Source organism: Tachyglossus aculeatus, chromosome 21, assembly GCF_015852505.1.
Source record: "Tachyglossus aculeatus isolate mTacAcu1 chromosome 21, mTacAcu1.pri, whole genome shotgun sequence".
Classification (NCBI taxonomy): Eukaryota; Metazoa; Chordata; class Mammalia; order Monotremata; family Tachyglossidae; genus Tachyglossus; species Tachyglossus aculeatus.
The window spans coordinates 57,283,764-57,572,121 of NC_052086.1; the positions used below are offsets into that span (position 1 = coordinate 57,283,764).

Below are 288,358 nucleotides of genomic sequence, written 5' to 3' on the forward strand. Positions count from 1 at the left end.
TAAGCGCTTGGGAAAGTACAATCTCTAGAAGAGGTAGTCCTCTCTTTTGAGAATTATCATGTCCTCTCTCATCATCATCAATCGTATTTATTGAGCGCTTACTGTGTGCAGAGCACTGTACTAAGCGCTTGGGAAGTACAAATTGGCAACATATAGAGACCACTCTCCTTAGTGCTTGTGGACAGGGACTGTGTCCAACTAAGCGCTTAGTACAGTGCTCTGCACACAGTAAGCACTCAATAAATACGATTGAATGAATGAACTGTTTAACCTGTATTTACCCCAGTGCTTAGAACAGTGCCTGACACACACTTACTATATTTTAAGCACTAAACTAAGCACTGGGGTAAGTAGAGGAGAATCAGCTCGAGCACAGTCCTTGTCCCTCATGGGGCTCGCAGGCTTAGCAGAAGGGAGAATGGGTACCTTGACCCCATCTTATAGATGAGAAGAATAATAATAATGATGGCATTTGTTAAGCGATTACTACTACATTAGACTGTGAGCCCACTGTTGGGTAGGGACTGTCTCTATATGTTGCCAACTTGTACTTCCCAAGCGCTTAGTACAGTGCTCTGCACACAATAAGCGCTCAATAAATATGATTGATGATGATGATGATGATGATGATGATGATGTGCTGAGCACTGTTCTAAGCTCTGGGGGGGATACAAGGTAATCAGGTTGTCCCACATGGGGCTCACAGTCTTCATCCCCATTTTACAGATGAGGGATCTGAGGCCCAGAGAAGTGAAGTGACTTGCCCAAAGTCACACAGTTGATAAGCGGCGGAGCCTGGATTCGAACCCATGACCTCTGACTCCCAAGCCTGGGCTCTTTCCACTGAGCCACACAGCGTAGCCTAATGGATAGGACATGGGCCTGAGAGTCAGAGGACCTGAGTTCCAATTCTGGCTCCGCCACTTGCCTATGGTTGACCCTGGGCAAGTCACTTCTCTGTGCCTCAGTTACCTCATCTGTAAAGTGGGGATTAAGACTGTGAACCCAATGTGGTCCAACCTGATTAGCCTGTATCTGCCCCAGTGCTTAGTACAGTGCCTGCCATGAGCCCACTGTTGGATAGGGACCGTCTCTATGTGTTGCCAACTTGTACTTCCCAAGCGCTTAGTACAGTGCTCTGCACACAGTAAGCGCTCAATAAATACGATTGAATGAAAATGGTGTTTAACAAATACAAGAGCACGGGCTTGGGAGTCAGAGGTCATGGGTTCGAATCCCAGCTCCGCCGCTTATCAACTGTGTGACTTTGGGCAAGTCACTTCACTTCTCTGGGCCTCAGTTACCTCAGCTGTAAAATGAGGATGAAGACTGTGAGCCCCACGTGGGACAACCTGATGACCTTGTATCTACCCCAGCGCTTAGAGCAGTGCTTAGCACATAGTAAGTGCTTAACAAATACCGTTGTTATTATCATTGTTGTTGTTATCGTTATTATTATTATTAAATACCATTTTTTTAAAAAAAGCTAAAGTCCAGAATAGTCCTAGAAGGGGTGGCTTTGGTGAAGGCTCCTCCCACGGCCTACAAGCACGTGGTGAGCACCGACTTCCCAAGCGCTTAGTCCAGTGCTCTGCACCCAGGAAGCGCTCAATAAATCTCTCCACGGCACTTGTATATATATATATTTGTACAGATTTATTACTCTATTTTACTTGTACGTATTTACTATTCTATTTATTTTGTTAATGATGTGCATCTAGCTTTATTTCTGTTTGTTCTGACGACTCTGACACCTGTCTACATGTGTTTGGTTTTGTTGTCTGTCTCCCCCTTCTAGACTGGGAGGCCGTTGTTGGGAAGGGACCGTCTCTAGATGTTGCCAACTTGGACTTCCCAAGTGCTTAGTGCAGTGCACTGCACACGGTAAGCGCTCAATATAATACGATTGAATGAATGAATGAATGAATGAATGAATGAATGAATGAATGAATGGCTCTGCAGCTGTCTCTTAACTTCCCCCGCCACCCCCTGCCCTGTGATTCCCCGGGTTGGGAAAGAAAATTCCTCCTTCCCTGCGTCCTGCTTCCCAAGGCAGTGACTCGTCTCCTCCAGCAGGTGGCAGCATCCAGCCCCCTTCTGCCAGACTGAAACAGACTGGGCCCGGGATCCCATAATAATAATAATAATAATAATAATAATAATAATAATAATATCAATCAATCAATCATATTTATTGAGCGCTTACTGTGTGCAGAGCACTGTACTAAGCGCTTGGGAAGTACAAGCTGGCAACATATAGAAACAGTCCCTACCCAACAGTGGGCTCACAGTCTAGAAGGGGGAGACAGAGAACAAAACCAAACATACTAACAAAATAAAATAAATAGGATAGGTACAAGTAAAATAGAGTAATAAATATGTACAAACATATATACAGGTGCTGTGGGGAAGGGAAGGAGGTAATATGCGGGGGATGGAGAGGGTTACGAGGGGGAGAGGATGCAAGGGGCTCAGTCTGGGAAGGCCTCCTGGAGGAGGTGAGCGCTCAGTAGGGGCTTGAAGGGAGGAAGAAGAGCGAGCTTGGTGGATGGGCAGAGGGAGGGCATTCCGGGCCCGGGGGAGGACGTGGGCCGGGAATCGATGGCAGGACAGGAGGGCTGAGTAGGTGCGAATGAGGTTGTCGTTAATGTAACTTGGTGATAACAAGGGCCTTTTTCCCGGGAGTGGGGGGAGTCAATCAGGACCGGACCGGGAATAATAGCAGTTATTAAGCGCCTACTCTGTGCCAGGCACTGTTCTAAGCGCTGGGGAGGTTACAAGGTGATCAGGTTGTCCCACGGGAGGCTCACAGTCTTCACCCCCATTTTACAGGTGTGGTAACTGGGGCCTAGAGAAGTTAAGTGACTTGCCCAAAGTCACACAGCTGACAATCTGGAGAAACTAGAACCCACCCCTACTCCCACCCCAAAATCGAATTCATCCCTTGTGATACTACTAAACCCCAAAACTAATCGATCAATTAATCAATCAATCAATCAGTCGTATTTATTGAGCGCTTACTGTGTGCCGAGCACTGTACTAAGCATTTGGGAAGTACAAGTTGGCAACATATAGAGACAGTCCCTACCCAACAGTGGGCTCACAGTTTAAAAGACTAATAGAATTTATCGAGGACCTACTGTGTGAAGAGCATGTTACCAAGTGCTTGAGAGACTACAATACAGCATTACAATACAATATACAATATACAGGGGACTGTAATAAACCACATAAATTCTAATAGGAGAAGTATGAGGGTATGTAAGATGTGTGTGTGAATGTGTGTGTGTTTGTGTGTGTGAGAGAGAGAGAGAGAGAGACAGGGAGCTGTGGTAATTTAAGTGCTTAGTTGGGGCAGAAGGGCCAAAGTGGCAGTTGCAGGGTTTGAGGTGGGGAGATATTAGAATTTAATCGGGGATAGCCTCCTGGAAAAGTGGTCTGAGAAGAGCTTTAATAATGGAGAGAACTGTGTCCTGACAGGTATAATAATTGACAATAATAATAACAATAATGGTATTTGTTAAGTGCTTACTATGTGCCAAGCACTGTTCTAAGCGCTGGGGTAGATACAAGGTAAGCAGGTTGTCCTACGTGGGGCTCACAGTCTTAATCCCCATTTTACAGATGAGGTAACTGAGGCACAGAGAAGCTAAGTGACTTAGGTACGGGAAGGGAAGGGAGCTCCAGATGGGAGGCTGGGCGACAGCAAGAGGTCGGGGATGGAAGAAATGAGACCAAGTAGAGTAAGTAATAATAATAATGGTATCTGTTAAGCATTTACTTTGTGCCAGGCACTCTACTAATAGCCGTGTAGATGACCTTGAGAAGAATGAGGGGTGTGAGCTGGGGCAAAGTGAGAGAAGAGAGTAGAAGTGGGGGGAGAGCTGATCGAGTGCTTTAAAACCAATAGTCAGGAATTTCTGCTTGATGCAGAGAGGAACAGGTAACCATTAGAGGTTTATTAGGAGTGGGGAGGCATGTGGGAGTACAGTGTTTTAGAAAAATGATCCAGCAAGCGGAGTGAAGTAAGGATAGGAGAGACTGGAGGCAGGGAGGTCAGTGAAGAGACTGATGCAGTAGTAAAGCTGGGATATGACGACTGCCTAGACCAGCACGGTGGTAGTTTGGATGTGGAAGAAGAACGGGCAGAATCTGGTGACAGACTGAATGTGGGTGTTGAAAGAATCATAGATAATGCCAAGGTTAAAGGCTTGAGAGACAGGGAGGGGGGTGGTGTTGTCAACTGTGATGGAAAAGTTAGGAAAAGAGAATTTGCGGGGGGATAATAATGATGGTATTTGTTAAGCACTTCCTATGTGCCAAGCACTGGGATTGATACTCGATAATCAGGTCGAACACAGTCCCTTCCCACATGGGGCTCACAGTCTAAGTGGGAAGGAGAACAGGATTTGAATCCCTATTCTACACATGAGGAAACAGGCGCAGGGAAATTAAGTGACTTGCCTGAGGTCACACAGCAGGCAGTTGGCGGAGCTGGGACTAGAACCCAGATCTTCTGACTCCCGGGCCCGTCATCTTTCCACTAGGCCAGGTTGTTTCCTCTGGAAGATGAGATGTTCGGGTTTGGACCTGATGTGCTTGAGATGCCAGTGGGACATCCCTGTAGAGATGTCCTGGAGGCAGGAGGTAATCATCAATCGTATTTCATCAATCATATTTATTGAGCGCTTACTGTGTGCAGCGCACTGTACTAAGCGCTTAAATAAGATAAGGTAATATAAGATGGCAGACAAGTAGAGAGGTCAGGGTTAGCATAGAGGAGCCTGGGAGTCCTTTTCCCCCTTTCCTTAAAGGGATGTTGTTCCCAAGGATGCCCTCCTCTTCATAAAACAGCTAGAATTAGTTTGTCCTGTTACCTCATCATTGTTATCATCGTCAGGATTCACTGGGCACCTACTGGGCACAAAAAAACTGTACTAGGTGCCTGAGAACATATGGCAGGAGTAAGACACAGGATCCCTGCCCTCGAGGAGCTTATGATCTAGGATTTTCTTTAGGATTACTGTAGGTGTATGAAATAGAAGGACTACAGGATTCTTTTCTCATGATTTCCATACAATTGGCACGCACCCAATAGGCAGTTTATTCTTTGCTAATTTTTCAAGGAGACATTCATTATTGTTCCTCTAAAATCTGGCATTTACGGATTTTTCTCTTCCATCCCTTCCCACCCACTGCTCTCACTGATCTAGCTCCCCTCCAGCAGAAGCGAACAGCGGGCGGGCACATTTAGAGTTTCCCGAGATCTTAGCCAGGTCGTCAAGGACTCTTGAATCAGAGCTCAGACTGAGTTTGTGGAAAGCGGGAGAGAAAAGTTTCTTAGAACCTATTGGAGAATGTTTATTGGCCCAAAGCAGGTGGGCCAACTTTTCATTCGAGGATAGAGGTGAAATAACTTTTTAAAATTATCATTATTATTACTAGTAGTAGTAGTACTCGTTAAGCACTTCTTGTATGCCAGGCGCTGGGGTAGATACAAGATCATGAGGTGAGACAGACTTCCTGTCCCACATGGGGCTCACGAACTAAGTAGGAGTTGTGAGAAAGGGGGGCAGTGATTTTAGAGTGGGAATCAGGACTGTGAGGGGCCAGACTTCAAAAAGCAAATAGGCATTTTCATTCCTGGTTTGGAAATTCTTAGGTTTTGTCAGAGACCTGGGATGAGCCAGGAAGGGAATCCAGCTCAGAAAACTATGGGGGCAAAATCCCCTCCTTTTGTCCTTGTGGCAGGGACACAGATGGCCCAAAGGGCTCCCAGAAGCTCAATGCGATTCCCGCTGAGCCCATCTGCGCTTTGGAGTCAGAGGTCATGGGTTCAAATCCATGCTCCGCCAATTGTCAGCTGTGTGACTTTGACCAAGTCACTTCACTTCTCTGGGCCTCAGCTCCCTCATCGGTAAAGTGGGTATGAACCCTGTGAGTCCCCTCGTGGGACAACCTGATTACCTTGTACCCCCCCAGTGCTTAGAACAGTGCTTTTCACATAGTAAGCGCTTAATAAATCATCATCAATCGTATTTATTGAGCGCTTACTATGTGCAGAGCACTGTACTAAGCGCTTGGGAAGTACAAATTGGCAACATATAGAGACAGTCCCTACCCAACAGTGGGCTCACAGTCTAAAAGGGGGAGACAGAGAACAAAACCAAACATACTAACAAAATAAAATAAATAGGATAGATATGTACAAGTAAAATAAATAAATAGAGTAATAAATATGTACAAACATATATACATATATACAGGTGCTGTGGGGAAGGGAAGGAGGTAAGATGGGGGATGCAGGGGGGACAAATAAATGCCATTATTAATAAATTAATAAATTAATAAAATAAATAAATTATTAAATTATTAGATTAATTAATTAATTAATTAATGCCATTATTATTGTTATCTGTGTCATCTGCCCAGACCCCCAGAGTGATGCCTGAGGCCTAGAGGGATGATCTTGGCCCTGGACCAGCAGAGCTTAAGGTGTTTTGGGGAGTCTTTTACTTGCTGGTAGGTTTGTCCTGTGCATGGCTTCTTGGGAGCCAGCCAACTATCTAACTATCTCAGACCATCCTGAGTCAGAGACATCAGCTTCTGGGCACTAGATTTCGTTGGAAACTGGAGAGCCTCCAGGATCCTGGCTCTGCCATTTGTCTGCTGTGTGACCTTGGGAAAGTCACTTAACTTCTCTGTGCCTGTTACCTCATCTGTAAAATGGGGATTGAGTTGTACTTCCCAAGCGCTTAGTACAGTGCTCTGCACACAGTAAGCGCTCAATAAATACAATTGATTGATTGATTGATTGACTGATGTGGGACAGGGACAGTGTCCAACCTGACTAATTTGTATAAACCCCAGGACTTAGAATGGTACTTGGCAAGTAGTAAGTGCTTAACGAGTACCATTATTATTATTATTCTAGGGCTGCCAAGTTTGAAGCCTTCTTGGAGCTCTGGTGCAGAGCTGGGCCCCAGGAAGTCCAAACACATCCCTCAAGCCATATGTCAACTCTTCTGCGGGTGACATCATCTTAGAAGAACAGGGTCCCTCTTCTTCCACTTTCCCACTCCCCCTGTTCTCGAGCCATCCAAGAGAAGGGTCCCTCTTTTTCCACTTTCCCACTCCCCCGTTCTCGAGCCATCCAACCAACCCGTCAGCCCTACCGTCGCCAACCCTGCCTACTTCTATCTCGGCTCCTAATCAACTCTTCCTGGAAGAAAATCTCAGCCCAGACACCCCTTCCCCCATCTTTCATTAACAGGGTTTGGGAGAGGATAAATGATGCTGGCAACCAGGCTCTTCCTACATTGCGGCCTCCTCCCACCCCCCACCCCCAAAAGGAACAGGGCGAGGAAGCAGCAGAAAGGAGAATCTGACAGGAAGCAGACAGAGGTCACAGAGGGGCTGGGGAGATTTCGCTCCCCTTCTTCATCCCCTCTCCATGGACCTTCACCAGATCCCTGATCTTACTATCAGTCCAAGTCAAACATTGTGTCCCATGGCTCAGTGGGCCATTTTGGGACCTTCCTCCCCCTCCTACTAATTATACAGCCGAACCTTGACAATCCTAAGGAATGGAAGGTGGGGAGGGAAGGAGGGAGAGGGGCAGCATGGATGGTTGAACTCTGCCAACAATAAACCAGCGGGTTCAACCTCCTCCCCTAGCAAAACAATAGGCAGCTCAGCTTGGCATCGAAAGAGCAAGGGACTGGGAATCAGGACACCTGAGTTCTAATCCCAACTTTGCCATTGCCCTGCTGTGGGACCCTGGGCAAGTCACTCAACCATTCTGTGCCTCAATTTCATCACCTGTAAAATGGAGATAAGCTACCTGCTCTCCTTCCCTGTTAGGCTGTGAATCCTTATTGAGACAGCATCATCTTTGTATTCAACCCATTACTTAGCCTAGTGTTGGGCACGTAGTTACCTCTTCCTAATTACCACCCTAAAACCAAGCTTAGCAGGAGGAACTAACAAGGAATTCAAAGGTCTCATGTGATTTTCTCCTTTTTGACCCTGCCCTTAGCCAACTCCTGGGGGAGATGCCAGGGAGCAGTACAATGACCAATCTTCTGCCTCCTCCCACTGTCTGTCAAAGGCCAAAATAGTCTTTGTTGAAGGGCTGAGACCTACTGGCTCTTTAAGGCAGGTGTATCACCTACCCAAAGGTCCCGAAGCCTGAACCATCAGATAATAATAATGATGTCATTCATTAAGCGCTTACTGTGTGCCAAGCACTGTAACCCACAGTCCAAATGGCCTACTGCTGAGAGAGCCAGTCCTCGCCAGTGATGACAAGGATGATGTTGATGAAAAAGATGGAGGTTGATGATGGAGGTTCCCGTCGAGGTCGAACGGGCGAGACCCATCCGAGTCATGAAGACTTCAGGGCCCAGGACCTGATCAAAGGAGGTGATGCGTGTGCTAGTAGTTCGCTAGATGCCACCCGTGCTCTCTCGTCCCTGCCATCTGTGTTGCCGCTGAGGTAGCGGGAGCCACAGGGAAGTAGGTTGTAGGGGTGCAGCCCATTGCCAAGTGCTTGCAAGAATTTTATGTATATGCCTACTAGACTGTAAGCTTGTCGTGGGCAGGTAAGGTGTGTCTACCAACTCTGTCACATTGTACGCCCCCAAGCACTTGGTACAGTGCTCTGCACACAGTAAGTTGCACCGATTGATGCATAGAACCCATTTGGGGCCAAAGTGGCCCCAGCAGAGTGCCGACACTGGGCTGAAATGCCACGGGCCAACAGGCGGTTGCCAGGGTAGCTGGCTTAGTAGCGGCTGTGGTCTTTCCCGCCCACATTAGCCAGCTATATCCAGGAGGAGAACAGAATGACAGTGGTGCCAGTAATAGAGGAATAAAATGCGTATATGTATGAAGATACGTATGTGGAATAGAGAGCCGTACACTTACGAAGATATGTACGCAGAGCAGCGAGCCTAGGACTACGTGTAGTGGGGTGGGCAGCTTTGCCGAAATGCACAAGAAATTTAGCCCACCCAGGTATCAGACTACCTATTAAACAAAAATGACCCAGTTAACCTCCCCTGGGAGAAAAACAGATAGAGAAAAATCAAGCAAAATTTTACACATTAAGAATCCAAGAGATGGTCCTAAAGCTCATCCCGTCCATCCCCTGCCTCCATGTAGGAGTGTACCCAAAACAGCCTAGTTGGATGATTAACTCTCACCTCAGTTCTCTCAGGCAGAGAGATTCCCCCACCTTCCTTAGTAACCTGCTGCAGTGTTGAATCACTCGTTCTGTCAGGAAGTTCTTCCTTGGGTCTAACCAAACCCTCATGCTGCGATCTGAGTCCCTCTCTCCTGGTTCTGCCCTCTTTAGAGGTGAATAACCTTTCCACCCAGTTAAAAAAAAACACCCTCTCTGTTTCAGTCTAACCTCCAACTTCCTCGGTTACAATCTTTTCTATGGCTTGGTCCAGATGCATTGTGTGTGTGTGCACGTGTAGATATGCCGGTACAGATGTGCACCTATAGCTCTGCCTCCCCTCGCTTCGCTCACCTTTCACAGAGGGCTGGCGCGGGCACCGAGCCCCTCGAGCTGCACAACAGCGACGGTCTCGGTGTAGCCGGGGCTTCCGGACAACACCGACCTCCCGGACGGGACCTTCCGCACCCTCCCCTTGGACGGCTGGGTGTCCCTCCTCTGATGCCGCTGCAGGTACTCCTTGTAGTTCTTGGAGAGCAGGGTGTACAGGAAGGGGTTGATGCAGCTATTGCCGTAGGCCAGGCAGGTGACCAGGAAATTAACGTAGACGACGGTGGTGCTGCTGCTGTTGCCGTTCCCAGGCACTTGATAGTATATACTGAGCAGCTGCCAGAGCCAGAAGGGGAGAAAGCAAGCCCAGTACGTCAGGATGATGGTGAAGATCATGTACAGAACCTTCTGCCGGGGGCACCTCTTGCCCCTCTCGGCCGGGAGGAAGGCGGAGGTCTGGGATCGCCAGTAGGTCCTGGCCAGCCTGATGTACAGGTAGCAGATGACGAGGCCCGGGGCCAGGATGCAGGTGTGGAAGAGGACGGTGAGGTACACCTTGTAGGCTTCCAGCTGCCAGGTGGGGTGGCACATGCGCTTGGTCACCCCGTCTCGGTGGCTCGTGCGGAGGTCGATGAGGACCGCGGTCGGCAGGGCCAGGAGGAGGGACACCAGCCACACGGAGCAGGTGACCACGCGCCGGTAGGTCCCGGACCGGCCGACGCTGTCCAGGGGCTTCGCCACGGCCAGGTACCTCTCGGTGCTCATGGCCGTGAGGATGAAGATACTGGCGTGCATAGTGAGGAGGTCCAGGCTGAAGAGGATGCGGCAGCCCAGGTCCCCGAAATACCAGTCCTTCAGAAAATATGTGGAGACCACGAAGGGGATGGTGGCCAGGTACAGGAGGTCGGCCAGGGCCAGGTTGACGATGTAGATGGACATGGAGCCTGCCAGCTTGAAGGAGGCGTTGGTGACCACCAGCGTGTAGACGTTGCCCGCCGTGCCCACCACGCACATCGCGGCCAGGACGCAGCCCAGGAAGGAGGTGACCAGGATGTCCCCGGACTCGCTCGGGGCGTCCGACGTGAGGTTGGCCTGGGCGGTGGAGTTGGCCGGGGGCCGGGGCAGGGTGGCTCCTCCTGGGGTGGGCTCCATGGTGCGGCCCCGGTGGCCTCCCTCTGGACGCTCCCTGCGGCTCCTCAACGTCCAGCTGCTGTGCCACCCTGGGGGGCACGCTGGGCGATGGGCAAAAGGTCCCTTTCCAATGGCCCTGACACTCCTCCACGGGCCCCTTTGGACTCCCCCTTTCCGAGGGGCACGGCTGGCCTGCTGACGGGCTCTGTGCCCTGTCTCTACCCCGGTGCTCAGTACATTGCTTGGCACAGAGGAAAGCGCTTAAACAGTGCTACCATTAGCTGGGGAGCGGAATGGAGAACGGGGAGGAAAGGACTTGGACTCTCACCTTGGCATCGTGTTGGAAGCCGTCCTGGGACGGGTGTGGGGGGCAGCTCCGAGGCTCTGGGGGGGTCCGCCGGGATCCGGAAGGCTGGAAGAGGGGGTCGTGTCCGGGCTTGCTCCCCCAAAGAGACGGGGTGTTGAGGGGGTTCCGGGGGTCCCCCGTGGCGAAGCCGAGGGGGGTGCAAGCCGGGGGTCCCGTCGCCCGTCCGTGGGGGGAGGAGAGCGCAAGTAGAGGAGTCTCCCCCGTCCCCCTTGGGAAGCCGCTGAGCCCGGGGAGGGGGAGCCTCGGTCCCCGAGGGGAGGGGGCACCCGAAAACGCCCGCAAATGGCTGGAAGATTAAAGCCAGTCCTTTCCCGCTCCCGCCCCCCGCCTCTCCCGGGGAAGCCACGGCGAAGCTCCTCTACTTCCATTCATTCGTTCCGTCATTCATTCAATCGTACTTATTGAGCGCTTACTGTGTGCAGGGCACTATGCTAAGCTCTTGGAAAGTACAATTCAGCAACAGATGGAGATCGTCCCTGCCCGCAACAGGCTCACAGTCTAGAAGGGGGAGACAGACAACAAAACAAAGCAACCGGAGGGAACAGACCCTGAGACCCTGAGAGAGACAGAACGTCAGGCTACATTCTCTCTTTCCACTCATACCTCCTCCCCGCCGCCCCTGATTTAGTAATAATAATAATGGCATTTATTAAGCGCTTACTACCTGCAAAGCACTGTTCTAAGCGCTGGGGAGGTTACAAGGTGATCAGGTTGTCCCACGGGGGGCTCACAGTTTTAATCTCCATTTTCCAGATGAGGGAACTGAGGCCCAGAGAAGTGAAGCGACTTGCCCAAAGCCACACAGCTGACTAGTGGCGGAGCCGGGATTTGAACCCATGACCTCTGACTCCAAAGCCCGGGCTCTTTCCACTGAGCCATGCTGCTTCCCCTGTTTCCCCATGGAAATCAGCCATGCTGATTTCCCCACACTGTCCTCTCCCGGCTCTGCTCTCAACTCCCCCTTGCGCACTTTACAGATGAGGACTGCTGCGTGACCTTGGGCAAGTCACTTCACTTCTCTGTGCCTCAGTCCCCTAATCTTTAAAATGGAGATTAAGACTGTGAGCCCCATTTGAGACAACCTGATTACCTTGTATCTACCCCGGCGCTTAGAACAGTTTTTGGCAGATAGTAATAATCATCAATCGTATTTATTGAGCGCTTACTGTGTGCAGAGCACTGTACTAAGCGCTTGGGAAGTACAAGTTGGTAACATATAGAGACAGTCCCTACCCAGCAGTGGGCTCACAGTCTAAAAGTAATCTCTTAATAAATACTATCATTATTATTATTATTATTATTTTGAGTCACCGGGGCCAGCTTGGCAGACAGGAGCCTCTGCCTGCTTCCTACCCCGGGGCTCAATGGAAAGAGCCCGGGCTTGGAAGTCAGAGGTCATGGGTTCTAATCCCTGCTCCGCCAATTGTCAGCTGTGTAACCTTGGGCAAGTCACTTTCCTTCTCTGTGCCTCAGTTACCTCATCTGTAAAATGGGGATTAAGACTGTGAGCCTCACATGGGACAACCTGATCACCTTGTATCCTCCCCAGCACTTAGAACAGTGCTTTGCACATAGTAAGCGCTTAACAAATGTTATTATTATTATTATTATTATTATTACTCCTCCCGAGGCTGGACAGCCAGGAGTTCAAATGGAAAGAAAATAAAAACGGGCTGGGGGTGCAGGCCAGATGGATCCAGTCCTTGGTCACCTCTGCTTCCCAACCTGGGTTGGTGGGGGCGAGAGGAGCCCTTGGTCATCCTGGTCCTTGTTCTGCCCGACGGGGGTGATTCAGGATGGCCACCGGGCTCACTCGTGGATGGATCCTGAGGTGGGGCCTGGAAGCAGTGGAAGAAGAAGAAAGGGAAAAGGGGTTCCCACTCCTAGAGCCCTGAGAAAGGAGAGGGGGTTGGGAAAAGAAGAAAGGAAGGAGGCTGGCGGGGGGCAATGTTGCCGAGGAGGACTGGGCAGGGGCTCAGCTAGGCCAAGCAGGCCGCCCTGTCCTGTGCTCGTGCCGTGGCTCTGGAGCTCCACGCACCCCTCAGGGTGAGGTACGGAGGGTCCGGGGCACCCTTGTCTTAGCGATCTCAAGGTACTTTGCACCCATTGCCAGCGGCGGAGGTGTAGCCAAGTCTGGCGAAGAGCACCAAGAGGGCTCATGCCCATTCCCATGCCCAAGATTCAGCCCTTGGACCCTGCCTAGGGATGGTCTAATGAACTCTCCCAACCACTTCTATAGTATTCTGCCCAGAGTTGGCACTCCGTACCCATGGTAAGCTCATTGTGGACAGAGAATGTGTCCACCAACTCTTGTTATATTGTATATCATATATATATATATATATATATATACATATATATATGTATATGCTTCTGTATATTCTTTATATTCTATACAGAATATATATTCTATACAGATAGAATATACATATATTCTATATATTCTCTTATATATTCTATAAATATATATAGCATATATATGTGCTATAACAATAGTAATATCATAACGTAGCGCTTACTATGTGCCAAGCACTGTTCAAAGCGCTGGGGGATATACAAGGTAATCAGGTTGCCCCATATGGGGCTCACAGTCTTAATACCCCTTTTACAGATGAGGTAACCGAGGCACAGAGAATTGAAGTGACTTGCCCAAAGTCACACAGTTGACAAGTGGCGAAGCAGGGATTAGAACCCATGACCTCTGACTCCCAAGCCCGGGCTCTTTCCACTGAGCCACGCTGCTTCTCCTGCTTGTAGACAGGAAAACTGAGATCCGGGGAGAATAAAGGATTTTTTGGTCACATTGCCCAGTGAGGCAAGGGCAGAACTGAAGCAAGGACCCAATTTCCATTACATCAATTTCCATCCTGCTTCCTTGCTCTTAGACTCTGATGCTCCTCTCAAATGGGCAGGTCTCTCCAGCACATCGACCAAAGCCCCTTGTGAGGAACGAAGAGAATCCTCAAGTGGTAGCTATTCAAAAGCTCAGCAGAGAACGTCCTCTCAAGGCTGTAACTATGGGGAGGAGGAGTTTTTGATACTCAAGAATTCTCAGCTCCCTCACCTTGCTCTCTGCTCATGACTTTTCTGTAACAATAGTTCTGTGGGTGAACCCGCCTGGAAACATTCAAGGATTTTTTCTTGATTGAAGATGACACATCCGTCCCATGGCATGAACGTCCAACCAGAGCATATAAATTGCTCCTGAAAATGGACCTGGATGCAGCAGACATGGACCAGTCCACTCCCACCTCTCCCTGGCCACGCTCCACCACTCTCCGATAGAGTGAGGGCTTGGAAGTCAGAATAATAATAATAATAATGATAATAATAATAATAATAATAATAATAATGGCATTTATTAAGCGCTTGCTATGTGCAAAGCACTGTTCTAAGCCCTAGTTCTAATCTCAGCCCCACCATTTGTCTGCTGTGTGGCTTTGGGCAGGTCACTTCACTTCTCAGGGCCCTCAGTTCCCTCATCTGGTGGATTGAGACTGTGAGCCCCATGTGGGACAGGGATTGCGTCCAACCCAATTTGCTCATACCCACCCCAGCATTTAGTACAGTGCCTGGCACATATTAAGCACTTAACAAATATCACAATCGTTATTATTATTTAGGCCCTGGCCACGTCCCACTAACTCTCTGGACTCTGGCCACACCCCATCGTTCTCTGGCCCCTGGCCACCACAGAGAGATGTTCTCTCATTCAGTCATTCAATCGTATTTATTGAGCGCTTACTGTGTGCAGAACACTGTACTGAGCGCTTGGGAAATACAAGTTGGCAACATATAGAGATGGTCCCTACCCAACAGCGGGCTCACAGTCTAGAAGGGGGAGACAGACAACAAAACAAAACATATTAACAAAATAAATAGAATAAATATGTACAAATAAGAGTAATAAATACGTACAAACATATATACACATATACAGGTACTAAGTACTCTCCACCCTTCACTGACCAAAGCCAACCTGGGGAGAGTCTCCTACTACAAGAAAACTTCTGGGTTGTGATTCAACTGTTTGATGGTGCTAGAAGGAAGGAAGGTTTTGGAGTTTGAGAATCTCTGATCGCAATTTTTAATCTCTGATTGCAGGCTTCTTGAGGGCAGGGATTGTGTCCCGTGTAACCTTTAAATGTTCCCAAGCACTCTGTCCACAATAGGTGCTCAATAAATGCTGTGAGTATAGGGATGAATCAATCAATCCATCCATCAATCAATCAATCATACCTACCGTAAGCAGAGCAGTGTAGCAAGTACTTGGGAGAGTATAATAGTAGGCGTGATTCCCGTCCTCATGGAGTTTACCATCTAATGGGGGAGACAGACCCTAAATATATGACAGTTGATGATGATGACATGTGACAGGAGTAGGGTCCTCCCACTTCCAGCCCCCAGCCTTAACGAAAGCCCTTGACAATCCCTTTTGAGGCTAGTCACCGTGGCAACCTGGCTGGGTCAAAAAATGTGATTTTATTTGTTTTGCACCAGTGAACCCCCTTGGGGAAGGGCAGGCCGGTAAAACCTCAGTGGGGGTGGATAGACGCTTCTAGCCGATTTTTAGAGAAGCAGCATGGCCTAGGTGATAGAGCACAGGCCTGAGAGTCAGAAGGTCATGGGTTCTAATCCTGGCTCCACCACTTGTCTGTTGTGTGACCTTGGGCAAGTCACTTCACTTCTCTGTGCCTCAGTTCCCTCATCTGTAAAATGGGGATTAAGACTGTGAGCCATATGGGGACAGGGCCTGTGTCTAACCTGATTACCTTGTATCTACCCCAGCGCTTAGAACGGTGCCTGGCACATATTAAGTGCCTAACAAATACCATAATTATAATTATTATTATTTCAGTAACGTTTATTGAGCTCCTACCGTGTGCAGATCACTGTACTAAGTACTTAGGAAAGTACAACAGGGGAACAGAGAGGCCTAGTGGAAAGAGCACAGGCTTGGGAGTAACAGAACCTGGGTTCTAATCCCGGCTCCACCACTTGTCTGCTGTGAGGCCTTGGGCAAAACATTTAACTTCTCTCTGCCTCAGTTTCCTCATCTGTAAAAATGGGTGTTCAATGCCTGTTCTCCTTCCTACTTAGACTGTGAGCTCCATGTGGGACAGGGACTGTTTCCAACCTGATCAACTTGTTATCTAACCCAATGCTTAGAACAGTAGGTGAGACATAGAAGCGTGGACAGGGAACGTGACTACCAACTCTGTTGTATTCATTCTTTCAATCGTATTTATTGAGCGCTCACTGCATGCAAAGCACTGCACTAAGCGCTTGGGAGAGTACAATGTAACAACAAACTGACACATTCCCTGCTCACAACGAGCTCACAGTCTAGAACAGGAAGTGCCCAATAAATACCATTGATTGAATTAACAAATACAATAGTAGTGATAATAATAAGTAAAAGACACACTCCCTCTCCTGAAGAACTTACAGTCTCTGCTCGTTTCCAAAATGGATTTACACCAGGTAGAATATGGAACTCTCCTGGTTCTGGGCTTTACAAGACACAGCTGCCTGTTCACCTGAGAAACAGTCAGAGGCACCTCCTCACCTGACTCGCCTTAACCCAATGTGGCACGGCAACAGCCAAGGTAGCTCCAGCTCTCTAGTCCTAGAGCTCTGCCCTTCACCACCACCACCTCATAACTGCCGCCGTCCAAAGCGAACCATTTGCAGTTTCTGCCCGTCTTCTACTGCGTCCGTCTAGGCCGGAATGGAAGGCTCCGTCACTCTCAGATGCCTGAGCCCTTCAAGATGAGGTAAATCTGCAACTATTACGATCCTTGCCCCTCCGTGGGTACGGAGAGGTGACGTTGCTTTACATCTTTTAACCCAGTTGATCAATCAAAGGTGTTTATTGAGTGCTCACTGTGTGCAGAGCGCTTGGGCGATTACAGGACAAGAGTTGGTAGGTATGTTCCCTGCCCACATCAAGCTTACAGACTAGAGGAGACAACTCCTCGGAGACAATACAGATTTCAGAAGAACAGTACTCTTCCGGTGACGGTGTTTCAGTGAAGGAAAGGGCTGTGGAAGGGAAATAGAGGGAGTGGCCTCTGTAGTGTCCCTGGGGTCCAGAGGGATGAATCAGGTTGGGGAGGCAGATCTTGAGCCCTGGAGGCATCTTGCTAAGACCACGGCTTCTTTGCCCTGTTGTTCCCTCTGAGCCCCAGAAGTTCGTGCAGGAGGGAGTCTCCTGGCAGCTCTTGTTTTGTTTTCTTCAAGCACCTGAGCTTCCCCCCAGTAGCATCCTGAACCAAAATCTTTATTGCCTGAAGTCAGAGACTCCCTGGGGATTAAGCTGACTTTTAGGCAGCAATGGATTAATCCGTGCTGTAGAGTCAATTCTCTGAAAGATTTACCTTTAAGAGCTTGGTTTTTCCAAATGGAAGCAGAGAAGAGATCTTAAGAGGTCATCTGTTCTATCCCCTTGCCTCGGAAAGGTCTTATGAGGTCACCTTTTCCATTCCCCTACATCTGAAAGGAAAGCTGTAGGATCATCTAAGATCAGCTCTTGGAGGGAAACTTGTGAGGTTATCTGACCTATCCTCTGCTTCTGGGTACAACCCTCAACAACCACCTAGATTTCACTGTTTCGTTTTGAAAGATCTCCAGGAAAAGAAATTCCACATCCTCCTCAGTCACCCCTCTTTCAGGCTCTACACCTCTCACTGTGAAATAACCAATGGCCGTCTAGGGAAGGCTGTTGAACAGGGCATAAAGATAAAGACTAGGGAATGGCAGAATATTAATGAGGCTGGGAATAAAAAGAAATCCATGGACCTCTTCCTGCTCTCTATAGCACACTGTGATCTTGCTTTGCTTAAGGTTTATTCTTCCTCCGCTTTGCTGGACCAGGGGACAAATTATGTGTCCACGTAAGGCAGAGACTTCCTGTAATGCTTTGAGTGATTCAGACCGAAGGTAATCTAAGCCAAATCCTAGGAACCAGGACTGCTGGGTCCAAACCCTGCCTCTCCGGGTGACCTTGGAAACATCCCCACCTCTGTGAGCCTCGGCCTCTCTGGCTCTAAAATGGAGAGCCCCTCCCAGGACCTGTTGCTCCCTAGTTCAATCAATCAATCATTTTTATTGAGCAGTTACTATGTGCAGAGCACTGTACTAAGTGCTTGGGAGAGTAATAATAATAATAATGGTACTTGTTCATTCATTCACTCATAATAATAATGGTGGCATTTATTAAGCGCTTACTATGGGCAAAGCACTGTTCTAAGCACTGGGGAGGTTACAAGGTGATCAGGTTGTCCCATGAGGGGCTCACAGTCTTAATCCCCATTTTACAGATGAGGGAACTGAGGCCCAGAGAAGTGAAGTGACTTGCCCAAAGTCACACAGCTGACAATTGGTGGAGCTGGGATTTGAACCCATGACCTCTGACCCCAAAGCCCGGGCTCTTTTCCACTGAGCCACGCTGCTTCTCTAATCATATTTATTGAGCGCTTACTGTGTGCAGAGCAGTATACTAAGTGCAGTATACTACTATACTGACTCCCAAACCCATGCTCTTTCCTCTAAACCATACAACAGAAGGAGCAGACCTGCCCATAAAGAGCTTACAGTCTAGAGGGATTTTAAGTTTGACTCATCAGCTACTGCATGGACCATCTGAGTGGTTCTAATTGGAGACAGGGAAGAACTGAAGTTCCGAAACCAGCTGGATTAAGAAGTGTCTTGGCCTTCTGGGTAAATTGTGATGTTGCCTGAGTGCTTTTGAATTCCTGGGGATAGCAAGGCATGAGGTAGGATTTTTCTATTTTAAGCTCAGCCTTGGTACTAATAATACTTCTGACATTTCAAGAAGAATGTGCTTCTCACACAGTGTGATGAGGGTCTAAGGGGCATGAAGTCCTTTCTTTTCTTTTTTTCTTTAAATGTATTTGTTAAGCACTGTTTTAAGCGCTGGAGTAGATACAAGTTAATCAGGTTGGTCACGGTCCAAGTCCCAAGCGGGGCTCATAGTCTTAATCCTCTTTTTACAGATGAGGTAACTGAGGTCCAGAGAAGTAAAGTGACTTGCCCAGAGTCACACGGCGGACAAGTGGCAGAGCGAGGATTAGAAACCCGTGCTCTATGCACTGGGCGATGCTGTTTCTCACTGTTGTTTTCTGCTATTTATGAAAAGGGAGGGTACGAATTTTAGCAGGTGCCATTATCATCCCTGCCAATATCACCATTATATTCCACCACCACCACTACCATCCCTACCACCTTCACTATCATCACTAAGCCCTGAGTTTTTTGCTAAGTTTCCTTTTCTCTCAAGGAGTGCCATGTGGTGGAATAATAATAATAATAATGATGATGGCATTTGTTAAGCGCTTACTATGTGCAGAGCACTGTTCTAAGTGCTGGGGGGGGATACAAGGTGATCAAGTTGTCCCACGTGGGGCTCACAGTCAATCCCCATTTTACATGTGAGGTAACTGAGGCTCAGAGAAATTAAGTGACTTGCCCAAGGTCACACAGCAGACATGTGGCGGAATTCGAACCCATGACCTCTGACTCCAAAGCCCGTGCTCCTTCCACTGAGCCACGCTGCTTCTCAAGAAGTAGTAATAGGGGTAGTAATATTTATTAAGCACTTACTATGTGCAGAGCACAGTACTAAGCACTGAGAAAGAATGCATAGGTAGGAATTACACATGGTACCTGGCCCTCAGGGGACCACAATCTAAAAATATAAGTGGGAAAGGGGTGCTGGTAATAGACACATAAGGAAAGATGAAACAAAACACTAAGACAGCTTAAAAGACACAGAGACACAAAGTAAAACAATAGACTCAGGGGAGGCAAATAGTTCATGTTCCCTGACAGATGGAGAAACTGAGGCATTAGCAAAGCTATCAAGGCTCACTAAGGTCACACATCAAGCAATTGGCAGAGCTGGGGTAAGAACCCAGATCCTCTGACCTCCAGACTCCCTGCTTTTTCCACTAGGCCATACTACTTCTCTTTCTTTTTAAGTGGCAGTGGAATCTTTGGAGGGAGTGTATGAAGGTTGTCCTCTTTGACACCCAACTGTATGGCTAGATACATACCATCTAACATCCCTTAGGGAAGCAGTGTGGCCTAGGGGGCAGAGCACAAGCCTGGGAGTCAGAAGGACCTGGGTTCTAATCCTGGCTCCACCACTTGTCTGCTGAGTGACTCTGGGCAAGTCACTTAATATCTCTGTGCCTCAGTTCTCTCATCTGTAAAATGATGATTAAAACTATGAGCCCCCATGTAGGACAGGGACCGTATCCAACTTGATTAGCTTGTATCTACCCCAGCACTTAGAACAATGCTTGACATATAGAAAGTGCTTAAAAAAATCATTATCATTAAGCACTCAATAAATACAATTGAATGAATGAATGAATATTATCCCTAACTCTGTGGTACTCTCCCAGGGCTTATCGCAGTGCCCTGCGCACAGCAGGCATTCAATCAGTATGAGTCAGGGTCTTTGGGGGATCTATTTCTCAGTGGCATTTTAAAATTTCTTAAATTGAGCACAGGACCTGACAGATTTGATCAGAAACTTTGGTTACCAAGGCACTTAAAGATGGCATTTGGGATCACAGAAATCCATCAGTCAATCAATCAATCATACTTATTGAGTGCTTACTATGTGCAGAGTACTCTACTAAGCGCTTGGGAACGTACAATATAACGATGTAAGGTGTTTTTAGGAGAGGGGAGACATGGATCTGTTTGAAAGCAGGAGAGAAGGAGTCATCAGAGAGTGAGCAGATGACATTCCCTGCCCACCAGGAGCTTATAGTCTGGAGGGAGAGACAGGCATTAAAATAAATGACCAATCTGGTCTTTAAGTGCTGTGGGGCTGAGGGTGGGGTGAATAAAAAGCATAAATCCAAATACAAGGGTGATGAGGAAGGGAGAGGGATATGGGATATGAAGGCTTCTTCGGGGAAGGCTCCAGGAGGAGATGTGCTTTTAATAAGGCTTTGAAGGTGGGGTGATTGATGATCCTTCAGCTATGAAGGGGGAGGGAATTCCAGGCCAGAGGCAGGATATGGGCAAGGGGACAGTGAGAAAGAGGAGACAAATACAGTGAGTAGGTTGGCATTAGAAGAGCAGAGTGCACGTGCTGGGTAGTAGTGGGAAATCAGCGAGGTAAGTAAGGTAGGAGGAGGCAAGCCAATTGACTACTTTCCAGGTGATTGAGTGCTTTAAAATCAGCGGTAAGGAGTTTCTCTGATGAGGTGGTGGATGGGCAACCCTGGAGGTTCTTGAAGAGTGGGAAAACATAGTGCTGAACATTCTTTTAGAAAAATGATCTGGGTAGCCGAGTGAAGAAAGTATGGACTGGAGAGATGAAGAACAGGAGGCAGGGAGGCCAGCAAGGAAACTGAAGCAGTAGTTAAGGTGGGAGTTTGGAAAGAAATGGTAAGAGGAAGACTGGGAGAAAGCAGGATGGTGCCGTGGGGTCAAGGGAAGGTGTCTTTAGGAGAGGGAAGACATGAATGTGTTTGAAAGCAGAGGAGAAGGCGTTATCAGAGTAAGCAGTTAAAGATGATGGTCAAGGAGGGAAGAAGAGTGGCCACGTGGGTCTCTATAAGGTGTGAAGGGATGGGGTCGGAGACAGGCCCAGGTTAAGATACTACTTCCTCCAGGAGATTGCTAGTGTCTCCTGGACAAACTCTTGCCCTTCAGAACTCCCACCTGAATTGAGACAGCCATATTGACGGTAGAGTCCATTTCATAAATTCTCTAACATGTCACTGAAGGACTGCCCAACCAGCAACCATTTTTAAGGCTCAAATTCAGCAGGTAATCATATAGATAGGGGTCAGTATGGGGTTTATTTGCTATTCATTCATTCATTCAATCATATTTATTGAGCGCTTACTGTGTGCGGGGCACTGTACTAAGCGCTTGGGAAGTACAAGTTGGCAACATATAGAGACAGTCCCTACCCAACAGCGGGCTCACAGTCTCGAAGGGGGAGACAGACAACAAAACACTAACAAAATAAAATAAATAGAACAGTAAACATGTGCAAGTAAAATAAATAGCTGTCCATTAGGGACTCCTGATCAGGGAGCTGCAGGCATCACAGACTGTTCATCCAGTTCTCAAAAGATGGCAACCCCCTCTCAGCTCAACTGACACACATACCCCAGGACGTTACTCCCAGCGTGCCCTTTGACCTGTTCAAAGGCTCAGGGTCCCTCTGATCCCATGGAGGCTCTCCACTCCTCTGAGGGCTATCAAGTCCACTCTTCATCAAGTTGAAAATCTTGATCGTTGGCTTTAAAGCACTCCATCAGCTCTCTCCCTCCTCCTTAGCCACCCTCTTCTCCCACTAGAGCATAGTTCTTACTCTTCATTCCTCCCACACTCACGTTCTCACCGTGCCTCGTTGGTGACCTTCGTACTTCTAATCCTTTGCTCATGCCCTTCCCTGGGCCTGCGAGTTCCCTCCTTTCAAACCCATTATTTTCTCCAAGGCCATTCTGAAATCCTACCTCCTCTGAGAGCCCTTTCCCAATTATTGTAAGCTTATTATAGGCAGGGGACATGTCTGCTAATTCTTTTGTAGTATACTCTCCCAAGCACTTAATACAATGCTCTGCACACAGTCGGCACTCAATAAGTATGACTGAATGAATGAATGCAGTGAATAAGCTGGTAGGCAGGGGTACAGCACAATGTGAAGTGCATGAGTAGCCTTCGCCCACATTAGCCAACTACAGGAAGGACTGTGACTAGAATCCAGTCCTTCCAATTCCCAGAGCAGTGCTCTTTCATAATAATAATGGTATTTGTTAAGCGCTTACTATGTGCCAAGCACTGTACTAAGCGCTTTCCTCTGACCAGCAGCAGGGGTCAATAAATGTACTGACTGATTGATTGATTGATGTCATGTTCTGACCCTACTCCCTTGCTGAACAGGTCTATTTCCAGAGGATTGGGAATTCAATAACAAGACATCTGAAAGATCAAAAATATGTGTCACTTTGGTAAGCCCAGCCCCTTGGCCACAGGCCTGTACTGGCTGGGAGACAAGGGAGGAAAAAAAAGGATGAATTTCTTCATTTGCTGCTCTCTTGATACCTAGTTCCCAATTTAATTAGAACAATTTAATTTCCATCTGCTCAAATGGGAACTTCTCACCTCCTGTCACACATTAATGAGTTTACTTTTTCACTCATGTATAAGCAATGGCAAGTTATTTTTGCATAATCCAAAGTCTGCAGAATGTGGCAATGACAACTAGATAAAACTCTGGACTAGTTGGATGACTTATATAATGGACTAATGATGTGACAAGTCACTTGTCCCTCTCTGTACCTCAGTTTCCCCAGGATTCACTTCCAGACAACAAGCCCGAGACGATCCCTGGGAGAAGGGAGAGCAATATGATTCCATCCCCTTACATGGCTCTCCTCTTCAGAGGGTAACAGTTTCCAAAGGGACCACATGTAAAAATCCCTGTTTACCATGGTTCTATCTTTATTGAAACATCTTGCTACCCCCTAAATACCAGGGTGCACTGGCATGAAATAATTTGGAAGGCAGAACCCTGATACCACAGAGATACCCCCTTTATCAGCACCAAGCCCTTCCAATCAAGCAAAATTCCTCCTTCTTCATCTTCTTCCTCCTCTTCTTCCTCCTCCTTTTTTCTTCTACATCTTCGTCTTCTGTTTTCTTCTTCTTCTCCTCCTCCTTCTCCTCCTTCTCTCCTTCTCCTTACCTTTCTCCTCCTTGTAAACACTTTTGTGTCAAGCATTTTTCTAAGCGCTGAATGCTGTTCATTCCCAGAAATTAATTTAAGCCAGACCCAATGCCATGTTCTCTGACCCTTTCCTCATCCCCACTGCCCTTCTTCCCCAGCCCCAAGCAGGGGCAATCACAGGTGCAGTAGTCCCCCAAGTTAACCACAGTTCAAAAAGTTCAGGCTGCAGCCCTCTTTGTACTTTCTTAGCAGCCTGCAAATTACGTATCAAGCTCTGAATTACTTTTCTGATTACTTTTGAATCTCTCCAAAGAACCTCTTCCCCAAATTGCTGACCCAGGTATTGTTCATGCTAATTTGCCAAAACAACAAGGTGCAGGCTTCTTTAGTATTTTTAAAGGCTTACTGTGTTAAAGCACTGTACTATAATTATAATTATGGTATTTGTTAAGCATTTACTATGAGTCAAGCACTGTACTAAGCGCTGGGAGAGAATACACAGGTAGGAATAAGACACGGTCCCTGGTCCTTCTTGGGGTTCACAATCTAAGAGGAACTCTAATTGCTCTGAAAGAGACATCCCAATAGTCTTAAAACTTTCTTGGCATTTTCTTGGCTTCCCTTGCTTTTACTTTATCCCCTCAAGGGGAACAGAGCACAAGGGAAAACAACTGACACCAAATCGCCAGGCACAAGACTTCAGAGGAAAGGAAAAGTGGTCTGCACACAGTAAGCGCTCAATAAATATGACTGAACGAATGAATATTGTTTTTACTTCAGCCCAGAGCCCCACCTTCTGGTTAAAACTTTGAGGTACTGTACTGTATACGCTCATGATGATGATGATGATGACAGCGACGACAACGTAGACGACAACGATGTCTTCTGTTGGGAGTGCAGGATGAGCCACAGTCCCAAGTCCTGCGCAAAGGAGTTGACTGTAGCGCTAGCTGTCGCACGGAGAAGTTTCCACTCTCTCTCCAAAAGCCCTTTGGAAATAAGGGAACACAGAGAAACTGAAAAGTTAGCCGACCCGGGTCACAGTTTGGCCCAGGCTCGTAATCTCCCTGGGTGGGGTTTTTAGGAGGGGAAAATGGTAAAAGTTTATCCCCTCCAGGAAGGCTTTCTCTGTTTGCCCACCCTATTTACCTTCTGTGTCACCTAAGCACTTAAGCCTGTACCCCTTAAGCACTTTAAGCACTCCCAGCCCCACAGCACTTAGGTACATATCTTAATACTCTGCTGCTTCTCCTGTGTGTAATTTATTGTAATGCTTGTCTCCCTGACTAGATTGTAACCTATTTGCAGGCAACTCTATTGTATTATACTCTCCCAAGTGCTTAGTAATGCGCTGCACCCAACAAGGGCTCAATAAATACCATTGATTTATTGATTGATTGGCAGATTTCAAAGAGCTAATACCAGAAAGTTGCCATCTGGTGTTTTGCTTTTTTTAAAAAAAAGGTATTTGTTAAATTCTGGTTATGTCCCAGGCACTGTATTAGATCATCAGGATAGACACAGTCCTAGTCACAGCTTTTATTCCCATCTTACAGATGAGGTAACTGAGGCACAGGAACATCGAGTGACCTGTCCAAGATCTCACAGCAGATAAGTGGTGGAACTGGGATTAGAACCCAGGTCCTTTGACTCTCAGGCCTGGATTCTTTCCACTAGGACACATTGCTTTTCTTTGCAGCCCTGACTGGAAACTCTCAGGTCTTCTCAGAGACCTAGAAGGAGCAAATCTGGAAATCTGGCTCAAAGGCTGGGAAGGACCATTGCCCCTGTAGTCCCTTTAGGCTGGTGTAGTGGATACACAATGGGCATGGGAGTCAAAAGGTTGTGGGTTCTAATCCCAGTTCTGCAACTTGTCTGCTGTGTGACCTTGGCTACGTCACTTCACTTCTCTTTACTTCAGGTACCTCATCTGTAAAATGGAGATTGAGACTGTGAGCCCCATGTGGGACAAGGACTGTGTCCAACCCGACTTGCTCGTATCCACCCCAGCTCTTAGTACAGTGCCTGGCACATAGTAAGCGCTTAACAAATACCACAATTCTTATTGGCACCTATGGATGAGAGATAAAAGCTGCTAGGATTCATTCAGGTAGCCCCATTTAAAGCTATGCTTCATGAAATGGTCTTCTCTGTAGCCCCAGGGACAATACAGATTCTCTTTCCATGCAGTTCTGCCATTGATTTTAACCCTGTCGTGTCCTTCTGGATTGTCTCTATTTCTGTATTGTACTTAGTCCAGTGCTCTGCACACAGTAGGCACTCAATAAATACGATTGAATGAATGAATAAAGCATCACAGAAATGTACTTGATTGGACGGGACCTAAACTTCTAGACTGTGAGCCCGTTGTAGTCAGGGATTGTCTCTATCTGTTGCTGAATTGTACTTTCCAAGTGCTTAGTCCAGTGCTCTGCACACAGTAAGCGCTCAACAGAGAAGCAGCATGGCTCAGTGGAAAGAGCCCGGGCTTGGGAGTCAGAGGTCATGGGTTCTAATCCCGGCTCTGCCGCTTGTCAGCGATGTGACTTTGGGCAAGTCACTTAACTTCTCTGTGCCTCAGTTACCTCATCTGTTAAAGGGGGATTAAAGCTGTGAGCCCCATGTGGGACAACCTGATCACCTTGCTTTGCACATAGTAAGTGCTTAACAAATACCATTATTATTATTATTATTAATAAACACGATTGAATGCATAAACCGTGGGCCTGTTTTCCTCTATCACCTGCAGTTTCCCGTCTTCACCTGCAGGTGGCACCCCAGATCTCAGCCGCATTTAATAATAATAATAATAATAATAATAATAATGTTGGTATTTGTTAAGCGTTTACTATATGCAAAGCACTGTTCTAAGCGCTGGGGGTAACACAAGGAGATGAGGTTGTCCCATGTGGAGCTCACAGTCTTAATCCCCATTTTACAGATGAGGGAACTGAGGCACAGAGAAGTGAATTGACTTGCCCAAGGTCACACAGCAGACATGTGGGGGAGGCGGGATTCGAACCCATGACCTCTGACTCCCAAGCCCACACTCTTTCCACTGAGCCACGCTGCTTCTATTATTATTATTATTATTATTATTATTATTTCCAGACCATCTGAACCCGGCCCAGAAAGTCACCTGAGTGACTCAGGCTAGAGATGCCCAAAGGGTCAGGGGCTGCCTTAGGCCCGGAATTCAGTAGTCCTTACCTCTTTGGCCAAGTCTTTGGACTCTCCAAGACCACACTGCTTCCCTAGGCAACGACCCTCCATTTAGTCCTGTTAAAGAAACAGCAACAACTGGAAATAGCTGCAACACTAATAATAACAATATTAGCAATAATAATGATGGCATTTGTTAAGCACTCACTATGTGCCCAGCACTGTTCTCATAATCAGGTTGTCCCACGTGGGGCTCACAGTCTCAATCCCTCTTTTACAGATGAGGTAACTGAGGCGCAGAAAGTCACACAGCTGACAAGATTGGAACCCACGACCCCTGTCTCCCAAGCCCATGCTCTTTCCATCATCATCATCAATCGTATTTATTGAGCGCTTACTATGTGCAGAGCACTGTACTAAGTGCTTGGGAAGTACAAATTGGCAACATATAGAGACAGTCCCTACCCAACATTGGGCTCACAGTGTAAAAGGATATCAAAAGATGATGTTTCCACTAAGCCACGCTGCTTCTCAGGGACGGTGACCCTATTTTAGATGTCGTCAGCAAATAGTGCTTCTTGGAAACTGGCAGGACTTCCAGTTTGGGGAGTGGACGGTGAAGCCAGCTGAAAACAGAGTGGCATTCAGGAGGCCATAGTAATAAAAATCACACTTTCGATGTGTTTCAGACACCCTAAGATGATGGGAGACTCCATTTAATGATGGGCTGTTCCATCCTGCCTGAGGAGTTCAGAAGAGAATTATTATCCCTGTTTTGTGCCCAGGAAAAAGCATCAGTAAGATATCCACACACAGATGGACAATAATTTTAAAGCACTCAGCGTAAATAATTTAATAAAATGATTCCCATCATCATTAAATGACACTAGTAAGCATCTAGTAAGCAGTAGCGCTGGACCGGGCGCTACAGAGAAGCAGTGTGGTTCAGTGGAAAGAGCCCGGGCTTGGGAATCAGAGGTCATGGGTTCTAATCCCGGCTCCGCCACTTGTCAGCTGGGTGACTTTGGGCAAGTCACTTAACTTCTCTGTACCTCAGTTCCCTCATCTGTAAAATGGGGATTAAGACTGTGAGCCCCACGTGGGACAATCTGATCACCTTGTATCCCCCCCCAACGCTTAGAACAGTGATTCACACTTAGTAAGCGCTTAACAAATACCATTATCATTATTATTATTACTCAGAACAGGTTGGACACAGTCCTTTAGGTTCTAAGGGCCTTGCATTTTACAGTCAAGTACCTATTAAAAGGAGAGCTAAAATGGGCCACTGTTAAGTTAGATATGGAATAAGATTAAAAATCATTGTGTCATTTATTAGGCACTTATTATGTGCCAAGCCTGCGCTAAACTCCGATGTAGATACATTCCCAGTCCTCCATGGGACTTACAGTCTAAAGGGGAAGGGAGGAAAGAGCAGATATTTAATCCCCAGTCTACAGATAAGAAAAATGAGGGCCAGAGCAGTTGTGTCATCCAAAATCACACAACCTGCTAGTGGTGGAGCTGGGATTAAAATCCAGCTCTCAGTTCTGCCACAACTCATGCTTTTAATGGGGATTTCGGCAAGGACTCAGTTAGAGAATTAAGGAAATTTCTTTCAGTGACAACCGCCTGTCTGGACTTAGTGTGCCAAGGAATGGCTTGTGGGCATGTGCACTACATCAGAACTGGTGATACTACAAAGCCAGTTGTCCCAAACAGTAATAACTCTGGTATTTACTTAAGTTTTTCCATTCTCCTAAGTTTTGCAAGAGGTTTTTGCAACTCTCACATTATAAGAAAACTGGATGGAATTGATTTTCACTCTGTCAGCCCAGAAATCAGTTTCCTCATTTGAGAATGAAGAGAAGGATTTATTTTATAGGCAATTACAAACCTCTTATCCACTGATGATCTTGCATGTACAATTTTTAAAGGGGCAGATACCTGACTATTCTCAGCGGAGCTTGAGTCCTTTCGATCTTCTGTACAACTGCGTTTTAGAGACAGAAGACTTGTAAAAGGATGCACCTTCCCAGCCGAGCTCTCCAGCTACGCTTTCCTGTCTAGCAACTGTTCCCAGATGCTCAGAGCTGCAGCGCATGCTGGCTCTTCTCTTTCCTAGCTATCCAACTCTGACCTCTAATTTTGCTGTTAATCCAGGATTATCGGGCGACTAAATTCCAGTTCAGATTACTTGCTTAACAAATGCCAAACCCAAAATCAAGCATAATGTGGACAGCAGAGATCTTCTGTTGCCATGGAGCATATGGAACCTTGGTTTCACAATTGCCTGATGTCTGTAGGCTGATCCGCTGCTGGCAGAGAAAACTGAATGCAGCCTCACAGTCCCGGAGAACAATTTTGCCAGGCAGACCGTGTCAGTATTACAGACTTAAACTCTGTGCTCATAGGGTAAACGGCATTAGGTTAGGCACAAAAGGATTTCAATTAAATGCAGGAACCTTTGGGAATTCATCTAGAGTAGCTTCGTGTGGAAGGACTTCAAGCGTTCAGCAGGGTTACCAGCTATTCATTTTGAGTGTGGGGGTGAAATTGGTGGTGGTGGGGGAATGTTGAGGATGGAATATTTGTGGGGATGGGGGTCTGGAGACAGACATTTGAGGGGGCTGAAAAAAAGGGAGGTAGGAAAAGAGGGAAGGGAGTAAGAAAGGAGGGGAGAGAGCAGGATGAGGGGAGAAAAGGAGGAAAGGGGAAAGAAAGAAAAAATTACTTCCTCTTTGCTGCTGCTACTTTCTGCTTTTCTGGTTCTCACCAGGTACCTAGGCTAGGGAGCGGTGAGAAGTTAATAATTGTGTTTTTTGTTAAGTGCTTACTATGTGCCAGGCACTGTTCTAAGCATTGGGGTAGATACAGCAAATCGGGTTGGACTCAGTCCCTGTCCCGCATGGGGCTCACAAGCGTAATCCCCATTTTACAGCTGAGGTAACTTAGGCACAGAGAAGGAAGTGACTTGCCCAAGGCCACACAGCAGACAAGTGATGGAGCCGGGTGAAGTTCCTCTTGCCCCAAGACGTGACGCCCTCTGAGGAGGAGCTGTCTGCCCGTGTCGTCCCAACCTGATTCACCGTGGCAGCCCAGGGGATCTATCAGGATTGGGAGTGAGGGGGTGGTCCTTAAGAGCCACTGCAGTGTGGACAACTCATGGGGCCAAACAATCACTACACTCCTTTCTACTGGAATCCACGGGCCTGGCACAGGCAATGTAGCTCCATTGTCATCGCCTCGGAGCCCATTCAGGACCAGAAGGAAAAGCAGTGGTGGCAGGGGTCCTCTTCCTTCTATGGGCAGGGAGAAAATGAGGTAGAGCCACCAGCTCGGCCCCAACTCTTGCCCTTTCCAGCTCTAAGGATGGGGTGACTAGCTCTGCCTGCCCATACAACACTCAAAACTGTGGGGTTAAAGTTAACGTCTTCACTCTCTCAATGCCAACTTCACAAGGGCAAGGACTTCCTTCACCCCCGTGAAGTTGGCACCTGTGGTCTTCATTATGATTTCCACCCTGGGGCACATTTTAGGAGGTCGGATTGGGTCCTCTACCTCCCACCTCAAAGCTAACAATATTTAGAAGCTGCTTAATAAATCATTGGTATTTACTGAGCTCTTACCATGTGCAGAGCACTATATTAAGTGCCTGGGAGAGCAACAGTAGAGTTAGCCTACTGTTGGGTAGGGACTGTCTCTATATGTTGCCAACTTGTACTTCCCAAGTGCTTAGTACGGTGCTCTGCACACAGTAAGCGCTCAATAAATATGATTGATTGATTGATTAGCAGACACGTTCCTCGCCCATGACCTGTAGAAAGGTGATAGTATGAGGTAAGAGTAGGCCTCAAGCCTCTTTCACAGTCCCCGTCCTGGCCAGGTTGACCCCGATGAGAGAATATAGCTGTTGGGTAAAATGTGGTCACTGAGATGGTCTCTTCTCTGCAGAGAAGATTCCCTCATCCTACTGAAGAGAGATTCTCTGACTGCAAAATGATCTTTCTCTCTCCGCATCTCTAAAGAAGCCCCAAGCCTAGAGTAGCTATTTGTTCCATTTTATATGGTGAGAAGTAGCATGGTTTAGTGGACAGAGCACAGGCCTGGGAGTTAGAAGGACATTTATGCTGTGTGAGCCTGGGCAAGTCACTTCACTTTTCTGGACCTCAGTTATCGCATCTGTAAAATGGAGATTAAGAGCGTGAGTCCACATGGGACAGGGACGGTGTCCAACCTGATTATCTTGTATCTACCACAGTTCTTGGCACATAGTAAGTGCTGAACAAGCACCTTAATTCTTAGTGTGGTTTTCAGCTGGCCCATCTTCATTTGAAATGATTCAGAACCCGAACCTTTTATGTCATTTTAAAATTCTGAACATAAAACTTCCCTTCACCGTGACTCTGATGCGGCCCTGGCGTTCCTACAAAATCTGGGTTAAGATTCAAAAGCTCTAAAGCAAGATGTAGGGTGAAAGGTTCCACGGTCTCCGGGGGAGAAATGCCCTAGGATTGGTCAACCTCGGGTAAATTTCCACAAAAAGTGGTCTGTCACATAATCCCATCACACCGCATATCCAGTGTAGGGTGTTCAATGTTCCGAGTCCCGAAATCAGGTGTCTCCTCTGGAATTTGTGAAGTCCAGAGGGGGCTACCCTACCTCAGGCTAATATCTCAGTGGGTCCCCTACCTCAGGCTAATACCTGAGTGGGCCCCCTACCTCAGGCTAATACCTGAGTGGGCATCCTACCTCAGGTTAATACCTGAGTGGGCATCCTACCTCAGGCTGATACCTCAGTGTCCACCCTACCTCAGGCTAATACCTCAGTGGGCCCCCTAACTCAGGCTAATACCTGAGTGGGCATCCTACCTCAGGCTAATACCTGAGTGGGCATCCTACCTCAGGCTAATACCTGAGTGGGTATCCTACCTCAGGCTGATACCTCAGTGTCCACCCTACCTCAGGCTAATACCAGAGTGTGCATCCTACCTCAGGCTAATACCTCAGTGGGCCCCCTACCTCAGGCTAATACCTCAGTGGGCCCCCTACCTCAGGCTAATACGTCAGTGGGCCCCCTACCTCAGGCTAATATGTCAGTGGGCCCATACCTCAGTCTAATACCTCAGTGTGCATCCTACCTCAGGCTAATATCTCAGTGGCCACCCTACCTCAGGCTAATACCTCAGTGTGCACCCTACCTCAGGCTAATATCTCAGTGGCCACCCTACCTCAGGCTAATACCTCAGTGTGCAGCCTACCTCAGGCTAATATCTCAGTGGGCCCCCTACCTCAGGCTAATACATCACTGTGCATCCTACCTCAGGCTAATACATCAGTGCGCATCCTACCTCAGGCTAATACCTCAGTGGGCCCCCTACCTCGGCTAATACGTCAGTGGGCCCCCTACCTCAGGCTGACACCTCAGTGGGCCCCCTACCTCAGGCTAATATCTCAGTGGGCCCCCTACCTCAGGCTAATACCTTCTAGACTGTGAGCCCACTGTTGAGTAGGGACCGTCTCTATATGTTGCCAACTTGTACTTCCCAAACAGTTCAGTGCTCTGCACAGCAGTAAACGCTCAATACGATTGAATGAATGAATGAATACTACCTCAGTGTCCATCCTACCTCAGGCTAATACGTCAGTGGGCATCCTACCTCAGGCTAATACCTCAGTGTGCATCCTACCTCACCTACCTCAGGCTAATACCTCAGTGTGCATCCTACCTCAGGCTAATATCTTAATGGACCCCCTACCTGAGGCTACTACCTCAGTGGGCCCCCTACCTCAGGCTAATACCTCAGCGTGCATCCTACCTCAGTCTAATACCTCAGCTTGCAACCTACCTCAGGCTAACATCTCAGTGTCCACCCTACCTCAGGCTGATACCTCAGTGGGCCCACTACCTCAGGCTGATACCTCAGCGTCCACCCTACCTCAGGCTGATACCTCAGTGTCCACCCTACCTCAGGCTAATACCTGAGTGGGCCCCCTACCTCAGGCCAATACCTGAGTGGGCCCCCTACCTCAGGCCAATACCTCAGTGTGCATCCTACCTCGATCTAATATCTTAATGGACCCCCTACCTCAGGCTAATACCTCAGTGTGCATCCTACCTCAGGGTAATACTTCAGTGGGCCCCCTACCTCAGGCTGATACTTCAGTGGGGCCCCTACCTCAGGCTAATATCTCAGTGTCCACCCTACCTCAGGCTAATACCTCAGTGGGCCCCCTACCTTAGGCTGATACCTCAGTGTCCACCCTACCTCAGGCTAATACCTCAGTGGGCATCCTACCTCAGGCTAATACCTCAGTGGGCCCCCTACTTCAGGCTAATACCTCAGTGGCCACCCTACCTCAGGCTAATACCTCAGTGGGCCCCTTACCTCAGACTAATACCTCAGTGGGCCCCTTACCTCAGACTGATACCTCAGTGGGCCCCCTACCTCAGGCTGATACCTCAGTGGGCCCCCTACCTCAGGCTGATACCTCAGTGGGCCCCCTACCTCAGGCTGATACCTCAGTGGGCCCCCTACCTCAGGCTGACACCTCAGTGGGCCCCCTACCTCAGGCTAATACCTCAGTGGGCCCCTTACCTCAGGCTAATACCTCAGTGGTCCCAGGCTGACCTAACTTCCCCCAGGAGCCCGCTCCACCTCGTAATCACGGCCTGGAAGGCCAACCGGCCCGCGGACAGGACAGGACCGGACAGGCCCGGCCCGGCCCGGCCCTCCCCGGAAGTCCCCAAAGTTTCTTTCCCCCCCTCCCCGGGGAAGGCGTAGAGAAGGTGGGCCCTGAGGGAGGCCGGCGCCGCCATGGCCGGGGCCTCCCCGGCGCGCGCCCCGTCGGCCCCCCGTCCGCCGGCCGCCCGCCCGCCCGCGTGATGCTCTCCGCTGCTTCCTGTGGCCAGTCAGGAGGGGGCGCTGTGCGCAGGCGCAGGCGCCGCGGAGGCCGGGCCGGGCCGGAAGGAACAAGGCGGCGTTGTCGGCGGCGGCGGCGGCGGCGGCGGCTGGGGCCGGCGCGGGACGCGGGGAGCAGGCGGTGAGGGGAGGGGACGGGGGACGGGAGGGGGGAGAAGGGGCCGGGATCCGGTTCCCCCACTTCATCTGAAGCTCCCACAGTCGCGCGCCTCCGGGGGGGGGGAGGGGGGAGGGCAGTGCGTGAGGGCAAGGGGGGGCGGGGCGTGAGGGCAAGTGGGGGGGCAGGACGTGAGGACAGGTGGGGGGACAGTGCGTGAGGAGAAGGGGGCAATACGGGAGGACAAGTTGGGGGGGCAGGGCGTGAGGAGAAGGGGGGACAGGGCGTGAGGAGAAGGGGGGACAGGGCGTGAGGAGAAGGGGGCAGTGCGTGAGGAGAAGGGGGCAGTACGTGAGGACAAGGGGGGACCGTGCGTGAGGACAAGGGGGGACCGTGCGTGAGGACGGGGGCAGGCCGTGAGGACAAGGGGGCAGTACGTGAGGAGAAGGGGGGACAGTGCGTGAGGACGGGGGGGACAGTACGTGAGGACAAGGGGGGCAGTGCGTGAGGACAAGGGGGGCAGTACGTGAGGACAAGGGGGGGCAGTACGTGAGGACGGGGGGGCAGGGCGTGAGGAGAAGGGGGCAGTACGTGAAGACAAGGGGGGCAGGGCGTGAGGACAAGTAGGGGGGCAGGGCGTGAGGACAGGGGGGCAGTGCGTGAGGACAAGGGGGGCAGTACGTGAGGAGAAGGGGGGCAGTGCGTGAGGAGAAGGGGGGACTGCGTGAGAAGGGGGGGCAGTGCGTGAGGACAAGTGGGGGGGCAGGGCGTGAGGAGAAGGGGGGCAGTGCATGAGGACAAGGGGGGACTGCGTGAGGACAAGTAGGGGGGGCAGTGCGTGAGGACAGGTGGGGAGCAGGGCGTGAGGACAAGTGGGGGGCAGTGCGTGAGGACAAGGAGGGACTGCATGAGGACAAGGGGGCAGTGCGTGAGGAGAAGGGGGGCAGTGCGTGAGGACGGGGGGGCAGTGCGTGAGGACAAGGAGGGACTGCATGAGGACAAGGGGGCAGTACGTGAGGAGAAGGGGGGCAGTGCGTGAGGACAAGTGGGGGGCAGTGCAAGAAGACAAGGGGGGCAGGGCGTGAGGAGAAAGGGGGGACAGTCTGTGAAGAGAAGGGGGGCAGTGGGGAAAGACAGAGAGAAAGGCCACCGTCGTGGTGGTGGTGGTGGTGGTGATGGTGTGAGGGACGGCTGAACAGCCGTGGACTGAAGGAGAGGAAGGTGGGTGAAGAGCTACAGCGGGGAGGGGAGGGGAGGGGAGCGGAGCGGGGCCCCACTCGGACCCTCCCCCCGCCCCCCCTGCCCTTTATTTCCACCGCTCACAACAGCGCTTGGCTCATAGTAAGTGCTTAACAAATACCATCATTCATTCCATCGTATTTATTGAGCGCCTACTGTGTGCAGAGCGGTTCATTCATTCGGAGTTATTGAGAGCTTACTGTGTGCAGAGCACTGGACTAAGCGCTTGGGAAAGTACAAGTCGGCAACAGATAGAGACGGTCCGTACCCAACAACGGGCTCACAGTCTAGAAGGGGGACACAGGCAACAAAACAAGTAGACGGGTGTCATCATGATTATTATTCGTTGAGTGCTTCATGCCATCACGATTATTATTATGATCCGTTGAGTGCTTCCTGTGTGCACAGCACTGTCCTAAGCGCTTGGGAGAGTGCAGAGCAGCGAGGCTCAAGGGAAAGATTGTTCCCGATTTGTACTTCCCAAGCGCTTAGTACAGTGCTCTGCACACAGTAAGTGCTCAATAAATAGGACTGAAAGGGCCCAGGCCTGGGAGGCAGAAGACGTGGGTTCTAATCGCGGCTCCGCCACTTGGCTGCCCGGTGACCTTGGGCGAGCCGGTTCGCTTCTCTGGGCCTCAGTTACTTCATCTGGAAAATGGGGATTAAGACTGGGAGGCCTGCGTGGGACAGAGACTGTGTCCAATCTGATTACCTTTTATCTACCCCAGCGCTTAGAACGGTGCCTGGCACATAGTAAGTGCTTAACAAATACCATCGTTATTATTATTGTCATTGTTATTATTATTATTGTCTGCTGGGTGACCTTGGACAGCCCTCTTCGCTTCTCTGGGCCCCAATTACTTCATCTGTGAAATGGGGATTGGGACTGAGCCCCATGTGGGACAGGGACTGTGTCCAACCTGATTACCTGTATCTACTCCAGCGCTTAGAACAGTGTCTGACGCATAGTAAGCACTTAACAAATGCCATCATTATTATTATTGTCTGCTAGGTGACCTTGGGCAAGTCACTTCGCTTCTCTGGGCCTCAGTTACTTCATCTGTAAAATGAGGATTAAGACTGTGAGCCCTGTGTGGGGCAGGGACTGTGTCCAACCTGATTACCCTAGTGTCTACTCCAGCACTTAGAACAGTGCCAGGCAGATAGTAAGCGCTTAACAAACACCATCATTGTTATCATTATTATTATTATTATTGTCTGTTGGGTGACTTTGGGCAAGTCACTTTGCTTCTCTGGGCCTCAGTTACCTCATCGCTAAAGAGGGGATGAGGGCTGTGAGCCCCACGAGGGACAACCTGATTACCTTGTATCTACCCCAGCGCTTAGAACAGTGCTTGGCTCATAGTAAGTGCTTAACAAATGCCCTTATTATTATTAATACTAGAACTACAGACACATTTTTGCCCACAATGAGCTCACAGTCCAGGGCTGGAGTCTGGGGACATGCCACTACAGAGGGAGAGTTCCGGCCATTAGCGAGAAGACCCTGAGCGTCCTTCCCACAGCCTTCTCTTTTCCCCTACCTTGTCAGTTCATCAGTCAAGAGTATCGATTGATGGCATTTATTGTTAATAATAATAGCAGCGCTAATTTTGGTATTTGTTAAGTGCTTACTGCAAGCCAGGTACTCTTCTAATCACTGGGGTACTTATAGGATAATTGGGTTGGACACAATCCCTGTCCCACATGGGGCCTTAATCCCCATTTTTACAGATGAGGGAACTGAGGCCCAGAGAAGTGAAGTGACTTACCCAAGGTCACATGGCAGACAAGTGGCGGAGCTGGGATTAGAACCCATGACCTTCTGACTCCCAATCACATACTCTAGCCACTAGGCCACGTGCTTCTCGTTATTTCTTTCTTCGCCTTCTTCCTTCGGCCTCTGAAAATCTAGTTCTCAAACTTTATTTATGTGGGGTCGTTGTGGGCAAGGGAACATGTCAACCAACTCTGTTGTACTCTTCTAAGCACTTAGGCCAGTGCTCTGCACCCCGTAAGCACGCAATAAATACCAGTGATTGATTTGATTGAATTTTTTTTTTTTTTGCTGAAGGTTTGACCCAAGTTTGTCCATTCACTGTCGAATTGGGCTTTGATAGTTTTTAATGATTCTTGTTGTATCGTTGCCTGGTAAAAAATCCCTCCATTAAGGGGTGAAAAGAGATGTTTGTTCCTCTGAATACGGTTCTTACATCTCCTTGAGCATAACAACTAGGGTTTAGTCTGGCTTCAAAACACTTTAGCTTACCTGAAACATTCATTCATTCATTCACTCAATCGTATTTATTGAGCGCTTACTGTGTGCAGAGCACTGTACTAAGCGCTTGGGAAGGACAAGTCGGCAACATAGAGAGACAGTCCCTACCCAACAGTGGGCTCACAATCTAGAAGGGGGAGACAGAGAACAAAACCAAATGTATCAACAAAATAAAAAAATAGATACAAATAATGCACAGATAGTCCCAATTACACTTAATAATATGGCTTAGGGAAAGCTGGTTGAGGTCCGCCCCTTTGCCTGAACATTCATAAACGTTTTCTTTTTTGGTGTGCAGTGTAACAACAGTGAGATGTCACACCCATGTGTATCACAATCTGACCCCCCCCCAAAAAAAACCCAAATTTGAAGTCACCTTAGGAAACTTTTCCACAGATTTTGAAATGTTTTGCAGTATTTTAGTGGGAAAACAAGGTATTGGAATATTATGGAGTATTTATGGGGGAATACAAAGTTTCATAGGAAAATCCAAGCAAAATTTTAACATTTTTTTGTTGTCGGACAGTCTGTCGAGTATCAAGTGTGGCTCAAATATCCGTAAAGACAGTTGTTTAAGGATTTCTTTGTTTTGACTGATGATGCAGCATGGCTCAGTGGAAAGAGCACGGGCTTGGGAGTCAGAGGTTGTGGTTTCTAATCCTGGCTCCATCACTTGTCAACTGTGTGACTTTGGGCAAGTCACTTAACTTCTCTGTGCCTTATTTACCTCACCTTTAAAATGGGGATTAAGACTGTGAGTCCCGTGTGGGGCAACCTGATTACCTTGTATATCCCCCAGTGCTTTGAACAGTGCTTGGCGCATAGTAAGCGCTTAACAAATGCCATTATTATTATTATATTATTATATATAATATAACATATATGTAATATAGCGCAACATAATATATTGTTATATTATTACTGTTATAATAATAATAATGACATTTAAGTACTTACTATTTGCCAAGCACTGTTTTATTATTATTATTACATTAGAAATAATAATAATACAGTAATAGTTTCAACCTTCACAACATCACTGAAATCTGCCCTTTCTTCTCCATCCAGACTGCTGCCACGTTAATCCAAGCACTTATCCTCTCCCTCTTAGATTGCTGTATCAAACCCCTTGCTGACCTTTCTGCCTCCTGTCTTGCCCTACTCCAGTCCATCGTTCACTTTGCTGCCCAGATCATTCTTCTGAAAAAACGTTCAGTCCACGGTTCCTCACTCCTCAAGATCCTCCAGTGGTTGCCCATCCACCTCTGCATCAAACAGAAACTCTTTACCATTGGCTTTAAAACACTCAATCACCTTGCCCCCTCCTACCTCACCACTCCCCTACTATAACCCGGCCTGCACTTTGCTTCTCTAATGCCACCCTACTCACTGCACCTCAATCTCATCTATTTTGCCACTGACCTCTTGTCATTCTCCTGTCTCTGGCCTGGAACGACCTCCCTCTTCATAATAATAATAATAATAATTATGGTATTTAAGCACTTACTGTGTGCCCGGCACTGTCCTAACCCTGTCCCACATAGGGCTCACAGTCTTAATCCCGTTTTACAGATGAGGGAACTGAGGCACAGAGAAGTGCAGCATGGCTCAGTGGAAAGTGCAAGGGCTTGGGAGTCAGAGGACGTGGGTTCCAATACCAGCTCTGCCACCAGTCTGCTGTGTGACCTTGGGCAAGCCACTTCACTTCTGCGTGCCTTAGTTACTTCATCTGTAAAATGGGGATTAAGACTGTGAGCCCCATGTGGGACAACCTGATTACCCTGTATCTACCCCAGCACTTAGAACAGTGCTCGGCACAAAGTAAGCGCTTAACAAATACCATAATAATAATTATTATTATTAATATGATGATTAAGTGACTTACCCATAGTCACATGGCAGACAAGTGGTAGAGAGGGGATTGGAACCCAGTTCCTTCTAAGGCCCGTGCCTTATTCTGCCCTGCACACAGTAAGCGCTCAGTAAATACGATTGAATGAATGAATGAACTAGGCCATGTTGCCTCTGACAGGCAATTGCTCTCCCCACCTTCAAACCCATATTGAAGGTGCATCTCCTCCAAGAGGCCTTCCCTGTCTAAGCCCTCATTTCATCTTCTCCCACTTCCTTCCGTGGAGCTCTTGCACTTGGATTTTCTCCCTTTATTCACCCCTCCTTCAGACCCTCAGCACGTATGCACTTATGTGTAATTTATTTATATTAATGTCTGCCTCCCCCTGTAGACAGCAAGCTCATTGTGGGCAGGAAACGTGTCCACCAGCTGTTATATTGTACTCTACCAAGCATTTAGTACAGTGCTCTGCACACTGTAAGCACTCAGTAAGCACAATTCATTCAGTCAGTCATATTTACTAAGCGCTTCCTGTGTGCCAAGCACTGTTTGAAACTCTGGGGTAGATAAAAGATATTCAGGTTGGACACAGTCCCTGTCCCACATGGGACTCAGTGTTTCTAGGGTCCAAAACCTTAAATAGAATATCTGCAGTTGCTTTCCAGTGCATTTTTCAAGTATTGTGGAGACATACGGGACTGCTGTACAGAAGAATCTACTGGGTAGTAACTATTGTCAATTAGTTAAAGAGGCTAGAACTGGGAATCTTGATGTGGCAAGTAATCTGTTTCTAGCCATTCTGTTCTCCACCTCATCAGGGCTGACTGAAAGACGGTAAATGGAAATTGATTGTAAAGTCTCTGAAGGCAGGGTTCATGTCTGTCTCTGTACAGTCAGTCCCGAGTGCTCAGTGAATATTACTGTTGGTATTGGTTCCTGTAGATCTGGATGAAAAAGCTCCACAACTGAGAGGATTTTTTTCATTTGTGTCGCGTTTTCAGAATCATTTTTCTAAAGTTTAAATATTTTAGTTTCATGTAGATGTCTTGTTTTGCACCCTAAAATACTATATTAGGAAAAAATGCTATTTTCCAGAAAAGTAACTCCTGAAAAGTTTATCACTTATTTTATTTCCCTTTGTGCTAGAGAGTAGTGTTTTTCTCATTGTTCCTGGGTTCTCCCTCCCCTCTTTGAATTTTTTTTTGTCTCCATAGGCTTCTTAGACAGCTTGGGCAAAATCATAACTCCAAAGGTACAATGAAACTTTCTAGGAAGCAGACTCAGTGGAAAGAGCACAGGCTTTGGAGTCAGTGGTCATGGGTTTGAATCCTGGCTCCACCACATGTCTGCTGTGTGACCTTGGGCAAGTCACTTAACTTCTCGGAGCCTCAGTTACCTCATCTGTAAAATGGGGATGATGACTGTGAGCCCCATGTGGGACAACCTGATCACCTTGTATACCCCCAGCGCTTAGAACAGTGCTTTGCACATAGTAAGTGCTTAACAAATGCTATTATTATTATTATTATTAAAGTAAGAGCTTTCCTTTTTGAGTAGTGCCTTAAAGACCTTGAGAGGGATAGTATGGAGATGAAGTTGTCTTTTCTGTCAGGCTGAGGGAGGATAGAATTCTCATAACTTACAGAAGAAATGGGAATATGACTTTTTAGTCTATTTTGCCTTGATGTTTACTGACTGAAATGTGAGAAAAATTGTTTTGTGGTATAAGCAGTCTTCTAGGCTAATACCTTTTTTCCCTCCTACTTAGATTCCGAGCCCCATGAGGGACAGGGACTGTGACCCAACCTGATTGTCTTGTATCTACTCTGGCACTCAGTACAGTGCTTGGCACATAGCACTTAATAAATACCTCAATTATCATAATTAATGATACCAAGAAAGTGATACTAAGGTCACTTTTACCATATGAGCGTACATTTCATTTTCAAGTATGTGGAATTCTTCATGTACAAATGAACACTATTTCTAGCCTTCTGGGATGGCTTAAGCCTGTTGAGTAAGTAGGCTTTTTGCATGAGTTGGGGATGTAAGTACAAAAATGAATGCCTAGGCTATATGTTGTATAATTCTGTGACTTGGGAACATTATCTACTTCTTCGTGCATATTTGTGCTAATCTAATTAAAGCACTTATTTATTGAGCCACCTGCCTTGTGCAGAGCACTATATGAAGTATTGAGGGAATACAATGGAGGGAAGAGACACGATTCCTACCATCACCAAAATTATTTACAATGAGGAGGAAAAACAGATACAGTGGTTATAAGAACAAATCAGATGTTGTGCGTGAAAATTGCTGTGTACATGAGTGCTCTGGGTGACTGATTAAGTGCATAAGTGCTGAGGTGGTTGGGATGACCTGACCTGAGCAGAAGGGAATTAATTAGGAAATGCCTCATAGAGGATGTGGAATTTCAGGTGGACTTTGAAAGTGAGGAGACCTGTGGTCTGGTAGATTTAAAGTCAGTGGGAGTTCCAGGCAGGCCAAGGGGTCTGAGCAAGGGGTTGGAAGCAGAAGGGGTGAGAGCTAGAGGTTTGCCTGGGAGCAGTGTAGGATGTGAACTGAGGTCAGTTAAGGAAGAAGTGAGCTGGTGGAAAGCCGTGAAACGGAGTGCTCAGGAGTTTCTGCTTTATGGGGAGGGAGACGGGTAGCCGTAGAAGGTTTCTGAAAAGAGGAGAGATCCGTACTGAATGACATTTGAGGAAGATGATCTGAGCTGCAGAGTGCAGTGTAGGCTGAAGAAGGCAGACGGCAGATCCAGGGAGACCAGTGAGGAGGCAATTTGGGAGATGAATTGAGCCGAACCAGTGTGATGGCGGTTGGGTGGAAGGGAAGGGATCTTGAGGAGAAAGAACTGGCAGGATTTAGCAACAAACTGAAATTGACACTTAAAGTAGATTCCAAGGTTGGGAGCTTTAGGAACAGGGACAATGGTAGTGCTGTTGACTGTGATGGAAAAGTGAAGAAGAGGAGGAGTTAGGAAAGACGAGTTGAATTTTAGCCATACTGAATTTAAGGTACTGGGGGGACTAAGAGGTAAGAGAAAATGCAAAGTTATAAGCTCAAAGACAGTGACTTTTCCCTCCAGTTTACAGGAAAACCTATTTATAAAAACAAAAGGGACCAATTTTTGAGGGAGGGCTGAGGAAAGCTTTATGCTACTGTAGCTCTTAATCACATTTTTTTAAAGCACACTGTATAGTGCCAGTATCAGTGGGAAAATTTGCTGTATGGAGGTTTTTGTCATAAAGGTGTTTTACTGTAATTGTCCAGGGCATCATGTAAAGCCTCGTGCCTGTTGTAGGGCTTACAATAAAAATGCTATTGAGTGTCCTGGTGGATTAATTTGCAGATCTGCCTGAGCACATAATTGTTGAATGAATAGGAGTCTAGAACACCATCTTTCTTCCTCCCACCCCAAAGAACTCATAGAACACTCTCTTGTAGATTCACAGATATGTCTTTGAATGGTGACTGAAATAATCTCAGCAATCCATTTTAGGATCCTGTAATTCCTGTATTTGTAAGCACACTTGATTGGCCAATAGAGGAAGCTATAGGATCTTAAGTATCAAAGAAACTAAACCTTAAATGGGCAGGCATTACTTTCGGTGGCAAAGGAAATCTTTTTCTATGTGGAATTTCATTACTGCCAGTTGAATCCTATTTTCTCAGTACTCCGTTTCTCTCTGATGCTATTAAATTAGGTAGTTTTTGAGGAGAATCAACAGTTTCAGACTATTTCAGAGTACTGCTTAGTGCATAGCTATAGAGTATGCACCGTGTAGATGGCGGTAGTTAAGGGTATGGCATTTATTACAATGGGAAGGTATCTGAAAATATCAACAGGATCAAAAGAGGTTTGAATACATTCTTGGAGAAGTGGTCCATAATAGGTTACTACAGCTAAAGTAGGGATATTAGATGGTTGAGACCTTGAGTCTCTAAGCCAGGCTAATTCTGGGCTTAAACAAGGGAGTAAGGTCCAGACGTTTCTTGAACAGGAAGAGCTCACTCCTTAGGACCCTTGCTAGAAAGAGGGCTTTTTTTTTTTTAACAGAAGATGTCAGTCATTTGCCTGGGGACATCAACTGGAGCACAGCTAAATCCAGGGGAAGATTTGGACAAGTAATAGGAGGTGTTTGGTATTTTTCCGAACCTCAGCTGCCAGCCCAAGGGTTGCAGAACTACTTCCCATACCTTTCAGAGATTCCACATCCATGGGATGGTAGCAACACACTATTGGAGCAATCGTGGGGTGCACTAATGTGGAACTGCAAGAAAGGCTAAACGCCGGCTGTGAAATTCCATCTCCTCCAAGAGATATTCTCCGGCTGTCATTTGGTGTCCGATATCAAAAGTGACAGAATGTCCCAGGGATGCTCAGTGGTTCATTTAGAAGGATATCAAGAAAGGCCGCAATCACTTCCCTGTAGCTCTAGACTGTAAGCTCATTGTAGGCAGGGAATATCTGTTACATTGTTACATTGTAATGATAATGGCATTTGTTAAGCACTTACTATGTGCCAAGCACTGTTCTAAGCACTGGAACACTGTTTTAAACACTGGGAACTCTCCCAAGGGCTTAGTACAGTGCTCTGCACACAGTAAGCACTCAATAAATACAGCTGATTGATATGTCCAGGCATCTTGTTGCCAGTGTTGGAGACAGAACACTGGGCTGGATGGACAGTAGGTCTGATTTAGTAATGCCTTTTTAAAAATATTCTTAGGTTGCTAGTAAACTAAATGGTTCTCTAGTCTGAAGAAGTCAGTGCTTGTCTCAAAATGCCTAGGGTCCTCTGAGAGGACCCTGGGAGAATTAGACTCAATATGTGTTGCTTTTCATTAATATCTTAAGGTCCTAAAAATCATCCATATTTGGTAAGCACCCATAGTACTTGTGTAGCACAATAAAGCGTTAAAAAAGATGCAGTTCCTGTCCTGGAGGAGCTTATTTCTAAAGAGAAAAGTCCAGCACACGTATTCCCCATAGGTGGTCAGTATAATTCAGTGAACACCTACTGTCTTCAGAGCATTCATTCATTGTCATATTGAGTGCTTATGGTGTGCAGACCACTGTACTGAGCGCTTGGAAAGTACAATTCAGCACTATACTAACCCCCTGGTAGAGAACAATAACCTATCTAATAGTAAGTATTGAGTGCTTATGCCATGTTAAGTGCTTGGGAGAGTGCAAAAGAATTAGTTATGATCCCTGCCCGCAAGGAGCAATTTCTGTAAGAGACATGATTCCAGTCCTCAAGGAGCTTACAACCTTACAAGTACAGATACAAAGTTCTTAAATAACACAGTATGTTAAATAAGTACAAAAATGCAGCAGGAGGTTGTGAGTGACAAAGTGTTGAGGTGGTTAAAGGGGTTGAGGCGGTAGCTGGGAGGAGATCGTGGCTCAGTGGAAAAGAGCACGGGCTTTGGAGTCAGAGGTCATGGGTTCAAATACCGGCTCCACCAATTATCAGCTGTGTGACTTTGGGCAAGTCACTTAACTTCTCTATGCCTCAGTTACCTCATCTGTAAAATGGGGATTAAGACTGTGAGCCTCCCATGGGACAACCTGATCGCCTTGTAACCTCCCCAGCACTTAGAACAGTGCTTTGCACATAGTAAGCGCTTAATAAATGCCATTATTCAGCGCTTAGAACAGTGCGTTGCAAATAGTAAGTGCTTAATAAATGCCATTATTATTATTATTGCTTTTAACTGGGGAGAAGATAAATTAAGCAGTTAAAGCTTCCTGGAAAAGGTGGAATTCATAAAGGCTTTGAAGATGGGAAGAGCTAAGGTATGGGGGATTTGAAGTGGGGAGGGTGTTCCAAATAAGAGGGAAGACATGAGCCAGGGGTCAGAGGAAGGAGAGCTGGGAATCATCCCAATTATCCCACCATGATAATTGCCTCTTTGCTGACCGCTCTGCCTCCAGTCTGTCCTCACTCCAATCCATACTGCCTCTGCTGCCGGGATCATTTTTCTAAAAAAAAAAAAAAAAAAAAAATGCAGTCCGTGTTTTCCCCACTCCTCAAGCTCCAGTGCTTAGTTAGTGCTTGGTATATAGTAAATGCCTAACAAATACCATTTGAAAAACAAAAGCACAAACCTCCAGTAGTTGCCCATCCCATCACCCCCCACAACATAAAACAGAAGCTCCTTATCATTCACTTTAAAACACTGTCAGCTTGCCCACTCCTATCTTACCTCGCCAGTTTCGTACTCAACTCAACCCACCTTCTTTCCCAACACCAACTTATTCACTGTACTTTGATCCTGTCTATCTTGCCACTGACCCCTTGTCCACATCCTCCCTCTGGCCTGGAACTTCCTTTCCCTTTGTACATAATAATATAATAATGATGGTATTTGTTAAGCCCTTACTGTGTGCCAAGCACTGTTCTAATCAGTAGGGTAGATATAAGGTAATCAGGTTGTCCCATGTGGGGCTCACAGTCTTAATCTCCATTTACAGATGAGGTAACTGAGGCACAGAGAAGTTACGTGACTTGCACAATGTCACATAGCAGACAAGTGGCGGAGCCAGGACTAGAACCTAAGTCCTCTGACTCCCGAGCTCATGCTCTTCATTCATTCAGTCATTCAATCGTATTTATTGAGCGCTTACTGCATGCAGAGCACTGTACTAAGCACTTGGGAAGTACAAGTTGGCAACATTTAGAGACGGTCCCTACCCAACAGTGGGCTCACAGTCTAGAAGGGGGAGACAGACAATAAAACAAAACATATCAAAATAAAATAAATACAATAAGTATGTACAAGTAAAATAAATAGAATAATAAATATGTACAAACATATATACATATATACAGGTGTATCTATGCCACTCTTGCCACTAGGCCATGCTGCTTCACCATACCACCATTCTCTCCACCTTCAAAACCTTCTTAAAATCACACCTCTCAGGCCTTCCCTGAATAAACTCTCATTTCCCCTACTCCCTCTCTCTCTCTTCTGCATCTGCGCTTGGTTATCTACCCTTGAACGACTTGGTATTCACCCCACCCTCAGTCCCAGAGCTCTTATTACATACACATCTAAATTTATTTTAATGTCTGTCTCCCCCTGCCTGACTGTAAGCTCTTGGTAGGCAGGAAACTTGCCTGCCAACTCTGTTGAACTGTACTCTCCCAAGTGCTTAATACAGTGTGTTGCACACAGTAAGTGCTCACTAATTACCACTGCATTAGAGGTGGGAGTTTTGGGAAGGAGGCACAGTGAGGTGTGAATTTGGGAGGACTGGAGAACACAAGCTGGGATATAATAGGAAAGAAAGTGAAAAGGTAAGGGGGATTGAATTGATGCAAGGAATGTGTTTGTTATTATGTTGTACTCTCCCAAGTGCTTAGTACAGGGCTGTGCACACAGTCAGTGCTCAATAAATACAATTGAATGGAAGAATGAGTGAATGGAGTGCTTAAAGCCAAGGGTCAGGAGTTTCTTCCTGGTGCAGAGAGTACATAACCTTTTGAGAAGTGGGGAGGTGTGGGTAGAAGGACAATTTAGAAAAATGATCTGGGCAACGGACTAAAGAGGAGAGAGCCTGGAGGTAGGGAAACCAGTGACAAGGCTGGTGGCAGTAGCCATGCTGGGATATGATGAGCATCTGGACCAGGTTGGCCACCATTGAGTGGAAAGAAAGGAGTGGATCTGGGAAATTTGGAAGAACAACTAAAGATTTAATATCAGACTGATTGTGAGAGTTGAACGAGAGCCCGGAGTCAAGGATATTTCAGGTTCCAGAGACAGGGAGAAGATGGTGGTATTTAGTATTAACAAGAGCGTCATTAACAATCAGGGTTTTGGAGTTTTCATGCCTGGCTTTCAGGAAATATTTTAATAGCCTTACTACGTGCATACTTAAAATTCTTCTGGTCAACTGTTAATGAATGAAAATCTTGGATTAATTATTTTAAATTAGTGTTAGGATGACACGGAATGCCATTTGATTAAGTATTTTATCTTTGAGGAGATTACTCTTCAGGGTTATTCTTGGAAATTTGTTATTTTTGGAAGTCGGAACTGATTTGATAAAGAAAATAATTCATCCAGCCAACAAGAATGATCAGAAATGGGAAATATCAAGTTTTAAGGACTTTGATTTTTTTAGATGTGAGTCTATATTATATTGTTTACCAGTGTGCGGCCATTCATGTTTTCAATATTTTCTTACAGAGACGGAGGGAATTTGGCCGATTTTTGAGTGACCAAAAATATTTTGGGTTTCAGTAAGTGAAACCATAGTGCCTTATTTTGGTGAGATTTTTTTTTCTAGAGTGTTTTTTTCTCTCTCTCCTGCTCAGCGCATATTGTTGTTTTTCATTCAGTCAGGATGTCAAACTATTCTGCTGATGCTACCTAAAATTTTATGATGAGCAAGTTTGTAGCCTTGCAGGTCCGCTTTCAACTTGTAAGGAAATTTGTGGTGGTTTACAGTCAAAGGCATTTCAACAGGTGTTTGATTTCTGGCCTGTAGTTAAAATATTATTTTCCTAATTAGAAGTTAGCATTTTCTGCCTAAAAGTTTACTTTTCCCAGTGTTTGTGGAACTTTCCTTAATGTTGTTCTTTCCTTCATGTAACAATATATTTGGATTGCACATTCTCTAGGGAAAGGAAACAACTTGTCAGTTTGGGCATGCTTTGAGGGACAGGTGAAAATGTGGCACTAACACATATACAGTGGGATCATTGATGCACTTTGTGTTTGCTTTTTCCTAGGAATATGATTGTAGGCCTCACTAATCCTCTGAGCTACTAATACTCTGCTCTTGTAATATTCTCCAGTTAGCATCTTTTGGCACAGAGGAAACCAGCAGGTCATCCATCAGTTGTTTTTTTTTTATGGTATTTGTTAAGCACTTACTCTGTGCCAGGCACTATACAAAGCTCTGGAGTAGATACACACTAATCAGGTTGGACACAGGTTGAATGCAGTTCATGTTCTACATGGGGTTCACAATCTTAATCTCCATTGTACATATTGAGGTAACTGAGGCACAGATAAGTGAAGTGACCTGCCCTAGGTCACACTGTAGACAAGTAGCAGAGCTAGGATTAGTTTTCTCTGAACACCTACATGCTTAAATTCAGCATTCTTGCCGTTACTATCAGAATTCCTATATTTTGGGCTCATATTACTAATGTATAATTATGTTCTACAAATTATGCTATATATATCAGGAATATGTAGAGCATATACAAAGTATATATCATTACTAAGCTATTCAGTACTGCATTATGGTAATGGCTTTCTAAATTTAGCAATCCATCCTAGAAAGGGTTTCTAAACTACCTCACCTACCCATTGCTCAAAATTTTCATGCTGTAGTTAATAACCCATTCCTTTCTGCATCAATCAGAAACTTCAAACAGTAGCTTGGAGGTACCCAATCTATTCTCCCCTTCCCTCTTATTCATTCTCTTCTCCCACTACACCCAAGCTCTCACGCTATATCTCTCAAGATAACATGCTCATAATGTCTCATTTTCATCTGTTCACCCAGCCTGGAGCTCGCTCCTATGTCAAATCCTACAGACTACAGGTCTCCGCAACTTCAGGGCCCTCCTGAAACCACATCTCCAGGTGGCCTTCCTCAGTTTGTACTCTGGGTATCATCCAAAAATTGCTCTTTGACATTGAAAAAGTCACATGTGGCTCAGAAGCCTGTCAACCTTCTCTCCCCCTCCCCTTCCGTCCCCCCCCACCCCATTTTAAATAGCAGCATGGCACAGTGGAAAGAGCACGGGCTTTGGAGTCAGAGTTCATGGGTTCAACTCCCGGCTCCACCAATTGTCAGCTGTGTGACTTTGGGCAAGTCACTTAACTTCTCTGTGCCTCAGTTACCTCATCTGTAAAATGGGGATTAAGACTGTGAGCCCCACATGGGACAACTTGATCACCTTGTAACCTCCCCAGCACTTAGAACAGTGCTTTGCACATAGTAAGCGCTTAATAAATGCCATTATTATTATTATTATTAAATAGTTATTTTATTTTGTTGGGTTTTTTTGAAACTGAGAAGTCAAAGTTTTTTGCAGTGGGAGAGCCGAAAAGACTTTAGCAAATTGAGAAAAGTGAATGAAATAAGTGTCTGCACAAGGGTCTTTGTTCCCTGGAGGGGACCCATTCAAGAATTTGTACTTTCAGATAGGGGAAGTACAGAATCTTAATATACAGGAAGGTAAAGCCAAGTCTTCAGTTCCTCAGATTTTTTCAGAATGTCATTACCATATGTCTACTTGCTGGAGTTCAAAATTACAATATCTGTAAAGCAATTGGGGCTTTTTGAAGTAAATATCAAGTTTAAGTCCAAGTGTAAATAAATAACAGCTTTGAAATTTAGTCAAGGAAGAATATTATGCAGTATTCTAATGCACATCTGGGATTTAGCTGAGATTTTGAGATGCATAGAGTTGTGATGCTGGTGGAAATGGAATTGTGGCATATCTCAAGAATTCAGTAAATATTTGCAAGGTTTGAAGCAACTTTATCAGTGGAAGAGATCAAATATTTCACATGAACATTTTCATTTTTCAACATTTCTCCAAGAATTCCCCTCTAGACTATACGCTTGTTGTGGGTAGGCAATGTGTCTGCCAGTTCACCCTCCACATATGCTAGGTCACCACTCTTTCCACCTTCAAAGAATTATTAAGGTCACATCTCTTCCAAGAGGCCTTCCCCAATTAAGCCCTCTTTTCCCCGGCTCCCTCTGCTTTCTGCATCATCTGTGCACTTCGATCTGTGATCTTTGGACATTTGATATTTGCTCCAACCCCACGGCACTTCTGTACATATCTTTAAAATATGTATTATAAATTACATATTCATATTAATAGCTATCTTCCCCCCTGGACTGTAAGCTCATTCTGGGCAGGGAACGTATCTGCTAATTTTGTTTTATTGTTCTCACCCAAGCACCTGTACAGTGCTCTGCACATAGTAAATGCTCAATAAGCAATAAATACAGTTGATGATTAATTTTGCCTGGAGCCCATGACTGTTTTTTTTTTTTCCTTTTTTGGAATGTTGCCCCCTCTCCTCCATCTAGGTCTTCCCTTTGGATCTCTGTTCTTGGCCATGTATATATTTTTGTTGCTTTAAATTATTTTACCCTCATATACCTGTGTAAGATCCTGGGTAATTGCACATTGCGAGTACACTCGCTATAACATGCTCTATTAATTTGATTGTAACCCACTAGCAATATTAGATAAGCTGTGAAGGCCTTGTATTACCAGGAAGGCTTATTAATTTCTTTTCTCAAATGTTTGACATTTCAAGCTGCCGTTGTCCATTCTCAGCAAGTCCCTCCTTATATTATTTCAGTTCATGATGATGGAATGTTCCTTGGCAAAAGATGAGCACCCCTTGGTCCCATCGGTTGTGATTTGTTTTGAGGTGTGGGTAGAGGCTGAGGCGTGAGGTATGCTACTCACCCCAAACTGTGCAAATGGAGGTCAGCACTAGTTCAGTGCCTGGCACATCCATTCATTCATTCATTCAATCGTATTTATTGAGCGCTTACTGTGTGCAGAGCACTGTACTAAGCACTTGGGAAGTACAAGTTGGCAACATATAGAGATGATCCCTACCCAACAACGGGCTCACAGTCAAGGAGGGGGAGACAGACAACAAAACAAAACATGTGGACAGGTGTCAAGTCATCTGAATAAATAGAAGTAAAGCTAGAAGCACATCATTAACAAAATAAATAGAATAGTAAATATGTACAAGTAAAATAGAGTAATAAATCTGCACAAACATATATACAGGTACTGTCTGGGAAGGCCTCCTGGAGGAGGTGAGCTCTCAGTAGGGCCTTGAAGGGAGAAAGAGAGCTAGATTGGCGGATGTGCGGAGGGAGGGCATTCCAGGCTAGGGGGAGGACATGGGCTGGGGGTCGACGGCGGGACAGGCGAGAACGAGGCCCAGTGAGGAGGTTAGCGGCAGAGGAGCAGAGGGTGCGGGCTGGGCTGGAGAAGGAGAGAAGGGAGGTGAGGTAGGAGGGGGCGAGGTGATGGACAGCCTTGAAGCCGAGAGTGAGGAGTTTTTGCTTGATGCGTAGGTTGACAGGCAGCCACTGGAGATTTTTGAGGAGGGGAGTAACATGCCCAGAGCATTTCTACCCAAAGATGATCCAGGCAGCAGCGTGAAGTATAGACTGAAGTGGGGAGAGACAGGAGGATGGGAGATCAGAGAGGAGGCTGATGCAGTAATCCAGTCGGGGTAGGATGAGAGATTGAACCAGCAGGGTAGCAGTTTGGATGGAGAGGAAAGGGCGGATCTTGGCGATGTTGCGGAGGCGAGACCGGCAGATTTTGGTGACGTATTAGATGTGAGGGGTGAACGAGAGAGCAGAGTCGAGGATGACACCAAGGTTTCGGGCTTGTGAGACGGGAAGAATGGTAGTGCCGTCTACAGTGATGGGAAAGTCAGGGACAGGGCAGGGTTTGGGAGGGAAGATAAGGAATTCAGTCTTGGACATGTTGAGTTTTAGATGGCAGGCAGACATCCAGATGGGGATGTCCTGAAGGCAGGAGGAGACCCGAGCCTGAAGGGAGGGAGAGAACTTAAATACTATATAATATTATTCTACAGAGGGAGGCCTGCAGTACGGCCTAGTACATTGTCCACTGGCCCCCCATGGACATGTTCTCATACTGAGCGCTCCATGAGAGCTCATCTTCGGAATCCTCTAATCATTCATTCGTGTCAGCTAATTTCTCACCGTTCCCACCGCGCTCTCGTCATCATCACCTCGGTGCCTTTGACCCGCCAGTGTTGCCACACTCCAGTGCTTGGGATGTGAACTTGCCCTTTTATGCCGACTATCCGCTCCAGGCGGGGCACGTGGAACCGTTGTGTTTTACATGCCGTAGTTATGGTGTCCGTGCTTCACAGCCCATCAGTGATGCTGTGATGACAACAGTATGGGAGATAGATGTTGATCTCTGTCTCTGGGTTAACTCTGCTTTCTTTCCGGAGCCTGTGTTTTAGCTTTCCAAATGCTGTGCTTTTGCTTCTAGTGCCTGTTATCAATTAATCATTCATTCTTTTTATGCACTTACTATGTGGAGAGCACAGTACTAAGCACTTGGGAGAGTACAGTATGACAGAGTTGGTAGGCAAATTCCCTGACCAAAAGGAGCTCACAGACTAAAATAAATTATGGATATGTACGTAAGTGCTGTGGGGCTGAGGGTGGGGTGAATAAAGGTACAAATCCAAGCGCAAGGGTGATGCAGAAGGGAGAGGGAGTAGGGGGAAAAAGGGCTTAGCTGGGGAAGGCCTTTTGGAGGAGATGTGATTTTATTAAGACTGAAAATGGGGGAAGTGATCGTCTGTCAGAGATGAAGGGGAAGGGAGTACCAGACCAGAGGGTGGACCTGGGCAAGGGGTCAGAGCAAGATATTACTGTATTGCTTTCCACCCTAGCTCCGTTTTGCAAATTTTCATTGAGATTGTCCTTAAAACACTAATTTTTTGTCAGTGTATTCATTCCTTGCGTTTACTAATTCGTTCATTTTTTGCTTTTCTCAGTATTTGTAGCTATGTTTATTTCCTTGTTTCAATTGTATGGCTATGATCCATGACTGACTATCTCCTTGAGGGCAGAGACCGTGTCTTCTACTTTTATCGAATGCTCCTCAATATGTTTGTACATATTTGTTACTCTATTTATTTATTTATTTTACTTGTGTGTATCTATTCTATTTATTTTATTTTGTTAGTATGTTTGGTTTTGTTCTCTGTCTCCCCCTTTTAGACTGTGAGCCCACTGTTGGGTAGGGACTGTCTCTATATGTTGCCAACTTGTACTTCCCAAGCGCTTAGTACAGTGCTCTGCACACAGTAAGTGCTCAATAAATACAATTGATGATGATGATGATGATTACAGTTGGTGCCCGGTAAATACCAATGACTAACAGATAAAGGGGTACTTGGAAGCCCTTTCTTTGGAGGATGTAGAGTTGGGAAAAAAACATTTTTAAAGACCAAGTGTATGAGGAGCACAGGGGTATTTAACTTTAAGCAGTTTTCATAAATTAAAATGGTGGGGAGCTCTTCCAGAAGAGGTGATGAACACAAGCCCACAATCATCTCTCTACATTGCTTCTCAACTGGCAAAGATTCGAGACTGCTAGGTGCTAAGATTGCCTGAAATGAAAAGCAGTGTGGCCTAGTGAGTAGGGCGTGGGAGTCAGAAGGTCATGGGTTCCAATCCCGGCTCCACCCCTTGTATGCTGTGTGACCTTAGGCAAGTCACTTCTTTTCTCTGTGCCTCAGTTACCGCATCTGTAAAATGGGGATTAAGACTGTGAGCCCCATTTGGGACAGGGACTGTGTCCAAACCGATTTGCTTGTATTCCCACCTCCCCCTCCGCAACGCTTAGTATGGTGCCTGGCACATAGTAAGCGCTTAACAAATACCACAGTTATTATCAGTAGTTAGTAAAAATTGTAGCTGGAAGAGCTCATTCTCCTCTTGCTTTCTTGTTTTCCAGATCCTCCTCTGTGGATGATTGCCACGCTCAGGTTCTAGCACCTATGTGCAGAGTTGTGTTTAAAAATGGCAGAGGGAGGTGGCAATGAAGAGGTAATTCACTTGAACAGCTTTCAGAGTCACAGAGGGAAAGGTAAGAGATTTGACTACACATTTTCTCCCTTCCCTTCCCTCCAGTGCTTTTATCAATCAATCGGCATTACTCATCTGGCTGTTACTTTGTGCAGAGCACTGTTTTAAAGCACTTGGGGAGGTATACTTCCTTCAGTGATAATTCTTATAAATGCTGAAAGAGATAAATGTTCAAGTCCAATCAATGCTTCTCATTGGTTGTTTAATTCATTTATTCATTCAGTCATATTTATTGAGTGCTTACTTTGTGCAGAGCACTATACTAAGTACTTGGGAGAGTACAGAATAACAACAAATAGGCATATTCCTGCCCAGAACGAGCTCACAGTCTAGAGGGCATTAATATAAATAGATACATAAATTACAGATATATACATATGTGCTGTGGGGAATGTGTACAGAGCATTGTATTAAGGGTTTGGGAGAGTGCAATACAAAAGAGTTGGTAAGGTATGATCCCTTCCCTCAAGGAGCTTACAGTCTAGGAAACTCATTGAGAGCAAGAACTATCTCTTTCATTGTTTGTCCCTAAGCAGCAAGTACAGTGCTCTAGGAACAGTAGATGCTCAATAAATTCTATTAGGTGAATGATCCTTACCTAGTTTCCTTCCAGAGGTGAATTAGTACAGCCCTGAAAATATCCAGTTTTCCAGGATAATTAATAATGTATACTAGTGCTCTGAAAATACTGCTGATTCCATTCAGTGTACTATTTGAGTAGTCCATGGAGGTTTGTTAAGCGCTTACTATGTGCCAAGCACTGTTCTAAGCACTGGGGTAGATACAACATAATCAGGTTGCCCCATGTGGGGCTCACAGTCTTAATCCCCATTTTACAGACGAGGTAACCGAGGCCCAGAGAAGTGAAGTGATTTGTCTCCCCCTTCTAGACTGTGAGCCCACTGTTGGGTAGGGACCGTCTCTATATGTTGCCAACTTGTACTTCCCAAGCGCTTAATACAGTGCTCTGCACACAGTAAGCGCTCAATAAATACGATTGAATGAATGAATGAATGAATGAATTTGCCCAAAGTCACACAGCTGACAAGGGGCACAGGCGGGATTAGAACCCACAACCTCTGACCCCCAAACTCGTGCTCTTTCCACTAAGCCATGCTGCTTCTGTGTCTATTTGAACTTATTTATAAATCTAATTTAGTAATTTGGGTGCCTTAGTTTTAGCAATATTTGAAGCTAAAATTAATTGGACAAGCTGCAGTGAGGTTTTTAAAAAGAAAAATGCTGCTCTTTTATTTTTTCCAGAGTATTATACCCAATAATATATAATTGCTGCTGAAAATAATTGTATGATAGACTTTGGTGGCAATGGGTACCTTGGCCTGTGGGACAGAAGACCTGGGTTTTGATCCCAGCTCTGCCACTTGCCTGCAGCGTGACCTTGCACAAGTCACTTAACTTGTCTGTGCCTCAGTTTTGTCATCTATAAAATGATTCAATATCTGTTCTCCCTCCTACTTAGACCACCAGTCCCAGGCAGGTTGGGGACTGTGCCCGACCTGATTAACTTGTATCTACCCCAGGGCTTAGTACAATACTTGGCACTTAGTAAGTCCTTTACAAATACTACAGTGACTGGTTGGACCAAACATCATGGAGAAATCAGTCCTGTTACCTTAGTCAATCCATCAGGCCTCCTGGAAGACCTCTTAACCCAGCGCTGCTGTGTAATTTGGGAAGATTTCGACTCAATTAGTGGCTTTCTGCTTGTTAGGACCTGTGAGAGCCGAATTGAAAAGTACTTACTGTGATTATAACTCTCAGGAATGTCGAATGTTTCCATTGTCTTCATCAAAAAGACACCAGAATGGGTCTCCGTATTTACATTGAACCTTAAGGATGGCAGGAGGATCTGATCAGCCCTACGTAGAGATGCAATGCTCGCCCTGAATGGCAAGACTGTAAAACTCTCTGAGGACAGAGATCATGTCCTCCACCTCTGCTGTATTGTACTTTCCCAAGTTTTCAGTGCAAGGCACACAGTAAGTGCTCAACAAATTCCCCAGGTTGATTGGAAAGGGGACCTGTTCTATTTTCATGGGCCTTTTGTGGAAGAAATCATCTCTCAGTGAGCCTCAGGTATATTGATGCAACCTCACCATCAGCATCTTTAAACACAAAAGGTAAAGAGACAGTCCCTACCCAACAGGGGGTTCAGAGTCTCATTGGTCTGCTGTGTGATCTCGGGCAAGTCAGCTACTCCCTCTGTGACTCAATGGACCTATCCGTAAAGTGGGGCGTGATACCGTCGTCTCCCCACTTCTTTGATTGTTAGCCCAGCGTTGGGTAGGGATGGTGACCGATGCGATGATCTTGAATGAACCCTGGCACTTAGTGCAACGCTTTGACTCATTCTAAGCGCTTATTATTTTGTAAGATCAAATCTGATGATAGTTCAGCTAAAAAGGGGTATTTGCCTTCCAACAGACAGAATAAATCGCAGAGAGGAAGGGCTCATCACCATATCAGACTCCTCAGATGAAGAATTGCCTCTGTTGTCCGAGGTACCAGCTTCACGGCAACTTGAGGATGACGAAGATGAGGAGGAGGAGGATGAGAGCGATACTGATGACAACGAGGACGAGGACGATGTTGTCATCCTGGCGGAGGTCAGATCTCAAGAGTTAATAGTGGTCAGATATTACTAGTTGCCAAGATGGTTAGTAGCGTGAGTGGGCAGTATGTGTTACGAAACATAATGCAGTAAAAAAGAGGCCCATGCTCTGATAAATTGTTCTGATTGTGAGAAAAGATTTTAACTCTAGAATGGATTTGAGGGACTTCATGTTCTAACTAGTTATTCTCATTTTTCTGGCTGCTGAGATCTGAAGTTTTCTCAGTTCTGATGAGACCGTATTGGCCCTCAATCTACAGTAAGGCACAAAATATTTAATTTCATTAATTACTGGGTCCGCGTTGATAAAAGCGGTCACCCACATCTGAAGTGCGTCTGTAGTAAGTCCCAGGATGGCACGGGTGAGCCCAAATACCCTGAAGAGACACTGACTGCTGCTATCAGAAAGGGGTTATTGGTTCACTGACTACATCCTTTCCTCCTCTTAGGGAGCAGAGCAGTGAAGGTAAAAGTGCAACCTTCTTTGTAGTACGTTTTTGTGTGTGGGAAGGTGTGCAATGAATATATGTTTGCTCTAATCCCTCTTTTGCATGTTTGTGTTGAGGATCCAGCTCAGCTACTGGTAGGGAATAGAACAACTTGAAGTTTCACCATGGTTTTTTTTTGTTTTCTTTTGTTTTTTAGTGCCTGGTATGAAGTGTTTTCTTCTGTACATTGCTCAGTGTGCCAACTTGTCTTATTTGTTTGTACTGTATTTAACTTCTTCCAAGGCATGTAATTGTAAGGCTGCTCTCCATCTCTTCATTCTCTTCTTTCTCTAGCATGTGCCTCCTCCTTCCCTGGCCAGACTCATTTGCTGTAAGCTGGGTTTCTTTCTCTGTGGAAGGAAAACACAATTTCCTTTAAATCGGCCACAGAGTGGGGTTTACAGAAATGCCCCATACCCTTACTTCCCCCTTACCGAAACTGAGTATTATTTCTACCTGTAGATCTCTTTTGTTTTTCTTTATCCTTTTAGTTAAAATACGCTGTCTAACTATTAATATGTTTAATGTTCACTATTTTTCTTTGAGCTTTAAGAGAAAAGTTGACTATGAAGTCATTTGTTATAGGATAGCCTAATTCCTGTTTTTGGTAGTCATATATTTCTATCTAATAAACAAACAGTTGGATTTTTTTTTTCTTTAAATAAAAACATTATTTTCCATCCTCAGTTGCTCTTGATGGTATGTGGTTTATACATTTCTGAATTTGATAGCCTCTATCAATTTTGTGTTTTCTTTAACAGAAAGAGTATTGTCCTTAGACATTTTTGCGCATATAAAACCAACGGTGCCAAGGTTCAGTTTGGATTCCTTCCAATGGTTTAGGACAGTGGTTGTCAAAAGAATATTTTGCTTTCAGCTCCTCTTATGGCCACCTCAGAATTTTAATGGCTGTGCACTTTTACAGTTTGGCTGATAATCAGTGGCTTTAACTTGAAAGTAATTAGGCAAATAATCTGTGAAAAATTAGCATTTCAGGTGAAAAAAATCTGTGTGATTTTTTTAGATTATTTTATTCATGGCCGCACTTCTGGACCATTGATGTAGAAAGATTACTCAGCTTCCTTACCTTTGCTCACTGGCTCCTTCATTCCTAGATGCTGCTATCTTTGATTTTACTGTGACTTATTGATGGGCTCTTAAATCTGGAAATTTGCCCCCATGGGTATGGTGAAAATAAAGATGGCAGCAGGGCAGGCTTCAGATGGTTCATTGGAGTATTATTCACTGGTTCTGTAACCATCAGATTTCTTCATTCATAAACTGTTTTTGAATATTGACTTCCAGAAATAAGAGGCCAGTACAAGTGCCAACAAATTGGTTTGTGAGGCACGGGAGAGGTTAAAAAGAGGGAAGCAGCTTGCTCCAGCCTGGGATTCAGAGGACCTAATCCCTGCTCTGCCCCCTGCCTACTGGGTGACTTAACTTCTCTTTGCCTCAGTTTCCTCATCTGTAACCCCTGTGGAATAATAACAGCTCCTGAGGTATTTTTTAAGCACTTACTATGTGCTGAACACTGTACTAAACACTGGGGTAGATACAAGATAATCAGGTTCCACATGGGGCTCACAGTCTGAGGGAGAACAGATAGTGAACCCCATTTTGTAGATGAGGGGACTGAGGCACAGAGAAGTTAAATGACTGGTCCAAAGTTACACAAGCAGATATGTGCTAGAGCTGGGATTATAATCCAGGTCTTCCAATTCCCAGGCCTGTGTTCCTTCCACTAAACCATGCTGCCAGGAACTGTCTCTGTCCTGATTATCTTGTATCTACCCTAGTGTGTAGTACAGTGTTTGTTACCTAATAACTGCTTAATAAGTACTACAGTTATTGTTAAGAATAGCAGTAGCACCCTGCTTACATTGGTGGGGAGCTGGAGCAAAAAATATGATTTCCAGTGCTTGTTCCATAACTTAGTGTGGCATCACTAGGAGGTAGAACTTGTTTCATTATTCAGAAGAAAATATTTCCCAAGAAAGAATAGTGTCCACATAAAACAGATATAGGGTATCTGTCTAGGGCAAGCATATTTTGAAAATCATTTTTCGGAACAAGGTTTCATTTTTATTTTCTACCTGATTTTGCTGGGCAAGCTTCATATGGAGCACCACATGTTATACAGCACAACCAAAATTAGCGGAACTAAGTAACTTTTTAAATGGTATTTGTTAAGTACTTATTATGTGCCAGGCACTGTACTATCCTCTGGGATAATAATAATAATAATGGTATTTGTTAAGCGCTTACTATGTGCGAAGCACCGTTCTAAGTGCTGGGGGGGATTCAGGGTGACAGGTTTTCCCATATGGGGCTCAGTCTTAATCCCCATTTGACAGGTGAGGTAACTGAGGCACAGAGAAGTTGTGACTTGCCCGAAGTCACACAGCTGACAAGTGGCGGAGCTGGGATTAGAACCCATGACCTCTGACTCCCAAGCCCGGGCTCTTTCCAATGAGCCACGCTGCTTCTCAGCAGCGTGACACAAGGTAGACACAAGGTTGGATACAGTCCATGTCCCAAATGTGGCTCACAGTCTTAGTCCTTATTTTACAAATGCAGTAACAGGCACAGAGAAGTTGAGTGACTTTATTTATTTATTTTACTTGTACATATCTATTCTATTTATTTTATTTTGTTAGTATGTTTGGTTTTGTTCTCTGTCTCCCCCTTTTAGACTGTGAGCCCATTGTTGGGTAGGGACTGTCTCTATACGTTGCCAACTTGTACTTCCCAAGTGCTTAGTACAGTGCTCTGCACACAGTAAGTGCTCAATAAATATGATTGATTGATTGCTCAAGATCACACTGCAGGAAAGTGCCAGGGCTGGGATTAGAACCCAAGTCCTGACTCCTAGGCATGTGCTCTTTCCATTAGATAACGATGCTTCTCTCAGAAATTTTGCCACCCTGTTGGAGCTATATTTGATAGAAGACATTTCAGGTTTTCCACCTCCTCCTGTCTGTCCCCTAATTGCTTACTGTCATCTTGGCTAGCTTAGCGGGGGCCCCAGGGTAAAGCAGACCGATCTGGGATCACATCCCTTGGCAGTAGAGCTAAGAACCAATCGAGTGGGATACGTGGAAAAACAATCCCGTGGCACTCCCAAATTGGCATTATTCACCAAATTCCACAGCACCAGGAGGAGGGAATCCTTATTAAATCTTGAAAGTGGTACATTTAGAACAAACGTTTCTTCACCTTAAAGGTACGTAGAATTGGTGGAGCAGGCATAAATAATGATGATAATTATTATGATATTTTTTAAGCGCTTAATATGTGCCAGACACTGTTCTAAGCACCAGAAATACCAGAAGGTTCAAGAGAGGGTGTGGATAAACTCTTGGATGAGTTGTTCTTAATGGTGCCCCATTATAGGGAAAATAAAGCATATAGAGGGAAGAGGTAGCAATGTTAAAGTGGTATGTCTTCAAACATTCATAAACAGCCATCACATGGTTCCTACAGACATCCCATTTCCAGTGTTGACGTCCTCTAGACTCTGTTCTTGTGGGCAAGGAATATGCCTAACAACTCAGTTGCATTGTACACTCCCAAGTGCTTAGTACAGTGCTCTGCATACACTAAGCACTCAAATGCCCTTGTTTGATTGAAGAAAACATACTGAGCCAAATGGAGTTTGGGTCTCACCTGGTAATAGCATTTCTTATGGCAACTCCATCTTGACTCTCCAAGCGCAGCTAATGTTTTCTAGTCAAACAGGGCTGAATTTTGATGAAATAGAACTGGTTGCCAGCTCTTTTATTAGCTGGATAATTGGCCAGGTTCTTGCTGACCCAGGTAGAGTAAGTAAACTTTTCCATTTTGGTATCAGATTCTTTATATGCAGACCCAAGCATAGGTTATCTGATTTCAGATAGGGAATGACGGTTTGAGGGTGGGATATTTTAGACTGAGTGAATAGATTTTTAATACAAAGCAGGAAGGGAAGCGGGAGCCCTCCAGACTCTGCTTAAGATCGTCTTGCAAGGTTTTGCAATAAAGTAGTAACTGCTAAACTCAGCACCTGCGTCGATCCAATCCTAATTAGCAGAGCTTGAACTTCTTTTGGTTGACCGTATTGTGTTCCTTTTAGGTCAGATTTTTAATTTTCACCTAAGTCTGTTTCATTTCAGAATACAATTTATTCTAAAATATCCTCTCTAAGATAGTCCATTACTGAGAAATGACACATTTTCTTAGTTACCTTCTATTTGTTTCTAAAAATAGTAATTAAGAACTTCTCACGACCATGAAAGTACCTGTTCACTGACTAATTTGTATGTATTGGAAGCACAAACTATCACTGAAGACCTTTGTGGGGTGGTAGAATGCCCATCTTTCTCTTGGAAATAGTATTTAATAGCCATACTATTCAAACTGAATCTGAAGGGTATAATGTAAAGTGGGAACACACTTTGCATGTTTTACTTTGAAAACCGTGCACTGTTAGACTGTTTCCTTAGAACAGTTTTAATTTTGCCTTCTTGAAAGTTCAGTAGCTCATAAAAGGGTTTGTATACAAAGGTATAAATGCATACATTCCTATTTATTTTTTTTTCCCTTCTTCCTAGACACACAGACACAATAAGCGGCCTATTGTCATCAAGCCAGCTGCTCAGTGGCAAGACATGAATAGACCAGGAGAAGGCCATAAAAAAAATGCAGCTGCATCTCTGCACGATGGAACCGATCCCTTTTCAGGGTGTAATAGAGTACCCTGTTCCATAACAAAGAATGGACCTGGGCCTAGCAGGGACCAAAATGGAAACCAGAACGCTCATTTGCCTGGACCCTCTGAGCACAATAAGCACTTGGCCAAAAGAGCAAATGACCCCAAGCCTGGGCCAAGTAACATCCAAGCAATAAAAGTTATCCTCAAACCTGGTATTGAAAGGGAAGTCATTAATTTGGAAGCAGGTAACTTTCCATTTCAAAGAAGCAAACATCCAGAAGCACAGAAACAATCAGCGAAAGACTCAAAGCCAGAACTTTTACCAAACCTCAGAGAACCAACTGCTGCAGTAGGAGGACAGGCCATCCGAGATAACAGTTGGTTGGATCACCCCTATTTTCAGCCGATCGACCGCGAACCCCAAGTCTTTGCCAACCCCCTTGTCCCGCTACAAGGACGACCCGAAGCGCTCCTTGGACCGCTGTTGGAAGTATACCAGGTTGAGAACCCGGGGCCGGCCTTTCCTCGGCCAGAACCTCAGCAAGATGGGATTCCAGGCCCCGCGTCTCCTCAGCCTGCCCATCCACCGGGTGAACTTCAAGACCAACAACCAGCAATAGACAATGAACAGCCAGGCCCAGCTTTCCCTCTGCAGGGATCTCATGAGCCTAACTCTGGAAATGTTCTGGAACAAGGACCCAATATGCTAGATCAAGAACTCATTGCACTATTAGTGGAAGAAACGGTAAGTGTTGTTTTGGGGTTTTTTTTCTATAAAATTTAGCTGGCAGTTTCTTAGAAATTTGCATTTATTACAGTGATACAGCCGTGGCTATCACAAAAATTTCTCAAAAGGCCATATCCGTATATAGGAACTAAAAAGCTGACATATTTACATCTGCTTTTCGTGTGTTAGACACTGACATTTGTGTATTCTGGGTCATTGCAGGTTAAAATCTTACTACTCTTCTTGAGGGTGCCATTACATTTGTATTTTTTTTTTGTTTTCCACCCACTATACTTAATTTCCTAAAATAGAAATGTCCAGGGGAGAGGAGATATACAGAGAGCATGTTGAGGGTTACTAGAAATTCTTGTTGGCACTTGAGTTGAAGAACATTGACAGAGAAACTTTTTTCTAAGCTATCCCAACTGCTGTAGTGATCTGTAATAAACTTTTGATAAAATGTTTAATGGGTCGAAGTGTCTGTCTCCCACACAAGTCTGTAAGCTCCTTGTGGGCAGGGGTCATGTCAACCAACCCAATTGTACTGTACTTTCTCAAGTGCTTAGTACAACGCTCTTCACAGAGAAAAGGCTCAGTAAATACCATTGATTCATTAATTGGAAAGAAAAGCCATAACTGAGAAGAATTGACTGAGCAAAACAAAATTTCTGCACTGGGAATTCTTGTAGGTTCAGAGTGTTCCTAACAATTAGTATGTCCCCAGTTGACCCTATCTTGTTGTAGGGTCTTAGCAGTACCCCCTTTCTTAAACTCAAATTAATACTTCCCCAGCGATCAGAATTAATGTACCTGAATCCGTGGGTGGCATAGTTTGTAAATGGGAAATTCTCTTTCACAAAAAGTACAGGCTAATAGGCCAGTCGCCAGCTTGTGGGGCTGAGAAGCGTGACATTGACACGGTGTTAGACCTGACTTCAGACGCTGTTGTTCATAGAGTGAAATGGAAATAATTTGTTCCTCTCCAGGAAGCAAGATTTCCGGATGTAGCAAATGGGTACATTCAAGAAATAATACATTCGAAGAATTGTTACGATTTAAATGTGTAAGTATAGAACTGCATCCGTGTTTGGCCAGCAGCTTTCCTGACCGTTTACAAATGAAATATAACAAAAGATGATTCATGATTGATTGTAGGTAGGGAAATATGAATTTTGTGTTTCAGTGGGGCCTTCTAGACTGAAGACCATGCAACAGAATAAGCAAGCAGAAAACCAACTGCTACTCCTTTCTGGTGTTAAGAAATAGTGCTAAGAACTAAAGCAGGATTTCAACTACTTAAGTTCTCATACTGCTTTGGAACATTTCGCCTTCAGGTATATGCTGGTGTTTCTGGTGTATTGGGCAAGATGGAGAGAAGAATGTTCCTCAAGGTTTTTTCAGTCTGAAAATATCTTGTTACTCCCTAGGCTGCTCTCAGTAGATGACTGGGAATGTTTATAAAGAGAAATGTTTGAGCAGTGCAGCGCTGAGTACATTCCTCTACATCACCCATCTGTGACTAAGAGTATGCCTGAAGTAGGAACCTAAAGGAGCTGACGCTTCTGGGATTTGCCCTAAACTTTCTCTCATGTGGCGTCCTTGCTTAGTCGTCTTATTACCCAGATAAAGATAAAGTACATATTAAAAAAAATCTATGCGCTTATGTGTACAGAATAGTGATTTCAAAAGTGAAAACATAAAATTGAGTGGGTTTGCACAGATGTTTAGTGTTTAACCTACAATACCCAATATCCTCCTAAATTAATCAGTTTCTAAAAAAGCCTAATATCCTGAAGGCTGAAAGTTATTCCAAACTATCTAAACTGAGCAAAAGAGTAATGTTCTGGCTGACCAAACCCAGAACTCTGGGAACGAAATTGAATTCAGTAGAAAGAATTATTTTATTGTTGTCTTCTACTCTTTGTAGAAGGGTGGTCACTGAAGAGCAGCAAACTCTTTTGCTGTCACACTTGGGCAGTATAGGGTATTGCCATGCAAAAACGTTTACTGGGACGTAACGTGCTAGGAAAACTTCATGACAATTTTCATTTTGTTAAGTAGGTGGAAGAGCAAGTATTTGTCATTATCACTAGTAATTTTGAGGGTTTGCAGTACATCTTTCAACAGTAGAAAAACAGATATTGTTGACCTCTGGTACTGGCCACTTCAGTACTTTCACTCCACCTAAGCACTTGGGTACTCACATACCCCTAGAATGTTTATGTACATATCTTTATAGTCTACTACTCTGTAATTTATTTTAGGGATTATCTTCCCTTAGTGTGTTAACTCCTTGAGGCAGTGATTTGATCTGCTGAAACTGCTGTTCCCTCAAGTGGTTAATAGGTGCTCAGTAAATAATTTTGATTGAATGAGCAGATTGGAAGTGAATTACTTCCAGGTGAAAACAAGCAAAAGGGTGAAGTTTCTGATCAGCACTTGCCAATCTAGTCTGTCTGTTCTTGTCCATATCACAATTGATGTAATCTGGAAACGTGGATTTGCTTTCTGGCCTGGTTTGCTTAAGTGATCATGTGGACTGGAGGGTTTTGGTTCACTACTAACTCCAGGCTCCTCTTATTCATTATAATTCAGTATAAATATATTTTATGACTAGTATTTAGTTCACTGCTTGTGGGACTGCTTGTGTTTGGATCATTGGTTTCCTGTATAGTGGTGCTTCTTTCTGGTGAATGCTCCTGAGTATCCTTGCTCTTCAGTATCTTGCTTCTGATGTGAAAGCGATCCCTCTATCCCACTCTTCTCCCCCACCTCCCACATACACACTTCCCTCCCTCACATGCCCAAGGGGTAATTAAATAGGGAATGAACTCTTTCTTTCAGTGCATCAGTATCATTTCTAGTTTTGAGGAACTAACAAGATGGAGTTTTTCTACCTGTTTAGGTAGTTCCTCTACCTCTGATGCCCATCAGTATCACATTATCGCCGAAGGTGCTTCAATCTCTCATCCTATCCCAACTGGATTACTGCATCAGCCTCCTCTCTGATCTCCCATCCTCCTGTCTCTCTCCACTTCAATCTATACTTCACGCTGCTGCCCGGATCATCTTTGTGCAGAAATGCACTGGGCATGTTACTCCCCTCCTCAGAAATCTCCAGTGGTTACCAATCAACCTACACATCAGGCAAAAACTCCTCACTCTCGGCTTCAAGGCTGTCCATCACCTCGCCCCCTCCTACGTCACCTCCCTTCTTTCCTTCTGTAGCCCAGCCCGCACCCTCCGCTCCTCTGTTGCTAACCTCCTCACTGTGCCTAGTTCTCGCCTGTCCCGCCGTTGACCCCCGGCCCACATCCTCCCCCGGCCTGGAATGCCCTCCCTCCGCACATCTGCCAAGCTAGCTCTCTTCCTCCCTTCAAAGCCCTACTGAGAGCTCCCCTCCTCCAGGAGGCCTTCCCAGACTGAGCCCCCTTTTTCCTCTCCCCCTCCTCCCCCTCCCCATCCCCCCCGCCTTACCTCCTTCCCCTCCCCACAGCACCTGTATATATGTATATATATTTGTACATATGTATTACTCTATTTTACTTGTACATATTTATTCTATTTATTTTATTTTGTTAATATGTTTTGTTTTGTGTTGTCTCCCCCTTCTAGACTGTGAGCCCACTGTTGGGTAGGGACCGTCTCTATATGTTGCCAACTTGTACTTCCCAAGCGCTTAGTACAGTGCTCTGCACACAGTAAGCACTCAATAAATACGATTGAATGAATGAATGAATAAAGGTGGACTGAGAGAGGTAACACTTGTTTTTAGGCTTACCTCTTAAGAATGCAAGAGCAAGGTAAAGATCATTTCTACTTGCATTTAGAGTGTTCCTAAGTGTTTAATCAGTCGGAAACTCTGTCATTTAGGGTGCAGTGGGGCCATACAGGTGGACCCCAGACTTGCGGTGCAGCTGGTTCCCGAAATTGCATCTTAAGTATGGGTGCCCCTCCCATGGAGGCAATAGAGACACTTGACCCCATGACTTCTGTAACTAGAGTCCAAGACTTGTTCATCTCTGGCCAAAGGCCTGAGAATTTCAAGTCAGGACTTTTAAGATCCAAAGTGATGGCTTTCTGGCCTATTAATTCCCAGAAGCTTGTTCTCTTTGTCCTCATCCCCTTTAAGATCCTTGTCCCACTTTAGTCCCCAAGCCCAGAATTAGGAGCCGGCACCTATGGTCTTGAGTTGAAACGTTGTCTGTTGGAACCAAGATGGGATACTCAGTTTTTAACCAGAATTACCCAGTTCATTGTGGATACTCAATCAGTTGCAACTTTAGCAACATTGGTTATATTTGTGTTGTCAAGTTCTGCATTAAGGGAGCTTACATTTATGGCATTGGAAGTACAATGAGTGGGTCAGCACTCCAAGGTGATTCAACTTTATGATCAGTGAACACTGCCCTTTTCTCCCGGACCTTTTCCCACACCCCAGGTCTCTCCTGCTCCATTACTTTGCCCTCCTTCTCTTTCAAACGTGTTCTCACTTTCCCACCCACCACAATTTTAACAATTGTTTCCCTATTTCCCTCGGCCAGTGGGCCCTCCAAGGTAGGACCATAAAGGAAACTAGAATTGTAAAGTCAAAGCAAAGTAAATTTAGAAATGGAAGTGTTGTTCATTGAACTCAGTGTCATTAGTCTAAGACTGTCAATATGGGACTAGGGGTTTAAATTTCTGGGCAGTAAAACTGAAGGGATTAACAGGTGTTGAGCTTTAAAGAAATAAAAAGACAATGTTATTTGTTTTTCAGGCTTTGTAATTTTCTTCTGGAAAATCCAGATTATCCAAAGAAGGAAGGCAGAGTGGTTTTAAATCCCAATAGTAGCCTACTCGTCAGCCAAGATGAGACAAAGGCAAGTCCATTGTTGTTGTTACAAAAAATTTGCCAATGCGTATAACATTTAAGTGCTCTATTTTTTCCAGAAGCCTTCATGTGAAGAAATTGCTAAAAGGAAATATTGTTTAATTTTCTTGGTAGAGAGAAGGAAAACATCTGATTACTGTGGGAGATTCTCCCTACCGGGCTTCTCTAAAGCCTACATACTCTTTCCCATTTTTGCTTCGTCCTTCTCCTATCTTTCCCTCCAAGTCACCCCAAAAGGGAGCACACAAGGCTAGTTATGACAGTCAAGGAGAAGTGGACCAGACTGTGGCATCACTCCAGTTTGACTTCATAAGGAGGACTAGTGGTTCCAGGAATCCTCCTTTTCAGCTCCTTGCTCACTAGTATCCTTGAGACCAGTGCACCCTATGATACAGCCAGGTTACCTTCCCTCAAAATGTGGCTGTTTCATGGGGTTTGTTTTTCCATAGTCTTGCCTCAGATAGGTTCCGTTTCAGAACCAGTCCCGGTAATGTGGCCGAGTCCTCCAGGTAAGAAGAAATTACTGCAAATCTCTCACTTGCCCGAGTGGCCATGTAAACACCCCCACCTTTATTTAAATGGTATTTAAGTGCTTACTGTACGTCAAACACCCTTCTAAGATGCTGGGGACTGAGCTCCTTGTCTTCCCTCCCAAACCTTGTCCTCTCCCTGACTTTCCCATCTCTGTTGACGGCACTACCATCCTTCCCATCTCACAAGCCCGCAACCTTGGTGTCATGCTCGACTCCGCTCTCTCATTCACCCCTCACATCCAAGCCGTCACCAAAACCTGCCGGTCTCAGCTCCGCAACATTGCCAAGATCCGCCCTTTCCTCTCCATCCCAACCGCTACCCTGCTCATTCAAGCTCTCATCCTATCCCGTCTGGACTACTGCACTAGCCTTCTCTCTGATCTCCCATCCTCGTGTCTCTCTCCACTTCAATCCATACTTCATGCTGCTGCCCGGATTATCTTTGTCCAGAAACGCTCTGGACATATTACTCCCCTCCTCAAAAACCTCCAATGGCTACCGATCAATCTGCGCATCAGGCAGAAACTCCTCACCCTGGGCTTCAAGGCTGTCCATCACCTCGCCCCCTCCTACCTCACCTCCCTTCTCTCCTTCTACTGCCCAGCCCGCACCCTCCGCTCCTCCACCACTAATCTCCTCACTGTACCTCGCTCTCGCCTGTCCCGCCGTCGACCCCCGGCCCACGTCATCCCCCGGGTCTGGAATGCCCTCCCTCTGCCCCTCCGCCAAGCTAGCTCTCTTCCTCCCTTCAAGGCCCTGCTGAGAGCTCACCTCCTCCAGGAGGCCTTCCCAGAATGAGCCCCTTCTTTCCTCTCCCCCCGTTCCCCTCTCCCCCCCTCCATCCCCCCGTCTTACCTCCTTCCCTTCCCCACAGCACCTGTATATATGTATATATGGTTGTACATATTTATTACTCTATTTATTTATTTATTTATTTTACTTGTACATTTCTATCCTACTTATTTTATTTTGTTGGTATGTTTGGTTCTGTTCTCTGTCTCCCCCTTTTAGACTGTGAGCCCACTGTTGGGTAGGGACTGTCTCTATGTGTTGCCAATTTGTACTTCCCAAGCGCTTAGTACAGTGCTCTGCACATAGTAAGCGCTCAATAAATACGATTGATTGATTGATTGATTGATTGGGGTAGATACAAGTTAATTACGTTGGACACAGTCCCTGTCCCACATGAGGTGCACAGTCCACGTAGGAGGGGGATCAGGAGAACTGAAGCACGGAGATGTTGTGACTTGCCCAAGATCATACAGCAAGCATTTGGCAGAGCCGGGATTAGAACCCAGGTCCTTGGACTCCCAGGCTCAGTATCCTTCCAGTAGGCCATGCTGCCTCTCAGACCTGGGCCCAAAGTCAGTATTTTTTTTTTTTTAAGTAGGATGCACGTGATTCCCACTGCACCCTGGCACCCGGGTGACTATCGGCTCAGGCCTCCTTGGGCTCTGAAGCCCTGCTGCCTCTGCCTGGGGCCCTCCGGACTTCCATTCTCTGGTACAAAGAGGCCAGCATCCCTGCATCCATCCCTCTGGCCACACCCCCTTCTCTCCTTCAGGAGAGACTCTCTGCCAGCCCCCAAGGTTTGTCGTCTCCTTTCCCACTCTGCCTGCTTTCCACCGTTGCCCTGCGTTCCCCAACCAACGGAGCCCAGCTGCCTCTGATGTCTGTGCCGCTAGCCTCACTGCCACAGAAACTGATGGGAGGGTCTGCTTCAAGGAGCCCCCCGCCAGAGCCATTGGCAGGCAGCGTGGGTGGGGAAAGTTCCCGGGAATGTTGGCCGTGCTGCCGGGAGCTCTGGCCGGTAAGGAGCGGGCCTAGTGGCTCGAATAGGGTGGGTTGGGCATAGCTGCTAAGCCTGCTGCCCCTCAGAACACCAGTTCACTGTGACTGATGATTCATGGGCATGGTCAGAGGCAGATTTCCAATGGGCCTGTGCACCCTGGCCGTAGAGCACCGGTTTTTCCAAGTAGTATGAAAAAAAGTTTATAATAATAATGAAAAGGTAGCTATGTGTGTGTTTTCAGTTGCAATTTATGCCCTGAACATTACTAGCACATGGCGAGAGAGCAACCCAGCCAGCAGGACTCCTTGTACAACCGTAATGCTCAGGAGTCACCTCGGCATAGCTGCTAAGCCTGCTGCCCCTCAGAACACGAGTTCACTGTGACTGCCGATTCATGGGCATGGTCAGAGGCAGATTTCCAATGGACCTGTGCGCCTTGGCCGTAGAGCACCGGTTTTTCCAAGTAGTATGAAAAAAAGTTTATAATAATAATGAAAAGGTAGCTATATGTGTGTTTTCAGTTGCAATTTATGCCCTGAACATTACTAGCACATGGCAAGAGAGCAACCCAGCCAGCAGGACTCCTTGTACAACCATAATGCTCAGGCGTCAGGAGCAGCACGGGCTTATACTAAGGGGGGACAACAAGATTAGAGAGTGGAGAGAGCAGAGGCTTGGGAGTCAGAAGGACCTGGTGTCTGCTCCCGGCTCTGCCAGTTGCTTGCTGTGTGACCTTGGGCGAGTCACTTAACTTCTCTGTGCTTCAGAGTAGAGTAGAAAGGTGGAACCAGTCACAGACAGGTGAAGGAAAGGTAGCCAGGTCAAACCAAGCGGTTCTCCCTGCCGCTTGGGACAATTAAGTGGGTGAGTAACCAGGTATCCAGCCATTGGAAAAGTTATTAATATTATTATTGATAACATAATATAATAATGGTATTTGTTAAGCACTTTGTGCTGAGAGCTGGGGTATATGAAATAGTTCCAGCCAGGACTCCAGTAACATTTTCCTGACCTGTTTTGAGCAAGGTACCATGCACATCACTGGTTTTTTAAAAAATGCTGGGGGGTGAGGGGGTGGCAGTTGAAGGAAGCAGGTTTGGAGTGTGGAGACTGGGAGGAAAACTTACCAGAAAAGGGGAGGGTGAGGCTGGAACGGCACAAGGGAAGGAGAGGATGGGGAGGAATTGATTTACCAGGAGTTTTCTCGGGCCTTCCAGATCCCGGGGACGTAGGCCAGCTGTTGTGTGATGTAGCCTCAATTGACACATATTGTGGGGTAGTCAAAACCTAGGGTTATCTATGAAAAAGAAGAGTGGGGCGGGAAAGCAGCCAATGAAATATACTTGAAGTATGTGTAATCATGTTACCAGTGGTTCTTGTTTTCTGCTCTTTTTTAACCTCTTTTTTGTATATCCAAACTCTCCCCTCCATTCACAACAGAAATGTCCTAGGCACTCTACAGAGCAGAAATAAGTACAATTTGTTAAATAATGTGTGCATCTTGTTAAATAGTGTAATAGCTAGACTGTAAACTCAACGTCGGCAGGTAACGTGTCTGCAGACTCTTGTATTGTAATCTCCCAGATGCTTAGTAGTGGTCTGCATATAGTCAATGCTCAATAAATACCACTGATTGATTGTTCTGGAGAGGAGCTGACAGGCATGATCAGAGTCTGTCAATTAATCATCAAGCTTTTGTTGAGCACTCATAAGGTGCATGACAATTTGATATGGGGATCCCTGGAAAGTGGTGGGTGGTGGTGGGGGACCAGAAATTAGCTGGAGAAATGACATGCTGCTTTCTTTGGTTTTTGAGTCTGGAGGTGCCATTTCCTAAAATATGTTTTGAACGTTTGACCCCTTCCCCTCTCCCCAAACAAATTAAGGCAGTAACAATGCTTTTTTCCCTTCAGGTGCCTAAAGTGGACTTTTTTGACTTTTCGAAGCTTACTCCTCTTGATCAACGCTGCTTTATCCAAGCTGCCGACCTCCTCATGGCAGACTTCAAAATGCTCAGCAGTCAGGACATCAAGTGGGCACTGCACGAACTCAAGGGACACTATGCAATCACCCGAAAGGTTCTCCATTTTAATTTCCTTTTAATTTTAGTTGATCCCTCAAGGATGAACTAAAGCAGCTACTCCTTTCCCTTCAAGGATTGTTGCTCCTCATGCAGCCTTCAACAATCGTGTTGTTTAATTTAAGGGCCACTTTGCTCTTCTTGCTCCAGATTTCAGCATTCAAAACTCACTGCCTCAGTTCCATGTATTTCCAAATCATTCCCTCCTCACCAGCCAGTCAGCAAGCTGATGTTCAGCAGATTGAATCTGTACTCATGGGAAGGTAATCAATTCTTTGACATCGTTGCTGAGATGGTGACTGGAAGGGGATATTTTCAGTAACTCTACTTTCAAGAGAATCAACATTAAGATTTATTGTCAAAGGGATACTGAATGGACAAGTCTCTTGTGAACTGTGATGGTTAACTAATGCATCTAAAGAACGAGCAAACAGTTGCTTTGACAATACTCAGCTTTTAGAGAAGGCCTGATTGTCAGGCAGTGAAAGCACTAATAAATCTGAACTGTATTTAAGTATTTCAGTATACTGGGATAGTGTTCACTTAAGTGATAGTGACACTTAATTAAATGGACTCTGCTGGTCCATTGCTTGACCTCTTGGGTGTCTTCAGTGTTGTTGACCAATCCCCCTCCTCTAGAAACCCTCCAGCCTGGGGTTTTCCATCACATATTTTCCATAGGTCTCTTCTTACCCCTCAGCTGCATCTCAGATCCCATATTGGCACTTCTTCCTCTCCTCACCCTTTAACTTGGTTACTCAGCAAGACTCAGATCTGAAGCCTCAATGTTAACGCTTACTATGTGCCGAGCCCTATACTGAATGCTAGGGTAGATTCAAGATTATTGGGTCAGATACAATCCCTGTCCCTTATTGGGCCCAGAGTCTAAGAAGGATGGGGAACAGGCAGTGAATCCCCATTTTGCATGCCAGAAAACTGAGGCACCAAGAAGTTGTGACTTGCCCAAGGTCACACAACAGGCAGGTGGCAGAGCGGGATTAGAACCCAGTTCCTCTGAATCCTGGGCCTAATGTCTTTCCAGTAGGCCACACTACCTCCTACTGCTTGATTGAGTTCAGCTCATCTACTCATGTGGTTTTAGCTACCAGCTGTATATGGGATGTTCTCAAATCTTCAAATTAATCTCTGTCTTCTCACTTACTTTACCATCCCTAATCCCCTCTTACTGGGACATCTCCATCTGGATGGCATCTCAGCACCTTATGGTCCTTTTCCTTCCTAAGCTATGTCCTCTTAACTTTCCCATTACTGTCGATAGCCTGACATCTTCCCTCTCCCAGTGTCAACTTTGATTCCCCTCTGGCGCTTACTGCCCTTATTCCTTCAATATTTCATGGGTCTACCCTTTCCTCTTCACTCTTACTACCCCACCTTGGTTCAAGCCCTCATCTGGTTGGATTACAGTAACAGCTTCTGTATTGATTATTCATCTCAAACCTCTTCCATCTGCCCATATCATTATTAAAGCATCTGAACACATCAGTGTCCCAAGACTACTTACTTCTTTTGAAGAAGACAAAAATTCCTAACTATTAGGTCTAAGGCTCCTCAGAGGTCTCCCTCTCACCTCTCCGCCCCTCTTCTCTCACTATTCCAGTCACGTCTCCTAAATTAACTTTTTAGCCCTACATCATTCACTATTCTTTGGGTTTCCAATCCATTGCTCCTGAGTTTCATCCTGCATTTCGTCTCTTGCTTGCCAAACTATGTCCCTCTCCACCTTCAAACCTCTCCTCAAAGGACACTTCCTCCAAGAGACACCCCCTGACTAATCCTTCACTTGTCTTGGCCATTCCACCCCATCAGCCACTTTAACACTCAAACACGTACTCACTTGTTATCTATTTCATTGCATACGTTTTTATTCTCTTACACTTTGACCTTTTGAATTTTTGGCAATTTGGGTCCTCTTGTCCTCCCCATTGAGATTTTACATTTTGGAAGAGTAGGGGCCATGTCTTTTACTGTTGTTTAGTTCTCATGAATTTTGAGGTTTCCTTAACTTTATATAGTACTGTGTTAATTTTAAATTTACTTAAATTCACTCCAGATGAATGAGAACTATTTTCCTTATTTGAGAAATGTGTTAACCTTAACTTTAAAATAAGAACTTTTTTTTTTAGTGGTACTTGTTGAGTGCTTAATTTGTTCCAGGCACTGTTCTAAGAATTGGGATAGGTCCAAATAATCAGGTTAGAGACAGTCTCTGTCCTACGTGGGCTCACAGTCTAAATAGGAGGAAGTAGGATTTAATCCCCACTTTACAAATGAGGAAACTGAGGCGTAGAAAAGTGAAGTGACTTGCCCAAGGTCATACAGCAGACAAGGGGCAGAGCCGGGATTAGAACCCAGATCATCTGACTCCCAGGCGCAGGTTCTTTCCCCTAGGTCATTTCTGCCTTTTCTAGGGAGCTGGTATTTTATTTAGACTCTCACCAAAGGAGATCAACCAGAATTGGAACGCCTACTAATTACTGAAGAGCAGATGAAAGATTTCAGAGTTCACAGTTAGAAAATCTTTGAAGTTCAGCACCTTTGTAGAGTATAACTTCAAAGACTGGCTCCAGTCTTTCTGGGAGAAGGATCTGCATATTTTGTAGGCAAGGAGGCCCAAGGTGCCAGTTTGGCTTCTTATTTTCTAGGTCTTTTACTTTTTTATCATTTAGACCTAATATTTAAAGATTTCTTTGTGGACAAAATAAAGTTCTTCAGTAGTGAGTGTTCTGAGTAGAGCATAATGGCAGAATTAAGGAACAGCCCTCTAACACATGGACTCTGGGGATGCAGCTCAGTGCAGTACCAGAAGCAGTGGTGAGAACGTTTCTGCAAGGGTCCGAGCCCCACCTTATAGGGGAACTGACAGTACTAAGTTTTAATGAAGCCAATTATAAGGTGTAAACAAATTAAAATCATTAAACATTCAGTTTAAGAAAGGTTTTCAGATAGATGAATAGATCGGAGAAGCAGCGTGGCTCATTGGAAAGATCTCGGGCTTGGGAGTCAGCCGTCTTGGATTCAAATCCCGGCTCCACCACTTGTCAGCTGCGTGACTTTGGGCAAGTCACTTCACTTCTCTGGGCCTCAGTTACCTCATCTGTAAAATGGGGATGAAGACTATGAGCCCCCTGTGAGACAACCTGATCACCTTGTAACCTCCCTAGCGCTTAGAACAGTGCTTTGCACATAGTAAGCACTTAATAAATGCCATTATTATTATTATCATTTGGTCACCAGCATAACTGGCTTGCTTATTATTGCCTCCTTTGATCAGATTTATTGTAGATGTGGACTTCCCTCTCATAGTTTCATTTTCTTTTATTTTTCTTTGGCAAACAGTGGTCATAATTTAAGGATTACTTCATTATAGGATAAAGCACAAACAAGCAGTCTTTGGAGGGAAAGCGAGCCCCTCAAACTAATGCCTTCTGGAATGCAGGAAAATATTGAAAATTACTAGTCAAGTAGTATTTTTGAGTAGGACCATTTCCGCTGGGTGGGGGAGCTCGTTTCCATGGAAATGAGGGCTGACGCTTCCCGCTGGAGACCTCGATGGCTGCAAAGGAGGTTGGACGGAGGAGTTCATGCATTCATTAATTCAATCGTATTTATTGAGCGCTTACTGTGTGCAGAGCACTATACTGGGCGCTTGGGAAGCCCAAGTTGGCAACATAGAGAGACGATCACCCGCTCCTCCCCCTTTCCACCCCCCCGCCTTACCTCCTTCCCTTCCCTGCAGCACCTGTATATATGTATATATGTTTGTATGGATTTGTTACTCTATTTATTTTACTTGTACATATCTATTCTATTTATTTTATTTTGTTAGTATGTTTGGTTTTGCTCTCTGTCTCCCCCTTTTAGACTGTGAGCCCAATGTTGGGTAGGGACTGTCTCTATATGTTGCCAATTTGTACTTCCCGAGCGCTTAGTACAGTGCTCTGCACATAGTAAGCGCTCAATAAATACGATTGATGATGATGATTTTATTTTGTTAATATGTTTTGTTTTGGTCTCTGTCTCCCCCTTCTAGACTGTGAGCCCACTGTTGGATAGGGTCTGTCTCTGTATGTTGCCAACTTGTACTTCCCAAGCGCTTAGTACGGTGCTCTGCACACAGTAAGCACTCAATAAATAGGATTGATTGATTGATTGATCTCAGAGGGTCCCCAAATGCTTTAATCACCGTGTTCTTACAGCTTCTCCATTGTTGGAGGGAGTTTGAGGGAGATGGTGCATGTTTAGTTGAGGTGACAAGGACACATTTGCTCCGTTTCAGTCTTGGCATAAAGTGTAGGACTCCCGTATCTTCAGTGGCTATCTAGGTCGGCTGAGTCCAGAATTGATAACCTTACATTAGTTCTGCACCTGAAGGGAAGAGTTCAGTTTCTGAGGGCTTTCGAATGCCAAAGTGGGAAAAAAAAATGTACCAAATAAAACTTAAAGAACGTATCAGTGAAAATTCCTTTTGTGTGTTTGGGAATGCTAAAAACTAGTTTAATCAGTGCTTGATTTACTTCAGAGCTGATTATCAGCTTGTTAACCATCTTCTCCCTTTGTTTTGGCTACTTGCCTTTTGGCCGTTTCAGTGCTTGTTACTACTCTCACAGGGCAAGTCCAAGGAAAAACAATTCCGAGCAATCAGTTGTTGGTAATAGCATCTCTGATAAAAGATTTGAAAGGCAGGAAGTGGAGTTTTTAAATGGTTTTGAGTGTGTGGGTTTCAGTTTGGTATTTCTGGGGGGATTTGGGAACTGATGTGTAGTAGGACCTCGTGCCCCTAGTGTTTCAGGGACCAGTAAAGTTGTGGAGTAAACAGTCTGCATTTCTAGGATTAGAGTCACTTAGCAACATTTGAGGCAGAGAAACCGGCAGCCATGGTGATGTAGAACTGCAAGAGTTAGATACTGCTTTTTTTTTGCTGAAGTGGACAATTATCACCACCACAGATTTCCCTGTGAAAGTGGTAGACTTCACGCATGGCAGGGAAGCCCTCTGCAGAGGTCTTTAGGTTAATCTGTTGGATCATCCTTGCCAATGCACTGATTTCAGTTATCCGTGCCCTCTCTACCCACCACACTCATTCAAAATATACGGATTGTTCTTCATATGTAGATGTGATGTTGCTGACATCCTTGTTTACCAATAATCTAGCATTTGTGAAAGTAACCTCTTCTTTTTTTAAAACTTTTTAGGCCTTTTCTGATGCCATTAAAAAGTGGCAGGAGCTGTCGCCAGAAGCCAGTGGGAAGAGAAAAAAGAGGAAAGAAATGAATCAGTATTCTTACATAGATTTCAAATTTGAGCAAGGTAAATGACTTTTGACTGTGTGACTGTTCCTTGCTGTATTGAATAAGGAGAGTCTTGAGCTTATCCACTTTGCCACAGCAGTGAGAAAAAGCAACTATTTTGTGAATTCCTTTATCTAGTGCACCTATACTTAGCTCATTTTATGAGAGCTCATGGTTTTTTGTTTTTTTTTGGGGGGGGGTTGGCTCGGAAACTAGTTGCAAGGAGAACAATTCTTAAACATTTTTAGCCCAACTTCACCCACAAGGGAGGGTTGGGGGAGACTTTGACTTCTGGGAATCTCTCTCCCTGGCAGCTACCACCTGCCCATCAGGAACTTACATTCTAATGGAGGAGACAGGCGTACAAGTAACCGAATGTACAATTGAATAAATGTCTATGCTTATGCTTGGAGGTTGGGTTTAAGTAGATACATTGAGTGATGGAAGTGGCTTTCAGGATTCTGTAACTTGGAGTGGTGGAGGAAATTGGCTTGAATACGGGGAGGGCAGTGATCTGTTGGATTTGGGGAGGAAAGGAACTCCAAGCTGGGGAATGGAGGTGGGAGAGTTGAGAGTGAGCTACAGTTAGGAAGTCAACTTGGGAGGAACAAAGATAGGTCAGGGAGGAGCAGTGAAGACAGCAGATAAGTAAGGTGTGGTGAATTGTAGAGCACCCTGAAATCATTCGTGAGGAGTTTTTGTTTTATGTGAAGGGACTCACTTAGCCAGTCTAGGGTTGGGAGAGAGTGAGAGAGTGAAGAGAGAGAGAGATATATTTGTGCCAAGGGTGCTTCAGGAAGGTGATTCCTAGAGTAGCATATACAAGTAGACTGGAGTGGGCAGAGGCTGTAGACAAGAACCCTGCTAGGAGAGTCCTGTTGTGTAGGGCCAGAGCCTAAATCAGAATGTGATTATTGTTTGGTGGAGTGAAAGGAGAGTACATGGAAGGTTTGGAAGGATTCAATCAGTCAGTGGTATTTATTAAGTGATTACTGTGTTCAGAGCATTGTATTAAGCCCCTTGGGGTAATACAGTATAATTCAAGCACTTAGGCCAGGCTGTGCACAAAGTAAGCACTCAGTACAAACCGAAGTGTATAAGTAGCACAGAATGGAGGGCAAATAAGTTGAAGAAGAGAATGGTTAGTCAGGGATGGCTTCTAGGAGAAGATGTAATTTTAGTAGGGCTTTGAAGATGGGAGGTAAGTGATCTGTTGGATATGAAGGGAGAGGGAGTTCCAGGCCAGAGGAAGGCTCAGTCATATTTATTGAACACTTAGTTTGAGCAGAGCACTCTGCTAAACCCTTGGGGGAGTACAATATAACAGGAGTTGGTAGACACGTTCCCTGCACACAAGGAGCTTACAGTCTAGAGGCAGACTTTAAAATAAATTGCAATTATATATGTAAGAGCAATGGGGCTGAGGGTGGGGTGACTAGAGGGTACAAATCCAAGTGAAAGGGCAATGCAGAAGGGAGAGACAGTAGGGAAAAATGAAGGTGGACAGGGAAGGCCTCTTGGAAAAGATGTGATTTTAGTAAGACTTTGAGGTGGGAGAGTAATGGTCTGTTGGATATGACGGGGAAGGGAGTTCCAGGCCAAAGGGAGGATATGGGCAAGGGTTTGGAGGTGAAATAGACAAGATCAAGGAATAGTGAGAACCAGCTCACTTGCTATGCCCCATTCTCATCTATTTTGCCACCAACCTTTCCCACATTCTCCCTCTACCCTGGAACTCCCTCCCCTTCCATATACTCCAGACCACCACTCTCCCTGCCTTCAAAGTGTTATTAAGGTCACATCACTTCCAAGAGGCTCCCGCTCCCTTCTTCCTGTGTACTTGGATCTGTGAACTTTGGGCATTTGATATTCATGCAGCTCTCAATCCCACAGCACTTATGTACGTATCTTTAATAATATATTAGAAATTATTTATATTAATATCTGTCTCTAGACTAAGCTTGTTGTGGACATGGAACTTGTCTAACCAACTCTGTTGTACTCTTGCAAGTGCTTAATAAGTGCTCAATAAATACTATTGAGTGAACATGGATTAAGCTTTTTTTTAGAAAAATGATCCAGGCAGCAGAATGAACCAGGGAGAGGAGAGACATGAGGCAGGGTGGACAGTGAGGAGGCTGATTAAGTAGTTAAGACAGGAAATGAAAAGAGCCTGGATCAGCTGGGGAGCAGTTTGGATGGAGAAGAGGAGATGGCTTTGGCAGAAAATTAAATGTGAAAGTTGAAGGAGAGTGAGGAAACAATGGTGACTTTGAAGTGGAAAGCTCCTAGACACTGGGGATAGTGGCTTTAATGGCTTTAATGACTTTTAATGACTTTAATGGAGTGAATCTAGGAGGGGAAGAAGATTTAGGAGGGAAGATGAATATTTCCATTTAGACATAGTATGTTTGCGGTGGCAGCAGGACATCCAATTGGAGATGTCTTGGATGCAAGAGGAGCTGAGGGTTTTCCTTTAGATGAGTGATCAAGGCTAGAAAGGTAAATCTGAGGGTCATGTGCATAGAGATGGTAGCTGAAGCCGTGAGAGCGGATGCACTCCCTGAGAGAGTAGACGTAGAGTGAGAAGAGTAAGGTGACCTAGAATAGAGTCGTAAGGGGACACCCACAAAAGATGAGGCACAGAAGAGGAACCAGCAAACAAAACTGAGAAGAGGATCCAAATCAGAAATGCAGAGGTGGGACCAGGATGGCAGTGTTTCACTTTGGGAGTCCCTCAAGGCACAGTTCTAGGTCCCCTTCTATTCTCCGTCTACACCTACTCCCTTGGAGAACTCATTCGCTCATCTGCCTTTTCAGCCCTGGTGTCTCTCTCTCCTCTGCAGTCTTCTTCAGAACATCTCTGTCTTCAGAACATCACTACTCGGATGTCCCACGGACACCTCAAGCTTTACGTGTCCAAAAACAGAACTTCTTATCTTCCCACCAAACCTTTTCCTCCTCCTGATTTTCCCATCATTGTAGAAAGCACCACCACCCTCCCTGTTTCACAAGCTCATAACCTTGGCATCATCCTCAACTCATCTCTGGTATTCAACCCACGTATTCAGTCTGTCACCAAATTCTGTTGGCCCTACCTTCAAAACAGAGCTAAAATTCACTCTTTCCTCTCCATTCAAACTGCCACCACGTTGATCCAAGCACTTGTCTTATCCCACTTTGCCTATTGCATCAACCTCCTTGCTGACCTCCTATCTCTCCCCACTCCAGTCCATTTCTCACTATGCTGGTGAGATCACTTTTCTATAAAACGGTTCAGTCCGTGTTTTCCTACACCTCAGGAACCCCCAGTGGTTGCCCATCCACCTCCACATCAAACAGAAATTCCTTACCTTTGACTTTAAACTATTCACCTTGCCCCCCCCGCATCTTACCATGCTGATTTCCTACTAGAGTCACTTCACTCCTTTAACACTAACCTGCTCACTGTACCTCAATCTTGGGTATCTCACTACCAACCCCTTACCCATGTCCTGCCTCTGACGTGGAACTCCTTCCCCTTATCCAACAGACTGTCACTCTCCACACCTTCAAAGCCATATGAAAAACACATCTCCTCCAAGAGGGCCTCCCCTTGCTCAGCCCTCACGTCCCCTAATCCCTTTCCCTTCTGCATCACCCTTGCACAAAGATTTTGTAGCCCTTATTCACCACACCCTCAGCCCTACAACACATATGTAATAGTAATTGTGGTATTTCAGTACTTACGTTATGCCAAGTACTGTACTAAGCTCTGGTGTAGATAAAAGGTAATCAAGTCCCACATGGGGCTCACGGTCTAAGTAGGAGGGAGGCTAGGTCATTTTACAGATGAGGGTACTGAAAAGTTACGTGACTTGCCCAAGGTCACACAGCAGGTATGTGACAGAGCTGGGATTAAGTATCTGTAATTTTACTTTAATGTCTGTCTCTACCTCTAGACGTTATCCTCCTTGTGGGAAGGGATTGTGTCTACCAACTCTGTTATATTGTGCTCTCTCCAGTGCTTAGTACAGTTCCCTGCCCAAAGTAAGCACTAAATAAATATGATTGATTAATGGCAACTAGAAGTTGTAGAGAATGGATGATATGGAATTTAAGGAAGGAGAAGGAGAAAGAGGGAGTGAGAGCAAGAGTGATATTGTAGGATGAGGAACAAGCCATCTTCTCCCCTTTTCCCTGAAAAGTGGTTAGAGTTGGGGAGATGAGCCCCCCACCCTTTTTTTTAAACAACAGCATGGTAAGGGTTTGGTAAAATAGGGATTCTTATTAGATTGTTAGTGAACTGGGCTTGCTTTTTGTTCAGTTTGTGTTCGAACAGTTTTGGGTAACAACTGGAAGAGAAGTGTTAGACGTGAGACTGCAAATCAAAATACATTTTAGGCTATTTTTTGTGTTAGTTTGGAGACGTGCCTTCATAAATCCAGGACCCAAATCCCTTTTTCTGCTGCCCTTAGCTGTAAGTAGGTAGGGTTTTTAGTAATTAGTACAGAAACAGGAGTTAACATGTTTGGGGAGAGGTTTCTGGCAGTCACTCCGTGGAAAATGAGTCAGATCTAGTCTCAAATTCCTGCCCCCAAATTCTTGACATTGTCTTCTGCATTAACATTGCCCTGTGTTTCATGGGCTTGTATTTTTTTAGGTGATGTGAAAATTGAGAAACGGATGTTTTTTCTGGAAAACAAACGACGGCACTGGAGGTCTTACGATAGGCGATCGCTCCTTCCACCAGTGCAAGCAGAGCAGGAGTTCTACGACCAGAAAATTAAAGAAATTGCTGAGGTGAGTAATTTGTACTTTTGTTTTCAGGTAGGTACACATCCCTTATTCCTGCCTTGGTAAAGCCGGAGCCCTGTGCCTAATAGGAACAAAAGAGAAAGGTTTGGAAAGAGATTGCTGAGCAGTATATTCCTTACTGGGTGACTCAGGGGACGAAGTTGTTCACTAAGTATTAGCTAGAAGAATATGCAAGGATATTACTCCTTCTTGACATGGATAAATTTATGTATTCTCTGTTAATGTGTTTTACCAATAATTGAAGGTGAAAATTATATTTTCAGAACCTGAAAGGAATGTTTTTAGCTGAGGATCCATACTCAGCCTAAAAGCTTCTTAGAAGCACTTCCTTGAGTTTCTTAACAGTAATTTCTTGAATTTACAAATGCCAAGTTTTATGAGGAATATAATAAGTTTTATTGATCTCTTATAATTAAAGTACAGCCCTCTATTCCCTTTCATTAATCTCTTAATTACCCAATATCCCTCCCAACATACACACACACGTGTGTATTAGTTTGTTGATTTTCAGGGCATGATGCCAAGTTAATATTTTAAAAATTGATCTTTCATAAGGAGGAGTATTTTTCTTTAAAACCGTAACCATTTAAAACATGATTCTTAAATGCTGATGGCTAATATGGTCTTTTTATACATGGAGAGACCCAAAATATACATCATGAAACGAGTGTTTACTTGCCTCCTGGAGGGGTAACAGCCCCACTCCCTCGTCCTGTCTTCCTCCACCTGAGTCTCAGGATTGGCACCAGTCTCAAGAAATACCCAAATCAGTAAGGAAAAGTCTGCGTAATTCCAGAAAATACATCTGATTTTGCCACCTAGTAAATCATTCCAGAGGCACTCAAAGCTTAAATAAGTTTGAACCCATTGTGGGCAGGGAATATCTAATATATTGTGCTTTCCCAAGCATTTAGTATAGTGCTCTGCACACAGTAAGCCTCAATAAATACAATTGATTGATTGATTCTGCCTATCTTAAAAAAAAAAGGATCTGCTAAAACCACTAACTACCCTTTTTTTTCCTAAGCAAAGAATTTGGAAAAACATCTGCTAACCAAGACCACTAATTACCTGTATTTTTCCAAGCAAATAATCTGGGAACACAAATTACCCCTTTCTGTTTGTAATCAATGTAAAAGCTTTGCTTTAAATAAGGGACTTCTTGGATTTCAAGAGAAATCAAATATCTTGAAATAGTTTTGTTCATATTTAAAGTAGAAAGCGTAGCTCTGCTTTAAAAATGTCTTTGTAGATTTGGGTGAGATTAATGAAAGGAAATTCAAGATTGTAGGCTAATTATATGAGATATATTAATTTTATTACATTCTTAATAAAATGTGTTACAAGTACATTTTAGGAAGGGGTATTTGTAGAAATGCTTTTTAAAATTGATCTTTGGTTAATAGGCAGGTATCCATTGATATAAAGCTGGGTTCTAGAGATTGCCAAGGATGTTTTCATCCCGGAGTCTTTGACTGTAAATGATATTGTTTGGGTTCATTCTGTGGCAGAAAAGTCAGTAAAATATTGCTCCGTTTGGTTGTTATCGAGCATGTCGGTCAACTGCAGATTATTTTATTGTTTGAAGTGGCGAGAAACTTTAGCTTTCTGAATAGTAAACTGTACTCTGATAGTTTCACCTAGGTGGCCTGTTATTTTGCCAGCTTATCCTAAGATTTAGACATTAAGATATGACATTCTTGGGGAGAATGACATTTTAAAACATGAAATTGGGAAACTGGGGAATGTGCTGTCATTAAGGAGAGGTAATTGGTGCTTTACAGAATTACGTTGGATGCAAAATGGATTTCAGACCATGAATTGTGCACTTTTTTGTTTCCCTGTCATATGTGTTCCCTTTCCTCAGCATGCAGATTTCCTGCTTGCCCTACAGATGAATGAAGAACAGTACCAGAAGGTAATTAGCAGAAGCATCACTTCCTTGATTTGTCTTGGGTGATTTCATTGGGTTGTTTCTCTCAGCAAATTTGCCTGACATGTTGATGGCCCATTTATTCATTTTTAAAGCTGGTATTGCTGTGCTCAGCCAGCAGCTTACCCCTGCAACAGCCAGACACATAATCTACCTCAGTCACTTTATCAGTTCTCTATCATCACTAGACTTCACCAGCACTGATGGAAGGAAATGGTAGCGTTATATCTGCTAATGCATTTAACAGTACCTGAGGCCTATTGGGTTGTCTCTTGGGGCCTATCCCAAGGCAAACCCCTTGTTGGTAAAGGGGAACACTTTTGAAATCTAAGCAAGTGCCTCTTTCTGTTAAAATGATAAATTAGTAGGCTGGGGGCTTGGCTTTCTTTCCACGATCAAATTTGAGACATCCCTAATTTTAACAAAATTAGGGTGTTAATTGTAGGATGTGAGAGACTGGAGAGATGATGGGCCTGGTACAAGAGCTGACGAGTGGGTGCTGCTGGAACTTTCTTTTTTATGGTATTTGGTACTATGTGCCAGGCACTGTATGAAGCGCTGGGGTAGATACAATCTAAGTCAGGTTGAAAACAGTCCATGTTCCACATGGGGCTCACAGTCTTAATCCCCATTTTACAGATGAGGGAACTGAGGCCCCGGGAAGTTAACAAGCTTCTCAGCACTCATGCTGCGCTCTTGGAATAGTGAAGCATTTCCATCCAAAACTGCCGTGGCCCCTGAAAATATTCTCCCAGAACTCAAATGGAGATCCCCAGTTCCTTTTTAAGCCATAAATCAAATCCTAAATTTGCACTTCTTAAGGAAAAGGAGAAGTTTTTTGTTTTGTTTTGTTTTTTTAGGGGGGAGGTTTATATCTCTTAGCCATTTTGAGTCTCCCTAGATCTTCCCAGGAAATCATGTTAGCAACTGATTCTGGGATTTACAGCTCTGCCAGCACCATGGGATGGATTTCTGAATTCTCCCAGTGTACAGTGGTAGCCCAACCTTCTCAGCAGTGCAACATATCTTTGGAAAGAGTTATTACCGCCTGCCGGACTTTGGGAAGCAAAACCAAAGTGCTGTTTGAAATAATATAAAAAGGTCATTGCTTGTAGCTGTCTTGTGAGTGCCAGACTAGCTCAATCAATCGATCAGTGGTATTTACTGAGCACTTACTGTGTGCAGAGCACTTTACTAAGCACTTGGGAGAGTACAATATGAGTTGGTAGACACGTTCCCCTGCCCACAAGGAGCTTACAGTCTAGCGGGGGAGACAGACATTAATATAAATAGAGCTCAAGCTGGATGTGGTGCCCAGCAACAGCTCATCTGGCTTTTTATGGCTCCTCAGGTTGGTAATTCACAAAAGCATTTGAGGGAAACAAGGGAGCTTACAGCCGATGTTCAGATCAGAAGAGAGGTCATTTTATTTGTGCTTTTGTTGGGTTGCAGGATGGTCAGATGATCGAGTGCCGCTGCTGCTACGGGGAGTTTGCGTTTGAGGAGCTAACACAGTGTGCAGATGGTCATTTGTTCTGCAAGGAGTGCCTCATCAAATATGCCCAAGAGGCAGTGTTTGGCTCTGGAAAGGTAAGACATGCTAAGCAATCCTGAATACAAAGGGGTGACATGACAGAGTGGTTAGGCAGGTTGGAGCCGGTGTTTTAGTTCCTTGAAGCAGTGTCCTTTATATGAAGTGGTGGCATTTATTCTGAAATGTTAGTAGACTTCTAAACTCCCCCGCTAGCATTGACCCTGTAAAATTAAAATGGATTCTTAAAGAAGTGGTGTTCTTTAGGGAGTTAAATTCTTCCTATTAGCCATGGTGCCAAAAACTCTAAAATACATCTCTGAAAGAAGATCTAAACATTTTTGTGGAAGGTTCATTATTAAAAGTTTCAGGAGCTGAAGATGGTTTGAATAGGGTCCAGCTAGAACTTGGTAACAAGTACGGTTTATTATGGTAAAGTACATTGACATGACAGAGAAGAGTTTTATTTCCTCCATATCCCCTATTGCTAAAGGTTTAGTTGGGGTGAAATGGATATATGTTGTGTGCAATTACTCGTTTTTCTTAAAAAAAAATTTAGCCTAAGAATCTTTTAAGTGTAATAGATGAAAGGTTTTTTTAAGAGAGGATGTTCAAAACAAGCTACTCCAGAGTGATCTTTTTTCAGGAAGAAACAAAGCAAAATTAACACAACAAAGTCCCTTAGGATGCAATTCTCCTCTCTTCTGCTGCCTTATTTTTGAGCTTTTCACTCTAAATTTGCAGCTCCATCAGCGGGAAGTGGGAGTAAAGAAAGCAAGATAAAATTTGAAACCCAGTTTTTCCCTCTGTTAATGTTTCTGCCAAAAGGTTTGAAGGGAAAATTGAGTATACAATACTTGCAAGATGAGATTTTTTTTGTTTGTAGATTTCAATTACTTATGCCCTAACTCCTCCATTATTTCAGATCATTGACTGTAAGTTCAGCGACTAATAACAGGGTCCGCTTGCTCTTGTCCATTCATAAACTGTTTGACTTTGGTTTAAGAGGTATGCATTCCTCATGTTAAAGGGTTTCTAACTTACCCTGGGAAATGTATTGTTGCTCTGTTACATCTTTTGGTTAGTTCTAAGATTTTCATTTAGTCTTATATGAATTATTTGATTTCTCTTTTTAGTTTTAACTAGAAAATTGTTTCGTTTTTGAGAATTGACCAACTACTTCTTGGTGACTAACTTTTGCTTGTTAATTTGCTTGTTACTAGGTCATCTTACCTATGCCTAGGTCTTTTTTGAACTGGAAGGTATTATTTTTCTTAGTCATGAAGATGGGCTTGGTTGGGGTTTTTTTTGTTTGTTTTTGTGTTTATGGTATTTATTAAACGCGTACTATGTTTCCAACACCGTTCTAAGAGCTGCCAAAGGTACAAGTGAATCATGTCGGACACGGTCATGTGGCTGTTCTAACTTGCCACCCAACTGAGTGATATCCTGATTCCCTTTTTTCTCTTTTTCTTCCCCTCATCGTTGTAGTCTGAGCTTAGCTGCATGGAGGGCAGCTGCACCTGCTCATTCCCAACCAGCGAACTGGAGAAAGTGCTTCCAGAGACCATCCTGTGTAAGTACTATGAGCGAAAAGCCGAAGAAGAAGTAGCTGCAGCCTGTGCAGATGAACTTGTCAGGTAAGTTTTCCCCAACTGAGATGGGCTTTGGTGTGTAAACAGGGGTGAATCGATGGTAGCTCTTCCCCATCTGAGCAGCTGGCTGAGCTCGATTCTCAAATGATGGGAGTTTCTCAGTTTTAAGAAATAGCCTGGATTTTGTTTTGTTTGAACTTTACCTACCTTTAAATGAAGGGGGCTCAAATGTAGGAATAATTGTTGACAACTTTTAGGTGCCATTTTTCGTTTCACTTGTGGTTTATTGGCTTAGACCACTCCCGAGCATTGAATAATCCAAGTTCAAGACTAAAATAAGCCTCAGGAGCCACGAGGAAAAGAAAGGACAGTTTGTAGAAAAGCTGATATAAACTGATGGTTAGTGATGATCAGTTCAACAGAACACCAGTTCAAATCCCTGATTTTATAATGAATCGGAGGGGTACAGATTCAATCCATATTACTAAAGAAACTTGCTGTAATTGTAGGATGCTTACTCAATTTGCTCTTTTGGGCCCTTAGGTGTCCTTTCTGTAACTTCCCAGCTCTGTTGGACAGTGATGTGAAGCGGTTCAGCTGTCCCAATCCTCGTTGCAGAAAGGTAGGGGAGTTGGTATTGCTGAAGAAATATTTCCTTGGCTATGACATTAAGGGGTAACTGTTACATTTGTTTATCAGCCTAACCTGTGTGACTGTTTCAAGATGGGAGGCCAAGGTGTAGAGGGATTCAATTTCTTTTCAGTTAACTAAGAAATGGTGATGGAAAGATGTTGTGTGTGTTGCAAACCATAGGTTAGAAAGATTTCCTTCTGTTGTCTTAGAATGGGCAAGGGCTGATGCTGTAAGGTGACACATTCAGTTTTGAGTTGGGTTCCTTGTTTTATTGAATCTTCATCACCAGTGAAATGTATTAAATGGATTTCTGCCCAGGGAGCGTTTCGAGGGATTTAAACACATCCTGGCTCTGCCCATTAGCTATACCCCTGACAACTCAAAAGTTTGTTTTCTTCCCATTCAAAGCACTGGTAGGTATTCTAGCTTCGATGACCACTTGGTGTGTCCCCTAATTGCATTGAATTTAGAGTTTGGTGTTAGCAGTAACATCTTTTTACCACTCCTTATAGATTTTTGGTTTTAGCTAGCAGTTTAGATTCTCAAGAGCTGGCAAATACAGAAAGGAGGGATTTGTATTCAGTTCAGTGATTGAATGCCTTGCCCTGGAGGAGTCATTCCTCGGCATTAGCATATTCTATAGATATGCTCCCTGTCTTCTGAATGTCATTCTGATGACAGGAAATCAAATAATTGGTTGGAGACCGAGCTACCCAGTCACCTCTCAAAATCATCTCTTTAGAACTCTTTCATTCATTGTCGTATTTTTTGAGCGCTTACTTTGTGCAGAGCACTACACTAAGCACTTGAAGTACAATATAACAATAAACAGACACATTCCCTGCCCAGTTATGTAAGTTTAGGGTCCTGAAGTATTCATAACTTAATGTAAAATATTGCTAGGAGTTGGTTTGCTTAGTATGACTCATGGCATCTCTTCCTTGACCTCTGAATCTAAGTGAACTCCAGTGATTCTGCAGCCATAAAAACCTTTAAAGTCATCTGGAACAAATTAGATGTGTATGTACTGCATTATCTGCATTATTCCTGCATGAGAAGCAGCCTGGCATAGTGGATAGAGCACAGGCCTGGGAATCAGAAGGTCATAGGTTCTAATTCCTGCTCTGCCACTTGTCTGCTGTGTGACTTTGGTCAAGTCTTCTCACTTCTCTATGCCTCAGTTCCCTCACCTGTAAAATGGGGATTGAGACTGTGAGCCCCACGTGGGACAGGGACTGTGTCCAAACTGATTTGCTTATATTCACCCTGGCACTTAGTACGGTGCCTGGCACATAGTAAGCGCTTAACAAATGCCATAATTAATAAATACTATTATCTAATTGTCTGTCCAAATTCGATTTTCATTTTCTCTAGATGTTCCAAAATGAGCTTAGATAAAAAGGACTAGGAAGTTTATCAAAACTGTTAATCAGATAGTGCACTGTTAAGGGGTATGAGAAGAAAGGCTAGGAGTTCTGCAATGAATTGCAGAGGTTAGGCAGGCATGGAGAAGGTTCTCCCTCTTTAGAAGTCTGTTTTTTCCTTTTTTTTTTTCCTCAGGAAATCAGTTCAAATTTCAGTTTCCTTGTGAGATAGGTGGAGTTGCCAGTAGAAATTCAAAGGGGCTATCCAACAGTTTGCCGGAGAGAGAGAGAGAGAGAGAGAGAGAGAGAGAGAGAGAGAGAGAGAGAGTGAGTGTGTGTGTGTGTGTGTGTGTGTGTGTGTGTGTGAGAGAGAGAGAGAGAGAGAGAGAGAAATAGAGAGAATGAAAATTTTGGGTAGAACTACCTGTGGTTGGTTGTAACCCGATATGCTTGCATCTACCCCAGTGCTTAGTATAGTGAAAGGCACATAGTAAGTGCGTAACAAATACCATAATTATTATTACTGCTGAGGAGCTCGATGTGGGCAAGGACTGTGTTTGAAGTTCTGTTGTACTCTCCCAAGCGCTTAGCACAGCGCTTTGCATGCAGTAAGTGCTCAATAAATGCTATTAATAATAGTAATATTATTATGTTTTGGATTAACCCTGTAGGATCTATTTTGTGATAATGACATGTAGCCGCTAGATGGCGCTAGTGATCCACTGAAAAAGTCAAATGTACTTTTCAAATTCTGTGTGTCCTCTGGGCATTTTTCAAAAGTGTGCATCTCAGCCAAACAGTGGCAGCTAAGCAGAACTGACAAAATTCATTTGCTTTTAAGGCTAAAAAAAGAAGTCGTTACACACTCAGAATTTTACACCAAAGCTGTTAACATCCTTAGGGGTGCCTAATTTTTATCTTCTAAAACCTACCCATTCTAGCTAATGTCATTCTGTCCAACAATATGACTAGATCACGGCTTCAACTATCATCTCTACGCTGATGGCACCTAAATCTACATCTCTGCCCCCGCTCTCTCTCCCTCCCTTCAGGCTCGTGTCTCCTCCTGCCTTCGAGACATCTCCATCTGGATGTCTGCCCACCATCTAAAACTCAATATGTCCAAGACTGAACTCCTTATCTTCCCTCCCAAACCCTGCCCTCTCCCTGACTTTCCCATCACTGTAGATGGCACTACCATCCTTCCCGTTTCACAAGCCCGCAACCTTCGTGTCATCCTCAACTCTGCTCTCTTGTTCACCACTCACATCCAATCCGTCACCAAAAATTGCCGGTCTCACCTCCGCAGCATTGCCAAGATCTGCCCCTTCCTCTCCATCCAAACTGCTACCCTACTGGTTCAGTCTCTCATCCTACCCCGACTGGATTACTGCATCGGCCTCCTCCCTGATCTCCCATCCTCCTGTCTCTTTCCACTTCAATCTATACTTCACGCTGCTGCCCAGATCATCTTTGTGCAGAAATGCTCTTGGCATGTTACTCCCCTCCTCAAGAATCTCCAGTGGCTGCCTGTCAACCTAAGCATCAAGCAAAAACTCCTCACCCTCGGCTTCAAGGCTCTCCATCCCCTCGCCCCCTCCTACCTCACCTCCCTTCTCTCCTTCTCCTGCCCAGCCCGCACCCTCCGCTCTCTGCCACTAATCTCCTCACCGGGCCTCGTTCTCGCCTGTCCCGCCGTTGAACCCCGGCCCACGTCCTCCCCCTGGCCTGGAATGCCCTCCCTCCGTACATCCGCCAAGCTAGCTCTCTCCCTCCCTTCAAAGCCCTACTGAGAGCTCACCTCCTCCAGGAGGCCTTCCCAGACTGGGCCCCCTTCTTCCTTTCCCCCTCCTCCCCCTCCCCCACCCTACCTCCTTCCCCTCCCCACAGCACCTGTATATATGTTTGTACAGATTTATTACTCTATTTCACTTGTACATATCTACTATTCTATATATTTTATTTTGTTAATATGTTTTGTTTTGTTGTCTGTCTCCCCCCTCAAGACTGTGAGCCCGCTGTTGGGTAGGGGCCGTCTCTATATGTTGCCAACTTGTACTTCCCAAGCGCTTAGTACAGTGCTCTGCACACTGTAAGCGCTCAATAAATACGATTGAATGAATGAATGAATGAATGAACTGCTAATTTTCAGGTTCAGAGTGTGTAAGACGTGAACTCCAAATTAATTTAGCCAGTTTGAGACTTGCCATGGCTTGCTTTCTTACCTGCAGGTGTTCTGGGCAAGTAAGCATAACTCAGAATTAAATTTCCAGCAACTTGTCACCACTGTGATGAGCCATTCATATTAATGCATTATCCAGAAGACAGGTTGAGTGATTAGAAACATTTCCCCTGAAATCCCAGAAGAAAACAGCTATGGTTTTTTGATGAAATGGGAAGAGAATATTTGCTGCATACCCATGATGAAATGCTCTTGCCGATGTCCTTGGCCCCCTTGGGTGTTCCGAGTTAAATCACTTTTCAGTTTGTTTTCTGGAAGACGCTGCTTCTAGGAGGTAATCAGATTTGTTTGATGTGTTAGGCCCGGAGGCTATGGTGACATTGACAGACATTAGGTTGGCAGTGGTGTCTGTCAGGTGAAGGAAGAACTCTCCATTTCAGACCGGAATCCCGAATCTGCCCGTTGGGAGGGTGAGTGGCTCAGAGTCAAAGATTCAGGAATGGGGCAGTAGAATTTAAAGGAAGGGGCGCAAAGGTAGACTTTCCAAGGGGTTGATGAGGAGCGTGCCTGAGAACAAACGCTTAGGTGAATTGCACCTGAGACCTTCAAGTTCTTAGATTCATCAAACCCCATCGCTACTCACATTTTATTTCCGCCCAGGCACTCTCTGCTGCTCACACCCCCTCATAGGATGCCCTGATATATTGCCCCAGACGGGACTGGAAATGGAACGAACAAGAACATCTGCAATAGGCAGTTGTGTCGCCAAACGGGAAGCATCTCCAGCCACCTACAGTAGCTGAATGGGTGCGTGAAAAGCATTTAAATGAAGCCCCACCATCTGCTGGTGCCGGGGCCAGCTGGGCTAACTGCAATTTGGTGCGTATTGGTGTAATTAAAGTTTGAGAGGCAACAGGAAGTCAGGGAGATACCCCTCTTTTTATGTGTCTTTTCACTGGTCTGGCCCAAAAAAGGGAGTGTCTGGGGAGCCATTGGTATCATGCTTCCCTTACTCCTGGGTGGTGTGGTGCAGAGCGTGGAGTTGTTTTTTTTTTTTTTTTTCATTTTCTCACCCCGCTCCTTCACTCTCTACAAGCATCCCTTCTGTGAGCCCCACCTGACTGAGACCCTGCATGACGAGAATACATCACCCAGTAAAGTAGGACCTCACTTGGAGACTGGACTGGCTTGGCCTGGCATTGATATCAGAGCACTGGGCAGGGCTCTGTGGCGCGATGAAAGATGACTCAGGGGACCAGGATCTGGATGCACCTTCTTTCAGAAAGGTATTTGCTCATCAGAGTGGTAGCAGAAAGGGTGGCTTAGAGTCAGACAAATCCGTGAAGTCTGAGGATGCTGAGCTGCTCCCTGAAATGACTGGCCTGCTCTGATGCCACAGCTGTTTTCTGGTTCTGGCCTGTCTAATTGTGGCTCCTCCCACTCCTGGAACAAAAAAAGGGGGGGGGACTGTGCTGATCTTTGTGGTTCTGACATATTCTTGGCTTTTGCAATAAAGTGAAAGAGCCGATTCCCCTTGCCCCCGTTGCCTGTGGTGAGACTGAGTCCAGGAGTGTGAGTACCTTTTGGGAAGACTCTCATAGTGTCCTGGTGACTTGGCCAAGTGGTTTGTCATGTTTTGTTGTCTTGGGTAGCATGCCTCTAGAGTGCATCAGCTGTGTAGAAGAGCATCTCTTGACTGACCATCTCTAGGACTTCGTGTGGTGCTCCTCCAGAGGACCAGGAAGGTGTTCTTTACACCTGCGTCCATTTCCCTTGATGAATATTCCAGCACCTTTGTGCTAGCAGTGATAGTTAGCAGGGCCACCCAACCTTCCCTAGAGTAAGAGGAATAGATTTGGGGGTGGAGGGGAATTCCCCTCTCTCAGAAATAGTAGCTTGATCACCCTCTAGGGACCTGGCTAAAGATGCCTAATTCACTTTCATTGTTGAGCAGCCTTAATCTTGATAGCTCTAACCTCTAGGTGCTAGAGAAACCACCTGAAATGATCAGCTGTCCTTTAGGCTTTTCCTTCCGAGACCTGTCTAATTCCTTATATATGATCAACCTTTTGAATTTGATTTTCTATTGATGATTTCTCGTCCCGTCTCAGATGGAAAAAGGGAGTCCTGTTGTTCTTCCGTCTTTACTGCTAGTCTGGCTGGTTGTTTTTTTTTCCTTTTCTCTTTATGCCACCAGGGAAGGTTTTTGGCAAAACAACATTTAAAGCTAGGGGGATAGGTTGAGGTGAGGAGGAAGGGTAATGAATCTTGTTAAAAAAAACTTCAGAATGAGTCATACAGTAATAATGATATAATTCATATTTTATTGCAATGACTCATTTGTGATTTTGGGGGGGGGGTGGGGAGCAGTTGAAGAGCGGGGAGGGAGAAGAGAGAAATTTTCCATAGCAGACTTGGTGTTATCTTGACACAAATGTCATTCTTGCCCATTCAAAATACATCTCTTTCATTACTTAGACATTTAAGGCTGCTTGTTTTTAGCTGTCAAGCTTTTAGCTTGTCTTATAGCTGATACATTAACAGAAGTCATGCCTCCTTGCCTCGTTTTTCTGATCTCTACTATAACAACCACAGTACTTATAGGAAGAGTGACTGTGTGGTTTGAAAAGAAGTTCGTGTGAGTGGTCTATCAAAATAGAAACCCCAAATCCATCAGTTGTGGTTTTGTGGCCATTGCTTAGCCTCTACTCCATTGTATCCATCCTTGCCTAACCCTGCACAGACAGTATTTTTGTGAAACAGCTGGGTGAGTAATGGAGCTTTGCAGCAGTAGCCGAGCGGCTTTAAAAATGCCGTTTGTGGAAACACCCATCTTTTGGTAATGCACAGAACTGTACATCTTGCATTTCGTCAACATAATGTAGCACTGCTGGCCTCTTTAGCCACTTCCTTGGGTCTGTTGCTCCATCAGTAGAAGGCTGCTGTGGTTGGAATGCCTATTGAGATTTAGGAATAAAACTTTCTCTGAATCTTAAAAAATGCCTACTCAGGAATGGTCAGCCCCCTCACCCCCGCAATAAGTACACATCCCTTCCTTGTGCATAAGCTATGTGGGAGCAATATTCTTTAGCGAGACACTCGCCCCTTTGAGTAGTCCTCCGAAACTCTCAGTTTGTGGGGACAGCGAGCCGGTAGGTAGAAAACTGAAAGAGAAGCTGTCACGATGATAATAACATCGGCATGAAATCGCCTTTTTCTATCTGGGTGCTTTATCTAAGAGAGGAAGAATGCGGAGAGAGGGAGGGACCAGTCTCTGCCTGGAGGGGAAACTCAGAACTTTAAGCAGACTGTATTCACTCAGAAGCCTGAACTGTAGCCTGTTATGATGTTTGTCTCTCTCATTTCCTGTGAAGACAAGGTCACTTTCAAAAATGTACAATGTACAATCGTCTGGGATCCGTCTGCCAAGGTGCAGTGCTGCCCTCGTGGACTTGTGATCAGAACTTGGAGGGAGAGCACAAATAATCTAATCCACACAATTGCTAGAAGTGGGTTTGTGTTTTAAGATCTGGGAATGGACAGTACTTGGGGCGGGAGGGCTGCTTAGTGAGCTTTAGTAAGCCATTGGGGGCTGCACATTGGAAATGTTTGGGATTAACAATGACTTTGCACAAGTTGATTAAGGCATTTGTGGTATAAAGAAGAATTTAAGACATTGCCACACAAAATAGCAACACTTACAAGCACACTAACAAACGAATCAGATATTCTGTTGTTAAATACTATGAATTTGTTTTTGCTGGGTATAGTGGTGGTCCCCAGACTCCGTCTTCCCCATCCCTGCTGTCCATTAGCGGATTCACTAAGGTCTGAGAAGTGAATTCCCGTTGCCTCTTTTTATACTTAAAAAATAGCGACTGTTTGATTTGTCGATTGGGCGGTGGGGGAGAGTGTTCTAATAGGTATTTGGAAGCAAGGCTCAAAATTCAGTGGTCATTTTGAAGTGGAGAAGAGGTGATACACAGATTGAGGTTTGGTAAGGTTAAGTGGAGGATACAGCTGATTGCTTGTGCACTTGTGCAGGGCAACCAGTGAATACTTGGGGAATGTGGGGGTGGCACATTGCCAAGTGCATGCCAAGGTCTTTCGAGCAGGATCATTAATGACCAAGGTAGCCACAGGTAGTGCCAATACTGTACCGTAGTTTCAGAATGCAGCAGGTGATTTAGGCAAGGTCTTTAATGCAAATCAGCAGAAAGACATAATCAAAAGTCTTCATTCGTAAGCTTTCTGAAATCCATAGTTGTCCTTTGGTTCTAAAAAACTGCCGCCGATGGTGAGGTTGCATCTTTGGGTGTGTCTCATGCTTAAATATTATCTGAAAGAGAATCTCTTGCACACTTGCATTTTTTTTTTTGACCCTTTGCTCTTTGAGGTGAGTGTAACTCAGGCACCAGTGGTTAATAAAGGCCCGGTACGTTCTATTTGCAACAAGACACGTGCTTGAAATGTATTTGCGGTAGTGGTCATTTATTTCAGGGAGTCTTCCACTCTCTCTCCCAGTTCCCTTGTGCCCAGCAAACACACAATGCCAGACAGTAGGCACGGAGAACAATTTCAGCCTGTGGCCACAGAGCAGGATGTAGCTCACGTAAACCAAGCATGGCTCTCCTTACCTGCCACCCTCGCATTTCCTTTTCTTCTCCCTGGGCTGCGTCTTATCCTAGGTTAGGCTGTAAGATCTCTTGTTAGATGTCACCTGATTCTTCTGTGAACAAACCTCGTCTGAGTGTTGGAGCAAGTTTAGTAACTTGGTGGTTGCTGCCCTGGGGCGTCCCCAACGCTACAGAAAGGCAGAGCCGTTGAACGGTTCAAACCTCATACAAGCATATTTGCCGAACAGTGCTTAAGTGAATTTTGGAGCTTGGGCCCTTTGAAATAAAGGTGGTGTAGAAATCTGTAGGCCTCCGTGTTTATAGCCTCTGGTAAGTAGCTATATAAATGGAACAGGGTGTGCTTTCAATTTAGAAAGCCTTATTTTCCATGTAAGAAGAGCACAGAACAACTATAATTTCTCACAGATAATTTCCATAACTCAGGATGGCCTATTTTTTCTTTTTGCAGGATGTTTTCGGAGCTGCTTTGTGGCCTGTTGAGTCTCATTGTGCTTTCTGGCAGAAATGCAAATATTTAGGAAAGCCAAAGTCACTCACCAAGACTTCTCCGTACTGTGGGCCTTGGCTGGTCATACTTTTGCTCAGGAAGTGTATCTATCTGGCTTGCTTGGGTTTCTGCTTTTGCCCCTCAGTCTTGTGGGAGAAAGGGGTTGAAGACAGCTGTTTGGTTACAATTAAAGTCCCAGTTGCTCCCCCAGGATATAATGGAACCTTAGGTCCTTCTCCATTTTTGATCCTTCCCCATTTTTGACTTCCGGGGGCCACTAAAAGGATTTGTTTCTCTTGTTGGAACAGTGCTTTCTGTGTTGTGTCAGTTCCCTCAGGGGAACACACTGCTCCCTTTTGCACCTCATCTCATCAAGAAGCCATTTCGGCAGAGCTGAAGCTTCATTTCCTTCACGAATACATCAGTTTCTTGGAGGGGGTGAGAGAGACATCTGAGATGCGTTTGGGTTTTATACTTTCCCCTCCAAGCTTAGAGCAGGCCTTTCCATCCGAGTAATGTTCAGGGGGGAGAGAGCTCCATTATATTGCTGCCAAAACCACAACAAATGGCAAGTTTCTGTCCTCTCCTCTCAGCTCCCAAGCTCTCAACTTCTGGGTAGGCAATTCATTTTTCTACCATAAAAGGGCAATGGAAGTTGACTAAAGCTCTGCTGCGTTCTGCACTGCAGTGAGAGAGCCAGAGAAGGGGAGATGTTCACAACGGCATCCGTAACAAGGCTGCAACAGAGCCCTTGATAGGCAGTTTATTTTTATATGATTTCAGTTCACTGTCCTGAAAGGAATCGGAGGACTCAAAAATGGAGGCAGGAGCAAGCGTTCTTAGTGTTTGTCATGTGTTAAAGCCTGGAAAGGCAGAGATGGTAGGAGAGAAGCCATTTGCAGATTCTGCTGTGCCATTTTTCAAGAAATCTGCTGCAAGAACAGGCTTGTGCATGATAATTAACTGCTCGACTAGCTGGAATATGTCAGAGACATTTTGTAAAATAGGCTCCTTAAAAATGAGAGCTGTAGAAAACACATACAACAGTAAAAGAGGACTTAAATTAGCCAAAATTTCCTTTGAAGCAACAGGGGCAATCTTTAACTGTTCCTTTGTGAGTGCAAAGGCCTCGTTGTGGTGGACTCGGCTTGAGTAGTAATAGATCGAGAAAATGTATGTGAAAATTTCTGGATGAGAAGCAGGGAATGAAATGTCTTTGACAGTGGCCCGTGAGACATGGAGGTAGAGCTGCCACGGTTCTTAAGCCTAACCGTAGCTTGGCAAAAGTGCCAGATTACTGATTTGGCCATCTGAACAAAATCCTGCTTTAAATGGAGCACATTGTTCTCTGGGAAGGAAATAATGTCTAAAAATAACTCGGATCTCTTACACATCCTGTAAATCTTGAGGGAGAAAATCCAGTGCTATCATTAATCCAGCAGTTGGGATGGAGATGATGAAATCTTGGCTTACTTAAGACTGAGAAAATTGTGAATTACTTATGAAAGGGAAAGGCAACTATCCCGTAGGCTGGAGAACAGAAAGTACAGAATCAGGCTCAGTATGAATTATTAAATCGCTCCGACCCTAGAACTCGCAAGTTACATCAACCAAGTAGGAGAAATATCTAACCCCTTACTGTTTCTGCAAAAAAGAAGTTTAGCTAGATGGAGCCAGACAAAAAGTGATCAGGTTTTTCTTGCTGTTGTATTTCAAAATCGACGTTCGGGAACCAATTAAAGGCTTTTTAATCTCATTACGGATTTCCCCCCAATCCCCATGTTTTATCCGACAGAATTAGTTAACACATCACACCAAGAATTTCTCTGCTTATCACTCTCCTCATTCAATTTTATTTATAAGCATCATTTGAGTGACATTTTGTTTTATAGAACTATTTTTCAACATGTTTTTTTCCCCAATATATTGATCCAGCGTGTTCATTTCTGTTCATATAGGAAACTTCTTGAATAACTGTGGGGCAGTACAGCTAATGACTGACTCAGACATTCAGCTTGGTCATTTCCTAATTTGGTCACAGTGTGCTTAAGGCACTGTTGCCTAACTTTTACAAAAAAAAAAAAACCAAAAAAAAAAACCCAACAGACCTCCGACTGCCATGCTTTGATATATGCGAGCAAAAGGGAAATTCCTCTTATCAAAAAGCCTGCAGCTCGCCTCTCACTTCCTTGCTTCAGAGGAAGTGACACTTCAGGAGGTTATACTCAGAAGCTCCTTTTTAGTTCAAGTTCTTCAGTGCTGGTGGTTTCTGCTCCTTTGCTACTTATCCTTGTGTTAGGTTCCACCATGTCTTTTTAAGAAGCCTTTTTCCCATGTTTAAAAGAAGCAGTCTTCATCCTTAGAGGCATTCTGGTGAACTTGCCAAGTAGAAATGGCTGTGGGGAGAACTTGATAGACAAGGAGCCCTGAAAGGTTAAAAAAAAAATTAGACTAGCTTAATGATACATGTTTTCATTCATTCCTTGTGGGAATTCACACTATCACTCATTCCTGAGCAGGAACAAGCAAGGTGGAAATCTCACTGGTAAATTAAGACTAGAAGCCACTGAAATGAGTACAGTGGATATGGGACACGAGTTTTTGAAAGAAGTACATCATAAGGATGAATAATTGTGCCCATACCCCTGATTGGTTACTTCCTCTTCTCCACAAATATATAGAAACTTCTCTAACCAGCAACCAAATGAGCTCAAGCAATGTTATCATCACAAATGACCATGACTAACTTTGAAAAAAGTTACATTTTTGTTGTGTAATCGGCATGCATAGCTGCTTTCCTAATAAGTTAAATTGTTCAATTTTAGTGAGTGATGTGGCAATAAAAAGTGTAATTGCCCATCATTGTCTTGCCTGGAAGGAAGTTCAGAGATAAACAGCTGAAGGATCAATATATAGCCTGCAGCCTTGGAGCTCAGTTAATATACCGTTTACTTTAAGAACAATACTTCCCAGCAGACGTTTTAAAAAGCAACCAAATTTTCTTTCCTACATGATGCAAACATGTACTCGGCCATCTGAGATGACAACCATTTCTTAAGCCTCTGACTAGAGATAGTTTTAGGCAAACTGTATTTTCGAAGCGCCCCATGCAAGTATTTGCCTGTGTAGGTCTTTCAGGGATTAGAAAGCCAGAAGGCCTGGAGTTCACGTCCCCTTTTAAGAAGCCTTTTAACTCCCCTGACGAAAGAAAGACCTGAATTTTCCTCACTAATGCCCGTGGAGCCGTACTTGACAGGCACCACTGTGGCAATGAAAAAGTTAAGGTGCCAGGTGAAGATCATGCTGATGCAGCAGATACTACCTTCCATAAGGGAGCCCACTTAATGCATTGAAAATGTGTTTGAGAGGTATCATTATAGTTTCACTCTGACCTCAATTTCATACACTGGTAACTTTCAAATGCAGAACCAGGATTAAGAAACTTGCAAGCAGTCAGCAGTAGCCATGTGTCCAGCCCCAAATGAAGCTGTGGTTAGTGTAGAAAAGGTTTAGCAGCATTCAGTAGAATTAAAGTGATTCTCCTTTCGGGTGGCTCACCCACTGCTACCACTGAAAAGGAGCCCTGGATTTTGAAAAATACATTTAAAATCTGATCCGACCCCCGCCGCCAATAGCTCTCTCCATTTACTGCTTTTAACCTTGAAACCTCTGTTGTGCTCTTACGCATTCATCCTGTTACTGCTGCTGCATTATTAATGGAACCGAACAATTCAGCCAGAATGCTGACATTACTAATTACTGCTTGTAACAAAGAAGTGAGGCGCAGGGAATAAAAAACTGGGTCACGAGGCAGTGTCATAACAATAAAATACTGCTGTCGGAATTGCCTAGCAGAATCTTTTGATGAGTTTATCTGTGTATTTTTGAAAGGTAGGGGTAGAGTCCTCTCTCCTTCATCTGGATCCACTCTGAAACATAGCCGCTTGGGCTGTGCATTACAGGCCCCAATAATGCCTTCAAGTTTTCTGCCCGTTTTCATGGGTTGTCAGAGAAGTTGAGCCATGGAATTATTCTAATGTTTGTGCAGGCTGAAAAACCTCCTTGCTGAATGAAGCTGTTTCTTTCCCCCAGTGATGCCAATCCGGAGGGGGGATTCAGCTAACCTGTTCAGAGAGAGAAATGTTCACATTCACTGTTCCACACTGCCTGCTAAGATAGACTTAGATATATATGTATCTCTCTACATGTAGGCTACCATAGAAGTAATGATTAATGGAATCATAGGTAGTATCTCCAAACATGAATTAGTGGGTTATAAATAGCCGATCGAGAATGTCATGTTTGGATGACATGGGAATGAATCTGGTTCTGCTTTTCAGATTTATCTGTCTCTGCGAAATTACAGAGGGAGTTGTTTGTAGACTGTGTCTGTGAGACAGGTGTGCTTTTTTAAAGATCATTTTTTAGTATAAAATTCTGGATATATTGCCCAGATCTGCTCAGGTTGAACCTAACTTTAATGTCAACCTAACATTAGTAGACATTATATAGTATAGATAAGATTATAGTTTCTGGAGCCGCATCTCCTAAATCCCATCCTGGATCCACCCAAGAAACCCTGAGGTCATCAATAGTATTTATTGAATGTCTACTGAGTGCAAAGTACTAATCATTTAGGAGAGAACAACAGAATGGGATACACAGTTATTGTCCTCCAGAAAATTACGGTCTGTCGGAGTGGACAGATAAAACTATTTCCAAGCAGGGCGAGCAGGAGGAAAAAACAGGATAGAAAAGGAAAGTAGTACAGATATGTCAGGTGGAAGAAGCTAAATAAATAAATTGAATGTACACATACATTGAAGTAATACATAGGTACATAAGTAGGGTTGAAGATAGGCATGAATTATGTAAATGCTATGAGTGGTTTTGAGTTGACAGGCCTGGGATGATGTGAATTAATCCAGGAAGTGGGATTTGTTTAATGAGGGCTTTGAAGCTGTGGACATCGGTGGACTGGCAAATTTTTGGGGTGGAATTCCAGGGCAGGGCACAGCATTTGAAAGGGGTTGGAGGTTGGAGAGCAAAGTGGAATTTGAGGTTGAGAGGAGTCTCATGTTTTGTTTTGTTGTCTGTCTTCCCCTTCTAGACTGTGAGCCCATTGTTGGGTAGGGACCGTCTCTATATGTCGCCGACTTGTACTTCCTAAGCACTTAGTACAGTGCTCTGCACACAGTAAGCGCTCAATAAATATGAATGAATGAATGAATGAATAAAGAGTATAAATTGTGTTTACTCAGTAGCCTATATTTCTGGCATATACAGTCCCTGGCCCTGTCTTTTCCTACCCCAACATCCTGCTGCTCTCCTGAATGCCCTTGCTTGGTCCCTTCTAGATTGTAAACTTATTGTGGGTAGGGAACATGTCTACCAACTCTGTTAGATTGTATTCTCCCAAGCACTTAGAACAGTGCTCTACACACAATAAGCACTCAGTAAATACCACTGATGGATTGATTGTGTATTTCACAGTCCAAGCTGCTAATAGTGGGAAGAGACCCCCCCGGGGCGGGGGGGCGGGGGGGGGGGGTTATCCCCAAACTGCCAGCGCTCCATATAATAGCTTGCTTATTGAACAAAATTGTGGGCCAATTAATGAGTATATTAAAACCTTAGTGAAAAAGACACCTTGTCTGAACATCCCCTATCTTAACCAAGTGCATTTTTCTTCTTCCGTACTAAAGTATGACCCCCCAAAAAATATTAACGTCAAATCCTGTTAGGGGTAGCCGTTTGAGTTGGATATTGGCAGTGGCATTAGGATGCACATGAAATCTGTGAAGTATTTTCACTACGCCATTAGGTCAGTCCTGTTCAGATCTAATGCCATTTGGGATACCCTAATTAGGTCATATAAGCCCAGAGAAATTCTCTTGTTGAATTAATCTACAAAGCTTACGACAAACCCTCAGGGGACGTAGGAGAGTGGGGAACCATTGATGATGAGAATCAAGCAATTGGCTATGATTTTGTTTCTGAGTTAACTCCAGTAATACGATGCTGCTCAATGAGAACTTCCCTTTTCACTTTGGGGTCCTTTTCCTTGACACCTTTTCTCAGATTGCCTGTGCATTCTAACCGACTGGTTTACTGTACACAGTGCAGTGATTGCAGCTTGTGGATTCTTTGGATTATTCATGATCCGTTAGTTCACCTGAAGAAAACAAAGTGATAACACAGATGAAGTTCATTATGGGCAGGGAACCTGTCTGCTACTTCTGTGGTATTGCACTCTCTCAAGTGCTTAGTACAGTGCTTTACACGTAGTAAGCACTTGATACTCAAGGAATTGTTGACATGAAATTTTGCAAAGCCACTCCTTAAGGTAAAGGAGTGTATGGATAAATTAGTTTCTTGAAAAGGAGACCCAAATGAAAAAGTATTTGTAATTATGGCAAGAGAACTAAAGGATGTGGTTTTCCCTACACCCCTCCTCCTGTTTATGAGCTGTTCTGCCTTTTTTACTCTTAATATTATTGAAGTTGCTCATTTTTTAAAAAAACCAATCACAGTCTTGAGTTTTCTCAGACAAATGCAATTCTGGGAAAATTGGTGCTACCTCTGATCGAGTTTCCATATAGTACAGAAAAGTAAATGTCTCAGGTATTCCAGTAGAAAAGTTAAAATATCTCATTTCTTATTATCTTCACCCTGACTTGGGGATAAAGAAGCTCTTCCTTCCCCCTTCTTATATGGTCTAAATAATCTTATTTCCGTCCCTCCCTTGTTGATCATTATTTGAGCTCATGATCTCCTTTTTTTGACCTTTAGTTTCTCCATTATTTGATAGAGATCTCTTAAAAACCTTGGCGATGGTATTATTTGCCAGCATTCCAGACTGCTTTCTCCATGAAACCAATTCATTATTTTGAAGTGAGCCTTTCTTTGGGGAACCTTTACCTTTTCTTCCTCTCCTCTTATCCATGCTTTATGGATGAGAAACTAAGGCATGTAATTTGAAGCTTTCTCAATGCCAGAGGAAGTTATTGTCAAAGCTTAGTCTGAAAATACAGTCATATTATGATGAGACTTTATACCATTAGTACTAAAACACGTTCTTTGGGAAAAAAAAATCTAACTTACTAAATACCTTCTCACTCTCCCTCCTTCTTCCTGTTCTTTGGCTCTTTGATGTAGTTATGCACATGAATAGTATAGAGTGCCTGGTTTGAGTTTTGTCTTTGTTTGTATTTTCTCCCCTTCTCCTTCATGCCTTTTTTTTTCTTTTGTTCTCCTGTGCTCACTGGCATTTAAACACCCGAGGAAGTATATTCAGGAATACAAATATGGCACAGTTTGGATTCCACCGCAGCTGCAAGCTTGCAAAAGCAAGCAAGACTGATATGCTTTCTGACCAGACATAGGAATTTTTGCTTTAAAATCAGGAATATCTTATATTTGGAACATCCCTGACATACTCTGTTCCACCGTGGCTGAACTTCAGCAGTATTGGATATATAGTTGAGGATAGTGCAGTCAATTTTTGTCTTCATCCTGAAGGCCTAAAAATAGGTTTTCCAGCTGTCTATTTTTTGCAAATGTCAAAACATACCTCGCTGAATTACTGCCCCAGTAAAATTAGTAGCTAAAATTTTGATAGGACTCTGATTCGAGTTGAGATTAATTTTTTAAGGTCTTAGTGGAAATTTTAGGGGACTTTTTGATCCAGGTTTTGATCTTGTAATCGTGACATGGACCCTGCAAACATTTGTCATTTTCATGAATGTAATTATATTAACTAATCGATTCTCATAGCTTTCTGATATTTGCCTTCTGGGATGTTCCGTCAGGTGGTCTGTTTTGAAGGTACTGTTGCACCCTTACATGTATTTGGGGATGAAAATGGAAAAGTATACAGATTGGGGTCATGGTGGTGCTCTGCTACAATTTAACAAGCACAAAAATGACCTTGAAGTGGGCTTTGTCAGTATTTAATAATCCCATTCCAACATGGAGGTTTGGGTTACAGGTTTGAGTGGTGGTGTAATGAGCACAGGCTTGGGAATCAGAAGGACCTGGGTTCTAATCCCTGCTCTGTCACTTGCCTTCTCTGTGACCTTGGGCAAGTCACTTACCTTTTGTGCCTCAGTTACCTCATTTGTAAAATGGGGATTAAAACTGTGAGCCCTATGTTGGACAAGGACTGTGTCCAACCCAGTTTATTTTGTATCTACCCCAGTGCTTAGTACAGTGCTTGGAACATAGTAAGTGCCTAACAGATAGAACAATTATTATTATTGTTTCTTTCCCCTGTCACCTCGTCTCCTGTGCTGGTTTATACATCCCTCTTTGTGGAAAGGAAAAGGACTGTGGGGAAGCAAAATGTTACTTAGGCACTCTCAAACACCCTGCCTTATCCATGCCACCTCCTTGATATCAGAAGTACTGTGGAAAGCGCTTGGAGTATTGTGGGGTTATACAGTGCAGCATCTTGGGGCCCTTGCAGCTTGCTTACTGCCTCCCATAATGCAGGTGTCAGAGCTTCTCATTGTGTTTTTGTCCTGGAGAGAAATCCAAAATGACTTCTTGGGAGTTTCAGGGCGTTGTCCCATCATTTAGGCACACCTCATCATCAATCGTATTTATTGAGCGCTTACTATGTGCAGAGCACTGCACTAAGCGCTTGGGAAGTACAAGTTGGCAACATATAGAGACAGTCCCTACCCAATAGTGGACTCACAGTCTAAAAGGGGGAGACAGAGAACAAAACCAAACATACTAACAAAATAAAATAAATAGAATAGATATGTACAAGTAAAATAAATAGAGTAATAAATATGTACAAACATATATACATATATACAGGTGCTGTGGGGAAGGGAAGGAGGTAAGATGAGGGGGATGAGGGGGAGAGGAAGGAAGGGGCTCAGTCTGGGAAGGCCTCCTGGAGGAGGTGAGCTCTCAGTAGGGCCTTGAAGGGAGGAAGAGAGCTAGCTTGGCGGATGGGCAGAGGGAGGGCATTCCAGGCCTGGGGAATGACGTGGGCCGGGGGTCGATGGCGGGACAGGCGAGAACGAGGCACGGTGAGGAGATCAGCGGCGGAGGAGCGGAGGGTGCGGGCTGGGCTGGAGAAGGAGAGAAGGGAGGTGAGGTAGGAGGGGACGGGGTGACGGACAGCCTTGAAGCCCAGGGTGAGGAGTTTCTGCCTGATGCGCAGATTGATTGGTAGCCACTGGAGATTTTTGAGGAGGTGAGTAACATGCCCAGAGCGTTTCTGGACAAAGACAATCCGGGCAGTGGATTGAAGTGGGGAGAGACATGAGGATGGGAGATCAGAGAGAAGGCTGATGCACACCTCAGCATTCTCCTTCCCCTTTCCCTCCTCTCTAGACCACAAGGTGGAACGCCATGTTTCTGATTTACGTCTGCAGAGATATGGTGGTATTTGGAGCTCAGCATTCAGGCAGCAGGGCAATACTAAACCTAGAGCCAGGCGGTGGCTGTGTGGAAACTCCAAGGCCTCGGCTCCTTTGTCGTGCCATCACCGTGCAGGGGTGGAGGGTGAGTGTCGAAGTACCGTCATTAACATTTAGGACAGTGGTGATTTGGTTTCTTGGACTGAGGAGAAGGGGGATCATACTGCTGCTCTGAGCAGCTTGAGTGAGCGGCGCTTAAATTGTTTGAAAGTCATTTGCTACATTTTTTGGGTTTGAGTCCATCGCTTTCCCGCTAGGCTGTCAGCAGGTAGGCAGAATCTCTTTAAGTCAGTTTTCCACGTATCTTCCCGGACATTCCACTGCATCAGAGGCACTCAGGAAATATTTGATAATGTCTTTTCATAGCTGAGGGTGGTTATGTCTGTGAGAATGGGTGCTTTTGTGGGGAGAGGGCTCTTTGGATGAGGGCTGGGAGTCTGGGTATCAGACCAACCCACATGAAATGGGCAGGATGTCGGAAGGTCCAGACTGCACTCTTCTCTGCTTTTCAATAGGCTTCCCATCTACTGTGGCAGCCGGGGGTGGTGGGGATCAATCTGAGCTGGCAAATAATAATAATAATGGTGTTTGTTAAGCGCTTACTATGTGCCAAGCACTGTTCTAAGCATTGGGTGCCTTGAGTGACCTATCCTGAGTGTTGGGAGGCCCAGGCTCCATTTTGTTTTTCACTCCTTCTGGCAAAGGGCAGGGCATAAAATGCCAAGACACATAGGGTCGCATGTTTTTCCACCTCCTGCTTTGACTAAAGACTCCTCGTGAACGATTCTGAAAAGTGTCCTGGGGGATTAAAAACATTGGGTCCCAAGGCGGGCCTTGTGTTGGGCATGCAGCTCACCTAGAACAAGAAGATAATCATCAAAAGGCTGAGAGGAAGAAATTAATTTGAGAAGGAAACGGAGAGGAAAGGGAAGAAACCCGATAAGTAGAAGGGTGGCACAGTGATTTGTATGTGAGGTGAGGAGAGCCTCCTGGAAGGAAAGAATTGGGAGGAGCGGTCAGAGAAGGATAGGAATTAAATAATTTGTCAAGTGTAAAGAGCATAGTGAGACCATGGTTATCCAGATTACCTTTTTTTAAACAAAGAAATTTGAAGGCAGACACCATTGCCTCCCTTTCTTTAGTCCGTTTCGTACTTTTAAGTCTTCAGTTGAGTTTACATAATGTAGATTTTAACCCTTTTGCAAAGTCAGTATTTTAGAAATTTATTGAATGCTGCTAATCAGTCACGCAGTGGTATTTAAGTGCTTACTGTTTGCTGGGCACTGTACAGAGCAACTTGCTAATGTAAAGAATTTATGCTGTGAGAATGTTCTCGCCTTTGTCCAATCCTCACATGGACATTTAATTACAGAGCATCAGGATTAATGGAGCTTTGAATATTTAAAGATTTTTTCCAGAGATTAATTTAATTGCCGTTGTCCTAGAAATTCCTAGCCGTGGTGGCCTACTGGCTTGAATTCAAGAGTTAGAGAGCAGAGCTGAACTGTGATGACTCCAAATGCCAGTTTTGGAGCATGTTATTACGTCGGTCATCTGTGTCTGCCCACTTTTTCTTTCCATTTCTTGGCAGGCTCAGGTAGATGTAAATTGGAGTTTTGAGGGCAAGGCTGTTTTTGATTCATTTTTCCATTGAGAGGAGAGAACAGTATCACCACCACCACCACCACTTTGCATTTGTAAAACCTTTTGGCTCCAGAGATCTTAAAATACTTTCGAACAGATTCTTTAATTTGTCCTTAAACAACGTCCCTATGAAATAGGGAGAGTTATCTCCTCGGAGAAACTGAGGCGCAGAGAGGTCGTGTCAAAGTTGCATAGCCAGTGGAGATGAGCCAGGACTAGAACTCCTGGCACACAGTGCTGGGTTTGTTATTAAACATGTTATTGTTTTGAAATGGAAAGGGATAGATAAGGATGGTGGTTTCTTGGCACAAGTTTTGTGTGACGTCTTCATTTCGGAGTGTGGGGCTCTTATTTATAAAGTAAACTCGGTTCTGCCACAACACGTTTTCATTATATGTTTTCGCCAGAATACTATTGAGAAATTAGGGAACATTTATCGGACAGTTCAGGGCTTCTGCCAACTTACCATGGTCTCACAAGAAGTGCTTTGTGTGCATGTGTGGAGCAGCTGACACATGGAGTACTTCACCTGACTTTTCCTTATCCGGGGGTTTTGCAGAAATGCAGTCCCTACACTATAGAAGAACCGGATGTATTTTGCTTCTTAGAGACGTCCTAAGAAAATTGAAGAGTAGAATAAATAATAATAATGGCATTTGTTAAGCGCTTACTATGTGCGAAGCACTGTTCTAAGCGCTGGATGTTCCCTGTCCCAGCTATATTTGTGCCGGCCATCAAGGTTCTTGGGAATATTTGGAGATCATTCCAGGTGATCCCTGCTCGCCCTGAAGGGCTGGGTCTCCTTGGGCTCTGAAGATATGCCTTTTAGTTCTGTCTGGGGAGGACTTAACTGTCCTGAAAATGATAATGGATTTTTGATGAGCGGTTTTTTATATTTAGTGTTAATGAAAATCCTGAACAAAGGATCTTTTTTCCGCTAAGAAGGCTGTCTCAGTGCTCAAGATGGCTTACATCTCCTGAGTGGAATAAAGGTAATAAAGGTGGAACCTGTGGCCAGTAGTAGAAGCAGAGCTGCGCTTTCCAAGAGTTCAGGAGAGCGTTAATAGAAGGAGTTGGCCTGACCTGATGCAAAAGCCTTATTATAGTCTTTCAAATGAGGTCAGCAATTTTGAAAGCCGATGGGGATTTTAACATTTAATCTGCTGGTTGGTTCAACTGCAGTTAATGAAAACACAAGTGTACTCACCGTAAATTGGTGTCAAAAAATATTGGACAAAGAGAGCTGCCTCTGTATTTTTTAATGCTCATTCATTCATTCATTCAATCGTACTTATTGAGCGCTTACTATGTGCAAAGCACTGTTCTAAGCGCTGGGGGAATACAAGGTGATCAGGTTGTCCCATGTGGGGCTCACAGTCTTCATCCCCATTTTGCAGATGAGGTCACTGAGGCTCAGAGAAGTGAAGTGACCTGCCCAAGGTCACACAGCAGACATGCGGCGGAGCTGGGATTCGAACCCATGACCTCTGACTCCAAAGCCCGTGCTCTTCCCACTGAGCCATGCCACTTCTCTAATCCCATTCTATCTTTATGCAGTCAATCAATCAATCAATCAATCAATCGTATTTATTGAGCGCTTACTATGTGCAGAGCACTGTACTAAGCGCTTGGGAAGTACAAATTGGCAACACACAGAGACAGTCCCTACCCAACAGTGGGCTCACAGTCTAAAAGGGGGAAACAGAGAACAGAACCAAACATACCAACAAAATAAAATAAATAGGATAGAAATGTACAAGTAAAATAAATAAATAAATAAATAAATAGAGTAATACATAAGTACAACCATATATACATATATACAGGTGCTGTGGGGAAGGGAAGGAGGTAAGATGGGGGATGGAGAGGGGGACGAGGGGGAGAGGAAGGAAGGGGCTCAGTCTGGGAAGGCCTCCTGGAGGAGGTGAGCTCTCAGCAGGGCCTTGAAGGGAGGAAGAGAGCTAGCTTGGCGGAGGGGCAGAGGGAGGGCATTCCAGGCCAGGGGGATGACGTGGGCCGGGGGTCGACGGCGGGACAGGCGAGAACGAGGTACAGTGAGGAGATTAGCGGTGGAGGAGCGGAGGGTGCGGGCTGGGCAGTAGAAGGAGAGAAGGGAGGTGAGGTAGGAGGGGGCGAGGTGATGGACAGCCTTGAAGCCCAGGGTGAGGAGTTTCTGCCTGATGCGCAGATTGATTGGTAGCCACTGGAGATTTTTGAGGAGGGGAGTAATATGCCCAGAGCGTTTCTGGACAAAGATAATCCGGGCAGCAGCGTGAAGTACGGATTGAAGTGGAGAGAGACACGAGGATGGGAGATCAGAGAGAAGGCTGGTGCAGTAGTCCAGATGGGATAGGATGAGAGCTTGAACGAGCAGGGTAGCAGTTTGGATGGAGAGGAAAGGGCGGATCTTGGCAATGTTGCGGAGCTGAGACCGGCAGGTTTTGGTGACGGCTTGGATGTGAGGGGTGAATGAGAGAGCGGAGTCGAGGATGACACCAAGGTTGCGGGCTTGTGAGACGGGAAGGATGGTAGTGCCGTCAACAGAGATGGGAAAGTCAGGGAGAGGACAAGGTTTGGGAGGGAAGACAAGGAGCTCAGTCTTCGACATGTTGAGCTTTAGGTGGCGGGCGGACATCCAGATGGAGATGTCCTGAAGGCAGGAGGAGATGCGAGCCCGGAGGGAGGGGAAGAGAGCAGGGGCAGAGATGTAGATCTGGGTGTCATCAGTGTAGAGATGATAGTTGAAGCCGTGGGAGCGAATGAGGTCACCAAGGGAGTGAGTGTAGATCGAGAACAGAAGGGGACCAAGCACTGAACCTTGGGGAACCCCCACAGTAAGAGGATGGGAGGGGGAGGAGGAGCCTGCAAAAGAGACTGAGAAAGAACGACCGGAGAGATAAGAGGAGAACCAGGAGAGGATGGAGTCTGTGAAGCCAAGGTCAGATAGCGTGTTGAGGAGAATGGGGTGGTCCACAGTGTCAAAGGCAACTGAGAGGTCGAGGAGGATTAGGACAGAATATGAGCCGTTGGATTTGGCAAGCAGGAGGTCATTGGTGACCTTTGAGAGGGCAGTTTCTGTGGAATGAAGGGGACGGAAGCCAGACTGGAGGGGTCGAGGAGAGAGTTGTTGTTGAGGAATTCTAGGCAGCGCGTGTAGACAACTCGTTCAAGGAGTTTGGAAAGGAATGGTAGGAGGGATATGGGACGATAACTAGAAGGTGAGGTGGGGTCAAGAGAGGGTTTTTTTAGGATGGGAGAGACATGGGCATGTTTGAAGGCAGAGGGGAAGGAACCAGTGGAGAGTGAGCGGTTGAAGATGGAAGTTAAGGAGGGGAGAAGGGATGGAGCGAGAGATTTCATAAGATGAGAGGGAATGGGGTCAGAAGCACAGGTGGCCGGAGTAGCACTTGAGAGGAGGGAGGAGAGTTCCTCTGAGGATACCGCTGGGAAGGATGGGAGAGTAGCAGAGAGTGTTGAGAGCCAGGGGGATGGAGAAAGGGGGGAAGAGACTTTGGGGAGGTCGGACCTGATGGATTTAATTTTGTTAATGAAGTAGGAGGCCAGATCGTTGGGGGTGAGGGAAGGAGGAGGGGAAGGAACCGGGGGCCTGAGAAGGGAGTTGAATGTATGGAAGAGCTGGTGGGGGTGATGGGCACGGGTGTCAATAAGGGAGGAGAAATAGTTTTGTCTGGCAGAAGAGAGGGCTGAGTTAAGGCAGGAAAGGATAAACTTGAAGTGAACGAGGTTGGCATGGTGTTTAGATTTTCGCCAGCAGCGTTCGGCAGCTCGAGCATAAGAGCGAAGGAGGCGGACAGTGGCAGTGATCCAGGGCTGTGGGTTAGTGGTGCGAGAGCGGCGAAGGGAAAGGGGAGCGAGTAAGTCTAGCTGAGAAGAAAGGGTAGAGTTGAGAGCAGTAATCTGATCATCAAGACTGGGTAGAGAGGAGAGGGCGGCGAGGTGGGGTGTGAGGCGCTCTGAAAGATGGGCGGGGTCCAGAGAGCGGAGATCTCTGTGAGGGAGTAATACGGATTTACAGGGGATAGGAGTGTGAGTGAGGAGGCAGGTGAGAAGATTATAATCAGAGAGAGGGATTACAGAGTTGGTGAGGGTGGACAAAGTGCAGCGGTAGGAGATGATGAGGTCGAGGGTATGACCAAGTTGGTGAGTCAACCACCTTGCTTGTATAATTCACAGTCTTATGATGATTTGATTTTTCCTTTCCAATGAAATGGTTTCTTCCTGATAAACTTAAAGTGCTCTTCTGAGACCAGTGTCTTTTGATCGTTTCAAGTATTTGCATTAGAAGTAGCTGAGGTCAGTCGTGTCAGGCGCACCACTCCCGATTCCCTGCTGCGGCGGACGTGCGATTATGGCCAGTAACATTGAAGAGCCTGTCTTCACACCCCACCCCTCTGCCTCTCTCCCAGAATGGACCATGTGGTCAGTTTTACCGACTGATCCTCCTTAGAAAGCATCGTGGAATTTGGTTTTATCCATGTTGAATTAAAAAAGGGGAAAGATGAAGTAGACCCTGTTGCAGTTGGAACTCAGCGGAACTCATTATTGCAATTTTAAGGTCAGGACCCCCAAATCATCTCATAAGTTAAGTAGCCCATTGCGGAAACAGTCTGGAGTGTTTTTTGTTATTGTTAGGCCAAGTGGGCTTTGACTCTCCCCCTCGTCCCCCTCTCCATCCCCCCATCTTACCTCCTTCCCTTCCCCACAGCACCTGTATATATGTATATATGGTTGTACATATTTATTACTCTATTTATTTTACTTGTACATATCTATCCTATTTATTTTATTTTGTTAGGATGTTTGGTTTTGTTCTCTGTCTCCCCCTTTTAGACTGTGAGCCCACTGTTGGGTAGGGACTGTATCTATGTGTTGCCAATTTGTATTTCCCAAGCACTTAGTACAGTGCTCTGCACATAGTAAGCGCTCAATAAATACGATTGATGATGATGATGATTATTATTATTATCACCATTAAATAATGTTTGGGTAACTCTGAGGGAAAGTTCAGACAGAGCTCTCTGCCCGGGGCTTGCACTCCGCAAGGCTTGGTACAAAACAAGATTTAGACAGTGCTCCATGCTCTCTAGGAATTGTCCCTCTAAAACTGACAGCAGTTAAGTAAATAGACACGTAAAGGACATGAAGATGACCAGACAGACGTCAAACAGGATAATACAGTTGATAAACTCCCTAGTGAATAACAAATTAACATTATATGCAAGTACAGGAATGAGGTCATACTCTGATGTACTTACCACAGTGCTGAGTACACTGTTTTTCACACTTAATAAATGCTGTTGTTTTGAGGAGCTGAGTGAAAGCAGCAGTTTTAAAGACCACGTGCATCTGGCCATCCAAATAACAATCTGCAGTCGACCCATTTTTCCTAGAGATATTGCTTTTTTAAAAATTATGTATTTTTGCCAACAAGGTAAAGTGGCCGTATTTTTTAGTAGTTTACAGTAGTATATCTGCCTCCCTCGTCCTCGCCAAATGTTTTAAACTTTCAGTATTGCCTTAAAAGCCGAGATCTCATTTGTTTCTCATTTAATTTTGTGCCCCCAATTTCAAACCCAAACGTGACTCCTTTAACACTGATACCTGGGAAACTCTGGAATACTGCATCCAGCTCCATATTTCATTGCACAGTCAAGGGAATACCAAGGAATTTTTGGCAAAAAGTATCTAGAACCTAAGGTTGGAGAGACCCAAACATTTGAGAAGAGACTGTAGAGAAAAGCAGGAAACTTCTCAGGGTCACCATTTAAGTGGGTATCACTTACAGTGGGAAATAATGCGCTTGGAATTCCTAAAAGGCACTTAGTGCTGTGGAATTTTCAAGTGATATTGCCAGGTCAAAAATGACATAGTCCTGGTTCACTTTAATTCTAAAATGGACACTATATTTTGGATTTCATATAGAATATTTACCCTTAGGACAGGATTTCCAAGGTAGGGGATCACCCATAATTCCTCTCCCTGTTCCCCACCCCCGAAAAAGTAACAGAAAACAGAAAAATCTTCGGTTCTGAGCTGCTGACAGTCTTTATAACTTGTTATACGTGTTTGTTGGACAGCACATTTGGTTGAACATTTAGCTCAGTCAAAACTGGCTAAGTTACAAACTTTAATTTGGTAAAAGGAGATAAGACAGTTTTTGGTTTCTGGGTTTTTTTGTTTTTGGTTTTTTAGGAGAAAACTATTTTTCTACCTGTCAGGTGGGAACTTCTTTTCAGTTACTCCTTAGTCACCGGCAGTTAGCCCACAGTATCCTGCCATATGGAGAGCAGGGAGGTAAACATGAACTGTAGGCAGCAGTTGCATAACGGACTTCAAGGCATGTCCCGAGACAGGTCTCATTTCAGTTGTCTGAAGGATCCTTTAACTCTTTGTCAATCAATCAATCAATCAATCAATCGTATTGAGTGCTTACTGTGTGCAGAACACTGTACTAAGCGCTTGGGAAGTACAAGTTGGCAACATAAGTTGTCATTAAGGCATACCTTCTGGTTACTGACATCCCTAGATATACGGCCATTATGGTTTGCATACATTACCCCAAGTTGCAACCACCCCACGATACATACAATCCGGGAACGCAGCCTCAACGATCGAGTGCATTATTGCAAGATGACTAAAATGATGGAGGAATCCGAAGCATTTGTTTAGTTACGGCCTCTCCATCAGCAGCTAAGATTTGGAAATTAAGTCTTGCATTCATTTTAAATAAGGCAGAGGAATTATTAGAAAGCAAATAATTGAAGAAGACCCTGAGGCAGAATTGAGAAACTACTACCCCAGGAGAAAAAGCTTCTACTTGGCAGCTTCCTGCAAAAATTTGTAATCATTCTGCAGTTTGTTTAATGTTGCGATATTGTGCTTTGGATTTAACAAAGCTTAAATGATAGCATTCTGATGTGTGTGTATCGGTGTATATCACATAATGGAATGTCACACAATTTTTCCAGAGCCAATTCATACCATGTATGTTTCTAGGAGAATGTTCCCCATGATACAATGAAGAATGACACAACTACGTTTTCAAGGAACATAACATTCTGTATTGTGAGATATGCGCGTATTAGCACTTGGGGTTTTGGGGGCATGCTATGAGGGGGGTCAAGTTCTGGGTACAGGGTAGCAGGAAAGCCTCTAGCTACAAGGGGAGGTGGGCCGCAAGGAGGAATTTGCAGTGTCACTTTTGCCTACCTTAAGGCCTGGTTTTATGTTGAGGCTGGGTTTGAAACAGAACCTAACAAATAATGTGTAAGCCTATGGGGAAAATGCACCCCACAATAGAGGAGTTTACATTCATTCATTCAGTCGTATTTATTGAGCGCTTACTGCGTGCAGAGCACTGTGCTAAGCACTTGGGAAGTACAAGTTGGCAACATATAGAGATGGTCCCTACCCAGCAGTGGGCTCACAGTCTAGAAGGGGGAGACAGAAAACATAACAAAATAAAATAAATAGAATAAATATGTACAAATTAAATAAATAAATAGAGTAATAAATATGTACAAACATATATACATATATACAGGTGCTGTGGGGAGGGGAAGGAGATAAGGTGGGGGGGGTGGGGAGGAGGCGACACATCTACATTACAGCACATCTACATTTTTGAGAAACACATCCCGACTATATCATGGAGGCTTCTGGCTTTTTCTTGTGTAGGAAATATGTAATCCTTTTTTTCCTACCCTTCTTATTCAATCAGTGTGGTCTACTGGATAGAGCAGAAGACTGGGAGTTGGGAGAACTGGGTTCATTCACTCATTCATTCAATCAAATTTATTGAGCACTTACTGTGTGCAGAGCACTGTACTAAGCACTTGGAAAGTACAAGTTGGCAGCATATAGAGACGGTCCCTACACAACAGCGGGCTCACAGTCTAGATGGGGAAGACAGAAAACAAAACAAAACATATTAACAAAATAAAATAAATAGAATAGTAAATATGTACAAGTAAAATAAATAGAGTAATAAATATCCAATTCCAGATCTGCTGCTTGCCTCCTGTGTGACCTGGGGCAAGTCACTTAACTGCTCTGTGTCTGTTTCCTCCTGTATAAAATATCCCTCTCCCCACTCCCACTTTAGACTGTGAGACCTTTGTGAGGTAGGATCTGTATCCGATCGGATTACCCTGTATCTACCCGTGTTTTATGCAGTAAGTACGTAGCACACAGTAAGTGCCTAACAAATGCCACAGAGATGTGCCCTAGAATACAAAACTAGAATCACATGCTACACAAAAAGAGCCCAAATCTTGAATGAGAAGTGTAAGATTTCCCTAATCTACTGCAGGCTATACGTGTTTTATGGTACTTGTGAAGCGCTTACTCTGTGTCAAACACTCTTCTAAGCGCTGGGGTAGGTACAACTCAATTAGGTCAGGCACAGTCCCTATCCTGCCTGGGGTTCACAGTTTTAAGTAGGAGGGAGAACAGGTATTGAATTTCCATTTTACAGTCAGGAAACCGAGGCACAGAGTAGTGAAATGTCTGCCCAAGGTTATACAGCAAGCAGTTGGCAGAGGCAGAATTAGAACCCAGGTCCCCTTGTTCTTTCCACTAGGCTACGCTGCTTCTCATATATATGTTTTTTGTAATGTAACAAGGCTTTTTAAGTGAGCTTAAAATGTACAAACATCTGGTGTTTTGGTCTGCATAATTCTCTGTATAGATTTTTTAAAGTGTGGAAAGAAGTGGGCAGGGGATGGGGAGGAGGACAATAATGGGAGAAAGAGGAACGGGAAAGAACAGTCTCCTACTGTTCATTTCTAGACTGTGAGCCCGTTGTTGGGTAGGGACCGTCTCTATATGTTGCCGACTTGTACTTCCCAAGCACTTAGTACAGTGCTCTGCACGCAGTAAGCGTTCAATAAATGTGATTGAATGAATTAATTTCTTTATTTTTTAAATCTGACTGTAAATGAGCTCAGTGATTTTGATTAGCCTGCATCCCCTTTTAGACTGTGAGCCCAATGTTGGGTAGGGACTGTCTGTATATGTTGCCAATTTGTACTTCCCAAGCGCTTAGTACAGTGCTCTGCACATAGTAAGTGCTCAATAAATACGATTGATGATGATGATGATGATCACATACTTCCATTATGCAGAGAGAGAAAAAAATTGCCCTGTTTTGTTGGCCACAGGTTTAAGGAGATCTGGGAACCCAGATCTCCTGCATTTATATTTGAAAATGGCCAATCTCCAATTTAATGCTTTCCTCTAGGTGCTATATTTTCAGCAGACTAAGTATGGCAAGTTCTTTTTAATAAAAGGTACGTGCAAAGTTTAGGCATTAAATGTTGCCACCTTCATGTTTTAATATTGTTAGTATCAAGCATTGTGGTATTTGAGAAACAGCTGTATAGCACCTGTTTATATGTATATATGTTTGTACATATTTGTTACTCTATTTATTTATTTATTTATTTATTTATTTTACTTGTACATATCTATTCTATTTATTTTATTTTGTTAGTATATTTGGTTTTGTTCTCTGTCTCCCCCTTTTAGACTGTGAGCCCACTGTTGGGTAGGGACTGTCTCTATATGTTGCCAACTTGTACTTCCCAAGCGCTTAGTCCAGTGCTCTGCACACAGTAAGCGCTCAATAAATACGATTGATGATGATGATGATGATAGAGCGTGGGCATGCGAGTCAGAAGGACCTGGGTTCTATATTGTACTCTCCCAAGCACTTAGTACAGTAGTCTGCACATAGTAAGCGCTCAGTAAATATGACTGAATGGATGAAGCTCTGCCACTTGTCTGCTGTGTGTCTTTGGGAAAGTCACTTAACTTCTCTTTCCCTCAGTAACCTGTAAAACGTGGATTAAGACTGTGAGCCCCATTTGGGGACACAGACTGTGTCCAACCTGATTAGCTCGTATCTACCCCGACAGTACAGTGCCTGGCACATAGCGCTTAACAAGCGCTTAGAACAGTGCTTTGCACATAATAAGCGCTTAATAAATGCCATTATTATTATTATTATTATTATTATTAAATACCACAAAAAATTTTGCTGAGTGCTTACTATATACTAAGCACTGGAGTAGATAGTAATCAGATCAGGCACAGTCCCTATCCCACACAGGACTTATAATTTAAGAGGGAAGGAGAACAAGGATGTTTATTCCCATTTCACAGATCTGAGGAACAGAGAAGTTAGGTGACTTGCCCAAGGTTACACAGCAGTCAAGAGGCAGAATTGGTATTAAAACCTGGGTCCCATCACTCTGTCGTGTGCTCCTTCCCCTTCAGAAGACAGGAACTGCATAAATAATAATAATAATAATAATGGCATTTATTAAGCGCTTACTATGTGCAAAGCACTGTACTAAGCGCTGGCTCATAAAGATGAGCTATTGGGTATGGAGAGTTTTTTCATCTTTATTTTTATAACGGAATGTTGCTGATTTCATAATTTTACTCAGTAGCAGTGCTACACTGGGTTTCCGTAGTAAGAATAGCTTTCTTAATGTTATCTCCGTACACTTCTGCCCTGCATAAAGAAATAATAATAAGTAATAATGGCATTTGTTAAGCTCTTACTATGTGTCAAGCACTGTTCTAAGCGCTGGGGAGGTTACAAGGTGATCAGGTTGTCCCATGGGGGGCTCACAGTCTTCATCCCCATTTTACAGATGAGGTAACTGAAGCACAGAGAAGTGAAGTGACTCGCCCAAAGTCACACAGCTGACAAAGTGGCGGAGCCGGGATTAGAACCCACGACCTCTGACTCCCAAGCCCGTGCTCCTTCCACTGAGCCACGCTGCTTCTCCATATTCTCTGTATGAGACCTTGTGCATTCTCTGTCTCCCAAGGAGAGCGCTGAAGGTAGTTTTTTCTCATTCCCATGAAAGATTAGTCTTTTTGGAAAACCTTACTAGGCATTTTTTCAGTATCACGTGATGTAGTACATTCCACCGCACAGACATTCTTTCTCTTGTCGGTTTTAAATGTACTGTGCTTGATTTTATGGTCTGCTGCTACAGCAGTCGGAGCTGTAGTCTGAATTGATGGTTCCAGATCCGACGAGAGAGAATCTCTAGAGGTCGTCACGCTCCCCCTTGCCTCCGAGCATTCTCAACAGATGGATTATTTTAAGTCCATTTTCTCTTAGGTCTCCAGGAGAGACGGAGAGAACTGATAACTGGTCACCCTCCTACTTAAATTGATCGCTTTTGACCGTTCTTGGTCTTGAAGGTGGCATTGATTCCCAACTTTATCATCAATCCCTTTAAACTGGATATATCCTATTTTTAAACTCTTATCTGGTTGCTCTTCTGAATTCTAGGAGTTTAGTAGTCTTAGTATTTGTAGGTGGTGGTAGTAGTAGCTTCTGTTGAGCACTCACTTGATGGTTTGGGGTTTTTTTTGTGGTATTTGTGCCACAATACTACGGTGCTTACTATGTGCCAGGCGCTTAACTAAGCGCTGGGGTGGATACAAGCAAATCAGGTTGGACACAGTCCCTGTCCCGCATGGACCTCACAGTCTCAACCCCCATTTTTACAGATGAAGGAAGCAGCGTGGCTCAGTGGAAAGAGCGCGGGCTTTGGAGTCAGAGGTCATGGGTTCAAATCCCGGCTCCGCCAATGGTCAGCTGGGTGACTTTGGGCAAGTCACTTCACTTCTCTGGGCCTCAGTTCCCTCATCTGGAAAATGGGGATTAAGACTGTGAGCCCCCCGTGGGACAACCTGATCAACTTGTAACCTCCCCAGCGCTTAGAACAGTGCTTTGCACATAGTACTGCTTCTACTTCTACAGCCCAGCCCGCACCCTCCGCTCCTCCACCGCTGATCTCCTCACCGTACCTCGCTCTCACCTGTCCCGCCATCGACCCCCGGCCCACGTCCTCCCCCGGGCCTGGAATGCCCTCCCTCTGCCCCTCCGCCAAGCTAGCTCTCTTCCTCCCTTCAAGGCCCTGCTGAGAGCTCACCTCCTCCAGGAGGCCTTCCCAGACTGAGCCCCTTCCTTCCTCTCCCCCTCGTCCCCCTCTCCATCCCCCCATCTTACCTCCTTCCCTTCCCCACAGCACCTGTATATATGTATATATGGTTGTACATATTTATTACTCTATTTATTTATTTTACTTGTACATTTCTATCCTATTTATTTTATTTTGTTGGTATGTTTGGTTCTGTTCTCTGTCTCCCCCTTTTAGACTGTGAGCCCACTGTTGGGTAGGGACTGTCTCTATGTGTTGCCAATTTGTACTTCCCAAGCGCTTAGTACAGTGCTCTGCACATAGTAAGCGCTCAATAAATACGATTGATTGATTGATTGATTACTAGGCACTTAATAAATGCCATTATTATTATTATTATTATTATTAGATGAGGTAACTGAGGCCCAGAGAAGTGAAGAGACTTGCCCAGGGTCGCACAGCAGACAAGTGGTAGAGCTGGAATTAGAACGCAGGCCCTTCTGATTCCCGGGTCTGTGCTCTAGCCACTAGTCCATGCTGCTTCTCTTCTATATTTGGCAATTGGGAAGAACAGAATAACAGAATGAAGTTCCCTCACCACAAACAGCTCACATTCTATAAGGACCTCCTGTGTGCAGAGCACTTTGGTTAGAGCCGGGAGATAGGACAAATTTGAGCATTAAGATATTGCCAGTGAGTCCTCCCCTAGAGTCTTAAAACCTAAAAATAAAAGTAATAATAATAATAATGGCATTTGTTAAGCGCGTACTATGTGCCAAGCACTGTTCTAAGCACTGGGGGAGATCCAAGGAATCAGATTGTCCCACGTGGAGCTCACAGTCTTCATCCCCATTGTACAAATGAGGTAACTGAGGCACAGAGAAGTTAGGTGACTTGCCCAAAGTCACACGGCTGACAAGTGCCGGAGCCGGGATTAGAAGCCCTGATCTCTGACTCCCAAGCCCGGGCTCTTTCTACTGAGCCACGCTGCTTCTCTGGAGGGAAGAAAATAGGAAGAAAGGGTGGGCAACAGACATAAGAAAAACCCAAGAACAATATACAGTGTAAGGATAATGATAAAAACAATGAGAGCAGTAGAGCATTGGAGATACATGAGCAGAATTTCAAGCCCCTTGTGGTTCATCATCATCAATCGTATTTTTTGAGCGCTTACTGTGTGCAGAGCACTGTACTAAGCGCTTGGGAAGTACAAGTTGGCAACATATAGAGACAGTCCCTACCCAACAGTGGGCTCACAGTCTAAAAGGGGGAGACAGGGAACAAAACCAAACATACTAACAAAATAAAATAAATAGAATAGATATGTACAAGTAGAATAAGTAAATAAATAGAGTAACAAATATGTACAAACATATTTACATATATGCAGGTGCTGTGGGGAAGGGACCCAGAACCCAGCAGTCAGCCGCAGTTATTATTGTTAATGATAATAATAATTTGATGTTTATTGAGTGCTTACTATGTGCCAAGCACTCTAAGTGCTGGGGTAGATATAAGATAAGTCCTGTGTCCCAGAGGAGTGGGAACAGGGGCAGCCTCCCCTGCAGAGCAGGCCTCAGCGGTCTGGTATAAGGGTCCCCCTGTTCATTCATTCATTCAGTCATATTTATTGAGTGCTTACTGTGTGCAGAGCACTTTACTAAGCGCTTGAGAAGTACAAGTTGGCGACATATAGGGACGTTGGATGGACTGCCACTGCTGATGCTCTTCGTTTCCCTGTAGAGTCGAGACTGAATCTGGGTTCCCAGACTCTCAAGCAGCCTGATCAGTACGGAATAGAGTAAAGGCAGTGCCTTGTAGAAGAAGTAGTAGTAGTAGTAGTAATGTGTTCTGCTCTCTCCTTCTCTCCTTTATAGTATGGGAGTGCCCCCGCTCAACATCTCCATTCCTGCCTCTTCGTTGAGATGGTTTTAGCTTTTCTAGTACTCTCTCCCATTCTGTTCTTTACATCTTTTGTTCATATGCTAATCTTGACCTTCCTTAGGTGGTCTTCAAGTCCTTTCTTTCACTTTCCTTTTCCACCCGCTTTTTTTATAACGTCCCTTCTACTGTCTTATGTTTCCTACAGTAATGCAGAGAAACCGAGTAGCTGCAGAGCTATTAGGAAGAAAATGCAAGCCCCCCTGCAAGGCTAATTTTTCTCTTGTTTCTTCTCCTCTCACAGACCTGCATGCCATTCACCTTCCCCGCCATTCACCTTCCCCTCATACGCTCACTCCAATCCTAGATTCCCAAATTGCAGTCATCATTGTAACCACTGAATTGTCTCGCGAGGGAAAGAAGCAGTTGCGGTAGCCGCTGTCTGTCTTCTCTTTTACAATCAGTCCATCAACCAAGGGAATTTATTGAGCGCTTACTATGTGCAGAGCACTGTATTAAGGGCTTGGGAGAGTACAGTGCAACAGAGCCGGCAGCGTGTTCCCTGCCCACAAGGAGCTTACAGTCTAGAGGAAATAAGGGGTAAGAGTTTCAGGCTCTGGGTCTAGCGGTCACCGTCACGGTGGCATCCACTACCGCCCTGACACTCTAAAAGAAACCGCCCCTCAGCCTCACTCTGGACAGGCCGTGGGGGAGCGGGACCACGCGCAGGGCGGCCACGGCTGCCTGCCTCAGTCTCCGCAGCTCGCGGTGAGGCAGTGGCACCTTATGGCAGGGTCATAAGATGGGGATGTAGTCGTGCACTGCTCCAGTGCCTGCATTTAGGGGTGAGCAGGGCAGCTGCCTTGGGCACAGTCTGCTGGATGGGCAGAGAATTCTGTGAACCGGCTTGCCTGAAGTCTGGAATCCACTAGATCCCACACACCAGTTGCCATCCGGATAACGGGCACTTGTCCTGCAACCCATAGAAACAGAACAGGATGAAACGTTTTACCAAGAGCCAGAGAGTGAGGGAAGTGACTAGTGTCTTCTCCAGCAGTGGAGACTGCCGGGCGGTGAACAGGAGGCCTGGAGCTGGAAACTGGGGCCAAAAGTGAAGCTTTAGGGAACGTGGGTGGCGGCGGGGTAACAGCGAGTTGAAATGCCCGTCTGAAAACTGCAGCATCAGTAGCTTCGAAGGGTGGTGTGGAGCCAGGAGCTGGAGCCTCTTGATCTTCCTATCCCAAGACTTGCCAGAGAAATCTTTCATGAGATTGAGGAGGAGGTTTGGCCAGCTTAGATAATCCCACCCCCACCCCCACCAAAGGATTCCAGAGGTGTGTGAGGAGAGCAGAATTGGACTCCTAGGCGCAAGTTGGTGAAACTTGTTTCAGATGCTAAAATATGAATTAATGCTTCTGTTTCTGCTGCCGTTTCTACCCTCACCAGCTGCCTCAGGTTGTCAGTAACGGTGATGATGGTATTTAAGTGCTTACCATGTGCCAAGCCACTGTTCTAGGCGCTGGGGTAGATACAAGGTAATCAGGTTGTCCCACTTGGGGCTCATAGTCTTTATCCCCATTGTACAACTGAGATAACTGAGGCACAGAGAGGTTAAGTGACTTGCCCAAAGTCACACAGCTGACAAGTGGCAGAGCTGGGATTAGAACCCATGACCTCTGATTCCAGGAGGCCTTCCCAGACTGAGCCCCTTCCTTCCTCTCCCCCTCGTCCCCCTCTCCATCCCCCCATCTTACCTCCTTCCCTTCCCCACAGCACCTGTATATATGTATATTTGTACAAATTTATTACTCTATTTATTTATTTATTTATTTATTTTACTTGTACATATCTATTCTATTTATTTTATTTTGTTAGTATGTTTGGTTTTGTTCTCTGTCTCCCCCTTTTAGACTGTGAGCCCACTGTTGGGTAGGGACTGTTTCTGTATGTTGCCAACTTGTACTTCCCAAGTGCTTAGTACAGTGCTCTGCACACAGTAAGCACTCAATAAATACGATTGATGATGATTCCCAAGCCCGGGTTCTTTCCACTAAGCCAAGCAGTTCCCTCAGGATAAAGAAATACAGTTTCTCTTTGAAGGTAAATGATAGCCCTGAGAGGAAACTTAGAGCAGGGTGTTTTTTTTTAATACAAGAAACAGGCTCTTGGGCTTGGCTTTCCCGTCATCAGTATCCAGCTTGTTACTGGAAATTTTGATCTTTGACCCTTCCCAATAAGAATAGGGATGACTGGGCCTGCTGATGGTGTTAAATTGTGTGAAGCAGTTGCTCTGTGGGTTGCATTGGTTTTCATCTCATTCCTTTTGGATGGCTAAAGACACTATTTCCCTCCCAAACTTCTCTTAGTGTGGGAAGCAGAAGCAGAAATTTTAATGTCACCACTGTGGTATAATCTGCTAATATACCATCACACAATCATTCAGTAGAGTTTCTAAAAAACATTGAAAGCCACTGTGCTTTAAAGGGTAATCTGCAAGCCGCAGGAAGTATATAAAGTGGAAGGTAGCCTGACCTAGTGGAAAGAGCATTGAACTAAGAGTCCGGAGACTTCTAGGCTGCAAGTAGCCTGTTGGATGACCTTGGGCAAGTCACTTCTTTGGTGAAATGGAGATAAGATTGTGAGTCCTTTGTAATACAGAGATTGGGTCCAAAATTGAAACTACCCCAGAATTTAGCACTTAAGTCAGCCAGTTGTGTTGCTTACTCTGTGCAGAGCACTGTACTAAGCACTTGAGAGAGTACATATAACAGTATAGCAGACACATTCCCTGTCCACAGCGAGCTTTACAGTCTAGAGGGGAAGTCAGACATTAATATAAAGAAGTAAAATCACAGCTGTGTACATAAATGCTGTGGGGCTGGGCAGGGGGTTGAAAAAAGGGAGCAATTAAGGATGATGCAGAAGTGAGTGGGGAAAAAAAGGAAAAGAGGGCTTAGGGAAGGCCTCTTGGAGGAGATGTGCCTTCAATAAGGCTTTGAGGTTGGGGAGAGTAATAGTCTATCGGAAATGAAGAGGGAGGGTGTTCCAGGCCAGAGGCAGGACGTGGGCGAGAGGTTGGCGGCCAGATAGAGGAGATGGAGGCACATTGTGAAGGTTAGCATTAAAAGAGCAAAGTGTGTGGGCTGGGCTGTAAAAGGAAAGTAATGAGTTGTGGTAAGAGGAGCAAGGTGATTAGCTGCTTAGCAAACACCATTATTTATGACTTTGTAATAATTAAAATTACAGTATTTGTTAAGCAGTTACTGTATGCCAGGCACTGTTCTAAGCACTGGGGTAGATGCAAGGAATCAGGTTGGGGCTCCCAGTCTAAGAGGAAGGGAGATCAGGTAGCGAATCCCCATTTTACAGATGAGTTAACTTAGGCGCAGAGAAGTTAAGTGACTTGCCCAAGGTCACAGAGCAGACAAGCGGTGGAGCTGGGATTAGAACCCAGCTCCTCTTTCTCCCAGGCCTGTGCTCTTTCCACTAGGCCACTCTGCTTCTCTGTTCAAAACTCTGTACTTCATAGCTCTGCTGCGTTCCTTCCTGCCTACTTGCCGGTTGCACTCTACCCTGGTGAGAACGTGACGGCAAAGATAAGAGGAGTATGGTGCCATACAGGCAGCAAGCCCTATAATCAGTTCTTCTGCCCAGGTTCTTAGTCCTGAAACCTCAGAAATGAGCCCACTGTTGGGTAGGGACCGTCTCTATATGTTGCCAAATTGTACTTCCCAAGCGCTTAGTACAGTGCTCTGCACACAGTAAGCGCTCAATAAATACGATTGAATGAATGAATGAATGAATTCCTAACAGGTCACATTCTCCCCTCCAGACCCAGCTTCCTTAACATTATTTTGGAAGGTCAACTACAGATTGCAGTCTCAGTTTTACTCCCCTCTGATCCCGGAGGGTTTTGTACAATCTGCAGCATGTTTTAAACGGTGCAGAGCAAGTGAATAAAGCAATTAAATTGCCGAACTCAGCTGAGCGACAGTCTGGGGGAGATGGAGCCTTTTCCTCGTGTGGAAAGTCAGTGTGGGCATAGCTGTATGTGGGAACATTGGGTTGAAAAATGTGTATAGGAGATGGCGAGGTAAAGGGAAGATCCTTCGGAAGAAACGTTGCCAGAAAATGAGAGAGAAGAAGAACTCCTGATTACAAGGAACCAGCCATAAGAGGGCCCTAAAGTCTCACTCTTCAAAATTCACACCCTCTTCTCATCAGCCTTCCCTTTTTTCCTCTAGAGATTTCTTATAGGCTGTTGCAGTCGCGTAGTGCCTTAAAGGAGGAGTTAAAAAGCCATCCATGTTCAGCAAAATCCTTAAGTACATGGGACATTTTTACCACCTAACATCTTACAATCCCTGCTGTAAACAGTAAAGTCAAGGGAGCAATCAAATATGCAGCCCTAATGAGCTGTCCGGTTTTCTTGTCCCCTACCTTTTAAAAAATCGGCTTCTAAAATTGAAGATAGTATGTCTATGTTGGAATATAGGCATTCAGTTCAGTCGTATTTATTGAGTGCTTACTGTGTGCAGGGCATTGGGCAAACTCTCAAGTCTATCCAGTCTGCCGTACAGATCTAGAGAACTACAGGCCAATGGCCTAAGAAACTCGCATCATCAAAGAATGAAAAATCCAAAGGCCAGGAGATTAGGCCGCTAAAACCGTGGACACATTAAACTTGCTGTCCCTGTGCCACTGGTAAAGACTGTGGGCCCGCTGTTGGGTAGGGACCGTCTCTATCTGTTTTTTTTTTTAATAGTATTTATTAAGCGCTTACTATGTGCAAAGCACTGTACTGAGCGCTGGGGAGGTTACAAGGTGATCAGGTTGTCCCGTGGGGGGGGGGCTCACAGTCTTAATCCCTATTTTACAGATGAGGTAACTGAGGCCCAGAGAAGTTAAGTGACTTGCCCAAAGTCACACAGCTGACAAGTGGCAGAGTGGGATTTGAACCCATGACCTCTGACTTCAAAGCCCGGGCTCTTTCCACTGAGCCACGCTGCTTCTCTAACCTGCTGACCTGTACTTCCCAAGCGCTTAGTACAGTCTCTGCACACAGTAAGTGCTCAATGAATACGATTGAATGAATGAACGAATACCATTGTACCCTCCCCAGCGCTTAGAACGCTGCTTTGCACATAGTTAGCGCTTAATAAATGCCACTATCATTATTACCTCCTTCCCCTCCCCACCGCACCTGTATACATCTATATGCGTTTGTACATATTTATTGCTCCGTGTATTTATTTTACTTGTACATATTTATTCTATTTATTTTACTTTGTTAATATGTTTTGTTTTGTCGTCTGTCTCCCCCATCTAGACTGTGAGCCCGCTGTTGGGTAGGGACCGTCCCTATCTGTTGCCAACTTGTACTTCCCAAGCGCTTAGTACAGTGCTCTGCACACAGTAAGCGCTCAATAAATACGGTTGAATGAATAAGCTCTTGGGAACGTACAGTACAACAGTAAACAGACACATTCCTTGCCCAAACTAAGCTTAGATTCTGGAGAGGGGGAGATACCGCATGATGTATGGGGCATATCCCATGATGTAACCAACATATCCCTTTTAACCAGATGTAACATGCGGTATGTTTTCCCGCAGACTTAGACGTACCAGATTCAAATTCACTTGAGAACTACTGCAAAAATAATATGAAAAAATATTTTTGAGCATTGCATTATAAGTATAACTGTCAATAAATTATTATTTAATCTTTATTAAAGTAATTCAGAGCCCGGTATTAAGTGAATGAGAGGCTGTAATGTGAGTATGTGTCTTCACAGGAGTCTGCAGGGATAGAAGCTTGTACTTCTGGTAGTGGTTTTTCAACCCCAGTAAAGAATTTCTCTTGGCTTGGGGAGCAGCCTTCATAAAGTTTTGAACACTTCTGTCCATTAAGAACTTATTCTTCAATTTTTTTTATAACTTAATGTGCTTTCTTGATGAAAATTAATGTAAGATTTTATTTCAGTCCTAAGATTGTTAGCTGATGGCGGAGAAACCATAACTACTTTCCACTTATACAGCCCCATCCAGAGTCAAGACTTAAGGCATGGAGTTGCTTATCTAATTTCCTAGCTAGTATTTCTAGCAGTATTGCTATTCTTTGATTTTTAATTTTGCCTTATCCACCCACTAAATTTTGCCTTATCCACCCAATACCACCCTCTACCCTGGTCTGTATACCTTTTCTCCTTTCATCCTCCCAATTATTTGAATCCGTGATTTTTCTTGAGCAGAGATCCAGTGGCTTTCCACTAAAATCCAAGTGAGAGGTGATGGAAGGGAAGCCAGTGTCCAGAGGAGGATTGGCAAGCCAATTTGAATACTTGTTATAATAAATGAGAAGGTGAAAAGTTTTAGATCAGATAATAAAGGATCATGAGCTCCAAAATAAGCACAGCGTAAGAGTATTAATTGTTCTCAGTACTCTAAATTTCACGTTTCCTTTTTTCTGCTAAAGAACACCAAAAATACAATCCTAAAAAATATTTCCACTATTCTCCCCTTTTAGACACCCCCCCGCCCCCTTTTAGACCCCCTTTTAGACTGTGAGCCCACTGTTGGGTAGGGACTGTCTCTATATGTTGCCAACTTGTACTTCCCAAGCGCTTAGTACAGTGTTCTGCACACAGTAAGCGCTCAATAAATATGATTGATGATGATGATGAGAAGCTTCCTAGAAAAGGAATGCAATTAATCTGGCATTTCTGTTATACAGTATTCATATCCAACAAAGAATCAAACTTTATACTTTAAATTATTTATGAAGGATGAGTATAATTCAAATTCGCTCCTTTAATAATAGTAATGATGATGGTATTTGTTAAGTGCTTACTATGTGCAAAGCACTATTACATGCGCTGGGGAGGTTACAGGGTGATCAGGTTGTCCCCGGGGGGCTCACAGTTTTAATCCCCATTTTACAGATGAGGTAACTGAGGCGCAGGGAAGTTAAGTGACTTGCCCAAAGTCACACAGCTGACAGTTGGCAGAGCCGGGATTGGAACGAATGGCCTCTGACTCCAAAGTACGTGCTCTTTCCATTGAGCCACACTGCTTCTCCAGTTTGTGAATTTGGAAAACAGCATGGCAGCGTGGTCTGTTGGAAAGAGCAGAGGCCTGGGGGTTAGGGGGCTTGGGTTCCGATCCCAGCTCAGTCATTTGCCTGCTCTGTGATATCAATCAATCAATCGTATTTATTGAGCGCTTACTGTGTGCAGAGCACTGTACTAAGCGCTTGGGAAGCACAAGTCGGCAACACATAGAGACAGTCCCTACCCAACAGCGGGCTCACAGTCTAGAAGGGGGAGACAGAGAACAAAACCAAACATATTAACAAAATAAAATGAATAGAATAGATATGTACAAGTAAGATAAATAGAGTAATAAATATGTACAAACATATATGCATATATACAGGTGCTGTGGGGAAGGGAAGGAGGTAAGATGAGGGGGATGGAGAGGGGGACGAGGGGGAGAGGAAGGAAGGGGCTCAGTCTGGGAAGGCCTCCTGGAGGTGGTGAGCTCTCAGCAGGGCCTTGAAGGGAGGAAGAGAGCTAGCTTGGCGGAGGGGCAGAGGGAGGGCATTCCAGGCCCGGGGGAGGACGTGGGCCGGGGGTCGATGGCGGGACAGGCGAGAACGAGGCACGGGGAGGAGATTAGCAGCGGAGGAGCGGAGGGTGCGGGCTGGGCTGGAGAAGGAGAGAAGGGAGGTGAGGTAGGAGGGGGCGAGGGGATGGACAGCCTTGAAGCCCAGGGTGAGGAGTTGGGGCAAGTCACTTAATTTCTTCTCTGTGGCCCAGTTTCTTCATCTGTAAATTGGGGATTCAATACTTGTCCTCCTCCTACTAAGGTTGAGCCCCATGTGGAACTGTATCCTCCCTGATAAACTTGTATCTACCCCAGCACTTAGTATGGTGCTTGGCCCACAAAGTAAGCACTTCACAAATATCCCAATTATTATTATTAACTGTGAGCTCATTGTTGGGTAAGGATTGGCTCTATCTGTAGCCAAATTGCACTTCCCAAGCGCGTAGTATAGTGCTCTGCACACAGTAAGCACTCAGTAAATACGATTGAATGAATGAATTAATGAATTAACCTCTTGGCAGTGACTTTTTGTGAGAGGAATTTGTTGATGATCTGGAAGTTCTGTTGATTGTTCTGGAGCAAAGTTGAATAATGGTACAGTGTCCCTGGAAAATTCACTTGGTTGTAATAGCCCACCGTTGAAATTTCTTATGGCAAGTCATAACACCCCAAGTACTCTTTAAACAGCGTCAGCTTTTACCTTCTGAAATTATGGGAATCGAGCATGTTTACATCAGGGCCCTCTGAAAAGCATTCAGTTGGTTCATTGACCAGCTGGTCACAGATGTTGAAAGGCAGCCTCGAAAGAACAACTGCCCAACAGTGACCAGAAGGAAAACAGCTGGAACCTGCAGCAAATGTACCAGACAGTTGTCTGTTTATATTTAATACCTCGGTTAGCGTGAACCGACACACGCCTCCTTTTTTTTTTTTCCCCTGGTTGCTTGGTTTGTAATAGGAACCTTCAGTTATGTACAGATGGATGGATTATAGCTCAGGCTTACAGGTTGAGTTTTCAGTTCAGAGGATACAGTATAATAACAGCGACATTAATTATGCTGTCTGTTAAGCGCTTCCTATGTGCCAGGCACTGGAATAATAATTATAATAATGATGGTATTTGTTAAGCACTTACTATGTGCAAAGCACTGTTCTAAGCTTCAGGTGGGATACAAGGTGATCAGGTTGGCCTACGTGGGGCTCGCAATCTTAATCCCTATTTTACAGATGAAGTAACTGAGGCACAGAGAAGTTAAGTGACTTGCCCAGAGCCACACAGCCGATAAAGTACACACACTGTACTAGCGCTGGGGTGGATACAAGCAAATCATCATCATCATCAATCGTATTTATTGAGTGCTTACTGTGTGCAGAGCACTGTACTAAGCGCTTGGGAAGTACAATCAATCAATCACATTTATTGAGCGCTTACTATGTGCAGAGCACTGCACTAAGCGCTTGGGAAGTACAAGTTGGCAGCATATAGAGACGGTCCCTACCCAACAGTGGGCTCACAGTCTAAATCAGGTTGAACACAGGCCCTGTCCCATAGAACAGTGCTTTGCACGTAGTAAGCGCTTAACAAATACCATCATTATTATTATGTGGGGCTCACAGTCTCAATCCCCATTTTACAGATGAGGTCACTGAGGCGCAGAGAAGTGAAGTGACTTTCCCTAGGTCACACAGCAGACTAGTGGCAGAGCCAGGATAAGAACCCATGACATTCTTGGGAACATAGTCTCTGTCCTTAGACTTCTGTATTCAGTCCTGGAAACCACATTACATGGGCATCCATGCAGTTCCTCTATTTGATTCGTCTAATGTTAAAATGTACATTAATTTTAAGACTGTAGTTTAGTAGAAGGTAATTGGGGAAAAAAGAAGACAAAAATTAGTGTATTCTTGAATGAAAGACCTTCTGAGTCCCAAGCTGGTGCTCTATGCACTATGCCATGCATATGCAGTAATCGGAAGTAATGTCTGCTTTTTACTTACACCCCCCTATCTTCACACTGAAATACTAATGCTTATAATAATACTAATAATAATGATGGCATTTATTAAGCGCTTACTATGTGCAAAGCACTGTTCTATGCGCTGTGGAGTTTACTAGGTGATCAGGTTGTCCCATGGGGGGCTTACAGTCTTAATCCCCATTTTACAGTTGAGGGAGCTGTGGCCCAGAGAAGTGAAGTGACTCGTCCAAAGTCACACAGCTGACAATTGGCACAGCCGGGATTTGAACCCATGAACTCTGACTCCAAAGCCCGGGCTCTTTCCAATGAGCCACGCTGCTTCTCGAATGCTTATGTAACCATTAGTGAGTTCAGGGTAATCATGAACTCAAATAAATAGAATACCGTGCATTAAGCTTTACGTAGGTTTGCACTGTATCGTTCAGCACAAGCAGAAACAAACCCATCAGGATTACAAATGAATATCCATTGTGCCTCAGATCAGAATTACCATTACTCCGTCCTGAGCTGAAATTATGTGCTGATGTCAAGACCTTTCAAGCAGCTTTTCATCATCAGGAGCATTTATTGAGCACCTGCTGTGTGCATAGTACAGTCCTAGATGCTTGGGAACATAGTCTCTGTCCTTAGACCTCTATATTCAATCCTGGAAACCACATTACATCCATGCAGTTCCTCTATTTGATTCGTCTAATGTTAAAATGTACATGAATTTTAAGACTGTAGTTTAATAGAAGGTAATTGGGGAAAAAAGAAGACAAAAATTAGTGTATTCTTGAATGAAAACCAGTAGTACTGGCTTGAATGAGAGATGGCAGTGGAGTTGACAGTGTTAATTCCTGTGAGGCCTCCTTAAATAGCTTAAGAAAATCAGTCCCTCTTTTTGGTGTACCATTTTGTGCATTAATTGTTAATTAAACTTAGACTTAGTTTTGGCTCTGGGAGTTCCACCAACACTCCAGTTAAGGTTTGTAAAGAGAGATGGTTTAAATATAACTAGTCAATGTATATCCCATCTTTGCTGTGTAACCATATACACTTCTCCACACCTTATAATAATAATAATAATATTTGCTAAGCACTTTGTATGTGCCAAGCCCAGTTCTAAGTGCTGGGGTAGATACAGGGTAATCAAAATATAATAATTGTGGTATTTATTAATTGCTTAACTGTGTAACGAGCACCGTATTAAAAGCTGGGGTAGATACAAGATCAGCAGGTGAGAGGCAAACCCTATTCCACGTGGGGCTCACGGTCTAAGAGAGAGAACAGGTATCCAATCCCCATTTTACTATAAACTCGTTATGGGTAGGGAACGTGTCCTCTAATTCTGTTGTATTGTACATTCCCAAGTGCTTAGTGCAGTGCTCTGCACAGCGCTCAATAAATGCAATTGAATGAATGAATGAATGAATGGGAAGTGCTCAATACCATTGGTTGATTTTACAATTGAGGAAACTGAGGCACAGAGAAGTTAAGTGACTCTCCCAAGGTCACGAAGCAGACACGTGGCAGAACTAAGATTAAAACCCAAGTCCTCCAACTCCCCGGCCTTTGCTCTTTCCACGGTGCCGCAACTGTATTTGTATGCTGTGGATTTTTCATGTTTAAATATATATTTAATTTACTAATTATTGAGTACGTTTAAAATGCAGTTCACAATTCAAGTTGAACTTGAAAAATATCAAATAAATTGTTTTTATTTTGGCTTCCATTATTACGATTCACGTAGAACAGCCTCTGTTGTGCAAATACTTTTCTCAGGTGCAGAATTGCCCCCAATGGCGCTCAATAAATATTGTGAGTGGTATCGGTTCTATTATTGCTACTACTCCTACTAATTGAGGAGTCTTCTGTGCAAGCATTTGCAACTGATGCACCGATTAAGTGAAAGTGTGACCTTCTGGCTTACACTGCAATAGCAAGACAACGATGATTCACTTCGTGTATTAGACTCCAGCTTCAATCCAAAATATCACAGTATCCAGGGCTAGCTGTGGAGTAGGGTGTTCTTTCGGAATGTGGAAAATGCCAGTACCCAAGAGGTAAGTGGAAATTGGCAGTTGGTTTCAGTTACCCAAGGAAACCCCAAAATACTGAAAACTGGCAAGCCGTTTGCCTCAGTGACCAGCACAGTGTACTGCAGTCACTCGGTAATATATTGTGCACCTCCTGGAGATAGGAGCAGCACTTTTTGAGCTGGAGATCTGTAAGAATTGGGAGAAAAGAAGGCAAAAAAAAAGCAAAATCAACACCAACCGCTAGAAATAAACATGATTGCAAAGCAAGGGACAGTTCTCGTATGCATACATTGTGGCCAGTTCTGCCGGTCCTGCACTGAGCTTTAGCATCACAAATGCACCCAAAGGTGACTTTCACTTTCACCTTCTTCAAGGATGAAGGACATCAGTGTGTATATATAGAGAGAGAGAGTGTGTAAAGGAGGAGATTCCTACTGGGGGAAAAAAATCTTTCTCCAATAATTATAATGGCATTTATTAAGCACTTACTATGTGCAAAGCACTGTTCTAAGCGCTGGCGAGGTTACAAGGTGATCAGGTTGTCCCATGGGGGGCTCACAGTCTTCATCCCCATTTTACAGATGAGGTAACTGAGGCCCAGTGAAGTGACTTGCCCAAAGTCACACAGCTGACAAGTGGCAGAGCCGGGATTTGAACCCCTGACCTCTGACTCCAGAGCCCGGGCTCTTTCCACTGAGCCACGCTGCTTCCCAATACTTAAATATACATTGATTCTATTGATGTGGTGAAGATAAGAATTCTTCCCATAAATATGCTAAATACAGTACTATGTGTATATAGATATAGCGCGTATCATATAGATATCATGTATGTATATAATGAAAAAAGTGCTGAAATTAATAACTTAAATACACCATAGTAATAATAATGAGGGCATTTATTAAGCGCTTACTCTGTGCAAAACACTGTTCTAAGTGCAGAAGGTGATCAGGTTGTCCCAAGGGGGGCTCACAGTCTTAACCCCCATTTTACAGATGAGGTAACTGAGGTACAGAGAAGTTGTCTCGCCCAAAGTCACACAGCTGACAATTGGCAGAGCCGGGATTTGAACCCATGACCTCTGACTCCAAAGCCCAGGCTCTTTCCACTGAGCCACACTGCTTCTCTACAGTGATTTTGAATGTGCAGCAGTGTTGTTGTCATCAGACTTTCAGGATAACAGTACTGTCAGTTTAATGAGCGGCCAAGTCCAGAGACACATAGTGAGCAACGGTTAAATAGACTTACATCTATCATGGCAGATTTAGGATGAATATGTAAGTTGACTTGAGACTCTTTTGGCCGTAAAAATGTTAAGTATGTTTTTTTAAAAAAAATTGTTGAGGCCAGAAATGGGGTTAAAAGAGATAAAGCCCTAAAAGAATCCCAACCCCACATCTTCAATGTCAAGACAGAAGAAAAGTATTATTCTCCAGTTTGAGAGTTAAATGGTTCCCAGAAGGGTTTCCCTGCAGGTTAGTATGCAGGGAAAAGGACTGTAGATGTACTCCGTAATACAGTAATTCACAATGCAACCAGATTTTCAGAAAACAGAATCCATTTGTATTGTGAAGTATGTGAACCATCTTATTATGTTTTCCTTCATGAATATCTGTAATTTAGAGAAATTAGAGAAGCAGCGTGGCTCAGTGGAAAGAGCACAGGCTTTGGAGTCAGAGGTCATGGGTTCGAATGCCGACTCTGCCACATGTCTGCTGTGTGATCTTGGGCAAGCCACTTCACTTCTCTGGGCCTCAGTTACCTCATCTCTAAAATGGGGATTAAGACTGTGAGCCCCACGTGGGACAACCTGATCACCCTGTATCCTCCCCAGCACTTAGAACAGTGCTTTGCACATAGTAAGCTCTTAAATGCCAATTATTATTATTATTATTATTATTAATTTCTTAGGTCCCATTCCAGAGCCGGCCCATTCAGGTAATTAATTTACAATGAGGTACATTAATCCCCAACCCCTCCCTCCCCTCAGCTCTTCGTTCATTTGTATTTATTGAGTGCTTACTCTGTGCAAAGCGACTTTTTTGAACCTAGGGAGGCAATGTGGGCTAGGTCCAGGAGTTAGAGGACCCGAGTTCTAATTCCAGCTCTGCCACTTGTCAGCTAGTCGTTCAATCGTATTTATTGAGCGCTTACTGTGTGCAGAGCACTGTACTAAGCGCTTGGGAAGTACAAGGTAGCAATGTATAGAGACGGTCCCTACCCAACAGCGGGCTCACAGTCTAGAAGGGGGAGATGGACAACAAAACAAAACATATTAACAAAATAAAATAAATAGAATAAATATGCACAAGTGAAATAAATGGAGTAATAAATACGTACAAACATATATACAGGTGCTGTGGGCAGGGGAAGGAGGTAAGGCAGGGGGATGGGGAGGGGGAGAGGAAGGAGGGGGCTATGATGATGATGATGGCATTTATTAAGCACTTACTATGTGCAAAGCACTGTTCTATGTGACCTTGGGCCAGATTGCTTAACTTCTCTGTGCCTCAGTTTCCTCAACTGGCATTTAAATACCTTTCCTCCTTCCTACTTCTCCCTCTGTGAGCCCGAAGTGGGACAGGCACTAAGTCCAGCCTGAATACCTGCTATCTACCCCAGCTCTTGGAACAGTGCTTGACCCATAAAGAGGACCTACAACTACCATTAAAAAAACCAAAAACCCTCATGTGTTTGAAACATGACCCGTCAATCGGGTCCATGTACCTAGTTTTTTGGGAAACCAGGGAGTTGGGCAGCCCCATTCAAGGTATGTGCCGCTGCCATTTCCAGCAGGATGGGGATAGAAAATAGGGTGTTAGCTAAGACCCTGATCAGTCGATCAATGATATTTATCTCTGCACACAGTAAGCGCTCAATAAATACGATTGATGATGATGATGATGATTTATTGAGCGCTTACTGTGTATACAGCATTGTACTAAATGCTTGGGAGAGTTCAAAACAGTAGAGTTGGTAGACACATTCCCTGCCCATAACAAATTTACAGTCTAGAGGGGGAGATGAGAAGGGGTTTCCGCGTAATTTCATTAAGCAAGGAATTATTACTGTTTACCCTGTCAGGAGAGGAATTGCCTTAATCATTTTGATTGAGTGCTTACTCTGGGCAGAGTATTGTACTAAGCGCTTGGGAGAGTATAATATAACAGAGTCGATTGACACATTCCCTGCCCACAAAGAATTTACAGTCCAGAGGGGGAGGCAGGCATTAATATAAATAAATTTATTTTAATTTATAATATCATTTATAAATAAACAAGTTTTAGGTATGTACATAAGTGCTGTGAGGTTGATGCTGTGGGGGTGAATAAAAGGCGCAAATTCAAGTGCAGGGGTTGATGCAGAAGGGCAAGGGAGAAGGGCACGGGAAGCAGCATGGCTCTGTGGAAAAAGCATGGGCTTTGGAGTCAGAGGTCATGGGTTCAAATGCCGGCTCTGCCAATTGTCAGCTATGTGACTTTGGGCAAGTCACTTAACTTCTCTGGGCCTCAGTTACCTCATCTGTAAAATGTGGATTAAGACTGTGAGCCCCCCATGGGACAACCTGATCGCCTTGTAACCTCCCCAGCGCTTAGAACAGTGCTTTGCACATAGTAAGCGCTTAGTAAATGCCACATTATTATTATTATTAAGAGGAAATGAGGGTCTCTTGGAGGACAGCCAGATACCTAATTCATTCAGTTGTATTTATTGAGCACATACTGTGTGCAAAACATTATACTAAGCGCTTGGGAGAATAGAGGATGCCAATAAACAGGCACATTCCCTGCCCACAGCGAGCAGAGCCATGACCCATCCTCCTTGTTCCTCACAGCTGGGAGTGGTTGCAGTTTGACCGGGCCATGTTCCCTCTTGCTGTTCCGTCAGCTTGGATCCAAAATCTTCCCTCCAGCACTCCGGTCCCTGCTCTCAGCTGCCTGTGTGCTTTCGTCACCATGGAGACAGGCATCACTTTAGTCCAGAGGCATTTCCAGCTGCTTAGGAGCCGAAAGGAAGCCGGGATGAGGGACCGCACAATTCCCCACCAAGTCATCACTCCCTCCTCTTTAACACCACCCCATGCAATCCAGAACTGGGCACAGGGGGATTGCGATAGAGGGCTGCAGTTGGGAAGCGGGAGAGGAGGAAATGGCTAAATGGTTGGGGGGGCTCTTGCTTATTCATTCATTCAATTGTATTTAGCGCTTACTGTGTGCAGAGCACTGTACTAAGCGCTTGGGAAGTACAAGTTGGCGGCATATAGAGACGGTCCCTACCCAGCAGTGGGCGAAGGCAACACAGAATCAGGATGAATGGGGAGATTTCCAGCCCTTCCATTCCCACCCCGCCTTGTGTTACCTCCCCGCCCCGAGTCCTTGCTGAAAAGAAGGACTGGGTCACAGTCTGCGGTCACCGCAGGTCACTAATTGGGAAGTGGTGAAGTGGAAAAAGGAGTGGAGGGGGAAATGTCGTCCCTATAGCGATTAGGCATAACGTCAGGAAGGGTTTATGGATCCCGGGTTACATCAACGATGAGCGTGAGACGTAGCTCCAGATTCTATGTATTGTGATCGTTTCGAGCTGGCGCTTCGCCTGGACAGAAAAGAAAAATAATTGATGTGAGTAGTAACCGTTAATTCCAAAGTATAGCTATTTTAAAATATAGCTGTGCTATCTAATCTCTACGTTCATTTGTTGTATAGTAAATGCTTCCCAGCTGTAAATAAATCCTTTTTTAGGGGGTTACAGCTCTTGATCCGTACATATGAATGGAAGGTCATAGAGGATGGGCCGGTGGAAGGAAGATCCAGGCCTTTCTTGGCTCTCCCACTGAGGGATGTTAATTATCACCAGAGGGCAACAAAGAAATAAATTTACCTGTTTTCATGACTTAGTAATCCACTGTGGTATAACTCTAATTAAACAAGAATAATTGTAATTAGACAGCTACTTGCAAACCTATTGTGTATCAGCAGAGGAGCAGGTTTGTTTGTTTCTCAAATTACTAAATATTTGGAAGTATGTAGTGAGAAATTGGGATGATGGTGGCAATTTTTCTTTGCCTAAAATGATGAGAATTGGACGATTCCCTCAAGGATGCAATTTTATTGTCATTTTGTTCTTGGGAGTCTGGGGGTTTTTTAGTCCATTTTTTTCCCTATGTCCCTGTTTTCCTTGCCCTTTTATAGATTATGAACACCCTATGAACTAGGGACCATGTCTTAATCAGTGTTCATGCATTCTTTTCAACGTTTTTAAAACAGGACTTTGTAAGCACTGATAAAATGTTGCACTTGATCTGAGGGCGATTTGAGAGTGCAAAAGTATCCAGTTTTCGTCGGCTTTTGTTTCAAGCTATAAATAGCTCCTGCCAATTTTTGTAGTGGTCAAGTGAAGAATTTAATTGACTACCCAAAGGGACACACCGACAACTACAAATGAAATGTTAGCCTTTTGTGGTGATTCTCATTCATTCAGTCATATTCATTGAGCGCTTACTGTGTGCAGAGCGCTTACTGTGTGCAGAGCACTGTACCAAGCTCTTGGGAAGTACAAGTTGGCAACGTATAGAGATGGCCCCTACCCAACAGTGGGCTCACAGTCTAAAAGGGGGAGACAGACAACAAAACAAAACATATTAACAAAATAAATAGAATAGTAAATGTGTACAAGTAAAATAAATAGGGTAATAAATCTGTACAAACATATATACAGGTGCCCTGGGGAGGGGAAGGAGGTAAGGCGGGGGGGATGGAGAGGGAGAGGAAGGAGGGGGCTCAGTCTGGGAAGGCCTCCTGGAGGAGGTGAGCGCTCAGTAGGGCTTTGAAGGGAGGAAGAGAGCTAGCTTGGCGGATGTGTGGAGGGAGGGCATTCCATAAATACGATTGAATGAATGATTGAATGAATGAATGAGTGAATGAATGAAGCAGAACCAGCTCCTTGGGGGCGGGGAATGTGTCCATTGACTGTTGTATTGTGCTTCTCCCAGCGCTTAGTCCAGTGCTCTGCCCGGATTGCATTTTTCACTGAAGTCAGAAAGCTATCAGATTGTGGTGGAATGACGGGCATTGGTTTGTGGTGGTTCCAGTTTCGCAGAAGTTGCTGAAGTTCCTCCTTGTAGCTGTGCCTGCCTTTCCTTTATAGAAAGAGAGCAAATGGTTTCCTCTCCTTGTATGGCCAGCAGCATAGGTTTCCCATTTCACTTGCAAAGGTCATATAAGTGGAACTGAGAATCTATATTGTGGATATGAGCCAAGGATAGGTCTGTGAGGATGAGAGGGAAGTAAATTTGCAACATGGTGTGTTACTATATGCAGTTACGACACACTCGGAAAAGGTCTTGTTATCCTATTGCTTCATCCTTAAGAGTGTTGTGACCAGTGAGGTGTCTGGGCAATGAGAAAATGAAAACCGGCAAGGTCCCTACTACTGTGGAGTCAGAGTGGCAGTTGTCTTAGTTGAACTTATGAATTGCCATTGCTGGAGTCTGATGTCATTCAAAGTTTGGAAAGACTTATTGTATGGTGTTGGGAGTTTTTTGGTTTTAAATTTATGGAACTGACTAGGCACGAAAAAACCCTAAAAATCAAGATATTGTCTTCAGGTGCCATTTGGGCCAAATCTGTCTTTGTACCGTTTGCAGAGCGCTTGTGCTGAGCACCTGGGGGAATATAGCGCGATACATTTGGTAGGCATGTTCCCTGCCCACACGGAGCTTACAGTTGAGGAGGAGATTACAGTCTAGAAGGAATCTTCCTTTCTTTCATAAAGACTCCAAATGCTTTTTTTTTGGACAGTTTGATATAAGACTTGCCCAGTGGGTCAATCGCTAGCATTGGGTTGGAGTATAAACTCAATGGGGTTGTCTTTGACACTTTTGTGTAAATGCTTTTATAAAAAGGATTGTCCAAAACCAGTTGTATATAGTCACCTTATGTATAATAGGGTAGGTTTAAACAGACCTTTTCAGCTGAATCGTCTCAAGCCAAGCATCAGTACAGTAGTGTAAGTACTGGGGTTTTCAGAGTATCTTAATTAAAGCTGTTGGTTCTTCCTTGAATTGAAAACATATGGAATAATGATCACAGCTAGTGGAACATTTTAAAAGAGATTTTGTAGCCTGTTTTTGTTCTGGAAAACAATGGTTAATCTAAGGAAGGGAGGTTTTTTGACCTTTCTTCTTTGGAGAAATGGGGAAACAGCTAGTGTTACTCCCCACTGTTTGCCAATAATGCTGCCAAACTATCTAAAAGAATTAACTTCTCCATTTTGAAGGAATGGGATAGAATACCAGGTGAAAATTAGGACATGAAGAAGCTTGGGTTAAGCTCATTTTGCATCACCAGCAACAGTGTGGTAAACACCCATAGCTTTCCTTTAAAGACCTAGTTTATACCCAGATGGATTAAAATGTTTCTTAAACCTCAATAAATTCCTTTACACTTCTGTTCTCAATACTCTTTTGTTAACATTAATTACATCTTCCTTAATTAAGAGACCACTTTCCAAGTTTTTAAATGGATGAAATGGACCTGACATCTAGGAGAACAGAATACAGAATCCAGGAGCTCTGACTTCCTACTCAGTTGCTTTATTTCTGTCCATAACCGAAGCTTAATCTTCCTTGAACTGCCCAGCTCTCAGGATTTCTGAAAGGGCAACAGATACCCAGTGGACAAATTACAAAGGTTATGTGTATCAAGCTTGTGTGATAAATAGCAGGTGCGTATAACTGGTATAGTAAAAATACTCTAAAGGGGAGTGTGATGTAAAAAGGATGCTGGACGTACTATTACGGGAAACAGGTGTGTGTGTTCCTACTCTGATGCTGCCCCAGGTAATTAAAGCTCATCATTTTAAAGACAAAGCAGTGATGAGAAAATGTACATATTGGAAAAGCAGTTCCAAATTTTTCAGATTAAAGGGCTCTCAGATTACAGTTGGCTTGTGTTCAAGAAAAAATTAATTATCTGTACCAACTGGTTTTCCCCCCAATTTTCTAATTCAGCCACTGAAGGGTGAGGCTTGTGCACCTGCAGAGGTGGAGGAAAAGGAGAAGGAGGTGGCAAGGGATATGCTGCCTTCAGTGACAAGGAATCAATCATATTTGAGTGTTTACTGTTTGCTGAGCACTGTACTAAGCACTTGGGAGAGTACAGTGTAACAGCATTGATAGGCGGGAGAAGCAGCGTGGCCCAGTGGAAAGAGCACAGTGAACTTGAAATCTTATGTCAGTAAACCATGCAGTTGGGGAAATTTTTTATCTTGCTCGATAGAGGATTGAAAAGCACACCAAGAGAATTGTCCTCTTGACATAAGAATAAAGTATTGAATTGTTAAAGTGGGCAAGAGGAAACAAAGCCTAAAAACCCTCATATTTCTCAAACTCGCCTCGTCATTATCAAGTTAGAGTTAGTTACATCAGAATGAGAAAACTCAATTCCTGCTCTTAAGGAGTTTGCCGTCTAATGGAATAGGCAGACACTTAATTACAGACAGGAGTGGTAGAGTATATAAGATATGTACATGAGTAACTCCGGCCAAATCCTGTTGGTTCTACCCTCTCAACAGCTCTAGAATCTTCCCCTTCTTCATCATCATCAATCGTATTTATTGAGCGCTTACTGTGTGCAGAGCACTGTACTAAGCGCCTTCTTCTCCGTCCAAATTACTACCACACTGATCCAAGCACTTATATCCCACCTTGACAACTGCATAAGCTTCCTCAATGACTTCTCTGTCTCCTGCCTCTCCCCTCCCCAGTTCATATGTCACTCTGCTGCCTGGATCATTTTTCTACAAAAAACATTTTGCACACTTCTCAAAAAATCTCCAAAGCCTGTCCATTGATCTCCGTATCAACAGAACCACCCTACCATCAGCTCTAAGGCACTCAATCAGCTCTCCCCGCCACCCCCCATCTAATTTAGGGAGAGCGCTAATCTATTAGATATGAAGTGAAAGGCAGCAAGAGGTCGGCAATGAAGAGGCTGAGTTGATTAGCTTGAGAGAGACAAAAGGTGGGACAAGGGCGTTGGTGAGAGAGAGAAAGAGTTAGCATGCGGATTGAATGCTTTGAAATCAATAAACAGGTATTTCTGTTTGGGGCAGAGGGAAATGAGTAAGCCTTGGGGTTGTTTGAGGAGGAGGGAGGCATACAGGCAGTCTTTTTAGAAAAATGATCTTTGTAGTAAAGAGATTGGGGACAGGAGAAACCAGGGGCAGGGAGTTGAGTGAGAAGATTGTGTGCTTATTCCTGAAAAAAAAAAAATAATGAGTAAGGTTTCCTGCTTGTGAGAAGTATCTCAAATCAGGTGTTCGAGGTCTCCCCCAGTATTGGTGGTGGTGGTGGTAGTAGTAGTAGAAACAGGTTTTTTCATATTTCTTCTTGGGTTCAGCTCTGTGTGTGCTAGTCTTGGGTGCCCTTTGTTGAGGTCTGATTCGTCATCTGTAAAGTGGACACAGCATCTAGTTCAATCGTCAATCAGTCGTATTTGTTGACTGCTTACTGCGTGCAGAGCACTGTACTAAGTGCTTGGGAGAGTACAGTTTAACAGAATTTGTAGACACATCTATCAGAATGAGCTCACAGCCTGGAGGGAGAGACAGTCATTAATATAAGTAAATTACACAGATGTACATAAGTGCTGTGGGGGTGAAAAATGGAGCAAATCAAGGTGAAGCAAAAGGGAGTGGGAGAAAAGGAAATGAGGGCTTAGTCAGGGAAGGTTTCTTGAAGGAGGTGTGCCTTCAATAAGGCTTTGAAGGTGGGGAGAGTAATCGTTGGATATGAGGAGGGAAGGGCGTTCCAGGCCAGAGGCAGGATGAGAGGTCAATGGCGAGATAGAAGAGGTCGAAGTACAGGGAGTAAATTGGCATTAGAGGACAAAGGGTGTAAGCTGGGTTGGAATAGGGGAGCAGCGAGGTGAGGTAGGAGGGGGCAAAGGTTATTGAGTGCTTCCAATAGGACCTTGACTCTTAAATGTTTGCAGGACGACCCACGTGGAGGGAAAGAGCTAGAAGCATTTTTTCTTCATTGGTTGATTTTTACTTCCGATGGAAACTTAACCTCAAGGAAAAGTTACCTTTCCCTCTTTCAGGAAACCAAGGAATTTCTCAACTTGTGACAAAGAACTGTTTCTTGTTGAATTTATAATCCCTGTTTTGGCAACAACTACGTTTAGAACTTGAAACGTTCAGTAACCGCAAGGATTATCTTTCCCTTTAACTAAAAGTCAGAGTTTCGTTAATTAGGATTAGCGAACCAAGGAGTAAAATTTCATGAAAGTGAATACCGTCCTGGGAGCAGTCATCCAATAAATGTTCATCAAACTCACGTCATAAGAATTTTTAATCCAGGTCCATCCTTCTGGTACAGCCTGACACTTGCTCAGCATTTTGAGGGGTTAAGTTCTTTTATCTTGGAGTATCTTGGAGTAGCTGTGTGATTTAGTGGATAGAACATGGGCCTGGGAGGAGTCAAAAGGACTTGGGTTCTAATCCCAGCTCTGTTACTTGTCTGCTGTGTGACCATGGGCAAGTCACTTAATTTCTCTGTACCTCGGTTTTCTCATCTGTAAAATGGGGATTAGGACTGTGAGCCTCATGTGGGGAGAAGCAGCGTGGCTCAACGGAAAGAGCCCGGTCTTTGGAGTCAGAGGTCATGGGTTCAAATCCCGGCTCTGCCAACTGTCGGCTGTGTGACTTTGGGCAAGTCACTTCACTTCTCTGGGCCTCGGTTATCTCATCTGTAAAATGGGGATTGAGACTGTGAGCCCCCCGTGGGACAACCTGATCACCTTGTAACCTCCCCAGCACTTAGAACAGTGCTTTGCACATAGTAAGCGCTTAATAAATGCCATTATTATTATTATTATGCGGGGACAGGGACTGTGTCCAACTTGATGTATCTACCCTCACGCTCAGAACAGTTCCTGGCACATAGTAAACACTTAAATACCACAATTATCATTATTATTATTATTATTTTAGCATACATATTAAAGCAGTATAAAACAAAGTTGTAGATGACTACTGTAAAATCTTAAAATAACCCAAACTGGAACGTACAGCATTAATGATGACTTCCTCCTGAATCTTTTACCTGGGAAATCTGTAGAATCCTCCTCTTAGTCAACAAATAACCCCAAAAACTCCCTTCCTACAATGCAGATTTGTAGGACCGAATCTGTGGCTCCAAGGAGGGGTTAGCACTTTGCCATTCCTCTTTAATAAATGAAACTCCATCAATAATTAACATTTATTCTGTATTTAATCTGCTTGCCTATTGTAATTCAGTGAGGGCACAGAGCCTTGATTGCTGACTTGCTTACTTCTCTTCTTCCAGGAAGCCTGACAGTTGTGGGGAGGGTAGCCTTTGGACATAGGATTAAGAAGATTAAGGAAAAAACCCCAAAGAGTAGTTTTAGAAGCCTGAAATCCCAAGAACACCAACAGTCAGGGTGGGGGTAAGTGAGGAGAAGATAAAACAATCAGAGTTCATTCATTCATTCAATCGTATTTATTGAGCTCTTACTGTGTGCAGAGCACTGTACTAAGAGCTTGGGAAGTACAAGTTGGCAACATATAGAGACGGTCCCTACCCAACAGCGGGCTCACAGTCTAGAAGGGGGAGACAGACAACAAAACAAAATATATTAACAAAATAAAATAAATAGAATAGTAAATATGTACAAGTAAAATAGAGTAATAAATATGTACAGACGTACATACAGGTGCTGTGGTGAGGGGAAGAAGGTAGGGCGGGGGGGGATGAGGAGGGGGAGAGGAAAAAGGGGGGTCAGTCTGGGAAGGCCTCCTGGAGGAGGTGAGCTCTCAGTAGGGCGTTGAAGGGAGGAAGAGTTGGACCCACCTAATCCAACACCCTCAAAGAGAAGGGATCCCAGTGCCATTCATTCGTACTGAGTGAGCGCTGTGTGCAAAGCACTGTACCAAGCGCTTGGGAGGATACAACAATAAACAGACACATTCCCTGTAAAAATGGTAGAGAAAAAAACCAAAAAAACTAGTTAGGAGACACTTCACAATGGTTATAATGAATTTTAATCACCTGAAGTCCAGTTTTCCTAGATTTCATTCATTCATTCAATCGTATTTATTGAGTACTTACTGTGTGTAGGGCACTGTCCTAAGCGCTTGGGAAGTACAATGCATGCTGAGCGGCTTTGGAGATAAGGATGGACCCAAGGAACTGGTTTGGTGTGGGGTCCTTGAAGCAATTTTGGGCCCATTGTAGAATGTTTGATTAGGCCATGTCGTTGCCACTGATTTACCTGGGACCTCCAACTAGGATACTTTCCAAGTGCTTAGTACGGTGCTCTGCACATAGTAAGCGCTCAATAAATATGACTGATTGATTGAGTGAATGAATGAATGATAGATAACCTGGATCATGCTGATCTGGGTCTATAGCCTGAGTTGTTAAAGGACCAGGGTTCTAATCCCAGCGTGGCCACTTGCCTTCTGTATGACCTTGGAGAGGTCACTAAATTACTATGTGTATCTCTTACCTCATCTGTAAAATGGGAATTGAAACTGTGAGTCCTATGTGGGACAAAAACTGTGTCTAACTTGATTATCTTGTGCCTATCCCAGTGCTTAGTACAGTGCCTGGAACATAGTAAATGTGTAACAAATACCATTAAAAAAGATACTACCTTCATTTTACCTTTTCTTCTTTAGGTAGCTTCATAAATTAATTTTTCCCCTTGTCCGTATGGTGAGAACTTTGGGCTAATATTTATTAAAATATATCATTTTAGGTGACTTAATTTCTTCCCAACCCTAGTGGGCAATTTGTAATTAATCATTGTACTGCAAGAGTACCTCAGGAGGTTCCATTGCTACTCCCTCCCCCTAAGAAGAAAATCTGGAAAACGCAACTTTGAGAATTTTATTCTGTAAATATTATCATTCCCTTTTTTCTTTTCAAGTAAACGCCTAAAATTGCAAATCTATTTTGGTGGCGTATCATCAGAACTGAAGATTGAAAGTGTGTTGAGATGAATTTTAATTCCTGAATAGTCATTTTAGATGATTAACAATGACTCCTTCCCTAGCATGTAAACATTTCTGCATTTTCTTCTGGAACCTAGTCATGAATCCTGTGGCAAAACAAACTTGATTACAAATGTTTTCCCATTTTCAGAAGCGTAGCATGGAAATTATTCATGAAAAGTGCTCATTAACTTATGTTCAGAAAAAAAACTAGCATTGCTTTGTGCGGCATTTTAGTTTAAATGTAGATAAGTGGCTATATCAAGTTTAATCAGTCGTCACATTTACAAATCCATATAAGACATAGCCCTAATTTGTTTCCTAACAATATCTTCCAGCCCCCCCGCCCCCCAGTGCAGTTTCTGATGGTACTAATAGATGAAGGAAATCTTTGTTTCCATAGCAAAGACAATTTTCTTAATACTGTGGAGCATAGGTGCCAACTTTTTCTTTTGAGTAAGGGGTGAAAGGGGGCAGAGATTTGAGCAGGGATGGGGACCAGGAGGAACCAGCCGTCAAAGAACCCCCATTGTGGGTCTTTTCAGCTCAGATTGGAAACTTTCAGATCGTGTCTCATATGTACGAGGCCAGGAGACCAGCTCAAAATCATCACCTTTGGAAAGTTGATCCTCGTGGTGTGGAGCATGTATGAAATTAAGGGGCCCGAAGGAAGTCAGGTAGGTTTAGTGAAAATCAAGGCAATTGACCTGAAAGTGATTGAATACATTTTGCCTGTCCTTTCCATGTTGTGGGGGTCTGATTATCATGGCAATCTGTTCTGGGAGAAACACTGAAATCTGTCCACTACAGGAAAATGCTTGTTGTTCTCTTCTCTGGGTAATATGGGGAAGCAGCCATAGAAGTGGAAGTTTGCTCGGTGCCAAATCCTGAGACTGGTGGGTTTCTTTTGCGGACAGCCTGGAGGGTATGGCTCTGGCTGTGATGTCTGGGGCATCCAGTAGCCGGGTGGGTCCATTCTGGCATCCCATCCGTTCTCGGATGGACTCCAGGACCTCTGCACACAACCCGAGCCTGCCCTGCTGTAGACCAGAACCAAAGGGTTTGGCTGGGATGGGGGAGAGGGGGAAGTAAGACTTAGCCGTGACATTGTGAGATACTGTTCTACCTAGGAGGAAGAGGACAGAATGGTCAGAAGGGAAAGGGACAGTATAGTTGATCTGGGAAGTGCCTATATAAATTATGTAGGTCAAATTGAATTGTTTCAAGTGTACCGATTTTTGAAAACCAGTTTCAAAACAGTGTTATAGCATCCTGTGTGTGTAGAAGTTTTCTCCAGTTTTCTTACTAAATGTTTATAAGCCCTTACTGCTCCAATTAATGACGACTCAAAATTCATTATTACTCTGAGCCGTTTATAAGACCGATGGACAGTGAGAAGGATCCCCAAGTCCGACTAGATAGGATTTGTTCGTCAAGAATATGGTCCACATCTCAAACATGCCAGATGTTGATTTGCATCCAAGAGAATGGACTGTCTTTGATGCTTGCTCAAAATGGAAAATAAGCCCAGCAGTGATGCTGACCCTCAATATTTACAAAGCGTTAATAGCAAATTAGCTTTTTGTACAGTGCACTTTTCATCGATGTGATTTTTTTTCTTCTTCCTGCTTATGTCTAAGCTGGATTTTGCTCACCTGCTATGGCACCCCTCTGAAGGAACAGGAAAGCAGAAGGCTCAGCCTTTTGTAGAGGGACTCTTCTTGAAGACTTCATCCTAAAGATTTATCAGATGAAGAGTCTAGACTGCAAATACGCGTAGCCTATTAAATTAAGTTGCCAGGATAATTGGTGAACTTTGAAACCGGATAAAGCAATGACTGTCTTCCAGAACATTCCATCTAAACACCTTGAAACTGCAGTTTATGCTTAAACAAATGTCAACCTCAGTGAAGTTTTATATATATATATATATATATATTGTGTGTGTATAACATATACATATGTGTATAACATATATGTGTGTGTGTGTGTAACATACATATATATATATAAACTATGGTATTTGTTAAGCACTTACTATGTGCCAGACACTGTACTAAGCGCTGGGGTAGATACAGGCAAATTGGGTTTGGACACAGTCCCTGTCCCACATGGAGCTCACATTCTTAATCCCTATTTTAATAATAATAATAATAATAATGGCATTTGTTAAGCGCTTACTATGTGTGAAGCACTGTTCTAAGTGCTAGGGAGGATACAAGGTGATAAGTTTGTCCCACGGGGGGCTCCCAGTCTTCATCCCCATTTTACAGATGAGGGAACTGAGGCACGGAGGAGTTAAGTGACTTGCCCAAAATCACACAGTTGACAAGTGGCGGAGTCGGGATTAGAATCAATCAATCAATCGTATTTATTGAGTGCTTACTGTGTGCAGAGCACTGTACTAAGCGCTTGGGAAGTACAAGTTGGCAACACATTGAGACAGTCCCTACCCAACAGTGGACTCACAGTCTAGAAGGGGGAGACAGAGAACAAATCCAAACATATTAACAAAATAAAATAAATAGAATAGACATGTACAAGTAAAATAAATAAATAAATAGAGATTAGATTAGATTAGAACCCACGACCTCTGACTCCCTAAACCCAGGCTCTTTCCACTGAGCCACGCTGCTTCATCTCTTTTGCAGATGAGGGAACTGGGGCACAGAGAAGTGAAGTGATTTGCCCAAGGTCATACAGCAGACAAGTGGCGGAGCTGGATTACAATCCAACAGTCCAGGTCCTTCAGACCCCCAGGCTCATTCTATAGCCATTAGGCCACACTCCTTCTGTCTCTCTCTGTATATGTCACCTCACTGAAGTTGACATCTTTCTTTTTTAAGTGTGGGTGTGTACACATTTATGTGTGTGTTTTATATCTCTCTTTATATTTGTCCTGTGTATTAGAAAAGGCCTTCACTGAAGTTCACCCCTCTAGACTGTAAACTCGTTGTGGGCAAGGAATGTGTGTTTATTGTTATACTGTACTTCCCAAGCGCTTAGTACAGTGCTCTGCACACAGTAAGCGCTCAGTAAATATGAATGAATGAATGAACGTGTGTGTGACTGAAAAGGCCAATGTTGGACCCACAGACACAGCCGTATTGTGTTTACAAAAAGGTTGCCCCCAGTGTGATACCTGGTTATGGGCAGGAAACCTGTCTGCTAATTCTGTTGTAGTATATTTTCCCAAGCGCTTAGTACAGTGCTGTGCCAGCAGTAAACATCATTGATTTATTGATCGGTAGATTGATATGAGTGACTTTCTCACCTCCCCCATAGTGAACCAGCCGCAAGACAAGTGAGGGAGAAACCGAGTATGATTGTGCGGTAGGGCCAGAGGAAGAAAGCCAGGAACAAAGTACAGGAGGACAGTGAGTGGAAAACAAGTTCCAGACATTAAAAAGATCTGCCTTTATCCCTCATGAAGCACCAAACCTTTATGGTTTGTGGGTCCGTGGAGGCAGACCAGCCCCCCAGAATTGTTTTAAACTCCTGCTGAGGCTGTGTAGTATGCACTACTCCTCTGCCTCTGCGAAACAGGGATCACCTAAGCAGTCAGCTGCCTTAAAAAAATGGATACATTTTTCTGTTTAGAAGCGAAGGAAAGATATTGGAGGGTTGAATCTGATCGAGAGAGAAGGTTAGTTGGGACTAGGCAGCGACAGAGTCTGGAAGAGGGTGAGGTTGATGCTAAAGAGGATAATCTAGCTGGCATTTGAGGATGACAGTTAAGTGGGAGGCTGGGAAATTTTCTGAAGCTCTGCAAGGCTGAATTGTTTCAGTTTTATTTGAAGGAACAGTCAGCTTTTTGTCCCCACCTTCCAGAAGCCCTGCCCAGACTCACTCAAATATCAGTTCCCATCTTTCCATTCAAACTGCCATCCTGCTAGTCCACGCACTTGTCATATCCTGTCTTGATTACTGCATCAGCCTCCTCACTGACCTCTGCCTCCAGCCTCTCCCCTCTCCAGTCCGAGTTTCACTCTGCTGCCAGGATCGCTCTTCTAAACCATTGTTCAATCCTTTGGAAAAGTAGGCCGTTTCATATTTTTAGCAGCGCCCTGTCGTTTGGGTTGGGTGAGAACCCATCCAATTTGACCCTACACAGGATCGGCACTAGCGTTCCAGCAGCCCCAGCAAACCCGAATTTTGCGGCCTTGGACTGGAGCTGCGGGAAATTCCTTCAACTACCCTTCTCCCCCAGATGAAGCCTGAGAGGCAGCATTCCAGGGATTGGCCCCGGCTCAGTTCAAGAAGAGGAACCAGAGGGGCGGCAGATGGTTCTGTCCTTTAGACGCCCCCATCCCAATCTGGGGTATGCAGCCTCGAAATTCCCACTCCCCCTGAGTTGGATTTAGGAGTTGGCACGGAAGAGTGGGCCACCCGCTTCGCCCACCCCCTGTAACCGGCCCTGGGTGGAAAGTATTGCCTCAGTAGCGATTCCCGTTAGGATCCGATGGCCTTTGGGTGCACTTTTCCAACTTTATATCCCAAGGGGGCAGCATTCACCGAGAAATGAAAAAATCCAATGACGCTCCTACTTCATTTTCCAAGGATGAAGTAGCAATCAAGGTCATAGAAGGTGCAGGGATGGATTCCTCCCAAGTCCTTCAAGGAGTGTGTTTGACCCCTTGATCAGCTTTCTCTGGGCAAGTTAGAACGGGGTTACTTTGCTCTCGAAGCCATTTCTGGGCATTTGTACAAGTTGTTGGGTGTTTGGCTACACCGTGGCCGCAGATTACGCAGAACGGGAGGCTCCCCATGAGTTTAATTAGCCAACCCAGTGCTAAAACCAGTGAATAAAAATGTGCCCCAGGAAAAAGTAGGGATTGCCGTCTGGTATTGCTGGCAGGCTGCCAAGCCAAATTCAGTTCTGCTCTGCTAAGCTTAGAAGGAAATCTTTACCATCTGACCCAGGAAAAAGAGTTCCTCACCCCGAAAAGCCTCGACTTTTGTTTTATTGTTGAAGTCACTCCTGGAGTTTGGTAATCCTCAACGGGGCTTTTTAAATCTCCTGAGTGTAGAATTTCCTTTTGTCTCTTAAGAAAAGGACCCTCTCAGCCAACAAAGCCCCCGCAAGATTGGCCAGGAATGTGCGTTTCCAGTGGGGGAGGGGTGGAACTGGTGGCCAAGGCGTGGTGGGAGTTGTTATCGGTCGGTTGGGCTTCTAGGGATCCCGATGGGAGGAAAAGGAAGGGGGAGAGCGAACAAGAATGCAGTGGGAAGTGATTCCAGCCAAATCTTTCTGCAGTCGTTTTGCTTTTCAGCACTTGGGGCTTGCCTGGTGGCTCACCTCTTATCGTAGATTGGGCCTCTGTTTTTCTGCCACTGGGGCCCTTTGCCAGTTAACTGAATTCTCGGAGCTGCTCACATGAATTGTTTCTCAAGAACCTCAACCAGTATTGAGTAAAATACCTCCACTCAGTCAGTGGTATTTATTGAACTCTTACAGTGTGCAGAGCACTGTTCAAAACGCCCCGGGAGAGTGGCTGTGAATGCCACTGCTGGTGTTAGTCACACATCACTCCTCTAAAGCCAATCTGCTCTCTACAGAGAGCACCTCTGACCACTCGCTCACATCCTCCCTCTGCCCTGGAACTCATGACCAACTGAGTTGTTTGACACGATCCCTGCCTACAGTGAGCTTACAGTCAAGCAAGAGAGACAGACATTAATATCAGTAATTTACATAAATGTACCTAATTTACGGTCCAGGTCCTAGCTGTTTTCCCATCCCTTTGTCTTTTACTTTTCCCTTTCAGTAATCTCTTCCACCCTTTCCTCACTCAAACTATCCAACCTCTCATTCTCATCTGACACTTGAGCAACTCCTTCCAACCTCCATCTCATCCCCAAGCCCACTTTGAGCAGCATGGCTTCAGTCCAATCTGTTGAGGTAGTCTGAAAAGCATTGTAAGCTCCTCTTTGTGACTGTTAATAGAAATGAGTATCACCAGTTTGATGCTTTTTAGTACACATGGAGTAAACTCATACACTGTATAAGAGCAGCTTTTGGATACATTTTTATTTTTTGGTGTATAGTTTTATCAGTAGGTTATTAAAACCCTTGTTTGGCTACCTTAGGTAAGGGTAAATGGGCCAATTTTCAAATGACTAGTGTTAATTTCCATAGTGGAAATTTGATTTAGGACACTTTTCGATGGTTGCAGTTTTAACGGTGCACTTGAACCATTTCATGACCTTGACAACCTCTAACCAGAGGGCCAGATATTCTGGAGGCCAGGCTGCCATGCATAGGAAAACGGAGGGAGGGAAGAGAAATGGATAGGGAGAGCGGCATCGAGAGGGCAAAAAGACGAGGCTTTAGTTTCACCTTCTTCCCACCTCTGACAGAGTTGTCAGTTTTTCATTTTGAGCATGGGGACAAATAGGGAGCAGGGGTTTCAGGAGGTATAGGGGCAGAGAAGGGCAGGCTCAAAGAGCTAATGGGTCAGAAAGGCACTATTTTGGATCTTTTCAGTCCTGAGTAGACACTGTTAGGCGTTGGCAGAGTTCTGGGATGAGCATATTTGAGGGTCCTGCTCAGAGATCTGGGTCGGTTGCCCCATCACCCCACTGGAATGGGCACCTCTGACCTCTGGCATGGGTCAGTCAGTCAAGCCTGGCTGTGAATGCCACTGCTGGTGTTAGTCACACGTCACTCCTCTAAAGCCAGTATGCTCTCTACAGAGAGCACCTCTGACCACTCGCCCACATCATCCCTCTGCCCTGGAACTCAGGACCGACAGTCCACCTCTCACCCCCACCCCCCCCCGCCATTTCAGTACCTTCCGAAAATCTCACCTCCTCCACGAGGCCTTCCCTGACCCTTCCCCCTGCCTGCCTTCTCTTGATCATCAACTACACACTTGGCTGTGACCTCCTAAGCACTTGGATACTCACCCCAGCCCTATAGCACTTACATACAGCTCCAAGTGGGCAAAGGAATGTACCTATCAACTCTGCTCTATTGTACTCTGCTAACTGCTTAATACAGTGCTGTGCCCCCAGGAAGTGTGCAATACATACCACTGATGGAGTCATTCAGAGGTATCTGGAGAAGGGCCCCGATGTTTAGTAGCAGCCTTATCCTTAAACCACTTTCTCTTTATCCTTACCCTTCCTCCCCCTCCAATATGCCAGCAGTGGAGGGCTAGCCAAGAGGGAGAGAGTAGCCACTGTGATGGGCAGCTTCAGAAGTGACGGAAAGGAGATGAAGTTCTTGGACACCAGAGAGGAAAATAAGTTTTCAAGTGTGCAGTTCCCCAGGGTTGGTGCCTTTGCTGTTTGTCTGCTCTCAGACAGTGACATGTTTGAACAGCATCCTTATGAATTTCCCAACCTGTCACTGTTCATTCATTCATTCATTCAATCATATTTATTGAGCGCTTACTGTGTGCAGAGCACTGTACCAAGCGCTTGGGAAGTACAAGTTGGCAACATATAGAGACGAACCCTACCCAACAGTGGGCTCACAGTCTAGAAGGGGGAGACAAAGAACAAAACAAAACATATTAACAAAATCAAATAAAAAGAATAAATATGTACAAATAAAATAAACAGAGTAATAAGTACATACATACATATATACAGGTGCTGTGGGGAGGGGAAGGAGGTAAGGCGGGGGGGATGGAGGGGGGTGGAGAGGAAGGAGGGGGCTCAGTCTGGGAAGGCCTCCTGGAGGAGGTGAGCTCTCAGTAGGGCCTTGAAGGGAGGAAGAGAGCTAGCTTGGCAGATGTGCGGAGGGAGGGCATTCCAGGCCAGGGGGATGACGTGGGCCGGGGGTCGACGGCGGGACGGGCAAGAATGAGGCACGGTGAGGAAATTAGCGGCAGGGGAGTGGAGGGTGTGGGCTGGGCTGGAGAAGGAGAGAAGGGAGGGGAGGTAAGAGGGGGCGAGGTGATGGACAGCCTTGAAGCCGAGGGTGAGGAGTTTCTACCTGATGCGTAGGTTGATCGGTAGCCACTGGAGATTTTTGAGGAGGGGAGTAACATGCCCAGAGTGTTTCTGGACAAAGACACTCCGGACAGCAGCGTGAAGTATGGATTGAAGAGGGGAGAGACAGGAGGATGGGAGATCGGAGAGGAGACTGATACAGTAATCCAGACGGGATAGGATGAGAGCTTGAACGAGCACCAACGAGCACCAACTCAGGGAACTCTCCTTAAGTGGAGCCCGCCTCTGCCTAAAATTTAGTCCTCCCATTCGTATACCAGTTGGCCAAAGCATCCCAAGTTGGCCTGCATCCTTCTCTGCACGGGAAGGTAGCCAAATGTTGTGAACTCAGTGGAGCCCACCCACTTAGAGAAGCAGCGTGGCTTAGTGGAAAGAGCGTGGGCTTGGGAGTCAGAGTTTGTGGATTCTAATCCTGACTCCGCCACATGTCAGCTGTGTGACTTTGGGCAACTCACTTCACTTCTCTGTGCCTGTTACCTCATCTGTAAAATGGGAATTAAGACTGTGAGCCCCACGTGGGACAACCTGATTACCTTGCATCTACCCCAGTGCTTAAAACAATGCTTGGCGCATAGTATGTATTATATATTTGTTGCCAACTTGTACTTCCCAAGCGCTCAGTACAGTGCTCTGCACACAGTAAGCGCTCAATAAATACAATTGAATGAATGTACATAGTAAGCACTTAACAAATACCATCATTATTATTATTATAGTTTAGGGTAATGAACGGTACATGGGGAATAGAGCAGATTTTCCAGAGCCAGGTCAGCCCGCCAAGTTGGGGATACGTTTTCACCTTAGATATTACTGTGTTCTCAGAGTGCTTTCCTGTTCCTTTAGATAAAAATCAGTACTGTGCCTGTCCATGTTCGTATGTGTCATGACCTTAGTACAGTGCTCTGCACACAGTAAGCGCTCAATAAATACGATTGATGACCTAGTGGATAGAACACGTGGGAGTCAGAAGGGCCTGGGTTCTACTCCCGACTCTGCCACTTGTCTGCGGTGAGACCTTGGGCAAGTCACTGAATTCCTCTGTGCCTGTTACCTCATCTGTAAAATGGGGATTAAGACTGTAAGCCTCGTGTGGGACAGGGATGATGTCCAACTTGACTAGCTCGAATCTACCCTGGCACTTAGAACAGTGCTTAACACTTAGTAAACACATAACCGATACTGCCATCATCATCACGTCTCTATATGTTGCCAACTTGTACTTCCCAAGCGCTTAGTGCAGTGCTCTGCACACAGTAAGCGCTCAATAAATACGATTGATTGATTGATTGATTAAAAATGCACTTCCGCTTGTCCCTGTGCAGGCAGCATTAGACAGTTAAAGCTGAAATAGCTACCTCCCAGCAGATGTACAGTCTGGGAGGCCTTCCCAGACTGAGCCCCTTCCTTCCTCTCCCCCTCATCCCCCTCTCCATCCCCCCCATCTTACCTCCTTCCCTTCCGCACAGCACCTGTATATATGTTTGTACATATTTATTACTCTATTTATTTATTTATTTTACTTGTACATATCTATTCTATTTTATTTTGTTAGTATGTTTGGTTTTGTTGTCCGTCTCCCCCTTTTAGACTGTGAGCCCGCTGTTGGGTAGGGACTGTCTCTATATGTTGCCAATTTGTACTTCCCAAGCGCTTAGTACAGTGCTCTGCACATAGTAAGCGCTCAATAAATACGATTGATGATGATGATGTACAGTTTTAGATTAGCTTTAGATTACATTGCGATTGTAGAGTTCCCACACCATCATGAGATAGTTTTCATTCAACATCCACTTATGTTGCATCCCGTTCTGTGTCTTTTCCTCATCCACCCACTCTTTTATTGGCTATCTCAGATTGTTAGGAAGGATGCATAGGTACAGCTGAGTACACAGTTGATACAGGTTACTGCCACACCCCAAGACTCTTCAGTGGAACAATAACCCTGTAGATCTGTGGTTCAGTAATTTCTTTTTACAAATTGGCTGTTGTAACCCTAGCAGTGGTCACACCCTCAAGCAGGTGAATTCTCCCAAAAGAATTGCATTTTCATCTTTGCACGTGGACTGCAAATTGCCAGTGGATTTAGGAAGAGAAAAAATATAAAAAACTAAAGTTTACTAATTGCTCACTAACAGTTTCAGGATAGAGGGGAATGTATTCAGAAGAGTTGTAAAATGCTCAGCACAAATGCATAAATCAAAGGTAGTTTCTAATTTAATGCGTGTTTTATAATGCTGTTAAAACTCAGTCTTAAAGTTTATCTGGGACTCGGAACGGTCATTTGAGGACCCAATTATAAAAAATATAAAAATGCCAATGGACACCAAAATGTTATGTCTTACTCTTCCGTCCCAAAAGTAGTGTGGTACTGTTTCCCACTGTCATTGGACGTGACTGGTGGGAGAGGGTAAGGTGGAGGAGAATTATATTTTTAGATCCAAGCTGATTTTAGTCAGTCATTCAGTCGTATTTATTGAGCGCTTTACTGTGTGCAGAGCAGCGGTAGTGGTTTCCCAACTACTGTGAAGATTTCTGTTACATTTGCAGGGGAATGATTTTGGCCCTCTTACCAGAAAATGATGCTGATCCCTAGAAACCCTTTATCTGATTTTGGCTGGAAGTGTAGGTCTATCAGGTATCGTATTTGATTTCACAGTCCTAATGAGTGTCCCTAACTCTTGAAGAAACTGACACTCAAATGTGATGGTGATTGAAGTGCATCAGAGCACAGCACCTATGGCCAAGGATACAGGGAGAAAATAATGTGGTTCAGAAAGGTACCCATTACAGGAAGCACAAGAATTTCAATCGCTAGATGGGAAAATGTGTCCAATGTCCCGTCCGTCTATTTAGTACCGTTCCGGTGAACTCTGGGGTACTATTTTCCCATTAACACTGTAAATTGTGGGAGTGTGAATTGCTACCTGCTCTTACCCTGGGCTTCAGTCTGTTTTGGAACCGAGCCCGCGGGCATTCAGGTTTGTCAGATCGGAGACCAGAGTGAAGGAAAGTTTCCACTCTGAAATGACAGCTACATATTGGGTCTAACTCTTGGCATTGCACATTTTATAGTCTTTTAAATCTAAATAGTGTTATCTGTCTATTCATTTGGCAGCGTGGCTCAGTGGAAAGAGCGTGGGCTTGGGAGACAGAGGTCATGGGTTCTAATCCCAGCTCTGCCGCTTGTCACCTTTGTGACTTTGGGCAAGTCATTTAACTTCTCTGGGCCTCAGTTACCTCATCTGTAAAATGGGGATTAAGGCTGTGAGGCCCACGTGGGACAGCCTGATCATCTTGTATCCCCCAGCGCTTAGAACAGTGCTTCACACATAATCAGCACCTAACAAATACCATCATCATCATCATTTCTGCTCTGATCTTTAATAACAGTATTGAGTCAATAGACCTTCTTGACCTTTTCCTTTGGATACTCCAGATTTCATTTATTTGGGGTAAGGACAAAACCAGGGTCTGTCATCCTGGTAGCACGGGCTTGGGAATCAGAGGTCGTGGGTTCTAATCTTGCCTCTGCCACTTATCAGCTGGGTGACCTTGAGCAAGGCACTTCTCTGTGCCTCAGTTGCCTTATCTGTAAATTGGGGATTAAGTCTGTGAGCCCCACATGGGACAACCTGATGACCTTGTATCCACCCCAGCACTTTGAACAGAGCTTGGCAAAGAGTAAGCGCTTAACAAGTACCATCATCATCATCATTATTATTAGAGCATGAAAGGCTGAGCTCCAGAAGAAGTTTATCTGTAGTGCCTTTAGTTATTTATGAGAAAAGTCACTGCTCTGCCTTCTTGGGCTCTTCAGCAACACCACTGATTAAGACATCTGTGCATTTATGGGCACTCCCCACCCCCCAGATCCTTCCGCAGCTGATCCAACTTGAATTTTCCGGCCTATGCGTGGAAAAGAGAGTGGCACCTGCAGCCTGAGGCCTCATATGCCCTAGAAAGACCAGTGGCTGCAGTAGCTGTTGCTTTGGCTATGAGTAATAATAATAATAATAATGATGGCATTTGTTAAGCGCTTACTATGTGCAAAGCACTGTTCTAAGCGCTGGGGATGCCATGGACTCTGAGTCATGAGGAGCCTGAAAAACTGCTCCTCTAGCCACAACTCCCTCCTTACTTTTGTGTTTATTTTGTGAACTGCCTATTTGTCCTTGTCCCTTGTACTGTTTTGTTGCTCCTGATGTGTGTGTCTCCAGTCCTCTCCCCGATAAGAATAATAATAATAATGATGACATTTATTAAGTGCTTACTGTGTGCAGAGCACTGTTCCTGATCTGTATCTGTACGTTTGTGAGCTCCTCCAGGACAGTGTCCGTGCCTAGTTCCCACCTATATTCTCCTTCCCAGTGCTGATTAAAGTGCTCTGCAAACAGTAAGCGCGTAGTAAACACTATTACTACTACCGCTGCTACTAGCAGTTCCCCAAAACTAATCGGGACTGCAAAGACCTGTGAACTTATGGAGTTGTGTTCTTCAGAATGCCTGAGAATTAAGTAGCAAATTTTTTTTTTCCATAAGTGAATCAGATTGAACTGTGTATCTATGTCAACAACTCCTCCTGGGAGCCTGGAATTAGAGAACTCAATGTGGGAGCCGTGAAAAGAGAGATCAGCAGTTTCAAATATTTACAGCTTCGGAGATGAGACTAGAAATGATGTCAGCAAAATCCAACGGATGCAGAGAGCCGAACAGGCCCAGAGCGGGATTGATTAAATGGTGATAGTGCTTTTGGAAATGAAGTGGTTATTTCAGGCAAATTCACAGAGATTGGAGGTATTGTCTCAAAATTTATCTGAGCTGCCTGTATTGTTAGGGATTTAACAACCTCACTTCTGACAGGATTGGAAGGATTACATGTTGGGCTTGAATGAAATGTCTGCCCATGGTCTGGTCTACTGATTTTTGAAAAGGACTTTGTTTATTTGGGGAAGTTTTATAGGAATCCCATGAAAGGATTTTCTGGAACTGAATCTAATGCTCTAAATTGTTGATACTCTTTTCTTTGGCGAGTAGGGAATAGTATCAAAGATTTTAATCCCAGCTTGGCCACTTCCCTACTGTGTGACCTTGGTCAGGTGACTTACTTTCTCTTTGCCTCAGTTTTCTCACCTGAAAATGGAGAATCAGTATCTGTTCTCCCTTCCTTTTCAGCCTATGATCCTTCTCTAGCAAAGCGTGATGTATTTTTAAAATAAATTACCTTCTCAAGAACATTTTTAGGTTTAATTACTTAGTATAACAAAAAGGTGCTTTACTCAGAAAAAGTGTACAGTTTTTTAGTGCCATGAAGCGGGAATGGCATTCATGTTATAGTGTACCCATGATATACCCTCCCTTATAACCCCTGAGCTTGTATCAGTCTGTGCTTAGAAAATGGGGATTAAGACTGTGAGCCCCATGTGGGACAACCTGATTACCTTGTATCCCCCCAGCGCTTAGAACAGTGCTTGGCACATAGTAAATGCTTAACAAATGTCATTATTATTATTATTATTATTGTATTAAGTGCTTACAAGCACTATTATAATTGTTGTTTTTTATTATAAAAAAGGAATCCCCGAGGATTTATTTTAAAATGTCTATTTCCCAGGAACACAACATGAAAACTCAAATAAATAGTTAAATAATTCTTACATCTTTTGAGGACAAGATATTGTCAGTGCAATTTAAACCAAGAAACTGGCAAGTAACCCGGGTACTTGTTGTAATGGACTGGTCTGTGACTTCAGCTGGCCAAATCCTCAGTTTTAAGAGGGTAAGAAAGTAATATCCATAAGTTGAATATTTTGGGAAGTGTTGGGCACACTGCTGTTTCCTGAAAACAACCCAGTTCTCAGTCTACCACATCAGTAAAGCAATCGATGGTATTTAATGAGTGCTTACTGTATGCAGGACACTGTACTAAGTGATTGGGAGAGTATGCTACAATAGAGTAGGAAAACGTAATCCCTGCCCAGAAAGAGTTTACAGGCTAGAGTGGGAGACAAACATTAAAATAAAGTACAGATGGATATGTACGTAGGTGTTGTTGGGCGGGGGTGAAAATCTAAGTGTTTAGGGGGCACAGACCCAAGCACATAGTCAACACAGACTGTATGCTCGTTGTGGGCAGGGAACATGTCTACCAACTCTGTTGTGCTCTCCGAAGCACTTTAGAATAGTGCTCTGCACACAATAAATGCTAATAAATACAATTGATGGTGATGATAGAAGAAATGAGGGCACAGCCTGGGAAGACCTCTTGGAGGAGACATAATTTTAGCGTATGGGAGCACTAAGCCATGGCAGGGGAGGGGTGATAGTAGTAGTGGTAGTAGTAATAATAGTACTTATTAAGCATTTAATGTGTTCAGATCACTGTACTAAGTGCTGGGAAAGAACTGGGAATTAGACATAGTCCCTATCCCCGGTTTGGGGGTGGCGCTAACAGTCGAAGAATTAAAAGGGGAAGAAGGGACTGGCGACAGCCATAATCAATCAGTCAATCAATCAATCGTATTTATTGAGCGCTTACTGTGTGCAGAGCACTGTACTGAGCGCTTGGGAAGTACAAGTTGGCAACATATAGAGACAGTCCCTACCCAACAGTGGGCTCACAGTCTAGAAGGGGGAGACAGAGAACAAAACCAAACATATTAACAAAATAAAATAAATAGAATAAATATGTACAAGTAAAATAAATAAATAGAGTAATAAATTGTCCAAGGACTGAGTACAATGCTCCGCCCACAGTAAACACTTAAGACTATTACTACTACTAATTGCCTCTTGTGTAATAAAAAGGCCCAGAAAGCATGTCACATTAAAATGGATAATAAGCTTGACTCTTCCGCATTTTAGGGATGGGGAAGCCCAGATGCAATGGCGTTTTATGGGGCAATATTGTTATAGACTAGAGTGTAGTGATGACTTCTGCCTATTTATGAAACGCTTTCATAAGGAGAGAAGAAACAGAACACTGTGATACCTTAAAGGTAAAAACAAAGATCAGTTGGGTAGTGAGTCTAGAGGAGCAGAGTTTCAGGTTCCTCGTAGCGCAGAGACCGCAGTCACAACCGCAGTCCCAGGGACCGCTACAGCGATACCCGCCACAACCATCCTAAGGCTTCGGTGGAGGCGGAGCCGGACCGCAGCTGCTTTTCTCTGTCCCACCCAGGTGGCGGAAGGCAGGTCGGGATGGGGATTCCTCGGTGACAGAGAGGAGAGCCGGTGCCGGATCCTGGGCAGAGGAGGGCCTCGGCCACCCTGAGAGCTGCCCTAGGGGCTGACGGGCACTGAGAGAGGGCCCTGGTGGAAAGGGCCAGGACACGATGCGGGGGCGGCAGCTCAAGTCCACCTGGGCAGCCCCCGGTGCAAAGGACACGCCGAGAACAGAGTCCCGGGAACTGAAACGGGGACGCGGCTAGCCCCAGGGGGGCACGGGCAGATGAGGGGTCTGAGGCACGATCAGCGGCCACTCAAGTTCACCGGGCCTATGGAAAATACGACTTAATGAGCATAGGCACCAGAAAATGAGTACCTTCATGTTGTCCCTGGGTTGTCCCTGCGGTCTCAGCTCCGCAGCATTGCCAAGACCCGCCCTTTCCTCTCCATCCATACCGCTACCCTGCTCATTCAAGCTCTCATCCTGTCCCATCTGGACTACTGCATCAGCCTTCTCTCTGATCTCCCATCCTTGTGTCTCTCTCCACTTCAGTCCATACTCATGCTGCTGCCCGGATTATCTTTGTCCAGAAACGCTCTGGGCATATTACTGCCCTCCTCAAAAATCTCCAGTGGTTACCAATCAATCTGCGCATCAGGCAGAAACTCCTCACCCTGGGCTTCAAGGCTGTCCATCCCCTCGCCCCCTCCTACCTCACCTCCCTTCTCTCTTTCTCCAGCCCAGCCCACACCCTCCGCTCCTCTGCCGCTGATCTCCTCACCGTACCTTGTTCTCGCCTGTCCCGCCATCAACCCCCGGCCCACGTCATCCCCCGGGCCTGGAATGCCCTCCCTCCACACATCCGCCAAGCTAGCTCTCTTCCTCCCTTCAAGGCCCTACTGAGAGCTCACCTCCTCCAGAAGGCCTTCCCAGACTGAGCCCCTTCCTTCCTCTCCCCCTCGTCCCCCTCTCCATCCCCCCATCTTACCTCCTTCCCTTCCCCACAGCACCTGTATATATGTATATATGGTTGTACATATTTATTACTCTATTTTACTTGTACATATCTATTCTATTTTATTTTGTTAGTATGTTTGGTTTTAATCTCTGTCTCCCCCTTTTAGACTGTGAGCCCACTGTTGGGTAGGGACTGTCTCTATATGTTGCCAATTTGTACTTCCCAAGCGCTTAGTACAGTGCTCTGCACATAGTAAGCGCTCAATAAATACGATTGATGATGATGATGATCTTTGCTGATGGTGATTTGTAGAGACAAGTGAGTTCTTGTGTCTCCTCCATAAACAAGTTCTAAAACTTTATAAAATGTTTGATAATGAATGGGTTTTCACTGCACGTTGCTGAATAAAACCTACTTGATTCAGTGAAAGCCATCTGTAATGGGATTTTACCACAGGAGGAGATATTCCACAGGCTTCAGTTGTTTCCACCACCCTTGCTCTATTCCATCTCCTCCTTCTTTTAATTTCCTCTTTCCCTCCTCCTCCCCTCCCGAGTTTTCTGAGGCCCATTCAGCTCCATCAATTGTGGTTAAAGGGAGGGAGGCACTTTAGAGTCTTCTTCAAAAGTACCTTAGGACAGATGCGGATTTTGAAGGTTTGAAAGAATTAGTCTTTTTAAAGTGTAAGTGTTAAGAAAAACTCAAGCCAAATGCAAAACCATCCTAATCAATTTAGTGAATTTACATGAAGAGTCAAGTGCCTCTACTCTGTTGAATAGAATTAACGATGTATTTTGGACTGCAAAATGACAGTTTACTGAATTGAAAGTGCCTCATAATTCTTTTGTGTTAAAAGTCTGGAGTTTGCTCAGGTAACTGGGACACTATGGTCTTCGTATGCTTACCTCTTGTACTATTCGTTTATAATGGTATTTGTTAAGCGTTTGCTATGTACCAAGTTCTGTCCTAAGCGCTGGAGTAGATACAAGCTAATCAGGTCAGACACAGCCCTTATCCCACATGGGGCTCACAGTCTAAGGGGGAGGAAGAACGAGTATTGAATCTCACCTCCGCAGCATCGCCAAGATCCGCCCTTTCCTCTCCATCCAAACCGCTACCTTGCTGGTTCGATCTCTCATCCTATCCCGACTGGATTACTGCATCAGCCTCCTCTCTGATCTCCCATCCTCGTGTCTCTTCCCACTTCAGTCTATACTTCACGCTGCTGCCCAGATCATCTTTGTGCAGACACGCTCTGGGCTCCTCAAAAATCTCCAGTGGCTACCAGTCAGCCTACGCATCAGGCAAAAACTCCTCACCCTAGGCTTCAAGGCTCTCCATCACCTCACCCCCTTCTACCTCACCTCCCTTCTCTCCTTCCGCAACCCAGTCCTCACCCTCCGCTCCTCTGCCGCTAATCTCCTCACTGTGCCTCATTTTTCCCTGTCCCACCGTCGACCCTTCTAGATTGTGAGCCCATTGTTGGGTAGGGACCGTCTCTGTATGTTGCCAACTTGTACTTCCCAAGCGCTTGGTACAGTGCTCTGCACACAGTAAGTGCTCAGTAAATACAATTGAATGAATGAATGAATTTTACAGATGAGGAAACTGAGGTGTACAGAAGTGAAATGACTTGCTCAAGGTCATAGGAGGCACATGGCAGTGTCATTTTTCTTGCTCCAATATAGAGAGGCCCCACCTCAAATCCAAGATTTGGAGATTGTTTTGAACTGACGCTGGAGTCCGATGCCCCCCTGCTAAGCACCAGGCTTCCTCTTCGTTTTGCTATGTATGCCAAAGATAGCTGTAATGTTGAGGGCTCGTTTAGGATTTGGCAAATATCGAAAGGAGTAATATGGAAGAAATTCTTGCCATGCAGGTGCTCTGGGTTAATTATAAAATAAAATCAAGTCTGAAATTTTTCCAATTTAAACTTTTTTTTAAACGCAAATAGTTTTTAAAGCCAACCATTATGACCCGAATACGTTTCTTTAAACCTCAAAAAAAAAAAAAAAGCCACGTGTTATCTTTTGACAGGCTGGCAAGGTCAGTTCATCCTATGTTGCCTTGACTGCTGGGCGATAATTTTTCCTGGCAGAGCCTTGGTCCTGCTGGAGGGAGCAGACAGAGGGAGGTACATAGTTTGGGTATCATTCCTGCCCCTTGGCATTACATAATAGCGTGCTTTTTCTGAGTATAACACATGTGTTATACTTAGTATTTAAACCAGGATGATCTAGAGAAGGCAGTTGAATTTAAAAATACACCATGCTTTAAAAGAGAAGGTATAGGTTTAAAAAGGAGGGAAGCTCCGAACAGTCAGTTTCTATGTTACCTGTTTTGTTTAATAGTTTCAGAACCTAGAGACTAGGTTGGGATCAGTGGGTACCTAGGCCTCCTTCCATGGTTCATGTCTGGTTTGCCATCACTACACTCAAGTTTTGGGGTATCCAGAGTCCACTGTGACTGTTTTGATTAACTCCCTTGGATGTGGCCTGGGTACAGCGTGGCTCAGTGGAAAGAGTGTGGGCTTGGGAGTCAAAGGTCATAGGTTCGAGTCCCGTCTCCGCCACTTGTCAGCTGTGTGACCTTGGGCAGGCCACGTAACTTCTCTGTGCCTCAGTTACCTCATCTGTAAAATGGGGATGAAGACTGTGAGCCCCAAGTGGGACAACCTGATCACCTTGTATCCCCCCCCAGGGCTTAGAACAGTGCTTTACACATAGTAAGCGCTTAACAAATGCCACCATTATTATTATTATTATTACTGTTTAGGTACGGTGACAATTTGGCTGTATTTCCTAAGTACAGTATTAGAGTTTATGGGTGGATTCCCTTGAGTTTGGGCAAGGTGCAGATGCTCCTTAATGCACGTTGTTGACCCCCACACGATTCTCTCCCACTTCCCCCACCTCCTCACCCCAAACTTGAGGCCAGAGCTACAGGATAAGGGGTAATTTGACCCCTGCAGTACTCTCCGTGTCTGTGTGGGTTGAGAATTGGCTCGGGAATCAATCAGTGGTATTTATTAATAACTTACTGTGGGCAGAGCCCTATTCTAAGCACTTGGGAGTGTACAGTATAACAGACTTAGTAGGCATGGTCCCTGCCCACAAGGAGCCTACAGCCTAGAAGGGGAGGCAGGCATTAAAATAAATCACAGATATGTACTTAAGTGCTATGGGGCTAAGTGGGCAGTGAATAAAGGGTCCAAAGCTAAGTGCAAGTGTGATGCAGAAGGGAGGGGGAATAAGTTCCCCCATTAGATTGTAAGCTTCTTGAGGGCAGGAACTGTAGTGCTTACTCCGTTTTGCTCTCCCAAACGCTCAGTACAGTGCTGCGTACACAGGTGGCCCTCAATAAATACTCTTATCGCTTACTTGACTGGATGAATGCTGTGACAGTAAGATTTGAGACCATTCGAAAGCAGACAATGTAGAGCTCTTAGAATGGTCTCAAAAAAAATCCTTGCTCACTTGTGTACACAGCTCCACCATCCTGCCTTTCTCACAAGCCCTCCTCAGAAATCTCCACTGGCTACCAGTAAACCTACGCATCATGCAAAAACTTCTCATTCTCGGCTTCAAGGCTGTCCATCCCCTCGCCCCCTCCTATCTCACCTCCCTTCTCTCCGCCTACAGCCCAGCCTGCACCCTCCGCTCCTCTGCCGCTAACCTCCTCACTGTGCCTCGTTCTCACCTGTCCCGCCGTCAACCCCCGGCCCATGTCCTCACCTTGGCCTGGAATGCCCTCCCTCCGCACATCCGCCAAGCTAGCTCTCTTCGTCCCTTCAAAGCCCTACTGAGAGCTCACCTCCTCCAGGCGGCCTTCCCAGACCGAGCCCCCTTTTTCCTCTCCCCCTCCTCATCCCCCCCCGCCCTACCTCCTTCCCCTCCCCATAGCACCTGTATATATGTTTGTACAGATTTATTACTCTTGTACATATTTATTTTACTTGTACATATTTAGTATTCTATTTACTTTGTCAATGATGTGCATATAGCTGTACTTCTATTTATTCTGATGACACCTGACCACATGTTCTGTTTTGTTGTCTGTCTCCCCCCTCTAGACTGTGAGCCTGTTGTTGGGTAGGGACCGTCTCTATATGTTGCCAACTTGTACTTCCCAAGCACTTAGTCCAGTGCTTTGCACACAGTAAGTGCCCAATTAATACAGTTGAATGAATGAATGGTGTTATCTCCTACTCATCTCTCCCATTCGACCCACGTATTCCATCTATTACCAAATCCTGTCGGTTAAACCTTCACAGCATCTTTAAAATCCACCCTTCCCTCTCCATGCAAACTGCTGCCACATTGATCCCAGCACTTAGCCTGTCCTGCCTTAACTCCTAGCTGACCTCCCTGCCTCCTGTCTCTCCCCACTTCAGCCCATACTTCACTCCGCTGCCCAGATCATTTTTGTATAAAAACAATCAGTCCATGCTTCCCAACTCCTCAAGAATCACCAGTGGTTACCCGTCGGCCGCCGCATCAAACAGATACTCCTTACCCTTGGCTTTGAACCACTCAATCACCTTGGCCCTTCCCACCTCATCTCCCTAATAATGATGGCATTTATTAAGTGCTTACTATGTGCAAAGCACTGTTCTAAGTGCTGAACTGATTTCACACCACAACCCAGCCTCACACTTCTCTCCTCTAATTCCAACCTGCGTGCTTCAAACAGTGCTTTGCACATAGTAAGCACTTAATAAATGCCATTATTATTATTATTATTACTCACTGCACCTTGATCTTTTCCATCTCTCCACCAACCCCTTGTCTACGTCCTGCTTTTGGCCTGGAGTGCTCTCCATCTTCAAATCTGACGCCTTTTGGGGGACATGTCTCCTCCAGGAGGTCTTCCCCACCTAGGCCCTCATTTCCTCTTCTCCCATCCCTGTACTTGGTGATGCTCACCCTTTATTCACCCCACCTTCAGCCCCATAGCACTTATGTACATGTCCGTAATTGATATTACTATCTTTCTCCCCCTCTAAACTGTAAGCTAGTTACAGGCATGAAACATATCTACCAACTCTGTTGTATTTTACTTTCCTAAGCACTTAGCACAGAGTTCTAGTGCACATTAAATGTGATTGATTGATTGAGGAGGTTATAAAGAGGCAATCCTAGTCTGCTGTGGCTTTGCAACTCTTTAAAGTCACTTGTAATGTAAAAATTGTTGCAGCAATAACTCTAGGTAGCCATAGCCAAGCTTCTGGATCCATAGAGAGCCATTCATTTCTATTTGTTTTGAGGGTTTTTTGTTTGTTCTTTGGGTTCAACTCCTTAGTTGACCACTGGTGCTTCTTACAAATCAGTAGATGAGAATCAGTAGATGAGAATGGATCTGTAGAATTAACTCACGACCTGTGGAGAGAATTTTCAGGAACATTCACTCCCACAAGCCAGGCTTCCTCAGCCTAGAGAGAGAGGTTATTTTGAAATCTGTGGATGATCCAATCCTATTGAAAGGGAAAGATTCTCTTCAGAATAACTGATTCTGGTGAAATGCAGTTTAAGTTATGGGAGGGAGGGATAAAAGTGTCACCCTGTTAATGGCAAACATATGTTATTTTTTTTAAAAAAGAAACTGGTCTCATCCGCTTCATCCTTATTCTTTTTCACAGGAAACCTGTAGGAAATGCCAAGGGTTATGGAAAGAACATAATGGCCTTACTTGTGAACAGCTGGCTGAAAAAGACGACATCAAATATAGAACATCTATGTAAGTCTTCTTTTGGATTTAAAAGATGTATTCTATTCCACTTTACAACTTTTCTACATCAAGAGAAACTGTATTCCTTATTGTCCTGAATATTTTTAAAAATCACACCTAAATTGGACTTGTGTATTTTTGGTGCATTGTACTTACAGAGGATTTTAAGCAGAGCAATCGAGTGGACTGACCAACTTCAAAGTTGGAAGTGTAAAAGCCAAAAAGCTTGGCAACTAAATATCAAGGTGGAGAATCACAGATATTGCCCTAACGAGTCAAGCAGAGTGTAACTCTTTAATCCAAGTTCATTGTTCGGATTTGGGCCATTTCATAATGATTCAGAGCAAAACTAATGAGATTACCTAGCCCTTCAGTGATATATCATTTGAGGGGAGAGGAGAGTCTTACGAATTCTAACAAATCTTCTAATTCTCCAGGTGGCTCCAACTTGGACTTTTTGTTCATTTTTTTGCTAATGTTTTGAAATGCGTCTTTTTAATTTGAATTCCAACGCTCCCTGGAAATCAGTCCTCCATTATGGCTGTTCTTCAGAGTATCATTTCTGTGAAGGCCCTGCCTATTTCCCGAAAGGAAAAAAATGTTAGATTGCTGATGTGGAATGAGAGAGCTGTAAACAGATGAGAGAAACCTCATATATAACCCAGGGTGTCTCATAAACCCGTCTTCTCCTTCCCAATCTTATCAGACTTTGGTGTGGGCTTGCTGCCTTCTGACATGGAAGTTAAACTAAAAAGCCTGTGCTCTGGAATGGCCATGAACGATTAACTTTGACTGGCATTTGCCCGGTCTCTACTTCCTTGTCAGAACCACAAGACTTCCACAAAGATTCTCTTCCATCTGACCCTGCAAAGGAGAGTCCCTTGTTGTAACAGAAACAGTGGGGTAATTAATCACACAACCTTGGGAGCAACATCACCCTAGATGGTTTTGCAGATGAGAAAAGACAATAAGCCTTCCTATTTGAATACAAGGTAGGAGGAAGCCCAGCTGGAACTCGGTCCTTGCTTCCTGTCCTTATCCTAAGAACAATGTCCGGAGGGGGAAGAGGGGAGGTACGGGTGCCCTCCAAAACAGGAGACTGAGTTGAGTTGTGTTTTCTCTCTGTCCCTTTAAGCAGAACCAAATCCTTAGGGACTTTGAGTTTTGGTACTGTTTTTTTAACCATTGTATTGAAACAGGCCTACTTCTGAGAGCACAAGCACACCTTATTCTTTCAGCATGGTGGAAGAATTTGCTGGAAACCAATTGGGCAGGTGCTGCTAACACCAGAGCAGAGTACACACATGGCCATATTAAAACTGCTGTCCCCAAGTATTTCCCCTTAAACCTAGAAGAGTCTTCTAGTCCTTCGGGCTTTACGGGCTGTTTCAGACAAATGGACGCCTGAAGTGATTCTACAGTCTTCCTTCAGTTTTATTTAAATTCATCCTGCTGCAGTTTGGTCCTTAGTAGAGATAGAAAGCAGTTGGTCCCTACCCTTTATATAATAATTCTTCATACGTGGTCAGTTCTTGCTTTAACTTTAGCTGTGGACTGGACTTTATGCTCCTGAAGTTTTCAGTACATTTTTTGGCTAGAGCCAAAGAAGAATATTCCTACGCAGCAGACGTCAGTGCGGTGTTGTGCTTATGTGTGCAGAGTTGATCACAATGTCGTGGTAGTATTGGGCACCCCCAGATGCAATGAATAAGCTCCTTTTAGGCAGGAGCTAAATCTACCAACTCTGTTATATTGTTCTCTCCCAAGAGCATAGTACAATTCTCTGCATGCAGTAAGCGCTCAATGAATATTCTCGATTGATTGATTACTAAGCTCTTGGATACTCCTCGTGGGTAAGAATCGTGCCTACCAACTCTCTTGTAGTCTCTCAAGTGTTTAGTATAATGCTCTCCACCTAATACGTAGTAAGCACTCAATAAATATCATTGATTGCAATAGGATGAAAACTATGGGTTTTCCATGATTAGATGTCTGCAAGAAAATAATGCCTTTGTTATCAGGAGGACTGTATTTCATACAATTATTATTATTATGGTATTGGTTAAGCACTTACTATATATGTATTGTACTTTCCCAAGTGCTTAGTACAGTGCTCTGCAGACAATAAGCGTTTAGTAAGTACAATTGAATGAATGAATGTCCAGCACTGTTCTTAGCTCTGGAGTAGATCAGAGTTAATCAGGTTTGGACATGCTTCCTGTCCCACATGGTCTCCAAGCCAAAGTAGGAGGGAGAACAGGTATTTAATCCCATTTTACAGTTGAGGAAACTGAAGCACCAAGAACCTAAGAGACTTGGCCAAGTTCACACAAGCAATTGGCAGAACTGGGCTTAGAACCCAGGTCTCCTGACTCCCAGGGCTGTCTCTTTCCACTAAGCCATGGTGCTTCTCATTATCTTGGATTGCAAACTATAGATTTGTCCTAATTAGCCACATTTTGACGGGTGCTAGCCTTTTCCCCTTTCCTTTCCATGCTCCTCTTTGGGGCATACCGAACATTCATTCATTCATTCAATCATATTTATTGAGCGCTTACTGTGTGCAGAGCACCTTACTAAGCGCTTGGGAAGTACAAGTTGGCAACATATAAAAACGGTCCCTACCGAACAACGGGCTCAGTCACCAACAAACCAGCAACCCAAGTGTGTTCATTTCATTGTTATGAAAAGGCATTGTTCATCTGACCAACATTATCTTTGGTTATATTTGGTGCCTTGTTTCTGCCTAGGTGTGTGCCTTTCAACTTCAAATCACAGTTGGGGGCTTCTTGTAGCTTCCTAGATAAAGGCTGGACTTTAATTGTGCTCTTGAATTAGATCATGTTAAGTCGTATTCTTGAGCCTGACCAGCCAAAGTTGAGGTGATTATTCATGACCACTCAGTAGCTAAAATCATGAACATATATGTATTGCATTATTCAGCTGTTGGCAGCAAAATGTTTGCTTTTACTAGTCTTTGTCTCTTTGATGATTTTGGTTCACTTGTAATGGGAATCTGTGCTATTCGACCATTTGAACTGGCTTGAAATTCTTTTCAAACCAGTGGTCAGCCTTGCTTCATTTTGGGAGCCTCTGAAACCAGGTTTAAATAATCTACTCTTTAATACTATTAGATCAGGAAGAATTAGCTATAGCATAGAGGTTGTAGGAACCATGATATAGGTGAAACTATGTTAAACAAGAATCTAAATTAGAGGAGTAGCATTCTTCAGGTAGACTGTTTATGTCTGCACTACTCTAATTCAGCCTAATAATAATAATAATAATAATAATAATTATGGCATTTGTTAAGCGTTTACTATATGCAAAGCACTGTTCTAAGCCTAACCTCCCTCTTAACTGTTTACCTACTCTCAAACATATTCTGCTGTCCCTTGTCTTCATAAGGGAAACTCCAGAAATAGCAGTACATCCCAACTATCCCCTTGCCTGTTTCTGGGGTTCACAGCAGCTTGGAAGAGGTCATAGTTAGACCTCTTCCAATTCACCCATGCCCCGTCAAAGTTGTCGGGATTGAGTTGGGCGGGTCACCATCTCAGTTTCCTACTTGTGGAGCCACAGAATCTCAGACAACTTAGAGGGTGTGAGGAATGTTGATCTTGGCCACTTGGGATGCTCACTTGCTTTTCTGGGTTCAAGGGTAAGTACTTACGTTGAATTCTGTATTGTTCAAAATTTGGAGACCAAACTATAAAGTAGTAATAATTGTGGTATTTGTTAGGTGTTTACTAAGTGGCAGTTTAGTGTAGCATGCTCTATTAAGTCCAGGGGTAGATACAATAATAATAATAATAATAATAATAATGGCATTTGTTAAGCGCTTACTATGTGCAAAGCACTGTTCTAAGCGCTGGGGGGGATACAAGGTGATCAGGTTGTCCCACGTGGGGTTCACAGTCAATCTCCATTTTACAGATGAGGGAACTGAGGCTCAGAGAAGTGAAGTGACTTGCCCAAGGTCACACAGCAGACATGTGGGGGATCCGGGATTCGAACCCATGACCTCTGACTCCAAAGCCTGGGCTCGTCCCCACTGAGCCACGCTGCTTCTCTAAGACAAGACAGATCAGACAGTCTCTGTCCCACATGGGGCTCACATTCTGAACATTAGGAGGGAGAACAGCTCTTGAACCCCCATTTTACAGATGAGGAAACTGAAGAACAGAGAAGTTGCCCAAGTTCACACAACAGGCAGATGACAGAGCCAATATTAGAAGCCAGGACCTCTGTCTCCCAGGCCTGTGCTCTTTCCACAAAGCCATGCTGCTCCCAAAAAAAAAAAAAAAATAGGATTTAAGCACTTACAAAGTGCCAGGCAATGTACTAAGTTCTAGGGTAGATGCATGTTAATCAGGTTGGACACAGTCCCTGTCCCTCGTAGGGATCACAGTCTTAATCCCATTCTACAGATGAGGTAACTGAGCCACAGAGAAGTCATGTTACAAGGTTACAGAACAGACAAGTGGCAGAGCCGGGATTAGAAACCAGGTCCTCTGACTCCGGTCTGTTGTCTGCTAGGCCGTGAAGCTTCTCCACACTGCTTCTCAGCGCTTCCTCGGGAGTATCCAGCCCAGAATTTCCCTGATCTGAGACCCAGAAATGTAGTTCCATAGAGCACACCAGTCCAGCAGTAGTTGGATAACCAGCAAAGGGCCAGAGTGTATCACTACCAACACTCCTGGAATCATCGTCGTCATCATGGGTATTTATTGAGTGCTTACTGTGTGCAGAGCACTGTACTAAGCATTTGAGACTACAGTGCAACAGAGTTGGTAGACACGGTCCCTGCCCACAACGAGCTTGCAGTGGAAGGGGAGACAGGCGTACATAATTTATAATACGTGATATTGAATCATTCATTCATTCAATCATATTTATTGAGCGCCTAGTGTGTGCAGAGCACTGTACTAAGCGCTTGGGAAGTACAAGTTGGCAACATCTAGAGACAGTCCCTACCCAATAGCGGGCTCACAGTCTAGAAGGGGGAGACAGACAACAAAACAAAACATATTAACAAAATAAAATGAATAGAATAAATATGTACAAGTAAAATAAATAGAGTAATAACTATGTACAAACATATATATATATATGTATATATATATATATATATACATGTGCTGTGGGGAGGGGAAGGAGGTAAGGCGGGGGGATGGGGGGAAGGAGGGGGAGAGGAAGGAGGGAGCTCAGTCTGGGAAGGCCTCCTGGAGGAGGTGAGCTCTCAGTAGGGCCTTGAAGGGAGGAAGAGAGCTAGCTTGGCGGATGGGCAGAGGGAGGGCATTCCAGGCCAGGGGGATGACGTGGGCCGGGGGTCGACGGCGGGACGGGCGAGAACGAGGCCCGGTGAGGAGATTAGCGGCAGGGGAGTGGAGGGTGCGGGCTGGGCTGGAGAAGGAGAGAAGGGAGGTGAGGTAGGAGGGGGTGAGGTGATGGACAGCCTTGAAGCCCAGGGTGAGGAGTTTCTGCCTGATGCGTAGGTTGATTGGTAGCCAGTGGAGATTTTCGAGGAGGGGAGTAACATGCCCAGAGCATTTCTGCACAAATCATTATGATACCATGATTCTGGGGAGACACGAGGAAAAAGGGGAAAACACAAGGGCTCCCAAAGACTGGCTTGACTCTCTCTGATCCTTCTTGTGTAGGAGTGGGGGTGAGTGGCAGTTCCCCTGGATTCTTTAAAACTGTCCAACTCGGTCTCATCTCAGGCCTTTAGGACCAAGGCGATAATGCGGAAAGAAAGGGTTTTCCCGGAGACATTTGACAGACTTCGCTATTGGAAGGTCAGGGTTATGCATGTTGTAAGGAATGAGAACAGATCCACCTCGTTATTTCTCATTCCTCCCACTTCCCACCCTTCTTTGTTCGCAGTGAAGAGAAGATGACAGCCGCCCGCATTAGAAAATGTCACAAGTGTGGTACCGGCCTCATTAAATCAGAAGGTTGCAATCGCATGTCCTGCCGTTGCGGTGCCCAAATGTGCTACCTCTGTCGAGCCTCCATCAATGGATACGACCACTTCTGCCAGCACCCCCGTTCGCCTGGTGCCCCTTGCCAGGAATGCGCAAAATGCTCCCTTTGGACGGATCCCACAGTAAGTAGAGGCAAATTAGTTCGTTGTACGCCTTTGCGTCTTTGATTTCAATTAAGGCCGTTAGATGCTACTGCTTTGTGCACTGTTGGAAGGGGCAGCTCTTTAAGCTCTCAGTTTTCAGGGTGATCAGTGCAGTTGCTTAGGAAAGAACTCCACCTTGCTTATTTTGAAGAAGGCAAAAAGCCATGGAGTTTGTGCTGTCATGCAAGACAGAGAGAGAGAGGGTTTGTGTGTGTGTGTGTGTGTGTGTGTGTGTGTGTGTGTGTTTTGCTAGTGAGCATATGGCAGCACTGACCTTAGTCTCATAGCAATAGAGCATAAGAAGTGTGGAGTTTAGCATAATTAAGTGCTTACTCTGGGCCAAAACTATGTTAAGTGCTGGGATAATCACATTGGACTTTGTTAACAGTCTAAGAGGTAGGAAGAACAAGTACTTTAGCCCCATTTTACAGGTGAGGAGACTTAGGAGCAGAGAGGTTAAGTAACTTGCCCAAGATCACCCAGCAGGCCTGTGGGATTAGAACCTGGAACTTCTGACTCTGAGTCCTATGCTCTTTCCAGTAAACTAGACTGCCTAGACCACATTGTAGGAAGCTCATATTCTGAGAGCTGAGTCCACAGGTTAATTTAGCACCTGGCATATAGGTCTGGGGCTGGGCTTTTTATATGATATATGAGGCAATTAGAAAAACTACGAAAAAGGAATAATTCTTCTCGGGCGTTTGCAGTGATGCTTCCGGGCAGCTTCAAAGTCTAGCCTGGACCTGATTGCTTCTGAAAGGGAGACAGCTGTTTGGCAAACTTGCCCTTTAGTAGCCGGGGGAGTATGGGAAAGGGAATGAAAGGATTTCCCTAAATAGGAAGACTGAGTCATCCGTAATGTCAGTGTTAGAAGTTGTGTGGGGTTAAGGCAACAATGGAAGCTGAATTCACCAAGTTCTCCTGTAGCTTCTCTGCTGAAATAAAGTGGAGTCTCTAGATGAATTTACAGAGCATCCATAACAAGCAGCAAAGGTTCAGGTGGTGTCTTCTTTAAATACCCATGACAACTCTATAGATAGGGCTACAGGCCAGCAAACTAGAGGGCCATTTGATTTTTGAGTGTTGCATCTGGACTTATATCTTTGACCTGGAGTTTTTGAGAACATTTCCCTAATGAATTTCTTTCAACAAAGCAAACCACGAAGGAAAAACAAGAGGGGGGAATTCCATAATCAGGTGTACTCTTGATGAATATTAATTTTCTTGCTATTATCTTTCACCATGGCCATCTTTCCAGCACAGGAATCAATAAACTTTCAACAACTCCTTCTTTTTTCCTTTTCTTTTATTTTTCCTTTGAGCTGCCATCTTGCCTTGGGCCGTTTGCTCTGATAGGAGATAGGCTGGGTTCTGAATCCAGGGATTCCAATCACATTGCATCGGCTCCATTTCCCATGAGAACAAGTTTCTGCCTTTAGGGATGGCCCAGTTTCCTCTGTTCCCACCAGACTGCTGAGAGTATTCATAAGTCGCATCTGTTCAGGGCTAGGGAAACACAAAGCCATTCAAGGAGCTCCTACCATCATTAAAATAAAACAATGAATATATTGTCATTTGACCCTGTTCTTTGGTTTAATTAACCAGTGTGGCAAAGCAGAAATCTCCCCAGTGTCAGCTGGGAGTTGGCTGTTCATTTTTTGGATGGAGTTGGAGTTTTTGTACTTGGTGAATAGCAGATGATATTGAGGAGGATTAGTTGAGAGGCTGTGAGGACGTGGGGGACCGTTTTAGGGTTCTCTGTTCATTCGTTATTGAAACAAGCTTCCAGAATTCACCACCGTTGTTTAGTAAAGAAGCACCGTGGCCTAGAGGAAAGAGCACAAGCCTGCGAGTCAGAGGACCTGGGTTCTAATCGCGGCTCTGCCAATTGCAAGCTCTGTGACCGTAGGCAAGTCACGACTTACTGGGCCTCATGGGGATTCAATACCTGTTCTCCCTCCTACTTAAACTGTGAAACCCCATATGGGGCAGATTATGCCCAATATGATTAATTTGTATCTACCCAGCACTTAGAGTGGTGCTTGACACAGATATTTAGGCTGGAAAGTTTGCTTGTGGCAGAATCCTGTGTTGCCAATTTGTACTTCCCAAGCGCTTAGTACAGTGCTCTGCACATAGTAAGCGCTCAATAAATACGATTGATGATGATACATGCAACTTGAGAAGCAGCATAGCCTAGTGGATAGAGCATGCGTCTGGGAATCAGAAGGACCTGGGTTCTAATTTCAGTTCTGCTACTTGTCTGCTGTGTGACCTTGGGCAAATCACTTAACTCTTGGGCCTCAGCGGCCTCATCTGTAAAATGGGGATTAAGACTGTGAGCTTCATGTGGGACAGCGACTGTGTCCAACCTGATTCGCTTGAATGTATCCCAGAGCTTAGTACAGTGCCTGGCACATAGTAAGCACTTAATAAATACCATTTTTAAAAAAGTAAGTGCTTTACAAATACCATTAAAACAAAGGTTCAGAACTCACCAAAGAATTCTCCAGTGAAGTGTATTTCATTTTCTGAGGGTTGAAGATTGGTAAGCCAGATATTTAGTATACATTCATTGGCAAAAACCAGGTTAGGTCCTAGTGGCTGTGTTTGCTTTTCAGGCTCTCTCATCCCCCACTTCATTCCTCGTCCTTCATCGTCACCCCTCCAGTCCTCTTTTCACTAGTTTCCTCTGTCACTAGGTGTTCAGCTCCATTTTAAAATCCTACCCAGTGGGGCTCAACCAGTTTCTGTCAACATGAAGAGTATCTTCTGGGCCCAGGTAGCTTTATCTTAATGAAGAGCACAATCAGACAGTGGTATTTCTTGAGCCTTTACTGTAGGCAGCACTGCAGTAAGCACTAGGGAGAATACTGTTGATTAGGTAGACCTGCTCCCTGCCCTCAAGGAGTTTGCAGTCTAGTGGGGATTGAGTGGATGAATGCGAAATATCCACTCAATATGCCAGGCATATGCGAAGTGAAGTTGTCGTCAGATTGTTTGTTTTTCCCCTTCTCTGTATCTTCTTCAACTTAATATTTCCTTGAAGCTCTCATAACTGAAACTGTAAAGAAGCTTTAGGGGTCACATTCGGTTAGATTAGCCCGGGCAGACTAAATACCTTGAGTCACCACTGGAAGATTTTACAAAGCAGTTCGTCTTTATCTGACCCAAATAAAGCCAGCAAATCAAATTTAGGCGCTTAATCTCAAACGTGGCCTCAGTTTCATGCTAACGACCCTTCCTGAAGGTTGAAAAACCTGTATGTTGGACCCCGAGTGGAGACAAAATATGAATTCCCAGAAGAGTCCCTCCAGGAAAAATTCCTGACAGAAAGGTATTTGAGAGCTGAGCACCTTTTCCATTAATAGATGACAATTAGAGCGAATCAGAGTTAAGTAAAATATTGTTCCATTTCCTCCCCAAGTGCATTGCCCAGTTTTCCTGCTGAGTGTGACAGGCCTTCACCCTCTCCCGGTTGCTGTGCTGCCTCTGCAGATTACGCTTCTCCCCCACATTTCCTGTTGTAACGGGACATGCAGGGCGAAAGGCCGGGCCTGTTGTTGCTCAGGCTCTTCGCTGCTGATCTGGGAATAATTTGAAACAAAACCCTTAGCTCTTTGGAAGTCTTTCACGAAATCCTTGCAAGTTTATTAGTAACGGCTGTGGGCGCACATAATATGGAGAACAAATACACCCTCCCCTCCATTCGCCACCCCCCCCCGCCCCCGCCCCCCATACGCAGTCAAATCACAGCAAAGGAAGAAGCAATTGAATCTTGATTTGGGACTGAATCGAATCCCGATCTGGGACTCCAGAAGCCCTCTTTTAATGCCCCTCTCTCCCTCCCCAACCTAAAGAAAAGTTTTTAAAAAGATTGTCCGTTTATCTGTGTAAGAGGTTTGTGCTGATGACACTAATTATTAGAGATGCCAGAGAAAACTGTAGATGAAACAGTACACTGGAGTGTTGCAGCAATGATGTTTTTATGCCAAGCAAAATAAGATCTAATTTGGGAACCCTAAGCCTGCGACTGGTGAGCTTCAGCAGATTATTTGTTGATCCTCTTTTTCTGCCTTTCTTCCACTTTACAGTTTCTCTTCCTTCATTTCCTTTTGTCCAGATTCTGGCCGCATGTCAGGCGTTTCTAGGGCTAGTTTTAAGGTGGAAAATTAAGAATTTTATAATATGGATTTTTCTTTCCTTTATATGTTCAACTCCACTATCTCCCCCCACCCATTGCAGTGGTGTTTCCTCTAAAAGCCCCATCCTTTCTCCTGCCCCTCCTTTATCCTGTTCAAAAGGGAGTCCTAAGCCAAAGTAAACTTGTCTCATCTTTTCTGTGCCTCTCATTTCTTTCTGCAGCCTGCTGAGGTAAAAGGCCTCCAGCAAAAGGAAATAAAGCCCGCCTGTTAAGATGCAACCAGCTCATTTCTTTATATCTGAAGCGCTTTGCTACATCAAAAAGCTGGTCAGAACACATCACAGCCGCCTTCTTTGTTCTTTTGTCCTCATCACTGCACATGTAATTCAGTGACTCATCTAGTTCTCTCAGTCAGATGAATGGCCCTGTGCTGGCGGTGAATCTCTTTCCTTTCATGTATTCCTTTAAAATGTAGAGTATTTCAGCTGTTTCACAGGTATTGTGTCAGCAGTTGCTAGATGTCAGGGTACCACACCAGCCCATTTCCTCATGATCCCCTTGCCAGTAAGAGAAAAATGATCAGATAGGGCCAGGAATGACTGCTGCCCCCTCCCTCTTTTTCTCTTACTCAAGTCACTAGGAAATTTGGGGGAATCAAGCTAAATCCTTAGTTCTAGTGTGTGCTCTGCCTTTGATGCATTCTTTGACTCTGTGACTCCAGTTTATCTTCATAAAGGAATAAACTAAAGAGATGGCCTTTAGAGGAGTCTAATGGGTAGAAGTAGAAGGAGGGTTCTAATCCCAGCTCCGCCACTTGTCTGCTGTGTGGCCTTGGGCAAGTCACTTCACTTCTCTGTGCCTCAGTTACCTCATCTAAAATGTAAAATGGGGATTAAAACTGTGAGGCCCGTGTAGGACAACCTGATTACCCTGTATCTACCCCAGCGCTTAGAACAGTGCTTGGTGCATAGCAAGTGCTTAATAAATACCATAATCATTATTATTAGAATCCATTTTTATCCTATTTTAAATCATATCCAATTATGTGCTGAATGTAACAGGGGCACAGGGTCCCAAAATCAGGTCTCCTACTCCCAGAAGTCCAAACCAAAGAGTGGGGCTGCTGCCGACTTGGAAAGATTTTATCTGCTTGCTTCAACCCAGGAAGTTCGGTGCCCACTCAGACTGGTGTCATCCCCAGTCGACGGGGCTTCAGGAGAGACCTCCAGAGAAGCGGTGTGGTCTAGTGGATAGAGCATGGGCCTGGGAGACAGAGGACCTGGGTTCTAATCCCGGCTCTGCCACTTGTCTGCCGTGTGACCTCGGGCAAGTCACTTCACTTGTCTGGGACTCAGTTACTTCATCTATAAAAGGGGAGTTAAGACCATGAGCCCCAGGTGGGACAGGGACTGTGTCCAGTCAGATTCCTTGTATTCACCCCAGTGCTTAGTACAGTGCCTTGCACATAGTAAATGTTTAACCAAGGCCATGACCGAGCCCTCTCCTTCCTCTCCCCCTCTCCGTCCCCCCCACCTTACCTCCTTCCCTTCCCCACAGCACCTGTATATATATATAGATGTTTGTACATATTTATTACTCTATTTTGTACAGATCTATTTATTTTATTTTGTTAATATGTTTTGTTTTGTTCTCTGTCTCCACCTTCTAGACTGTGAGCCCACTGTTGGGCAGGGACCGTCTGTATATGTTGCCAACTTGTACTTCCCAAGCACTTAGTACAGTGCTCTGCATACAGTAAGTGCTCAATAAATACGATTGATTGATTGATTGATTATTATGATCATCCCGGATCGGCCGCTTGTCTTCTGTGTGATCTTGGGCAAGTCACTTTATTTCCGTGGGCCCCGCTTTCCTCATTTGTAAAATAAGGATTAAAACTATGAGCCCCGTGCGCGAAAGGGATTATGTCCACCCTGATTATCTTGTATCTACCCCAGCGCTTAGTATAGTGCGTGGCACATGGTAAGCACTTAACAAATGCCACTGTTATTATTTCAGGACCCACCTGGGCTACCGAGTGCCCCCTTATCCCTGAATCTCCAAGGTGGCCCTAGAATCGAATGAGGTGTCTGGCCGTAGTGTCGATTGCAGAATACTTGTAGAGCCAGAATGAGCTTCTGAAGCCCCCGTGCACATCTGAGCCTTTGCCAGAAGTAGCCCACTCGTGGGACTTATGGCCTGGCTCAGCAAGTTGCCATTTTGAGGGCATTGTTCCGAGACCCTAGCATCATGGTGGAACTTCATCATCATCAATCGTATTTATTGAGTGCTTACTATGTGCAGAGCACTGTACTAAGCGCTTGGGAAGTACAAATTGGCAACATATAGAGACAGTCCCTACCCAACAGTGGGCTCACAGTCTAAAAGGTGGGCTCACAGTCTGAAAGAACTTGCAACAGGGCGGACTTGGTAAACGTCCAAGAAAAGATTGCGGGCCCGGCCATGCTGTGATTTCCATCTACGGGGCCGCAGAAAACCACAGTGTATAGGAAAGTAGTACAAGTCAGCAGCATTTGGGGATTTGGTTGGTAAGTGACTCAGTAGAAACTTTTGGCATTTGGGGCAAGAATAGGGTTCGAGGTGAGAATTTGGGGCAAGGAAACGTACCGCTCTTAATGTGTTCGGGCGAGCAGTCCGTGGGTGTTACCTTCACCATCTGTGGGTGTTACCTTAACCACCTCTTGCTAAAAGTATAAATGAAAACAGCAGCTATTCCTAGCTAAGGCCCAGGTGATAGATGTTTTCAGAGGCAGTTCTTACTCTACTGGGTGAACTGTTTTAGACCAAGTTACCGAAATAGAACCAGGCTCCTTTTCAGACTTCCATTTCTCATCTAAGCACCTACCTCTTCTTGTTTATGAAGAGTACGTTTCTTTGCTCATTTCTCCGTCTTCCTCATCAGCACCATCAAAGTATTTATATTAAATGCCTGCTCTATGCAGAACTCTGGAAGTACACATCACTTGGAAATATACAATGAAAGTAGAGAAGCATTGTGGCCTAGTGGATAGAGCATGGGCCCAGGAGTCAGAAGGGCCTGGGTTCTAATCCCAGCTTCACCACCTGTTTGCTGTGTGACCTTGAGCAAGTCACATCACTTCTCTGTACCTCAGTTTCCTCATCTGTAAAATGGGGATTAAGACTGAGCCCTATGTGGGACATGGACTATGTCCAGCCTGATTAACTTGTATCTACCTCAGCACTTAAAACAGTGACACATACTAAGCGCTTAACAAATACCATAAAAAAGAAGATACAGAAGTTTGAATTCCAGCGGGGGGGGACACGTGGATAGAAATTGCCAAATAATCATGTTTATTGAGCACTTCCTGTAGGATGCAACCGAGGTGGTAGACATATTCCCTGCCCACTGAGAACTTACGGTCTAAAGGAGGAGGCAGACATTAAAATAAATGATAAATATGTTCATAAGTGCTGTGTGGCTGAGGGTGGGGTGAATATCAAGTGCTTTAAGAGTCCAAATCCAAGTGGAAGGACGATGCAGTAAAGAGAGGGAGTAGGAAAAATGAGGACTTAGACGGGGAAGGCCTCTCGGAGAAGATTTGATTTTAATAAAGCTTCGAAGGTGGGGAGAGTGGTGGTCTGTCGCTTATGAAAGGGGATGGAGTTCCTGACTAAAGGGAGGATGTGGGCGAGGGGTTGGTAGCGATATAGACGAGGCCAAGGTACAGCGAGTAGATTGGTTTTAGAGGAGCTAAGTGTGCGGGCTGCATTGCAGTAGAAAATCACCGAGCTGATATAGGTAGGGGTGGGGTGATTGAATACTTTTTTGAAAGGCAGCGTGGTCTAGTGAATCGATCAATCAATCGTATTTATTGAGCGCTTACTGTGTGCAGAGCACTGTACTAAGCGCTTGAGAAGTACAAGTCGGCAACACATAGAGACAGTCCCTACCCAACAAAGGGCTTACAGTCTAGAAGGGGGAGAAAAGAGTGAAAAGAGCATGAGCCTGAGAGTCCGAAGACCTGGGTTCTAATCCCGGCTTTGCCAACTGTGTGACCTTGGGCAAGTCACTGAACTTCTGTGCTTCAGTTTCTTCAGCCATTAAATGGCCATTCTCCCTCTTAGACGGCGAGTCCCTTGCGGGACAGGGACTGGGCCCGTCCTAATTAACTTGTGCCTCCCCCAGTTTTTTTTTGCAAATGGTAAAGGCTTAACAGACACGATTTAAAAATGGTGAGGAGATTCTGTTGGATGCAGAAGAGGATGGGCAACCCCCAGAAGTTCTTGAGGAGTGGGGGAACTTGGACTTCATGTTATTTTAGAAAAATGATCTGGGCAGCAGGGTGAAGTATGGGCTGGAGTGGGGAGAGACAGGAGACAGGGGAGGTCAGTGTTGAAGCTGATGCGGTAATCAGGATGGGATAGAATAAATGTTTGGATTAACATAGTAGCACTATGGATGGCCAGTAAAGGGCAGATTTTAGAGACGTGAAGATAGAACCACTTGGATTTGGGGACAGATATTTTTTTTTGCATTTGTTAAGTGCTTACTATGTGCAAAGCACTGTTCTAAGCGCTGGGGGGGATACAGTGTGATCAAGTTGCCCCACGTAGGGCTCACAGTCTTAATCCCCATTTTTACAGATGAGGGAACTGAGGCTCAGAGAAGTTAAGTGACTTGCCCAAGGTCACACAGCAGACTTGTGGCGGAGTCGGGATTCGAACCCACGACCTCTGACTCCAAAGCCCGTGCTCTTTCCACTGAGCCACGCTGAGACTGAATATATAAGTTGAGTGAGAGAGATGGAAATTATTCATTATGAATTCAAAGCTTGCTCAGAGTGCAGCTTGGCCAGAAAAGTTAGGGGACTAATAAGGGAATGCCTCTTGGAGGAAGTAACTGAGAGACGTAAAAAATGATGTTGAAGTTGAGAACTTCAGGAACGGGGAGTTGTCGACAGTGGTGGGAAGTTAAAGAGGAAGACTTATGCTTATGAGGGAGACAGAGAGTTCAGTGTCGAGCGTAGGCATAAGGGAAGCAGCACGGCCTAGGACAAGAACACAGACTTGGGAGTCAGAGGTCGTGGGTTCTAATCCCGGCTCCGCCACTTGTCAGCTGGGTGACTTTGAGCAAGTCACTTCACTTCTCTGGGCCTCAGTTACCTCATCTGTAAAATGGAGATTAAAGCTGTGAGCCCCATGTGGGACAAACTCATAACCTTGTATCTATCCCAGCACTTAGAACAGTGCTTGGCATATAGTAAGCGCTTAACAAATACCATCATTATTATTATTCTAATAGCAACTCCGCCTCTTGTCTGCTGTGAGAACTTGGGCAAGTTGCTTCACTTCTGTGCCTCAGTTCCCTCATTTGTAAAATGGGGATTGAGACTGTGAGCCCCATGTGGGACAGGTACTGTATCCAACCTGATTGCCTTGTATCTACCCCAGTGCTTAGAACAGTGCTTGGCACATACACAGTGGCTTAACAAATACCATCATTATTATTATACTGCCTTTACTGCATGTGAGCCATCCAACTGGGTGTGTCCCAGAGGCAAGAAAAGAGCATGATTGTAAAGCAGGTGAGAGATCAGGATTGTGGATGTCTATTTGGAAGTCTTCAGTCTTTGGGAGATAACTGGGAAGGAGGAGAATGCATGTAGATGTGATGGCAGCAGAGAGGACCAAAAAAACAATTTTCAGGTTTGGGGAGATTAGGAAAGAGAAGCAGAGTGGTCTAGTGAATAGATAGAGCTCGGGCCTGAATGTCAGAAGGACTTAGGTTCTAATCCCAACTCCTCCACTTCTCTGCTGTGTGTGACCTTGAGCAAGTCACCTCACTTTTCTGGACCTCAGTTTCCTCATCTGCAAAATCAGGATCAAGACTATAAAGTCTGTGTCCCACACCAACCCCTCAAACCCCATGTGGGATATGGACTTGGTGTCATCCTCAACTCCGCTCTCTCATTCACCCCTCACATCCAAGCCGTCACCAAAACCTGCCGGTCTCAGCTCCGCAACATTGCCAAGATCCGCCCTTTCCTCTCCATCCCAACCGCTACCCTGCTCATTCAAGCTCTCATCCTATCCCGTCTGGACTACCGCACCAGCCTTCTCTCTGATCTCCCATCCTCGTGTCTCTCTCCACTTCAATCCATACTTCATGCTGCTGCCCGGATTATCTTTGTCCAGAAACGCTCTGGGCATGTTACTGCCCTCCTCAAAAATCTCCAGTGGCTACCAATCAATCTGCACATCAGGCAGAAACTCCTCACCCTGGGCTTCAAGGCTCTCCATCCCCTCGCCCCCTCCTACCTCACCTCCCTTCTCTCCTTCTCCGGCCCAGTCCGCACCCTCCGCTCCTCCGCCGCTAATCTCCTCACCGTACCTCGTTCTCACCTGTCCCGCCATCGACCCCCGGCCCACGTCATCCCCCGGGCCTGGAATGCCCTCCCTCTGCCCCTCCACCAAGCTAGCTCCCTTCCTCCCTTCAAGGCCCTGCTGAGAGCTTACCTCCTCCAGGAGACTGAGCCCCTTCCTTCCTCTCCCCCTCGTCCCCCTCTCCATCCCCCCCATCTTACCTCCTTCCCTTCCCCACAGCACCTGTATATATGTATATATGTTTGTACATATTTATTACCCTATTTATCTATTTATTTATTTTACTTGTACATATCTATTCTATTTTATTTTGTTAGTATGTTTGGTTTTGTTCTCTGTCTCCCCCTTTTAGACTGTGAGCCCACTGTTGGGTAGGGACTGCCTCTATACGTTGCCAATTTGTACTTCCCAAGCGCTTAGTACAGTGCTCTGCACATAGTAAGCACTCAATAAATGCGATTGATGATGATGGTGATGACTGTGTCCAACCTGATTAACTTGTATCTACCCCAGCCCTTAGTAAAGTGGCTGGCACATAATAAGGGCTTAACAAATACCATTAAAAAAAAATGTGAGTACTGAAGACTTCCAGAATGGTTTGCAGGGACTAGAGGACTATGGATCCCAAAGCCATATTTAGGTGACACTTGACCAAAGAAATGAAGGTCGGGGATAGGAGATGAAGGGGAGGCAGGAAACTTTTTGCTGTCTCTCACCAGTCCTCTTCAGTAGACAGAGGGAAGTTTCTGACTCGTAAGGAGGTTAGAGGATCCCATTGGAGCAGCAAGGCAACAGCAGTGGTTTGCTCATCTTCCATTGCCCCGCTCTCTTAGGATGCAAAAGAGTGGGGAGGGCAGGACTCGGGAGGCTTAGGTCTGTCTTCTGTTTTGCTTTGGGGCAAATTGGGGAAACTGATTGGAGCATGCTTTTTTATACTATTAAGCTCTTGCTATGTGTCAAGCACTGTTCTAAACACTAGGGTGGATAAAGTCCCTGTCCCACAACAGTCTAAATTGGAAGGAGGAGGGTTTAATCCCCATTTTAAAGATGAGGAACAAAGCAGTTAAGTGACTTGCTCAAGGTCACACAACAAGCGATTGACTGAGCCAGGATTCAAACCCAGGTCCTCTGACTCTGAGGCCTGTGCCCTTTCCACTAAGCCATGCTGTTTCCCTACCAATACACTACCGGCTGGTGCCCGGTGTAGAGCCGTGGGTTTGTAAAAATGGAAGAAAATGCTCTAAGTCCCTAAAGTTTGGCTGCCTGTATCAAATTTCTAACCTTGTTCTGTGACAGTGTTCATAAAATGCCAAGAAGAGAGCTGACCTCAGGGCTCCCTTTACTTACTCGAAATCCATAGTAGTGAAAATCATGAGCTGTTCATATAAGGACATAAAACGTTGGCCAGCCTTCTACATTGCAGAGAAAAACCTTTTGAGATTCATCCCTTGCTAAAAGTGCCTGTGAGTCAGTGGGGGAAAATTGAAAACCCATAGTCCAAATAATTAGAAACCCGTCTATGATTTATGCTAAAATTATTCTGCAAAGCAGTTTTGAGCTCTGTCATTTTTTTGGTGAAATATAGACTATAATTAAGAACCCAGGGAAGCAGCACAAAAAAAAAAGTTTGAGAAAAATGGCCTACCATTTAACTGCAGATGCAGAGAAATGATCAAAGTACACAAATTTCCCAAGACAGCAGAGCTTATTCTCCCATCCTCCAAAAATAACTTTGAAATGGCAAATCAGCAACCCTTCGAGCATGTTGATCTGTCAGATTAGAACCCTATAACACCAAGCATGCAAGTGGCTAAAACCCTCTTTAGGAAATATAGACTTCAGTTTATTTGCTAAAGAATTTTCAACAGGAACAACTGGTCTCTCAGGAGGAAGATGAGAATATCATTAGTCCATCATGTGTCTCAGCAGTGCCTGGCTGTTTGACTAAAACCCCCTACAAAGAGGAGAAAGTTTTTCCTTCCCTTGCACTTAAATTATCCTGGGAGACACACCCTGTGACCATCCAAGACTACCGCTGAAGAAAAGTGGCTGGTCTTCTGATTGTGTTTGTTGGCAATATTTCCGTATGACACGGTAATATCAAGAAAGTAGAAACACAATGCCATGACGGAGTTTTTTTGGGTTGTTTTTTTTTTTAACCAAACCCGCAATTAAAGTCAAATGAGAAAGAACCTTCAGGATTTGTTTATTCTACCTTTCCACCAGGATAACTGCTTGAATTACTAGACATGATAGTCATAGACATGAGACAATCACTGAAATATCTCCTGAATTCTCAACCAGGGTGTGACATTTTCGTGTTGGAGAGAAAAACACCAATGTGCACCCCATCCCCCTCCCCACCCCACCTCCGTAACTTGATTAATGGATCTTGGAATAATCCAATTAAGTGATTTTTCTATTCCTACACCAAGGCTAAGGAGACTTGTCAGTTGCTTAGTGTTTCTTTCTGTTTAATTTTTGTGCGGTATCTATTCGAAGCAGTGGGGTAGATACAAGCTAATCAGGTTGAACATAGTCCCTGTCCCACTTGGGACTCACAGTCTTAATCCCCATTTTACTGATGAGGTAACTGAGGCCCAGAGAAGTTAAGTGACTTGCATGAGGTCACACAGCAGACAAGTGGTGGAACTGGAATTAGAACCCAGGTCCTTCTGACTCCCGGCCTGTGGTCTATCCATTAGGGCTTCAATGCTTCTCAATTTTTGTTATTTGTTAATTTGTTAATATGAATTTACTGCTTCCCTTAGGGCCATTTTTTCTCATCTTCCCAAGGTCTCCTGACTATGTGACCACCTTTGCTGAGCTGGACACCAGCACGTGCACTGCTTTCCTTCTGCATTCATTCATTCATTCAGTTGTATTTATTGAGCGCTTACTGTGTGCAGAGCACTGTACTAAGCGCTTGGGATGTACAAGTCGGCAACATATAGAGACAGACGGTCCCTACCCAACAACAGGCTCACAGTCTAGAAGGGGGAGACAGACAACGAAACAAAACATGGAGACAGGGGTCAAAATCATCAGAACAAATAGAATTAAAGCTTCTATTCATTCGTTCAATCAGTCGTATTTATTGAGTGCTTACTGTGTGCAGAGCACTGTACTAAGCGCTTGGGAAGTACAAGTTGGCAACATATAGAGACGGTCCCCACGCAACATATAGAGACGGTCCCTACCCAACAGTGGGCTCACAGTCTAGAAGGGGGAGACAGGGAACAAAACAAAACATATTAACAAAATAAAATAAATAGAATAACTATGTACAAGTAAAATAAAGAAATAAATAGAGTAATAAATACATACAAAGGGCCTCAGGGCACAGAATGTAAAACATCCTTAGGCCCCTAACTTGTCTCTCTCCTTTCTTTTCCCTGTATATTCAGTTCTTATAATTATTACCCTACCATAGCACATGTTCTCACTATGCATTTTGGCTAGAGGGAGGGAATTAGAGAACATTCTTCTGACAAGAAGACATAGCCCAACCGGGTTTTGAAGTAATAATAATGATAATTGTGGTATTTGTGAAGCACTTACTATGTTCCAGGCATATGGTGGATACAATCAAATTGGGTTGGCTACTGTCCTTGTCCCACATGGCGCTCACAACCTTAATCCCTGTTTTAGGGATGAGGGAACTGAACCACGGATAAGTGCCCGGGGTCACACAGCAGAAAAGTGGCAAGCTAGGATTAGAACCCAGGTCCTTTTGATTCCCAGGCCCGTGCTCTATCCACTAAGCCGTGATGCTTTTGAAAGAATCAGTGGTGTGCCCTTGCAAGGTACCAGACACCCGGAGCATCATGCCCTGAGTTCTGCTCAGTGCGGGCTCTGGCACGAGCGCAACCCTACGTTCTAGGAGAAATAGGGTGTATTTGGGAAAATACTGATCATCTAAATGTCAGTGAACCAAACGACCAGGAAACCAAACTGAGGCTGGTTCAGATCATCAAAAGGAAATTCGGGATAACGGAACAGAAATGGTCACACACTCTTGCCTGGGATCCAAACCAATTTGGACCTTTTCATTCACCGGAAATAGCCTCGATCCCGATTACGGGTACCGTGTTCACCAAAATAAGTTTTTTAAGTTGTTGAAAGTCCTTCGATCCGCAAGACCTAGGTAAGTTCTTTTCGGCAGCTAGTGAGTTGTTGCTGCTCAACAAATGTTAATATCTCTCTGGCCTTATTGCAGCTAAGCTTCTGCAAAGCTGGGGCTTAAGTAATGTTAGACTCAACTGTTGAGCTGAAAACTCTAAAGCATAAATATTTAAGAAATGAATGTCTTTTAAAAGCTTAACAGCTTTTCAGTTGTATAGAAGAGTTACATAGACTGTGTTGTGCCAAGCTAATGTTTAACACTGGTCCAGCCAAAAAAGCAACCTGTAAGCCTCTTATTTCATGGCTCTGAGAAGTGGATTTAGATCTAGTACCACTGTCCAGGGCCCTGGAAATGTAACGATAATCTTCCACGTATGTGGCAACAGGGAGCTTCACACTTGTTAAATGAACGGGAATAAAGAGTTGAAAAGGGTCATTTTTCAGACGGCCACGCCCTATGCCTACTGCCCAGTTAGATTTGTGAAGAACTGACAAGGTGGACATATTTTTAAATCCATGCAAACCCATTAGACCACAAGAGAATGTCCTTGCCCATTTTCATGTCTGGGAAATTATTTGGACTCCTGCGGAGCTTTGCATAGGTTTCCCGTTCACTGGGCTGGATTACCTCTGCCCAGTAGACAAAGCAAATGCCCTGGGTACCAGGCCAGGGTGCAGATTCTAGAGGTGGATTACAGGGCTAAGGAAGAAGCAGGGTTTCAGAGTCAAGCCACTGCCATTCCCCTGCTTCTGCCTAGTTGTTCTTTGAAAGAGTAATGCTTTGGCATTGCCAGTTCCAGTTTCTGAACACTCTGGCTTTTGCCAGCATTAATATAATGGAAACACTAGATTTCCCTGTAGTGAGGGTTCTTTAAAAATTTGACTGGATTTTCAGAAGGGAAGACTGCGTACTGTGGAACTCTAGTTTTGAACTTCAGCTCAACTTGATAGCTAAAAGTCCAGTAGTGAATGCTCTGTTCTTCACGTACATTACGGTTGCCGAGCCTGAAAATGAGTCTGGCAGTTATATTGTTCATTAATAAGGCTGTTTGCAGGTAGCTTTTACCTGCACAGTAGTATATATTGTTTCTGTGGTGCTATGAGTAGTCGACATCGGTTTTCTGAACAAATGGAAGAGGATTCCGAAGTATGATGAGTGAATTCTGAAAAGCTGCAAGGTACCACTGTTCTGTTGAATTCTGGTTGTAATTCCATTCTTAGGACAGCAAGTTCTTTTGTACTAACTGAGTGCCAGAGCATAGTCAAACGGGCATTGATCACCATTAAGATTGCTTATGAGGTTGTCAATCATGATTTCTGCTTACTTAGGAAGATGACGAGAAGATAATCCAGGAAATTCAGAAGGAGGCCGAAGAGGAACAGAAGAAAAAAAATGGAGGCAAGTTCTTGGATCTCGCTTCTTCCCTGGTAAAGAACTGGGGGAGAATTGTGGAGGAAGCGGGCAGGAACAGACATTGAATCTGGCTGCTTGTTGGAGCAGTCTGTGGACTGGAGTTTCAGGCGAGGTTAGCCCTGCGAGTATATTTACTTATGGTGCCTGAATGGGAATGCCGATGGATGAACTGTGCCCGTAGGGCATGGTGGAAAATTTTTTAGGTGTTCCCGATTCCCCGAGTGAAGTAGGTCCCCTTCAGATCTAGGGGTTTTACATTTTGTCCCCTTTTCTTTGCAGAAAGCAGCTTCAAGCGAATCGGTCCTCCTGTGGAGAAACCACCTGAAAAAATCCAGAGAATGGAAGGCATCCCAAGACCCGTCCCACATAATCTTCACCATCCCAGGATCCCCCCCTATCCTTTTGTTCACCCACCCTTCCCTCTGCCTCCTGTCCGCCCCATATTCAACAACCTTCACCTCAACATGGGGCCTATCCCTGCTCCCTACGTCCCTCCCCTGCCGAACATGCGGGTGAACTATGAATTCCCCCCGATCAACATCCCACTGGAGCACAATTTACCTATGCACTTTGGTCCTCAGCCTCGGCATCGGTTCTGATGGATGTAGTAACTACCTGTAGCGGGGGATTCTGCAAGGAGAAAACTTCCCTTTGCAGCTTCCCCGCTCCCCCCGCCCCTTCCCTGTCCCCCCTGCCCCCATCATTCCAATCAGTTGACAGGGAACATCATGCCAGGGAGCTGAATCTGAGACATCTTTCCACTCTAATTATTAATTTGGAGTTTGACACAAAGTCTGGTTCAGATTTCTTTCCGGTTTTTCCCGAAGATGGTAACTCCCTGCCGAGCATCTGGGAATTAGGTTTATGTCTAGAGCCGCCACGCTGGGTGCTGCCTCCCCACAGGGCTCGCTCAGAGTTCTCCAACTCATTTTTTCCAGGGGGGATGGGGGGAGGGAAGGGGAAGATGGGCAGGGAGCCAGCCAATCAACAGGGAAAAATGCAGCAGGATGCCCCTGCCTGAGCCAAACGGTCCTGCCTTCCAGAGACATTGCCAGCCCCCGTCCATAAGAGGATGCAGCTGGAAAGGAAGGAAGAGCCTGGGATCGTTGGATATCAATAATAGGATTTGGCTGCGTTTTTCTCTGGGCTAGAGGATGTTGGGAAGGAAGGGGAGGCAAAAATCCAGCTCCTAACATCTGCATGGAGAGTATTCCATAAGTCTGCAAAAACTGCCCCCCACAGAATAGCTGAGATACTAGGAATGGGAAACTACATTGCTTAGTAGACTGAGTACCCGGCTGGATCTGTCACCGGAGCGAACCGAACCATGGAAGGAGTCGTCTTATTAAGTCTTTCCTTTAAAATGACATTTCTGAGCCTAAGGACTGGAGGTGAGAGATTTGTCGATTGTGCATAAGTCTGAGGGATTAAGTGGTTCATCAGTGCAACAGTAGTTTTTGTTTAGGCTCTTCCATTGGCTCCTGCTGCTAGAATATGCAGAGAAATGTTTGCCTCCGGTTTGAGTCTGGTGGTGACCAGTGGTAATTAAGGAAACTAAAACACAACTGTGCCTTTCACGGGTTTTCCAAAATCCTCTGTCCTAGGCAGGAAGGGTTCGCTCTTGGGGCTGAGCAGAATGGAACCAGGTTTCCTCGGAGGGCATGTGGCAGCTCACTTTAGTCAGGGAGCCAGCCAGCTTTTCTGCTAGGGCATAATGCCACGCCCTTCCAAACGGGGTGCAGAAGTGGAGTGGCCTGCCCAGCCTGAGCCGAGCGCCCCTGGGTTGAGAGTGAGCCATATTGTGATTTGGTTGCGTGCCCTCTGGCTTCCCTGGCCCCCCTACGCACTCAGGTGCCGTAAGCCAGGTGGGCTTAAAGGGGTGCCAGGCATCAGTTTAATCCAAGAGTTGAGGGAGAGGCCCGAGGAGCCCTGTTCAGAGCCCAGAAACTGGCCCAGCCAGGGCTGCAGTAATACAAATGGGCTCTGCTGCCTCTTGAAAGCAGAGGGAGAAACGTTTCTATCTCTCTTGAAGTGAAACTTCACCCGGTAATTTCCTGAAGCTTGGAATTTGAGCTGACGTTTAGTTTTTGATAACAATGCTATTTCCTCCAAGAGGTTCTCTTTTTATCCCCTCCCTCCGCCGCAGTGGGTATGCTATCACTAAGGTAGTTTTTCCAAAGACATTTTGTCCCCTTTTGCCCAATTGGATGATAACTCCTCTCCCCAGTCCTTTCTCTCCCTCTCCCCACTTTCTCCCTCCCTACCTCCACCCCACTCCCAGGAATTAGTTGTTCTAATAAGCCCTTGTCTGGATTTTATTAGGGCATCAGGCAGTTCAAGGGGGGAAGAGTAAAAAAGTTCACAACCTCCGATCCCCGGGCGTCTTGAAGGCATAAGGAGGCCAGACGAGAGAAAGACTGAGTGAGACAGTCTTGACTGAGTCCTCAGGTTGGCTTCTGCCTTGCTAAAGGACAGCTGCAGCAGGAGTAGGGGACGGAGGGAGGGAAAGCTTCCCCCCTTCCCCAGGAAACCTCCCGGGATGGGTAACCCTTAAACTCCAGCCACATTGTAAGGTTTCTCCACGTGTTCAGTTGGGACTACTTGTTGGCATCTGAATATAGTAAGGCTCTCCACTGGCACCCTGTTTACTCTTCCACTGTGTCCAGTGCTGGTTTAGGGTGTTTTCTGTTGTTGTTTTTGTGGTGAGGAAAACCTTGTAATTAACTATCTGACAACTTTTGCTGCTAAGGTTTTGTTTTGTTTTGTTTTAATATCTATATAGAAAAGAAACCCCAGTGTAGGGATGGAAATGACTTTCTGAATGCTGCTCCACTGGTCTTCATTCAGGTTAATTGAATCTGCACCTTACCCCGATTACATAAGATTTTTTTTTCCCCCCCATCAGTAGCTGTGGGCCAGCGTGCTGATATATACACTGTATTGTAGGAGGGACAGGAAAGAAGACTGAGCATTAGAGTCCTTTATTTTCCATTTCCTCTCAGCAACGAAACCATAAGGACTCCTTCCCAGAAGCAAGGAAAACAAGTCTGCTGCTTCTGGTTGCCGAGTAAAACAGGCGGACTTTTAACTTCTTCTCCAGGATTCCTCACACAGACCCCGCCGTATCTCCTCCGCCTCAGAAATTCAACTTGGAACCTCTTCCGCCAGTTTCCTGGCAATGGTCGTTTCATCCCTGGTGGAAGTGTTTTACACCCAGTAGTCTAACAGTAGCAACCTGTGCCGCCGTGTTAACTGATTTCTCCCTTTGCTGTACTTCCAGTTCCTGCTGACCCACGAATGGGAGGCGTTCAGTGGTGCGCACGCACGCCGTCGCTCGGCCGCGGCCCCCTTCGGCCTAGCGGGAAGCAGGGTGTGAGAAGGGAAGAATCTGTTTTCCTCGTTTATCCTTCACGTTTAGCCTTGTGTGTGTGTTTGAGAGGGCAGGCAGACCCTGACTGCCCGTTTTATCGAGTGTCGTTCCTAGCGAACCTAGCCGTGTGATTTACAAAAGGTTTCTCTGACTGGAGACTTCAGCATTTAATGCCAAACCCAAAAAAGAAATAAATCGAACCGTGGACAGGCCTTTTATGTTGCAAGCTGTATTGGTACAGTTGTGGAAAGTCTCCCGATAGGTTGAGTTCTCCTCTGGATTTGACTTCCACGTTGGTAATATGGACCACCTGGTGTGAAAGTGAAATCAGTTTGGCCGTAAACATCGGGGGCGTTTGAGGTTTGCCACCCTCTGAACCTTCGGCTTATTAAAAGAAAAAAAAAATGTTTGATTCTCCAAAGAGGTGTTCTTTCTGCTTTTCCGTACGCTGTTTTGGTGAGACTTGAATGCAGGGAAGCGATGGCCATCGTGGGGTCGGGGGGGAGATTTGTTGGAAGGGAGACTGGGGCGGGAAGGTGGGGAGCACCGAGGCCGAGGAAGCTTGGACTGCCTTTCCAAACGTTGGTGTGTCTCCCGTGGAGCCCGTCCCCCTCCTCCGACCCAATCATTTTTTATTCTTTATAAATTCCATCTTTCTGTGGGCGTTGAGGGGACATGCATTGTCATGTGATGGCTTGCGGTTGGGTAGTAACCCTAATGACCAGTGCCTTTTGAAAACCTTCTACTGATAGCTGAAGGCATATATTGGGGATCACAGGAGCACCTTCGGGGGCCACAAATTGTTTGCAAAGCACAATTCCCCTTGAAAAAGAAATCAGTAAACAATTAAAAACATTTTCCTAAGAGCCCCCTCCATCCCAGGAGGGGCAGCAAAGAAACCAGAGGGAGGAGCCGTAATCAAATTGCATTTCTTGCAGCGAGCTTGCCCTCCCAGGTTAAAAGCGTACAAATTTTCCATCAACTGAGCTCAGTCGGGCCCCTGAATCCATAGTGCTCCTGGCAGGATCTGCACCTGATTGTCCAAGGCCAGTATTAAGCGCAACGTGTCATTTGAACCCCTGTATGTCAGAGTGTGCTTGTGGAAGCGCCGGAGATGCCACGGTTAATTCATGGCATCAGAGTGCAGGGCCAGCAAATTTCAAGACATAGACCCACCAGGAAGAAGATTACTCTCTCTGCTTCCTCTCTTCAACCCTGTACTATGTAAGTTTCATGGAAGGGTGTGTCGCTCCTGCTGCCGGTCAGTTTTTTTTTTAATTAAGCCCATTTTAATTGGAGAATGAGATGGAAAAAAATTCAGATTTTTATTTTGAGAGAAGACAGTCCAAAAGCCAATAGGAATAGAAGTATACTGCTGGGGGGAGTAAACTCCCAACTGGAGGCACAAACTCCATCCCACAGTTTTCTAGATGTGCTTATATGCTAATTGGAGAACAGGTGATAAAATATTGACATTTACTAAAAACAATGGCCTCCCCCTTCATTTACTGATCTCAGGGGATGATTAATAACCTCTCAAGACACCTGGGAGCTGCATGGTTCCTCCCTGATTCCAAAGCCTTCTGCTTTGTCACTTCTACTGAAGCCTTTCTAGCGAGTCCGCTTAAGCAATCCTTTTCCGCTCCGATCGGAGGTGGTGGGGAACTCTGGACACTGATGCCCAGTGGAGTTCCCGAAGGAAGGCTCATCTTCCCTACAGGAGCTCTGCATTGCTTGGAAAAGCCTGCCTTTCCCTCTACGGAGGGTGACTGTTTAGAGGCAGAGATTGGGAATCTGCTAAAAAGTCTGTGCAGGCTACAGGACAGGAAATTGAAAGAGATTAGCCCAGCTCTTGAGAAATGAAGCCAAAATAATAATCCACCTTCAATAACATCCTACTCTGCCTTTTACCTTCTTGGAACTTTATTCCACCGAATGGTGTCTGTGCCCCCGTAGAGAAAGTGAGAGAGAAAGAGAGAGGCAGCTGCATAATAGGAATGGCCTTCCCACCCAGAGCCTCTAGGCTCCTCCCTTCCCTAATTAGAATCCCTTTTTACTTGCCTTAAAGGTGGAGAGAGGAATCTAGTATTTGCACTTAGCAAAATGTTGAAAAACTGTAAAGAATTGTGCATGTCCTGCAACTTTATATAACAATAGCCGAAAATGAATAGGTGGTTTATTAAAAAAAAATATTTTTCTTTACCTTCTGGTAGTAAAAAAAAAAACCCTGTTATTCTAATGTTTAAACTATTCTGTGTGTAAAAAAAGTCTGTATAATATGTAATTTGCATTTTTTGTAAATAAAATTTTGTGCACTCTGCCCATTTACTGTGTGTATTTTCCCTAAGGACAATTAGGTTGGCATTTCTGGGGAGCTGGCAGATTGTGTCTCCAGCAGATTATAGATGACAGCAAAAAGCATCTGAGGCAGCGTGGTTTTTCAAGACCTAAACGGGAGCGATTGGAAAAGCTGTAAAGTAACTAAGCCAAACATTTCCCACCCTTGAGTTTAAAAAGAACCTATCTGAAATGTTTTCATTATTTTAGTTCATCAATCGGTTCCACTACTCTAAACTAGGTAATGTTGACCTCCCGCACCTAGGAAGGATTTATTCAAGTCCAGCTGAATATATTTCCCTACCTTTGTCATCTGAATGTGAGAAAACAGATCAGGTAAAATGAACTTTACTCCAATTCTTGTTTCTGCATGGGTGACAACTGGAGGCCAAATGTTTGGCCTCTTCTGAGCCCCCTTCATGGTTTAACTGGGGAATGTGTTGTCGAGCCAAACAAGACAGAAAAGTTCAAGCAGTTTGATTGAAAGCAGCCCTGTAGAAACACTGGATTGGCTCGTCGCAAGAGACATCAAGTTGTGAAATCTTTATTTCCAGGGTTCTCAGGACTTAAAATAAGGGCCGAATAGATGGACCACTCAAAGAGGGAGGTAAAAGTATGGGAAGACAAACTCAGTTGAAAAGCAGTGTCATTTGGGATTTGCAAGATGTTTGCTAACTTTTGTAGGGGTCAAAATCCGCTTTCCAACATTCCTCACTTAACGCTGTGTACACTGTTGACCTGTTTTTGTGATTTTGGGAATGGTAAATTAAAATCCTACATTGTCCTTTAGGCTTTCCTCTTCCATTTGTCAGTCCAACACACAAGAGCCTGGCTCCTCTATCACTTGCTCTGAAAGGGAAGTCAAACACCAGATCAGCATTTGGAGTGGAAAAATGGGCTGCTCCTTACATTCCACTTCCCTGCTGGGGCCTTCCTTGCCCTGCAGGATGAGGATTCTTGTCCCTCATCCTTTCATGAGGGACATGAATCCCTTCATGTCTTTCACGCTGGAAAAATCAGTGTCCAGACCCATCATTCTTCCAGGTGACTTGTCCCATATACCCAAGTGACAGGAAAGTCCCAAAAGATTAGCTTTGCTTAGCCAAGCACTGATTTTTTTAATGGTATTTGTTCATTCATTCATTCATTCAATCGTATTTATTGAGCGATTACTGTGTACAGAGCACTGTACTAAGCGCTTGGGAAGTACAAGTTGGCAACATATAGAGATGGGTAAGTGCTTACTGTGTGTCAAATGCTGTTCTAAGCGCTGGAGTAGTTTAATCGTGTTGAATACAGTCCCTGTCCCACATGAGGCTTACAATTGGGGTAGGGGGAGCTGGTATTGAATTCTTATTTTACAGTTGAGGAAGCTGGCACAGAGCAGTTAAATGACTTGACCAAGGTCACACAGCAGACAGGTCACGGAGCTGAGATTAGAACCCGTGTTCTCCCACTACATCCTGCTGTTTTCCCACCAGAGTGTTAGGTTGCTATAAACTGGACACCCAGTGTCATTTTTCCTTGAATCGGTGAAACCTTGAAATGGAGTAGAAAACGTTGTAATAAGTGTCCAATGAGCGATATAGCCGGTGCAGGGAGAGAAGGGGAGCAGTGAGGTGGGGAAATCCATGGGGGAAAATTTAGACCTGGTCCCAGTCCCCCTTTGCTTTGGGATCACAAGCGCTTAGTACAGTGCTCTGCACATAGTAAGCGCTCAATAAATACGATTGATGATGATGATGATCAGTAATGAAGTGGGACATGTTGGCGATGGCACATCAATCAGTGATATTCATTGAGCGCTTACCATTGAAGCAGCGTGGCTCTGTGGAAAGATCCCGGGCTTTGGAGTCAGTTCATGGGTTCAAATCCCAGCTCCACCAATTGTCAACTGTGTGACTTTGGGCAAGTCAACTGCTCTGGGCCTCAGTTACCTCATCTGTAAAATGGGGATTAAGACTGTGAGCCCCCCGTGGGACAACCTGATCACCTTGTAACCTCCCCCAGCGCTTAGAACAGTGCTTTGCACATAGTGAGCATTTAATAAATGCCATTATTATTATGTGTAGAGCACTGTACTAAACACTTGGGAGTACAATGCAACCAAGTTGGTAGACGTGTTTCGTACCCTCAGTGAGCTTACAAGTCCAGAAGGGGAGGCAGACATTAAATAATTTTTAATATCTAATTTATAAATACGTAGAGAAGATGAAACAATAGAATACCAAAATGACATTCAAGACAAGGAAAATACAATGAGAGCGGTGGGGTTCCTGGGCTACAGAAGTAGAGTTTGGGGCTCCTCACAGCTCAGAGTCCAATATTCTCAGCAGCCACCGCATTCCTAATGTTCTTTGCTTTTGTAGATGCTGTGCCCTGCCGCTGCTCAAGTGCTTCCCACTCCACTGGCACACGGAGTTGAAATTCGGTGGGTTCTGAAGAGCCTCATCACAGCAAGAGGAAACACAAGCACCGTGGTCACCAGGTGAGCATCTTCAGCTAAATGGAGCTCTCGAGAGTGTTGTATTGGCATTCTGTTAGTCCATATCAAGGCTTCTACTGAAATGAGAATGACAAGGTGCCAGGCCAATGCACTCTGCTTTTTCCAGTAAAAATAGACTGATTTCAAGCAACTGTTAATTCCTCTCTTCTTCAAACTTTAGTAATAACAAGAATAATGATGGCATTTGTTAAGCGCTTACTATGTGCAAAGCACTGTTCTAAGCACTGGGGAGATACAGGGTGATCAGGTTGTCCCACGTGGGGCTCACAGTCTTAATCCCCATTTTACAGATGAAGGAACTGAGGCCCAGAGAAGTTAAGTGACTTGCCCAAAGTCACACAGCTGACAATTGGCGGAGCCGGGATTTGAACCCATGACCTCTGACTCCAAAGCCCGTGCTCTTCCCACTGAGCCACAAGGTTTTTTATTTTCTTCTCCTAATACAGTCAAGGAATCTTTCAGGTTCAAATTAGCTCTAAATACCACAGAACTCTTCCCCTCTCCTCACCCTCATTAATATCACTCAATCTGCTTTAAATTAAAATCACCACACTCCAAGCCCATCAGTTGAAAGGACACAAGCATAAGCATTTTGTAACCAAACTTGCATATGTCTGTGGCAGACTAAATAAAAATTAGAGGAAAAAGAATGCATTAATTATCTTCAGGCTTTATATTGTATTTAAGTGCTTATTATGTGCCAGGCACTCTAGTAAGCACTGGGGTAGATACAAGCTAATCAGGTTAGACACCACCCATGTCCCACATGGGTCTCACTGTCTTAACCCCCATTTTACAGATGAGGTAACTGAGGCACAGAGAAGTGAAGTGACTTGCCCAAGATGACACAGCAAGCAAGTGGTGGAACCAGGATTAGAACCCAGGTCCTTCTGACTCAGGCCTGTACACTATCCACCAGGCCATGCCGCTTCTCAGGCTTAGCTTGATTTGGGCATGGTAATTCATTCAATCGAATTTATTGAGCGCTTACTGTGTGCAGAGCACTGTAATGATTTGCACTGTTGGATTAAAGACTTGGGGGGGTGAGACCTCTGGTATTGACCCCAGTCTGGGAAGTTAAACTTTCATCCTAGACCCATGTTGCATGTTTTGTATAATGGATGTCTCAAAATTCATACCCTCTATAGAGTGTAAGCTTATTGTAGGCAGTGAATATATCTGCTAAATCTGTTGTACTTTTCCACAGTACTTAGTACAGTGCTCTGACATAGTAAGCACTCAATAAATACCACTGATTGCTAGATCATACAAAAATTATTTTTCCCCTATAAAGTCTGTAGGCAGTTAGCATGAATATAGTGCAAAGCTCCAGTTGCCCTGACCTCAAAGTTGAAAATCCATGAAGTCCTGAGCTCAAATTAGTGTTAGGTTCCGGATCCTCTAACTGGGGGTTCTCACCAACCTGGTAAAGGTGGAGGAAAAAAAAAATTCTGGATCACTGAGGGGCTGCTTCTCATTCTCTTTCCACTCCCTTTCTCTGCCCTCCCTCCCCTCCACCTCAGGAGCAAAAGAGAAAGGAAAATAGAAGACCAGTGCCGCTGACCTTGAATAGCACTGTGGTAAATACAAGGCAATGTATCGGACGCAGATCCTGTCCCACATTGGCTCAAGGTTTAAGAGGGAGAGCGGGTAGTTGGCTCTTTGAGGGCAGGGATCCTGTCAATTTACTCTAATGTACTCTCCCAAGCATTTAAGACAGTCTTCTGTACCCAGCACTCAATAAATGCTGGGTACATAAATGCTGAGAAGCAGTGTGGCTCAGTGGAAAGAGCCCGGGCTTTGGAGTCAGAGGTCCTGGGTTCAAATCCCGCTCCGCCAATTGTCAGCTTTGTGACTTTGGGCAAGTCACTTAACTTCTCTGGGCCTCATCATCATCATCATCAATCGTATTTACTGAGCGCTTACTATGTGCAGAGCACTGTACTAAGCGCTTGGGAAGTACCTCTTCTGTAAAATGGGGATGAAGACTGTGAGCCCCACGTGGGACAACCTGATCATCATCTGTAACCTCCCCAGTGCTTGGAACAATGCTTTGCACATAGTAAATGCTTAATAAATTCCATTATCATTATTATTATTATTATAAATACCACTGCCTGCTTGCTTGCCTGTGTATTTTATCCCCGTTTTACAGATGAGGAAACTGAGGGCTAGAGAAGTTAAGTGACTCATCCAAGGTCACGCAGCAGGCAAATGATGGAGCCGGGACTAGAATCCAGGTCTCTTGACTCTCAGAGCTGAGCTGAGACTAAATACAAAGCCCAGTGTGGATCCCAGTAGCCTTTCTGAGGAGTTCCTGATGCCATTTGGCTGTCTTGCACCCTGTGTTTTCCAGGTTGGATTGGCTGCCCTGCACTGGTATGATGACAAATCTTTCAGAGAGAGGTTGAGACTGGAACAGCCCCCACCCCTCAGGCTTCACCTTTAATTTCTCCAAGTCAACATCGCCAGTTGGTGGGAGAGAGCTATTCCAAAATACCAATTAAAAGGCAGGCTGGCCCGCTGGCCATCAGCAAGGTTTCTGCCTCAGTGAGACGGACTGTAATCCTGACAACCTCAGGCCCAGAGCCATTTCTCTCACCCATCTGGGCCTCCCCCCAACCTTGGCAATCAGTGTAAATCTGGTCTGAAACTGCCGGCCTCCTTTTCCGATAAAGCCTGCTTATCTCCCAGAGAAGATTGAGTCAGGAAAGGGATTGTTTCAGCTGGGAGGTGGTGGAAAGAGAGGTAGAAAAGGCTTTGAATAGACTCTTGATAGCAAGAGAAGGCATTCACCCTTCTGGGGCTGAGGAGGGTGGAGGAGAGTCGGCCAGAGGGGAAGTACTTCAGGGAAGCCCAACTGTGGAGTGCTTCCAAAACAATCAAATCAATCAATGGTATTTACTGAACGCTCACTGTGTGCAAACGGGATGGGATTTATTCCGTGGGCTGAAGGACTCTTGGGAGGAAAGAGGGACTCAGATGGTGTTTTCATGAAGCCTCATGTCCACACCAGCCTCTTTCTCCTTCCCCTCTCCCACTATCAACCGGTCAGTTAATCGATAGAATTTATTGAGCACTTCTGGGAAAGTTAGTAGATGGGATCCCGGATTTCAAGGAGCTCCCAGTGGAGGAGACAGACACCAAAAAAAAAAAAAATTACAGGTAGTGTAATCAATAGATTTTAAAGATTACACAACTGCTGGGGGCTTTGGGAGAGGGAGGTTGCTCCTCCCCTGTAAATCGTTTTGAGTGCTTGGGAGAATACACAGGCCTCGGAGAATCCTGGCTCTGCCGCTTGTTTGCTGTGTGGCCTTGGGCAAGTCACATAACTTCTCTGTGCCTCAGTTCCCTCATCTGCAAAATGAGGAGTAAGACTGGGAGCCCCATGTGGAACGTGGACTGTGTCCAATCTGATCATCTTCTAGCAACCCCAATGCTTAGAATAGTGCCTGGCACGTATTAAGCGCTTAACTAATACCATGAAAGAGTTGGTCGATATGATCCCTGTGCAATCATCATCATCATCAATTGTATTTATTGAGCGCTTACTGTGTGCAGAGCACTGTACTAAGCGCTTGGGAAGTACAAGTTGGCAACATATAGAGACAGTCCCTACCCAACAGTGGGCTCACAGTCTAGAAGGGGGAGACAGAGAACAAAACCAAACATACTAACAAAATAAAATAAATAGAATAGATATGTACAAGTAAAATAAATAGAGTAACAAATATGTACATATATACATATATACAGGTGCTGTGGTATATACAGGTGTATACATATATACAGGTGCTATATATATCAGCCTTCTCTCTGATCTCCCATCCTCGTGTCTCTCTCCACTTCAATCCATACTTCATGCTGCTGCCCGGAGTATCTTTGTCCAGAAACGCTCTGGGCATATTACTCCCCTCCTCAAAAATCTCCAGTGGCTACCAATCAATCTGCACATCAGGCAGAAACTCCTCACCCTCAGATTCAAGGCTGTCCATCACCTCGCCCCCTCCTACCTCACCTCCCTTCTGTCCTTCTCCAGCCCAGCCCTCACCCTCCGCTCCTCCACTGCTAATCTCCTCACCGTGCCTCGTTCTGGCCTGTCCCGCCATCGACCCCCGGGCCTGGAATGCCCTCCCTCTGCCCATCCACCAAGCTAGCTCTCTTCTTCCCTTCAAGGCCCTGCTGAGAGCTCACCTCCTCCAGGAGGCCTTCCCAGACTGAGCCCCTTCCTTCCTCTCCCCCTCGTCCCCCTCTCCATCCCCCCTCCTTCCCTTCCCCACAGCACCTATATATATGTATATATGTTTGTACATATTTATTACTCTATTTATTTTACTTGTACATATCTATTCTATTTACTTTATTTTGTTAGTATGTTTGGTTTTGTTCTCTGTCTCCCCCTTTTAGACTGTGAGCCCACTGTTGGGTAGGGACTGTCTCTATATGTTGCCAATTTGTACTTCCCAAGCGCTTAGTACAGTGCTCTGCACATAGTAAGCGCTCAATAAATATGATTGATGATGATGATGATGATATATATGCATATATATTGCATATATGTATGCTCTTATTGCATACATATATGCAATAAGAGCATACAGTCTAATGCAACACCTTCCCCTCCCAATCTGCCTCTGCCAACCTCCCGTTGGCCACTTGCTGGCCACAGTTCCTCCGCCTCCTTTCATGGTCCCCTCCATCCCGTCGGAGGGTGAGGAGGCCCGGAACATAATGGCTTGGCTTTGGGCTACAGGAGCAATCAATCAATCAATCAATCGTATTTATTGAGCGCTTACTGTGTGCAGAGCACTGTACTAAGCGCTTGGGAAGTACAAGTTGGCAACATATAGAGATGGTCCCTACCCAACAGTGGGCTCGCAGTCTAGAAGAAGGGGCAGTACTGGTGATGCCAATTCTTATCGCAATTCAAAGTTGTAGCCAAGGAAAATTTTTCTGATGTAATGTTTGCCTCAGGGGCCTCTTGAGCCCGCAAAAAGGTACTCCCTCCCAGCCCCACGTCCCTCGAGAGGAGCCAGGCAATTTTCTTCTCCCAAGAGATTCCACGAGTGTCTGAGGGCCATGACAAGGGAGATTCCTGGAACTGCAGTGGCAGCTGGCTTTGCAACAAACTTCTGTAAACTGCCCCTCCCGTCCCAGTGCGAATAAACTCCAAAGGGCCAGGAAGAAATGCTTATTCTCTATATATGTTGCCAACTTGTACTTCCCAAGCGCTTAGTACAGTGCTCTGCACACAGTAAGCGCTCAATAAATACGATTGATTGATTATTCTGGTAGGCTGGCAACTGGGGCTCCTCTGGGGCTCAATAGAGAAGCAGTGTTACCTAGTGGATAGAGCATGGTTCCGAAAGTCAGAAGGACCTGGGTTCTAATGCCGACTCCACCACTTGTCTGCTGTGTGACCTTGATCAAGTCATCTCACTTCTCTGTGCCTCAGTAACCTCAGCTACAAAATGGGTTTTAAGACTGTGAGTCCCATGTGGAACGTGGACTGTGTTCAACCTGATTACCTTGTATCTGCCTCAGTGCTTAGTTCAGTGCCTGGCACATAGTAAGTACGTAACAAATACCATAGTAAACAAAAAAAAATCCCCAAATACCAAAAGGTGACGATTAGCTTAAGTTGATTCATTCATTCATTCATTTAATCGTATTTATTGAGCACTTACTGTGCGAAGAGCACTGTACTAAGCGCTTGGGTAGTGCAAGTCGGTCTATCCACTAGACTATGCTGTTTAATAGTAATGATGGCATTTATTAAGTGCTTACAATGTGCAAAGCACTGTTCTAAGCGCTGGGGAGGTTACAAGGTGATCAGGTTGTCCCACGGGGGGCGCTCACAGTCTTAATCCCCATTTTACAGATGAGGTAACTGAGGCCCAGAGAAGTTAAGTGACTTGCCCAAAGTCACACAGCTGACAACTGGTGGAGCTGGGATTTGAACCCCTGACCTCTGACTCCAAAGCCCGGGCTCTTTCCACTGAGCCACGCTGCTTCTCCATGCTGTTTCTCTGTTAAGCACTAACTATGTGCCAAGCACTGTACTAAGGGCCCGGGGGAGATACAAAATAATCAAGTTGGACACAGTCCTTGTCCCACATGGGGCTCACAGTCTAAGTTGAGGGAGATTTGTTGTCTGTCTCCCCCTTCTAGACTGTGAGCCCATTGTTGGGTAGGGGCCATCTCTATATGTTGCCAACTTGTACTTCCCTAGCGCTTAGTCCAGTGCTCTGCACACAATAAGCGCTCAATAAATACGATTGAAGGAATGAATGAATGAATCCTATTTTATAGATGAGGGAACTGTGGCACAGAGAAGTGAAGTGACTTGCCTAAGGTCACACAGCAGAGAAGTGGTAGAGCCAAGATTAGAAACCAGGTCCTCTGACTCCCAGGCCGAGACTCTTTCCACTAATAATAATAATGTTGGTATTTGTTAAGCGCTTACTATGTGCCAAGCACTGTTCTAAGCCCTGGGATAGATACAAGGTAATCAGGTTGTCCCACGAGGGGCTCACAGTCTTCATCCCCATTCTACAGATGAGGTAACTGAGGCCCAGAGAAGTGAAGTGACTTGCCCAAAGTCACACAGCTGACAGTTGGCGGAGCCAGGATTTGAACCCATGACCTCTGACTCCAAAGCCCGGGCTCTTTCCACTGAGCCACGCTGCTTCTCTACTCACTGGATCATGCTGCTTCCCTGGGATGGTTACTTAAGCACCAAAATCGTTAGTAGCTGACGCCCATGTGAAAGGAGGTGCTGCTCTTTCTTGATTTGGTTTGTTTTAGGTTTTTTTTTGTTTTATCGGTATTTAATAATTATGGTATTTAAGTGCTTACTATGTGCCAAGCACTGTTCTAAGTACTGGGGCAGGTACAAGGTAATTAGGTTGTCCCACATGGGGCTTATTGCCCATTTTACAGGTGAGGTAACTGAGGCACAGAGAAGTGAAGTGACTTGCCCAAAGTCACACAGCTGACAAGTGGTGGAGCCGGGATTAGAACCCATATCCTCTGACTCCCAAGTCGGTGCTCCAATGCTTACTATGTGCCAGGCACTGTACTAAGCTCTGGGGTAATAATAATAATAATTGTATTTATTAAGCACTTACTAGGTGCTAGGCACTGTACTAAGTGCTGGGGTGGATACAAGCAAATTCATTCATTCATTCATTCAATCGTATTTATTGAGCGCTTACTCTAAGCGGTTGAATACAGTCCCTGTCCCACACAGGGCTCACAGTCTTATTCCCCATTTTACAGATGAGGTAACCGAGGCCCAGAGAAGTGACTTGCCTAATCCCGGCTCCACCGCTTGTCAGCTGTGTGACCATAGGCAAGTCACTTAACTTCTCTGTGCCTCAGTTACCTCATCTGTAAAATGGGGATGAAGACTGTGAGTCCTATGTGGGACAACCTGATTACCTTGTATCTATCTCAGCGCTTAGAGCTTGCACCAACATCATTATTATTATTATTATTATTATTATTATTATTATTATTATTATTATTTTGGTCACACAGCAAACAAGTGGCGGTCGAGATTAGAACCCATGACCTTCTGACGCCCAGGCCTGAGCTCTTTCCTCTAGGCTCTGCTACCCCTGGTTGGTACCCTCTGGCCCATCTTCTCGTGGGGGCTTGGGGTGGGGGGTGAGGGGGAAGAAGAGCTGTAGTAGCCGCCCCTCCTAATGCCATTAGCTTTCAAGCTGGGTGAGGCACCGCAGGGTTTACTGCCAGTGGGATTACCGTGGCTCAGTGGAAAGAGCCCGGGCTTTGGAGTCAGAGGTCATGGGTTCAAATCCCGGCTCCGCCACTTGTCAGCTGTGTGACTTTGGGCAAGTCACTTCTCTGTGCCTGTTACCTCATCTGTAAAATGGGGATTAAGACTCTGAGCCCCACGTGGGACAACCTGATCACCTTGTAACCTCCCCAGAACTTAGAACAGTGCTTTGCACATAGTAAGTGCTTAATAATTGCCATTATTATTATTATCAAGCACTTAGTACAGTGCTCTGCGCACAGTAAGCGCTCAATAAATACAATTGAATGAATGAATGAGGTAAGGGGTGGCAGCCGGCCCTGCTAGCAAAGACAGCGAGAGAAGGGAACCAGAGGGAGCTTGTCACAACAAATTAAAGCTGCGGCTTACCTTCTCCTTCCTCTGGGTTTCTTCAGACCTGGCTTTAGGCTCCCACCATATTCCAGGGAAGGAGCAGTATGGCCTAGTGGAAAGAGCATGGGCCAGGAGTCCTGGCTGCTAATCCTGGAAAGTGGGGATTAAACACCTTCCCCTTAGATTACAGCATGGCTCAGTGGAAAGAACACGGGCTTGGGAGCCAGAGGTCATGCGTTCTAATCCCGGCTCCGCCACTTGTCAGCTGTGTGACTTTGGGCAAGTCACTTCACTTCCCTGGGCCTCAATTACCTCATCTGTAAAACGGGGCTGAAGACTGTGAGCCCTATGTGGGACAACCTGATCACCTTGTATACTCCCAGGGTTTAGAGCAGTGCTTCGCTCAGGCTTTGCACATAGCAAGCACTTAACAAATGCCAACATTATTATTGTGGGCATCAGCTGAGACAAGGACTGTGATCTGTCTGCTTGTCTTGTATCTACTCCAGTGTTTAATAAATACCATTATTATTATTATCATCTCCAGATACTGTATTATAAGCCAGAGCTCGGAGAGGCCTTACTTTTCTTTTCTGTTTTTTAATTCAAAATTCATCCAAGCAGAGACTCCATCTAAAGAGCAGCAGAGTGAGGCTTTGGAAGCTTTCGGAGGACCTTGGGTCAGCTCTGGAATCCTGGTAGGAATCCCCTTCCTACCTCACCACTGTCCTGCTACAACCCTGTCTGCACACTTTGCCCCTCTCATTGTACCTTGATCTCATCTATTTCTCCGCCACAAATAGATGCCCATGCCCTGCCTCTGGGCTGGAACACCCTCCCTCTTCATATCTGACAGACATCGACTCTCCCCACCTTCAAAGCCTTATTGAAGGCACATCGCCTCCAAGAGACCTTCTCTAAGCCCTCCTTTCCTCTTCTCCCACTCCCTTCTGCACCTCCCTGACTTGCTCCCTTTATCCATCCCCCCTCCCAGCCCCACTGACCTTATGTACATAGTTGTAGTTCTGTGTATTTATGTTAATGTCTGTCTCCCCCTCTAGACTGTAAATTCATTGTGGGCAGGGAATGTGCCTGTAATATTGTACTCTCCCAAACTCTTAGTACAGTGCTCTGCACAAAATAAGCACTCAATAAATACGATTGACTGACTGCCTGGTGCCCAGGCCCTACCGGGCATGCAGCCGAAAGCCTTGACCCTGTTTCAGGGTTGTTTCAGCCTTCAGCCCTGCTCCTACCGTTGTGCTGGGAGACAGGCCGCAGTGCAATCCTTGCTTAGTCATCCTCCCACTGCCAAACACTCTGATTTTTAGTTCTTCCCAACTCCAGCCTCCTTCCCACCTGACAATTTATTCATCTCCATCCTTACCTCTGTCGCTGCCCACGGCTCAGCCCACAGAGAAAGGAAAGAGAGCCAAGGCAGGGGTGAGGGGAGGGAGGTGAAGGCTGAAGCCACTTCTCCGTGGCCATGGAAATACGATGAATTATTTAGAAACAAACGGGGTGAGTTCCTCTGCCCTCTAAGCAAGGATTAGGGCTCCCCGGGGCCTGGGCCTGGGCCTGACACACAGAGGAATGCAATCACTTAGCTGAGGGGGGTTGATGGAGGAAGCTTTCTGATTAACTTGGATTTCGTGACCTGAGCTGGAGTCCACCCCTGGAATAAGGGAACGCCCATTTCCAAAAAGCTTCCTTTCATTGGGTCCCTTTAACTTGACTCAAAGTGCTTTACAATGGCCAGCCCCTCCCAACCCCACCATACCACCCTTCCCCCAAGCCCCTGGGTTTCCTCCAAAGCCTCCCAGGAGAGGTGAGAGGGTCAGAGGAGGGCAGACAAGTGATCATTGATTGAGCCCCGCTGAGGGTCGAACAGTGGGGTTTCTGAGGGTCCCCTCCCCCACCTTTGGCAGGGTCCCCAGAGGCCCTAAGGAACAGGCAGAGAGTGGCCTGTTAATGGCCACTTGGGCTGGGAGCAAGCTTGCAGAAGGCCAGCTGCCTGCCCTCTCCCCTGACCCCACCACCAAGCTAGCCTATTCCCATTCATCGAGGGCCCACCCCTCTGCTGGGAGGTCACAGACTGTACCCCAGTCTGAAAAGCAGCGTGGCTCAGTGGAAAGAACACGGGCTTTGGAGTCAGGGGTCAGGGGTTCGAATCCCAGCTCTGCCAATTGTCAGCTGTGGGACTTTGGGCAAGTCACTTCACTTCTCTGGGCCTCAGTTCCCTCATCTGGAAAATGGGGATTAAGGCTGTGAGCCCCCTGTGGGACAATCTGATCTCCTTGTAATCTCCCCAGCACTTAGAACAGTGCTTTGCACATAGTAAGCACTTAATAAATGCCATCACTATTATTATTATTACCCCAAGGACTTAGTGTAGAGCTCAGCCCTACTCCTGCCCTCCAAAACAGACCTCTAGCCTCACTGCCTCCACTCCCTGTATTTGGCCCAGGGGCCTTGCTCCAAGCCCTCTGAAATCCACCACCCACTCTCTGCAAGCTGGCAAGTTTGGGTTTGAAGGCATTGGGTTGGGCTGGAATGAGAGGAGAAGTCAGCTCAGCTCCTGGTTAAACTGGAGAGATGGGTCTTTCCCAGAATCCAGTTCCTCTCAGAGGCCACGGCCAAACACCACCGGCAGGAGGGGAATAGGACTTGGGAAATCCCCAGGAGGCTGGGGTAGGGGGAGAAAGGAATTTCAGCTCTGTTGTATGCCCCCGTACCAAACAATGTCCCAAAGGGCCCAGCTGAGCAAAGACTTCTGATTCCACAGGTCTTCCCATATTGCTCCTAGCACAGTGGCTGGAAACAATGAAAGGCAGCCTCAGGAAGAGGGGAAGGAGATGGGGAGGGAGACATGCTGCCTAGGCAGACACTGCCCCTTCTTCTCCCTCACCCTGTCTTGTGCTCCAGGGCCATGTCCGCCAACTGCTTTTCCCCTCCTCTGGAGGAAGGCAGGAAAAAGCTACATGTGGGTGGTATGCAATGACTCGGCTCTTCAGGCTCCCTGAAACTCAGTCCCCATCCTCCTCCCCACACTCCTCTCCCCCCTCCCCTTCCCCAACATGGTGCAGAGTTTGTGGGGGAAGGGTCGCTGCTCTTCCTCCCTCCTCTGGATTTGCCATCTCCATGGCAACCACCATCCCCAGCTAAGCCGGACTTCTCCAGGCTCTGTGTCTTAGAGGAAAGGAGACCACTAAGGGCATTGGGAGCACGGGGGGGCCTGAGCCTTCCCCACTCATGCTTCGCCCCTCTTTGGAGACCGGGCTGGGCTGACCGTGGCCTCTGTCCCCAACCAGATGTATTTTATCCATGGCTATCGATGGCACTGCCGTGGGGGCTCAAGACCTGCCCTCTGGGCCTCAGCCGGTCACCATGGCAACAGGAGGTCTAGCCTGATGTCTGTCTCCAAACCTCAGATCCGGGCCTTTGTGTATCTTTCTCACGGGAACACCCACACCAGCTAGCCCAGGAGTTATGTTCCAGCTCTGGCACTCTGGCTTCTCTCTTTTCCTTTCCTCCTGACCCATACACTCCCTCCATCAGAACCAGTAGGGTGTGGCTGGGGGGTTTTCCTCGCCCCCACCCATCAGCTGGGAGACATAGCCAGGAGGAATGGAACTAGCAGCACACTACTGACAGCATAGCAAGGCTACAAAGATGCATGAGAGTTGCCACGGGCAACTGGGTCAACGCGCTTTAGGGCTCCATTTCCCAGCAGCAGCCTGGGAGGAAAGAGCACAAAAGGGGAAATGGGGGTCTCCTCACTTATCCGCTGCCTTTCCTTCCATACCCCCTTTTACCAGCTTACAGGTGGAAGGTTCATTCATTCAATCGTATTTATTGAGCACTTACTGTGTGCAGAGCACTGTACTAAGCGCTCAGCTGTGCAGATGAGGCTAGGGTGGGGTTCTGCGGAAGCTCTCCTCGGCAGCCTAGGACTATCTCAACCCTCTGTGGGAAATAGCGGCCAGAAAAATAAACCACCAGGGATAACAGAGCTCTTGGGAAGCCAGTTCTCCTTCAGGGAAGGGTTGGTGTTTTAATAGGTTTACAACCTATTAATTAGGAGCAGCAGGACATTTCCGGTCCAGCTGAGCACAGGCCTCTGAGCATGCTGTGTTGTTGGCTTTCCAGAGGTAAGGGGACCAAATAACCTAGCCTGGTAACTGAGTCCTGGCTATGCTAAGTCAGACTCCATACCAGGAGAGTACTTCCCAAGTGCTTAGTACAGTGCTCTGCACACAGTAAGTGCTCAATAAATACGATTGAATGAATGAAGTAGTCTCTCATCAGCTTGCTTCCCTACAAGAGGGGGTATAGCCCTTTCCCACCTAGTCATCTTCCAAGGGTATTCTGGGAAGGCAAGGAGTGAATACCAGCTGAAAACAAGCTAATCACAGGTCAAGGAAAAACTGATTTTTCCAGTTATCTCAGCCTTGGCAGCCACAACTGTTAAGTTATTGTAGGTAGTTATTGCCCTGACTCTTCTACTTTTTCAATAGGATCATTTTCTCTTCCCTCAGAGCTCCTCGGGACCCCAGGGAGAGAAGCCTCATCTTAAACCTGTCATCAGCCAAACTGGGTAGCTGAAGGAGCTGCTGTAGACTGAGACAAGGGAGCCATGTGACAAGAGCTTCTCACCTCATGTGACACTAGGGAAGGAAACTACCTGTGATCTCAACTAGATATCAAGGTAAGCTCCTCTGGTGCTAGTGGACCAAGACCTTCCAGATTCCCTGTTGCACCCTCCGAATTTTTCACTTTTTTCATTTTTCATTTTTCAGGTTTAGTCATGGTAAACCTGAGGGGAAACCTGCTGAGGGTGGGAGGAGGTGTGCTTTGGAGTGTTAAATTGAGTACTAATGCATGTCTGCAATTAAGCCTAGTCTTGTTTATAATAGCTCTGTTGCCATCAATTTACATATTCTGGACTGAGGGAGGCTTCCAACTCTCTCTTATTCTTTTGTAAATACAATTAAATACTTTAGTAGTTATTTTCGTAAGAAAGGAACTCATGGGGAGAGTTGATTAGCACTGAAGAAGCCACACTTGCAGTAGGAAGGGAGTTGAGGCAGGTGGTTTCCTTTCCCGACTGACTGCGGAGCAGTAGTAATCTCTTAGTCACACACGCACACACTTCTTGCATCTCTTGGGGTACCAAATCTATAAAGTCACGAGATGGTGGCAGTACAGGCCTCCCCCTACACCCCTCCCATCAGTGTGTACAAGCTAGAGATCGCAAAGATGAGGGAATCTAAGAGTCGTCCTTTGCTTCAGGACAGTTCTGAGTGGAATGGCAGCCTGGGCAGGGACTTCCAGACTGGCCCTCATCTTAGTCTGAGTTAACCCAGGTCTGGTAGTGCCCACTTTACTTTTCTCCTTAAGGAAGGCTCTCAGAGGGGCATCTTCCACTTGGGGGCCAAGTTGCAGAGCATCTTCGCTTGGGGTGGTGAACAGATCATTTTTTTTCCTTGTTTGGCCTGGTGCTCCCATTGGTTAGTGAGAGTGGTTAGCCTCTAGCGTGGTGTGGTGAGGTGGGAGTGATAGAGCAGTGGGCCTTCCCTTGTGATCTCTCCCACTCAGTCAATTGTATTTGAGTGCTTACTGTTTGCAGAGCCCTAAGACTTGGGAAAGTACATATAACACTAAACAAACACACTCCCTGCTCCTGTGATCTTACAGTCTAGAGGACTGGGCGGTGTCGACTTACCATCAAACTGTGCTGCTCCCTAAAACCACCCTTGCCTGCATATGGCCTTGCTCCCAGGCTCCTACTGGTGCTGCTCCTGTTATTCATTTTTCCTCTGGTTTTCCGCAAGAAATAGGAAGAGACTCTTTACTGAGTTGAATATCCTACTCAATGGTAGCTTTCCAAATGCGAGGCCTCCCTACCACCCCGCTAGTGATGCGTGCCCATAAAGACAGGAGAGTGTGTGGATGGCTCAGAGTGACTTCTCACCCTTGCCTCAAAACCATCTTCTGCCCGTTCCACTGGTGACAGGACATACTCTTTCCTCTTTAATCCTTGGTGTTTGAGAGATGCTCATCCTTAGGTCAGGGGGCCTGAAAAGGTGCCCAACCCTTTCCCCAGACCACATGTGCACGACAGCCTCACACCCATGGATGCAGTCTCCCCATCAAATTCAAACTGAATGACAACTCTCCCAGCCAAGCCCGGTCCCAGGAACCGGTTTTGTACACCAGCCAGACAGCGCGCAGTCATTTGGGTTTGTCTTTTTATTTTTTTTTTCCAGTTGAAGCTATTTTGTTGTTGCTTTAAGTTATACAAATGGCATTTACAAAAAAATTAAAAAAAAAAACCGAACAACTGTTAACAAAAACACCCAAGTGAGATGCTTTTCGGAGCCAAGACGTCTGATACGAGAGACAGGAATAAGACGCGGAACCTACTGTCACAGGGAGAAGCCAGCACGAGGGGAACAGGCCACACACAGCTGCTTGGGGAAGGAGCAAATGGCTGAGGGAAAAGGGCAGCAAGCACTTTGCGTCAAAGGTTGGAGCACCGACTCGGGGCTCTTAGTTGAGGGTGCTTTGGGTTCCTTTCGGACAAAGCTCGAGTCTCCCCCGAGTCCCGTCCACCCCAAAGCTCCTGGAAGCAGGAGTTCAGACAACATCCAGTGGATGGGCACACCCTGAGGTGACCCCTCCCCTAAGGAAAATAAAGAGGTTCCAGTTACAGGCATTTAGCACCAAGCTTGGAGGGGGTGAGGAGAAGGGGGGCCTCTGTCATGGCTCTTAAAGATGTAAGGCTTCTAGGGGGTCCCCTTTCACGACCTTGCTCAAAGCCCCAGGGACAAGTGGTTCTGTTTTGGCACATCCGACCCTACTGCGGAGCCTTTCTTGCAATGCCAGGGTTTGGGAGCGGAGGAAGGGCAGAGATGGAGTGTGTGGGGCCCACTGGAGAGAAAAGTGAACAAAACTCTCCCGTGCTAACCAGTCTGCTCCATTTTCAACTTGGAGTGGGATTCCCCCAACCCCACCAGGTTCTGGAACTGGCTGGAAGAAAAAGTCTGCAAGAGGGCGAAGCCAGGACATCAGGTAGGCTGGAACCAGAACCAGGGAGAAGCAATAGATTTCTGACAGGGCACCCCTCACCACCCCACCCTCAAACACAAACTCTTCCACCTTGCTCAGGGCTGAGACCACGAAGGTTCAGCACCTCCTGTTACAGACATTCACACTGCTATACTTGCATGAGGATCATCTGTTCACATTAGTGCCACGGAGCACACACAACTAGATTAAAAACAAAACAAAACACTGATTTGGTCATTTTCTGCTTCCAGGAACACCGCTATTTTCATGCCCTCATTTCAGAAGCGGGGGTTGCAGAAGGGGCCGGGGTGGAGAGATGACTGAACGAGACCCCAAAGGACTCTTTCCATCCAGGGAATAGGAGCCCCTAGCTGGGCCTGCAAGCAGGAAGGGAGTATCTTACAGTTAAACAGGATGTGCAGTGAAGATTAGAGGTTTCCAGTAGGATTAAAAGAAAATTAAAAAAAAAAAAAAAAACAACCACCTGAAACACTACTGCTGTGCAAAGTGCTAAGACAGGTTTCAGATTTGTAAACGGATCTTAACTTTTAAGGAGCCAGCTACCTCCCAGTAGGGAGGGGGAAAGAGAAGAAAGCTAATAATCCAAATTGGGCCCTTACATCCCCAGTGAGCATTTCTCCTGCCTCTAGAATCGGTGTAGTAGCCCAAAAAACTGGGGCTGGAGCCTGGCAGCTGACAGACAAGGAAATCAAGCCAACGGTGGAGCCATTCCCGAGTTGCCACTGGGAGTCGAAGGCAGGACTCCTGGGCTGTGGATAGTCACGCAAGCCCCCATTGTGAGGCATCCCTGGGGACATCTCTAACCTGCTGGATGGACAGAGAGCCCCTCTGGGTCAGTGCCACCGTCACCACCCATCACTCAGCCCCCATCGACCAAGGCCGCAGCCCCTTAGCTACACTCAGGTGACAGGTGGAGATATTCCCACAGAAGGAAATGCTCTGGCTTCATAAGGGATGTGCAGTGGCTACTTTACCTACAACCAGGAGGAATCTGCAGCCTTAGACTTGAAGAGTAACTGTTCCCCACCCCCTGCAAGAGAAACCAGGAGGGAGTTGAGGAGTGGGGAGGGAAGCGTGAGGGGTGGGAGGCAGAGAGAAAGGAAGGAAGGATTGCCAGCTAGGCAGATCCGGGAATGTATTATCTTCATGCCTGGTCCTGGAATTCAGGGTCGTCCCCATTTTAATCTGTAGGGTGAAACTGAGGTTTCCCACAGAGAGAGAAAGAGAGGGGACAGGCACTCCAGTACTGCTCTTTCTAGCCCTTAGAGCAAACAACACTAATAGCACCACCTGCTAGAAGAACAGCATGGGGGCAATAAGGCTCAGTGGCATGGACATCCAGCAGGCAGCAGAGAATTGAGAGGTTCCAGCCCCCACATGTGGCACTGGAGAGAGGACAGAGATGGATTTTAAAAATTCCTCTGACGTTGCCCTAGGAGGAGTTGGACTGCCACTGACACTCACCCTGCAGAAAGGAGGAGGCAGGTGGGGACAGCTTCCAAGCAAGGAAAAACCCACTGGGAAGGAGAGGGGAAAGGAGGATGCAATATTTTCTCCAGTTTGAAAGGTGGAAGGCTTCCTCAACACCGAAAAAAACAAGAACAAAAACAGAAAGAGGCGAAGGAAGTCAGATGACGCAGTCTCAGGGGACAAGCAGAGTAAGCCATCCTGAAACACTTTCACTGAATGAGGGAGGAGGAGGTGGGGTGGGAGGGCAGATCAGAAGACAGATGGAACCAAAAAAAAAAAAAAGGGCACCAGGGCAGGGAGCAGAAAGCTGGCGCTGCTAACGTGCACCTAGTACTCCCAGAGCGTGGAGGGGTCAATGGAGTCGGCGTTAGCTTTCAGGGCCCCGGCGTGGTCGCCCTTCAGGTACCGGCCGTTGGTTTTGATGGCCACTTTGTTGGAGTCGCAGAACTCGAAGAAGAAGTCCACGGGGGTATCGCTGCTGCTGGTGACGGATGACTCGTTCCCAACCATCCAGTACTTCCCGGTGGAATCTGCGGGAAGAACGTCAAGGAAAGGAGACCCGAGCCTCGGGTTAGACGGAGACACGGCCCATTGAGGCGTGACCTTAGCAGAACAGCAACAAGCTGGAGACAAGGCCGCACCAGGGGACACTGGGAGGGGTGGACCTACAAGGACCTGCCAACTGGAGGTGAGATTCAGGAGCCCCGGTTTCCCTAAGTAGGAGCACGGTCAAGAGCACGCCGTTACCAACCTCCCGTCCGAGAACTTGCCTTTGATATTGTAGGCGCCATCATTAAATTCCAGTTGAAACACATCATAGGAAGATCGGTTGGAGTCCAGGGTCCCGGTCACCTTCCGGCAGCCAATGAAGCCATGCTCCCCACGCAGGATGATGATGGGCCGGTTGATCAGCTTCATCAGAAAGTGTTCGGTTTCACCTACCCAAGAGGGAAACTCAAATTTAACGATCGTGGTATTCATTCAGCGCTTCCTACGTGCCAAGCATTGGGGTAGATACAAGATCATCAAGTCAGTCAGACCCTGTCCCACATACAGCTCACAGTCTAAGGGGCAGACTAGGCATTTCACATGTGAGGAAACTGAGGCAGAAAGACAACTTCGGCTTGCCTGCTGTTGTGACCATGAGTGTGTGAGGGAGCTGGGATTAGATCCTGGATCCCCTGAAACCAAAGCCTTTCCACCAGAGCAAGCTGCTTCCTAAGATTTTTAAGCTTGTGATAGATTAGCTTGAGCTCACCTAAAAGACAGTGAAGCAAAAAGACTCTCCAAAGCTAACTAAGTGATGCGGGGGGGGGGGGGAAAAGATCACAAATCTTTTCATTCAAGTCTGGTGACAAGAGTTGAGAGGAACAGAACTTAAACTAGCAAGATCCAGCCCTTATTCCTTCCTGGTACAATAAGAAGTTCTAAAAAGAAAGACTCCCCAGCTATGGTGTGGACCTCCCCCACCTTAGTATGGAAGAAGTAAGTGGAACAAGCGCCTCATGTACTGATTTTAGAACTGGGAGTTGGGACTGGCTTGCAGAAGAGCTGACTAGCAGGTAGGAGCCAAGAACTCTCTTCTTCCACCTAGTCCTCTCCTCAGAAATGAGAAAGTTCCACCACGAGCTGAGTTCTGGGAGGGTCTGATCGCACAAGCCAAAGTCTCAAGGGGAGACCATTTCCCTCACTGTCTTCCCGAAAGAGCAGTGGCCTATGGAACCCCAGACATTGGATCACTGAGTCATGTCTCCTTGGTGACTCCGTACAGGACGAGACGGGCCAGTGAAGCAACTGAATGGAGATGTTTTGCCAGGATGTCGGGGAGGGGTGAGAAGGGGAAATTATTCTGATTCTCTCCCTAACGAATTACCTTTAAGTTTGACAAAGGAGGAGGTCCAGGACATTGGGAAGGTTGGGGTGAGCGTTAAGGGCGGAGATGTCAGAAGGAAAGAGGGACTGGACTTCCTTGATGACATGCCCTGGGCAGGGAGAAGGGGTAGACTGCAGGAATCTACAAGAATTCGGCAGGATTAAGGAGTTTAAAGTTTACTCTTTGCACCTCCCCTCCAAAACAAAGTCCACCAGCTCAGTCTTACCCGCAGTTTCCACCGAAGCGGCCAGCTGACCATTCTTCTTGGCCGTCACGTACTTGCCGTTGGCAGCCTTCAGGGTGATCCTCCTGTCGAGCCACTCGATATCAAAATAGCAACTGGAATTCCTAGTGGCCCAGAGAGAGGTGGACAGTCAGAGGGGAATAATTGCTTGGAAAAAGCCAACATCTACAGTCCGTCTAGCAGTTATTGCTTCCCCACGAGGCTTCAAGCCCAGGCTCTTGAGTTTTTGGCTTCTGAAGCTGGCTCCTTTGGAAGCTCTGGGTCTAAATCTGGGACTCTGGCTAGGGGTGGACTAGGTTCCATTAGGAATAGGATCATTCGTGGGACCCAAAAATCTCAGGAAGGAAGGAAACAAAGTGTCATGCAAGAGAGAGCCCTCCCTTCCATCCCTCCCGTACCCCTCATCACCCAGGCACTCACTTGACTGAAGCAGTTGACTGTATGCCACCACTGGGAGTGAGGGTCCAGTACTTGCCCGTGAAGGTCCGAAAAGCACACTTCTTGGTGTCCCTATTGATCTCCAGTTGGAAGGTCTCTTGGTCACTCTCTTCATCCTGATTTGCAGAGAGGTCCATTCCTGTTTGGGGCGACAAAGTGGAAGAGGTTAGGAGGGTGGTGCCGTCCAGACAGCAGCGGGATTGGGAGAGCAGAGAATAGTGGGTAACTGGGGAAAGGAGAGGAGCGGGTGTGCCCGCCACAAGGACAACACTGAAACTTCCATTCTACCAAGGAAAGAAGGGGACTGCCCCACAAGTTCCAGCCCTGGCCCTGTCGCAGGGCAATCAGCAAGTGGCCACTCTGCAAGGTCAACACTTCTTCCTTCATTAGACAACCACGGGATCTTGATGGGGACCGAGGGGAGTCCCGACAGCACACCAAAGCGGCCAATGCTGAACCAGAACCTCAGTGGCTCACCCCAAAGCCCAATCCCAGAGTGCCCTCCAGAGATGGGGGAAGAGACCCTAGAAGCTGGCAAACCACAGCAGCAAGCGGAGTCCAGCCCAGCCCCAACAATGTGCCAGCCTCCTCTTCCCCCATCACAGCCGCCTTCTGACTCTTTGCAAAGGGCCTCTCCCTTAGTCCTAGCCCCACCAGACAATGGTCTCCTGGTTCGGAGGACTCTGGTCACTGGACTCGTATGCCTAGCATGTCGAGAAAGCTGGTTGGTCTGTAGGAATTGAGTGAAATTCCATTTTTTAAGAAGGGAAGGCCTGCCACTTGCCAAGAAAGTAGTTTACACAAAAGTGTTGCTTGAACAGCCCAAGTCTCCAAACAAGCTTCTGACTTGTTGCCAACTTCTGGCCTTCACTGCCAAAGGAGTTTGAGGGACAGGAGACCCAATGGTCTGGTCGAAGAACAAGTACTTGAGCTGAGGTTTTTTGGTACTTAAAAACCCCAGGACCCTTTACAGTCTAAGAAACGGGCAGGGGGAAGAAATGGATTTGTCAGTTCAGCAACCCTGCCCTCTTAAATGGTGACCTTGGTAAAGGGCAGCAGACACCCCACAGACAATGGTCCACAGGATGAGGAAATGTTTACTTCAAGAAGATAGAAATCTTAACCCCTGGGCAGTCCTTAAAGAGTTGTCTGGCAGCTTCAAAGGGCTTCAGCTGCTCAGTGTGTATATTTCACAAGAGATATCAGGCCGGGGCATCTGTTCTATCACTACCCAACCAGAGTAGTGAGCTAAAAGGGAAGCAGGGGAAGAGGCCTACCCCAAGAGTTCCTATGCTTCCTCCCTCCAGTCCAGGTGCCTCATTCTGCACTGGAAACTTCTCCCTGGGTCTGAGCGGATGGAATTCCAAAGAAGGGGAAAATAAGTCAGCCTTCCAGACTTTGAGCCTCTCTATCCTTGCCTCTATAGGCATCTGGTGTTTTCTGCGGGGCAGTGGGAGGGTGGGGGGGGGAGGGAGGTTATGGTATTTGTAAAGTGCTTATTATGTGCCAGGCCCTGAACTAAGCACTGAGGTTGGACACAGGCCATGTCCCAGGTGGGGCTCGCAGCCTTAATCCCCATTTTACAGATGAGGAAACTGAGGCACAGAGAAATTAAGTGACTTGTCCAAGGTCACATGGCAGACAAGTGGCAGAGCCAGGATTAGAATTTAAGTCCTTCTGGTTCCCAGGCTCGTGGTCTATCCGCTAAGTCAACGCAGCTTCCCTAGAACGCATCTGCTTTTACCAACTCACTCTGCAGCAAGCTTGTCAAAACCACCCCAAGGTTTGACTTTTGGCTCTTGACACTTTCTCCATCTCCCCTCTGTTTATCTGAGGCATCAAGTAGGAGCCTGTTAGCTGTCCCATTCGCCACACGGATAGAAGAGTTCTCTCAGTCTTGATCATCTCACACTGATCGGCAACTTAACCAGAGCCCCTGCTCGAGTCCCTCGAGCACCCCACCTCTCTCCTGCCACCTCCTCTTGATCGGTCTGTCTGCCCTTTGTTAATAGGGGTACGACCTCTTTTTCAATTAAATGGAAAACACTGCAATTTGTGCCAGCTTCCACCAGCCTCCTTGTAGCGGATGATGCCACATGGAACCTGGGGCGACTTTAAGGTGAGAAACCCATAATGGCTTGGCCACTCCTAACTGGCTTTGGGCCAGAGGCCACCATCCGGTTCCTCTGGCGGGCAGCCAGTGTAATCTGGATCAACCATTCAGGGAGAGGACGCTCCCTCCGTGTACCCTTCCCCCCGCCCCCCAAATCTCTTGAGAAGCTTGGTTGCCATCCCAGCAGTCTTTCCTCGAAATGCTTGGTCCAGGAAGTTGGAGAAGCACGAGCACAACTCCTGGCCAGAGCCAAGGAAGTCTAGCCCAGTTTCCTGCTTTGAGCAAGCCAAGCTCTCCCCTCTGCATGGCTTTATCGGATGGGGTGTGTGAAAAACCAATCCCATCTCGGGTTTCCTCCCGCCATTTGCTCTCGGTTGTAAGGCTGCACAGTCAGCAGAGCCCAAGGCCGCCAACTTCCATCTGGAAGCTTTTGTTTCTGGCTGAGCTGCGGGTCCTTAATTGCCTGCCATGGACTGAGGAATGCACTGAGTCAGAGGCTGGCTCCTGGGCTCGGATCCCGGGCTCAGCTCTGCTCCCTGGTTGGGGTGGGTGGGGGAAGTTGAAGGAGTCCGGCTCCAGCCAGTGAACGAACGTGGGTGCTCTGTAAAAATCAGAGGTGCAATCAGCCGGCCTCCTCTCTCCCCCAAATAACTTTGCTATCCTGACATTTGAGAGGCCCGGTCAAAATGAGCACGTAGGACAAAGGGAACAGAGCTCGAGAGCTTCCCTCTGCCACCTGGCAACCACCACAGATTTTTTTTGTGGGGGTTAAAGTGGCATTTATTAAGCGCTTACTATGTGCCAGGCACTGTACTAAGTGCTGGGGTCAGTCCACATCTCACAAGGGGGTGATCAGAGCTTTAATCCCCATTTTACAGATGAGGTAACAGGCACAGAGAAGGTTAACAGCAGACAAATGGAGGACTCGGGATTAAAACCCAGGTCTTCCAGGCCCGTGCTCTTTCCACTAGGCCACACTGCTTCTCTACTGTACTGGTGCTGAAGCACCACTCTTTCGGAAATCTGAGCCACCTTCTAGGCCGAACGGAACCTCCGCCCCCTCCCACTGCAGCCCCAAAGTCAGAAAGAGCCAGCCCAACTAGAGAGGGGGAAAGCTTTGGCAACTTAAGACCTCACTGATTCCATTTCAACTTGCCTTGCTGAAGAGCCCTGGTTAAACCAAGAAGCAATGACCCAGGTAGACCTTGGTTCTCTGACCAAGAGTGTCAGCAAATTTCGCTGAGATTAAAGCACACGTATAAGGCACTAGCAGACCCCCATAGCTGTTCTGGTTCTTCAGAACACAACACGCTTAGTCAAAAATCAAGACCGCCTACCGCAAGTCACTAAAGTTCAGGATTGTTTGCGGAACAAAGAAGAGGAGCGATTTCTTCTAGCCACGAGTGTTTCAAGCCGAGATGATTAGGTCAGCAGGACTGGGCCCCCAACTCTGTAGAATCTCCATTCCCGGCGGAGTGGTGGGGGAGGAACTGGCCTAGCCATTAGGCTGGTATCACATCTGAAAGCTCTCAGGACTATGATTTTTTTTTTAAACTAGTTGGGTTTTCCAACAGTCTTGCCAAGAGGGGAGGGGAGGGAGTTTGCCTGCAGCAGCCAACTTAGAACACGACTTATCCGAGCTTTCTGGACCCAGGGTATGTGGGTTTGGGCCACAGCCCACACCTGAATTTCAGCACTGATCACAGTGGCCAAGGGAGGCTCTGATTCGCATCCCAGGAGCTGCCTGTGTCCGGTTTCTTCCACCAGTGGAAGGAAACCAGCTCTGTGACTCATTCTCACCCACCTGGTTAGAGAAAAAGCTGAGAAGAAACAAGCTAGCACCATTTGGTTTTGATTTATCAAAGAGCATGACTAAGAATGTTTGCAGGCGACCACCGGTGGGAGATAGGCACTGTCCAGGACCTCCCGAATCAGACGAAGGCTCCTTCACTAGGTTTCAATCACCTGTGTGAGCCCAAGCCTGCAGTCCATCCGAAGGAAGAAAAGAAGATACAGCCTTTACACCGACATGACAATTCTTCGGGGAGAAGTTCGTGTCGGTTTCAAGAGGCAGGGAGGAGGGAAAAGAACAAAAGAGGCGAGTTTCTGAAACACATACCCGCTTTGATCCAAGCTCAACCCAGAGAGAAGCAGCATGGCCTAGTGGAAAGAGCACAGGTGTGGACATCACAGGGACCTGGGATCCAAAGCCAGCTCCACCATTTGTCCGCTGTGGGACCGCAGGCAAGTCACTTCACTAAACTCCTGTTACCTCATCTGTAAACTGGGCCTCCAACTCTGTAGAATCTCCATTCCTGGCGGAGTGGTGGGGGAGGAACTGGCCTAGCCATTAGGCTGGTATCACATCTGAAAGCTCTCAGGGCTATGATTTTTTTTTTCAAACCAGTTGGGTTTTCCAACAGTCTTGCCAAGAGGGGAGGGGAAGGAGTTTGCCTGCATCAGCCAGCTTAGAACACTACTTATCCGAGCTTTCTGGACCCAGGGTACGTGGGTTTGGGCCACAGTTCACACCTGAATTTCAGCACTGATCACAGTGGCCAAGGGAGGCTCCAATTCGCATCCCAGGAGCTGTGTCTGGTTTAAGACAGTGAGCCCTACGTGGGACAGGGACGGTGTTTGACTGGATTAGCTTGTATCTACCAGTGCTCAGTACAGTGCCTGGCATGTAGTAAGCGTTTGAACAAATACCATTTTTTAAAAAGTGGCTTCATATGGGTCCGCTCAGCTGCATAGGAAGAGATCGTGTCCTAGAATACCCATCTGTTGTAAGGCAGTACTTGCAGTGGCTGGCATTGACTCCGGAGAGCTTTCCCTGCATTGTCGGGTGAGAGGGGCTCAGAGAAGCAACAGGAAAGCATGTGAGAAGTGGACAGAACACAAGCCTAGGAGTCAGAAGGACCTGGGTTCTAATTCCAGCTCTATCATTTGTCTATTGTGTGACCTTGGGCAAGTCGCTTTACTTCTGTGCCTCAGTTACCTCAAACTGTAAAATGGGGACTAAGACTCTGAGCCCCATGTGAGACATGGACTCTGTCCAATTTGATTATCTTGACTCTAGCCCAGTGCTTAGTACAGTGCCTGGCATATAGTAAGTGCTTAATACCTTTTTTTTTTTTTATAAAGTTGATTGGTGTCCACATGGGACTGATTTGTTTCCCTGATCTTTAGTTCTCACTGACATTTTATCAAAGTCTTCGTGATCCCAGCCCCATGCTGATGATTTTCTGAGGTCAGGCCTGGTGCCTAGGATGGCTAGAAGGGCTAGCGAGCAGCTAGCCGGAGACCACCGCACCATACTGTCCCTTCTGCCTCCTTCGGAGTAGCTTTCAACAGACACCACAGAACCTTTAGACAGCACACATTCTAAGCTGTTCACTGGAATTTACTGCAGGGCTTTAGAACAGGAAAAAGAGGGAGGATGGGTTTCCGACTTGTTTCTTAAATTCCTTGCTTATACAGGGTTCAAACCCTAAGGATTTTCTAAGAATTTCAGTTACAGTCCTGACAGACGCTTGTCGAACTGTATCGGTGGCCTCGAGGAAGACATGCTTATCTTGGCGTTCCTGTAACTTGGCCTCATTACTAGTGATCTATACAATTTGCTCAACAGAGGTCCTGCCTGGACTATTTCACAGCTCAAGAATTTCCTTCCCCTCTTTCCTCCAGGCCCCACAGCTGTAGGAAAGAGCAGAGCTGGGATCCACAGCGATTCCCCAGTCGAAGGACTGAACGGAAAAGCCGTTGCTGCTGCTTGCTTGGACAATTTGACCACCCCACCACCTTGACTGAAGTGCCGTCTGGGACCCCCGTAGTTCTCGGCCATTCCTATGGTACCAACTTCTCCTCTCATGGGCTGCAGAATATTACACTGGGGGTTATTATTATTACTATTGATAATAATAATAATAATGGTATTTAGCACTTACTCCAAGCACTGTAGTAAACACTAGAGTAGATACAAGTTAATCATCTTGGGCATAGTCCCTGTACCACATGGGGCTCACAATCTCAATCCCCATTTTACAGATGATGTAACTGAGGCACAGAGAAGTGAAGTGACATGCCCAAGGTCACACAGCAGACAAGTGGCAGAGCCAGGATTAGAACCTATGTCCTTCCGACTTCCAGGCCTGTGCTCTACCCACTAGGCCATGATGCTTCTCAGCAAACAAGGGGAAGGGGTGCAGAGAGGGGTTGCAAGCAACACTGGAGAAGCAGCACAGGCCTGTAAGTCAGAGGACCTGGGTTCTAATCCCGGCTCTGCCAGTTGCTTGCTGCGTGACCTTCGGCAAGTCACTTCACAGCTCTGTGCCTCAGTTCCAACTGTAAAATGAGGATTCAATACCTGTTCTTCCTTCTCTTTATTCTGTGAGCCCCATGTGGGACAAGGACTGTGTCCAATCTAATTAATTTGTACCTACCCTGGAACACACAACTGCGCTTGGACAGAGTAAGTGCTTAAATTTACCATTAAGAAAATGGTTTTCATTGAGCACTTACTGTGTGCAGAGTAAGTGCTTGGGAGAGGACAACAGAATAGAATTGGTAGACACAATTCCTGCCCTTGAGGAGCTTACAGTCCAGTGGGGGAACCTTTTCCTCTTCCAGGCTGGCAACTGTGACCGTAGGGCAATGCTCCATTGGGACAGACAGGAAAGCTCATGACTGGACAGCAGGAAATCTTCCTCCCTCCAACCTCTACTTTGTGTGTCGCTTCCTTCCCCCACACCCCAGAGCACCCCAGGGAAGCAGATGGGAGGAAAGGGATGGCCTTCATATTTACACCCCCCTTAAACCAGAACTCGGGGAGAGCTACAGCGAGTTGAGGCCAGTCCAGCATCACTAGAGCCCAACTCAGCTCCACCCACCCTTGTCCTAAGACTCCTGAAGAGCAATAGCAGTTGGAAAGTCAGTAAGTCAATCATAGTTTTTGAGCATTTACTGTGTGCAGAGCGCTTGGGAGAATACAATACAATAAACAGACAAATTCCCTGCCCACAACAAGCTTACAGTCTAGCAGGAAAGCTTGGGTCAGGCCACCTGTCTAGGGACCCAAGCCTCTGGGGCAGGGTGAGCGGTCAGCCCAGGTCACTCCTTTTCTCTCGCCTCCCTGGTCTCCCTATAGTACTGGCAAAAGCGAGGAGGGGGTTGGACCAGACCAGACCATTTCTGGATTATTTGAGCAACCACCCTCCTCCCTCAGAGGAGGGCAGAAAAGGGGTGGAGGGTGGGTGTCTCCAAGAGCTGGACACAAAAATGGGTTGTTTTGCTTCTCCCAAACTGCTCACGGAGTTCTTTAAGGAGGTCTAAACTGGGGAATAGGACGAGGACGACACAATCGTCTCCTCGGTTCTGAGATATGAATTTGAAAATGCTCTCAAGGAGAACTTAGTGGACTGTTGGTGTTAGAGGCCAAAAGTCTTTAGATCCTCTCATTGAAGGAGCAGGGTGCCCCTGAGAAGGCATCAGGAAGAACACGGATGATTTGGAGGACTGGCAATGTATGTTTATTTCCCTCTTTGGCAGTCTCAACTCATCCACAAAACATGCATAAATCACACATTATTTCCATAAAATAAGGATTAACTTCCCAACTGGTTAGACCCAACATCTTCCTTAGCTTTCCTCTCTGTTAAAACGGAGTTGGGTCCACAACCTTTTTCTCCCAAATTATGAAAATATGGCAACCCCCCAGAATAAAGTTTTAAAAATTTGCTAGGACCCAAAGAGTCCACTTTAACTCCACACAGACATCACCCAGACTCCTAGTCTTACGCCTAAGAACAGTGCCTCCTTTAACAGGAACACAGCCTCAACCCATTAATCCTTAAACTCCAATCACAGATTAACCTCCTTCCACAGTGCAAAATATTTCCAAGTGTCCTCTAGCCAGATAAATCCACTTCACATTTGTTTATCGACATGGAGTTTTCATTCCAACCTGGTGACCCTTTTCCAGGGATTCCAGAAGAATCATGTTGCCCAGATCTTCGGGCTGGACAGGAATGCTGGCAATCCCTAAATGTTGGCATGGGTGAGCTGGATATCTTCCAGACGCAGGGCATTCTAACAAAGGTTCAGAGTTAGCATTCTAGCATTTCCTTTGTCCCTTTAAGAAGTACAGTGCTCTGAACGCAGTAAGCGCTCAATAAATACCACTGATGGATTAACATCAAGGATTTGAAGGAGAAAGACAAGGGAAGAGAGGAGGGGGGCTATTCAGACTAAACCCACTCCCCCCATTCTAGACAACACCTGTTAAATGGAGGAAAAGGGTCTTAGCAAAGTACAGAAAGTTAGCTATCACTCTCGATTTTGCATGACTACATTCCACTTAACGGTGGCAAAAGGGTTGGGGGTAGGGAGAAGAAGAGAGCCACTAGCCCACTCCCACCCTTTCAGTCCAAGCTGTTAGAGTTTTAAACTTGTTATTCTAACAAATAACTACCCCCCACCCTCCAGTCAAGTAGGAGACTGGCATCATGTTTCAAAGAGTCACACTAAAGACAAGGATCAAGCCAAAGGAAACATCTGGAATGTGGCTGAAAACTGTGGAGGAAGAGTTAAGATTCAGGGATACCATACAGCACTTCTTCCACCACTACGAGCTGAGTCTTCTTCAGCATTTGATTAATTAACAAAAAAAAAAAAAGAGTTAGCACTTACCAGAAGTGCCATAGCTACCTATACCCTTTGCCTCCAAAATAAAACTTCTTAACACTTCCTGCCATCAACAGTTTCGGCACTAAGTTTATGCCATTTTCAGTGACTCTGCCTCTTTCCCCCATAGAGGTCAGATTTGCCATTATGATCTTAGCCCTAAACTCCACCTTTCCCTGCCCTCTTGGAATGAGAGGAAGAGGAGTTCCCCCTCCCTAGAGGTACTATCTTGCATTGTAGGGGCCAAAAAAGGGTTGATGCCACTTTGAAGGGTGGAAGTAGCAAGCAGATGGCTCCAGACAGGCTTGCGCTTAGAACGGTGCTTTGCACATAGTAAGAGCTTAACAAATACCATTGTTATTATTTGAAGAGCAAATGGCTCAAAAGAATTAGGGTTTCCCAAGCCCTACTTGGAAACCTCCAGGTCTTGTTGGGAAGCCTGGGATACATGAGGTTGAGAGTCCAAATGAGAGAAGCAGCGTGGCTCAGTGGAAAGAACCCGGGCTTTGGAGTCAGTGGTCATGGGTTCAAATCCCGGCTCCGCCAATTGTCAGGTGTGTGACTTTGGGCAAGTCATGTAACTTCCCTGTGCCTCAGTTACCTCATCTGTAAAATGGGGATTGACTGTGAGCCCCACGTGGGACAACCTGATCACCCTGTAACCTCCCCAGCACTTAGAACATAGTACTTTGCACATAGTAAGCGCTTAATAAATGCCACCATTATTATAAATAAGAACTATGTGGCTTTGAGCCCTCAGAGCGGGGCAGGGGCACTGCCACATCGGCTACAACTGGTCTGCAAGCCAATTCCTAGACGTCCTGTCTACTCAGGAGGGAAGAGAAAGACCTCCTGGGAAGTCTGTGGAACAGAGTTCGCCTCACTGCCTGGGCTGCAGAGACTTCCATCCCACTCACTTGTTTGTGATGAGATGGGATTTAGAAGTCACATCAACCACTGGTATTAACTGAGCACTGTACTAAATGCTTGGGAGAGTACAGAGTTAGCAGACCCATTCCCTGCCCATAATGAGCTTACAGTCTAGAGAGAGACACTTTAATAAGATCATTTATAGTATATAATTTACGGGGTTGAGCGTGGGGTAAATATCAAATGCCCAAAGGTCACAGATCCATGTTTATTCTTCCTAAACAAGTCTGAAAATGATTAGAAGCAATGATATCTCTCTCCTCATCCCTCAATTCCTGCAGAGACCAGGCCAAGACTGGGGCCACAAGAAACACAATAAATATCGGCAAAGGGGAGTGGGGGTTTTGGGATTCGGTTCCCCGTGGTCTGATAGTCCTCCCTGGGGTTTCAGAGTGCTGTGGGCAGGATCTTTGGGGCAGACTTTGTCTCTGGCCAGGCCTCATTTGCTTCAAAACCCCAGGTTGGGGACCGGGGTGTGAAGAGAGAAGCAACAGGCACTTCCCACAGTTTCCACGTTCACACCCAAAAGCTTTCCCAGCACTTAAGCACTTCCTTAAATGCTTACTCACTGGCTCTGGGGCTGGAAGACTAACTGTGGAAGAGAAGAAGGCTGTTGTTGCCCAGGCTTGGACATGTGGCTGATCAGCAGAACTCATTGGGGCGAGGACCCACTTCATTTCACAAGGGAGCACGATGCCTTCCTCCAACCTCCCCCTTTCAAAGACGGCAACCCCCAGCTCACCTTACCTATTCATCCCTGGAAGGAGGGGATCCAGAGTGTGAAGCAAGAGACTTTTCCTAAAGCATTTTTAAGCAGGTATTTTGGCTTGCAAAATGGGAACCATGTTGCCAGACAAGAGACGGGAAGCAGTCCGGACTAGTGGAAAAAAGGTATGGACTCGCGAGTCAGAGGACCTGGGTGGGGTCTAATCCCGGCTCTGCCACTTGCCTGCTGTGTGATCTTGGAATAGTCACTGAACTGCTGTGCCTCAATTTCCTCATCTGTAAAGTGGGGATTAAATCTTACTTACTCCTACTAGAACCGTGAGCTCCATGGGGGACAGGGACTGTGTCCAACCTGATTATCTTATATCTACCACGGTGCTTAGTACAGTGCTTGGCACATAGTAAGCACTTAATACTAGTATTATTAGATCAGATGAGGTGGGAGCTGTAGTCCCTTTCCAGCAGATGTGATACTTGAGTTTATATTGGCAGAACAGACCCGGCGATCATTTTTGTTTCCGGGTCCTGAGAGAAGATATCAGCCTAGACAAAGCAAAACTTGGGAATTAAAGAAAAAGGCATGGGGGAGAGAATAAAAAGGGGAGGAAAAGGGGCAAAGGAAAATGTGAAATTGCAGGCTGGTCCCCAATATCTGCTGAGGATCAGTTCAGATGCTCTCAAATATTTGCTTCAACAAGTCAAGTTCAGTATAGGGAGAAGGCTAGCTAGGACATCCCCAGCCTGAGCTCAAGAATATTTCTTTCTTGCTGCTTTAGAACAAAATGTATCCCTTCAAGGGGAGGGGACACAGAGTAAAGAAGCTGCTAAAAAGATTACATTAAAAAAAAGTCACGAAGGCAGCCACTCTGACTGTTCAGGATTGCTCCTGGCTGGGATTAGCCAAATGGAAACAGCTTTCCTGGCTGAAATGTATTTTAAAAAAAAAAAAAATCAAAGATCACGTTGCAGCTGCATTTCTGGTACTATGGCTGGAGGTGGAGTAGAAAGCGACCCGGGTTGAAGGGCTGCTGCTTATTTTGAGCCAGGGCTTGGTCGTATTCCCCCCCCACAAATCACGGCTTCTTAGGGGCAGAATCACCAGAACACCCCTCTGGGTCCTTTCGACAGTTAAAATTACACAGTTCCACCAGCAAGCAGCATTTAAGGGGACTGCCTGCCTTTTCAGGGCTCGCTCATTTCCAACAGCCCTTCCCCTCCCTCTCTCCACCCCCAAAGCCACATTTTGTAGAGAAAGAGGGGAAAAAAAAGCCTCAGCCTCTTGGAGAGGCTCCCATTTAACACTGCTCGGGCTTTCTATTCAAATCCCCTGCATGCCACGCCCTGAAATGAAGGGAGGGAGATTGGTTTTCCGGGCCTGACTGCAGGGAGCATTGTAGAACATCATTTATATGTTGCCACCTTGTAGTTCCCAAGCGCTTAGTACAGTGCTCTGCACATAGTAAGCGCTCAATACGATTGATTGATTGATTTACCGGTCATAGGCGAGTCTCTCCCCAAACCAGCCCTGCTTCGCGCACATCTGGTTTTCCAATCTTCGGCCGCGCCGTGACAAAGGGCTGAACAACTGTTTCAAATCCTCGTGGTTCCTCTGGCCTTCCAGCTCATGTTCCCTTTCGCGCTCCAACTCCCAAAGTCGGGAAAATAATTGTAAGCATCGGCCAGAGATTTGTTTTATTTTGGACCCGGGCTAGGTTGGGAGCAGTGGGGTTGGGTTTTATGTGTTTATTGGGGTGGGGGGCGGCGGCAAGGTGAAAAGGACGCCGTTCTGCAGACAAAAAGTCTGGGGAGGCGGTCTGTCTGGTTATAGACCTCGGAGAAACAGGGGAGAGGATGATACTGGAGCTCAGGATTCCTTACCTTGCCCCGAAAACTGGAGGGGAAAGCCCTGCACAAGCCCCACCGGCCTTTTTAGCATACAAACCCCTTGTTAAACAGTGAAGTTACCCCCCTAGGCTTCATGGCCATTTGCCAGTGGGAGGAATCGTGCAGTACCCAACCCATTTCGGCGCATCTGGGCCCAGCAGAGAGCCAATTGTTCTACCTCTGAAATAGCAACTGGTCCTCCTTCCCTCCAACAACAACAACAAAAAAAACCCATGTGCAGGGGATCTGCAGTGCCATGGGGAGCACTTGCCCCATTGGTCCCTAGGCCTCTCTGTCCGGTAAATACTATAGGGGGGGTAAGATAAGGGGCAGTTGAGGGGGGAGCCTCCCTACTCCCTTTGTGCATCCTCCATAGAGGTTAGCTTCCCCCCCCCCCCCCCCCCCGCAGGTTTGCAGTAAAACCATTTCTACCTGGAGGCGGGGGCTGATGGGCTTAGTGAGTTTTGGCTGCAGAGGCCGGTGTGGGGGCGGGGGAGAAACGACGCCCCCAATCCCCCCTCCCCCAACACACACACCCTTCCTGCAGCCCCAGAAAAGCAGAAAGGGGTGGGGGGAGTGGGTTGGTGCTCTGCGGTTGGGGGGAAGGGAGAGGGGCTTTAAGCCATTCAGAAGTGGCCCTCTCCACGTCTTGCAAGGGGGAAGGAGGCGGGGGCTACCCTGGTGACCCCTTGGGGGCGCGGATGGGGAAAAGGAGAGGGTTGAAAGATAAAAAGGCTTAAGATAACCCCCCAAGCTCCCCTGCTCAGCCTCCCCCTGTCCCTCGTTTTGGGGCGTCGTCCCAGGAACATAAATTTCCTCCCTCCCCCACGTGCAAAAATCCATTCTGCTGGACCCAGAATGGGCCTGGGAGGGGCGCTCCCCCCGCCCCAAACCCCACCAGCCCCACAAAGGAGGAGGAGGAGAAGCCAGAAGAAAGCCCTTGGGCTGCTACTGTAAGAGTCGTTTGGCAAGCTATAGACTGCGAGCCCGTTGTGGGCAGGGACTGTCTCTTTGTTGCTGAATGGTACTGTCCAAGAGCTTAGTACAGTGCTCTACACACAGTAAGCGCTCTGTAAATACGACTGAATGAATAAGGGGAGGGGGTCGCCGGGGGGGGGGGGGTGGTGGCACTGCGTGGGGCAGGATGCGTGAGCGCTTTCTCCCGGGTGGGGGAAAAAAAAAAGAGGGGAAACCCAAGAGGAGGGGTCGCCCTCCCCCCACGGCATGCTCCCGAGAGGGCGAGTTATGGGGAGGGGGCAGGGAGGGGGGGAAAAAGAGGGAACAGGGAGGGGGGGAAAAAGAGGGAACAGGGAGAGGGGGGGGGGAAAGGGGGGCCAGGGAGGGGGGGGAAAAGAGGGAACAGGGAGGGGGGGAAAAAGAGGGAACAGGGAGGGGGGGAAAAAGAGGGAACAGGGAGGGGGGGAAAAAGAGGGAACAGGGAGGGGGGGAAAAAGAGGGAACAGGGAGAGGGAGGGAGAAAGGGGGCACAGGGAGAGGGAGGGAGAAAGGGGGCACAGGGAGGGGGAGGGAGAAAGGGGGCCGGGGAGGGGGGGGAAAAAGGGGGGCCGGGGGGGGGAAGGGGGGCCAGGGAGGGGGGGGGGAAAGGGGGGCCGGGGAAGGGGGGGAAAAAGAGGGGCCGGGGGGGGGGGGAAAGGGGGGCCAGGGAGGGGCAGGGGGGGAAAAAGGGGGCCAGGGAGGGGGGGGAAAGGGGGGCCAGGGAGGGGCAGGGGGGGGGAAAAGGGGGCCAGGGAGGGGGGAAAGGGGGTCCAAGGAGGGAAAGGGGGTCCAAGGAGGGGCTGTACCCCCGGTAGGCTCCTGAGAGGGCGAGTTCTAGGGAGGGGGCAAAGGGGGGTCGGGGGGGGGGGTCCGAGGTCCCGGGGCCTTACCCTGGCGGGTGGAGACGTTCCTGTCGTTTCCGGCCCGGAGGACGAGCTGGGGGCAGCTCCTCTGGAGGACGAAGAGGTCGTCCTTGGCCAGGCGCGCGGCCTTGCCGGCCCTGAGGGTGCCGCTGGGGCCCGACGGGGCCAGGTAGCGGCCGTGGGCGTCGCGGAAGGCCACGCGGCCGGCGCGGAACTCCAGGGCGAAGGCGGCGTCGGGGCCGGGGCCCGGCCCGCCCAGCAGCCGCCCGTCGCGGCCCAGGAACCGCTGGTCGGCCGTGCGGAGGCTGTAGCGGCCGTCCTGGAAGGCCAGCGTCAGCAGCGAGGCCACCCCCCAGGGCACGTCGCGGTCCACCGCCAGCCCCTCGTCGGGCCGCCCGCTCAGCCGCGCGTACCGCTTGCGGCTCAGGCTGTACACGTTCACCTGCGGGTGCAGGGCCAGGTGCACCGTCCACTTCTCGGCCGCCGACACGGCCTGCGCGAAGCACGACAGCCGGTCCTCCGTGCCCCCGAAGTAGCGCCGGTGGGGCTCCGACTGCAGCGACCAGCGCCCGTCCGCGTGGGCCACCACCACGAACCGGCAGTCGCCGTCGGGCCGCTCGCGGTCGCAGCTCACCTGCCCGTCCTTGTCGGCCGACAGGTAGCGGCCCAGGTGGCTCCGCAGGCACACCGCCTGGGCGGCCCCGGACAGGGCCCCGGCCCCGGCCCCGGCTCCGGCTCCGGCCCCGGCCCCGGCCGCCTCCTCCACGCCGCCCTCCCCCGCCTGCTCCAGCGTCCAGATCTGCTTCTTCTTCATGCTGGACGCCGACGCGTTCACCTTGAAGCCGAACGCCTCCGCCGTCAGGTACTTGTTGCCGCAGTTGATCAGCCCGAACTGGATCGGCACCGACTCGGGGGGCCCGTTGGCCGACATCGTGAAGGGCTAAGGGCCTAGCGAGGCGGGGACTATGCTACCGCTACCGCACCTTGGGCTCAAGATGCTGCTCTCCCTTCTCTCCACCACCCCCCAACAGTCTCTCTCTCTCTCTCTCTGTGTCTCTTTCTGCTACTGCGGCTGCTCTCCCCTCTCTCCACCACCCCCTAAGTCTCTCTCTGCTGCTCTCCCCTCTTTCCACCACCCCCTAACAGCCCCCCCTCTCTCTTTCTCTGCTGCTCTCCCCACCACCCCCTAACAGTCTCTCTCTCTCTCTCTGCTGCTCTCCCCACCTCCCCCTAACAGTCTCTCTCTCTCTCTGCTGCTCTCCCCACCACCCCCTAACAGTCTCTCTCGTTCTCTGTGCTATTCTCCCCACCACCCCCTAACAATCTCTCTCTTTCTCTGCTGCTCTCCCCTACCAGTCTCTCTCTACCAGTCTCCCTTCTCCACCACCCACTAACAGTCTTTCTCTGCTGCTCTCCCCACCACCCCCTAACAATCTCTCTCTTTCTCTGCTGCTCTCCCCTACCAGTCTCTCTCTACCAGTCTCCCCTCTCCACCACCCCCTAACAGCCTCTCTCTGCTGCTCTCCCCTACCCGCTGTTAGTCTCTTTCTCTCTCCCTCCTCTCTACCACCAGTCCCCCCCCATCCACCCCTGTCTTTTGTTTGCCTGCAACGCGCGCCTTCTCCCACCGCCTGACAAAGCCTGCCTCTCAGAGCCCAGCTGCAGCCTATATAGACGGGATGATGTCAGGGGGTTTGCAACGGCCCCGCCTCCAGTTGAGACTCTGGGTTCCGCGGGAAGGATGGGGATGGAGGAGGGGGGCGGCGAGAGAGCCGGGCTGCAGCTGCTGCTAAAAGAGGGGCCTGCTCAGTGCATCCCCTACATCTCCCCTCCCGGATCCCTTCCAGCTAACCACCTTCCCGCGACCCCCCATCCATGCAGACCAGAACCCCTCGAGGTGGGAAAGGGGAATTCGAAGCTCCTAGTGATTCGTTTTAAAGAAGCAATGCCAGGAAAGGGGGTTTCTTTTTCTCTTTGGGGTTTAGGTTCCCAAGGCTCATCTGAATCCTCCTGCAGGTAATCACCACTGGCATTTATTCAGCGCGAACAGTGTACAGAGCGCTGTACGTGGGAGGACTTGGTAACAGAATCGGTAGACACGTTCCCTGCCCACAAGGAGATTTTACTGTCTAGAGGTGGAATTTATAGCCCAGCCAGTCCCAGGTTTTTGGTGCAGGACTTTGAGAGTAGCCAAGCCAAAATGAAGGAGTGAGCAAGTCAGGCAAAGAACCGTTGCATTAGGCGAAGATTCATTCATTCATTGTCGTATTAAGCACTTACTATGGGCAGAGCACTATAATAAGCGCTTCGAAAACACTATACAGCACTAGAGACAATCCCTGCCCACAACGGGCTTACAGTTTCCTGGTGCTCAGTATTGCCAATGGCTGTACTGACATTTTTTGGGGGGGGGGGGGGCAGTAAGGGATAGACACAGCTTTCTGCTTTGTGAGAAGCAGTGTGGCTCAATGGAAAGAGCACGGGCTTTGGGGTCAGAGGTCATGGGTTCAAATCTAGACTACTTTGGGGAAGTCACTTCACTTCTCTGGGCCTCAGTTCCCTCATCTGTAAAATGGGCATTAAGACTTGAGCCCCACGTGGGACAACTGGGTCACCTTGTATCCTCCCCTGCGCTTAGAACAGTGCTTTGCACATAGTAAGCACTTAATAAATGCCATTATTATTAGATAGAGGAAGGTTATAAACTCATTCATCGTCCATCCACCGGCAAAATCGGATTCCTGAATCTTTAGGTCAAACCGCCAAAATTCAGTCAGGCTGCCCAGGCTTATTCCCAACATATCTAGGATTAGGAGTTGAACTTTGCTTGACTCTCACCCCCTGACTCCTCCCCCCCCCCAACATGGATCACCGTGTCCTTCCTCTTTGCCCCTTCCCCTTCACTCACATCCTCCCCATCTGCCCTCTGACCATTTCACCAAAGTCCCAGCATTCCCCATGAGGCATTTCAACCGCATCTGGAAGTTCCCTAGAATTCAGAAGTAGCCTGGAAAGAACACAATGCTGACCATTAGCTGGCCACAGGCACTCTACCTAGTTTTCCCTTCCTCCACAAACACCTGCCTCCTGACCTTTGCTTCTTGTTCCGACCAAAAACTGTTCCAGTCAAAAACTGAAGGTAGTGGAACTTGAACTCTCAAAGCTGATCCTAGAGTTAATGCAGAATTATGGCTTTTTTTATATAGAAGTTGTTATGCGTTTCACTATGTGCCAAGCTCCGAACTAAGCGCTGGGGGAGATTCAAGCTGATCGGGTTGGACGTAGTCCCCGTTCCACATAGGGTTCACAGCTTAAGTCTTTCAGGTGTAGGGGTTGCATCTGGGGCTGCCACCCAGCAAGGATGGGAGGGGATGGAGGTGGAATGAGAAGGGGAACAGGCAGTTGTGAACATGGGAACATCCTCCCCCTCTCCATCCCCACCACCTTACCTCCTTCCCTTCCCCATAGCACCTGTTTATATGTATATATGTTTGTACATATTTATTACTCTATTTATTTATTTATTTTACTTGTACATATTTATTCTACTTATTTTATTTTGTTAATATGTTTTGTTTTGTTCTCTGTCTCCCCCTTCTAGACTGTGAGCCCACTGTTGGGTAGGGACCGTCTCTATATGTTGCCAACTTGTACTTCCCAAACGCTTAGTACAGTGCTTTGCACACAGTAAGCGCTCAATAAATACGATTGAATGAAAGATTGAATGAATGGGCCCAAAATCCTGCCGCTTTTCTCGGGCTCCGTGTCTTTCACTTTTGCTAACGGGGTTTGAATAAGTGCCACCCAGTCTGGGTTTAATTGAGCAGGGAAGGGTTTTTAAAAGAGGCTCGGGCACTTCAGTTTGTAAGAGGTGGGACTCATTCTCCAAATTTCTGGGGTCTCGAGCATTTTAAAAGAGCGGCCTACTGTTGTCCCAGGAGGAGGAGGCTGGGAGTGGCATCACGAGGCTGAAGAATCGGCTCTTTCATTAAGGATGTTCCCAAGTATGTATTCCAACCGTCAGGGTGCTCAGAGCGGAGATGAGCTGTCAAGCCTAGCTTCAGGGACTTCTAGATCAAAGACACACCATCGTACAGTCTCAACTGGGTCTATGTCTCACTGCCAGGTACAGCTCAGTTCAGGGGAGAGTCCAGGGGAATTTTTTCTGAAGGGGAAGATGCTTTTCTAACAAAGGCAGTGTTTCTGGCACAAATCATCAGGAGATGTTGGAAGGAGACAGTAGCTGGGGAGCTGAAAGAGATGGCCCGTATCAATTAACTATCCTTTGGTACTCTGAAATTTTGTGTGTAGTAGGCATTGTGTTGTGGGAGAGAACACAAAGTCTACTTTCATAGCCAGTACCTAAAATGAGATTGTTTTGTTTAGAGTGTAAATGTTCAAGTGACATAAGTGTTCTGGTGAGGTGGCATATCCTCATGGGTTATGCAAAAACATATAAAATCCAGAATCAATCTGTCGATCGTATTTATTGAGGGCTTACTGTGTGCAGAGCACTGTACTAGGCATGTGGGAGAGTACAATATAACAATCTAACAGAGTTAGTAGGCCTGCCCCTTGCCCACAAAGAGCTTGCAGTCTAGAGAGGAAGACTGACATTATTATAAATATATTATGGTTATGGACATAAGTGCTGTGAGTCTGAGTTGCGGGGTGAATAAAGGGAGCATATCAGGGTGGTGCAGCACAGAAGAGAGTGGGAAACAGGACAGGGTTGGAAAAATCAATCAATCAATCAAATTTATTGAGCGCTTACTGTGTGCAGAGCACTGTACTAAGCGCTTGGGAAGTACAAGTTGGCAGCATATAGAGACAGTCCCTACCGAACAGTGGGCTCACAGTCGGCGGCGAGATAGACGAGATTGAGGTACAGTGAGTAGGTTGACATTAGAGTCTACATTGTAATAAGAGGGCAGTCAAGTGAGATAGGAGGGGGCAAGGTGATCCTAAATCTACGGTCCTGTGCTGGGGCATAAAATTACAGTAGCAGATATGTGCAATCAGAACGTTCAAGTCATGCACTGCCCAACCGAGCAAAGTTTTAAAATAATGGCAGTAACCCTAAACAAGAAAATGGCCATTTTCTTGCAGCGTGGGGTTCCTTCTGCTTTGTTTCTTTAGGCTAAGTACAGACGGTGCCATCTAATTCCATGTTATGCAATAGGAACTCGACGTGTCTGTGATACTTCCAACCCTAAATGCACTTCCCAAGCGCTTAGTACAGTGCTCTGCACACAGTAAGCGCTCAATAAATACGATTGATTGATTGATTGATTGATATTTCCAACCCTGTCCTGTTTTTTCATAGGGCACTAAAGCCGTGTCTTAGAAGTGCAGGCTCTAGTCATGCTAGGTTAAAATAGCTTAGCGCAGGTGCAGAAGTACGTGGGTGGGCCGGAAACCCAGGCAGGAGATGGAGTTGGTGTTTGGGGTTGAGAGGGACCGGAAAACTGCTGGGAGGGAGCGATTGGAGTGTGGGACCATTGGTAAAATGAGTAGGGATTGAAAACAGGACACGGGTGTAGGATGCTTGTTGCTGCTGGTGTCTTCTCGTCATTCTCTATTGTGGTCAATTCAGGGAAGCCCGGAACATCCCTGGAATAGGCCTTATTTGGGGTTTTTTGAAGCATGTGATGTGACCTGACATGGTGTGCCCTTTTTCCTGCATGACTTCCCTTAAAATCCACCTCATGCCATCGTACAATACATTTTCTTCATCCAGGGCAAATCGCATCAACTTCACTTAGGGTGCCAGGCTTTGCTTGTTCTAGTGTCTTATAAACACAGCATTTAGGCTGAGCATTAGTTCTACAAAGCACCCCTTCGAGGTGAGTGAGATGTTCAGTCCATGATCTCTGGCCCACGTGATATAAAATACACAACATTCTTCATCCCGAGGAACTTCCACCGTATAATAATAAAAAGCGCTAATGTGTATGTAAAACTGTCCCATCACAAGAACCCAAAATGCTTTGAAGACTTCGCCAGTGGAGTCTCTGTAAGGAAAAGGGCAAGGATTATTTTCTCATTTTATCATTGAGGAAATAAAAGCAGAGAGAGCACCAACATTTCACTCAAGGTCACGTATGAGTCAAGAGCAGGACCCAGGTCTTGATTCCCTCCCTCTCCAGCACTGTGCTTACCCTCCTGCTTCTGGATCAAATGAGGGCAAGGAGACTTTTTTAAGGGCCTAGGAAATGTGGCACAACTGAACTATTTTCTTTGGACTCTCCTCGGCAACTGACTTTAAGTTCTGCCTTCTGTCAGGCACTTAGACTGAAAGCTCCTTGTGGGTAGGGAATGTGTCTACCAACACTGTCATATTGTGCTCTCTCCATTGCTCAGTACAGTCTTTGTACACGGTAAGCCTTTTCCTTGGGCTCTGCATAGCATCTGACCTTAGGTTCTGGCATCTGCCAAGCACTTAGGCCCAAATCTCCTTAATAATAATAATAATAATGATGATGGTATTTGTTAAACGCTTACTATGTGCCAAGCACTGTTCTTAGCGCTGGGGTAGATACAAGCTAATCAGGTTGGGCACGGTCCATGTCCCACATGGGGCTCATAGTCATAATCCCCATTTTACCAATGACGTAACTGAGGCACAGAGATGTGAAGCAACTTGCCCAAGGTCACTCAGCAGACAAGGGGCGGAGCCGGCATTAGAACCTAGGTCCTTCTCTTCCCGGGCCCTGGCTCTATCCACTAGGCCACGTTGCTTCCCTTGTGGGCAGGGAACATATCTGTTATATTGTACTCTCCCATGTGCTTAGTACAGTGCCCTTTACACAGTGATCACTCAGTCAAAACTATTGATTTATTGTCTGTCTTTTTCCTTCCCTCAGAAGAGCTGCTTCCCCTCTGCCGGGACTCTCAGAGCTCGTCCCTCTGCATCTGCAGATCCGCCACCTGGGCCAAAGCCGCTCCTCGGGCCATTAAGCATTCCCTCTGGACAGCTGCAACCAAATGATGTTAGCTGAAATAAACCCATAACTCCAGCTGGCTCCCGAAGTACTAGCAGAGTGAAGGTAAGAGCGGAACCCCCTCCATTAATGGGTCAGGTCAGTGGTCCCTCAATCCCGTTCTGATGCCTCCTCCAGAAGCAGTAAGATGCTGGGAGGAATCGTGTGATGATTGCACTCCGTGACGTCCATCCTGACGTATTGGCCTGGATCATCTAGCGTCCCAAACTTTTCCCTTTATGCCTTCCTCAAAACCCCCGCACTCACGAGTGATCCCAAACCCTCGAACCTGCTTATCTTTTTGCCTGCACCACTTTCTCGGGTAACAGATTCCTGGTGTTTTTTTTACCGTTTTCATCAAAAGGCGGCCTGGAAGCCACAGAGTGTTTTTTCTGCAGGGAAATGAGGGAGAGTTGGAAGTGAGCTGAAACTGGAATTAAATTCTTCCTGAAGAATAGCAGTAGTAGTAATGATATATATTAAGAGTTTATGATACTCTGCTAGATTGTAAGGTCCTTGAGGGCGCCGTACTCTATTGTACTCTCCAAGTGCTTAGTACGGGGTTCTGCAATCAGAAAATGCTCAGTATATGCCATCAATTGATTATATGCAGCACCGTACGTACAAAATCCACCTCATGCCACCGTACAATACATTTCTTTCATCCAGGGCAAATTGCATCAACTGCATTCATTCAGTCATTCATTCAGTCAAATTTATTGAGCACTTACTGTGTGCAGAGCACTGTACTAAGTGCTTGGAAAGTACAAATCGGCAACATATAGAGACGGTCCCTACCCAGCAATGGGCTCACAGTCTAGAAGGGGTGTCCGGCTTTGCTTTTTCTAGTGTCCTGTAAACATAGCATTTCGGCCGAGCATTAGTTCTATAAAGCACTCCTTCGAGGTGAGCGGTGTGTTCAGTCCAAGTTCTACAATGCCAGGCTTGCAGTCTCTCGCACAACCCAGCGTTAAGGAAAACTTGCACTGTAGTACTCACCGCTTTAACATTCCATGCGTGTCCCACCATTTCTTCCGACACCCGCACGCCGTATCCGGGAAGGTTTGTCTTGTCAGAGGAACCCTCCCTAACTCTGCCCTCACATTCAAGCCGAAACATGTAATGAGGGCCTGTGTGTGGCAGAGCTGAGTGTGCTAAAATCCGGGGGGAATTCCAGGACACTGATTCAGGAAGAGCCCCCAACCTACCAGGGGGCTCCCACTCTGAACGGAGAGAGGGCGGACCAGGGGAAAAACAAGGTAAATTTGACAAAAAGTACAACTGTAAGAATAGCAGAACCGTGCATTGCTGTGGGGAGGGAATAGTTGGCAGGCTCTTCACCACTCCAGGCTGTACGTGAGACAAGCTTCCGCAACCTTCCCTGCATTTTAATGGTTGTAAATGTTACTTCTGCCTGCCCTGCAGGTGAGTACGATAGAGGTAAATAGAGGTAGAGGAGACAGAGGTAGAGAAGCAGTGTGGCCTGTTGGACGTGAGAAGCAGCGTGGCTCACTGGAAAGAACGTGGGCTATGGAGTCCGAGGTCATGGGTTCAAATCCCGGCTCTGCCAGTTGTCAGCTGTGTGACTTTGGGCAAGTCACTTCACTTCTCTGGGCCTCAGTTACCTCATCTGTAAAATGGGGATTAAGACTGTGAGCCCCCCGGGGGACAACCTTGTAACCACCCCGGCGCTTAGAACAGTGCTTTGCACATAGTAAGTGCTTAATAAATGCCATTATTATTATTATTATTGAGCATGGGCCTTGGAGTCAGAAGGATCGGGTTTTTAATCCATGTTCCTCCACTTTTCTGTTGTGTGAGCTTGGGTGAGTCTTCTTCCTTGTGCTTCAGTTACCTCATCTGTAAAATGGGAATTAAGACTGATCCCCGTGTGGGACATGGACCGTGTCTGACCTGATTAGCTTGTATCTGTTCCAGCACTTAGTACAGTGCCTGGCATATAGTAAGCGATTAACAAATGCCATTAAAAAAAAAAAAAGGTAAAAAGTACAGTCCTTGTCTCCGAGGAGCTTCAGGAATAATGGGGAAGACTGTCCCAAAATTATTTACAGTTAGGAGGAGAAATGGATTGGAAAGATGGAACGTGAATAAATAAGTACTTAAATGTAGAGTATGTAATGCACGTATACGTATTGGCTACAGGAGCTGGGACTTTGTGAGCTAAGGGTGTAGGTGGGAGGAGCAATAGAATCCAGGAGGGCCTCGTGGAGGAGGTAGGTTTGAAGAAGGACATTGAAGAGAGGGAGAGAGAAGCAGCGTGGCTCAGTGGAAAGAGCACGGGCTTGGGAGTCAAAGGTCATGGGTTCTAATCCTGGCTCCCCCACATGTCTGCTGTGTGACCTTGGGCAAGTCACTTAACTTCTCTGAGCCTCAGTTACCTCATCTGTAAAACGGGGATTAAGACTGTGAGCCCCTTGTGGGACAACCAGATCACCTTATATTCCCCCCAGCGCTTAGAACAGTGCTTCACACATAGTAAGCGCTTAATAAACACTATTATTATTATTATTATTATTATTATTTGGGCTGACAGATTTAAAGGGAGAGAGTGTTCCAGGCATGGAGGACTGAGCATGAGCAAGGAGTCAGAAGTGGAGAGAGAAAAGCAAGGGGCAGTGTGGAAAAGTTTTCTTGGAAGTAGCGGAGAGAAAGATCTGGAGACTACCCAGTGAGGCTAGTAAGAAGGAGAGAGGGCTGGGAGAGAACCTTTGAAGCTAGTGGTTGGGAGTTTGTGCTTGATGGAGAGGGCAGTGGGTAATAATAAATAATTATGTTACTTTTGAAGTGCTTACTCTGAGCAAAGCACTGTTCTAAGCACTGGGGAAGATACAAGTTAATCAGGTTGGACACGGTAGCCGTGGCAGGTTTTTAAGGAGGGGAGAGATGAGGGCAAAGCTTCTCCCCAGTTGTTGGGAGAAAGGGGGGGCCACCCCAGTCGTGACCCCCCTGAGCCTTGCTGCTTTGAGAACCACTGCTAAAAATGCAGCACTCTCCATAAGAAAGAAAGCCTTCTCTAAAGGAGGGGTAAAAGAGGTCCCTGAGAGACAAAGTCAACTTCCTCTTGCCCAAGGCAAGCCATTGCCTTCCCCCAATTTCCAGTGGCTTATTTATGCTCATTAAGGACGGAGCAAAATGCAGAACCACTGAGACCTGCCTCGTGCGTTTTCTGGCAGAGTGAACAAAGGGCCAGACAGGACACTGCATTCCGTCTCCAGCTCCTGGCAGAAATCCAGGCTAGGTAAGAACTCATCTACTCTGTAACTGGAAGGCAATCAGTCAGTCTATGTACTAAGCACTTGGGAGAATAGAGTTGAACAGAGTTGGTAGACAGGATACCTGCTTACAAGGAACTTACAGTCTATGGGGTGAGACAGACATTAAAATAAATTACAGATAGTGGAAATGGAAGAGTACAGACTAGCTCATTTCCTCCAGGAGGCCTTCCCAGACTGAGCCCCTTCTTTCCTCTCCCCCTCATCCCCCTCTCCATCCCCCCATCTTACCTCCTTCCCTTCCCCACAGCACCTGTATATATATAGAGAGTAATGAATATGTACAAGCATATATATATTTATATATATGCTTGTACATATTCATTACTCTATTTATTTATTTATTTTACTTGTACCTATCTATTCTATTTATTTTATTTTGTTAGTATGTTTGGTTTTGTTCTCTGTCTCCCGCTTCTAGACTGTGAGCCCACTGTTGGGTAGGGACTGTCTCTATATGTTGCCAGCTTGTACTTCCCAAGTGCTTAGTACAGTGCTCTGCACACAGTAAGTGCTCAATAAATACGATTGATTGATCGATTGAGGCTGGAGTTACTATCAAATGCTTAAGGGATACAGATCCAAGTGCATAGGTGATACAGAGAGTAGGGGAGATGAAGCCTTAGGAAAGGCCTCTTGGAGGAGGTGGAATTTTACTCAGTCAGTCAGTGGTATTTATTGAGCGCCTACTGGGTGCAGAGCACTGTACTAAGCACTTGGGAGAGTACCGTATAACAGTAAACAAGCACATTCCCGGCCTACAACAAGCTTACAGTCTAGAGGAGTTGACAGACATTTATATAAATAAATTAATTTACAGATGTGGACAAAAGTGCCGTAGGTCTGGGAGTGGGGGGGATGGATAAAAGGAGCAAGTCAGAGTGACACAGAAGGAAATGGGAGAAGAGGAAAGGAGGGCTTAATCCGGGAAGACCTCTTGGAGGAGATGCGCCTTCAATAAGGCTTCGAAGGGGTCAGACTTCAAAGGTGGAAAGTGTGGTGGTCTTTCATATACGAAGGTAGAGGAGTTTCAGGCCAGACAGAGGACGTGAGCAAAGGGTCGGCAGTAAAATAGATTAAATAGAGGTACAGTGAATAAGTTGGCAACTATTGGAGGCTTGGTGGGAGTGGGGAGACATGGACTGAACGTTGTTTTAAGAAATATGATCCAGGCAGTCAAGAGTAGAATGGGGAGAGAAAGGAGATAGAGAGGTTAGCTAGGAGCCGGACACAGTAGTTGGGGTGGGAAATATGCGCTTGGATCAGTGTGGTAGCAATTTGGATGAAGAAGAAAGGGTGGATTCTACAAATGTTGTGAGGATAGAACCTACAGGATTTGATGATAGATCGAATCCGCAAGTTGAATCAGAGAGATGTGGAGGAAAATGCCAAGGTTATGGACTTGTGAGACAGGGAAGATGGCAGTGCTGTCTATAAAGCAGTAACTGCATTCAGGAATTGATTGTGTGTATTGTGAGTGTGCAATATAAACAGTCATTTATGCCACGGCCTAGCTTTGTCAAGTGGCTTGGATTGGGAGCCTGAGGGTCCGGTTCTGTGTTGCTAGTGCTCAGGAAATGGGAAGCTCCTCTTTCTCCTGGCTTCATTACTGGTATTTATCGAGTTATTTCCTGGGTGTAAGTGATTGGGGAAGTACAGTAGAGCTGTATTAGGTCTTGGGCATTTTTCCTGTGTTACAGGAGAGAACTCTGAGGTACAGAGAGGCCAGGGGACTTCCTGAGGAGAAGACTAGTTAGCATGGAAGATAAGATTAGAATTCATAGTCTTTGAGCCTATGCCACACCCGAAAAATTCAATTCCCCTCTCCACCAATCCACCCAATCCCTCTCCAGTGATATCTGGCCCAAAATCTAGGTTCTGAATGAGCTGTGGAGGCCTAAATAGCACCCCGTTTCTGGGGAGGGGAGTTTATTGTGCCATTCCTTTCCCTCTTTCATTCCCTCCACCATAGGCACCTTATCAACACTGTCACCATTAGCAAAAAGCCTGCCTGCAAGCAGGGTTAACTAGGTGCTAGTCAGAAGGAAGTTGGACAGACATCATTTGTTCCCTGCTCCCCAGGAGCCCATAATCTAAAGCAGGGATTTAGCAGAAAGGTGAAGTCAACCCTAGAAACATTGAACAAATCCCTAAACAAGAACACTCATTTCTCCTTTAACATAGGAGTGACAATCCTGTTGAGCCCCTGTTAAGAAGAACTCACCTTTATAGGTTTCACGCCATAAGGCATGCAGTGTGCAGCTGTGAACAACCATTTCTTGCCCATCATCTTGCGGTCTTATCCGAACAGGAGCGTTGTGCCGTAAAAACTGCGTAACAGCATTCTAGCCAAAAACGCATTTTGAGAACACGGTCAATCAATTACTGAGGGAGGAACTGATTCCAATGTAGAAACGGTACTCTTGGAGAGTACTTAGAATAGGGGGAATGTGCATATAATCAATCAATCGTGTTTATTGAGCGCTTACTGTGTGCAGAGCACTGTACTAAGCGCTTGGGAAATAAATAATAGTTTGGAAAGAGTTGGCAAATTATTTTTCAACTGTTCGTTGAGGTTCTTATTAAGAACTTCCTTTGGGCCGAACACTCTGCTAATCACTAGCGTAGATAGATATAAGATGATCAGGCCATGGGAAGCAGCATGGCCTAGTGGATAGAACACAGGCCCGGGAGTTTGAAGGACCTGGGTTCTAACCCCTGCTCTGCCACTTGTCTGCTTTGTGACCTTGGGCAACTCAATTAACTTCTCAGTTCTCTCATCTGTAAAATGGGGATTAAGACCGTTAGCTCCACGTGAGAGAGGGACCGTGTCCAACCTTGTATCCACCCCAGGGCTTAGTACAGTGCCTGGCACTAGTAAGCGCTGAACAAATACCATAACAAAAGAAAAATAAACTCAGACGGAGATCAGATCATCATCATCAATCGTATTTATTGAGTGCTTACTATGTGCAGAGCACTGTACTAAGCACTTGGGAAGTACAAATTGGCTACATATAGAGACAGTCCCTACCCAACAGTGGGCTCACAGTCTAAAAGAGATGCATTCAGATGCATTCTCTGACCTCATGGGGTTTATTCTTTTTATTCTTTTCCTGAACAGTAAGAACTTGAGTTAGCTGTGAGCCCCTCGAGAGACAGGGACCTTGTCCTTGTCCAATTCCCACCTGTACACGACTTCCCAGCACTTAGTTCAGTATTACTACTACTAGTATTACTACTACTATTGCCCGTAGTACTATTACTACTCGTTGTGGTATTTAAGTGCTTACTATGTGCCAGGCACTGTACTAAGTGCTGGGGTGGATACAAGCAACTGGGTTGGACACAGTCCCTGTCCCACATGGGGCTCACATTCTGAATCCCCATTTTACAGATGAAAGAACCGAGGCATAGAGAAGTGAAGTGACTTGTCTAGGGTCACATATCAGACAAGTGGCAAAGCTGGGATTAGAATCTACCACTACTACTGTTACTACTAGAAATGTTCAGTGGCAGGGCTGGCCAAAATGGGTCATAGTCAGGGATACAGTTACATCTCTGCTGAAGGACCATGTAGGGATTGGCCTAGCTCACAGATCCCTGTGCTCCTTCAGTCAGCATTCATCATCATCATCAGTGGCATTTATTGAGTGCTTACTATGTGCAGAGCACTGTACCAAGCGCTTGGGAGAGTATAGCAGCGTGGCTTGGTAGAAAGAGCACGGGCTTTGGAGTCGGTGGTCGTGGGTTCAAATTCCAGCTCCGCCAATTGTCAGCTGTGTGACTTTGGGCAAGTCACTTAACTTCTCTGTGCCTCAGTTACCTCATCTGTAAAATGGGGATTGACTGTGAGCCCCCCATGGGACAGCCTGATTACCTTGTAACCTCCCCAGCACTTAGAACAGTGCTTTGCACATAGTAAGCGCTTAATAAATGCCATCATTATTATTATTATTACAGTACCAACAGAGTTGGTAGACACGTTCTGTACCCACAATAAGCTTACAGTCTAGAGGGGGAGTGGATGTTAATATAAATATAGGATTTATAATATATAACTTGTAGATATGTGCATAAGTGTTGTGGGGTTGAAGGTGGGGCCAGTATAAAATGCCCACAGGTAACAGATCCAAGTGCATGGACAATGCAGAAGGGAGAGGAAGCCGAGGGAGAAGAGGGCTTCATAGGAGAAGGCTTTCCAAACATCTACTTTCTGAGAAGACTTTTTGTCTTTTTTTTTCTGTGACAAAAGACTGTGACGATGTTTTGAAAATCAACACCCCAGTCTCCCATGAAGGAAAACTTGAGTTTTAAAATGGCAGGAACAGAGTGTGTGTCCTGATCCCCAGGCCCACATTCTTGCCACAGAGTCATGTCCTCTCCCATGCCCGATTTGGGGATGGGAACAGGCCGGGCCCTGCTGGTTGGGAAGTTCCAGCAGTGTGCGGTGTGGGAGGGGGAAGGTGCTTAACCTCACAGCCGTACCTCCTGCTGCCTGGCGAGGATCGGCAAGAGGCCAGGCTGGAGACCAGGGCCTGCCGGGGCCACGCCAGCTCGTTATAGAGGCTGACTGGCAGCCCAGCACGCCACAGCCCAGACCTGTTTTGGGGCCACACTCCCTCCTTGGCACACACGGCCCTCCTTCCCCCACCCTCCACTGCCCCTGAGACCCTGGTTGCTTGGCTGGGCACCGAAAACAACAAAAAAAGCAGCCACTTTGAAATCATTCCAACCAGAACATCCACACTGGCATGTATTGTTTTGCTGGTGCCCCGTTCCACACCGTTCTGGCTCACTTCCACTCCCACTTCTGGATTTGTGTCCACTGAGTTTGAACTGTTTAACGAGCCGGAGCCGGACTTCGGCCTCAGCAAATTCCTCTGCATGGGCAGCCCTTTGGAAACGGGAATCTGGAACCCAAACTTCGCTGACTTAGCAAGCCCAAGGGATTGAGTTGGAGGATGACGCGACTCCTTTCTGAGAACAGAAATGGCCTGCTCATCCCACCCAGGCCGTTTAGCTGTGGGAGAAATGACTGGAGCCTGAAGCTGTGCAGATTCCAGGCTCCTGCCCAGCTTTCCAGCCTTGTGTGTAGAAAGGGAAGACCGAAGAGAAGCTTTCCAAGTAAAGGTGTATGTGAGCATCCTCGGGGGAGGGAGTGAGAGTGTGTGTGTGTGTGTGTATAAAGGAGTGAGAACTATAATAATAATAATAATGGCATTTATTAAGCGCTTACTATGTGCAAAGCACTGTTCTAAGCGCTGGAGAGGTTACAAGATGATCAGGTTGTCCCACGGGGGGCTCACAGTCTTCATCCCCATTTTACAGATGAGGTAACAGAGGCCCAGAGAAGTTAAGTGACTTGCCCAAAGTCACACAGCTAATTGGCGGAGCCAGGATTTGAACCCATGACCTCTGACTCCAAAGCCCAGGCTCTTTCCCACTGAGCCACGCAGCTTCTCTAACTATTATTTACGTCAGTCTTGCAGGGAGATCTAAAGGGCTGAAGCAGTATGGCCCAGTGGAAAGAGCATGGGCCCGGGAGTCAGAGGACCTGAGTTCTAATTCTGGCTCTGGCAAATCCTTGCTGTGGGACCTTGGCAAGTCATTTCACTTCTCTGTGCCTCAGTTCTCCTGTTCTCCCTTCTGTTAGACTGTGAGCTCCATGTCCAACTTAATTCACTTGTATGTACCCAAGTGCTTAGAACCATGTTTGACTCATAACAAGCACTTAACAAATATATATTTTTTTCCTTTTAATGGTAACAGCCTTCAGGGTTCCCAAGACTCAGCACTGTCAGGATTTTGCTTTTTGATTGCAAGAAGCCTCAGAAGCCTAAGGAGAGGGAGGTTTTTCCTTATAATAATGATGGCATTTGTTACGCGCTTACTATATGCGAACCACTGTTCTAAGCCTTGCGGGGATACAGGGTGATCAGGTTGTCCCATGTGGGGCTCACAGTCTTAATCCCCATTTTACAGATGAGGTAACTGAGGCTCAGAGAAGTTCAGTGACTTGCCCAAGGTCACACAGCAGATTAGAACCCATAACCTTTGACTCCTAAACCTGGGCTCTTCCCACTGAGCCACGTTCCCACCCTGTTCTAATCTAACAAACATTGTCTTTCCACAATTCATGTATAACACGATGAAGTATTAGAGAAGATTCTTCCCATCGCACGAGTCTGTTCTGATTACGCACAAACTGTAAGTTGGTAAAGTAGATGAATGGGGTATGAAGAAACGGTTGTACCCAGGCAGTCAATCAGTCATATTTATGGAGCGCTCATTTTCTGCAAAGCATTGTACTAAGCTCTTGGGAGAGTACAATATATCAATAAACAGACACATTCCCTGTCCACAACGAGCTTACAGTCTAGAGACAGGTGCATGGATGCAGCTGCCTTCCCCGGCCTCAGACTCAATTTTACAGAACTCTGTGCACAACGCTCTGCTTTTCTTGGTGCTTTGGCAACTATACAGTAATTCAATACAGTAAAAGAACACTGAGTGACAAGCATGTCTTGGTACCACTGCCATTGTGGTACCACTGTCGAGAAGCAGCGTGGCTCAGTGGAAGGAGCCTGGGCTTGGAAGTCAGAGGTCATGGGTTCTAATCCCGGCTCCCCTACAAGGTCTGCTGTGGGACCTTGGTCTAGTCACTTAACTTCTCTGAGCATCAGTTCCCTCATCTGTAAAATGGGGATGAAGACTGTGAGCCCCATGTGGGACAGTGTGATCCCCTTGTAACCCCCCAGCGCTTAGAACAGTGCTTTGCACATAGTAAGCGCTTAATTTAGAGAAGTTAGAGAAGCAGTGTGGCTCAGTGGAAAGAGCCCGGGCTTGGAAGTCAGAGGTCAAGGATTCTCGTCCCCCTCTCCATCCCCCCCCGTCTTGCCTCCTTCCCTTCCCCACAGCACCTGTATATATGTATATATGATTGTACGTATTTATTACTCTGTTTATTTTACTTGTACGTATCTATTCTATTTACTTTATTTTGTTAATATGTTTGGTTTTGTTCTCTGTCTCCCCCTTCTAGACTGTGAGCCCACTGTTGGGTAGGGACCGTCTCTATATGTTGCCAACTTGTATTTCCCAAGTGCTTAGTACAGTGCTCTGCACACAGTAAGCGCTCAATAAATACGATTGATTGATTGATTCTAGTCCTGGCTCTGCCGCTTGTCAGCTGTGGGACTTTGGGCAAGTCACTTCACTTCCCTGGGCCTCAGTTCCCTCATCTGTGAAATGGGGATTAAGACTGTGAGCCCCATGTGTGACAACCTTATCACCTTGTATCCCCCCAGTGCTTAGAATAGTGCTTTGCACATCGTAAGAGCCTAATAAATACCATTATTATTATTATTATTATTAACAAAAGCCATAATCATCATTATTGGAAGTAATTCTTTACTGTGCTAATGTCCAACATGATTTGCTTGTATCCACCCCAATGTACAGTGCCTGGCACATAGTAAGTGCTTAACAAATATTATTATTATTATTAATGAGACACAATCAAGCAATCAGTGGTATTTATTGAGCACTACTCTGAGCAAAACACTAGACTAAGAGCTTAGGAAGGTATAATGTAATAGAGAAGCAGCGTGGCTCAGTGGAAAGAGCACGGGCTTTGGAGTCAGTGGTCATGGGTTCAAATTCCGGCTCCGCCAATTGTCAGCTGTGAGACTTTGGGCAAGTCACTTAACTTCTCTGTGCCTCAGTTATCTCATCTGTAAAATGAGGATTGACTGTGAGCCCCCTGTGGGACAACCTGATCACCTTGTAACCTCCCCTGCACTTAGAACAGTGCTTTGCACATAGTAAGCGCTTAATAAATGCCATTATTATTATTATTAGAGAAGCAATATTGGCTGGTGGCTAGAGCATGGGCCTAGTGGTCAAAAGGACCTGGGTTCTAATTCTGGCTCCATCACTTGTCTGCTGTGTGACCTTGAGCAAGTCACTTCACTTCTCTGTGCCACAGCTACCTCATCTGTAAAATGGGGATTAAGACCGTGAGCCCCATGTAGGGTAGGGACTGTGTCCAATCTGATTACCTCATATCTACCCCAGTGCTTAGCACAGAGTAAGCGCATAACAAATGCCATTAAAAAAGGGTGGGAAGGGATGAGATAGACGAGATTGGGGCACATTGAGCAAGCGGGTGCCAAGGAAGTGATGTGTGCGAGTTGGGCTGAAGTAGGAGATCGTTGAGGTGAAGTTGCGGGGGGAGCTGATTGAGTGTGGCAAGGCTGTCAGAGGCAAATCTATCTTTTCAGACATATATGGATCGGGTTTGCTGGTCAATAGCATTGTCTTCAAACAGAAAATTCTCTGTTCAAAGTGCACACTCAGTAAATTCTGTTGAGGGTGAAAGACAGCTCTTTTTCTTTTGGAACGCTCCCACCCCCATTTCTGGCATGCCTCCAAATTTCTGAGCTTATTTCTAGGAATGGACCGGTGTTTTGGGGGGGTTTCATCCCAGTTTTTAGCGTTCCCTTCTCATTCCCTTGTCTGTGTTGCGTTCTTCTAGGTGATTGTCGGAGGCGTTGAGCAGGAGGGAGAAAGTCACTAGGTAACTGAGAGAAGGGGGGCAGAGGAGGAATTTGAGGGGGCTGGGCATAGACTGCGTGTCTGGAAATCGCAGCACCGATGTGGGTGTGGGTTTAAATTTTACCACTTCTATACATTACTGAAAGCGTGTTGCAGTCTTTCAGGTGAGAGATTTCTTGTTTAGGCTTCATATTTTCACTATTTCCTCTGTTCCTACCACTCAGCCAGGAAACTTGGTCTAACTTAAGCCCGCCTTCATTATCTGTTTTGAGAAGCAGCAAGGCCTAGTGGAAAGAGTACAGGCCTGGGGGTCAGACCTGAGTTCTAATCCCATTGCCCATCCCCAGCTGCTGCTGTCTGCTCTCTCTTTGGCCCTATTCATTTAATCATGTTTCATTCATTTAATCATATTTATTGAGCGCTTACTGTGTGCGGAGCACTGTACTAAGTGCTTGGGAGAGTACAATACAATAGACAGACACATTCCCTGCCCACAATGAGCTTAGGTTGTGTGCCCGGAGTCTCCTTCAGGAGGCTTCCACCCAGTTTGCAGAAAGCTCTCTGCTCTCACTGCCTTTCCACTCTGGAAGGCCGATTCACCTCCGGAGGTCTCCTTAGTTCTTTTTTTGTTGGTTTTTTTTTTTTTGCTGTCACCAGGGGCATGAAGGATGTGGGTAGAGATCCGATCACAGCTGCAGGGAAAAATGTAACTTGAGTTTTTTCTGACGGTGGATCAAGTAGTAACTAGTTCTGTTTGGTCTAGACCACGTTCCAACCAGATGATGATAGCATGAAGCATATGGTAACCTCCGACCAGGAATCTTTTCTAGCCCAGTAAAGATGCTCGTTAGCTGAGCCCAACACCAGGAAGAGGAGAAAGTAGGTCAGGGAGAAGGTGTTAAGATGTTTGACTGGGCCCAGGAGATAGAGGCTTTGGCAGTGACCAAGGTTGTTGTTTATATTTCTCGTTTTTGTCGGAAACAGTCACACTGAGGCATGGTGTACCCTGAATTAATTTGTTGTATAATGTGCAAAAGCAGCTCCCACAGCTAAAAGGGAACAAGAATCCCAAAGAAGTTCAGAGAGAAGCATCAGTCTCCCAAGTGCTTAGTACAGTGCTCTGCACACAGCAAGTGCTCCATCAGTGCCATTGATTGGTTGATTGATTAATGCTAGGTGACAGGGGGCCACTCGGGAATAGAAACAGAAGTAGAACCCAGTATCTTCCTGTATTGTTTCCTGTCACTTTACCCACCCCACTGTCTCCATCTCCCGTCATCACTGATGATGTATTTATACATCCGCAATATCTGCAGGGCTCTGTTGTAGTCTACGTGGGTTTCAGCTGGGCTGAGAGCCTAAAATCCACCTTAATTTTTCCACTCTTGCTGTGCACTTCTGCTTTGGATGCAGAGAAGGCACCCACCCAGTGTTGCTTATGCAGAATCCGTACTGGGCTCTCAGAGATGTGAATCCCTCGGGCCGGGGGGAGCATTAGCTGCTGTGGAGAAGCTTTTTGCACTTGAGTATAGACTGTTGCTGTTGGAAATGGACATTACTGCTCAAGGAAAAGGTGGCCTTGGAGAAGAAAGCTGCCCCAACCTCTCCTTCCCCTCAGCTGGAGTCCCAGCTGGCTATCAGTCCCTAGTACTCTGTACAACCCACAACCTGTACAAACTACTCAAAGTACCTCAATCTCATCAATCTTGCTGCCAACCTCTCGCCCACGTCCTGCCTCTGGCCTGGAGCACCCTTCCTCTTCCTATCCAACAGACAATCACTCTCTCCACCTTCAAAGCCTTCTTGAAGGCACACCTCTTCCAAGAGGCCTTCCCTGACTAAGCCCTCCTTTGGTCTTCTCCAACTCCCTTCTACATCGTCCTGACTTGATCCCTTTATGCACAATCCCCTCATCCCCATAGCACTTATGTCCATATTCGTAATTTTTTAAATTTATATTATTGTCGGTCTCCTCCTCTAGACTGTAAGAGCACTGTGGGCAAGGAACTTGTCGGCCGACTCTGTTATGTTGTACTCTCCCAAGCACTCAATACAGTGTTTTGCACACAATAAGCATTCAATAAAGACAGTTGATTGATTGATTGATTCCCAGTCATTTCCAGCATAACGTTATTTATTCCTCTGTGGCAGAATAGCTGTAGAATCGTGGTACGCCTGGGAAGAGGTTCAGTTTGATCCAGAGCAGAATTTCTGGACACTGGAAGACCTGATACTGTGGAAAGCTGGGATAAGATAAAGCCATCCTGATCCCTGGGGCCTATCTATCAGTCAATCGATAGTATTTATTGAGTGGTTACTGTACTAAGCGCTTGGGAGAGTACAATACAACAGCATTGGCAGACACATTCCCTGCTTACAATGAGCATTTCCTGAAGAAGGAATCTCTCTGAAAGGTCATTGCGTCCGGGGCCTGAGCCCTACCTCTGAATTCCCTGAATAGTATCATGCATAACCTTCGCTTTAAGTTTAGCATTACAGCTTAGGTTTTGATTAGGATAGCACCACACCGTATGGCTGAGCTTTAGTTATCTAAGATAAACCGTCATTATCATGAACTTCTTTTTGTTAAACAGGACCTGCCTACCCGGTGGCATTGTGCTAGATACTAAACCAGGCAGAATCCCTTTTCAGTGGGACAATTGCCTTCAGGGTGGATGTTCTGATGATAAGATAAACTCTCTTCAGCTACTCAGCAGAGCAAGGTTAAAAAAGCCTGTGTAGATGCAAAACATTAGGGTTAGACATTTACTTAGTCAGTGGTATTTATTGAGCACTTACTAGGTGCAGAGCTCTGTACTTAGCCAGATTCTCCCTATTGCTTCAGTCCCACCTTTTTAATTAGGCCCCTAAGGTCACGGGGAGCCCTTATGTCCCTGGAGCATCCCAGCATTGGGACCCTTTGCCAGGCCCTTCGTTTGCCCATTAATACTACTACTACTACTAATAACAATAATAATAATAATAATGATAGTATTTGTTAAGCGCTTACTATGTGCAAAGCACTGTTCTAAGCGCTGGGGAGATACAAGGTGATCCGGTTGTCCCACGTGGGGCTCACAGTCTTAATCCCCATTTTACAGATGGGGGAATGAGGCACAGAGAAGTTAAGTGACTTGCCCAAAGTCACACAGCTGACAATTGGTGGAGCCGGGATTTGAACCCCTGACCTCTGACTCCAAAGCCCGTGCTCTTTCCACTGAGCCACGCTGCTTCTTATTACTACTACTAATAGTCATGGTATTTTTCAAGCATCTACTATGTGCCAGGCACTATACTAAGCACTGGGGTAAACAAGAGTGAATTGGGTTAGACACAGTCCCTGTCCCACATGGGGCTCACAGACTCAATCCCCATTTGACTGATGAAGTCACTGAGGCACAGAGAAGTGAAGTGACTTACCCAAGGTCACACAGCAGACAAGTGGCAGAGCCTGAATTAGAACTCATGACCCTCTGACCCCCAGGCCTGTGCTCTGTCCATTACGCCGTGCTGCTCTTTGCCGGTCTTTTGGAACATCCCAGGTCGCAGATGGTCCAGCAGCCTGCCCAAGGAGGGAGAAACGGGCCTGGCATCAAACAATGGGGCTTAGCCCAAGCTGAGCTGGCAGCTTCAAGGCTTCAGTTTCCTCATCTGTGAAATGGGAATTAAAACTGCGAGCCCCATGTTATTTATTTTACTTGTACATATCTTTTCATTTTATTTTGTTAGTATGTTTGGTTTTGTTCTCTGTCTCCCCCTTTTAGACTGTGAGCCCACTGTTAGGTAGGGACTGGCTCTAGATGTTGCCAACTTGTACTTCCCAAGCACTTAGTACAGTACTCTGCACACAGTAAGCACTGAATAAATACGATTGATTGATTGATTGACATGGACTGTGTCCAACCTGATTGGCTTGTAATTACACCAGCTCCTAGTGTAGTGCCTGCCACCTAGTAAGCAATTAACAAATACCACAATTATTATAAGGCTTTCTGTCAGTTTTCCTTCTCCTGTGTCACCCCGGTTCATGTTTGCTACTCCGCTCATGCCAGCCTACTAGCAGATCTCGCTTGCCTCGTGGCTAGAGCACTGGTTTGGGAGTCAGAAGGACCTGGACTCTAATCCCAGCTCTGCCACTTCTCTGCTGCATGAGCTTGGGCAAGTCCCTTCACTTCTCTGTGCCTCAGTTACCTTATCTATAAAAAGGGGGATAAGATTGTGAGTCCCATGTGGGACATGGACTGTGCCCATCTTGATTAGGTTGTATCTAAAGAAGAAGAAGAAGAGGAGGAGGAACAAATAGAAATGGTTTTTATTAGGCAAATACTATGTGCCAAGCTCTGGGATAGATACAAGATAGTCAGATAGAACACAATCCATGCCCCACATGGGGTTAACCATCTAATGGAAAGGCAAAATGGGTATTTAATCCCCATTTTGGGGAGGTGGAAACTGAGGTAATAACAATTGTGGCGTTTAAGTGCCATGTGCCGAAGACTGTGCTAAGTGGCTGGGGTAGATACAGGATACTGAAGTTGGAGAGACTCCTCGTCCTACCTGGGGCTCACGGTCTAAGCACTGCAGGCCTGTTGTTGATTGTGATTCATTTCTGGCCTAGCCCAGCCCTAGTGTCCTGTCCTGTACAGCCTCATTCAACCCCTTCCCCCCAACCCCTTTCTGAACCCGGAAAGCCTGCCGGGGGGTTGGGGAGGGGTCTGAAGCCAGGATGCCAGCCTTAGCAGCTCCCCTCCTTTGCTTTTCCTATGCCAGGCAGAAGGGTTGGCACCAGGACCAGACTGGAATTTGCAGAGCGGTTCCCATGGCCGCAGAATCAGTGGGTGATTGGCAGGGGCCCTCTCCTAATTAAGAGCGCATTAGTGCAACTCTAAAGGGCCCCAAACAAAATCGCCAAAACAAACAACACAAAAGCCACCAATGAAAATGAGCCACGGCCAAGGAAGGCCTTTGAGATGCTGATTCAGCCCCCTCGTTTCTGGCACCCAGAGTTTTTCAGGAGGAGGATTCTTGAGTGTCTTTGACCTGCTGCCAGACAGGGCCCTGCTGCTGGGCAGAAGAGCTCCCAGCGTGGGAGAGAGACTTGCTCTGGGGTGCGTTGGTCAGGGGGCCGATGGATGGCTCAGGGGGCTCATGGCTTGGGGAGGGGTTCATGGCTTAGTGAGGTGGATGGCTCAGGAAACGGATCGGTCAAGGGGTGGACGGCATGGCCCCTCGTGCCCTTTCTAGTCTCTTCTGAGGCTGAGACTTTCCAGCGGCATCATTGTATTTTCCCGTTATTGCTTTGAGGTCGGAGGGGAATCTCCAACTTTGCTTTGCAGAGCCGAGGAGTCAATTCTGGATGCGGCAGCGATGAGGGGGGCTTCACCCCCATGGAATTGGGACTGGGGGATGGAAGGCATTAGCTTTGCCCCACGGCTTCGTGGACTTTCCACCTCGCCCTCCAGGTGTTTGAGGAGTGGGGAAACATGTGCAGAACAATGTTTAAGAAGCATAATCCGGGCAGAAGAGTGAAGTATGGACTGGAGTGGAGAGAGGCTGGAAGCAGGTCAGCCAGAAGGCTGATACAGTGAGACCAGTGCTCAGACCAGCGTGGTGGGCGTTCGGATGGATTCCGAACCTTGTATACCCCCAGCACTTAGAACAGTGCCTTGCACATAGTAAGCGCTTAATAAATGCCATTATTATTATTATTCCGGAGATGCTGTGAAGATATATCTGACAGGATTTGGTGATTGAGTGAAAGTGGGAAGTTGAAGCCGCAAACAGCTTCTGTCCCTGGCTGTCCGGACCCCGTCTCAATGGGGAACCCCTGCTCGTGGCCCTGCCTTAAACCAGGAACTGATGGTCAAGATGCTTACTCTGTGTGTGTGTGTGTGTGTGTGTGTGTGTGTGTGTGTGTGTGTGTGTGTGTCTGTTTAGTCCCAAACTTATATGTGTGCCTGCATGTCTACATCCTCCACTGCCTGTGTGTACGTGTGACTCTGTATATTCACTCCCCTGCATGTTTGTATCTGTATGTCCACCTCCCTAACTGCTTGTGTGTCTGTGTGTCCATCTTCCTATTCATGTGTGTGTGATGTGCTTATGTAGGCGTGCACATCCCTGGCCCCCAGAAGGCCCAGCCGTATTTGCTCCCACACTTGTAATGCAAAGTTGGAGCCCCTGTGCCATGGTAGTAAGCAGGGATCTGGAATGCGGTAACCAAGGGTCTCGTGCTCTGATCAGTCAATCAGTCAATCGTATTTATTGAGCGCTTACTGTGTGCAGAGCACTGTACTAAGCGCTTGGGAAGTCCAAGCTGGCAACATCTGGAGACAGTCCCTACCCTACAGTGGGCTCACAGTCTAAAAGGGGGAGACGGAGAACAAAACCAAACATACTAACAAAATAAATAGAATAGATATGTACAAGTAAAATAAATAAATAAATAGATGAAATCACGGATTATTTTCTGCCAACATACCTGCCTTCACAGAATCCCCGGGGACCTTCCCTCCCGTGGTCTATCCTGGCCAGCAAGGGAAGAGGTATCTCTCAGAGGCCACGGGGCTTGGAGCTGCAGTCTGAACACCGTAGGGTTTTCTTGAGGGCAATGTCCATCTGGAGGAAACTGTTAGGCTTGGCATTTCATTTGCATTCAGCTCACTAGACTGCGGTCTATTCCCAAGCACGTTTTCCATTGAATTGCGATTGCTCCCCCAGACCTTGACATTCTTCTAGTTTTCTTTTTTTCCTCACCCACCCTCTTTTAACTCACGCACCCTTTCATTAGAAGGGGACTAACGGAGATGGAGAGAATGCTGAGGATTAGCCAAAATCTCAGCCAGACCATAGTTTGGATGAATGCTGGCTTAAGGCTTTATGATCTCAACGCTGTTCTTTCTCCTATCATTCTGCTTTCAGAGTATTTAAGACTCCTCTGAGAGACTTCCTCTCTAAGTGGCTCCCACTGTAAGGATTAAACATATTTACTAGGATTTGATTTGTTTCTCAGATATCCCATCGTTTGCTGATTTCCAAGTTCCAGAAGAGGCTCACAGCAGTGCACGTCAGTTCATTCAGTTATATTTATTGAGCACTTACTGTGTGCAGAGCACTATACTAAGCACTTGGGAGAGTTCAATATAACAATATTAATAACACTAATAATTATTATTATGGTATTTGTTAAGTGCTTACTATGTGCCAAGCACTGTTGTAAGCACTGGGGCAGATACAAGGTTTTCATGTTGTCCCAAGTGGGGCTCACCAGTCTTAATCCCCATTTTACAGATGAGGTAACTGAGGCACAGAGGAGTTAAGTGGCTTACCCAAAGTCACACAGCTGACAAATGGTGGAACCAGGATTAGAACCCATGACTTTTGACTCCGAAACCTGTGCTGTTTCCACTAAGCCGTGCTGCTTCTCTGTTCCCTGCCCACAACGAGCTTACCGTCTAGAGGGATGTAGTTTTAAGATTTAGGAACACATTTTCAAAGATGGAAACCATAGCGTTTGGTCTGCCTGATACTTATTTTCCCACAACCCTCAGCCTTGGCACCTGGCTTGAGTCATGCTCCAGTTTAGGCTTGAGTGATTCCTTCAGTCTCTTCATCTGTGGACCCTGGACTGTGCTATCCCCATGTGAGAGAGAGTGCGAAGTCAACAAGTAACTTGTGGAGTATCCCCAGGGCTCCACAGCCCTGTACACAGCACTCCTTCACCTGCTGCTTCACAAAATGGGAAACTGAGGCCCACGAGGAGTAGTAAGTGACTTGCCTAAGGTCCTGCCACCAGACCTTGGCAGGTTTTTTGTTTCTGTTTTTGTTTTATGGTATTTGTTAAACCCTTACTGTGTGCCAGGCACTGTTCTATGCACTGTAGTAGATATATTTGTACAGATTTATTACTCTATTTTATTTGTACATATTTACTATTCTTTTTTGTTAATGATGTGCATATAGCTATAATTCTATTTGTTCTGACGATTTTGACACCTGTCTCCATGTTTTGTTTTGTTGTCTGTCTCCCCCTTCTAGACTGTGAGCCCGTTGTTGGGTAGGGACTGTCTCTACATGTTGCCGACTTGTACTTCCTAAGCGCTTAGTCCAGTGCTCTGCACACAGTAAGCGCTCAATAAATTCGATTGAACGAATGACTGAATACAAGGTAATCGAATTGGACATGGTCCATGTCCCACATGGGGCTTGCAGTCTTAGACCCCGTTTTAGAGATGAGGTAACTGAGGCCTAGAGAAGTTAAGTGCCTTGTCCAAGGTCACACAGCAGACGAGTGGCAGAGCTTGGATTAGAAGCCGGGGTTGAGCCCTGGCTCTCAAAGCCCTACCGAGAGCTCACCTCCTCCAGGAGGCCTTCCCAGACTGAGCCCCCTCCTTCCTCTCCCCCTCCTCTCCCTCCCCATCCCCCCGCCTTACCTCCTTCCCCTCCCCACAGCACCTGTGTATATGTATATATATATGTTTGTACATATTTATTACTCTATTTTACTTGTACATATTTATTCTATTTATTTTATTTTGTTACTATGTTTTGTTTTGTTGTCTGTCTCCCCCTTCTAGACTGTGAGCCCGCTGTTGTGTAGGGACCGTCTCTATATGTTGCCAACTTGTACTTCCCCAGCGCTTAGTACAGTGCTGTGCACACAGTAAGTGCTCAATAAATACAATTGAATGAATGAATGAATGACCCACACGCTGAGCTCAGGCAACAGGTCCTTACAGCTGAACTAGTGCTTCCAGCCAAGACAGGCTGGAATGAGGTTCCTTTACTCCGCTTTTCCTCCGGGTTCATCACGCTCAATCAATCAGTCGATCAATCAGTGGCATTACTGATTCATTCATTTTCATTCATTCATTCAGTCGTAATTATTGAGCGCTTACTGTGTGCAGAGCACTGTACTAATAGCTTGGGAGCATACAATACAACAATAAACAGACACATTCCCTACCACAATGAGCTTATAGCCTAGAGGGGGGAGAAAAACTTAATATAAAAAATAAATAAATAAATTACAGATACGTACTTAAGTGCTGTGGGGCTGGGAGGGGGGAAGAACAAAGAGGGCAAGTCAGGGTGGGAGAAGAAGAAGCGGGGAGGCTTAGGGAAGGCCTCCTAAAGAGCCCGGGCTTGGGAGTCAGAGGTCACGGGTTCTAGTCCCGGCTCCGCCACTTGTCAGCTGTGTAACTTTGGGCAAGCCGCTTCACTTCTCTGGGCCTCAGTGGCCTCATCTGCAAGATGGGGATGAGGACTGTGAGTGCCATGCCAGACAACCTGATCACCTTGTAGTAATAATAATAATAATAGTAATAATGATGGCATTTGTTAAGCGCTTACTGTGTGCCAGGCACTGTATTAAGCACTCGGGGGGATATAAGCAGATCAGGATGGACACAGTCCATGTCCCATGTGGGGCTCACAGTCTCAATCCCCATTTTCCAGATGAAGGAACTGAGGCACAGGGAAGTGAAGTGACTTGCCCGGGACCACACAGCAGACAAGTGGCAGAGTCAGGATTAGAACCGATCACCTTCTCACTCCCAGACCCATGCTCTATCCACTACGCCATGCTGCTTCCTATAGTAATAATGGCATTTGTTCAATAGACTGTGAGCCCATTGTTGGGTAGGGACCGTCTCTATATGTTGCCAACTGGTACTTCCCAAGCGCTTAGAACAGTGCTCTGCACACAGTAAGTGCTCAATAAATACCATTAAATGAATGAATGAATGGAGATGTGCCTTCAATAAGGCTTTGAAGCTGGGGAGAGTAACTGTTGAATTTGAGGAGGGAGCGCTGAATAAATACGATTGAATGAATGAATGAATTCCAGGCCATAGGCAGGACATGGGTGAGGGGTCAGCGGTGCGATAGCCGAGATGGAGGCACAGTGAGAAGGTTAGAATTAGAGGAGCGAAGTGTGGGCTCGGCTGAGGTAGGAGAGTAGCAAGGTGAGGTAAGTGGGGGCAAGGTGATGGAGTGGTTTAAAGCCAATGGTGAAGAGTCTTTGATGTGGAGGTGGATGGGCAACCACTGGCGTTTTTTGAGGAGTGGGTTGACGTGTCCGGAACGTTTTTTAGAAAAATAATCTGGGCCGCAGAGTGAAGTATGGACTGGAGGCAGGAGGCTGGGAGGCCAGCAAGGAGGCTGATGCAGTAACCCATGCAGGATAGTGATTGAGCACTGACTGCCCAGGGCACTGACTCAGAACTTTGGAGAGCATAATAGAGTAAATTGACCCCATTCCCACTCTGAAAGACTTTGTAATCTAGCTTGCTGTCTCACTCATTCAATCCGTCAAGTGTATTTATTGAACACTTACTGTGTGCAGAGCACTGTACTAACTGCTTAAGGTCTGCTGAGCTTTGGGCTCCAGGATTTCCGTGATGCTGTAACCCAGGGTGGGTCAGCACTCCTTGCTCCCCAAGGATCCAAATGCCAACTTGACCAGGGCACAGCATTCCCAAGTGTGGCAAACACCGCCTTATAGCTTTTGCCCTCTGTCTCCCCACGGTTGGTCTCCCCACCCTCTCTCGTCCCTAACTAGGAGACTGGGAGACCCCCTTTCCACTGCCCTCACCCCCGCTGCTCAGTAAACTCCTGTAAGTCCAGGTTTCCCCCTAGAAGAGAAATGCAAGGTGACCCTAAGCTCCAGCTGAATGGAGAGGCAGCAGGTGGCACAGGCCAGAAAAGCAACTCGCATTTCCCCGCGGTGCCAAGTTTCAACCTGCCCACAGTGCCAACCCTCGGGGCCCCGCAAAACCCCAGAGGAGAAGGCTGAAGATAATCACGGGCTGGATGCAGTGGTGAACCCCAGGAGCAGTCCTGAAGAGCACAGATCCTCTCATCTCTGCCTCTCTCCTCCTGCTCCTGAGGAATGGGAGAGCAGTTTCCCCTGCCAACCCGCTCTGGGCAGGTTTGGGGCCGGCTCCAGGTTTCCATCCTCAGGCCTGCAGGACTTTTAGGGCCAAGAGTTTAGGGGAGGCGAAGGCACCTGTGTGGGGTTACAGAAGACGAACCCCACGTCCCACTACAACTTCTGCCTTCCATGTGTGGGGTCCTTGTGTCACCCCCTTCTGTGCCATGACAGTGGCAGAGGGGCCAGCTGGTTAGTGTGCAGAGGGATCAGGGTCTGGAGGTGGAAGCTAACCCAGAAGTTACAGGAAGAGTCTGGGGAAGGGAAGTAGGGAGGGGATATGGGAAGGAAACAGTCTTGTCACTACTGGAAAAATCTTTCAAGCACGTGTCCTGCAGATGGTGGAACATATCAGAGGCCTTCCCAGACTGAGCCCCCTCCTTCCTCTCCCCCTCCTCCCCTTCCCCATCCCCCCCGCCTTACCTCCTTCCCCTACCCACAGCACCTGTATATATGTATATATGTTGGTACGTATTTATTACTCTATTTTATTTGTACATATTTATTCTATTTATTTTATTTTGTTAATATGTTTTGTTTTGTTGTCCGTCTCCCCCTTCTAGACTGTGAGCCTGCTGTTGGGTAGGGACCGTCTCTACAAGTTGCCAACTTTGTACTTCCCCAGCGCTTAGTTCAGTGCTCTGCACACAGTAAGCGCTCAATAAATACGATTGGATGAATGAATGAATGAATCTACCTTTCCTGTCCCCTCTCCCCACTGCTGGCAAGCCCCGAACCAAAGCCCGATGGGATTGCTGGAGGCACTTACTGTGTTCAGAACACTGTACTAGGCGCTTGGGAGAGTACAATATAACAGTAAACAGACATATTCCCTGCCCACAGTGAGCTTACAGTCTCCACTTCTAATATTCTGGCATTTAAGATTTGCCCATCCCAGTCCTGGGTGGGATATTTGAAGAGAATGAGTGTCAGCGGGAAACCCAGATAGCAGCTGGAAGGACAGCTGAAATTGGGAAATTGAAAGGAAGGAAGACTGAGAAAACATTTTAAGGATACTATAGAACAAAGCTGCAGACAGTGCTGCATTGTCAAGAACAGACCTGCGTGGCCTAAGGCTATAACACAGGGCGGGTCTCCTTTCAAGCAAAAGTTTCTTAAGGAACCAGAGGCAAGGAGGCAAAAGAGAAAACAGCATCAGACACCACAAACTTTAAACATAGCGACACAATAAGGGACAGGCTTTCTATGTGCAGTGTGGCCAGGGCTTTGGGTTCCACGTTGGCCTTCTCAGCCACACACACAGGTGCATTTCACTGTCAGTGGTGACTGCTGTGAAAGGAAGAACAAATACACACAAGCACATACACAAAGATTTTCATTCATTCATTCAATCGTATTTATTGAGTGCTAACTGTGTGCAGAGCACTGGACTAAGTGCTTGGGAAGTACAAGTCGGCAACACATAGAGATGGTCCCTACCCAACAACGGGCTTACGGTCTAGAAGGGGGAGATAGACAACAAAACAAAACATGTAGACAGGTGTCAAAATCGTCAGAACAAATAGAATTAAAGCTTTTTGCACATTGCTAACAAAATAAATAGACTAGTAAATATGTACAAGTAAAATAAATAGAGTAATAAATCTGTACAAATATATATATACAAGTGCTGTGGTGAGGGGAAGGAGGTAGGGCTGGGGAGATGGGGAGGAGGAGAAGAAAAAGGGGGCTAAGTCTGGGAAGGCCTCCTGGAGGAGGTGAGCTCTCAATAGGGCTTTGAAGGGAGGAAGAGAGCCAGCTTGGCGGATGTGCGGAGGGAGGGCATTCCAGGCCAGGGGGAGGACGTGGGCTGGGAGTTGACGGCGGGACAGATGAGAACGAGGCACAGTGAGGAGGTTAGTGGCAGAGGAGCGGAGGGTGTGGGCTGGGCTGCAGAAGGAGAGAAGGGAGGTGAGGTAGGAGGGGGCGAGGTGATGGACAGCCTTGAAGCTGAGAGTGAGGAGTTTTTGCTTGATTCATAGGTTGACAGGCAGCCACTGGAGATTTTTGAGGAGGCAAGTAGTGTGCCCAGAGCATTTCTGCACAAAGATGATCTGGGCAGCAGAGTGAAGTATAGACTGAAGCGGGGAGAGACAGGAGGATGGGAGATCAGAGAGGAGGCTGATGCAGTAATCCAGTCGGGATAGGATGAGAGATTGAACCAGCAAGGTAGCGGTTTGGATGGAGAGGAAAGGGCGGATCTTGGCGATGTTGCGGAGGTGAGACCGGCAGGTTTTGGTGACGGCTTGGATGTGAGGGGTGAACGAGAGAGCGGAGTCGAGGATGACACCAAGGTTGCGGGCTTGTGAGACGGGAAAGATGGAAGTGCCATCAACAGTGATGGGAAAGTCAAGGAGAGGGCAGGGTTTGGGAGGGAAGATACGGAGTTCAGTCTTGGACATGTTGAGTTTTAGGTGGCGGGCAGACATCCAGATGGAGATGTCCTGAAGACAGGAGGAGACAGGAGCCTGGAGGGAGGGAGAGAGAGCAGGGGCAGAGATGTAGATTTGGGTGTCATCAGCGTAGAGATGATAGTTGAAGCCGTGGGAGTGAATGAGGTCACCAAGGGAGTGAGTGTAGAGAGAGAACAGAAGAGGACCAAGAACTGACCTTTGAGGAACCCCTGCAGTAAGGGATGGGAGGGGGAGGAGGAGCCCGCAAAGGAGACTGAGAATGAACGGCCAGAGAGGTAAGAGGAGAACCAGGAGAGGACAGAGTCTGTGAAGCCAAGGTTGGATAGCGTGTTGAGGAGAAGGGGGTGGTCCACAGTGTCGAAGGCAGATGAGACATTGAGGAGGATTAGGATAGAGTAGGAGCCGTTGGATTTGGCAAGAAGGAGGTCATTGGTGATTGGTGACAAAGATATAGAGCTAGACATAGTTATATAGACGGATATGTGTTTCAACCTGGTTTCTTCCCCAAAATGTCTTCATGGTACATTGAATTACAGCAGCCATAGCTTGCGTAGTCTGTCTCTTTAAGTCACTTCCAGCTGTGTCTCTGTGGCTCCACACAGTCAAAATTAGTCACGGTAGAGTTTAAATATTTTAATATTTGTGGTGATTTCAGGCGTTTGGGACGTGCCCCAACATCCGTGTGTACAACACCCTCCTTAAGGCTGCGGCGAAGCAGCTGGACTCTGTTTACCCACCGGTGATCCTGCAGGGCGTGAGGTGGGCTGAGAGCCCAGTGAACAAGGAGGTTCTCTGCCGGTTGGAGTTTGCAGCCCCGTACCCCCGACATTTGACAGGGGAGGGGCTGCCCTCTGGGACCAGATCCTGGAGGAGGGGGGTCTGGTGAGGGAGAATCCAGTGGGACCCATCCTTGTTTTTGGGGATTGTGGTGGGGAGCAGGAACAGAGCAAGAGGAAGGAAAAAAGGTCGGAAATCTCCCTGTTCATCCAGTTGTGGCAACTATAAATAATGTAATAATAATATAAATAATAATAATAATAATAATGACAGTATTTATTAAGTCTATGTATCTGTTAAGGGAAGCAGCGGAAAGAGCACGGGCTTTGGAGTCAGAGGTCATGGGTTCTAATCCTGGCTCCGCCACTTATCAGCTGTGTGACTTTGGGCAAGACACAACTTTTCTGGGCCTCAGTTATCTCATCTGTAAAATGGGGATTAAGACTGTGAGCCCCATGTGGGACAACCCGATTACCCTGTATCCCCCCCCAATGCTTAGAACAGTGCTTGGCACATAGCACTTAACAAAAGCCATCATTATTAGAGAAGCAGCGTGGCTCAGTGGAAAGAGCGTGGGCTTTGGAGTCAGAGGTCATGGGTTCAAATCCCGGCTCCGCCAGTTGTCAGCTGTGTGACTTTGGGCAAGTCACTTAACTTATCTGTGCTTCAGTTACCTCACCTGTAAAATGGGGATGAAGACTGTGAGCCCCCAGTGGGACAACCTGATCACCTTGTAACCTCCCCAGCGTTTTGAACAGTGCTTTGCACGTAGTAAGCACTTAATAAATGCCATTATTATTATGATGATGATTAAGTATTTACTATGTGTCAAGCACTGTTCTAAGCCCTGGGAGTAAATACAATCTAAATCGATTGTTCTAAGCCCTAGGGGTAGATACAACCTAATCAGGTTGGACAGTCCTTGTCCCACACAACAGTCATAATCCCCATTTTACAGATGAGATAACTGAAGCACAGAGAAATTGACTTGCCCAAGGTCACATAGCAGACAAGCGGTGGAGCTGGGATTAGAACCCAGGTCCTTCTGACCCTTAGGCCTGCTCTGTATCCATTAAGGCAAGTCTGCCGTAACGGGGTGTCCCACAGGCACTGGTTTTTTTACAAGGGGCTCTAGCTAACCCGGATAGCTCCCAATTCCTGTGGGCCAGCTCCGGAGCAATTCTATGTGATCTTTTTGATCAAACCTTCTGTGTGATTGCCTTGATTTAATCCATTCTGGCAAAGACCATCTTTATATGTTGCCGACTTGTACTTTTCAAGCGCTTAATACAGTGCTCTGCACACAGTAAGTGCTCAATAAATGAGATTAAATGAATGAATGAATGAAAGGAGAATTTGCAAGAATGACTGCCGTGATTTTATGACTTTGAGTGCTTCCCTAATTTGAAGTGGTGATCCCCGGCCCACGTCATCCCCCTGGCCTGGAATGCCCTCCCTCCGCACATCCACCAAGCTAGCTCTCTTCCTCCCTTCAAGGCCCTACCGAGAGCTCACCTCCTCCAGGAGGCCTTCCCAGACTGAGCCCCCTCTCCCTCTCCTCCCCATCCCCCCTGCCTTACCTCCTTCCCCTCCCCACAGCACCTGTATATATGTATATATGTTTGTACTTATTTATTACTCTATTTTATTTGTACATATTTATTCTATTTATTTTATTTTGTTAATATGTTTTGTTTTGTTCTCTCTCTCCCCCTTCTAGACTGTGAGCCCACTGTTGGGTAGGGACTGTCTCTAGATGTTGCCGACTTGTACTTCCCAAGCGCTTAGTACAATGCTCTGCACACAGTAAGCGCTCAATAAATGCGATTGAATGAATGAATGAATGAACTTGCATTGCAGAAAACCAAAAATGCCATTCCGTTTACCTCTGTTATTAGCTTCTCTCTTATAAAAGAGGTCAAAGATGTAGCAAACCTTCTGGTGGTGAATCCAGAAGATAGACCAGAGAGCTTCGACTTTCCACTTCCTTTCATGTGGCTGAGTTTCAGCTGGGAGACAAAGGCGTGGAAACCAGAGGCAAAAAATTTTAGAAAATTCTCAGAAAGCCCATCCCCACTCTAAGTTGTTTCAGTTTTCTAAGTTGCATTTCAGTAAATGTTGAGTGGCCTGAGAAAATGTGATGTGAACACAAAACTTCAGAACTTGAATATGAATCCCAAGTTTTCTTTCAATTTAGGGCTCAATTTCATTTCTTACCAATGCCTCTGGGTGAGGGGAAGGGAGAAGAAACATACGATGGTTCAGACAGTGACCCCGGTGAAATAAATCTGGAATGTGTGAGTGATCATAGGAATGAGACTCATAGCCTAGCCAAGGATTCCTTGTTCCTTCCTAAAAAACTAAAATTTCTCTCATGTTCGCACCTTTTCTCCATTTTTTAAATCTTAGGTGAGGAAAAGTAAAAGTTAGAGTGCAGTGCCTGGAAGGTTTGGTCATTTAAAAATTTTTCAGACATGATTTTTTTTGCCTGGTGGCTTTTTTTATCCCCACCTTAGAGAGTCTGGCGTTTCCTTGTGTAGCCAGCTCCTGTGGTCAGTTTTTCACATATCTCTTATGCAAGTGTCCTCGGTCCTCCTGCTCTAATTTTCAGCTCTCACCTCAAAACCAAAATTAGAAAATTGGGACTTTGGTATTGACGCCAGAGTCCTTGCCCCAAATTCAGATTGCTCTGCCTGCCAGGGATAGATTGTTTGCTTAGCAATTTGTGACATTCTCAAATGCCAGAGAGCAATGAAATTACCATAACATTTACCATAAAGTTTTCATATGTGAATCGTAAAACTCAAAGGTACAAAGCTACCTGATCTTTTTGACATTTTTCCCATTAAAACTTGTCTTTTTCCGTGACCCATCCCTCCTGTCCTGATGAGAACCCCCTGATCAAACCCGTGTGGACCCGGAGACACTGTCAGCCGGGCAGTGAGAGGGGAGGACCGCATCCAGCAGTTTCTCCCAGGGCCTGGGGATGGGAAAGGAGAGACCTTTCTTCCCCGGCCTGCTTAAAGGCAAGGGAAAAAACACAAGGGCAAGTGTCTCCTCCAACAGTGCCCCATTCATCCCTCCTCCCAAGCTGAATCCACCAAGCGCCTCCACGCTCCCACACTTGCAACCCCCCTTGGCCGCCGTGGCTCCCATGGAGCCGAAACTGACATCTGGAAAAGCAGCCTGGCCTAGTGGGTAGAGCGCGGGAGTCAGAAGGATCTGGGGTCTAATTCCAGCTGTGCCGCTTGTCTGCCCTGCGACCTTGGGCAAGTCGCTTCACTCCTCTGTGCCCCAGTTATCTCATCTGTTAAATGGGGATTCAGACTGTGAGCCGTACGTGGGACAGGGACTGTGTTCAACCCGATTAGCTTGTATCTACCCCAGCATTTAGAACAGCGCTTGACACCTAGTAGGCGCTTAACAAATACCAGGAAAGGATGGGTCCGTGTCAACCCGCTCACTCCACCCTGTGATCAGTCACTGGGTGATTGATCAATTAGTCAACTAGTGAGAAGCAGCGTGGCTCAGTGGAAAGAGCGCGGGCTTGGGAGTCAGAGGCCACGGGTTCGAATCCCGCCTCCCCCACATGTCTGTTGTGTGACCCTGGGCAAGTCACTTCACTTCTCTGGGCCTCAGTTCCCTCATCTGGAAAATGGGGATTAAGACTGTGAGCCCCACGTGGGGCAACCTCATCTCCTTGTATTCCCCCAGTGCTTAGAACAGTGCTTTGCACATAGTAAGCGCTTAACAAATACCAACGTTATTATTAGTATTATTACTGGGTGCTTCCTGTGGGCAGAGCGCTGTGCTAAGCGCTTGGGAGAGTATAATAGAATGAGGTAGACACGCTCCCTGCCCACAAGGAGTTAGAGTCTAGAGGGGGAGGCAGACATTAATATAAATGACAGGTGTGTATCTAAGGGCTGAGGGGCTGAGAGAGAGGTGAATATCGAGGGCTGAAAGGGTACAGTTCCAAGGGTATAGGTGACACAGAAGGGCAGAGCGTTACCCAGGGGGCTGGGTGGGACAGTGTTACCCATGGGTGGGGGTGGAGTGCCAAGCTCTGGGTTGGAGCTGGTTAGCGATGGGTCCTCCTGTGCTCCAATGTCCCACGTCGATCAACCAATCAATCACTGATATTTATTGAGCACTTCCGATGTGCAGAGCACTGTATTAAACTCTTGGGAAAGTAGAAGCAGCGTGGCTTGGTGGAAAGAGCGTGGGCTTGGGTGTCAGAGGACATGGGTTCTGATCCTGCCTCGGCCACTTGTCTGCTGTGTGACCTTGGGCAAGTCGCTTAACTCCTCTGTACCTCAGTTATCTCACCTGTAAACTGGGTATTAAAAGTGTGAGTCCCACGTGGGACAACCTGATTACCCTGTATCTTCCCCCGCACTTAGAACAGACTGTGAGCCCACTGTTGGGTAGGGACTGTCTCTATATGTTGCCAATTAGTACTTCCCAAGCGCTTAGTACAGTGCTCTGCACATAGTAAGCACTCAATAAATACGATTGATGATGATGATGATAGTAAGCACTTAACAAATACCTTAATTATTATTATTATTACACTACAGAACGTTCCCTGCCCACAACTGGCTTACAGTCTAGTGTGGGAGACAAACTTTAATATAAAGCTTCCAAGCTTCATTCTCACCGCTCCTCTTTTCTTCCCCGGTGGGGCCTGGTGTCCATCTGGAGTTGCTCTCAGGCCAGCATGGCTCATGCAGCAGATGGGAGTGAAATTAGGTGCCAGACATACCCTGGCATAGCATCAACTCCAGATGGGTAAGGTCAGGCCCCCGGCTCCTGATTCTTTGACAATCCACTTCATTCATTCATTCATTCATTCATTCAATCGTATTTATTGAGCGCTTACTGTGTGTAGAGCACTGTACTAAGCGCTTGGGAAGTACAAGTTGGCAACATATAGAGGTGGTCCCTACCTAACAGTGGGCTTGCAGTCTAGAAGGGGGAGACAGACAACAAAACAAAACATGTAGACAGGTTTCAAAATAGTCAGAACAAATAGAATCAAAGCTATATTCATTCATTCAGTCGTATTTATTGAGCGCTTACTGTGTGCAGAGCACTGGACTAAGCGCTATATGCTATATGCACCTCCTTAACAAAATAAATAGAATAGTAAATATGTAAGTAAAATAAATAGAGTAATAAATGTGTACAAATATATATACAAGTGCTGTGGGGAGGGGAAGGAGGTAGGGCCTGGGGGATGGAGATGAGGGGAGGAAAAAGGGGGCTCAGTCTGGGAAGGCCTCCTGGAGGAGGTGAGCTCTCAGTAGGGCTTTGAAGGGATTCATTCATTCAGTCGTATTTATTGAGTGTTTACTGTGTGCAGAGCACTGGACTAAGCACTTAGGAAGTACAAATTGGCAACATATAGAGACGGTCCCTACCCAACAACGGGCTCACAGTCTAGAAGGGGGAGACAGACAACAAAACAAAACATGTAGACAGGTGTCAAGTCATCAGAATAAATAGAAGTAAAGCTAGATGCACATTGCTTCCTGGCAATGTCTTTGCTTAACTAACTAAAGCCTTATCCACCCTCAGGGAAATCATCAATCAGTCAAATAATGGTATTTTTGAGCACTTACTGTGTGCAGGGCACTGTACTGAGCACTTGGGAAAATACAGCAGAGTTGGTGTGCATCTAGCTTTATCTCTATTTGTCCTGATGACTTGACACCTGTCCACATGTTTTGTTTGTTGTCTGTCTCCCCCTTCTAGACTGTGAGCCTGTTGTTGGGTAGGGACCGTCTCTATGTGTTGCGAACTTGTACTTCCCAAGCACTTAGTACAGTGCTCTGCACACAGTAAGTGCTTAATAAATACGATTAAGTGAATGAATGAATAGACACAGTTGTTTGCAAGTCACATATTGAAACCCTTCTCAACAGTCAAAGTTGGCCCCACACAATAATATTTTCACACGCACTGTCAGTGAAAACCAGATAAATGCCATTAATCCAGAGTGGATTGGGAAGAGGCCTCTACTGGATTTTGATAATTTTCTCGAAAAGAGGAACTTTACTTATATTTGCCTGTAGAGCAGAGTAGGTCCCTTTTCTGAGAAACCGGCAGCCTGCACACCCTTTGCTGAGCCAATCTTCCCACCACTCTTTCCATCTTCAAAGGATTACTAAGGTCACATCTCCTCCAAGAGACCTTCCCCAATCGTGCCCTCTTTTCCCCGGCTCACTCTCCCTTCTGCATCATCTATGCATTTCAATCTTCGACCTCTGGACACTTGATATTCTCCCCAACCCCACAGCACCGAGGTACGTAACTTTATGATATATATTATAAATGACTTCTTTATTCATATCAATGTCGTATTAAGTTTCTTCCCATCCCGCTAGATTGTAAAACTCCGTCAGGGCAGGGAGCTTGCCTGTTAACTCTAGTGTGCTCTCAACAGTATTTACTACAGTGTTCTGCACCTGGCAAATGCTCCATAAAAACCACTCATTAATGTCTCATTTGCGGGCTTCTAATAGGAAAATGGAATTATCCAATGATGGGGAACTCATTTGCACCAATCCAGCCCCTTTGGGTTATGTAGCCTCGGCTACAAGTTGAGTTGCAAATGTGTGATCACTGTACCATCTCACCATATAATAATTGTGGTATTTGTTACATGCTTACTATGTGCCAGGCACTGTTCTGTTCTGTTCCCAACTTGTACTTCCCAAGTGCTTAGTACAGTGGTCTGCACACAGTAAGCACTCAATAAATACGATTGATTGATTGATTGATTGTTCTAAGTGCTGGGGTGGATACATCACCATATAAAGAGAGAGAGAGAGAGTGTGTGCGCGCGTGCACACAAAATAAGTGTTAACATATGTTTTATCCTTTCCAAGTGCATAGTATATAGTGCATTACCCTCAGTGGGCAATAAATACTACTGCTATTGCTACTACTACTACTACTACTGCTACTACTATGTTGACGGTGATGACAATGACATATGCCATATCTTCTAGCCTCCTAAGAGGCAGGCATATGAGATATAAAAAAGACACATTCATACAGGAATTCCCCAGCTCCCACTCTCGTTTATCCTCCCGCATCCCGGAAATTCTAGGCCTCCTAGCAGTCAGCCCCATTTAGGCAGCTGCTTGAACGGGGACTATGCTGTGATTGTTTTCTCACGCTGATTAAATCCTAACCGCCCCACTGAAATCCCGGTCCTGGACAACAGGATGAAGCAACAATGGAAACGGATGCTATGTAAGCACCTTTCCCGCTTTTGGCAAGTCTTCTGATTACCGGGCTTTTCTACCTATACACATCTGTCTCATGAGAAACAGACTTCTTTGAGAGCCATTGTGAGAAGCAGGGTGGCCTAGTGTAATCAAGACTGTACGCTTGTTATGTTCAAGGAACGTGGCTACCAACTCTTACATTGTACTCTCCCAAGCACTCAGTACAGTGCATGGCACACAGTAAGTGCTCAGTAAACACCACTGATTGCACCCCATCCCTCCCATCTCCTCACTGTTGGTTTCAAAGCTGTCCATCACCTGGCCCCCTCCTACCTCACCTCCCTTCTCTCCTTCTCCAGCCCAGCCCGCACCCTCCGCTCCTCTGCCGCTGACCTCCTCACCGTGCCTAGTTCTCGCCTGTCCTGCCATCAACCCCTGGCCCACGTCCTACCTCTGTCCTGGAATGCCTTCCCTCCTCACATCCGTGAAACTAGCTCTCTTCCCCCCCCTTCAAAGCCCTACTGAGAGCTCACCTCCTCCAGGAGGCCTTCCCAGACTGAGCCTCCCTTTTCCTCTGCTTCTCCTCCCCTCCCCATCACCCCTACTCCCTCCCTCTGCTCTACCCCCTTCCCCTCCCCACAGCACTTGTGTATATTTGTACATAATCTTAATCAATCTGTCTCAGGGCCAGTTTAGAGGAGGCCTTGTCCTGTGTTCCCTAGAAGCCTCACAGTAGAGCTCTGCAGTGAAGGACAAAGGAAACCCTCCTACACTGTAAGCCTCTTGAGGGACAGGGTCCAAGTATCTAATTTCCATTTAGCTATTATTTCCCAGCACTTAGTGCAGTGCTAGGCACACGGTTAAGTGCTTAATAAATACTACTACTACTAATAATAATTGTGGTATTTGTTAAGCGCTTACTATGTTCCCGGCACTGTACTAAATGCTGGGGTGGTTACAAGTAAATCAGGTTGGACGTAGTCCCTGTCCCACATGGGGCTCACAGTTTTAATCCCCATTTTCCAGTTCAGGGACCTAAGGCACAGAGAAGTGACACTAAGGCACAGTAGTCATCATCAATCGTATTTATTGAGCGTTTACTGTGTGCAGAGCACTGTACTAAGCGCTTGGGAAGTACAAATTGGCAACATATACAGTCCCTACCCAACAGTGGGCTCACAGTAGTCATCTGTCTACATGTTTTGTTGCCTGTCTCCCCCTTCTAGACTGTGAGCCCGTTGTTGAGTGGGGACTGTCTCTATATGTTGCCGACTTGTACTTCCCAAGTGCTTAGTACAGTGCTCTGCACAGAGTAAGCGCTCAATAAATACGATTGAATGAATGAATGAAAAGTGAAGTGACTTGCCCAAGGCCACACAGCAGACAAGTGGCAGAGCTGGGATTAGGACCCGTGACCTTCTGAGTCCCAGGCCTGTGGTCTATCCACTACACCCTGCTGCTTCTCAACTAGTGCTACTCCCTGTAAAAGGCCTTAGCGTTGGCATATCTGCCACTGTGGCGGGGTCAAGGGCAGCCCCTTGGGGCCACATGGTGGTAGTCTGAGATCAATCAATCAATCAATCAATCAATCGTATTTACTGAGCGCTTACTGTGTGCAGAGCACTGTACTAAGCGCTTGGGAAGTACAAGTTGGCAACATATAGAGACAGTCCCTACCCAACAGTGGGCTCACAGTCTAAAAGATGGACTCTTCCCGGCCTCTTCGGTGCCACCAAAAGCAATCGATCAAGCAGTGGTGTTTTTTAAGTGCTTACTGTGCGCAGAGCACTGTGCCGAGAGCTTGGGAGAGAATAATGTGACAGAGTTGGTAGACATGTTCCTTGCCCACATAGGACACATAAGCGCTTAGTACAGTGCTCTGCACATAGTAAGTGCTCAGTAAATACGATTGATGATGATAGTCCCTCAGACTTGAGCCTCCCATAGGACTGAGACTGTGTCTGATCTGATTCTCCTCAAACTTACCCCAGCACTTGGCATGTAGTAATAATAATAATACGATGGCATTTATTAAGCACTTACGATGTGCAAAGCACTGTACTAAGCGCTAGTATTTAGCACTGTATTTAGCACTGTACTAAACTGTAGTAAGCATTTACTAAGTCAGCCAGTCAATGAATCATAATCATTGAATGCTTACTGTGTGCAGAGCACTATACTAAGCGCTTGGGAGAGTACAATACAGGCTTCTCTGGGCCTCAGTTCCCTCATCTGTAAAATTGGGATTAAGACTGTGAGCCCCTTGTTGGACAACCTGATCACCTTGTAGCCTCCCCACTGCTTAGAATAGTGCTTTGCACATAGTAAGTGCTTAATAAATGCCATTATTATTATTATTATTATAACAATAAACAGACACATTCCCTGCCCACAGCGAGCTAACATTCTAGAGGGAAAGCTTGGGTTGGAATCAGGCTACATTAGTTACAGGTGCCTCTAGTTTCCTCATTGTTCTCACTAATAATAATAATAATAATAATGATGGCATTTGTTAAGCGCTTACTATGTACTACAGAGTAGCAGTGTGATGTAGTGGATAGAGCATGGGCCTGGGTGTTAGAAGGTCATGGGTTCTAATCCCTGCTCCGCCACTTTACTGTTTGGCCTTGAGCAAGTCACTTCACTTCTCTGCCCCTCAGTTACTTCATCTGTAAAATAGGGACTGAGACTGTGAGCCTCATTGCCTGTTTACTTGTTTTGATGTGTATATATCTATAATTCTGTTTATTTATAGTGATGCCTGTTTACTTGTTTTGATGTCTGTCTCCCCACTTCTAGACTGTAAGCCCAGTGTGGGCAGAGATTGTCTCTATTGCTGAATCGTACTTTCCAAGCGCTTAGTACAGTGCTCTGCACACAATAAGCGCTCAAGAAATATGACTGAATGAATGAATGAATTGAATTGAATGAATGAATGTGGGGCCGGAACTGTGTCCAACCCAATTTCCTTGTATCCACCCCAGCGCTTAGTGCAGTGCCTGGCACAGACTAAGTGCTTAAGAAATGCCACTGTTATTATTATTATTATTATTACTATTACTTAGACTGGGAGCCCCGTGTGGGACTTACTGAGAGCTCACCTCCTCCAGGAGGCCTTCCCAGACTGAGCCCCCTTTTTCCTCTCCTCCTCCCCATCCCTCCCACCCTACCTCCTTCCCCTGCCCACAGCACTTGTATATATTTGTACCAATTTATTACTCTATTTTACTTGTACCTATTTACTATTCTATTTATTTTGTTAATGATGTGCATATAGCTATAATTCTATTTGTTCTGACGATTTGGCACCTATCTACATGTTTTGTTTTGTTGTCTGTCTCCCCCTTCTAGACTGTGAGCCCACTGTTGGGTAGGGACCGTCTCGATATGTTGCTGACTTGTACTTCCCAAGCGCTTAGTACAGTGCTCTGCACACAGTAAGCTCTCAATAAATATGACTGAATGAGTGAATGAAAGAATGAATGACCTGATGATTTTGTATCTACCCCAGAGCTTAGAACTGTGCTTGGTGCGTAGTAAGCACTTAACAAATACCACAATTACATAGCTTCCCATGGCTGCACACATAGTGAGATCTCTTAAATCTCCAGAGTAGTTTTGAGCCCCAACTGCGATCCCATTCTATCCCATCCCCTCTGACCCTATGCTCCCAGCTGCAGCAGAAGGAGCCTGTGTCCCTCAAGAACTCCGTATCCGGCAGCGTGTGGAGAATTTACCACGTGACGATGCTCAGGATAGAGAGTGAGGGCACGAGGGACCAGAAAACTAGTTCTTAAGGGCTTTTTGGACTCTTCTGGAATCTGGGTCATCATATAAAATATGAACCTGCCCAGGCCCTCAGCGGGCAACCCTGATAACGGGCAATAAATTGGCATTGATTATGAAGGAAGACATCCAGTTATCCGGCCTAGTGGAAGTCATAGAGTTGAGTGAAGAGTGCTTCCCCTCCTCAGGCCAGAATAAAGAGGCTCGGGGGTGGTTGGGGGTTGGGGGGGTGTCACCCGTCATCTGGGGACGGGTTCGTTCAGTGATCGGCGAGGCGAGAGAGAGCGAGAGGCCGGGGACGGAAAGCCTAAGTTTTATATGAAATTTATTCCACGAGGTGAATTGAATTTATGTATTTGTTTAGGCGATATGGATTGAGCTTCCCTTTTGGGAGGAATATAATCAATTAGCAATATTAGAGCTTCCCTACACGGGAGGAACACAATCATCCGTTAATCGCGCGTGGGTGAGTTGGCTAACTCTCACCCATATGCACTTCCCACTTGGGAAGAATCCACTTACTTTCCCACATGGGAAGAATTCATTACATTACCCGCGCACGTGGTGGGCGGCTAGCTCTCACAATGTGCTCTCCCTACATGGGAGGAATCCACTCATAATTCCCATCAGCAGCGGGATACCTGGGTCCCACCCGCGAGACACTCACCCATCCCGCGGCCCTTGCCTCAGTGTGTTGGTTCTGGTTGTAGAGCGGGCGTCTGGCCTTCTGGGCAGGGAGAGACACGGGGGCTGCTGCTCCTGCGGCTGCGTGTCCTGGTGTTCTGACCCCGAAGGTCAGAGGCGACAGGTATTTATTGCCTGTGCCCCTAGGCCCTTCCAGCTTCCGGCCTCAGTCTATCCAATCTCTGCCCTCCCCCCCCCCCCCCCCATACCTAATTTGATTGGCACGGGGGCGAGGGACACCTTCTGTATTCCCAGCTTGGGCTGTCAATCTAGCAGATTTGGTCGTGAGGGCGGTATCCCACCCTCACTTCCGAGTTCCGCCTGCTGGCTCAGGTGGTCACGAGATAGCTTTTGACCTTGAGATGGCCGGTACCCGAGGGTCACCTCGGGACAGGGGGGCGAACAGGAATAAAGAGTGTGGAGCTGGAAATGGGGTGGGTGGGAGGTGATGATGTCGGGGAGCGTGGGCGTGGACCAGCAGCGGTTGTGGGGGCACCTCAGAGAGCGGGGAAGAGAACGGGGATAAGGCAGGAAACCCAGGGGCTTTGCAGGTCCTTCCTACTGAACCATTCATTCATTCAATCTTATTTATTAGGCACTTACTGCGTGCAGAGCATTGTACTAAGCACTTGCAGTGTGGTTTAGTGGAAAGAGCATGGGCTTTGGAGCCAGAGGTCACAGGTTCAAATCCCAGCTCCGCCAAGTAATAATAATAATAATGATGGCATTTATTAAGCGCTTTCTATGTGCCAAGCACTGTTCTAAGCGCTGGGGTAGATACAAGGTAATCAAGTTGTCCCACGTGGGGCTCACAGACTTAATCCCCATTTTACAGATGAGATAACTGAGGCCCAGAGAAGTGAAGTGACTTGCCCAAAGTCACACAGCTGTCAAGTGGCAGAGTCGGGATTTGAACCCATGACCTCTGGCTCCAAAGCCCGGGCTCTTTCCACTGAGCCAAGCTGCTTCTCAGATGGTAAAACTGAGGCACAGACAGATGCGGTGACTTGTGCCTTGTGTCTTCTAGACTGCGAGCCCACTGTTGGGTAGGGACCATCTCTAGATGCCGTGTCAGCTGTGTGACTTTGGGCAAGTCACTTAACTTCTCTGTGCCTCAGTTCCCTCATCTGTAAAACGGGGATTAAGACTGTGAGCCCCCCGTGGGACAACCTGATCACCTTGTAACCTCCCCAGTGCTTAGAACAGTGCTTTGCACATAGTAAATGCTTAATGCCATTATTATTATTATTATTATTCAATCTTATTTAGTAGGCGCTTACTGTGTGCAGAGCATTATACTAAGCACTTGGGAGAGTACAATAGTACAATAAACGGATACAGTCCTTGCTCTTGTTCTCTGCTTCCTGGGCCCAGGACTTTTCCAACTGTTATGACTAGGGTCTGGGATTAGCCTTCTATGTGGCCTTGTGGCTATTCAAGGGCCTTTCTCCAAAATGCGTACTGATACTCTCTTCCAAGACAAATTCATCTTTGCTCCTCTAGACTGTAAACTCATCCTCCAGACTGCAAATTCATTGTGGGCAGGGAATGTGCCTGCCAACTTTTTTTTTATTATTATTATGGTCTTTGTTAAGCACTTACTATGTTCCAGTCATTGTACTTAGCACTGGACTAGATGCAAGCTAATCAGGTTGGACACAGTCCATGTCCCTCATGGGGGCTCCCAGTATTAATCCCCGTTTCCCAGATGAGGTAACTGAGGCATGGAGAAGTTCAGTGACTTGCCCACTCTCACACAGCAGAGAAGTGGCAGAGCTGGGATTAGATTTGTGCTATATTCTTTAGGCCAAACGGTTTCTCTGTTATGTTGCAGCATAGCTCAGTGGAAAGAGCCCGGGCTTTGGAGTCAGAGGTCATGGGTTCGAATTCCGGCTCCGCCACATCTGCTGTGTGACCTCGGGCAAGTCACTTAACTTCTCTGAGCCTGTTACTTCATCTGTAAAATGGAGATGAAGACTGTGAGCCCCACGGGGACAACCTGATCACCTTGTATCCCCCCCAGTGCTTAGAACAGTGCTTTGCACATAAGTAAGTGCTTAACAAATGCCATCATCGTTATTATTATTATTATTGTAAAAAAAAAAAGATGGTACTTGTTAAACGCGTACTATGTGCCAAGCATTGTTCTAAGCACCGGGGAAGATACAAGTTAATCAGATTGGACACAGTCCCTGTCATTCGTTCATTCACTCAATCATATTTATTGAGCATTTACTGTGTGCGGAGCACTGTACTAAGCACTTGGGAGAGTACACTACAACAATAAACAGTCACATTCCCTGCCCACAATGGGCTTACAGTCTAGAGTGGAGGAGACAGACATCAATACAAGTAAATAAAATTACAGAGGTGACACAGAAGGGAGTGGGAGATAAGGAAAAGTGGAGCTTAGTCTGGGAAGGCCCCTTGGAGGAGATATGCCTTCTGTAAGGCTTTGAAAGCGAAGAGACTAATTGTCGGATTTGAGGAGGGAGGGCCTTCCAGGACAGAGGCAGGACATGTGCGAGGGGTTGGTGGCGAGACAGGTGAGCTCGAAACACAGTGAGAAGCTTAGCAATAGAGGAGCAAAGTGTGCAGGCTGGGTTGTAGAAGGAAAGCTCTTTCCACTGAGACACGCTGCTTCTCCTATGTCCCCATGTCCCCAGAGTGGTGGTGGAGAGGGGAGGCGGCTTGGCTGTCCTCCGTGCCAGCTGCTGAGCTTTCCCGTTCATGCCAGGCTGAGGGTGCCCTCCAGTTCTTCGCTCTCAGACGAGCTCCAGGGAGAGATTCATTCATAATCGTATTTATTGAGCGCTTACTGTGTGCAGAGCACTGTATTAAGCGCTTGGGAAGTACAAGTTGGCAACATATAGAGACGGTCCCACACAGCAGCGGGCTCATGAAGGACGGAGTCTAAGGAGGGATGGTGACCGGGCAGGGACGGGCTCCGGGGCAGGGATGGACTCTGGATGGCCTAGTGGCTTGGGAGTCAGAGGTTGTGGGTTCTAATCCTGTCTCCACCAATTGTTGTGTGACCTAGGGTACTTCTTTATGCCTCAGTTACCTCATCTGTAAAATGGGGACTGAGACTGTGAGTCCCTCGTTGGGCAACCTGATGACCTTGTATCCCCCCCAGAGCTTAGAACAGTGCTTGACACATAGTAAGTGCTTAATAAATGTATATATGTATATATGTTTCTACGTTTTTATTACTCTATTTTATTTGTACATATTCTGTTTATTTTATTTTGTTAATATGTTTTGTTTTGTTGTCTGTCTCCCCCTTCTAGACTGTGAGCCCGCTGTTGGGTAGGGACCGTCCCTATGTGTTGCCGACTTGTACTTCCCAAGCGCTTAGTACAGTGCTCTGCACACAGTAAGCGCTCAATAAATACGATTGAATGAATGAATGAAAGAAGTGTCCTACATGGGGCTTCCACTCTTAATTCTCATTTTACAGATGAGGTAACTGAGGCCCAGAGGCCCAGAGAAGTTAGAGAAGCAGCCTGGCTCAGTGGAAAGAGCACGGGCTTTGGAGTCAGAGGTCATGGGTTCAAATCCCGGCTCTGCCAATTGTCAGCTGTGCGACTTTGGGCAAGTCACTTAACTTCTCAGTGCCTCAGTTACCTCATCTGTAAAATGGGGATTAAGACTGTGAGCCCTCGTGGGACAACCTGATCACCTTGTAACCTCCCCAGAGCTTAGAACAGTGCATTGCACATAGTAAGTGCTTAATAAATGCCATCATTATTATTATTATTATTAAGTGACTTGTCCAAGGTCACACAGCAGACCTGTGGCGGAGCCGGAATTAGAACCCAGGTCCTTCTGACTCCCAGGCCCGTGCTCTTTCCACTAAGGATGAATGAATGAATGAATGAATGAATGAAATGAGATGAGGCCTTCCCAGACTGAGCCCCCATTTTTCTCTCCTCCTCCCCATCCCCCCCGCCCTACCTCCTTCTCCTCCCCACAGCACCTGTATATACGTTTGTACAGATTTATTACACTATTTATTTTACTTGTACATATTTACTGTTCTATTTGTTGTGTTAATGATGTTCATATAGCTTTATTTTTATTTATTCTGATGACTTGACATCTGTCCACATGTTTTGTTTTGTTGTCTGCCTCCCCTTTCTAGACTGTGAACCCGTTGTTGGGTAGAGACCATCTCTATATGTTGCCAACTTGTACTTCCCAAGCACTTAGTACAGTGCTCTGCACACAGTAAGCGCTCAATAAATATGATTGAATGAATGAATGAATGAACGAACCCAGATCCTCTGACTCCCAATCCCAGTCTGGGCTCAAAAGAAGGAAGAAAGGAAGGAAGGGAGGGAAGAGAGGGAGGAGGGAAGGAAGGACCCTGTTCTGCTGTTGCTGGTCAGGCCCTTCCAGAGCCTTAACCTGGCTCAGCTGTTCTTATGGAAAGTATACTTTGTTTCTCCCCAGATTTCCCCCAATTTCACGGTTCATTGCCATGCAGATGCCAGCCCAAGTGGTTCTCCCTTATCTCCTGTTCCAGATGGGCGGCCGGCCCCATTGTTATGGCTGAAAAGAATGTTTTGTTGAAGAGTTCAAATGAAGGGCCTTTCATGTGTCTTCCTCACCTCCCACCTCCTCTCCCAGACTCCCTCCCTCCCCTCCTTCCCCACAACAGGAAATCCACTGCCAAACCCTCCTGTCCATCCCTGACATGAGTCCAGAGATCCCCAAGGAGGTACACTTTGTGGCTTGCAAACACAGACCACAGGGTCTTCCTGGCCTGGAGGAGCCCCTCCAGTCTCTGGTTTGGCTGGGGCACTTGGTGGGGAATGATTCCCAGGAGCCCCTGGCCCCGGGGAAGTCCCCTTCTTCCCCCCATCCTGATTTGGATCCGAGAGCCAGGCAAAACCCCAGTAATCCCCAAATCCCCGATAGAGAACTCTCCAGCTAAGAGAGCATGTCAGCTCCCATTCCTGCTCCCTAGCACACAGCACTGGGGTACTTTCCTCCTTCCCATTCAACACCTTCTCCACATGCTTTGGGTTAAAGCAGTGCAAAATGGGAATCGTGCATTCCTTTCTCGATCTGTCCAGACTTTTCTTGTTCTTCCTCTGTTTATTTTAGAGGTCTCAAACGCATGGGCAGATGTGCACTCATGGGTACACAAAAGTGCTCGAGAGACTAGTCTTGTCTATTGTATATACCTGTTTTCACCAATGAAAATGTATCGAGGCTTTTGCCAGGATCTCTCCAGGGCAATGGCAGTGGGAGGGATTGAAGTTAGGCATAAGGAAGAGCTTAATTCAAAAGATGAGGCACCAAAATGGGTTACCAAATGAGAGAGTGGGACACTCATCTGTCTGGAATAGTTGAAGTGTGGCTCTGCTGGGAGAAGGGGAGATGGTCTACTTGAGCCTTAGAAAACCTTTTCACCTCCTGTAATTCGAATTGCATATAATTCCTTTCCTGTGTCCCTCTCCTTCCCAAAGGCAAACAGCTATGACCCCGGGTGTGCAACATACCAGTCAGTCTCTGTCACTTTTTTAAAATGGTATTCGTTAAAGGCTTACTATGTGCCAGGCACTTTACTAAGTGCTGGCATGGAAACAAGGTTGTCAGGTGGGACATAGTCCGTGTCCCAAATGGGCCTCACAATCCTAATCCCCATTTTACAGAACTTCTCTGTGTCTCAGTTGCCTCATCTGTAAAGTGGGGATTAAGATTGTGAGCCCTTTGTGAGACATGGACTCTGTTCAAGCTGATTAGCTCGCATCTACACTGGCACTTAGTACAGTGCCTGGCACATAGTCAGCACTTAACAAATACCATTAAAAAAATAATAATTATTGAGCACCTATTGTTTGCAGAGCATTGTACTGAACGCTTAGGAGAGTACAGTACTAAAAAACAGGCGTAGAAAATCCTTGCCTACGATGAGTTTAGACCTTAGAGGGCAAGACGGATATTAAAATAAATTACAAATGGCTATGTACATTAGTGCTGTGTGTGGCTGGAAGAAGAGTGAATATCAAAGTGCTGAAGGGAAACAGATCCAAGTGCTTAGGGAATGCAGAAGGGAGGGCTTAGGCAGGGAAGTGAGGGCTTAGTTGCAGAAGGCCTCTTGGAGAAGATGTGGCTTTCACAGAGCTTTGAAGATAGGAAGAAAAGTCCCATATGAAGGGGGAGGGAGTTCCTAGCTCTGTTCGGATAACTCCGGAATCTACCTCGCTATCCCTCACCTCTCTCCTTCTCCGCCATCCTGCTTCTCCTCCTGCCTCCAGGACATCTGTACATGGATGTCCAGCCAGCACCTCGAGCTCAACATGTCCCTCCCAAATCCTCTTCTCCACCTGGCATTATCCTTGACTCCTCCCTCTCTTTCAATCCTCATATTCAGTCTGTCCCAAATCCTGTCAGTTCTTCCTCCACATTTCCAGAATCCACCCCTTCTTCTCCATCCAAAAGGCCACACCTTTGGTCCAGAAGTTTATTTCCTATATTGACAAATGTATCAGCCTCTTCAGTGGTCCCTGCACTTCTGGCATCTCCCCTCTCCAGTCCATGCTTCACTCCGCTGCCCCGATCATTCTTCTAAAATACGTTTCTTCAGATGTCTCCCTATGCCTCAGAATCCTCCACATTCTTCTCCACATCAAGCAGAAACTCCTGGCTGTCAGCTTTAAGGCCCTCAGTTCTCTCTCTCCTCCCTATTTATCTACGCTCTTATCCCAGTACACTCCGGTTTGCACTTATCAGTGCTTGCAAGCTTACCAACTTATTATGTCTCTTTCTCATCTCTTCCACTGATGACCTTCCTCTGCTTGGGACTCCCTCCCTCCTCATAACTGACAGACTGTATCTCCCCCATCTTCAAAGCCCTTCTGAAATCACATCTCCTCAAGGAGGCCTCACATTAATCGCTCATCTCCCCACTTTATATTCCCCCAGTGCCACTTCAGCACTTTTCTTGTTACCTAAGAGCTTGGGCACTCATAATGCCTGCTGCTTTCCCACCTTTCCCTTATGAACTTATCTTTATGCTCTGTGACTTCCACCTAGCTGCAATTCATTTTAGAGTCTGTCTCCCATTGGACTGTAAATTATTTGAGGGCAGGGATTGTGTCTATTAATTCTGTTGTAGTCTCCCAGGCTGCTCTGTGCACATTAATCAATCGATGGATCAATTGGATCTATTGAGCACTTACAGCATGCAGAGCATTGTACTAAGCGCTTGGGAGAGTGCCGTATAATAAAGTCAATAGCCATGTTCCTTGCCGTAGGCGCTGAATAAATCCAACTGATTGGGCGAATCCCTGGCAATGTTTGGTACGCAGAGAGGGAATAAGAGATGTCATCTCCCATGGACCCTGCTCATTCCCAGCCAGGACAGGAGGAGGATTGTGGGGAAGATTCCTTTTGTAAATCCAACCCCAGCTGTAACATGAGCTAAGCCACTGCCCCTCCGAGACAAAGGGCTTTTATGACAAGTGGTGAGTTATGGCCCCAGATGCCTTGATCTCCGTGGAAGACTTTCTAGCTGGCCAAGTGCAGTCACACTTGCTCGCGAATCGGTTGATGTGGGATGGGCTCTGCAGCTCAAAGTTGCCTGTGGGGGCTGGAGGCTCTGCTACTTTGTTCAGCCTCTGGAGCCTGTATAACTGGAGAGAAGCAGCATCCTTCTTCTAGAGGGTGTCATTGTGAAGTTTGTGGACTTACAGCAGTAGAGGATTTCCTGGCTGCAAAGACGAGCTTGTTCTCCCTCTCTCTATGTTCTCTCCCACCCCATCTTCCCTCTCTCTCTCTTCTCTCTCCCTCTCTTTCTCTTTTCTCTCCCTCTCCTTCTCCTCTTTCTTTCTTCTCTCTCCCTCCCTCTCTTTCTTCTCTCTCTCCCTCCCTTCCATTGCCAGCCCTTTCCGGAGCTGAGGAGCAGATCCAACCCTGCAGGCTCTGACCTGCTGCCCCCCTGGATCCCTAGGGACGCGTCCAGATGGCCGATGCTCCTATGGAAGTGTCATTCTGCTGCCCTCACTGCCCGAGTCCCGGCTCCAAGCACCCTGCAGCACTTCCAGGCAGCGGGTGCTGAGATTCCTCACCCGCTGTCCAAATGCCGCTGCTTCTGGGCTGGGGGCCCAGTAGAATTAGGAGTTAAGATGAAGATCTCTCCCCTAGTTTACAGTCTAGTGAGGGATACAGACATTGTGATAAATTACAGAGAGGAGGCAGTAATAGAGTGTAAAGATACATACACAGAAGTGAGATGGGAAGAGGGCCGTGAGTTTCCCTTTTGCTTAGGTGGCAGGGAAGTATTTAAGTGGCAGTTGATGGACATATGTAGCTTGACCCCCATCTCCCTCCTTCTCCCCTGATCAGGGGGTGCAGGCAGGGGCAGTTTATCATGGGCCCCCAAATCCTAGGCCTTACCATGTCAACATGTATTTCTTCTGAGCCCCCTTGCGTCAAAGATATTGATGATGTTGATGATGGTATCTGTTAAGCACTCAGTCTGTGTCAAGCACTGTTCTAAGCACTGGGGTAGGTAGAAGCTAATCAGGTTGGACACAGTCCCTGTCCCCACATGGGGTTCAAGGACTTAATCCCCATTTTACAGGTGAGATAATCGAGGCACAGAGAAATTAAGTGACTTGCCTAAGGTCACACAGCAGACAAGTGGTAGAGTCAAGATTAGGCCCCAGGTCCTTCTGACTCCCGGGCCTGTCTGTGCTCTATCCACTAGACCAGGCTGCTTCCCTGAACTGCTTTATTGAGAACTTACTGTGTGCAGAGCACTGTACTAAGAGCTTGGGAAAGTACACTACAACAGAGTTGGTAGAAACAATTCCTGCCCATGATGAGCTTACAGTCTAGAGTCTAGCCCCAGTTCGTCCTGTTGTAGGACGATGGGTGTAAATTGTGGATTCACTTAGCATTTGGGGCTGTTGGAGAGGAGGGCTAAGACATGGTTTTGGTCCCGAGGGCATTTTCAGTTTAAGAGGAAGAAAATGAATGGAGCAAAATGTAACATTAATGGAGAAAACTCGGTCAGAGCCTCAAAGTTGCCTTTCGGGTGCAAAACCCCATGGGATGTCTGAGCAGATCTGGAGGGAGAATTCAGGCTTGCCTTTCAAGCCGGAGACAATCCCACAAGGATGCCATCATGATGGCCCTCTGACTGGCCCTGGGGGACTGCAGATGGTTGGCGGGGTGGGGGTGAGATAGTGGACAGATGGCCTCTCACATGGGTTGTGAGGTGTTTTGGTATAGGCCACACAGCAGATAAGTGGTGGAACCATAGGTATCTGTCCCCTTCCTCCACACATCTGCCAAGCTAGCTGTCTTCCTCCCTTCAAAGCCCTACTGAGAGCTCACCTCCTCCAAGAGGCCCTCCCAGATTGAGCCCCCTTTTTCCTCTCCTCCTCCCCATCCCCCCACCCTGCCTCCTTCCCCTCTCCACAGCACCTGTATATATATTTGTACAGATTTATTACTCTATTTTACTTGTACATACTTACTATTCTATTTATTTTGTTAATGATGTGCATTTAGATTTAATTCTGTTTGTCCTGACGACTTGACACCTGTCCACATGTTTTGTTTTGTTGTCTGTCTCCCCCTTCTAGACTGTGAGCCCGTTGTTGGGTAGGGACCGTCTCTATATGTTGCCGACTTGTACTTCCCAAGCGCTTAGTACAGTGCTTTGCACACAGTAAGCGCTCAACAAATACAATTGAATGAATGTCGCCAGTCCCCTCTCTGCCTTATTCGTAGATTGTGAGCCTCTTGAAATGTCTACATTTCATCAGTGATTGTCTTTCTCTGTGCTCAGTACACTGGTGTATATATGGTAAGCTCTTCTTAAATACCGTTACGATGACCATCAGCTGATGGCACAAGCCTCTCATTGGGAAATCTCTGGTTATTTCACCCAACAGTGGTAGCAGCGATGCTGCTGCTTTGGCACTGTGCCGTCTCTACCATCTCAGCCTTTTCAGCCAAACTCTCAATTTTCCAGGGGTTGATTATCAGTCAGTCAGTCAACTCTGAATAAAGGGCTCGGGAGAGAACTCCAGAAGCGGAAGACACGGTCTCTGCCCTCCAGGAATTTCCAAGCTAATGGAGAGACAGGAAGATATATATTACTTACAAATAGGAGGAGAAGATAGACTGTATATAAAGATATACTAGCACCAGTAAGTCAGGATGAAAGGCTGATTAAGTAATTGCATGTCCAATTGAATATATGTATAATCAGTGAGTCCTAGGGAAGGGTAGAAGTACCAAAGGACTGAAATACATAAGGGTTAAAAAAATCCAATTTGTGGATTAGCCAGACCTTTGGCTTCTCTTCATTTTTCTGGCTCCCTGCGCCTTGATGACTCTAGAAGTCTTCAGCACCATTTTTTTAGTGGTATTTGTTAATAATGATGGCATTTGTTAAGCACTTACTATGTGCAAAGCACTGTTCAAAGCGCTGGGGAGGATACAAGGTAATCAGGTTGTCCCACGTGGGGCTCGCAGTCTTAATCCCCATTTTACAGATGAGGGAACTGAGGCACAGAAAAGTTAACTGACTTGCCCCAAATCATACAGCTGACAAGTGGCAGAGCCGGGATTAGAACCCATGACCTCCGACTCCCAAGCCCGTGCTCTTTTCACTGAGCCACGCTGCTTCTCTAAGTGCTAACTGCATGTAAAACACTACTCTAAGCACTGGGGAATGTACAAGTTTTAGGTCGGACACAGTCCCTTCTCCCGCAAGGGACTCACAGTCTAAATAGAAGAGAGCACGGATATCCCCATTTTACAGTTGAGGAAACTGAGGCACAGAGAAGTGAAGTGACTGAATCGAGGTCACACAGCAGGCTGGTAACAGAGCTGTGATTAGAATCCAGGTCTCCTGATTCCCAGTCTGGTGCTCTAGTCTCTAAGCCTCACTGCTTCTTGCCCCTCATCCTCTGTAGGAGTTTTGAGAGCAGCAAGAAAACAGTGGGCCGCTCTGCCCCAGGAAGGCAGCGGTCCGTGGAATACCATCTGGTAAGCACGGTTGGCATGGCTCCAAAATGGTGGCAGCGGGGGGGAATTTTGGGACTGATGTGAATCAGCGACTCCAGGCCACCAGCCCTGGCACGGACATTTCATTCATTCATTCATTGTCGTATTTATTGAGCGCTTACTGTGTGCAGAGCACTGTACTAAGTGCTTGGGAAAGGGCCCATCCACCAAGCTAGCTCTATTCCTCCCTTCAAGGCCCTACTGAGAGCTTACCTCCTCCAGGAGGCCTTCCCAGACTGAGCCCCTTCCTTCCTCTCCCCCTCGTCCCCCTCTCCATCCCCGCATCTTGCCTCCTTCCCTTCCCCACAGCACCTGTATGTATGTATATATGTTTGTACATATTTATTACTCTATTTATTTATTTATCTTACTTGTACATATTTATTTTATTTTGTTAGTATGTTTGGTTTTGTTCTGTCTCCCCCTTCTAGACTGTGAACCCGCTGTTGGGTAGGAACTGTCTCTATGTGTTGCCGACTTGTACTTCCCAAGCACTTAGTACAGTGCTCTGCACACAGTAAGCACTCAATAAATACGATTGATTGATTGATTACAATACAGCAATAAACAGTGACACTTCCTGCCCACAATGAGCTCACAGTCTACAGTGGGAGAGACAGACATCAAGACAAATAAATAAAATTACAGAGAGGTACATAAGTGCTTTGGGGCTGGGAGCGGGGAAGAGCAAAGGGATAAATAAAATTACTGGTATGTACATAAGTGTTTGGGGGCTGGGAGGGGGAAGAGCAAACGGAGAAAGCAAAGGGATAAATAAAATTACTGGTATGTACATAAGTGTTTGGGGGCTGGGAGAGGGGAAGAGCAAAGGGAGAAAGTCAGGGCAATGCAGAAGGGAGGGGGAGATGAGGAAAAGTGGGGCTTAGTCTGGGAAGGCCTCTTGGAGGAGATGTGCCTTCAGTAAAGCTTTGAAGCTGGGGAGAGTGGTTGTCTGTGGGAATAGAGTAGGAAGGGCGTTCCAGGCCGGAGGCAGGACGTGGGCTAGGGGTTGGTGATGAGACAGACGAGATTGAGGCACAATGAGATGCCTCCCTGCTGCTGACACCCCCCCCATCCCCACCACACAAAACTTTACTGGCAGCAGCTCCTGGTGCCTTCCCAACATGCTGGCCCTTCCCAGAAGGCCCCCCATCCCAGGGAGAGGAACTTCAAAGACTGCCA

General features: G+C 46.0%; 3 protein-coding genes and 1 long non-coding RNA gene across 4 annotated transcripts; 1 reads left to right on the forward strand and 3 right to left on the reverse strand.

Annotated features, from left to right (window-relative positions):
* Positions 1 to 9,541: 9,541 nt before the first annotated feature.
* On the reverse strand, positions 9,542 to 10,666 carry LOC119942900 (urotensin-2 receptor-like). Its single transcript, XM_038763941.1, has one exon. The coding sequence runs from the start codon at positions 10,664 to 10,666 to the stop codon at positions 9,542 to 9,544; it is 1,125 nt and encodes a 374-aa protein (XP_038619869.1).
* Positions 10,667 to 24,522: 13,856 nt separating this feature from the next.
* On the reverse strand, positions 24,523 to 29,105 carry LOC119942849. Its single transcript, XR_005455403.1, has 3 exons — positions 28,849 to 29,105; positions 26,950 to 27,018; positions 24,523 to 24,728 (listed from the first exon to the last, which is right to left on the reverse strand). It is a non-coding gene; the product is annotated as an uncharacterized LOC119942849 (long non-coding RNA).
* A 4,809-nt stretch (positions 29,106 to 33,914) lies between these two features.
* Positions 33,915 to 195,501, forward strand: RNF216 (ring finger protein 216). Its single transcript, XM_038762410.1, has 17 exons — positions 33,915 to 33,945; positions 53,852 to 53,983; positions 56,428 to 56,609; positions 61,695 to 62,540; positions 63,509 to 63,585; positions 67,282 to 67,384; positions 71,634 to 71,798; positions 77,014 to 77,128; positions 81,752 to 81,891; positions 83,774 to 83,824; positions 85,292 to 85,429; positions 86,862 to 87,010; positions 87,509 to 87,587; positions 167,545 to 167,642; positions 173,523 to 173,745; positions 189,734 to 189,803; positions 190,098 to 195,501. The coding sequence occupies exons 2-17, from the start codon at positions 53,917 to 53,919 to the stop codon at positions 190,415 to 190,417; spliced, it is 2,823 nt and encodes a 940-aa protein (XP_038618338.1). The 5' UTR covers positions 33,915 to 33,945; positions 53,852 to 53,916; the 3' UTR covers positions 190,418 to 195,501.
* Positions 195,502 to 212,401: 16,900 nt separating this feature from the next.
* Positions 212,402 to 232,535, reverse strand: FSCN1 (fascin actin-bundling protein 1). The gene is made up of 5 exons (XM_038762890.1): positions 231,503 to 232,535; positions 217,265 to 217,421; positions 216,827 to 216,948; positions 215,498 to 215,665; positions 212,402 to 215,257 (listed from the first exon to the last, which is right to left on the reverse strand). Exons 1-5 carry the CDS (start codon positions 232,404 to 232,406, stop codon positions 215,055 to 215,057), a joined length of 1,554 nt encoding a protein of 517 aa, XP_038618818.1. The 5' UTR covers positions 232,407 to 232,535; the 3' UTR covers positions 212,402 to 215,054.
* Between the last annotated feature and the right edge of the window lie 55,823 nt (positions 232,536 to 288,358).

Bases quoted from the DNA above. Each gene is read 5' to 3' on its own strand.
- RNF216 (XM_038762410.1), top strand. From the start codon at position 53,917: ATGGCAGAGGGAGGTGGCAATGAAGAGGTAATTCACTTGAACAGCTTT. The intron at 83,825-85,291 runs GTAATTAGCAGA...GTTGGGTTGCAG, and splicing joins ATGAAGAACAGTACCAGAAG to GATGGTCAGATGATCGAGTG. The intron at 173,746-189,733 runs GTAAGTAGAGGC...CTGCTTACTTAG, and splicing joins CCCTTTGGACGGATCCCACA to GAAGATGACGAGAAGATAAT.
- FSCN1 (XM_038762890.1), bottom strand. From the start codon at position 232,406: ATGTCGGCCAACGGGCCCCCCGAGTCGGTGCCGATCCAGTTCGGGCTG. The intron at 217,422-231,502 runs GTAAGGCCCCGG...CGCCCCAAACAG, and splicing joins GAACGTCTCCACCCGCCAGG to GAATGGACCTCTCTGCAAAT. The intron at 215,666-216,826 runs GTAAGACTGAGC...CCTCTTGGGTAG, and splicing joins CGCTTCGGTGGAAACTGCGG to GTGAAACCGAACACTTTCTG.
- LOC119942900 (XM_038763941.1), bottom strand. From the start codon at position 10,666: ATGGAGCCCACCCCAGGAGGAGCCACCCTGCCCCGGCCCCCGGCCAAC.